The following is a 270,655-nucleotide window of genomic DNA, read 5'->3' as shown; positions in this document are numbered from 1 at the left end:
GCTGAAGGTCCTGAGACTGAAGTGGACGGAGCCAAGTGCGCCCCACTGAAGGGTTACTGCAAGGAACCAGATCCGCCATCGACAGCGTCCCCGCCCCCAGTTCAAACAGAGGCAGAAAAATCCTTTTCCCCCTTGGTGGCCAGGTAGTCTACCCTGGCCCACTGAAGACAACGACCGCGCAGCAGACATTTCCAGGTTCTCCCCGGACGGAGCAGAGCTGCAAAGGGGGTGAGAATTGTGCTCACCCTCCACCAGTGGGCGTGCCAAGCCCCCAACGGCTGAACAATCACGAGCAATTTTTTTTGTCCTAAACTGATGGTATTGATAATGTTCTGGTCGCCTAAGGCAGAGGGACTGTGTGAGACTTTTTCTGCAGAATAACATCTTGCCGCAGGTTTTTCACTCACACACTAAAATTGAACTGGAATATTGAGGTAAAACCTCCTCGTCACTGAGAATTATTGCTGTCATTGTTTGCTGTTTTTTATCATGTATCACCCTTCACGATCCAACATGTCCCCTATCATTTACCTTTAGTGTTGGTTTTTTGTGCTCTGTTTTTTGTTGACCTCTTTCTAGGTCAAAAGGGGGATTGAAGAGGGAGCAACGGCAAAGTGGACATGTTCTATTAGGGTGGACAATCTACAATATGATGCTCATATATGTACAATTCTTTTATCATTTCATGCAAACATAACTGCTCAATCAGAACACGAATACAACACACAAGCACACACTGGGGGGTGTCGCCCCCCCCACACTCAGTTACGAACTGGTCATGTGACAAGTTCCCACCCCAGGTATGAAATGGTCATGTGACAAGTTCCCGCCTTTCTGGACAGTATAAAACAAGCTGACCTGGAGACAGAAGTTGTTGTTTCATCTGCTGCCGTGCCTTGTGTATTGGCCGCCATTAAACAACCCAAGATCTTGCCAATAAAGAACCAACTCTAAACTACACACCTTTGCTTTCCTGGCTCAACAACGGACATCCCGCACAACACGCAACAGGACATAGCAACTTGTGTTAAGTGTTGATTGCAATTTGGAGTCAGATCAATAGCTAAAAATCTGTATCCTAACAAGTTTCAATGAATCAGGCACGTCGTGTTTGGTAACTGGCTCTTTATTCCACGCAACAAAGAGGAGTTCTAACCTCTGCGCTCCGAGACAACAAAGTAAAGTCCCCCTCCCTCACACGCGCGCTCCCGCCCCCTTGCTGCCTTCTCGGCCTCCCCAGGCAATCGTACTACCGAATAGTAATTACACACACTCGTTGCTACACTGCTCCCCCACTATCTCAAAAACCTTGTACCGAGGTGTCACAAACAAAATGAGCAAGGTAGTGTTAGCTCCTCAGTGAACAATTCGTTCAAAAAGTGATTCGTTCTTTTTTCAGTTCATATTACTTCAACCAGTAGGTGTCAGTAATGAGCATTGAAGCGGCTGCCACCTCGCCGTAAAACAAAACGAAGAAAAAAATGACGTAACTTCCCGTACACGAACGAGTCCTGGATTGCATTTCCCGTTCACCAACAAACGAATCAGTGAGTGAACGAATAGTGAGTGATTTGCATTTCCGGTTCATCGCGAGAACGGATCAGTGAGGGAACGAATCCTGACTTTCCCGACTTCCCGTTCGCGAGCGAGTCAATGGGTGAACTGCCTTTCCGTGCACAACGGATCAGTCAGTTGCGTCTCCTAGCGTGAACTATGTAAACCAGAATGTAGATTTACGATTTACATATCGTAGGTTTTAAATAACTTGTATGCATATATATGCCTAAATATTGTTATCCAATATATCGACTGCAGTTTCACATTAGATTGCTGGTTTGAGATGTACTTGTATTATTATTATTATTATTATTATTATTATTATTAGTAGTAGTAGTAGTAGTAGTAGTAGTAGTAGTAGTAAACATTTATATTATAACTTGTCTGGTGTTTTATTCCTTGTTTTTATATTCGTCAATCAAAACATAAAAATCTGACATTTGGGTTACTGCTTTATATGACGATATGTATACGTTGTTATGAGTTGTTGCCCCCCAAAATAAAAAGATGTAGGCATAACGGGTTTTTTCAACCTTTTATTCAAACACAGACACATTTGGTATTTTAACACGATCACCTATAAGCCAACAGATACAAAATTAAAACATCAATGTCGGCAGAACGTGTGTCGGCTGGCATAGCGGCAATGCTGTCTGTCACTCCTTCGTGAATCTTCGCGAACGACCAATCAGCAGCGAGTGGAGGAGGGACTTTACGAGTCAGTGACGTAATTTCCCGGTCACGAACGAATCAGTGACGCAACTTCCCGTTCACGACCAGGTGAGAGACCGTTGCCAACGGGTCAGTGTGTAGGTGTTGTATTACAGAAAGAAATGTGTTAATTACACGAGCCAATAATTATTATTATATATAATAATTTGGTGGTGGTGGTGGTGGTGGTGGGGGGGGGGTTTGTGCAGTTGTATTGTTTGATGTGTATGGGTTGTTTCCACGGGATGTATAAAAAAAAAAGAAGAAACAAATTGGCTGCGATTGGTTGGCAACCAGTTCAGGGTGTCCCCCGCCTACTGCCCGATGACGGCTGGGATAGGCTCCAGCACGCCCGCGACCCCCGTGGGGACTAAGCGGTTCAGAAAATGAATGAATGAATGAAGAAACAAATTGGATGGGGGGAAGACGATTCGTTGAACGATTCGTTTGAGTGAACTGATTCTAAAGATTCAGTTCACCTAAAAGAACTGGAATTCCCATCACTAGAGCAAGGTGACCCGGTGGCTTCCTCTGTCGCCAAGGGCGGTCTGGGGTCGGCTGCCTCAGAACAGCCTGTGTGGAACCAGGCGATGAGTCTACAGCAACAACGGCCTGTTCGGGGGAAAGAGGGGGAACAGTGGTCCGTCTTGGGGATGTGAGAGTTGTGCTGCGCCGGGCCTGAGTCCGGGATCCCATGTGCCACTGCGGACGAGCATCACCTTTATATGGGGCCAGGCGGTCCCTATTAAGCGCCACCCGTCTGCCACGAAGGGGTAGCTGTGGCCTGTACACCACGTACCCCAGTCTTTCTAGCGCCTCACACGGCCCCACCCAGTGGCTGTCTAATTTAGGGCACCTGCCTTTTTCCCTCTTGGACTGTACACCCACACCAGCTCTCCAGCCATGAAGTCTGTTCCTTTGGCTCGCATGTTGTAGTTCCTTTTCTGTCTAAGGCCAGCCTTCTGCAGTTGATCTCGAGCAAAAGTGTGGGCTGACTCCAACCGGTCCTGGAGCCTCCTGGCATATTCCGGTCCTGGCGGCACGGCCGGCGTTATCTGGAGGTCTGCCAAATGCCATTTATACCGGCGTCCACAGTTCACGACCCAGCATGAGCAGGGCTGGAGTGCACAAGATAGAATCCTGCACAGCAAGCCTGTAAGCCCACAAGACTAGGGGGAGGTGCTGGTCCCAATCTCAGGGCTCTGCTGTGAGGATTGCAAGTTGTTTTGCCAAGGTCCGATTAAAGCGTTCAACGAGTCCATCACTTTGAGGGTGAAGAGGTGTAGTGCGCATTTTTTCCATGCCCATTGTCACACATTGTCGCAAACACAGCTGACTCAAAGTTTCTTCCCTGTTTGCTGTGAATGACCTCGGCTGCCCTAAACCTCGCGAACATGCCTTCCACCAGAGCATCTGCAACAGTCTCAGCCTCTTAATCGGCAATGGCATATGCTTCCGGCCATTTTGTGAAGTAGTCCATTGCAGCTAGGACAAAACGATTACCATCATCGGTGCAGGGAAATGGGCCCATTACATCCACAGCAACTCTTTCCATTGGTGCGCCGACTGTGAGTTGTTGTAGACATGCACGAGACTGTTCCGGGGGTCCCCTGTACGCTGTGCAGAGGTCACAGCGGCGACAAAAGTCCTCAACATCTCTCCTGAGCTGACCTCAATAAAAACTTTGCCGGAGTCGGCGGAGGGTTTTTGAGACGCCAAAGTGCCCTGCTCCTGGAGGCCCATGACAGGCTGTCAACACAGCCTCTCTCAGAGCCTTGAGGACAACCACCTGCCACGTCTCTTCCCAGTAGCGGGTTCTTTCCAAGCTCTCTGGAGTACTCCATTGCTCACCTGGAGCATCTCCATCTTGGCATACAATCCCTTCGTGGCAGGCGAGTGCCCAGCAACCTCCTCCCACTTTGGTGTTTGGCCCCGTGGGTTGCAGATCCACATCCTGTTGCTGCTGTTTCCTCCATACGGGTGCATCCACAACTTGCATTTGTCTGCAAACATGTTCGCCGAGATCATGCGTAGGATCCTGCTCACCGCACAGCTCTTTCTCTCTGCCTTCTTTTCGCTCACAGAAGCGTCAGCCAGCAAGTGCTCAAGGCGCGTCGAGACATAGTGTCCGCGTTGGTATGGCGAGGCCTGGCCCTGTGCTCCATTCGGAAGGTATATGGTGCCAGTTCTTCAAGCCAGCGTGCAATCTGTCCTTCGGGTTCCTTAAAAGACATGAGCCACTAGAGTGCAGCATGGTCAGTGCGTACTGTGAAGGGTAAACCTGCCAGACAATATCGAAAGTGGCTTATAGCCCTCACGATAGCCAGCAGTTCCCTACGTGTGACGCGATAGCGTCGCTCCGCCTTATTGAAGGTTTTGCTGAAGTATGCCACAACTTTTTCTCCCTTCGCCCCCACCTGACTCAAAAACTGCCTCCATCCCAACTTTGCTGGCATTTGTGTCCAGGAGGAACGGCACTTTAGGATCGGGGGGAACAAGGATGGGAGACTCTGTCAATGCTCCTTTCAAGGAGCTGAAGGCCTGTGCGCACTCCACCATCCACTCGAACTTAGTGTCCTTGCGCTGCAGGCGGAAAAGAGGCGCTGCAGGTGGAAAAGAGGCGCGGCTATGCACAAAAAGCCCCGTACAAACCGCCGGTAATAGGACGCTAATCCAAGAAAGCTCTTCAGCTCACGCAGGTTGTTGGGAGCAGGCCAGTCTCGCACGGCCTGCACCTTCTCCTCCAGAGTCCTAATGCCTTCCCCTCCCACCTTGTGCCCTAAGAACTCCAACTCTCTCCTTATGAGGCAAAACCTTTCAGGATGCAACTTCAGGCCAGCAGTGGAAATTCTTTGTAGTACCTGGCGCAGGGCCCCCAAAGCCGCCTTGAAAGAGTTCCCATAGACAAGAATGTCGTCCAGATAGACCAAACATTAATGTCGGGGAATGCCAGCCAGCACCTTTTCCATAAGCCGCTCGAAAGTAACGGGTGCGTTGCACAGACCAAAACAGAGGACTCAGAACTGCCACAACCTTCTTCCGGTACAGAAAGCTGTTTTTGGCCGTGCCTCAGGGCCGAGAGGCACCTGCCAATACCCACTGCGCAGGTCCAGCGAGGAGAACCAGGATGACCCAGATACTAGGTCCAGGGTCTCATCAATGCGGGGCAGAGGGTAGGAGTCTTTCTGTTGGAATAATTAGATGATCGGCCTGACCAAGGGCCTCATAATTTACGAGTTTGGAGTCTCTTGCTTCAACAAAGCTCTCTGTCTAGCTCCAGAGATTTCCTTTAACTCCCTTCCTTTCTTATGTCACGAGCTATGAGCAAAGCTCCCTCGCGCCTGAAAAAGTACTCTGTTTAGTTCAAAGAAACTTCTTTCTCTTTTAATCAATTCTGTAGCTTTTATCTATGGATTGTTGTTGATCGAGACTGTTTGTCTTTAAGTGTTACAGAAAAGACATATCTGTTGAAGTAGTTGCATATAAATTATCCCATATTTACTCAATATTAGTATTGTGTGAAAATTAGCAAGAAAGTTGCATTGTTCCACAGGAAAGCGGCACTCAACACGCTTCGAGATATCTCATCAAGGACGAGTCAGCTAACCAGCAGCCAACCGGCTGAGGAGGAGCAGGATAGACTGCAACCTAACTGCTGGAGTCACGAACCGGCCAAGGCCTCGCACCACATAACATTCCTTAGCTAATCAGCGTTGCTACAGCCACAATCTCCCCTCCCTTTAGTGTGGCAACGCCTTTTGTAACCAGGGCAACCCAAAATAAAAAGAGGAGATAGCGGAAGAGGAGCTCAGAATTGGTGGAGGACTGTAACTGGGCCTTCTACGTAATTGTCCTCGCGAGTAAAACGAATTAGTTGTCTTCTCTTTGTTTCAGTGTGTGAATTAATGTCTGATGGTATTCGTCTCACTGTTCAGGGGTCGATAATCCACACAAAACCTCTTCTTCACTGACTTTGTCTTGGTAACCATGACGACCCCTGAGGTCCATGGGCTAAGATGACTCGATGATGCCAACCTTCAGTATCTCATCGATTGCCTTGTCAGCGTCCTCCTGATGTGCCAGCGGAAGGCGGCGGGGTCGTGTTTTGATGGGCCGTGCATCCCCAGTGTCAATGTTGTGCTGCACGAGGTGTGTCAGGCCCACCTCCTCTTCATTCAGAGCAAAAATATCCTTGAATTCCCACAGTAGAAGCCACAGCTCCTCCTGTTGCTCCACTTTTAACCCATCACAGCTGCGCTTCTACACCTCCCTCACCGCCGACTCTCTGCCTTCATCATCTACCGTGGAGCCCCGGGCCAGGCAACCGAGGCGGAACTAGGAGCAATGAGGAGGGGTCAGGCTCATGCTCTGTCACTGCTACTCTTGACGTCGGCAGGTGTGGGATTGGGAACTGTGTGGGGTGCACCATTTTAACAGTGGGGCCTCCTGGAAAGGTCAATGTGTTCCTCCCCAAGTCCAACACGCAACGGGCTGCTCGCAGCAAGTCCAATCCAATGATGCAGGCGTCCCACACCGCTGCCACCCACACAGAAAGTTCATGCACATTCCCCCCACATGTAAAGTCACCACCCCTCTTCCAAGCATTGGGGTGAGTTCGCCAGTCACTGTACGCAGCTTGACATCAGTAGGTTCCAACTGTGCTCCTGCTGGGAACACATTGGGTCTCAATGTCATTGCAGTAGAGCCGGTGTCAACAAGGGCCATGCAAAGCACACCTGGGATGGGGATATAGCAAAAATCACCCACATGTGTCCAGCCCACCACCCTCGCAAACTCTGCACTGTCGTCTGCTTCTGGGGGAAGTGGAGCTTCGCTTCCCCGTCTGTGCAGTTGGACTCCACCACCAGGAAACAAGCCGATATTGGACACAGGCGCACGAGTCTGTGGCGTCCACTCTACACAGACTTCGGGCCGATTTCCTGACCACCAGCCTTTTTGGGGCACTTAATAAGAATGTGGCCAGATTGGCCACACACCCAGCACACTTGAGGGCCCCGTCGAGAGCGGGTACTGCTGCGAGGTGCCTTGAGTGGATAAGTTCGGTCAGCTCATCCACCCACGCCGGTTTCTCTGGGCTAAGATTCACCTGTGCAGCAGAACGCACCACATGGCTGCCTTCGACATGGTCACTCCGCGCAGTGTCCCCTATGACCTCTCTTTCCACAGCCAGTTCCAGCGCTTACTGGAGAGTGTGTGGGTGTGTCAGCTGGGTTTGGATCCGCAGTTCTCTTGGTGTAATGGCGCGGATGAACCAGTCTCTGTCATTAGACAGTACACGGAGTGGTTCACCAGCTTGTCTTTACCCGTTCGACAACTCTGAGTGCAGGACATTGGGCTCGCTGCATTGCCCAAAACGCCGTCGCAGGGCACCAACCAAAGCCCCATAGTCATCCCTCTCGGCTGGGCTAAGCAGTAACAAGCAGGACAGGGCCTCCTCCATGAGACACATGGCTAACTGTTGCATTTATTCTTCTCCAACCAGCCAGAAGCCCGTGCCAAGAGTTCAAATTGGGTATGGAAAGCCTCCCAGTCCGCCTTGCCAGAGTATCTCGGTGTCTTGATATGATGATGGTCACCGTGGAGGCTGCCACTGTCCTTCCTTCCGGCGTCCCTCTCATTGTTCAACGAGCCAAGCCCGGCATCGGACGCCAGCTTCCTGGCGGTCTTCCTCAAGAGCTCCACGTGCTCCGACACTTTGGGGTCCAACTGACGGCCCCATGCGCCATTGTAACTGCCGTTCACCACCTCCTCCTTCACCCGCGGCCGACCACCGCCACAGTCCTTACGCAATGCCATACTGACGCTATAGATAACTTTCACTTCTGACACCAATGTAGCGTTTCAATGAATCAGGCACGTCGTGTTTAGTATCTGCCTCTTTATTCCACGCACCAAAGAGGAGTTCTAATCTCTGCGCTCAGAGATAACAAAGTCAAGTCCCCCTCCCACATGCGCGATATGAAGGATATCCAGTCATCTGTTTTGATTTGGGATTGTGAACAATATTGTAAATTTTTATGCATGTAATTTTTCAAAGAAACAATTAGAGCCGGCCAGCTGTCCATAAATAGCTCGCTACGTTCTACAACTGGCCCACTATTTACATTATCAGGAGTCATGTGTGTGGTATAAATTTAGCTCTGTCTTCTTTTTCTGATTTTGGGCGAGAAGTGGGAGTGGCCATCCTGAACTGTCGCTGGCATAGATATATGATCAAGGACACATTATTATCCTTATCTTTCCATAATAGCTTTTCATTTGAAAAGTTTCCAACTGATGGTGTGTTCTCACTTGACTGTGCTTGTGTGAAGCAGACAAAAGAAGATCCTTTCGAGCGAGGGTAGAGTATGCATTCTTCTGGCGAATGTCCGGTCGCTGGCAACATTCCGGACTCTGCTGTGCAACTGGAGCGGTTGGCGTGCTATCGATTTTGCTCTTGTCTGTTCGTTTTTACTCTTTGTGCCATTTGATGTGAGTGTTGTGTACTGTCTAGTCACCGTGGGACGGTGGGAAACGTAATTTCGATATCTTTATGTGCCTGGCATGTGAAGAAATTGACAATAAAGCGGACTTTGACTTTGACTTTGATTTTGACCTATTATGAGGCTGTTATGGAGAATGAATGTAATCGATGACAGACTTAACTTTTGTGGGCGTGAATCATTTCAGCCTGCACACATTTTCTCTCCTAAACAGCAGCCTCAACAAGGACACAGTCAATGTTGCATGCTTGCAAGACATGCTGGTACGTAAACTGCTTGGGAGAATTTCAAGCAGTGGACTTGTGCGCACTTGAAGCAACGTGTCCTTTACGAGGGCCAATCGAATTGAGATGAGCCCTGCACAGAAGGTTAGATTATATGAGAACCACTCTTACAATCTGTGTCAGACAAGTCATGTCTTTAAATAGCATGAGGGACAAGACTAGATGCTTTTAGGCTTTAAAAGCGTGCGCACACCAATGATAAAATCATAAAAGCAATTGCATACATTCTAGAGCGCTATTGTATTAACATTTTTAAGTTCTACATCCGAGTTACAATATGAAGGCAGAAAAATAACGGATACAACCATTTCAGTATCAGAAGAGCACTTGAGGTTTTTATCACCACATACCGTAGTTAACCCCTCCCCACTTCCAGTCACGACAAACTGGTGGTGCAATGCAGGTCCTAGACAAGGAAAAAAAAGCTGTAAGAGAGCAAGGAATAGGCTCAGGCTATTTGTAATTCATTCAAGCTGTGGGTCATATGAGATCTGTGAGCGCATTCAAAACAAATGTCAGAAATATTTCCTCCGTAAATGATGAATTTTAAAACACAAGTTGCGACCGATCACACATACATTGTGCTCTTTCTTTTCCAGTCCAAGTCGTCAAAGGCCCAGTTGTTGGGAGTCTCTGAAAGACTTTCTGGAGCCATTATAAATGCAAGTGTGTGTCGGGTCTGTAAGAGTGATTCTTCATACCTTATCTGGAAATCCGTCTGGGTCTGGTAACCTGTTCGAGATTGGAGACTGCAGATCTGATACGACAGATATCACAACTCCCAATTCTCGCTGGAGATATTCTTATGTGTGTGCTGTGCTGTACTGTGTTGTGGAGGACATCTGGAGTAGGCACACACATGGCCACACAGGAACAGTCACAAAGACAGTGAGTGTGCATCTATCGGGCATTCACTGAGGTAGGTTTGCTTAAGAACTCTGAGCCAGACTTGGACGGTCGGCAGAGATCGGGATCCACTCGTGAGTGTTGCGCTTTGCTTGGATTAGCAAAGACTCTCTGTGGATGGCAAATTCATGCACAAAAGGTGGGCCCAGATCTCAAACTAGATCTAAACTGAAGCTTGAAAAAAGGCTGCTTCAATGTCTGAAGCATTTTGAAACTGACTCACTGTAACCGATCCTCCACCCCCCCCCCCCCCGACACTCTCTCTCTCTCTCTCTCTCACACACACACACACACACACACACACACACACACACACACACACACACACACACACACACACACACACACACACACACACACACACACACACACACGCACACACACATCCCCACCAGGATCTTACAGGACAAACTGACAACACCTCTTTCTACTTCCTGTTTTATTCACATACAAGTGAGTCACCCCCTCCCCCAAGACTTGCAGATGGTTCCATTTTTCAACTCCTTTGCAAGCTGCCTTGTTCAGACAATGAGCCACCCCTCCCACTATCTTGCCTCATCCCCTGTCCCTAAAATGCCTCTCTGGGGAGGAAAATAAAGCTCTGCTATCCATTCTCAGGTGATTGCAAGTCTTCTGAATTAGGGTTGGCCCTACATCAGAGCCCTGTCTTTTTCTTGACCTCCCATGTGCTCCCTCCCTCTGCGTAGTGCTTAATGTCAATTCTTGCGGTAACGATTTTTGGGCCTCTCCCCACAGCCAGTGGCCTCACAGGAAGACAGGCCGGGCTGCTTGTTGATGCTGCTCAATAGAGCAGGCAACTCGTTGGTGATGGCCTTCTCGATCCTCTCCAGCAGGCAGCCCCCAATGTAGGAGCACTGGGCCGACAAGGGTTTGAAGCCGGCAATGGCATTGATGCCAAAGAAGTCACGGTAGGCGTCGCGGTTCGGCAGATCAAACTTGCTGACGTTGGTCTTGGCCAGGATGGATTTGAAGATGTAGAACTTGTCCGGGTCGTCAACGATCTCCTTAAAGACAAGTTCTGGGTCGCTGAAGAAGCTCATCTTCTCCTTGAAGGTCTGGACGTAGCGGTCCACCAAGAGCCCGTGGATGCGAACCCGGATGCCGTGCTGGCGGATGAAAGCGATCTTGTTCTCCATGCGATTTTCAATCACTTGGTTGAGATCCTCCAGCAGGGAGATCTCCTCCCGCTTGAAGAGCTCGCGACTGGTGTCGGCGGCGTAGTCGTAGGGCCAGAAAGAGCTGACATAGACCCGGGGCGGCTCCGTCACGTTGATGAGTGGCGCTAAACTCCAGAACAGTGCTCCGTACACTCGCATCAGGTCCTGGGTGGCCAGGTTGTCAGCCTTGTTGAGGATGATGCGAATCTGCGACTCGCGCCCCTTCAGCTGGCGGAAGAGCATCTCCAGTTCCAGACCCACGTCCAGCTTGGTGGGGTCGAAGACCACAAAGATCAGATCGGCGCGGTCGATGAACCACTGGCAGACGTCGTTGAAGGGGTAGCCTGCGCGGAAGGCCACCACTCAACTGAACTACCCGCCGTTCGCTGCCACGCCATGCTGCCATTTGCCGCGCCATGCCGCTACTTACTGCGCCATGCCGCCAAACGGGACCTCACCTCTCTCCTGCTGCTTGCGGTTCTCGATGATTCCTGGCGTGTCGACAAAAGTCACGCGCTCCAGCAGTTTGTGGGGCATTTCGATCCCAATCAATTTTTCCAGGAAGTTTTGCCCAAATTTCTCCAGCGGGGAGAAGGAGCGAGAGCTGTCCGCTGCCATCACGATGCCCTCCACCGAGCGGATCTTTTCGCCGTGCGTGATGACGGTGAACTCGGAGGTGGTGGGCTCAGCTCCTGATAGAATTCCGATCATGAAAACCACTCACATCGATGGCACCAAATGAGCGAATGCTCGGCGTGCAACCTGTGTACAGCTGGTAGGGGCTGTCGTTCAAGCCCAGGAGGTAGTTAATCATAGAAGACTTTCCCACACTCCAGGGTCCCAGGAACAGAACCATGGGCTTCGATGTGATTTCGCCATCTGTGGGACAAGGGGAAAGAAAGATGCTAATGCATCCCGGTTGCTATGCTCGTGATGCAATTAGGAAGCAAAACACAAATAGAGAAGCAAGCACTCGCGTTTGGAGAAGGCATCTTCCGAGTCATTGGGCACAATCCAACTAAATGAGCTAACTTTTAGCTTTGCTTCTTACTCTTTCTTTTTGTACTTTTCCGCAGTTTGGCTGCTTCTTGTGGGTGAGTCTTGGTACCATGACAGCTAGCTGGTTGGGGGGGTCGGACAGTTGGCGATACGGTGATGTGCCAGTGGTCACAACACATTTGCCAGTCCTTTCATATTTTAAAAATCGGATTTGATGATCGAAATACAGGGGGGTATTTTGCCAGAGTTTGTTCTGTACGTGTAAAAATGTAACAAATGTCCTTTTGATATAGAGCGTTTGTGGCTTTCATTCTTTTTGCTAATTTCAGGACACTTGCTCTGCGGTTCTATTTTATTTTCAGAATTGGCCAGATCCACTGTCACAGATCCCCGCACGAGAGCAAAGAGGGCTCACATACAGGCCGGCCAAGGACAAACCATTCGAGCATCAAGACTAACACGTAAAAGCATCATTCAAAGGAGTGTCACAAAAGCAAGAAACCTGCGATTGGCCGCGCGATGTTGCGTGTGAGCAACTTGAGCCCTTTTGGCCCCATCAAAACGGAGCAAGACCATTTCAGTCCTGTCACCCAAAGCCATTCGAGGTTTGCCCAAGCCACAAGTGCACATGCTGCAACCCCCACGCGTTTGACGCCATAACAGCGAGCATTGTTTTTTTCTCCCTTTGACGCTGGCCACAACTTTACGTATACTTGCACGAGTCGACAGGATCCAGAAGGAGAGCTATGTGCTGTGCAGCCAATGTTGTGGCCAGCGATGTGAAGGCCAATGAGGGAGGGGAGGGGTGGGCCGGGAAGGGGCTGAGCACTTGAGGCAGTGCCATGCGCAGCTAAGCCCCAGCCGCACCCACCTGTGGCTGTGTCCCCCAGGGTTCGTCCAGGGTAGGCTGTTGGGGGGGGGGGGGGGGTCGAGGAGAGTGAGGAGAGCACGGTGAAGGAGGAAGACTATGAATGGGTGGGATATGAGATCCTGACTGCAATGTGGCTTTTCATGACGCTTGAAAAAAACGTGATTTGGTGGCTTAGGTGCAAAACGGCAATGGACAGAGCGGAAAAGTCATTTCAAAGGGGAGAGCTTTTAAATGGAAGGTAATGAACCAAAAGATGCACAAACCTAACGGGAAACTTGATCAAGCGGGAGTAGGGAAAACTTTTCCATGAACGACAATTCTGGTTTCTACGTCACCAGTGTTTCTCCCTTCATAGGTTGAATGCGTTTTTAGGGTGGGACCGTGTGCCCGACCAAATGCTCTCAGTGGCGCCGCAGATTCCCCACCCCAGAACAAAGAGCTCATGTGGTGTAAAAAATGTGTTTCAGTCAGTCACAACCCCAACAAAGCGGACCGGCACAACACGACGCACCAAGAAGACAGATGTCCTCAAGGCCGTCGTAGCGGGCACTACCTGAGATCTCGTGCTGCCTCAGCTCGTTGTACTTGTAGGCCTGCTCCATGGGCTTGATGGAGGAGTGGTAGATCTTGCGCAACCTCTGCACAGCCGCTGGAGGAACAAGACGCAAGGGATGCATTTGCAATCATTCAGGTGGGGAAAGCAGATGACGGCAGTCTATCAAATGTTGGCTACAAGTTGCACTTGACAAAGCAGAGCAAAATCTTGAAGACTACCATGCCATGTGAGACTCACTTGCCCCAGTAGGTGCTGCAGTTTCTGTTAGCAACAGAGCTCATTATATTGGAGGGAGGCCAGTATTGGACCTCAGTGCTTAAGCGCAAGTTCGCCGGCACCATCTGCTGGATCTGCTACGTTTGGGCCAACTCACCTGCATAGTCTGCTGCTTTTTCCTCGGTAGCAAATTGCAGAGTCTCCTCGATGTGAGACCTGTCTCTGAGCATGGACGTGAGGTCTTCTTCTTCTGTCGAGAGGAACAAACGTGTCAACTTAGGCTTCGCAAATGGGGAAACGATACACGGCACCCAAGTCAAGGCAATGGCTGTTTGTTGAGAACATCAATATTTTCTCGATTATTTCCACATAGACCACACAATTTCTTGTTTCACACCCATAGGCAAAACATGAACGTCCTGACCGATCGATACATACATGGTGCAAGCCTGCAACTGTAAACTGGATTGCAGACCTCCTGCCCGTCCATGTCAAATCTACATCCGTAATGGCCAAAGAATGTTTGGCAATGATCGAAGAATGGACCTCACGGTTCGAATACTTTTGGAGGGAAGGAGATGACAGTGCTTGCGAGTTTTCAGCACTCTAAGAAGGCATTCCTCCTTTCAACGTGGGCGGTATCACCGAGGACGGCAACATCGGTGCCCATCCCAGCCACAAGGTCAACCGCTGGCTTGCAGAGTGAAGGCAGATACACCCAAATACGTGTTCACACAATTTATAGAAAACTGGGAAAGACACGTCAGCACAGGGAGAGCTGCCAAGTCCACACAGGAAGGTCGCACCCACATTCCAAGCTCGCATCACTGTTGTCAAATGATCCAATCCAAAGTGGCATCAGCTTTACAAAATTTTGCACGCAGTTGCTATCATCCGGCTGTCCCTCATCGAGCGAGAGCGAGGAAATCAAATGGCGATGTCACGTCCACTTTAGAAGCTCTCAGATGACTTCGCTCACAGCTATTAGTACATCAGGCAACCTCCTAAAAAACAGACACTCGTTTGGTGTGACAATGGGCAAAGAAAAAAGTGCCACAATCTGTCTTTGCTCATATTTAGCCGCCAATCACACACTTTTCGGACTTTGGCGGAGTGACGGCCCTTGCATGCGCTGGTTTTAGCAGGCAAACCTTAGTGCTATACATACCCATACACACGCTATGTCTAGTTAGGAAGACGAGCGTGGCGATTTTGTGCGAGCAGAACCATCCATCCGGCAGGCAGGCATCGGCATAACCGGATGGAATGCACGAGTCGAGCCACGTTGACGTCACGTTATGCGAAATAAATATGGAACATAATGACATTGATATTCAACATGTGGCCTTTCTATTTGTACGTACAACCTTATATGGAGCACCAATGGAGTATTTAGATGGAGTACCAAGTAAAATTCAGAAATCAAAGACGTGTGCCAGTGTAAAATGAATGGAGTTGCCATTTTTTCATCCTCGCCCCAAGTTTTTGCTAAGAAGAATGTAGCACTCTCCAATATTGTACTGCACCAAAATCAACACTACAAGACAGGAAATAACAATCGGTGATACTAATGTCATCAAACAATCAGCATAATTGGGGCACTGCCCCATAAAATTGGAACAGGAAGTCAAACACGCATAAATAAAAACAGTTATGGGACTTGATTTGCAACTCTACACCAAATACAAAATTGGATTCATATTAGGGCGAACATATTGGGAAAACGTTATTGTTGAATATGGCAACATTGCTATTTAACAAGTACCTTAAGAAATGACATTTTTAAAATCTTTTTTATCTATGATTTAATTCTTATGCGGTGGGGAAGAGTTTTTCAAAGTCAGTCAGCTTTATTGTCACTTCACATGCCAAGACACACAAAGAGATCGAAATTGCGTTACCCACTATCCCACGGTGACAATATAACATAGATAACATATAACAAAACATCCAAAAAAACAACACAAAAAGTAAAAACAAGAAGGCACAAACAATGAATAAACAAGAGTGACGAATAAGTACGCCAGGAATCTTCACCATCAAAGCGATACGATACACAGCTCGATACACTGCCAACGATTCGATGCATTCACGATTCATGGAATTGCCAATGATAAGCTGCGATACGATTCTCCATTCTTCCGCGATACAGTAAAATTTAATTTTAAAACAATGCGATCCAGTGCGTGAGTCTCCATTAGTCGTCACCTTATCGTGGTGGAGGGGTTTGCGTGCCCCTATGATCCTAGGAGCCATGTTGTCTGGGGCTTCATGCCCCTGGTAGGGTCACCCATGGCAAGAGGGTCCTAGGTGTGGGGCCAGACAAAGCACGGCTCACCCAAGCCCCTTACGAAGAAAAACCAAAAATGGACTTCGTTTTCCCTCGCCCGGACGCGGATCACCGGGACCCCCATCTGGAGCCAGGCCTGGAGGTGGGGGTCAAAGGCGAGCACCTGGTAGCCGGGCCTTCGCCCATGGGGCCCGGCCGGGCATAGCCCGAAAATAAAATGTGGGTCCCCCTTCCCATGGGCTCACCACCTGTAGGAGGGGCCAAAGGGGTCGGGTGTATAGTGAGCTGAGCGGCAGCCAAAGGCAGGGACCTTGGCGGTCCGATCCCCGGCTGCAGAGGCTGGCTCTAGGGACATGGAATGTCACCTCTCTGGCTGGAAAGGAGCCCGAGCTAGTGTGTGAGGCAGAAAAGTTCCGACTAGACATAGTGGAGACTTGCCTCCACACATAGTTTGGGCTCTGGTACAAGCCCTCTCGAGAGGGGCTGGACTCTCTTCCACTCTGGAGTTGCCCACGGTGAGAGGCGTCAAGCAGGTGTGGGCATACTTATTTCCCCCGGGCTGGGCACCTGCACATTGGGGTTAACCCCGGTGAGCGAGGGGTTAGCCTCCCTCCGCCTTCGGGTGGGGGCGACGGGTTCTGACTGTTGTTTGTGTTTATGCACCAAATGGCAGCTCAGAGTACCCACCCTTCTTGGAGTCCTTGGAGGAAGTGCGGGAGAGCGCTTCTTCTGGGGACTCCATCGTTCTACTGGGTGACTTCAATGCTCACGTGGGCAATGACAGTGAGACCTGGAAGGGCGTGATTGGGAGGAACGGCACCCACGATCTGAACGTGCGCAGTGTTCTATTGTTGGACTTCTGTGCTCGACACGGATTTCTATAATGAACACCATGTTCAAGCATAAGGGTGTCCATGTGTGCACTCGGCACCAGGACACTCTAGGCTGCGGTTCAATGATCAACTTTGTAGTCGTGTCAACAGATTTGCGGCCGCATGTTTTGGACACTCGGATGAAGAGAGGGGCGGAGGTGTCAACTGATCACCACCTGGTGGTGGGTTGGCTCCGATGGTGGGGGAAGATGCCGGTCCAACCTGGCAGACCCAAACGGTCTGTGAGGTTCTGCTGGGAATGTCTGGCAGAGCTTTTCCCACGTCCCGGGGGAGGTGGGAGACATTGAGTCCGAGTGGACCATGTTCCGCGCCTCCATTGTTGAGGCAGGCGACCGGAGCTGTGGCCGTAAGGTCGTCGGTGCCTGTCATGGCGGCAATCCTCGAACCTGCTGGTGGACACCGGCGGTAAGGGATGCCGTCAAGCTGAAGAAGGAGTCCTATTGGGCCGTTTTGGCCTGCGGGACTCCGGAGGCAGTTGACAGGTACCGGATGGCCAAGCGGAACGCGGCTTCGGCGGTTGCTGAGGCAAAAACCCGGGCGTGGGAGGAGTTTGGCGAAGCCAAGGAGAATGACTTCCGGACGGCTTCGAGGAAATTCTGGTCCACAATCCGGCGTCTCAGGAGGGGGAAGCAGTGCACAGTCAACACTGTTTACAGTGGAGATGGCGTGCTGCTGACCTCGACTCGGGACGTCGTGAGCCGGTGGGGAGAATACTTCGAAGACCTCCTAAATTCCACCGACATGCCTTCCATTGTGGAAGCAGGGCCTGGAGACTCTGAGGCGGCCTCTCCAATCTCTGGGGTCGAAGTCACTGAGGTAGTTAAAAACTCCTCGGTGGCAGAGCCCCAGGGGTGGATGAGATCCGCCCGGAGTTCTTAAAGGCTCTGGATGTTGTTGGGGTGTCATGGCTGACACGCCTCTACAGCATTGCGTGGACATCGGGGACGGTGCCTCTGGATTGGCAGACTGGGGTGGTGGTTCCCCTCTTGACGAAGGGGGTGTTCCAATTACAGGGGAATCTCACTCCTCAGCCTCCCTGGCAAGGTCTATTCAGGGGTGCTGGAGAGGTGGATCTGTCGGGAGGTCAAATCTCGGACTCAGGAGGAGTAGTATGGCTTTTGTCCTGGCCGTGGAACAGTGGACCAGCTCTACACCCTCGGCAGGATCCTCGAGGGTGCATGGGAGTTCACCCAACCAGTCCACATGTGTTTTGTGGACTTGGAGAAGGCGTTCGACCGTGTCCCTCGGGAGGTTCTGTGGAGGGTGCTTTGGGAGTATGGGGTCCCAGGCCAACTGATAAGGGCGGTTCAGTCCCTGTATCACCAATGCCAGAGTTTGGTCTGCATTTCCGGCAGTAAGTCGGATTCTTTCCCAGTGAGGGTTGGACTTCGCCAAGGCTGCCCTTTGTCAACGATTCTGTTCCTAATTTTTATGGACAGAATTTCTTGGAGCAGCCGAGGCGTTGAGGGTGTCCAGTTTGGGGACCTCAGCATCGCGTCTCTGCTTTTTGCAGATGACGTGGTGCTGTTGGCTTCTTCAGGCCGTGATCTCCAGCTCTCACTGGAGCGGTTCGCAGCCGAGTGTGACGCGATCGGAATGAGGGCCAGTACCTCCAAATCCGAGTCCATGGTCCTCGGTCGGAAAAGGGCGGAATGCCCTCTCCGGATCGGGGATGAGATCCTGCCCCAAGTGGAGGAGTTCAAATATCTTGGGGTCTTGTTCACGAGTGAGGGCAGGATGGAGTGAGAGATCGACAGGCGGATCGGTGCAGTGTCGGCAGTAATGCGGACTCTGTACCGGTCTGTCGTGGTGAAGAGAGAGCTGAGCCAAAAGGCAAAGCTCTCAATTTACCGGTCGATCTATGCTCCTGCCGTCACCTATGGTCACGAGCTATGGGTCGTGACCGAAAGAACGAGATCCAGGATACGAGCGGCTGAAATGAGTTTCCTCCGCAGAGTGTCCTGGCTCTCCCTTAGAGATAAGGTGAGAAGCTCGGTCATCCGGGAGAGACTCGGAGTAGAGCCGCTGCTCCTCGATGTGGAGAGGAGCCAGATGAGGTGGCTCGGGCATCTCATCAGGATGCCTCCTGGACACCTCCCTGGGGAGGTGTTCCGGGCATGTCCCATCGGTAGGAGACCCCGGGACGACCCGGGACGCGCTTGAGAGACTGTCTCTCAGCTGGCCTGGGAACGCCTTGGGATCCCCCGGGATGAGGTGGATGAAGTGGCTGGGGAGAATGAAGTCTGGGAGTCCCTCCTAAAAGCTGCTGCCCCCGCGACTCGACCCCGGAAAAGCGGAAGAAGATGGATGGATGGATGGTGCAATAAGATACGATGCAACTCCATCTTACAGGTCGTATTGATTTTCCGATGCATATCGGTGAATCTTCCCAGCCCTAGTTTACAGTGCTGAAGGTAAGTTCAATTAGAGTGACCGCCAGGAGCAACTTGCAGGTTTTTTTGGCCACTGGACCAGAGACTGAGAATTCAACCACATTCACAGGGTTTCATCCAAAAAAAGACAAAAACAGTCCCACCCACACAGGCAGCGGCACGCATGTGGCGCATGGAGACAAATGCTGTCGCCATCGCTGCCACGTCCACAACATCACCCAGAAATTAAGCTTGTTTGTCATTTTTTGTCACAAAAACTGCAATATTTTGTGAGGTACTGTTTGTCCTGCACGTCATTCCAAGATATTATGCCTCGTCACATTTGAAAACGGGCCTGGACAAGAGCCGGCCCAAGACCGTACTCAGTCCATTGGCCGTCATCTGTCCCTTTGCAATATCGTGAGCCTTACTTAGCAGGCTGCATGTTGTTTTTACAAGGACACGTGAGTCTCTCTCGGCCACGCTGGGACAGTAACAGGTGGCTGTGTTGGCGGAGCTGGTGCGCCCCCACAAATAGCCCCACAATGGGTCTAAAGGCGGACACACGTTGGAGTAGGTGGGACTTCCTATTTTAAGCATGTGGACAACCAGGAGACAGCCACTTGCTCTTAATTCTACGTTTTCTATTCCCATGGCCACAAAACCTCCGAAAGTGACAAGCCTTTCTTTTATGAATCTCTCTGCCACTCATTGTGAAATTCATTGACGGTGACTCAAGCCACAAAGCAAGGAGAAACCTGGAGCGGCTAGTCAATGCCTCTCAGCCTTCCGGCGCGGCGGTGGGGATGTCCCAATGGTGGCACAGTTTCATTTTCTGCTTCCTGGCCTGAACGGGCCTCAATTTTCCAATCGTGACATCAATTTCGTTGTATAACTGCTGTACGATGAAAATAAAGGCATTCTATTCTATCACCGTGCCAGTGCTGCTCATTAGAGCGGCGGAAGGATGGCGTCAACGGAACAAGGAGAAAAGGAAATCGCCGATGGCACTGCGTCTGAGTACATCAAGTGCATCGTCCATCAGCAGCCACATTGGCAATGTGTCCGATCGTCCCGAGCAATCTCGCTAATGCTTCGATGCTGGAGTTCGACATTGAGCTTGCAGACACCTGCATGGCAAAGCCAGAGGCGGACACGGCCCCTCCCGCCTGGAGAGTGCATGTCCCAACAAGGCTGTGGGCTGGATTGTGACAGTGCAGAGTGACAGCAGCTGTGTGTAGGCCAGGGTGGGAGGAGCGGAGAGACCGCAGTGTTGGGTTTCAGGGGGCCTGCCAATCTTAGACACCTGACGGCCGCCTGGAATAAAAAGGCCCTGGCGACGGCCGGGCTGCCGGGGAGCTCAACGCCATCCCAAGGACGAGCAAGGGTATGGGCCGGACATGCATGCATTCGGCAAGAGTGGCTGCAGTCTGCCTCTAAACGTGTTTAGAAATTCAATCTGGCCCACGTAAGAGAAAAATGGAATTGGGAGTTTCGAGATGGAACGAGCACTGTCCAGCACATTGCCTTCACATGTGTGCGCACTGCTACGAAGAAGTTTGTTGATGTTCGGAGCCCTTACCTGCAATGGCCTGCAATAGCAGCAGCAGCGAGACGAAGCAGCAGATGGAGACCATGCGACCCTTCATGGTGGCGGCCAGGAGACCTCTCATAGGCCCGCATGGTCTATATATGCACCAAGGAGGGAAGGTTAGAGGGCAGGCGGGCCCAAGGGGCGGGGCCTGGAGATTGCTAACAGCTGCGTGAGTGTGTGTGTGTGTGTGTGGGGGCGTCACTGCAGGCACAAAAGAGAGCCCCACATGTGCCACTCAGGGTTATTGTAGCTATGTATTTATTTTTCTCATATTAGCGTTTATTTCCTTTCCACTTTTCTTTTGAAGTTCCACTGAAGTTTAATTTACGCAAACTCTCTTGCTGGAAAAGAACTAAAAAACAGTAAAAGCACTGAAGTGTTTCCCTTCTTCCTTTTGGGGCAAAACGTTCAAGTTCTATTGTTTTGTTGTTTTGATTTCACATGAACTTGTAAAAAGCACTCACGTTTATGTTTCATGACAAAATCTGGTTCACTTGAGTTTTGAAGCCAAGCCGCGTTCGATAATCCTTCGTTTTACATTATGACTTTCACAATGACAAATGAAAATGCAACCACTCCAGCTTTTGTGTACAAAACTGTACTCAGATCAACAGAGCTGCAGAGAATGTTGTTGTATAGCACTTGAGCAAAGTATACAATCAGATCTTAAAAAAAAAAAAAGTAAAAACTTTATTATTCTGTCTTTACAAAGGCACAAGCCTCTATTATCGGCCAAAACGTTTCTTTTACAAAAACAAAGTGGCTTCTTCAATGACAATGCACGAGGGCCAAAGGATAGAAAAACAAACAAAAGACAGCACAGGAGAGTTTGTCAGGTCCATGCTCTGGCATTGTTCGCCTAAGTGCTAATGAAACAAGAGCAACAACCATTTTTTTAAAAAGTACATATTGGCGAAAAAATGCTTACAATTTTCCAAATGTGTTTTCTTTCCATCTATGAGAGGGCATCAAATAACGCAAAGACGTCCAGCAGCAGGATCCGAGTGCCATTTGCAGCCAGAGAACGACGACCGCGCCATCCGGCGGGAACGATGCCAGCGTTCACACCTTGTGGAATGCTTTCGGAGCGGGCCGTGCCACACGGCGCACTCGAGTGACAATCTTCTGGACCTATTGCGGTACCGGACAATCTGAAATTGCAGCCATCGAGAATGCGAGCATGTGCACCTCATGGCTTGAAATTGGAGTCTTTAGGCGGGAGTAAAGGCTCTGCACAGAAGGCAAATGCAATTGAGTGTGCACGCCATTGTAATTTGTCTTCCAGCGGCCGGGATGTGATGGAACCTAATCAGCCTCCAAAAAAAAAAGTGTAAAAAACGGTAACGGGCAGTTGGGGTGTACCGGGAAGCCAGCCCAGTGAAAATGGCAACACGCAGACATGAAAAACCGCTAAGCGCACTCGATCCCTCTGGATACAATCACTTTGAGAAGCCCCCAGGAAAGTGGGCAAGTAAAGCCCGTGCTGATTTCATTGGCTGAAACTGGTCTTCAAATTTGGCAAAAAATTGAAGGAGGGCAACCGCCCCCGCAGATTCTTCTCTCTGCTGTAAAGTTGAACTCATGCTAAAGGAAAAAGTCATGGAAAGCAGTCGGATATTCTGCCCGTGATCCATATTGTTATTGTTGTACGATTTAAGAAAAAAAATCTTTCAGTGTATATATTTTTAATGAATTAATTTCTTCTCGAAATTTTATTTTGCCTAGTTGGTCCCTAGTCTGGGGGATTTTGTTTCAGCGGCGAATGGGAAGCAACAACAAAAAAAGCATTGCCTGGAAGAGCAACATTCAGTGCGAGAGTATCCATCAGTCAAGTCAAGTAGCTGCACTAATAAGCGACCAGATAGGAGCAAGGGGCCTTGTCGTACAGAATGGGGCCACACCGTAGCAGTGTGCTGAAAAAGCCCTGGCCAAAGTCTGTGCGTGTGTGCGTGAGCACGTGCCAGGAACTTAGGGCAGTGAGCAGTCGTCTGGCTCGTTGCCGTCGGTGAGGACGCGGCTCGAACTGACGATGACCACCCTCCGTTGTTCCTCTTCGCACCCACTGCCCTTGTCTTGGGTGCCCTCAATGTGCTGGATGGCCTGTGGACAGAAAGGGAACAGACACATTTGAGAATGAAACCTGTATTCTGGTTCTCTTCCTCGCTCGTTCCTTTCATCGTCTGTGATCAACCTCGTCTTTTTTCTCAGAAGATTCCAGAAGCTCTTACCTGAACGATGGTGTCCAGGTTCTGTCGGGACGTGGACACGGTGTTGATGACGGACGTCGGGCCCACAGTTACCACAGTGACATGATGGGACTGTGGGGGGACGGGCGCGGGGACGATGACCGTGGCGTGGTGCGTGGACGCAGGAGGGCCGATCACCTGACAGAGAGGACCACGCCGCGTCAGCAAATTGGGATTCCACGGACGACAAAAACGGCAACACCGACGGAAGCGTTCTGGCATGTGATTGCTCAACAATGTGTGTGTCATTTTGAGTAAACAATGACCTTGATCAAACATGAAAAGGGGAACAGAACTCGTGCTGGCCACGGACGGAACACAAAGCGGAGAATCCTTTTGTGCTGAATTACATTTCCCACATTGCCCGCCTCACACACAAACAGACAAATCTTTTTTGTAGGATACATGTGTTGCCATGGATCATGAGTGCATGGTAGATGCTGTGTGTCCGTGTGTGTGTGTGCATGTGCGCGTGTGTACCTGTGGGCTGTGGGCAGGTGTAAGGTCCTTCTCCAGCTGCTTGTGTTGCTGCACACACACAAGGCTGTTCAGTTTCTCCGAGTACAACTCTGCGTCCAATGAGCGCAACTGGCACAAGCACACAGAACGATATTTAGCAGAGTGAGAGCATGTGTGAGAATGGCAGTGAAAGTGAAACAGCTAGCCAGCCAGCACTTCCCAGGCACCTGCTCTTCCAGCATCATCCTGACGGAGCGTTCCCTCTCCAGCTGCTGCCTCAGTTCAATCATCTCTCGCCGCAGCTCCTCCGTCTTCTCCTCCTCCAGGATGTCCGGCGACCCGATGCCTTCGTCCTTCTCCTCCACACGCCTCCTCTTTGGGGAGGAACCGCTCAACTCCTGCCGAGGTACACGCTTGTCAGACTCCAAGCAAGTGCTTTTCAAATGGGAGACGGCGAGCTGCAACTTAAATTGGGTAAAAGTCAAATTGAATATCAAACATTGGAAAAAAAAGCAAGAATGTGTCAATTGAATCAATTCATCCATGACATGGGCCAGCAGCATCCCTCAGCTTCGGGTCTCATACTGCAATGGCCCCCGGCGACCGTTCGTTCATACAGAAGGCTACAAATATTTTTGCGGAAGTTTGAAAGGACTCAAAACTCACGCCTTTTTGTCTATTTTTACTTCTTACTGAAATGGAATTGCAAGAATCAAAATCTAATGGAGCCTAAACGTTTGAAAGTTCTGCAAGGCTTAACCTGTATGATTCGCTTGAGTTGGCTGTTCTGCTGCAGTAGTCGTGTCTTCTCCTGCTCCAGCGTGAAAATGTACTCTGCCGTTTGCTGCAAGATGGCAGCCTGAGAAGAGCAACCCGGAAATGAAACTCTTCAAACAGAAGACTCCCGTCTTTTTTGAACCGCGCCGACACCTTGCTGAGCTTCTCGCTGTCGCTGTGCGGGATGAGCGTCTTCAGCGACTGGAAGCCAGCGTTGATGCTCTGCATGCGCCGCCGCTCGTTGCTGTTGGCGATCTCACGGCGGATTCGCCTCTCCTGGTCGCGCGCTGTCTCTGGGTTCAGAGGAATGTTGGCCAGGCTGAGAGCACAAGGAAAATAATACTCGGAATAAGAGAAGATATACCTTTCTTTATCCCACACGGGGCAATTCCAGACCTATATAGTCCATCCAATATTCAAGACGCAGTGGATGACGTCCCTGCTCAAGTGGATGCAACATCCATCCATCCATTATCTGTACCGCTTGCCCCCACAGGGGTCGTGGGCGTGCTGGAGCCTGTCCCAGCAGTCATCGGGCAGTAAGTGGGGGACACCCTGAACTGGTTGCCAGCAAATTGCGGGGCACACAAAGACGAACAACCATTCAAACTCGCGCTCACACCTAGGGACAATTTGGAGTGCTCGATCGGTCTACCAAGCAGGTTTTGGGATGTGTGAGGAAACCGGAGTACCCAGAGAAAACCCACGCGGGGCCGGGGAGAACATGCAAACCCCACACAGGGAGAGCCAAAGGTGGAATCGAACCCGCACCCTCCTGACTGTGAGGCGGTCGTGCTAACCAGTGCTCCACCGAGCCGCCCGAGGATGCAACAATTGGCACAAAAATAATACTTTGCCCAAACACACAGGGAGGATGTGATCGTTGACCGTATGCTGGTATTCGGCTAAACAAACATTGTATTGTATTCCAACACGTCGACATGACATTTAAAAAAAAAAACGTGGTAGTTAATAGTGGCATAAAATTGCACATCAGACTGAAATGTGTCCAATATTTAGATGAATCTTTAAGGTACCGTACATGCAAATGACCAAAGTACCTCCCACATCAGTGAAATCTACATTTAGACGACTATTGTGAACCTCAAAGACATCCTCTCATATAGCGAGTGCTTTTGATTGGGCAGGTGTACCCAATAAAGAAGCCAATGTGTGCGCAGTATGTTTTGTAACGATGAGGCGTCTGGTCGTGTCACGTGGACGCTTAATAAACAAACAAACAAAAAAACTGATGTCAAACATACGGACCGCGGGCCAGAACCAGCCCGCGAGGAGGTTCGATCAGGCCCGCGTTTGATCATTTTTAAAAGTGAAAGAAATGCATAAAATACACGGAATTAATATTTTCAATAATATGCAATTCATGGATTATCCGCAATGGTGCACACTGTTTTGATCGGAGTAGAAGATAACATTGTTTTGATAAGACAGACACAACACAGGAAGACAACATTGTTTTGATAAGAGAAGACAGACCCAACACAGCAGAAATGCCAAATGCTGCTTGTTATGACGTTGTTTCTACCCTGGTCTCTACCCCTCCCCTCCACCCTCATTCGCCAAAATGACATGATCCAAACAAAGAAAAGTAGATACGGAGTGTAGAATTTTCAATGAAAAATGGGTGTCTTATTTATTTATAGATAAGCACGGAAGACTTTTGTGCTTGGTGTGTTTGCAACCAGTTCAGTGGCCTCGTGGTAGGGTATCTGCCCTGAGACTGGAAGGTTGCGAGTTCACACCCTGGCTGGGTCATACCAAGGACTATAAAAATAGGACCCATTTCCTCCCTGCTTGGCACTCAGCATTAAGTGTTGGAATTGGGGGGGTTAGATCACCAAAATGATTCTTGAGCGCGGCACCACTGCTACTCACAGCTCCCCTCTCCCCCGGGGCATGGATCAAAATCACACGGTGATGGCTTAAATGCAGAGGACAAATTTTACCATACCCAGATGTGTGTGACAATCATTGGGACTTTAACTTTAACAAATTTCGGTGTATTGAAGGAATATAATATTCGACGCCACGACGAGACTCTTCACAACGAAAAATATGACGCCTTGCAAGGACAACTGAGATAAGATCAACAGATTGCAGGCGGGTCTGAGAAAACAGCAGTCAACTTTCATCCATTCGACAAGTTACCTGATTGCCAGCGAAATAGCATTAGCATTAATTCTGTATTCCGATGGTGACTTTGTTAAACGATGCATGATGAAGGAGGCTAAATTTGAATGTCCCGAGAAGCGACAAACGTTTGCTAATATTAGCCTGACGAGGAATACTATAGCCGATAGAATTTCTGACCTATCAGGAGATGTAGACAGCCAATTGAAACAGAGAGTCAAGTCATTTATTGCATTTTCTGTTGCAATTGACAAGAGCACCGATATCCCAGACGTGGCACAACTGGCCTTATTTATTTGTGGAGTTGATGAGACATTGACTGTTATTGAAGAGTTTCTTGAGTTAGTGCCAATGATGGACACCACAATAGCCGAAGACATGCAGATTTAAAGGGCAAATTTGCCTCCGTAGGTCTGGACAAATTTTATCAGTATCTACTACCAGGGTACCCCAAATTAACAGCCCTGGCTGCTAAAAGTTTGTGCATGTTTAAGACAACCTACCTTTGTGAACAAATTTTCTCAGTGATGAATATCAATAAAACAAAAATGTGTTCAAGGCTCACAAACATCCTGAAAATGACAGCTAGTCAGGACATGGCACCTGGTATTGATGCACTTGCACAGGTCAAAAGATGCCAAGTATCAGGAACAAAACCAAGTCCAGACTAGTCTAATGCCTTTAAAATACTGCCTTAGATACTATTTGCATTGAAAAAATACAGCTCTGTGAAGATAAATCTGTGGTGATTAAAAAAGTGTGCAGTTTAATGTTGCAGACTCTGAGTATTCGGTTCCAGAAAAGCTGATCTGAGGGAGTTCAATCAAATCTGAGTATGTTCACCTGTAGTTAAGCGTGTACACAACTCCTATAAAAAAGTCATTATTATCAATCAAGCCCCGATACCACGAGTCACCATGACAACTGAGGAAAAACAGATCACCTTATTTTACTTTATTGGTCCTTATGCAGGCCTACAGCGAGTACGAACGTATTTTTTGCTGCAAATCTAATACGGCTGCAGCAGCGAAGAAGAGAGATGTTATGGGAGGAAATTGCTGCTCGATGCACAAGTTTGAATATACTTTTTCATTGATGTAACATGATTCGTAGCATAGCCTATAGTTATGAATTTAAGTAGGAATGAAATCTGATTTTCATTTAGGTGCAATTCAACAGGAGAAAGAAATGACTTGGAAGCAGCTCAAAATGAAACATTAAAACATTAGTCAAAAAAGTAAGGCATGTTTTGCTAGGCTGTGATTGCACCTCACTTTGATTTTCATTTTATTATCTTAAATGGACTCACACTATTAAATAAGGTCAGAATTCTGTGGCTACTCCAAATAATTTAAACCCCAAACAAAAGGTTTTCCAACATCCTTTCAGTTAATTCTACGATTGTGGATTAATTCTTGACACAAATGCAATTGTTTTATACCTATTGTAGTCATTTAGAATGTGAAGCTTTAGCCTACACACATTAAAATACTATTTAAAACAAACGCTGAGTTCTGCTCAGCCAACAGAAAAAAATTAATGCTCTATATCCCCGATATTATGAAGAAAATGCCATTTGCAAAACAAACAAAAAAACAACAACACAATGCTATGCATAAAGGTTGATCTGATATTAGTGCTTGTTCGGAGTGTGTGGGAATCGCACTCATGATGCCCGCACACAAGACACGGCATCTCACTAACAGCGAAGGTTATTGAGATCAATTATACTGTTCAAAGAAAGGAGTGGCGCTCGAAAAGATATTCCTCTAGAAATGATGAAACATCTAATCTGGGTCGGAAGACTCTCTCGCGACGGAAAGCGTTTCGAATTATTAAGGCTTCCATGTCGATCGGATTTTGAACTAACGGCCAATCCATGTTTAACAGGTTTCTTTGTGTGGGAGGAGACAGATTGAAACTCTGGGTCTCTTATAGTAAACCTGCCAGCGAGCAGTTTATGTTCACAGAGTAGGTTACCGCAGTAACCGACCCAGAGTTTAAGTTACCTCTCTTTCTGGAACGGATAACTCAGCGTTTCCCTCGTTTCCGGGGTAAATAACTCAGAGTTTTCACATAACCGCTTTCTGGAATACCGCTCAGGTCAACTGGTGATGAGCGCGACGACCATCTAACTACCAGGAAAAAACAAGATGTCGCAAAAAGATGTAAAGGACAGGACCGTTAATTTAAATTTACAAAACGAACTACTTTTCCCATGGTGCCCCACGCGAGACGGACTCAGCACGCAACACCGGATCCTTCCGCCTCCTCCGCCGATCAGCTTTGCGGAGTCACACACAAACACACCCCCTTAATTATAATTCCTCCTTTCGACGCTTTAATGTGTCAAATCTCTGACGCGCTTGTTGAAAGATACTTTCGTAAGGACGGATTAAAATTCGAAACGTTGGCCAGTGTAGTCCTGCCCCCAAGAGCGTGCCTCCGGGTAGACTTTTTCTTCGTCCCCCGCCATTACTTTAATGCGACAGGCAGCGCAGCAGGCAGCATGGCAGGCGGTGAACACGACGCAGTGGAGGCGAAGTCACTCCGCTGCTTTCCTAAAAAAAAAAATCTTCCACAGCCCCCCCCCCCCCCGCCAAAAAAAAGGCCATTCCAGAAGTCGCAAAGACAACGTCGCGAACAGGAATAGCAGACTTCAGACCCCGCTTGTTGGTTACAGCACTCGTATCCATCCACAAGCAGCAGCATGGCCGCGCTTCCCACTCCAACTTGCCCAACCATACCACCACCACCACCAGCAGCACCCGCAGTCCAAACCACCACTCGGGGCCAGGCTACAAGTGACCGAACACGGCCATCTTTACCACCCCAGTGAAGGAGCAATTGGAGGATAAACGGAGCGAGCGAGCAGCAGCGTGGTTGGCGTGCTGCTGAGCGACCACGTGGTTGGTGTTTGTTAGCCACTAAATTGACACATTTCTCACTGGAACGGGCCGAGGATCGCCGAAAACGCGTATAGTCGTCCGCGTGAAAACCCATATGAATACCGGGGAGTTATTTCCGCGTCAATTAGTTCTCGCAGATGGGTCGTGCGCGCACAATAACAGAAGCGTGTTGCCTCATACGCGCGCGCGCACGTGTGCGTGTTGTGATCAGAAATAGACAATAACACATGCTGGATACACACCTACACAACCCCCCAATGACTTCTTTCTCCGTTTTCCTGAAGTGTTGCATAGAAGGCACCTTCTGAGTGGGCACCATGAAATATTCCATGCTCGCGGCTCTCCAGGTTTGATCCCCCCCACCTTCTGCCAGTCCCCTTGCTCCCCTCAAAAATAACGACAGAAAATCCCCGACAAAATGCAATATCCGCCGGTAACAATAATAAAAAACGAATGCGATTCGGCGTTTATGAATCCGATCCAAAGGAGGTGAAAAGATGAATTCGTGCGTTGGGAGATGGACTTGCAATGTTACTCGGCTTCCAGCTGATGGGGTTCCCTCGTTGCGTGTGGCTCTCGACCTCGCTCTTAGCCCCGCCCCTATGGTGCGTGCGTGCGTGCGCAGCTGATCGCGTTCAAGGCGGGAAACAGCTGGTCGGAGTCACGCTGCACGCCACTCCCGAAGAAAGAAAGCGAGCAAGGAAGCGAGCAGGCGAGCGAGCAAGCCTCCTTCCGAAGAGACGAGGGACTTCATGTAAACAAAAGGACTATTTGAAACGCTACATTGGGCTTACTCGTGTTGGTCGTTTTGCAGAGGTTTAAAGTTCTATTGCTGCCTATTTAATTTCAATTTTTGATGATAAAATGACATTCAATTATGCTGATCACTGACGCACACACAAACCTAACAGTTTAAAAAATTATTTTGTAGGGATTTTGAGACTTGCTTCTGAAGAGGGAGCAACAGCAATGTGTACATGTTCGATTAGGGTGGACAATCTCTGTACAGTATGATGCTCATATGTACAATTCTTTTATTATTTTATGCAACCATAACTGCTCAATCAGAACACGAATACAACACACATAACTGTATGAACACGCACACACATAGGCAAACAAACACGCACACACTGGGGGGTGCCTCCCCCCACACTCAGGTACAAAATGGTCATGTGACAAGTTCCCGCCTCAGGTACGAAATGGTCATGTGACAAGTTCCCGCCTTTCTGGACAGTATAAAACAAGCTGACCTGGAGACAGAAGTCGTTGTTTCATCTGCTGCCGTGCCATGTGTATTGGCCGCCATTAAACAACCCTAGATCTTGCCAATAAAGAACCAACTCTAAATCCACACCTTTGCTTTCCTGGCTCAATAACGGACATCCTGCACAACACGCGACGATTCACTGATTATGTCACGTCTCGTCCCCAGCCGGTCCACTGTGTCTGTTGTCATGGTTTCTGTCTGTGTGCTCGCCCCTCCCCTCCTGTGTGCCCATGATTAGTTTGATTATGCTCACCTGCCTCCTGTTACCTAGCGTGTATATAAGTCCTGTCTGCCCCCTCCCCCCCGGATCATTGTTGTCTTCATGTCTTTGTGTTTCCTGTCGTTTTCAAGTGTGTTTCGGTTAGTCAGTCGTGTTATCGTTTTGTCAAGTCATGTCAGTTTGCCGAGTCTGTTTTTTGTGTTCCTCTAACAAACCCTGCTCCAAGCTGCACTTGATCGCCCTACTCCATTCCTTCCGTGACAGATTATGATATGCAGAGTGCTGATACCTCTTGTATCTTTGACCATATCAAGTTTCTTTAACACAATCACAGATAATGGTGAATGAACCAAAATGCATGTTTAGCATGATTTGCCAGTGTGTCAAACTGAACAGCATAGTGCCAACTACTGCCAAGGAAGACTTATTTAATGTTAGATATTTTCATTTTTAAGATATTTTAAGTATCGGTATATGATACTGCCACTCGGCCATCCCTGTTTTAAAAGAATAAAATCAGTATTCACAATGTTCTATATATTCCCTATGGATGAAGAAGGCTTCAATTAAAATGCATTGTAGGTAAAAAGTTAAATGAAAATTGTACCTAAATAAACAGTTGAAGTCAACACCTTTTTAAGACTTAATGCAACTGTATATAGTTAAATACAACTAAACTGCACAAGGCAGTGATTCTTTTGCATACCACCAGAGGGAGCCTGACCACTATGAAAGTAATCATTTGATTTGTCAGTTATTTAATAATGTGTCTCTGCTTTTGTTGTTGTTGCCATTTTGGGGAGGCAGGTGGTGTGGGAAACATGCAGATGCGCGCATACACAGTCTTTGGAATGTGATATATTGGTGTAAGTACAAGTACAAACTCACGGAAAAGAGGTTTTTGAAACATTCTTAAATATAAATAAAGTGAAGTACACATACGTGAACATTTTACTCAAGCACAGCAGCAAAGTACATGGACTTTGTTGCATTTCAAAGCTTGTGTGTGGGTGTGGTGGTGGGGTATGGGGTAAACTTAACATTCAGTAACCAACCATTTGTACTCCGTTAAATGACATGACTTCATTCATTCATTCATTCATTCATTCATTCATTCATTCATTCATTCATTCATTCATGCATGCATGCATTCATTCATTCATTTTCTGAACCGCTTAGTCCCCACGGGGGCTGCGGTCTTGTATAAATTACTCGAACGTGATACTTGAGTAAAAATATCTCCTTACATTACTCGACTGCGCGCGCGTGCACACGCACACATCGAGGGAGGGAAAGGGAGGCGGAGCCGCAAGCAGCTGTGAGCTGGCAGAAGCTTCGTACTCGGCTGGGCTGCTCCTCCTGACGGGGCTGGCTGGGCTGCTGTCTGGCTGGCGGACAGACGGCGGTGGGGGAGACGAACCTCCGCACAAGGACACCTTTCCTACCCGCGAAAACGACGACAAAGCAGTGGCAAAAGCCCCCTGCCTCCATTTTTCACCAGCAGCCCGTCACTCCGTGTGTGCGTCGCCCGCACCTCCTTATCGCTTTCGACTTGACCAGCGTTTCCGTTGAGCGATGCGCTTCGACGACCACCAGGAGAACACCCTTTTGGGCAAGCTTTTGCTTCACGGCTCATTTGGAGTATTGACAGTCGGCTCTTGAGCAGGCATGGCCAACTAAACCAGGGGCTGTCAACTTGGACTGTCTTGCTTCTTGCTTGATGCGCTTGGGAGTCCAAAACACGCGAGAATGGTGTGCGAAGGGAGTGCCTTCCCAGACACCGACTCATTCTCATCATCATAATACTTTGCTTCCTATTTGCCTCTCATTGAAAGAGGGGTTGGGGGGGGGGGGGGGGGGACACAAGGACGACGTATTGACGACCACTTTGGCTCTGAGCGCCACGCAGGAGGACTTTGCTTGGCCAAGTTTGGAGGCGCTTAGAAGGTAAGAAGCATAAGCCTGCGCGAGCCGCTCCCCCTCTCCACGCATGTCGCGTGTTGTAATTGCTGTCATGTCAAGTGTGTCCACGTCGCACCAGCAGAAGAATGCGCGAGGGGTTGACCTATTTTCCCAGTCGGGCGGCGCGCCTGCGAGCCGGTCGATCGCACTCCACCGGACTCCCAGGTCACTTATAAAAACAAACAAAGTTTGTTCACCAATACTAGGTATCTGCAATGTCCGTGTGTATCTCAACACAAGTAACTATAAAAGACAAATTAGAAATGAGAGCAGGCCTGTCCCAGTTGATGTTGGACAAAAGGTGTGCTCAACGCTGACTAATTTCAACAGAGCAGGTAGGCAAAGCAATGTTTGCCCCCACCCTTTCAAGCATCATTGTGTGCTCAAAGGGACACACTTTGGGATGGAATGCCCCCACCCCTCCACCCCCTCAGGTAAGAGCCTATGGGCCTGCTAAGGATGCCAGCAAAAGCCCCAGGCCCTGCCAAGGCGGGCCTCAGCGGGCCTCAGCGTGCCTCAGCGGGCCTGTGTGGCAGAGGCATTGTTAGAAAGAGGCAGAGGCCCACTTGAAGGGGTTTCATTTGGGACGATTGGGACCAGATTGTTGCTGGATGATGGACTTTTTCAACTCAGATTCTTACACAAAATATCATTGTTCAAAGAATCGTACTGGAGTTGCCATCCCAACTCAAAAGGTTTCACAGTCGTGTAGGAAACGAGCTCCAGAGTGGGAGTGGAGTCTCTTTTGCTCTACACAGAGTGAATCACTTTGCTGGTAAAAGCCTGCCAAATCCAAAAATGTGAGAACTGGCTGTGCGGGCGGGAGCAGCCAAGAACGCTCACTTCCGAAATGCACATCTCATCCAATAAAGCAGATGCAGCTGGCGAGCAAGGAGATGAACTGGGGTGGTGATGCTTAGGGAAATGGACAAGAGAGAAACCCAAAAAACAACATGTTGAACGAAAGTGGCAAAGAGTGAGCCTTTAACTTTTACTGGCCTTCCCAGTAGTTCCCGACTGTTTCATGGGCTTTTGGCGCACTATCGCTCCTTCGCTGCCGCCACCTCCTGTTGCTTCCAGAGCAAGAGAGCGGCGGCGATGCCTTCGCTCGGCTCGCAGCAGCACCTCCGGCCGCTGCTATTGCACGAGGGAGTCGGAGGATTGGCTCACCGCCTGCCGAGAAGGGGGAGCCGAGTGCCATGGACGCCATGCTGTATTGAGTTCAAAGTGGAGCTTGCTATTTTCAAGCTGTGACCAACCTTTAGTAGAATTTGCACACAATTTGTGTATGTGTATGGCTCACTTGCTCTGTCCAAAATGATGACTGAAAATACCCTTTCATTTGAATTGAAAAACAGCATCAAGACTATACAGAGGTCCACGGGGTCTTGATAGATCTCTTAAATGCAAGTGACAGACAATGCCCCCCGACCTGTCTGTTATGAAATGGTGCAAGATGACTGAGAGGCCTTCAAAGCAGACAGTAGCGTTGCGCGACGTACCTCGGGCCATGCTTTCCTAGGTCTGAGATGTACTCCTCTGAGAATTAGAGAAACCTTTGAGTTGATGAAAAGGTTACGTTTTGTGCTGGCTTAGGGTTAACCAGCTGTAACAGAAGCAGCCTAATAAGATTGTGCAAAGGCGCTCACAGATCTGTTCCTATGGTGATGATGCAATTCCAAATTGCTGTAAAACGACTAAAGTCAAGTCAATTGTGACTCAAATGACCACAACAATGGAAACGACCTTGTTTTCTGTTCAGTGCAGCCCCCACAAGAATGCTTTTAGCCTTCTGCCATCCCAGCGTGCTGCACGACAATCAATCCGCTGTCCGTCCCAGGCCATAAGGCTCACTCAACGCAGTGTGAAATGTCCGATGCATGGTTATAATGTGGCGGTACAGATTGAGGGCCACCACATCTGTGCACGCGTCTGAGTCTTCAAGTCCACTTGGAGCTCGATGATATTTGGGACCACTGAACAATACTTGGCCAAGTATGCCAGTAAACAGCTCAAACAAATCATGGAAAAGAATGGAAAAAAATCCACTGGGGTTAGAGGAGCGACATGGCTCAGTGGTAGTGTTCTCACTTCTCAACTCTAAGGTTCTGGGATCTATCCTGAACCCTGGTGAGTGTCCATGAGCAAGACACTGAACACCAATTTGCTCCCATTGTGGACCTGGTAGCGCTTTGCATGGCAGCAGCCTTCCATTGATGTAGGAATGTGTGAGGGCAAATGTTAGGCATTGTAAAGCAGTTTGGGCACCATGTGGTGTCGATAAAAGCGCAATATAAATGCAGTCCATTTACCATTTATTAACAAACATGTACTGCACCATGTTGGCGCACTCGCAAGTTGAGACGCCATTTAGTGCATCACGTCACCTCTTTTGTCCAAATGCTGTCCATTTCATATTTCTTCCGTAAACCAATATATATTTTCTGTTATTTCTACGCAGTATTACAAAGTGTTGAAAATAGCAAATTTTGACACATTCAACTCTGAAAAGTATTGTGAAACTCCACCTCTGCAAGTTTTTATGTGTTTGGAGCTAACGTGTGAAAATAACAACCAATGGATTGCTGCAATGGAAGTGGTCCGCCTCCAAGGTGAGTTGCTGTGAAGATTCATTTGGGCTCATGAAACTCAATCTTTGGTTTTTTTTTTTCAATTGCATGACAAAGACAGTTGAAAGGAAAGATGACATCAGCGCAAAGCCTTTTCTGGCTTTGGGGCTGGATACAAACGCAGTCTTTGATGAGTGCAGTGGCGACCTGCCCGCAACATTTTATTCAATCACGGATGAATGAATGAGCACTTTTGAGCAGAAGAAATTCGCGACTGAACATGACATTGGGCTGGTGGTGTTAAAAGTGGGACTTTTACCGATGCCGCCGGGTTTCTGGTTGGCAGCGACGATATGGATAATGAGATCTTCTCAATAATGAAGAAACCTTTGGAAAGGGCTCAGATGACATTTGATGGGATGCCAACATTCCAACAACAGCGTGCGTCTGCTCGTCCACCGTCCCTGACAACAAACCACAAGCGTGACCCGTTCTCCTACAACTTGACTCCCAGCGCCCCTCCTGGCACCGTTTGCCTCCCCCCCTGGAATTCCTCACATCTCAAGTACTCTGGCGCTAGCTTCCTGTTACTTAGTTGTGCGCTCTTTTTTTGCGTTCCCACTTTTGTTCTTTTTGCACACTCCTATTGGTAATGCTGCCTTTATTTTGGGTTTCCCGTCCAACCACATAAAGCTACCTCGCGTTGCAACTGTGCTTTGATGTAACAGAAGACATGCTGATGAAAGAAGGAATAAAGAAAAGGGGGACAAAGCTAAAAAGGTCCAGCGACACAGAGGCCCAGGAGGTGGAGTGGAAAGTGAGGCTTCCTGTCTGAAGCTCAACTCTCAGCTCATTCATCAGGTGGGTGGATGACGTCTGGACTAAATTCAGGATGAGGGAACTGCAGTGGATTACCCTCCTCGAAGACACTGCCAGTACGATCAAGGGCTCCTCCGACAGCTCTTCGCTTTGGTCTGCACATCCACTTTTTGATTTCCATATTATGTATTTTATGTGCCCTCTTTGCATCCATTGGAGCCTGGTTTCCTTGCCCTTTTGGGAGCTCAAGATCAGGGGATGCTTTGAGAATAATTGTCAATTGTTTGTCTATGGGAGCGGCTCGGTGGGGCAGTGGGTAGCACGTCCGCCTCACAGTTAGGAGGGTGCGGGTTCGATTCCACCTCCGGCCCTCCCCGTGTCCGCGTGGGTTTTCTCCGGGCACTCCGGTTTCCTCCCACATCCCAAAAACATGCTTGATAGGCCGATTGAGCACTCCAAATTGTCCCTAGGTGTGAGTGCGAGTGCGAATGGTTGTTCGTCTCTGTGTGCCCTGCGATTGGTTGGCAACCAGTTCAGGGTGTCCCCCGCCTACTGCCCGATGACGGCTGGGATAGGCTCCAGCACGCCCGCGACTAAGCGGTTCAGAAAATGGATGGAAGTTTGTATCCTAATTTACTTGAATTTAAATGCTGATACACTTTATTGCTGCTGTTGCACAACTTTTGTTACAAATAAATAGTTCATTGCATTAATCTGCTTTATCTTGTTACATTTTGTTTTAGGAAAGAACTGTGTAGTCATGCCTGATGCCATTGCCTTTAGTCTTTTCTGTTCTACATGTAGAGGTATGTAGCTTGTTAAGTCAACCATAATATCGGATCAGTATCGTGTATCGACCGATACGCATAGCCACGGTATCGGTATCAAAACTGAAAACGTCGGATCGGTGCATCTCTAGTACCTTGGTTGCCATGCTAAAGAAAGCCAAATTCTTCAGGAAAAAAAATCACATTTGTTAGCTGAGCACCGTGGCAGCTTGACATGTTTTGCCAGGCAAATCTTTGGGGAAAGTGCTAACCAACAGTTAAATTAACTACTGCTAGCAAACTTCTCTGGCGCATCCCCCAACGGAATTGCGGCAACTGCTCTTTCCAGGCGGCACCGCCGTGTGTGTGCGTGAAAATAAAAGTAAGTTCCGGCTGGCTTGGGGGAAGGAGGGGTCATTGGGTTAGAGCCTGTCTCACCTGAGGGTCAGTGTTGATGATAGCCGCACTTGCTTTTCCCGCATGGTCAGATCCGAAGCACAATCCTCTTGTGCGCAGATCCCAACAAGCTTAAGATCAGTGATTGGTATCAGGGTTAACAAGTGTAAGCTTTAGCCTGACAGGAGCACCAAGGTCCACGAGCCCACCCACCACGTTCTACCTCAATCGCCTGCATCTCAAAGTCAATTTCTGAGACTTGCGTTTTACTGCCACTGTTCTACAATTGCGAAGAACGGTGGAATGTCACTAGGCCACCCGACATTGTGATTCCTGGACAAGACACTTGGTCTCTCGGCCAATGCAGGCTGATGCGGGATCAATTGGGCCTCCCTGCAGCTCCTCCAGGCTAATGCGCCCTTCCTCACTTTGCTCCCTCTTGCCCTTGCGCCTCCCTACCGACCGTCACGCCTCCGCCCGTCCTCTCTCTGCTGGCTCCGTCTTTACTCTGCCCCGTAGCGCCAGGGCCCCCTGAGGGGACAATGCCACCTTTCAGAGAAACTGTCCACACCATGCTCAAGCACGGAAATCCGCTTGTGGGGGAGGGTGCTGAAAATTTGACGGTCAACACCCCTTCCCCAAACTTCACAGCCACCCGCCAACTACACATGCACACAAAAGGAAGCAGTGCATTCTCCTCGCTCTCTTTCCTGCTCTGACCCCCCGTCATTTCTCATAACAACCCCCTGGTCAGCACCAAATGAGATTAAAAAACAGAGTCATTCTCTAACAACTCCAAATTTTGTCCGGTGGTGGCTGAGTCAGGGCTAAAAATAAAAACAGCAATTCATTGGCCCCAAGGCTGTTGAATCGTAATCAAATGGTGTCAAATATTGACGACCCACAAAACCTTTGCTACACAAGCATCAAAAGTGCCGACTGTGCATCTTGGTTTTCTGAAATGATACTTGTTGCAAAGTAAAGAGCATCTTCAACAATAGGAGAATGGTGAGAATAGAAAGACAGGAAGCGATAAAGAAACACACAGTACAGATCAATCAATCTGTCAAGCCGCTCATATCTTAAGGCGAGAACTGCAGATTAATTCAATTAATTGCTCCACCAACTTGATTGTTTGAGTCTTAACGTAGCCAAAGTCAAATTTGTTGAGACGGTTGAGACAATGCTCCTAAGGAACCAATCCGCGTTTCTGCTTGTCCGCTTGGATTTATACAGAAAAATGTTAAGCTGATCCCTGGTCTGCGCCTGGAGCTAAAGGGTCTTACTCATTTAGTGGGTGACGGACGGGCCGTTTTTTGCTTCTTGCCACCGGGCGCTCGAGGCTGAGCACGTCCCAGACACGTTTACAAAACAGCAACACGACTGCTCCGTAGATATCTTGCATTTCAAAGTCTGCAAAGGCACACTGCTCGCTATCGTGTGTATTCCTCCGCTTTGCCAAGTCAATAAGCATCATTCGTTTTGATCCCAACCCTGCCTGCCAGTCATTGCGGGTGGATGAGAGCAAGGGCCCTTCTTCATTGGGCCAGCGACCCTGGCGACACCTCCCGGACACATGGCCTACCTCATGTGCCAAGTCAAGTTTATTTGTATAGCCCTAAATCACAAGCAGTCTCAAAGGGCTTCACATAGACAAACAATTGACAATTATTCTCAAAGCATCCCCTGATCTTGAGCTCCCAAAAGGGCAAGGAAAAACTTAAAAAAAAAAACTTCCAGGGGAAAAATGAGAAACCTTGAGAAGGGACCACAGATGGAAGGATCCCAATTTCAGGATCACCAGGCTGCAATGGATGCAAAGAGGGCACATAAAATACATAATATAGAAATCAAAAAGCGGATGTCCAGGCCAAAGCGAAGAGCTGTCGGAGGAGCACTTGATCGTCCTGGCAGTGTCTTCGAGGAGGGTAATCCGCAGCGGTTCCCTCATCCTGAATTGGTCCACGAGAATCTAGATAGCCGCTGTCAGCTTGGGTGTCACCTAACCACCTCCCTAGCTGGCGAGGGGTCGGGGGAGTGGGGTCGGGGAGAGGGAGCAAAAACAAACTCCAGCCGAATCGGCCACTACAGGTTAATTAAAGGCCATATCATAGAAATATGTCTTTAAATTGTCTTAAATGTTTCTACTGAGGTAGCAGTTCTAATATCCATTGGTAGGGCATTCCGAATAGAAAATGCTCTAGACCCTGCAGACATTTTCTTGGCCCTCGGTGTCACTAAAAGACTAGTGTTTTGTGAACGAATATTACGAGACGGAACATAAGGAACAACAAGGTCGACGAGCTAAGCCATGCAATGATTCATAAGTTAATAGAAGAACCTTGAAGTCACATCTTAAATGGACCGGGACCCAGTGTAAGTTGGCTAATATTGGGGTAATGTGATCAAATTTTCTTGTCCGTGAGAGTAGAGAACACAAACTCCAGCCGAATCAGTCAACACGGGTTAATTAAAGGCCATAGCATAAAAATATGTCTTTAGTCGTGTCTTAAATGGTTCTACTGAGGTAGCAGTTCTGATATCTATTGGTCGGGCATTTCAAAGCTCTGGAGCCTGAATAGAAAAGGCTCTAGACCAGGGGTCGGGAATACTAATGTATTCTTTTTAATAACGTCACCAAAAGAGCCATATCTGGCTCGCGAGCCATAGGTTCCCGACGCCTGCTCTAGACCCTGCAGACTTCTTTTTGGCCCTTGGGGTCACTAAAAGACTAGCGTTTTGCGAGCGAAGGTTACGGGACGACACAACTGGGTCGACGAGATACGAAGGCGCTAAGCCATGGAGTGTTTTATAGATGAATAAAATAACCTTGAAGTCGAATCTTAAATGGACTGGAAGCCAATGTAAATTGGCTAATATTTATATACCATAATTTTCGGACTATAAGTCGCTCCGGAGTATAAGTCGCACCAGTCATAAAATGCACAATAAAGTGAAAAAAAACATAAGTCGTATCGTAGTACAAGTCGCACTTTTGGGGCAAATTTATTTGTCAAAATCCAACACCAAAAACAGAAATGAACCAGCAACAACAGGCTAAACGATACGGTATGCTAACGTGACATATACACAAACGAGGAGCTGAGAACGGGCCTGACGTAACATTCAGAATTATTCAAGTAAGTATTACATAAATAACACGTTTATCAAACCATCTGTGTCACTCCAATTCATTAAATCCATCGATCTTGCTTTATGTAAACAATGCCGCGTGTGCGCCGCATATGCTGACGTCGGACCCGTTGTAAGTTGCATTTCTAATTATTCCACAGACCCATATAACGATATATAAAGTATATTTCAAATAACAATCATATTAAAACAATATTATTAAACCATCTGTGTCACTCCAAATCATTCACTCCAAATCATTAAATACATCGATCAAATTCCTCGTTCTTTATGTCAATGATGTCACTTGCAGTTCAAATGACAGTAATCCCTTGCTACATCGCCGTTCGTTTATCACGGTGTTTTGAATTATGAAAACTTATGAAAAAAATCACATAAGTCGCCCCCCACCCAAACTATGACAAAAACCGCGACTTATAGTCCGAAAACTACGGTGTGTGTGTGTGTGTGTGTGTATGTATGTATGTATGTATGTATGTATGTATGTGTGTGTGTGTGTGTGTGTGTGTGTATATATATATATATATATATATATATATATATATATATATATATATAGATAGAGATAGAGAGAGAGAGAGAGAGAGAGAATATATATTTTTTGTGTGTGTGTATATGTGTGTGTGTGTATATATGTGTGTGTATATATGTGTGTGTGTGTATATATATATATATATATATATATATATATATATATATATATATATTATAGTCTTCAATTTAGAATTTTTATTTTTAATTTTTTGGGGGGGGGAATCCGTGATGTACTGAAGCCGCGATAAATGAACCGCGATATAGCATGGGATTACTGTATTTCTTACTCCAAATATGAACCTCCCAAAATTTTTATGATAAGCTTAAACTAAGAAACATTTGGGGTAATTTGGAGCAAAAGTGCAGGACCTATTTCAAATGTGAGTATTGTCTCCATGTGGGTTCACATGCTAAAATTGCTATTTATGTGAACACAGCCGTTTTGGAGCCTTTAAGAGCTAAATGAGCAATTTGCACTTACAATGCTACTGGTAAAACTCCTCTCCATAAAGTGCCCCTGCCACAACCCTCAGGCTTGGTCTGGCGGTCAGCGTGCTTTGGGGAAGGAGGAGGTGGGTCGGTGCAGCTGGACTTGAAAGCCTGGAGGGATTGTGGGGGGGGGGGGGGGGGGTGAGCGAGGGCTTACCGGTGGGGTCTGGTAAGGTTGCTGGGGGTTGATGGGTGCCCGACCGAGAGGTGGGGCGCTGTTGCTTGGTGGGGAGATGGGACCATCTGGATCAGATTGTAGACATTCCTCAGGAAGAGTAAAGGTTGAGGGGAAAAAAGAGGGGTGGTGGGGTGTGTGTGTGTGTGTTGGGGAGGGGGGCTCTTGGATCGTGGTGTTTATTTTTCTTTAGCTTACTCAGTGCTTTGGTTTACAATTGTGGTCAGTTTACCATTGTTGTAGAGAAATACCTCCGCAGCAGGACAGTGGAATTCCAGATGCATTTAACTTGCAAGACATCACAGGTGTGTTTCATTATTTGTTCCAGTTTGACTCCAACATGTGCCATTTAACTGCATACTATAAGCTCTACAAAAACATCAGTGTCCGTTCTGTTAGTAGACCTCCCTTGGTCTAACTTGACCTCGTGTTTGCGCAGGTGCTGTCATGCTTTCCCTGGACAAGCCCCTGGACCTGAAGCTCCCTCGGCGGACCAACGGACGGGACCAGGGGTCACGCTCGCTGCCCCTCTCACCAATGATAGCCAAAAGGGCTCGCCGTCTCTGCATGACGAACGATGGTACAGCGGTCCTCGATCCGGCATCCCCGCATGGAGGTGGTTGATGTTGCAAGCGGCAGAACAGACCTCATCATTCAACTCATCTATTGCCATCATCAGTCACATGCCTATTTTGTTTCCAGCTGTCTTGGATAAGCGGGTAGCCTCCAGTGACCGAACAGATACCCCCACGCCCCCTGCAGTGGATCTGAGCACGTCTCCTTCCTCCCTTGCTCACACACCTGTCTCACCTGAGATGGCCAACGGCAGCTACACTCCCGCAGCGGTGAGGACCTGCGCCTCTACCTTGGAAGTTGTACAAAAGAATCAACGCTATGAAATCCAGTTGACTATTGTCAAGCTAACACGTTGAGATAATGGAAGTGGAACATCTGCAACTCTAGACAATTGCAAGACAAAAAGAGCGAGTCTTAGACCCCTGTGGTGCCACTCTCGGTTGTGCCTAGTGGAAATAGTCCAGCCAAGAATTTGAGCGCAAGTACAGAGGTTCTCCTCGGTTTACGCAACCCAAATCAAGGTAGAATGCCCAGTCTTCTGTCACTATTTGACATGGCTATCAAAATCCCACCACAAAGCATGTGGTGCAAATGCAATTCCAATAGGGGTTTACGGGATCCGACCCGCTTCACCTTATCGGTCGCTGCTGGGGAAGTGGGTGTCTGCTAAACACCTCATTCTCTCAACTAAAAGCTCTCAGTCTCATTCATTGGTGTGAAGCATGTGTGCGCGTTTACATGAATAATCTGATGAAGGACAAGGTACTGCCACATGCCGACTAATTGCTGTGCCTCCTTGATTGAATTGAGACAAGACACAGGAAGCATTCACCCATGTGCCCGCATCATGGCAAAATAGTCTGCATTCAAGTTGACCCCACACGGGGGCACGATGCCTTCTGTCTCTCCATCTTACAAAATAACAGCAACTCAGGTTGGCATGGCGAGACAGAGCCACATTTGTCACATCTCGTAGGCCTGATGAACATAGCTGCATGTCGACAAGACAATCCATTTAGTAACATTGTTTCCCAACAGATACATCCAATTGGAGCATTTCTTTCCCATCTTCAGCCACACCACACAGTAATCTCAGAGTGGAGTGTACTGGAGGAGGTTCTAATAATCTTTTGAAGTGCACAGAAAGAGGGGAAAACAGAAGCCTGCCCCACACAATAAGCAACCATTTTCTCTGTACACTGATTTTCTTGGAACAGATCATTCCAAAAAGATGAGCAGAAATTTTCAGCGATCATAGTTCTTCTAAATTCATTTTGTTTCACTTGTCAATCACTTCACTGGTTCTTTGATCTCAAACAAAGTATTTTAGGTTGCATTACCTGACATGTTTCGGCGTGTACTTCCGCCTTCATCAGAGTGTCACTGGTGTGGTTGTGACGTGTCTTTCAGCTGATGAAGGCGTGGCACACCTGTCAGATTTGACAGGTGAGTCACGCCCTCTGCTGTCCGTTCACCTCTCCAAAATGCTGCTCCAGGTGGTAGAGAGCATGTAGGCTCCCTCGTCCCTGTTGATGGTATTCGGGCCCCGCTTGCGGATCTCAATGGCCTCCCTGATCCAACGCTGATGTTTATTTTCTTCGGTGCGGATGACTCTGGCCTTTTCCCAGTCCATGATGTGATTTTCGCTTTTGCAGTGGTCGGTAATGGCTGACTTGTAGTGTTCATGTGTAGTGTTTCAGCGATCATTATTTGGTCTTTTCTTACTGTCTGTGGAAGCAAAGCTCGCCACCGTGGCTGTTGATCTTGACCTCCTTGATTGCCTTTTCCTCCCTTGATTCGCCTTTCAGTTTTTTGTGACAATCGGAGCAGGACTTCACCTACCGTCGTCCATGTTCGTTGGCCAAGTGAGTGATAAAAGGGCATCACCCGACCTCTCGTCCGACGAACAGTCGGCTTGCCGCTGGAAGAAGGTGCGATTCCAAAAGGCGGCGATTGCATGTGGCCTCAGGAGGCAAATGAAAACGTGGCTCTATTTCATGCAGTGCCACCTGCTCTTTGACTCTCTTCAAGACCTGGTGGACCATGTCAACGACTTCCACGTCAAGCCAGAGAAAGAGTCGGGCTACTGCTGCCATTGGGAGGGCTGCTCCCGGAAAGGGAGGGGCTTCAACGCCAGGTGAGAATCTCCCTCTTTGCACTTCGGCAGCATCAAGTGCTGATGTTGACCTTTTGCACAGGTACAAGATGCTGATTCACATCCGCACGCACACAAACGAGAAGCCTCACTGCTGTCCCACCTGCAACAAGAGCTTCTCGCGCCTCGAGAACCTCAAGATACACAATCGCTCGCACACAGGTCAGTGGCCTGGGAAGTCTGTTTGTATGGTGTTCAAAGCTAGCTTTGGTCTCTCACCCACAGGCGAGAAGCCCTACTTATGTCCCTACGAGGGTTGCAACAAGCGCTACTCCAACTCCAGCGACCGCTTCAAGCATACGCGCACACACTACGTGGACAAGCCCTACTCTTGCAAAATGGTGGGCTGCCTGAAGCGCTACACCGACCCCAGCTCTCTACGCAAGCACATCAAGGCCCATGGCCACTTTGTGGCTCAGGAGCAGGGCTTGCCGGCCGGACTGGGCTCCTTGCTGAAGGGAAGCCAAAGTGGGGCTTTAGCTAGCGGAGGTGCCAAGGACTGCGCCATGTCCTATGTGAGTGGGGCTCACATTATCATTCCAGGGGCGGGAGCCGCTCTCCTGGATGCCCACACACTCCAGGGTCTGGGTGGATCTCTTCCGTCGTCCCCCCACAGTCCTCGGCCCCTGGACCTCAGCACGTTGGGTTGCTCAGGCTCCCAGCCAGGGAGCTTGGGACCTGCTTCCGTCCTATCTATCAATGGCTCCTCACTAGGCCTGGCCAAATCGCCGCTGCTCTCTGCGCCGTTGTCCTCCTCCACCCTCGGTATGCCTCCCATGCTGGGGGCGAGTGTCGAGTACAGGGACCCCAGCCTGCGGGACAAAAAGGGTCGAGGACCGGAGGCCGAGAACAAGGTGACTGAAGGGGTGCTTAACCTTTCCACAGGAGGGTCTCATGATCCCTTGTCCTGGGTTGTTATCCCCCCAAGCACTGTGGTGCTCAAGCCAGCTGTGGTAAACTGACACGCACACACACGCACGCATTCCAGAAGAGCTCAGTGGGTTGTGTTGGAAGGGGGAACGGACTTACAGGTGGTCAAGGGTGGTGTAGGGGGAGAGTGGGATCGGCTCACAGCTTCAAAGAGGGTTGAATACGTACGACAATGTGGTGACTTGACCGGCGCTACGTATGCAAGAGTTGTAGAACGCAGGCCTCTTTTGTTGTCGAGGGGCTTAAGAATATTCCTATCCCCTTTGTCGTTTTATACTTGATTCCTTCCTTGTTGGTTCTGTGGACGGAGCCCGTAAAGGACAAAGTCTTATACACGTCCTTGAATTCTTTGCAGTATTTGTCAAAGATGACCATGTGCCTCTGGCTAAGCAGCGAGATTGACAAGGAAACAGATTGACACATACTGCGCTGGGCAAACGTGCACTCAGTTTCCCTTTTAAACATAGAAGGTACAGTGTTCTGTACGATTCAGACGAGCTTGCTTGATCAAAGCAGGTGACTGTAAAGGGTCTTGGACTGTTCAGTTACACACAGCACTTAGTTATGGTCCCAAATCCTCCAAACCGCTGCTAGCCTCTTGCTGTGACTGGGAGCACGTCACGTTTTTTTCCTGACAATCAATGGATCCCCATTTTGGGGAAGCCAACCAACATAGCTGATCCAGCAGAATTTCTTGCCAGGCAGAGTAGATCTCTTTGATAGCCATTTGAGGTGAGGTACGAGAAGGCACTGCTGTTTGGCTTCCCAGTAGTGGCAGGACGAGAGTCACGACATGCCAAAAGTGGCATGGATTTTTTTTGCTCCTGGATTGTCCAGCTGCTTTCCCGTAATGGACTGAACACGGGTGGTTTGCGTATGAAAGGCCCAGTGTGGTGATAAACACTGCTGTCTTGTGTTTCTTGAAAACCATCTGTGAAAAACAGATGGCCCTTCACTCACCGCTTCATGTAGTTAGTTGGTGCAAGTTTTTGTCGTGCGTTCAACGTGCCAAAAATAGCAGAGGGATGTTCATATTAGGCTGGGGGAGGGTCTAAATATTTAGTGTCCAACTCTAGCTGGACTGACATTGAAAAAGCAAACGGCCTCATTTGAACAAAAAAGCTTAATCATAGTTCACTCAAGCTGTCGCCATGCACATAACATAAAACGTCCTTGCTTCCTCATCATTTCATGGAACCTTTCTGCCGATTTTAGACGTGGGGTTGGAGCGCTTCTATTCGTGTGTGCAAAATGGATGAGGAGGTGAAATAGAACATTGCTTCAAGAGACTTCCATCTCCTTCTTCCATCTGTTCCGCTTGAGAGCCTTTCCACTTGTGGACATTTTAGATACATTTTACCTCGATGTGTTTGTACGAGACATACTTTCTCCGATGTCGATTCTGCTTGTCTTGTTCGGTGTAAAAGCTCTGTTGCCTGAAGGCTGAGTCTTTGGGAGATTGAGGAGGCGGATGAGGTGGCCTGGGATCAGTAATATTTCAAGTGCTGCTGCTGCTCATAGGGACAGACAAATCAAATGCCAGCGGTGCAAGTTTCAACCCTCATTGGGGTCAAGTAGCTAGACGCTGAACTGATACCTCCTTTCTGTATTGATCTCATTTGCCCTTCCCCCGAGGAAAGAAAGTCATTACAAATCAACCACTCAGCACGAGCGATGTCTTCACAAGCAGGTGCTAAGGAGACTAGACCTTTACGTCTCCATGGCAACGGTGGATGCAGCGCTCGCCATCCATCCTCTTTGAATTGATGGCTTTTCCTCGGCAGCTTGAGTTGAGTCAAATTTCCGTATCAAATAAGGTCCCATTTTTAACCCTCTTAACTTGCGGCAGTCGCAAAGTAACACCATTGCACTGTCGTAGGTGGTGCGAGGCACGGACGTAAAATGGGAGTGGAGAAAAAAAAAATTCCACTGAATCACATACATTCTAAAGGCGGTACATGCTCCAGGAGATTTGGAACTGGTCCCGCAACATGTTGTGGACCGTAAGCTCAAGTCAGTGTCAGCCAAAGTCGCACCATTGACTGGAGCGCTACAAGATTGCACAAAGTGTTCATCGGTAAGACAAAAGCTAGTCCAGGGCTGTTCCAACTTCTCTTTTCCTTTTTTTTGCACATTTCAATTGAGATACTCTGTCAATATTTTCATTTTTCCAAGTGCCTTATTTTACTAGAGGTAAATATAGAAGTTAAACATTATATGGTGTTTAATAAAGCATACTTTAAGAAATGTCTATTTTTTTTCCCTCGTTTCATGTTCTGTGGTCGAAAGTGGGCTGACTTTAGTTATTCAAAGCCTCCAATTGCGACAGCATAGAGGTGTTCACCTGTTTTTGAGGAATTTATGACGATATTGGTAAATGTCAATGAAAAAAGTGTTGAATAAACCTGTTTGATACAAAAGTTGTGTTTCCACATCTGTTCTGTTATGCAGGTCAGGCAAAAAACTTTTTGTTCCACGTCTACAAAATCTTTTCTTGCCAAGATAATCAGGGAGGCAGCCAGTGGTGGAGGCAAATGAGCAGTTATGCACTCACTCTAGCGGCAGGAGACCAGAAGAGCAGTTATGCGCTCCCTTTGGTGTAGGCAGTAGGCCAGAAGAGCAGTTATGCGCTCCCTCTAGTGGCAGGAGACCAGAAAAGCAGTTATGCATTTCCTCTAGTGGCAGGGACACCAGAAGAGCAGTTATGCGCTACCTCTAGTGATGGGAGGTCAGAAGAGCAATTATGCGTTCCCTCTAGTGGCAGGAGGCCAAAAGCGCAGTTATGCGTTCCCTCTAGTGGCAGAAGGCCAGAAGAGCAGTTATGCACTCCCTCTTAGGTTTGTAACATGTAGGAGATGAGCGTCAGCCATTTGAACAAACTGGAGATGTCTGAGAAAAGATTGGCTGCCTCGAAAGTAAATTGCATTACGGTAATCGATCAGAGATGAAATCAAAGGATGAATGACTCTGAAAGGGCTGCTGTGTACTAAAAGACTCGCCCACCCGTCAACCTACCGTACAATTCAAAATGGCTGTCCAATTTAACACCTTTTGATAAACGGTGGCCACCGAGAATTTCAAACCAATGAGTGGAGCGGTAGAGAAAGGCTGACATTTACTGGGGTATAATTTACAGAGGAAAGGTTGGTTGCTCTAATTTACTTCAAGTTTCCGTGCTGTGCTGCGATTGCTGCTTTTGTTGTTGTTCTTTGATACTTAGTTCCTCGTCCAGACGCTCTTTAGCCCGCACCACCTGCACAAAGACAGAAAGTCAAAATGGACACTGACACTAACGACGCTCGCAAATACAATAAGATGAGGGCAGGGCGGGGGAGGGGTCGCTTTGGGCCGAGGGAGAGATTCCTACTGATTGGTCTTCAAATATTGCTTCAGTTTTCCCAACCATTACACGTTGTCGCTTTTGAATTTGAGAACTTGCAGCACACAACAGCAACAGAGAAAAGTGTCTCAAGTAGACTTACTTTTGATTGTAGGTAAAATGATCCGCCCATAGACTTGTCATTGACTTTGAAGAGATGCTCGTAGTTCTGGAACAGAAAGCAAACAAATAATTGGCAGTGTGAGAGAGATTCAAAACTAAGGAACGGATAGGATTCGTTTTTTTTTTTTTTTTTTTTTAAATCTTCCCAAAGGCGGTAGAATTTGTTGAATATATTTCAAGCATTATTTTGCTTGCTGTGTCCAAACGTTGACATTACAGATCCTGTTAGTGTCACTTTTTTTCCTGACCTGCTGGATTTCTTCTGGCTTGAGCTTGGAGACGTTGAGGATCTGCTGGGCTTCTTGTAAGCTCATCCCGGAGATGCCAGTGGCGGCGGCAGAATGCTGACCAGCGCTGCTTCGTGCTCGTGCTGCCGCTTGACTCGCTGCAAAGAAGGTGAGGCATGCCATTTTCATAACTAAGGGATTAGTTTTTTTTTTTTTTTATAGTAATCACTTTAGCACAGTCTGGGGCAGCACTGAAGCACAGCTCAATTGGTACATCTGCCTCAAAGCTTGGGGTTCAACCTCACTATGTCACTCACGAGACTGATAACCTTGTTTTGGTGCAGCTGAGGTGAATTCCAATGCCAACATTGACAGACATTAGGAGGAGGCCTTGACTTTGATTTACAAGAAATCTAGAGCTGGGTGTCTTCCACAAAGCAGTGGAAAAGAACGCTACATTTGCATAAAATAGCGCAAATGGAAAAACAGGTGACGTCATGAATGGAAAAGAGGCCCAATGACGGATCGCGATATGTCGGGGTGGATCTGAAGGGCAGGGTATTGATTGGGGAATTTAATGCTATAGCAGGAGAGTCCACTGAAGAGGATGGTGTGTGAGATGGTGTAAAAATGTGACCAACACAGAGGGGGGTTTATTGGGGTCTTTAATATTTCACAGGAGAAATCAATATAAGAAACAAAAACGGTGTTAAAAGTGGCACAAATATGTAAAAGACGAAGCTTACCTGCATATTCTTGCTGTAGAGCTCGAGCGAAAGCACGGCCGACCACCTGAACCCCCATCACGATGACTTGTGCTAAATACTTGGCCTAGAGAAAGACAACAAAACAATAAACACGAAGCAGGCACAAGTAAGGACTTTCGCTTTTAAGACTGACTGACATTTTTGCAAATTAATCGCTCAATTAGTAGGACAACAAACCACCTAATAAAAACGCCCAAAAACACGATGGGCTGTTACATTTCACATGCTGACGACGCCTGACATCGTCACAACACATTACGCACAAGACAACTATTTTCGAGTGCAGCAACTTGTCCTTCAAGAACATGTCCTACTTTTGAGAATTATAAAAATGACCAGGGGGGGGGGGGGGGGGGAGTTCAAAATCATGTGGGATTTTGTTCGACTGCCTCAAACATGATACATGTACAGTACATTGTCAATAGAATCGCCACTCCGTTGTCTCTATCGTTCGCAAATAAGTCACGCCCTTCTCCTCAAATCTAGTCACTTTGCTACCAAAAAGGTTGGGCTAGCCCGTCTACAACGAGTGTTTGTAAGCAATGCAAAAACAAAAATACACTTTCACGGAGGAGTTGAATAAAAATTCCCGTGCTTTCGCCAGGGTCGTGATCCTCATGAAGCTGAGTGCTTGACATGTACGTAAGGTAGGCACTTCCGTGTCTGTGGCAAATCAAAGTGCAAACGACCTGCAGGCACAACCAAGCACACAAAAACAGCGAGGGGCGAGAGCTCATCATCCAATGTCACAGAAATCTGACTTTGACCAAGTGTGGCAGTTACTGCAGCAGGAGGTAGCTATGCTTTTATGCAGTTAAGCATCATGAAAGCACGTCTGACTTGTTAAGGAACATTTTCCCCCCAAATGCTGCACCGAAGGCCGTATTTTATCTTTTATTTACTGAGTGTACAACTGTAAAACGCAAAAATGTCAGTGTACATGTTTTTGTTAGTATAAATACGTTTTGGTTAATGTACATATGTTGTTTTGTGTTATCGGGTCAATAAATGCCATTGCTATATAGACATGTCATTTGTGTTATAACATACACTGATACTCCGATTACCCCCCCCCCAAAAATAAATAAAGGTGTCCTCCTTTTCAGAAACCCAAATCCGACGGGCGTCTTTCGCGACTCTAACAAACGCAAAGCGACACCATCATCAACATTGTCAAGGAGCGTTTACGTGAATGACAACAGGTTTTTCTTACCATTTCGTGGTGGGAATTTATCTTTAGCAGGACGGCGGTCCCGTTTTCACATGCAGGAAGAGCATCAAAGGTTATGCTGAAGTGTCAAAGTTCAACATTAGCTGGTCGCCTTTTAGCATGTCGACATCTAAAGGCCAGGAAGACGAACTGCAGCTTTTGGTACAGGCCTTCAAAAACCAATTTGAGTGCAGCGAAAAGGTATATTTAGACAGACACTATATATGTATAACAATATTTATTTAGGTTTTTATCCTGTCAAATTTAAATTGCACTTTTTATATCAACTGTACAACTGTGTGAAACTCTTTGTGAATTCTCTGCGCTATGTAAATAAAATTTACTTTGTCACAAAAGGACACTGAAACCTAGGAAAATGTTGATACCACTTCAGAGCGATATAATGGTGATCTAATAATACGAGAACAAACAAATAGAATCAAAGTGCACTTTAATGTTAAGACAATATTGACAAAAGCCAAACGTGAACCATAGAACCATAAAATGCCCTCCACCGTATGAAAAAATTATGCCAGATTCCATAGGAGTAAATTACAAAGTGTGGCTCCTGAGTAGCAGAACAATCAATGCTGAGAACAATGGAAGTTTGCGTGCATCCATCGGAGATTGCAAACAAATGCTGAGCCAGTTGATTGGAAATGACGCTCACTCTGTCTGTTATGACTGAATTGTACCACACCTGTGATGTGGTTTAAGAGACAGTTGGAAACAGCAAAACATTTGGAAGAAGTGTTCTTTAAAAAGGCCTTACAAAAAGCCAAATGACCAGATACAAATATCCCTCTGCGTAGACAATATTCAAATATAACTGGTAGAAATACAAGTGGAAAAGAAAGCACCAAAATAAGTACAAAAATGCAGTTCATAGCGAAATAGATGTGACCCTGTTGTATCCTTTGTATGAAGACTGACTTGGCTCAAGTATTTTATCCAAGACACAGAAAGCTTTTCCAAGATAACAGGTGATGACAGTAATCATTTACTGTTTTTATATATATATTATTTGCTGAAAAGACCCATGATGCAAAAGACACCAACTGATATTTGCAACTGGACTTTTTTCTTTTGAAGATAATTTTGTACTTGACTCAAAGCGACCCAAAAGCCAGATGAAGTCCCAAATGTTCCCATGGTAAATCGTCTGCCCCTTGTCAAGTGCTTCCTACGGACTTCCTCATGATGACGCAGCCTCACGAGTGAGCGGGACTTCAGCATGTTGCTGAAGGACACAATGGCTGGGGAATCGAACCCCCAACCTCTGAGATCGCTGCACCAGGCCGAGACACATTCAAACTTCCAGCTAACAACTGGTAACATCATAAAGTGAATAATTATTTTTTAACATTTCAAAGGATGGACACAAAAATCTTCGCCCAGATTTGTTGGCGTGACGCCGGAGGGCAGAGAGCATACTTGAGAGTCCTCTGTTGTGGCTCCGAGCCCTTTTAATCATCCTGTGAGGGCAAAGATGATGGCGCAAGCATGTCACACATTGACATTTGAATTGTTCGCACGGACGGACGGAGTCGCTTGGCTCTCTCGAATCAAAAATGAACAAAACAACTTCTGCATCCTGGGCAACGTGTCCTTTAAGATAAATGCCTCATACAGGTTTTAATGTCACGTTATTGAAATGAAAGGAGAGATAATATTTTTGCTTTGATTCAATTCATCTCCTCAGTAAGCGCTTTCGTGTTTTGCCGACAATTGCGCCCGGATCTCTTAGATATCTTTTTTGTTTGTGAAAAAATTAACTGATCCAACATAAGATTAGAAAGTGAATCTCCACTGACAAACCAATGTGTCCACAGACAAAAAGGTTTGAAAATGGTCGGACCAAGTGTTTTGAAGATGGAAAAACAGGTGCAGAAGACGAGGCGGCTTAGATGGGCTGAGTTAGGAAAAGGCGCTACACGCATGCTCACCCACTCGTCGTCGTCGACCCCCTGGAAGGAGTCCTGTGGCAAGGGCTCATCCATGTTTCCCAGCTTGGCCACCATGGCCACCAAGAGCTGCGGCGTGTCAAAGTAGATGTCAGCAACATGCGCGCTGCGATATCGCTCACGCGCCAGGCGTGACCTCACCTCCTCTTTCTTCTGCTCGTCACTCTTCTTCTCCAGGTAGAAGGACGAGGGCATATACTTTCTCGCCGGGGCCTCTTTGGGGGCTTGGCTGACTGGCGGCACATGGGCGACACTCTGGTCGGACAGCTGGAAAGAGGAACTGACGCAGCGGCTACAGAGACATACCTGGTGTCATGTCAGCGGGCCGCAAGCTGATCTTCCTGTGCCGGCCGTCGGAGCCGCCGAGCCAGGCCGAGGCGCTCAGTGCCGGCTCCCAGCACACTGGCGTGTCTGGGTACAAGTCGTCCTGGAAAAAGTCTTTCTGCGTGGGAACACATGGTTGCCAAATGAGTATGAGTTCCTTGGCACCAAAATGGCGCAAGAAGACCATGCGTAGCTCCTCGACCGATATTGTTGGCACCGCGGAAGCCAGACGCCACCAGTCGGTGCCCAATCAGGACACAATGCTGCTCAACTCACACCACCAAAGCACAGTGACACAAAGTCACTTTGCACTGGTTGCTTGGCTCGCTGAGACTCGCTCGGGCACCGGGACATGCATGTGCTCGCTGAGACCCGCTGCGGGTCGCGGAGACTCGCTGCGGTTGAGAGCTCACCTTGACTCTGGGCACCTTGAAGACCACCGGCTCCACGGTGGTCTTAGTGAGCATCAGGGCCGTGGCTATCTCCACCTCACGCACGTTACATTCGCTCTTGGGGAGGAAGGCCAAGCCCTGCACTCCAGCAGAGCCGAGAGTCGGAGACACTCCCGGGAAGGCGGCGGCCATTAAAAGATGAGCGCACTTACCTTGTGTGGCTCGGCACTGTTGAATGCGCTGCACTCCACAAAGTAGGGCTCCTCAGGGAGCAGCTGATAAATGCGCACCCGGGTGTCCCCCTTAAAGACAAAAACAGGCCTTGACTATTTCATGGGCATTCTAGTTTCTCACGCTTACCTTCCCACTGAGGAAAAGCAGCCCGGTGTCCGGGTCGTAGAAGGGAATGAGCGTGGCGGGCGAGACATCCACGCAGACGCTGGCCACCGCTCCGGAGCATAGCGAGGCGCCTGAGTACAGGTAGAGGCCTCGCTCGCTGCGGCTGCACAGCAAAACATTCAGGTGGACATAGCGCAGAGATGGACTCACCATGAAGTGTCCATGAAGAAGTACCTGTCAAATCCAGACACCAGCAGGTACCGGCCCTCACACACCCACAGCACACGAGCGCCTCTGTGGCCCTCAGGCCCCGGACCTTCCTGAGTTGGGGAAACGCATGTATTCAGTCCGCTTGTCTTGATATTCGACAGTGAAGCCTTTCTCAATTGACATGACATGAAAACTTGGCCGCATTTGCGAGCCAGTACCAACCTGCAAGGGCACGTCCGACTTGCGTGGGTCGTAGACGCGAATTTTACCATCTTTGCAGACAGTGGCCAGCAGCTTGCCGTCGGGGCTCCAAGACATGCAGAACACCTGAAGGAAAACAAGGCAGATTACCGTGGTGAGCAAAGCGGCGCAGGGCGGCTTCTGCTTTCAGCACATGGTGGCACACTTTGATGGTGCAAAGACTTGAGTGGGCCACCTGATCTTGGTGTCCGGTGAGCAGTTGCACCTCCCGGGCTTCTCGCAGGTTCCACAGTCGCACTGTGAGGTCGTAAGACGAGGACGCCAGGAGGTCGCTGGCCAAAGGATGGAACTTGATGGAGTAGATTTTCTCCGCGTGGCCTACAAGCAAGAACTTGATTTTCTGTCCACGAGCGTCCTCGTGCCCTGGCTTTTGGCGTTCTCACCTCGCAGGACAAGTTCAGGCTCGGTTAGCGTCTCTTGAAGGCCACACTCTGGTACCCGCCACACTCGGATTTTGGAATCCTCGCCAGCTAGTCGCAGGAGACCACATTCAAGTTGGGGGAAAGCCTTCCCCGAAGACACCAAACGTGTGCTCACTCACCCACAGCGAGTCGATGTGTGTCATAGGGGTCCCAGCAAAGGTCTGCCACATTGACTGAGTTCTGGATGGTGGGCAGAGCGGCGTCCGGCAGCTTGCCCGGTCGGGAGCGCTGGCGGAAATGCCACCACCCGTTTCTTGGTTCACATCTCTCTTTCACGCTTTTGGCTTTGCTCTCTACGGCGGGCAGCGTACCTCAAAGACTGCAATCTGACCGCCGGACGTGGCGAGGGGCACGGCCAAGCGCTGGTGATTGACGCAGAAGCCGTCGCACTCACCCGGTGTGGTCAGATTGAGGTCGCGTACGTTGGTGATGTGCGTGTCACGGTGCAGCACCATGCCCTGGATGTGTCGAAACTTTGAGCTCGGTCCTGCGTGCCACGCCGGTACGAAAAAAAAAGCGCAAATTTAATTACATGCACGCAACGCAGACTGTTGGGTCAACGCGCACCTAAACAAACAACCAAGTCGAACATTTTATTGCGCTGTAGAAATGGAGTCTAAAATCTAGACTTCTAGAAATCTTTTCTAAAGCCATTGGAGCATTTCAGTCAATGGCCGTGTTTCTGCTTCTAGAGCACAGGTGTCAAACTCAAGGCCCAGGGGCCAGATACGGCCCGCCACATCATTTTATGTGGCCCGCAAAGACAAATTGTGCATCGAAATTTGTGTCATTACTAGAATTGAAAATTGTCTTCACTTTTAAATATTTGACCAGTTTTTACTCGTCTGATTTGAAATCCAGCTATTTGTCAGTTTGTTTTGTAGCTATTTCTGTATATAATATGAGGTGCTCATACATTTATTTGGGTTGACAGTCATAATGGCACTCTGAAAGAAGCTGTGACTACAATGCGGCCTGCAAAAAAAAAAAGTTTGACTGTTCTACAGGAAGCTCGTAGCGCACTTGACCGTCGTATAGCTTGCCGCTGTTGCTACTCACTTAGAGCTAGGACAAATGTGCATTTGTTTGTGTGAGTTCGGACCGAGAAAGTTGTGGAAGGCCTTGGCTGCCTGGCCTGGACTCGACGAGGGGACGGAGTCCGAGGTGGAGGAGGGGTAGAGGGAGTCGGCCGCGCTGCCATCGTGGGTGCTCAGAGGAGGAGGCCCGCTGGAAGCAGGAGGCTCATTGAAGGCGGGAGGCCCGCCGACCGCTCCCTGTTGCAAAGAGTCAACACTTGAGCACATTTCCTCTTGGCTGCAAAAGAGTGGCAGGCGGAAAATCAATCCGTTCCCACCTTGCGCTCACTGCTGCCACCATGCTTCCTGGGCTTGTCCGGATGGAGGCTGACTTTGTCAACCTGAGAACAAAGTTGCAGCAATAATTGGAGACTTTGAGTTGATCTGTCCATCCACCGCTCTGCGTCGCTGACCTGCTTGTTTCCCCCTCGCCACCACTCTGCCGCAGTCATGGCTGGACTGACGCCCGCCGTGTCGGGGTAGAGGTCGGCATGGAAGTCGTGGCCAGAATTCTGACGCAAAAGGCACATTTGAGCAAACGTTGTATGGTGTGGGCAGGCGAGTTGAAAAAGGCAAACCTTGCGGGGCACTTGGTAGCTGATGGAAACGATGCATTTGTCCGTCAGCTGGAGCACTCGCATTACTTCGCAAGACATAACGGCCAGCGCCAGCTTGGGCACTGCAGTCACGCCGCGGGTTGTCAGGTCACTTACGCAGTGGCTCACTACACTTGCACCGTTGAATGGACACAATGAGTGTCCGGGCGGAGACTTTGCAATGCAACTCGGTATTCAGTCATGTCATGACTGGCAATTCATATTATCAATCAATCAATCAAGTCAAGTTTATATAGCCCTAAATCACAAGCAGTCTCAAAGGGCTCTGTCCTCTGCATTTAACCCATCCCCATGTGATTTTGATCCATCCCCTGAGGGAGAGGGGAGCAGTGAGCAGCAGCGGCGCCGCGCTCGGGAATCATTTTTGGTGATCTAACCCCCCAATTCCAACCCTTAAATGCTGAGTGCCAAGCAGGGAGGCAATGGGTTCCATTTTTATAGTCTTTGGTATGACCCGGCCGGGGTTTGAACCCACAACCTTCCAGTCTCAGGGCGGACACTCTACTACTAGGCCACTGAGCTGGTATAATATTAGAATACAGTGTATCATATTCTCATGAATCTTAGTAAAACAATGGAAAATAACAACAGTTAACAGTTAATGAAATGCCTAGAGTAGCACTTTCTACAACTGAGTTAAAAACAAAACAGCAAACAAAAAGCGAGCCCATTTGACCAAGTGGAGGAGTAAAACTGGCCTTGCGAGAGGAAGGGCTCTGAGGTGGATAATTCCAAGCAGTCCACCGCTGTGTCACCCTGGGCAGAAAAAAAAACATCTCCAGGTTGGAACCCGCGCAAAAGACAAAACCCGGACGAAACCCGGATTGTTCGGCTCCACAATGATGTTACCATGCCAGCCAGCACCAGCAAACCCGTATCTGCATCAAGGAGAGGAAGGAGCGTTCTGAAAGGACAACAGACAAACATTAGCCTTGGACTTTCTTTTGAATGGGATCATTTAAGGGGGGGGGGGGGATTTACAATGGTAAATCTCATCTTTCAACTATCCATGACAAAAACGAGCAATCATTGCACACATGCACCACCAGATGACGCAACACACCGAAGGGAAAAACTTGCAATGGCGTTTTTTTTCCATAGCTCAAGGCCTTGCTCAACTTCAGTTTTTCTTCCAGAAGGCTATTGGTGAAGATGCCTAGAAACTGTTTTGAATTCTGAGTCTTCACTTCACTTGATGGCTAGATCGCAGCAACAATGAAGTTTCATCAGCGGTAGCTTTGAGCAAGCGCCACTCATTTGCAGTGTGGGCGGCAAAGGGTGAACATGTGCTCGGACTCTCTGCCAGTTGCCAATAAAATCCACAAGACTTGTTGCTTGAAAATAGAGTGTGACATTCAGCATGCGTGCTCTTTGGTGTATTTTGGCAGCCACTTTTTTTTAATATGTGGACTAGAAAACAAGTATAAGACATTTGCACAAATACGTACACCAGAAAACAAAGACATTTGCACAATATCTAAGCTTAGTTATGGGCTGCGTTGCGGCAAACAGCAAATGAGACTTGACGGCATACCTTCGGCTGGAAAATCTCCTTCATCCTCTTACCTTTGGCACAGTAGCGCTTTTGTGCTCCAATGAACGCATCATCAACATATTGATTTATTGATTAACATATTGATCAATTGCAACTCTTTTCTTGTGCTTGGTTGAGGCGATTGCCTTTTCCCACGTTAGAGTCGGTAAACACCTCGGTTCCCACAGCGCTTTTCTTCCGGCCGTCTGCACCACCTTGCCACCCCCCCCCCTGCTCTCAGCATGTCTCCAACGCATTTATACCCCACTAAATGCCCTTCCCTCTGTTTCCCACTTTGATGTTCCATGCGTTTTCTCACAGTGAATGCGCAAGAGACTAACTGAGTCTAATATTAGAGACGGCTTTTTTTGGCTGGCGTGGTTCGAGCTGGGCTTCACCAAAGGCCCGCTTTGCCACACCTTGGCATTTGTAATATGGCAGAATGGACGCACGCACCTTCACGCAGTGACTGAATGTTGTGACTGCCGCTTATCAGAGCGGCCGCCTTTTATCACTCCATCTGTCTGCAATGCCGAGGGTCTCGGCACAAAACAAGTCGCTCAAGTCCACGTGCAACTCAATTGCCGGGCAAGAAACTTCTACTGGTGCTGGATAAGGATCACTCCAAAAACCCCAACACGCAAGGTACAATGTTTTCAAAGTTGCGACGGCCATGAGAGAGACGTGCAGGATGCACAGTCATTCAAGTCAGGTGTCAGAATCAGCGCCAAAGAATCTCCACCTCCCAAAGAATGATTCCCTTTCTCTGCCCGCCTTCAACACACTTGTTTTCCCGTCAAGCTCAACCTTCATGTCCCAAATGGGGCGAGCTGTGGTGAGAAGCACTAAAAAAGCCTCTCGAGAGCCGCCACATATACTGGAGTGGAAAGAAAAAAAAAGAAAGCTGGAAAAGAAAGACGGTGGGACAAAGAAATTAGATGATCGTGGCGTTGTAAATCATGACATGTGCGTGCGACGTCATGCTTTGAACGCTGGGCTGACACGCGGGACAGTCAGAAAGAAAAAGCGGTCATGAGCGGCAACAGTGGCTCGGAGTCAAAAAGGCCTAGATAGAGCGGGCCTACGTGACAAACTACGGCTCGGGGCACTTTGTCGCTGGCCGCAGTCGAGCAAACACGCAATTACGTTTGGACTTTGCCACTGGTCTGTCGGACTGCTACATCTTGATCAACGGCAAGAAAGCTTCCAGTGGCGTGGCCATATGCTTGTGTGATGCACAAGCCGTCATTTTTCTTCTTCCCAGTAGAGGGCTTTGGTACAATTGCAAGAGTATTTCCCACAGCCGTCCCGTTCTCACCCCTCACAGAGCCATTCGCAGCTCTTGTTCTTACGGAGCCGAGGACGGTGGGATTCATCCGGCTTCCGTTTCACAAAAGACTCACACATGGCACCTGTCCTGGCACATTTAGGTGTGACGGGAAGACGTGTTGGAAGGCTCATGAGTGCAAAAGCGAATGTGGATGAGCCAACAAACTCTCAGGCTCGGAGGAACGAGGATTTAACGGGGCTTGCCACAGCAAATAATCAAAAAGTTTCCTTCCCAGGCTTCACTCAAGTGCTGAGCTTATTATCCCTTGTTGGCTGGAGTACACACGCACGCACAGTGACGAACCTGATTTTGGGGGGTTGTTTTGTACAAAATACTTTGGCTTGTTTTGTGCCGTTTATGCTACAAAGCTTCAACTGGACACTAATCTCCCTTTAATTGCTGTAATTGCAGATGGTACAAGTTTGTCATAAACTGCTGCGCCGCTCGGACGTGTGTTGAAAATTGAAGTTGAGCATTTGACAAGCAAGGGCAGGGCTTACGATCAACGAGCTGCAAGCAAGACGACGGCACATGCAAATCCACCTCAAACAATCTGCGTCAGGGAGGGAGGGAGGGAGGATAGCGCAAAGAGTCTTTGAAACAGGTCGCACGAGTACAAGTGAGCAGAAGTGCGTCCGGAATGTGCGCTGCAAGGTGACTCCGGCTCCTCCCACCGAGGCAGCCAGCAAAAAGCAACACGAAAGAAAGCCTTTTTCTCGTGTGCGGAGCGGAGGCAGCAGGCGAGCTGGCGGGCAAGCGCGCAATTTTGACGACATTTCAACGGTGCCTGTGGACTTTACAGCACGATAGAAAGAAAACGAAAGCCAAGTAAAGGTAAAACTTTTCACTTTCTTTGATGGCCCACAGCTGGGTTCTACACGTAAAACGGCTGGACGCGCGGTTCACTTTTGGAGGAGCAGCGTTGTCATGGGTTGCTCGCATTGGGCTTTTGAGCTGGTGAAACACAGCAAATGGTCGCCTGAGCGGAAGCGAGAAGCTGGCAGGCAGGCCGGAGTGGGAGCTGGCGGGTGCTTGTTGGCTTACGAGTCGAGCTGAGGGAACTTGGAGGGGCATTGAATCAATCTGTACAAAAAATCATATCCAACACGCAGATGCTCTGAACATTGCTATGTCCTTTTGGTTTCATCACTGCACACCAACTTTGGAGGCACACAGGCGTTGGTTGTGTTGGAATAAATGATGAGCACTCCAGCACAGGAGCTGGAGATTCCAAAGGACGCTTGGCAACCTAACGAGGGCGCTACTGCTACTTCTGCTTTCCATCAAGCGGCAGTCAGGAAGCTGTTGATGAGTCCCGTGAATGGATGGGAAGAAAAAGCGCACGGCAGAATGTGAGCGGAGGCCAGCGTGCCGTGTTGGGCAGCGTTGGCGAGTGTGCAAAGTGAAATTGGAAAATGCTGCAGTGCACGTCAAGCAGCAAGAATAGTGGCAAGTATCGCATGAAGCGGATTTTCTCAAGTTAAAGACAGATGAATGACAAAAAGATGCGAGACGGCTGACTGATAGGAGGTCAAAAGGTCCAACAACCACCATCTTTCTGGGCGGGTATGAGGGAGATGCATGAGGATGGGATGAGAGGGAGTTGAGGGCGGATGCTCGTCCCAGAAAAGCCACTGCAAATTGCAGCCTTTTCAGAGGGGGCCCCTCGAGTACAAAAAAAAGCAAAAAGAGCACTTAATGTAAGGCTGTAATTAGTTGGGGGTGGGGGGGGGGGGGGGGGGGGACCGGACCTGATGAGGCAAAAGCACACAGGAGTGCGCACGCGGGGGAGCAGGGCAGATCCCGCAGGACCCGCATGATGCCATTTGAGCACAAACACAAAAGTGACAATTTAAGCAAAGTTTTTTTTGGAACGCTAAGATCCCTGCGAATCGCAAGCAGTCCGCTGGCGTAAGGAGCAAAGGGGGAGCACTCCGAACTGCCACCACTCATTCAAACGGCGTTCGGCAGAGTGCTCGCTTTCCAGCGGACGCCTATACCGGTATTGGCGGCTTGAGCCAATGATGCGCTCCTCCTTCGCTATGCGCCCCATCCGTCTGAGTCCGGAGTTGTTGGCCTGCATTCTTAGTAAAGAAAACAACGTTGCTCTTTGAGCTGCCGGAGTTTTTTTTTTTTTGCGACGCAGGCTTTAGTAAGCGCCTTGGTGGTTGCAGGTGACGTTGTCTCCGGACCCGAGCTGGCCACACCCGAATGGAGCCACACTAGAGTGCCTTCAGCGGGTGATGGCTCGAATGCTAGTGTTCCGTACAGAGGGGTGCAATGAGCAAGCCCATTTTCACATTGTTTCTTCTTCCCCGTCCCGACGCCGTAAATGCCTGGAAATCAAAAGACGGCAACCGTGTTGGCCTCTCGACCTTTGGTCGCACATGGCTAACTCTCGCTAATTGCTTTGGAACCTCCTCCACAGCAGCCTGGTTTTGCTCAGCGAGGTGGGGGAGGGGGCGGGGCAAAGCGACGCAGGAGAATGTGTGCATGTTGCTGCTACTTATGCTCCAGTTGTGTTGACTTGACGCACGCACACATTCCTCAAGTGGAGGAATGCGTAGCCGGCGCTCGTTTCCTGGAGAATATTTGCCATGCACGCGTTCGATGCGGCAGCAACGAGGTCGACGCGTAAAAGCTCGCCAGGCATGTGCTCCCACAATCTGCAAGTGACAAAGATTTGTGAGATTGAAGCAGATTGCTTGGATTTGTCACGAAACATTGAGCTCTCCCTCAGCGAGAGTCAAAGATTTTGCCTTTGGTCAGCAATGAGCGGTGACGTAGAGGCTGCTGAACGATTGTCCAGCACGGATGTCATCGCACGCTCTAAAGCATAGGTGTCAAACTCAAAGCCCAGGGCCCCAGCTACAGCCCGCCACATCATTTTATGTGGCCCACAATGACACATTTTGCATCGACTTTGTGTCATTACTAAAGTTATAAATTGTCTTCACTTTTTAGAAACATAAATATTGCTAGCAATTGTTATTACCATTCATCTTTTTAAACAATTTGACCAGTTTTGACTGGTCTCTGATTTCAAAACTAGTTATTGATCAGTTTGCTGTGTACCCTATACTGTAAATAATATAAGGCATTAACAGTCATAATGGCCCTCCAAGGTAAACTTTGACTACAATGCGACCCGCGACAAAAGTGAGTTTGACACCCCTGCTCGAGAGCGAGGCTGGACGGAGACGGCTTTGGTTGGGGGTGGAAGGACTTGAAAAATCAGAAACGGTTGCTCTTGGAAAAGCAAGCTGGGCAGATGAGGGCCCTGAAAAACAGGTTGTGCCGCATGGTGGGGAAAAAAACTCATAGCAGTCATCCCACTCTTCTGTCATTAACCGTAACCAAAACCAAAAGGGCAAGATGTGGGCGCACATGCAGACATGATGAAAAGCAACCAACCAAAGTGCGGTGACTTTGGAGATCACAGATTATCGAGAACAGGCCTGTCAAGCCTGTGAAACAGCTACCGCAGTGTCCAAGTGAGAGGTGAATCGTTGGTGCCGGGCAATGCAACGGTACTACACTACTACATATTTTCACGTCTCACCGCGCCGTGAGAGGTTGCTGGCCAGGGATGTCCAAACCATGTCAGTCTAAGCACCGCCGTCTAAGCACGCCAGTCATCAACGATGAAAGACGGCCCAGCTAAGTTAACGTTACCCACCGGACGCAAACATGACAACGGTGAAAACTGGCCAATAAGCAAGCCAGTCATTGACGATGAAAGACGGCCCAGTTAAGACAACGTCCCCCACCAGACGCAAACACGACAACTGTGAAAACTGGCCACTAGTGTGCCGTGCCTTTGCGGAGACGACATCCGCTCTAGTCTTATTCCCTTCAGACTTGCTCTGAAAGGTTTCGAATTTTGTAAAGGCGTGCTGCTGACACGAGCAGGCTTCAAGTGCGGCAAGTGTGTGCAACCTGATCTGTGTATGTGTGATATCAAAGGAGCCTTGTTACCTCTTCGAATGGAATCACAAAACACAGGGTAATTAATGGTGGAAGATCTAATCTAAGCCTGATCTTTAACCTCAAGTCGTCCCCCTAAACCCAAATCCCCAAGACCCTCAGGTCTTTACGTATCAATGAGCTTAGCTGATGAAATTCAAAACGTTGACATGTGTTACTGCCCAAATTTAGCCGATGGATAGACTGTACATCTAAACTGTAAGACAAACAATGATGGATTGTCTAGGGCAGTGTTTCCCAACCTTTTTTCATTCACGGCACACCTTTTCATTGGAGAAAATCTCGAGGCACACCACCAACGAAAATCTGTTAAGTGTTACACCAAAAGTCCTTTAGTCCGCTTGTTTGGTCTGGACCAAAAGCAGACTTAGGGTGTATTTAGACCAGAAACATCCTTTAGTCCACTTGTTTGGTCCGGACCAAAAGCGGACTTAATTTTTTTCATTTGGTGCGGTTCCTATTCAGGCTGTACATTTTGCAAGTGAAGTATAAACATCCACGCTTGTAACAATCTGTGCTCCCATTGGACAACAATGACTGGGGCAGCAGACAGAGCACAGACCTGGAAATGGAGGAAAACATGTTAGTCCTACACACTGCGTTCCTGCTCTGCATATTTGTGCTGTTGGTGCAGATCTTCGTTGTTTGTATTCACACCTGAAGCGAACCGCACAAGAGTTTGTTTGGAAGAGGACCGAGACCCACTTTTTAAAGTGTCTTCAATCCGCACCAGGATTCGTTTGCGTGTATTCACACCTGCTCAAACGGGCCGGACCAGAGTTACAATCGAACCCTGGTCCGTTTAAAGCGGACCAAACAGTCAGGTCTGAATACACCCTTAATGTACAGGATTCTTTGAGTTTACTTGAAGGCTAATTGTAAATGCATATTATTTCGGTCATTGTGAAAGAAATAAATGGCCAGCCAGCAAATGTTTGTGCCACTCGTGCAAATCTCAATGCTCCTCTTTCCACCCTCTAAGAAAAAGATTATCTCACATCATAAAAAAAACATCAACACTGTCCTCCGCAAAAAGAAAAAGCACATTATTTTGTTCATTGTGAAATAAATAAATGGCCAGCCAGCGAGTGTTTGTGCTGCTCGTGCAAATCTCGATGCTACTTTTTCCACCCTCTCCACGCTGTCCTCCACAATTTTTTTTAAAAATGCCATCCTAACCACAAATTATACTGTAAAAAAGACATGCTAATAAAAAGTCAGTAAGCGCTGACATCCTGACAATTACAATGCATGTTTGGTGATGAATGTTGGTCATCAATTCAAAGCGTCCGCATGTGGAAAGACATGCTCAATCCGTCATTCATTAGGCTTCAAAAAGTAGGACACCACATCCGCTATGACAGAGGTGTCCAAACCTTTTGCAAGGAGGGCCAGATTTGATAAAGTGAAGGGGCCCGGGGGCCAATAGTTTTTTCTGACATTCTTTAACTACGAAAATGTCATGCAAATACACACTGTTATAAAACAAAATAATCAAATAAGTCACTCAGGCGGATGTGAACAACTCTAAAACCATAAATTCTGCCTTTCATTCATATCTGAAGTGTCCGATAACATTGAACAAACCTTATGAAATACCTTAAATTTACACAAGTTTAAAATTATTATAGCCTCATGAACATTTTAAACAGGGGTTATAAGTAATGCAAAGTTGTCTGTTATTATTAAAACTTAAAACAAGTGGATTCTGCTCTTGTCATTTACAATATCCTTCAGAAAGTAATAGTTTGTGTCACGTCTACAGGTTCATAACATCAACAGTATTAACATGGCCACTTCGTAATATTTAATATTAAGTAATATTTACTTTTGATTTACTTTTGACTCACAGCGCCGCATGAGCTGCTTTACTTTATTGGCGCGGTCACTTCCTGTTAGCTTGTTGTATGTGTTAGCATGTTTAGTCTGATAGTGTCTCTTTAGGTTGAAATCCTTAAACAAGACAACCGTCTCTTGAGAAATTAGACAAACACAGTTGCCTTGTTTCTCAGTGTAATTCCCATTTCTCTTGAAAGCGACGTCTCTCAATGTCAAATTTCCTCGATTTCTTTGCAGTCGCCATGGCAGAAATGAGCGGAAAGGGGTGGTGCTGCCACCTTTTGGTAATGGGCAAAATTACAGTTTCAGGTTTCATGATTTTTTTTATTCAGTTTGACAGTGCAGGCGGGCCATAAATAATACATTATAAGACCGAAGATGCAGGTCGTATAAAATCTAACCAGGGGCCAGATTTGGCCCGCGGGCCGGACTTTGGACATGCCTGCTCTATGACAACAAGATCATGGATGAAGAAACTCCTATAGGGGCCAGTTATTATATTCCACCCTCCACCTACCTCCCCTCATTAGGTCATACAGGTACAACCGGTGTAAGACTGTAATCTGTGACATGCAACGGTACACATACTTGGCAGTCCATCATGAACATAGCAGACATATTTAGACTCAACAGGTATTGTGAAATACCACTGCAATTTAAAAAAAAAAAAAAAAAAAAAAAAAAAAAAAAAAAAAAAAACACCACGTGTCTTTTCTGTAATTGTTAATTCATCTGCCGAGGCGCTTTCTGTCTCTAACCTTTGCTTATCCGCTTTCATCCTCCCCAAATCGCGCTCGTCCATCACAAATCCTTAGTTACAATGACACGTGACCCCGCCGGATTATGGATAACAAGAGCCATCTGTGGTAACGTGTAGACACTGCTGACAGCAAAGAAGAGGATGGCAAACCCGTGTTTGCCCAATGACAATGGGTCGTGCCAAGGACAAACAACGTGGAAAGAGTCGAGGGGCTCCCTCCCATCAGTCTGAGCAATTCTCTGCATTTTGCCTGTCCGGATCCAATCGTGGCTTCGCGTCAACAGATGCCCACGAGGCGCCGTTACTGCTTCTGCATCTGTCGATGGGGGAGGTGTGCTCTCTGTTTTGGAGCAATCAACACTTGAGCTATTTTCCAATTTACTTTAGGGCAAACAAGCTAAAGCCGAATCTTGTGTGTTGACAAACCAACGAGGGGCAAGTAGCACGAACGACCAAGCGCCACTAAACACACCATCGCCACTCGACCGGAGGATTGCACAAAGGAGCTCATTTATAACAACCGCTGGAGTGCATCTGTTTTTTTTTCTCTCTCTCCAACCGGTCATTCATTTACGACCAGCGCCCTTCTCTCTTAAATCTGTCATCTCGAAAAGTTCTTGTTGCTCTCCGCATGCCAAGGCCGTGACACAGACAATTGCGCTTTTTCAAACTCAGCTGCCGGCAGGCTGAGGAATGGCTCAACAAGCACGCAAGGAGGGAAAGACGAAGAGTCTGAAGGAGGGAAGGAGGACGAACTTTCCGCAGCGCCCCAAAGCAAGCCCTCCATTTTGTTGCAGCCTTTGTTGTTTTCAAACTCCTCTCTCAACATCCCTCAAGTGTCGTCCACCAATGAAGCCGCCACCCCCCAAATGACGGGCTTTATGGCCAGTAGGTCAACTGGGTCCTGGCGTCAATATTCGGGATGGCGCCGCGTGTCGGCATGATTCGTACTCAGCACATGAGAGAAGGAAAAATAAGAAATGCGGGAATCTTTTCCAGAGGGGGCTGCAAAAAGAAAAGAAAGGCCTCTGGAAAGGCTGTAGCTGAGATGATACAGGCTCTTTTTCTACAGCTCCCCAAATGCCCCATGCTGGTAAAAACAAAGACGGACAACAGTGATGATGAGATTGATGAAAATGGCTTGGACACGTATGGCCTGACAACCCTGCGCAAGAATAGAGCATTTCGTGTGTGGTCTCAAAAGTATTCCAAATACTTGGTGAAGGTATGAGCGCTGCAGAGACACAAACGACTGAAGCAATAAAGTCCCAAAAGTATGTGCAGTCTTTGCTATGAGGAAATGAGAGCTTTTAGCTCTCGCCGAGCCAGAGGCTTGAAGACACTGCAGCCTTTCTTGTGCCTTTGCCACAATGAGACTATTGTACCTGGGGGGAGGTGGAGAAACACACGCACGTGCGCAAACGCACACATTCGTTCTAGCTTACTCGGTGCAAAGATCCAAAAATCTGTTGACAGATAGAAATTAGGCCTGTAGCGGCCCCACCTCCCACTCATTCCCAAGTCTACTGAGGCAATAATAAAGTGTCTTCTTTCTCTCCTGGTTCCTCTTGGCGCACCTTTCCCTCATCTTTTCCCTCCATTTGTTTGATCTCCTTGCAGTCTCGCAGTCCAGATAGTCTGTTTAGCAAGCCTGGCTTTTAGGTAACATATCAGGCTCTTGATTTGTTTTGTTTGAAGTAGTGGTGACGTAAGGTGGATGTAGTGACGTAAGGTGCATATAGCGTTCTGTGTTTTTTCCTGAATTGAGGACAAAATGGACTCGTGCCTTCAATGCAGCAGCAGAAACGTGTGGTCACCATTTTCTGGCAGCCCAAGGCTAAAGCGCTCTGCTTTGCCAAACCTTAGATGCAAAATTTAATCTCTCTAGGAGTAATGTAGCGGCGGTGCAAAGTGTTGGACAGCTCGTACCACTGGTTGCAATTGTCGTTCGTACCAAGCTTTTTGCAAGTTTTCTCATTTGCAGCAGTTTGCTGGTGTCCTGCTCCCCCATTCAGCCTCCAATGGGAGGTGACTGACACTCTTCTCTGGTCTTTTGTTTCAGGCTCAGTGGCACGCAGGATGAAGGTCTTTCTCATGGCACTGATGCCGCTCGTTGTCACCCTCGTCAGTCCCGAGGACATCGCCGAATGCCCAAAGGGCTGCTCTTGCTCCACGCCGGAATCAATCTTGTGTTTCCAGAGACGTTCGGCCACCTTTCCGCAGGGAGTGCCGCACTTGACGAGGAGCCTCTACCTTTTTTCCAATGGCATCGAGGGCTTATCCGCAGAGGACTTTGATGGTCTGGAGAACTTGGAAATGCTGGACCTAAGCCAAAACAAACTGACCCAACTTTTCGACGGGGTCTTCCTCCCGCTGACCTCTTTGAAAAACTTGGACTTGTCATCCAACCAAATCAGCCGCATTTCTGAGCACTGCTTCCGAGCTATGGTGCTCCTCGAGCGCCTCTATTTGTACGCCAATCATATTGAGACCATCCACCCTGCTGCTTTTAGTGGCTTGGATAACTTGCTGGAGCTAAAATTGCAAGGCAACAGGTTGACGACTTTGCCCGTTCTGGAGATGCCCCGGCTGCTGCTGCTGGATCTGCGTTTCAACGCCATAACTATGATAGGCCACTCGGACTTCCAAACGCCCAATCTCGAGTCACTCAAATTAGGCGGCGTGGGACTGATTGACCTGAATTCGGAGCTGATTGGCAGTCTGAGGAACCTGCACGAGCTGGACATCTCAAGAAACCAACTGAGGGTTCTCCCACCAATCCTGAAAGAAATTCGAGGGCTGATTTACCTCAGCCTGGCTGGCAATCCCATGGGCCCTCTTCATTTTCAGGACCTGAGGAACCTCCAAGAACTGAAGGAGTTGGACATCAGCAGTCTGAGTCTGCAAGGGCTCTCGGCTGAGTTTAGTCAGCTATTCCCTCACCTTACGAAGCTGATCGTGGCAGAGAACCCCTTCAACTGCCTGTGTAGCTTAGCCTGGCTCCCAAGCTGGCTGCAAGCACAAAGCATTACGCTGGAGAGAACAGAGGAGACCCGCTGCCACTTTCCCCCAATCAATGCTGGCAAGGTTGTAGAGAGACTGGAGCACCGAGATTTTGGCTGCCCTACCACGACGACGCAATCTGTGACCTCAGCCAGAACTATGAACGCCGTTCCTGTCACGACCTTGGCCAGTATTACGACAGCTATTCCGATGCACGAGGCTAACCATAACGACGACACAAACCAAGACAATCCCTTTCCGCCGGTTCCCGCGTCCCCAAGCAGCAGCAGCCGCATTGTGGAGTCCGGCGAGGAACGGCACTTCTGCCCCTCTCACACCTGCCTGAATGGTGGCACTTGTCGTCTGGACCACTCTGGTCAAGTGGAGTGTAGCTGTCCTCTCGGCACCTCTGGGTTTTATTGCCAAGTGCAAAATCAGCATCCCTCCTCACCCCGTGTGACAACAGTCATGCCAAACGCGGCAGATCTCATTTGGAGCCAGGCGACGTCCACCTCCATCCTGCTGGATCTTCATCGCTACATTGAATCACAGCCGTACATCCGCGGCATCCGACTCACCTACCGCAATCTCTCTGGGCCGGACCGCAGGCCCATGCAACTCAGCCTGCCCGCGTCGTATCCGGAATACAGACTCCGAGGCCTGAAGCCTAACTGCACGTACGCCATTTGCGCCAGTCCGCTGGGGGCCCCGAATGGCATTGACAGCGTCTGCACTCAGGCGCGTACGGCCAATGAGAAAAACGCCAGCGTCAGTGGGGCACAAATGGTGAACAAGAAGATGACTGCCATGCTGGTGCCCTCCATGGCCATCTTGCTCCTGCTGGTGCTGATAGCAATCGCCGTGGGAGTGGTTTGCTTTGTCCGCAAGAAGAGGGCCAAAGGCCACCTAGACCTGGAGCGCGAGCCCTCTCAGCCGGAGCTGGATGGTGTCAACAGGGCGCTGCCTCAGAAACAGGCGCAACTCCCCATCCCCGAACCCGCTGTTCAAAACGGCAACCTGGAATTTGAAGTGCTGCTGCTACAGGACCACTGCACATCAAATCAAAACTTTTCATCACACAAGCCTTCCTATTTTTGATATGTGGCTCAGAGTGAAAGAGGAAAAAGAAAGAAAGCTCTGCTCTGCATCAGCTAATGCAGTGAGCAGTCTGTCGCCATTTTAGACCTGCTGTGTGTCGTCACCTCGTGTAAAATGGTGACAGATTGAAATCTTTGAAGATTAGAAATGGTTTGGTGCCAGCATGGGCAACCAAAGAGCTTGTTGGGCCCCGCAGTGTCAGACAGTCTAAGTCGACGCGTGTCTGCAAATACGCAATCTAAATCCCCTTTTGCACCATTTGGACGCACGGGCCGTCACAAAAGGGGACAAGTCATCGGGATTATGAGCGGGGACAAGAATGCTGTTGACTGACCTAACAACGCCTTATGCAGGCAGCATAGCGCTTGCCTCAGTTACATTTAACACACATGTGAATTACACACAGTGACTATTTATTATTTATTCTCCCTATAAGGGAACTGCAGGGTTTACCATGTACAAGATGAGTGCTTTTGAATTAAAGTAGGCATCACGCCAGCAATCATTGTGCACCCAACGTGAATTAATAAGCAGACTGTCGTTTAGATGGGGACTTGCAAAATGGTGTGGAGGGCAAGCACAAACTCACTGTGAGTATGACGATGCTTGTGTGTACAGATGTGCAGGGAGACAGATCTGTCAACATCCGTCATGTCGGGACTTGCGCTCAGCAGCCAAGCCCTCTTTCTATTCCACGGTTCATTGTACGCCAGACTCCTCTATCAACACATCGGCCAATGTCTTGCATATTCAGTGCTGCAATTCAAAGAACTCATTGACGAAAACTAAGCAATATAACTGGAATATGTTTCTGTCAAACAGAAATCCTTGAAAATGAGAAATATTTTCAATGTGATTGTAAATTACATTTTCCCTGTTTATTTTGGAAAATGCCTTGTTAATATTGATGTTCTTTTTATTATTATTATTGCAGGAGCTCATTTGTACAAGTGGAGATTAAATGAACATGCAAACAAAAAAACATGGGCCTATTGTGGTAGTGTTGAGTTGGACATGCACGGCCTCATTCAGGGGAAGACGACGTTTTCAGCCTAAAGCTAAATGCTAATGCTAAAAAATGTCAAACCGCTACTGCACCATGTCTGTGGATTTGAAATGCTAATACTAAAAACAACATGGCACCTCTTGCTCTTTCAATCGTTGTTGTTGCACTTAAAAGCAAATCAAGACGCAAACAATGTTAGCGCAGTGTGAAGACGCAACGCTCTGTGACCGTCCGTTGCGGTTTCGGTCAGGTCCTGGACATGTCTGGAGCGCATGTTTGACACTCGAGGCGATTGTCAAAACAAACCGAGGAGTGGGAATAGCGATGCAAAAAAACAAAACAAACAAAAAAAAGCTAAGAAAAACATAACGCGCTTCAACGCTGTTCGCAAAACTTGAAACTTGAACCAGACTTACACAAGCATAATGTCAAAATACAGTGGAGCCTCGGTTTTCGAACACAATCCGTTCCAGAAGGCTGTTCGAGAAGTGAATTGTTCGAATTCCGAATCATGTTTTCCCATTATAATGGGGAAAAAAAATCATCCGTTCCAAGAAAAAAAACCCGCCTTTTTTAAGCATTTTTTCATTTGCGCATTTCTGTTTGATACTGCAACTGCAGCGCAATGCCGAACGCGCAACCGTAGCGCGTCACCGACCGCTTAACTGCACCGCGCTGGTCGCATTATTGTGACAGAGCCGTCGCTGAAATTTAGAAAATATTCTTAAGTTCCAGATGTACTTTCCAAAAATTTAAGTGGACCTCAGTGCGCAGGAAGTTTAATTTTGTCCGATCGCGCAACTGCAGCACACCGCAGAACGCGCAACCGTAGCGCGTCACCGACCGCGCAACTGCACCGCGCTGGTCGCATTATTGTGACAGAGCCGTCGCTGAAATTTAGAAAATATTTTTAATTCCAAAATTTAAGTGGACCTCAGTGCGCAGGGAGCTTAATTTTGTCCGATCGCGCAACTGCAGCGCACCGCCGAACGCGCAACTAACTGCACCGCGCTGGTTGCATTATTGTGACAGAGCGGCCGCTAAAATTTAGAAAATATTTTTAAAGTCCTAATGGACTTTCCAAAATTTAAGTGGACCTCAGTGCACATGGATCTTAATTTAGTCCGATCGCGCAACCGCAGCGCGCTGAGCGCATTGCTTTAGAAGTGTCTTAGTGTTTTAGGATGGCTTTACTGCTCCCACTTGCTTCATTTGGAGGCATGATTTGAGTTGATGCAATCCTCAGAGTAACTAGAATGTAATAACGAACGGAGTCAGTTGGCATGCGGGTCCTCTCGGCTCATCTCGCGAGGTTCGACAACCGAATTTCGTCTGACATCCGAAGCAAAACAAATCTCTAATTTTTTGTTCAAATACCGAATTGTTTGAGAACCGGGACGTTTGAAAACCGAGGCTCCACTGTATATCAATTTATTTATTTTTTTTAAACATTTTTAACAAGTTCCAATGAGGACACTAGCATAATCAACAAATAAGTCAATTATTAACGATCAATGAACCAATTTATTCATCCAGAAGGGCACTATTCAAAATCAACTTGACAGACTATTTGCAAGCAATTTCAGTGTACCAACAAGATCTTGATGCTCCCAATTGGTCAAAAGCAGACTCAAGCTTTATGTATGACTCACTTAACTTTTTATATCTATTAGAAAAAAAAAGAAAAAAAACACACACGCTGACCACCCAGCCGTTTGTTTTAAGACTGGGACGCTGGCAGGGAATCAAAATAGCATGCACGCACACCTACAAACAAATAAACTGGCCCATTGAACACAACTGTCGTACCCCTTCATATTTTGATGCAAAACACAGAGAAATGACAAACTGGTTACACGGGAAAAGTTGTATTTTGCCAAGCTACAGGCACAGTTTGTGCATCGCAAGCCAGGAATTGCCCGAGGAGAACATTCGTCACACCGTGTGGCTCCATGCTAATAAACACAAAAGGGCCTCAAAAGAGTAGAATCGCTGAGTCAGGAGGATTGAGAAGAAAAAAAAACCCCCAGCACCGTTTTGTTTTTAGAAGCTGCTTCTCTGGCTCTGTTTGTTGGCGCTTGCCTAGTTTCCACCGCTTGCTCTCGCGTTCGCTCTGGCAGAGGGTGGGAGGCAGGCCGGTCTGGTTGATGTGCGCTACGTCCACACGAACAGCTTGGCTGTTGTAGACGTACCCTCACGTCGCGTCCACAAAATCAGGGAGGTCCTTTCCCACTTGACCTCCACATTTTCATTAAGATGAGAAACTCATTACGTTACTTTATTACTCATAAAGCTGATGACGGCTTTCCATGTGTATTAAAAAACAACATGCGGCTGGCTCCAAAGATTGAAAACGAAAGAACAACTAATGACCTCTCTCTCAAAAGTGCACCCAGTCTAAACACAAATGATGATTGTCCGACCATAAAGGGAGGCTTAAACTGCCCTCCCCTGTTAAAGTGACCGTTGAACCCTGGCCTACGAACCCAAAACCTGCAGGAAACAAACACCTGTTGGGGGCCGACTGCTGCAAAGACACGCTAACGTTATCAGAACCCTGTCAGTAGGAAGGGTCTGGACAGTCACAAGTGTCAGAACAGGAAGTGGGCCTTTTTTAATCTGCGCTCTTTAGACTCCTTACCTTGTTTTGTTTGTGTCCCTAGGCATGATCCTCAAAAGGAGCCATGAAGACTATAATTTTGAGTGGCCATTCTAGACACTTGTACGCTTCCAACTGTTTCGCTAAACAAACAGTGACGCTTCTTACGTCATGTTTCAGATTTCACCTCAATGACAGAACTATCCTGTACGGACCAAACAGCCCTATTCACTTTAGCATTAGCATGAATGTGATGGATAGGCGGCATACAAGAGCTTGTTTTTCTATTTCTTAAAGCTAGAACCCATCGAGTTTTGATTGAGTTCACAATTCTAACCGTAAAAGTGTAACAAAAGCCGATCATTTGTGCAGCTCGAGTGTCACGCTCGCGAGCAAACAAAATGGACTCCTGTGTGAAACGTCACTCGCGGTGCCGTGGCGGTGGCAACTTGGCGAGCGTCAAGAGTGCACCCGAGGACCCGGAGCTTCCCTCGGCCTCGGGGCAGTGCGAAAGCCGCCACTGCGCTCAACAAACATCAACAGACACTGGGCGACTGCCAGGCAGGTTGACACCATGTGCCTTGGTGGGTGCTGGCCTGGAAACGGGCGCAGGAGGCCGGCCAAAGTATGAGTCGCCGTCCCGAGCGGATCCCGGGCGGATCCAAGGCGGCTCAGTGGAAAGTTTGCTCGGAGAAGCGAGTCATTGAGCAGGCCCCCAAACTAATGTAGCCAGAACTTCCTGAGCGACCGCAAGCTAAATCTAAACTCCGCGCGTAGCAGAAAAAAGCATAACTGTGGCGAGCCAGAGGGGAACCCAGATGATAGTGCACAGTGCATGCGCAGGCCCGAGCCCAAGCGCGGCGAGGTGATTGATGGATCACATAAAAGTCCAGTCACCAAAGAAGGAAATGACTTAATAGAGACCAGAGTATAAATTGTGCAAAAAAGGAGGCACTCTTGATGGAGGAAGCTTTTCTGAAAAGGAGTAAAGCAGATGGAAGAGTTGGTGGGGGTGGAGTAGGGGTCTCTCAAGTTCCACCGCTGCATATTTTCCATCTTAAAAGTTAGACTTTAGCCAAAGCAAGTGAAGGTCAGAAGCGGAGAAGGCTCTGCCAACTCCATTTCAGCAGCTGGGATGCATTCTCGCTTTCCTAATTTCTTTCTTTCTGGCCATCATCAGCCTGCAAGCTTTCATTTCGTTATCCTCCTCCGTCAATCTGGAAAGGACTTGGCCAGTTTCCCCGTCAGGAGGCCCTCGTGTCCGCACTCGCATGGCCACGTGTCTTCTGAACAGTCGTGCTTTTTGCAAAGTGCGCTTGGGGGGGGGGGGGGGGGGGGGGCAACACCTTACTATATTGATATTACAAACTGGATTCGGTTGAAGTTGGGAAATTGTGTAAAATGTAAATAAAAACAAAATACAACGATTTGAAATTCCTTCTCAACCCATATTCAATTGAATATACTACAAAGACAACATATTTAATGTTCAAACTGATCAACTTCATTGTTTTTTGCCAAATAATAATTAACTTAGAATTTCATGGCTGCAATACGTCCAGTAGAAGTTGGGAAAGGTGGCAAAAAATACTGAGAAAGCTGAGAAAAGCTCATCAAACACCTATTTGGAACATCCCACATGTGATCAGGCTAATTGGGAACAGGTGGGTACCATGATTGGGTATAAAAGGAGCCTCCCCAAATATGCTCAGTCAGTCACAAGCAAGGATGGGGTGAGGTTCACCACTTTGTCCACAACTGCGTGAGAAAATAGTTTAAGAACAACATTTCTCAAAGCAAAATTGCAGGGAATTTAGGGATTTCAACATCTACGGTCCATAATATCATCAAAAGCTTCAGAGATTCTGGTGAAATCACTGCATGTAAGCGCCACGGCTGAAAACCAAAACTGAATGTCCGTGCCCTTCGATCCCTCAGACGGCACTGCCTTAAAAACCGACGTGTGTAAAGCAGGGGTGTAAAACTCATTTTTTCGCAGGCTGCATTGTAGTCAGCTTCTTTCGGAGGGCCATTATGAATGTCAACCCATATAAATGTATGAGCACCTCATTATATACAGTAAAAGCTACAAAACAAACTGACAAATAACTCATTTTCAAATCAGACGAGGAAACACTGGTCAAAGATTTTTTTTTTAAATATATTAAAAATGAAAACAATTTGCAATTCTAGTAATGACACGAATTTGAAGCACAATTTGTCTCCACGGGCCAAATAAAATGATGTGGTGCACCGTATCTGGCCCCCGGGCCTTGGTTTGACACCTGTGGTGTAAAGGATATCACCAAATGGGCTCAGGAAAACCACTGTCAGTAAATACAGTTCGTTACTACATCAGTAAGTGCGGGTTAAAACTCTACCATGCAAAGTAAAGGCCGTTTATGAACAACATCCAGAAACGCCGCCGGGTTCTCTGGGCCCGACCTCATGTAAAATGGACTGATGCACAATGGAAAAGTGCTTTGTGGTCTGATGAGTCCACTTTTCAAATTGTTTTTGGAAACACTGGACGTCGTGTCCTCCGGACCAAAGAGGAAGCGGACCATCCGGGCTGTTATCAACGCAAAGTTCAAAAGCCAGCGTCTGTGATGGTATGGGGGTGCATTAGTTACCATGGCATGGGTGACTAACATTTCTGTGAAGGCAACATGAATGCTGAAAAGTACATACAGATTTTGGAGCAACATATGCTGCCGTCCAAGCGACGTCTTTTTCATGGACGCCACTGCTTATTTTAGCAAGATAATGCCAAGCCACATTCTGCACATGTTACAACAGCGTGGCTTTGAAGTAAAAGAGTCCAGGTTCTCCCATGGCCCGCTTGCAGTTTAGACCTGTCTCCCATTGAAAATGTGTGGCGCATTATGAAGCGTAAAATACGACAGGGAAGACTGTTGAACAACTGAAGCGGTTCTTCAAGCAAGAATGGGAAAGATTCCACATGAGAAGCTAAGCAAATTAGTCTCCTCTCTTCCAAAACGTTTAATGAGTGTTATTAAAAGGAAAGGTGATGTAGCAAAGTGGTAAACATGCCCTTTTCCAACTTCTACTGCATGTGTTGCAGCCATGAAAGTCTAAGTTAATTATTATTTGAAAAATAAAATAAAGTCTATGAGTTTGAGCATTAACAATGTTGTCTTTGTAGTGTAGTCAATTGAATATAGGTTGAAAAGGATTTTCAAATCATTGTATTTTGTTTTTATTTACATTTTACACAATTTCCCAACTTCAACCGAATCCGGTTTATAGATTGATTACCTAACTTTGAGGGAGTTTCTCTTAGCCCCCATCTCTTAGACAGCTGACCTGTACCAACGGCATTCAGCGGAATCCAGCAGAAAGTGCAAAACAGCAAAACATATCCAGACAAAGGAACACAGCACATTTTCAGAGGGTTGTGACAAAAGCATCGCAAAGTCTGGGTCCTGCCTGCATGCATCTCCAAAGACACACTTGGGCTATTACGTTTGTCACTGCAACTGTCAAAATATGATAAATTCAGTTGGGTGAGGAATGCAAGCTGCTCTTTACCTGCGAGTCTAAAAGATGTGAAGTGATCATTCTGAATTGCCTGCAGCGATGCGAGCCCGCCATCTCACGATTGGGCTGCATTAGAAGACACGCCTGTGCCCCCAATGCACTTCCGCACACCAAATGACGGAACAAAGAAAGCAAAGCTCGTATCCACATGCCCCAACAGAGCAGGATACTCGTGCATGATGCTTAATAGATCACAATATCTATAGATATATGTAAATAAAACCCTATGAGGCCAACAACAATTATGTGAAGAACATCTACTTTTGCATGGTACACTGCACCAGCGCCGCAATTTCCCAGGGAGGTTACAAACAAAACACAGCAAGGGCTTGCAGCTTTTCTCTAAGCACTCAGGCCCCAGGGCCCCCGCCATTGCACAAAACATCCGCACAAGTACCGGCTGACTCATTAACCTCACTAAAATAACGTAGAGTTGATGTTGGAGCAGAACAATCAACAGAGCCCCCCCCCCCCCTGAGCTGGAGTCCCGACCCCGAGGGTCCTCACCCTTTTCTTCTGTTCTTCCACTGGTAAATTGCTTTTGCACAATGGGCAAATTCTTTCCTGGCCACCGCAAGATGCTGAACTCTACCACTGTCTGCAGTTCCAAGAGCATTTGAATCTGTTTAAGGCCAAATGCACTTGCAGTAGACATCAGAGCATGAGGAGTCCCATGCAGGTGCAGGGAAGCTTTTGTTGTCATAACATCTTCCTGACCGATGAGGGAAATGATACAGGCAGCAGCAATCTGGCTCCAGCCCTTATCTCGATTGCAATCAAATACACAGGAAAACAGGAAAAACACAAAAACTCACTTTACGACATGCTCATTGCAAACACAAGTCACGTTCGCACTCAATTCCTGGCAAAACAGTGAGACGCCATTCATTTGCGTGACAGACAAAACTTGCCCAAGCGGGCCTTTGTCATGTCCAAAATGACACAGCCACTGGGGCTTCACACATTCAGAAAAGAAGATGTGTGACAATGGCCGGGCACACGCGGGAAATAGCAGGAAACGTCTAGGACAGTGGTTCCCAACCCTTATAGCACCCCGGACTGGATTACTGTCAGCCAATATTTTCATGGACCGGTGTTTGATGAAGTCACGATTTTTGCAAAGAAAACATCTAAAAACAATTCTAGAAAATCAAAAGCATCAATAAATCAAATAATCCCGGGCTGCACATTGTTTATTGAAGTTTTCTTTGCAAAAATCATCCATGTTTGAACTATCCCATTTCGCAAAACAGACCAACCACAATCTTAAACATCACCGTACTGTCTTTACAGCCAATCATATAGCAGAACAACAACAGAAGTGCGTCACCGCTTAAACACTGCCGTCCCGAAACACCCTCCGACCCTTAGTTCCATGGAGGAATTCTGTATGCGAACACCACCGTATAGTACAGGGGTGGCCAGCCCGCGGCTCGCGAGCCGCATACGGCTCTTTACTTGGTTTCATGCGGCTCTTTTACATTCAAATCAACATTTGTGTTTGTGGGGTTTTTTTGTGCGTGTTGCTTCGCTTGAGTTCAATATGGTATTTCCGTCAAACGCATATGCGCATGAGGTGAAGTCCTGCAAAGTAGGAGGGGCAAATCCATTCGAGGAAACAAATAGTGTCAATTTTGCTCTCAAAATGGCAGGGAGAAAATACACAGCTAAACGAAAATATGAAGATTAACACCGGACGTTTTTTAACAGAATGGGAAAGTTTATATTTTTTTGTTGAACGCAATGGCAAGCCATTCTGCCTGATATGTCAGACGTCATTAGCGCATTTCAAAGCTTCGAATCTTCAGCACCACTTCAGCTTACTTCATGCTAATATTGATAAGTACTTTCCAAAAGGGACTGAATTTTTCAAGCGCAAGTTGGACACTTTGAAAAGTCAGGCAGAAAAACAGGTATAGTTTTTGCAAAAAATTACGAAGCACTCAGAGACTGTCAACACTTGCATTGCATCAACTGGCTTGGAACATTGCATGGGCTAAAAAGCCATACAATGAAGGGGAGTTCGTTAAAAAATGCCTCAGTGACGGTGTTGAAATCTTGCCTCCTGAAAACGACAAACTAAAACGAATGGTAGACAACCAACAAAAAGAATTGCTTCGAGTAGCAACAACGGAATACAAGCCAGATTTGAAGACGATTCTTGAAGGCAAGGAATGCACTAAGCAACATGCATAGTAAGTGAAAAAACACTATTGTAAATTATTATGTTTTTGTTTGTGGACTTTGTTGAACTAAGAGTTTGTGTGTGTGAGACAGTGCACCCAATGTTCATTGTTAAAAATAACTGGCCTGTGGACTTAGTACTGTAGGAGTCAATTTCTGTCATTATCATGTTGGTGCGTGACATGTTACACAATAAATTTGGCTGAGCGGAGGTAGGTGTGTGTGTGTGTGTGTGTGTGTGGGGGGGGGGGGGGGGGTGATGTTCATGTGTGCTCATGTGTATGATGTGGCTCTTTGCGGTAACAGAGTAAAAAATTTGGCTCTTAGTCTTGGTTGGCCACCCCTGGTATAGTATAATAATAACGTGAATCCTCTGTGTATTCCTATGCAACTTCACTTGCAGCATCCTCATCGCGCTGATATAACATGAGTAAAGTTATGTTATGTACATGTCACCGAGGTGTAAAATCATACATTCATTATTCTTTCTTGTGCGGCCCGGTACCAAATGATCCACGGACCGGTCCACAGCCCAGGGGTTGGGGACCCCTAGTCTAGGATGATAAGCAGCCACACAACTCGCAAATGCAGCCGCAAAAAAAACAAACAAAAAAAACAAGGCTGGCACCAAACTAAGCGCGACATATTTTCCCCTGCCCGCCTGGCACACACTCGTTTCGAGGACAAATGGCAGTCACATGGGAAGTGACATCCATTGGCCAGGGGCAGAGCAAAGCAAAGACAAAAAAAGTCAAGACAAGAAGGACCCACATGAAGTCTCCCTCTCCCAAAAGTCTGCGACTGTTTACGAGCATGACGACTTATTGTTCCTATCCTTTGTCAAGCAGTGGCAATCTCCTCACAGGCAGCAGAGGCGGGGGGGAAAGCATCCACGAATGGCAAACACACTTGCTTCAAATCATCTTTGTTCTTCCACCTTCCAGAGTGAAGTGGTTTTGGAGACTTGATGATTTCAAGTTGTTCCATTTTGTGGAAGGTCGCAACAATGTTTTGGTTTGACACAAACTTACACTAAATTTAAGTAAAACAAAGTATATTATATTTGGAAACCATCCAACTAACACAAATATAAAAATCGTACAATAAATAATATAGAAATAGAAAGAGTAAATAAAATAAAATTTCTTGGAGTGCTTATAAATAAATTGAGTTGGAAACCACATAATGTATATCAAATCAAAAATTTCAAAATCATTAGCAGTATTATATAAAGTTAAAGACCTTATGAATTAATTATCATTATATACCTTGTGCTGCTCCTTTATACTCCCACACATTATTTACTGTGTGGAGGTATGGGGCAATACATATAAAACAAACACAGATCCAATCTTTATTCTCCAAAAAAAGCAGTAAGACTTATAAATAATGCTGAATATAGAGAACCAACTAACCCTCTCTTTATTAAACCGAACTCACTGAAATACAACGACCTGGTCGACTTTAAAACCATCCAACGCCCGCCAAACCTGAATAAAATGCATTATTAAACATTTTCTATGTTTCCCCAATAGATGGGAAAGCGCCTGCCAGCGCATTTACTCTCGGAAGCCGTGTCAGAAAGCTTGGTGCACACTCACAAGTGCATGTACGTACTAAGTAGTGCGCTCGATTTCCATCAGTGCCGAATTTCGAGCCACATGAACGTCACCAAAGCCAGTCACAAATCTAGGTTAACGGACCGACACCTCGGCTCTGTCGTAAGAATTACCACAACAAATTTTACTCCAGACCATGATGGACTAGCAAAAAAGGAAGACCAACAATACTATTGATTTCTTTATGAGTTTATTTAGATGTATTCGTTCACTGATTCTTCAAGATGATGTATTGGGTCAGAATGTTTGCAGTTTGATGGGATTTCACCTCATTAGATAAACATATTTCATAAATCTGACCTGCAGGCGCTGAAGTGATGGAAACTATTATTCATAATAACAATGTCGTGTTTAATGAGAATCACTGATAGTAGTTTTTTTGGTGAAATATTTTTTTAATGCTGTTAATAAATGCATTTGTTTTCAAAAAGCTTTTTTTGAATATCTATGCTTTACTACCTACTAAAAGTAAAAACCTTTTATGCAATGACCTTTACACGTCATTTCTATTACTTCACACAAACACTACATCCATCTGCTCCTGGTTCGGCCCCCCGGTCAATATTTAGAACCCAATTCGGCCCACAAGTCAAAAGGTTTGCCCAACCCTGATCCAACTCATGTACAAAATAAAAAAATTATCAATTGCCAAACAGTATCTAGAGGTTGTTTGAGTGGAGGGAAAGTACCTATTATTTAAGAGGAACACTTATGCCTCAAAGAACTCCTTGCCCCCAAATCTGCCACCCGAAACCTCCGCTCATCCAATTCTCACCTTCTCCATGTCCCCAACACCAAGCTGCGTACCATGGGCGACCGGGCCTTCTGCCATGCAGCCCCCACACTGTGGAACTCCCTCCCCGACCACCTAAGAGCACCCCAATCCACTGACTCTTTCAAAACCGGACTTAAAACTCACTTCTTTAATTTGGCATTTCTGTAATTCCTGTTTTTATATCCTGGTTGTCGTCCAGTTGTTTTATACTTGTCCTTGCTTTTTATTCTTGTTTTTACTTGCCATGTAGCACTTTGAGATTCCTCCGAATATAAAGTGCGTTATAAATATAATTTATTATTATTATTATTATTATGTTTAAAAGAGATTAGGTAAGAACAAACTTAAAGTTATATTGTCTAACAGTTAAAGGCGTGGAATTATGGAACACCAGCAGTGAAGAACTAAAGAACTGTAGTACCTTACCTAAGTTAAAAACAATTTTTATAAGGGCAAAATATTAATGGGATACCATAATATGCTGTGAAGTAGTCTAAGTTACAAGGGGTAGAGTCAGATAAGCTTAGGCTTCCATCTACTCCCTTGAATGAATTTATTATAAAGGGAAAATTATAATGCAATATCATTGTTTTTTATGTTCTATTGTACTATGAAGTTATCATTTTCCGTATTTTTACTTTTTTCTTGTATTCCTTTTAAAATGTTCAAAATAAATAAATAAACAAACAAATGTAAACATGCGTATGAGTGTCAACCCTGAGATGAGATTGCAGGCACCGGCGTGACAAGCAAAGAGGAGCCGGAATAGTTCTTATTCTCTATTGTGCCTCTCTGGAGTAGGACTCCTTCCCCATGTCCAGGCACGGCATCAATATGCTTGCATGCACACGAATGCATTGCCCTGCACGGGCGCCCGTGCCGGCCGGCCTCCCTCGCGTCTTTGTCACAACCAAGGGCCACTGAGACATTAGCCTCAAGGGAAAGGCCACACATGCCAAAATGGAAACGGGATGGCCCCTAATACTGAGGATGAGACGGTGGCTTCTGTACATGGAGCACATCCCAGCTGCTAGCACATTGGATTTGAGAAATCGAAAAACAAAACCCATTTTCCCTTATGGAATATATGGGGGGGGGGGGACTTGGGCCACACAGTCTGCAAAACGACAACTGCCACGTCTTTTTATTTATTCCTGTTTAGCTAAAAAAAAATCTCAACCACAAAAGACATTCTAGTGAAGGTGAATGGAAGAAAAGACGGAGGAGGTGGGAAGGGACAGCTGAAGAAAGAAACTTGCCACGCCCCCTATCTTTTCTTCTGTGGCAAGTTCACACCAAAAAGTCTTTCTAATCCCTGAGCACATACCTGTGGGATGAAAGCTATGTGAATTCTATTCAACGTCCCATGCCAAACACTCTAAATACTTCCATCAAATACAATTCCATGATTCAACAAAACGGTTGCAGAAAGACGAGACAGCGGCAAGTCCGAAAAGGACGACTTCAAGGGACTTAAAAACAAATGCACGTCATGTAAACTTCGACATGAAAGTCTGGCTGGACTTTTAGATCTAAAATGGCAGCCCCCAGAAGCTTGTCCAACTAAATTGCAGACACGTGCTCAAAATAATACAAAGTATGGTGGAACCAAGTTGGATTCTCCTGTGAGGACAAGCTCCTTCCTTTTCTGTTGCCACCCAATCGCAAAGTGAAACCTTAAACGAGGAACAGATTGCACAGATTGTGTTTGATCTGCCAGAACGCGCAATTTAGGAGTGTGCACAGTGGTCACATCTGGAAGTTGGCGCAGGCGGATGATGACATTCGCCCGACCAGAGGACAGCAATTGCTGTCCTCCCAGCTGTTGATGTGTGACAACAGAAAGGCAAAGACGGCCACGTTGGAGTTTTTGTACGCTTTGCTTAGCAGCTGCCGTTAATCGCAGCAGGAGAGCAGTAGTCTGGGACTGATTTTGCCAGCGCATGCATGGGCTCTGATGGAAAAAAGGGACTCTCCTCTCCTCTCCTCCATCAGTCTTTTTTTGGAGGCTGGATTGATGACACCGAGAAACACCCAGTGTTCCAGATCGCGCACGCACGTACGTATGTGGCCGTCAGCTGCGTTCACAAGCACAGTTTGTGTGAAAAAAAAAAAAAAAGGCAACTGTATCCATGCCACAGTCTTGATTTTAACTCCAAGCACCTCCCAAGTAAGATTACCCCATCATTACGAAAATGAGGCCGAACCCACAGCCCGCTTCTCCTGTCTGGAGGGAGCGCATGAGGGTGGGGCCTCCAACTTTGTGGCAATCCCATGAAAGCAGTCCTACTGAAAACTGTGCACGGCCAAACGCTAACTTGACAGAGTCCAGCCTGCCGCTTCAATGCCACTCCATCTTTACCGCCACCCTTTTAATTACGAACAGGCAAAAGGGTTTGGGGGGTATACGTCTCTCTTTATGGCCTAAAAATGACAGGGAGGAACTGCTCCGCTGTGCTCTTTGACTTTGAGCTTGCAATTTGGGAATCTGCTCATGCGCGTTCACATTGGATACGTATCCCTTCAAATCGACTAAGAGATTGGCATTAAATCTGCATGAAGCCAGCCTTAAAAGTCGGCTGCTGGGTTTTTTTGTGTGTTTTTTTTTTTTTGTCTCTCTCATATTTTTAAAAAAGCACCTGACGGACAGCACTATCAATAGAACGTTGTGCTTCCCAGAAGTCCTCTGTAGACCGTATCCCCCAACACATTCACCCCGTCACAGCAGTTGTTGATACGAGGACGCATTCGCAGAGTGAACGGCACGGCACGAATGTGAGGGGACGTTGCGACAACGATGGGCGGTCCGCGTTGATGAGGTAAGGCACGGCACGAATGTGAGGGGACGTTGCGACAGCGATGGGCGGTCCGCGTTGATGAGGTAAAGCTCAGAGGGTGACGGGAACCTCTACTAGGGCTGGTGCCATGTCTGGCCCAGACATTTATGAGCCATGAGGACGGACCACCACGACTTGCACAACACTCACCCGCTGGAAGCGCCGAAGGTCTGAGACTTCACAGAAGAAGTCAAGTTCCTGCCGTCCCAAAGCCTCACCTCTCGGTTGCGCATCTAAAATCAGAACATGACTCCTTGACATGAACGCCTCCATAATCGGAACCAGCACAGCATGGAAGACTTTCTCTTCATCCGGGGCTGAGGAAACTTTGGCGCTCAAGAGTCAGTTTTGACTTTTAAAACAGACAGTCCGGACTTCAAAAATATACTGCAGTACACGTGACATCTGCATTTTGGCCCGCTGCTTCTCCTTCTCCACATATCGATTCAATTTGTATCACATTTTAAAATTGGAGCCACACGAACAATGGGCAACAGAAAAGGAGCACAAACCCCCTTGTTACCTTATCAAAGCCCGTAGTCAGCAGAAAGTCATCCTGGGCCCACAACATGCGAGAATCTTTGTGGCTCTGCAGGCAGGCGACGCTCTGTGGAGAAAGAGTGTGCCTCTTGAAAGAGTGTGCCTCTTGAAATTGTTGCCACGGTGGGTGTGCGGGGAGCAGAGAACGCCACGTCTGTCTGTGGACAGGACGCAAATGGCCCCGCGAAGGGGGAGCTTGTTTGTTTGTCGCCAACACGAGCGGCCCGTGACGCTCATCGTTATTTGGGGCTCAAACACAAATGTATGAGGAGAGGGACACTACTGCCGCTTGAAGTTGAAGTTAGTCAGAGCTCTGTCCAACCATATCTCCATGGTAGGAAACAAGGGCCTTGACCAACAAGGCCCAACAAAGGTCCTGGACTTGGCCAACAAGGGCACAAGCGATGGCTGCCGCATCCGTTTGTGTTAGCCGCCTGCTTTGGCTTCTCCACCAGGCAGAACGGTGTTACTTGCAGGGAATGTTGCTTCACTCGCCAGGATTAGAATCAGGTCAGCATGCGCATGTGGCAACAATCAAAGGCGTCCCACTCTGTGCGCCAGAGCAAGGGAGACTTCGTAAGATCGCCATCTCTTCCTCCAACGCGGATGAGGCGAGCCGGATTTCAAATGGAGCGCGCTTCTTGTCCCCAATCACAATCGGAGAAGAGATGCTCACCTGAACTGCTTTCAGCTGGGCTCTCGGGTCAAACACTCGTAGCATCTTGTCCTAGAGGATTGATAATCCTGATCAGCTTGTAGAACGAGCAACAGACACGTTGCGCATCACTCCATCGGGAGGAAATGGACCCTAATGCGATCAGGCGGTCAGCAAGACGCGAGTGTTGAGATGCAGCCTATTTATTGTAATTTTCTCAATTTAAGTTGTTCTTTGAGAGGGTGGGCTAAGAGAAGATGTTTGCTGTGCACGGATGGACAATCTCTAAAGAGAGGCTCAGCTGTGAGTGTGTGTGTAGCAAGACCACACACAGATATGATGGATGGCCTTCGGCTGTAAGCTAATCGAAAACAACCCGCCCTGCCTGGTTTTACGATGAGCATCGTTCCTCAGCAGGGGGAGTTTATGGACTCAACACGGCGAGATCGCACACAATAAAAAGGTAATTGTCACCTCCTCATTTTCCTGCCTCCCGATGATGTTGGGCATTTACATAGTGGAGTGGCCCATGCGCACGGAGATAAGTTGGGGCACAGCAGGGGTGGAGGAGGATTTGACATTTGTTTAATTCAAACAATTGCATGCAAGCAAACTACGATCGAGGGCTCGGTCCCATACATGTACAGGTCCTATTTGCTTTGTCGTTTGGGATCAACGACAGCGGGGAACCTGGAGCTCCGAACTCAGCTCATGTTACCCCGGTGAGTTCTTCAAAATGGAGGTGGACAGCAAGCAGGCGGTGCGTGTCGACAAGGATGTTTAGCCCCGTCGGGATAAACGCCGTGATCGTGATTTGTAACCCGTCGCAGCAAAGACAAACAAAGGGGGTGGGGTGTCCCCATTTCAAAGGCGCCATTAGTGTATTCAAGGGAAATCAACGGAGGCTCACTGGAATATGCCCTTTTAGAACATAAGAAAAGCACGGCTTCATCTAGTGATCCAAAATGCAAGTATGGTTGATCACAAGCAGCCTCTAAGATCTGAATTACCTTATCGATCTGGAGTGATTTTATTTCAAAGAGTGGCTTTGAAAATCCTTCACGGCAATAAGACAAATACCAAGAAATTGGGTATGTTGTTTTTTTTTTTGGATCCGATGAATAAAAACAGCCTGGGTCAAATTGACGCATTTACTCCCTGCTGACCTTTGGGGAGTGTTGTCTTGTAGCTATGTGTGAGGTGGCAGCGGCAAGGTCAAAAGTCTGACAGCAGCTTGCGCTCACCTTGCATGTGGAAGCCAGCAGGGACCCGTCCATTTTCCAGCTCAGACTCTGGAGTTGCTCAGCATGCTCCTCCAAAACTGAAGACACCACACGGCAAGGTCATCATTAGGCAGACAGGGATGGTCGCGTTAATACCAGGAGAAGAAAATGAGACACAGGAGCAAAATGAACACCTCATGAACGGGAGGAAGCACGTCTGTTCAAAGGTGAACGCGACTTGTCTGGCTTTGACCATGTCGATCGATGAACCGCATGGTCAATGCTCAAACTTGAGATGGAAAACTCACTTTGGAAGGACTGGCATCCAAGTATTTGCCTGCCCACCTTACCCATGTGAAATCAGGCCACAGAGCCAATCGTTCATCCGCCTATTTCTGAAAAAGTGAGTGCTTGTGATTTTTGTGGAATCTGCACGTCCTATCTGGGCTACCTGTTCCGGACCCTCATACGTGCATTGCCTTTTGTTTGGTCACGCGTAGAGCAGATTAGCATTAGCTACTGATCAGTGGCGTTATACAGAGTGCAAGACAAACACACGGGATCCACACGTCATCCAGACGAGACACAAGACCTCAAGTTCCTTTCGTTCACCAAATGGCAAATGGTTCAGTCCGCGTGTCCCAAACTTTTGTCCCAAGAGTGGAGGGCAGCGCGCAAAATGTGACTACCTGAGAGTGGCGCTTCCCGGCAGTCCATGTCCCAAATGAGCAGACGCTTGGCGGCGCCGACAGCCAGCAGCCCGGAAGAGGTCGGGTGGAAAAGCAGCAGATCGGGCCGTCCTTGCCCGGCTCCCAGAGTCAGCTCGGGTTCCGGGGGCTGCTGCAGCTCCGGATCGCACAAACGCCACAGTTTCACCTGCGCAAGCAAACAGAAACCGGGTTGGATAATGCACATTCTTGTTTTGGGTTGGCTGTAGGAGGGACACGGAAGACAAGGTGAGGTCTGGAAAGGAAGTGCTCACCGTTTCATCCGCAGAGCACGTTGCCAGAAGACGGTCGTTAAATGGAGAAAAGTCCAAATCGGTCACCAGATCTGACGGCAAAAGAGTACAAAGGATGAAGCTGAACTTTTTTTGAAAGTGGACAGATGGTTGGCTCCCGCGACTGGATTTTGCTTCCAGAAGCTGCTTGCCACATCGCAACACCATGGCTGGAGTCGCAGGACTGTCAAGTGTTTTGGCCGTCTTGCGACCATATTGCCCATTCACATACACAAGCGCTTGTTGTAAACTGCAGAGCAATGTTTTGCGTTTCCTTTCAATGTTGCATGGCTTTGACGAAAAGTACCCGAATGACAGGAGATGTGGGTGACGCGCCATTCTCCGTCCGCAGCAGGCTTGGCAGACGTCAGGCCCAGCACACCGCCTCCTGAAAACGCATCATCGCGAGGTTCAAACGGACGCTAGTTGAGTCGCTTCCTTGGCACAAAAACAATTCTTACCGGACTGGTTCGTGTTGAAGGCCACCAGCTCGGCACTTGCTTTGATGCGCTTTCCCTGGCAGGGAAAGGATCCACCGCCACGTACGCCGTTGAGCCATTCCTGGAATTTCAAGAGGCCACAGGTCACATCTGACTGAAAGTCAATCTATGTGCGCAGGAGCTAATTGTCGACGTTGCCTTCCCTGCTGCCCTAAACACTTTGAGAGGCACAGACCTCTGCATGATTGCCTTTTTGTACAGCACTGCACATTAAAATTGCAACTTAACAGTGGTGGGTTTGAAAGGTGGAGTTGGTGATTAAAGTCCACTGAGAGCGCAGGTAACATGCACAGCCTGTCACCGCATTCAAGATGAGTTTCTTGCACCAGATGGCACAACAAACCGGCTCTGGGCTTTACAAGCAAAGTCATCAAGAAGCAGGAAGCATGGAGCTGACACTCAAGTTCCTGTGGGGAACAAAGTGCGGAGGAAGTGGTGCAAGTGCACTCTATGGTGCGCACCAGACAGCATTTAACAATTGACTTATATCGTAGTTAATTGTATAATGATGATATAAAAATTTTTTTGCACGCATTCTTGTGTAGAAGCCTCCATTATTTCTACACAAGACCCGGTTAGCTTCCTTTTAAGAGTAGAATTACATAAACTCGCCCATCGTGTAGTGCTTGGGTTCCTTTTAAAACAAAAATTGACTTCTGTTGATTTGAATTGTTGTGAATTAGTCACGTTGCGTTTACGTGATTAAAGTAGCATCAGAGCGCCACTTGCTGTCTTTTAAAGGCATGCACGCTTGAACATTGCTGAGATTTTACAGCCACTATTACATAATACACTAAGGGAAGCTGCAGGCGTTGCTATCTGACATGAATCGGTTTTAAAAGGCATGCAAATGCAGTCCAGTCATGATAGATATGCTTTATAGATATGAAAGCAATGGAGCTTGCTTTGCGTCCACACACAAAAAAATATCAGTCGTCAGTAGATGTGAATGATACATTTCGAGATGCAGGAAGTTCAACACGACAAGCAAGCAGGCGTTTTATGAGTAACCCGCGGTGATGCTAATGCTACAAAAGGAGCAGACGCCACAACTTCGTCGACCAGCTAACTCACATCCTTCTTGGCGACTTTTGGAATGGTGTTTTTGAATTTGGAAGTCTTAAAGCGGTTCATGGTGGCCTGCTCTCGCCGCTTGAGGTGTCACCGACTTCCGGGTGTCCTTGCTGTAGTTCGCGTTGTCTGAGAGCGAGAGAGAGCGAGAAAGGGTCCGAACGGCAGGTTGCAAACGGCAGAGTGTTCCTGATACAGGTTGTGCAGCCGACGATTGTGTCCGTTCGTTTGAATTGTGCCAACGTCGCGGTTGGGCGGAGTTGAGCTGTAGTTGGTAGCGAACGAAATGCTGTTCGCTTCGCGTTCAAGTACTGCTCGGAATGCTGGCTTTAAACCGCCTGAGCGTCCGATTGATAGTGTTGGTATACGGATCTGCATAATATGCAGTCCTGCGACTCCAGTGGGGGCAAGCGGTATAGATAACAGATCGATGGATAACATGCAGTGTCGTTTGAGAGCACTGACCCTTTTCGCATTTGTTCTGAACAAATGTGGATGTAAAAACTTTCATGTATCACGTGGGCGTGTGGTAGCACGACAACAATGGGCTTAAACGTGCAGTGGGAAATTCGAATTCGGTAAAATTGCCGACCATCTCGTAACCTTTAGTCTATACCATCTGAGTAAGTGGCATTCGAGAGAAGCCGACTCTTAATAGTAAAACAATATTTTACACGCAGTAAATGGTAAGTCGTTTTTTAACGCTTTAAAAGCTTACATTGTATTGTCTCAAATGTGTTGCCGTAGTTATCTTTCAACGACGATGGCAGGTACGCGTGCGTAGAAGGGTTTATAATTTTCACATCTCAGGAAAACAAAACAAACCCAAACCAACCTGCAGAAATGTCCCAAAACGTTTATTTTTCTCACTTTTGTTTCACTCTGCAGAGCAGGAAACCACTACAGTAACTACTATCAATACTTTTTCACAAAGGAATTAAATGTGCAGTGAGGTTATAATTGTAGTGTATCAGGCCTATCAAAGTCTTCATGCATTTGAGGTTAGCCCAATAAGCACTCACGATGAGGTACCAAAAGTTCTCACGCTCTGTTCTGAAGTGCAAGTTTAGATACTTGTGTGAAATAAAGGTAAAAAGGGGTTGAAGCACTGATTCCGTTTCCGCAACAGTTCAGTCAGTCAAAGATTTTCCTTCTCCAAATCAGTCGTGTGTTTTACGACAGTCTATCTACCGCTTTTTTACACTACTGCCACGGCGGCAGATGTTGATAAAAAGGAGCAAGTCCGCATTGATAAAATCAGAAGAAGAAAGCAAAGATTTGAACTGTAAGTAGTGAAAACGTCTCAAGTAAGTACAGACACCCGAAAAAGCGATCGACCTAGCAAACTCGTGCTCAGTTACTTGGCACCACTGGCTTTTACCAGAAATCCAAGTGGTTCACTTCGCATTTGTATTTCACCATCACCACGATCATAGCGCAAAAGTACAGCGTGCCCAGAATGAAATAGAACCAGAAAAAAGTTTTGTCAATCCTGTCTGCGAGCGCCTCGTTGCGCTCGCACTCCACTTCCTTGGCTTTGATGGCGTCCAGGAAGTCCATCACTTTTCTGTGCATCTGCTCTTCCTCGGAGTTGTCCAGCCGGATGAAGCTCACGTCTGCTTTGTCATCTAAACATAGTGATGATCATGATATGGCTGAGAGAAAATCCATATGGCTGAAAGTTCGGGCCCCCACATATGTTTGTCAAATTACATCAAATTAGGCACACACCGATTAAAGTGGCTCCTTTTAGAAAGTCTCCAAAGATGTTCACGAACTATGCAGTGGTGAGGTCAATATGTGACGCCCGCAAACTCACTGACTCACCCTGGTCAGCCCTCCTCTGCCCGTCACCAGCTTTGGCTCTTCCAGAGGAGCAGCAGAAGACGAGTTCTCCGTCCTTGGCTACCCGCGTCAGCACCATGGACACCAACATGCTCACCACCAGCAAGACCAGGCACACGCAAAAGTGGTTCTCTGCAAGCGCAAAGCTGCACGGTGGGCCACGCAGGCTTATCAAAGATCGGCAGATCGGCGACTCTGAGACCAACTTATGACTGGGCTGCACTCGCTGTCGCCGGGCAGCTGGTCGTTGAGGATGAGCAGGAACATGGTGAAGCTGAGCACCAGCGTGACCTTGAAGGAATTGCGCTCGCCGCAGCCCAGCGGTAGCGCAAAGCTCACCATGTCGGCTAGGATGAGCAGAATGCTAGGAAGCATTAGCGTGATGAAGGGGTTCTCCTGCCGGATCTTCAAGATCACCTGGACGCAGTCAGAGGCCAAACGTGGATGCAGAGTCCCTGTCGCGGCAGGCCCAACAAACGCTCACAGAGTGCCCTTCCTTTCCGTTCCATTCTATTTGGCACTCACCTTCTGATTTCCTCCTTATGGATTCGCCATTTTGAGTGTAGCTTTTTGTTCACGTTCCAATATTGAAGCGCCGTGCATGGCGCTATGGTGGCTTATGAGAATACGGAAGCTAAATTGACATTTAGGGCCGAGTTTCTAATTTGCTTCAAGTTCACTTACAAGCCAAATCCGCTCCGACCTACCGAGATATAGAATTGTTCATCGGATGGCGATTCCAGGTAAGCTCCCAAGGTTTCCCAGTCGCCGTGACTACCGTCATACACCTCCACCTCGCCGATCTCCATGACGGTGCCGCATCCTGGGTGCAGGGCAGCCTGACGTTAAGCAGGAAACTGCTCCGGCGACATGCGTGACCTACCTTGGGAAGACCAGGTCTGGATGGCCACGGGACATTCGTCCTCAGCAAAAGGGTAGTTGAAGAGGTTGAACTCGCAGTTGACCTCAGCCGCCATCACCACGCGGTGGCGCAGGGTGCCATTGCTGAACACGATCAGGTCGCGGAAGCTGTTCTGAGTGCTTGACGATATGCTGAAGATGAACAGAGAGAGAGAGAGCGGCACGTGGCAAAGTCCCGGCTGCGCAATGGCTCTCCTCACCCATTGGTCACAAATATGTCGGGCGTCCAGACTTTGCTGACGGGCAGAATCACCTCCTCATAGGGGTAAACGGACGGGTCCCAGTACAAGTCGTCATCTGTCCATTCCTGTGGGTGCGATCCGAGTTAACGACCGACCTGACTATTGGCTCGACATCACTCCATTTTGAGCCATGCGTCTCGTTGCTTACAATTGTGGCCTGTAAAATGCAGCCGAGACGGAGGTTCTTTGTGTCCTGAAAGGGAAAGGCAGACACTCTAAGGCATGGAGACAACTTGCATGCGCATCCGCACGAGGCGCTCACAACTTTGATGGTCTGATACTCGATGGATGACACGTAGATGTACTCAGAGCAATTTTCAGTCTGTGGCTGAGTTATTAGTTTTCTGTTGACCAGCTCGTTGGCCAGACATCGGCGGCTGGTGCAGTTATCGTTGGTGACTCCTGGAGAAGCACAGAGCAAAGCGCCACTTTGACACAGCTCAGAAACGAGCGCATCTGCTGCTGAGCGTGGCGTGGCGGCTGCTCCATTTTCGGGCAAAGACATTTTCAACCTTTCCGCTCTCACCCACTATTCGTGCTACATATTCCAAGCAAGTCAGGACACGTCTCCTCACTTTTCCGACCGTGAGCCCAACTTGAATCTCCTGACCTTTGTGTTGAATTCATTGTGTTCTTGATGCCAAAGCAGCTTCCCCCTCGCCAGTGACGTGCGGTGAGGTTCATGACTGGGGAGAAACTGACGCCCCCCCCCCCCCCTGGTAAAATTTGTCCGACGCCTAACCGTGTCACAAAAAAGGTTGGGGAACGCTGCCCTAAAGTAGCTTATTCATTATTTAATTTGAACTATTATAATTGAAATCCCACATCATCAGTCTTCACACATAAAAACAGTCAATAAAGCACACAGAATCAAAAACTTGTTTTCGATCGTGCGTACAACTCCGTTTGAAAAGTCATGCTCCGAAGTCCCGTTGTCCGAATCAAACTTTTTAACTCCGGAGTTGGTCTTCCTTTACTGATGACCTCCTACTTTGACCGAAAATCCATCGTTGAAAATCGTTTGGATATGTAATCCTCCATTGTAAAACGAAATATAAAAAGGAAAGAAAAAAAACGAATATAAAACGAAATAAATGGACGACTACTCCTCAGTTGTTCACTGTACATTTAAACTGGAGATCACTTATTCTACAGGTGGGTGGATGAAGCATCCCCTGCCATAAAGCTGGAGAACCTTTTTTTCGTTGCCTCCGTAGGTCTCTTTTCAAAGCCGTTTTGTTCATCTCAAGAAACACGAAGTTACAGACAGATGACAAAAAACACTTATATACATCAGGTTAACTACGGAAATTAGCTAATATAGCCACAGCGTTTGAACACTAAAACAGCGACATAGAGACAGACAGCAGTTCAGTCTAACTGCATAGCCTGTCAGCGTAGGCAGCCGTGTGAGGAGGCAAGGCACGATGTTGGCTCCTCCAAGCGAATAGTCTTCGGTTTTAATGATACAAATTCTGCGATTTTGGTTCAAAATGATACAAAACGATTGAAATTAAAAGGAAAATGACTTTATAATAAAAACAATTGAATTTGGTTTTTCCCCTTTTCATGATGGCAGGAGAGGCACGGCCTCCCTTGCCTCCTCTGACCGCACGTCGCTGGCCCTCGCAGCTTCTCAACCGCAGCTTGACTTGCGCCGCTTACCTCTGCAGAGAAGCGTCCATAGAAGCGCCGCCCTCCACAGAGCGCGGCCGTCTAGCGCTTGCATGGCGAGCCGAGTCACAATCGAGCGCTTGCCACGTCCGACCAATGTGTGTCTTCTGGCGTTCCAGACTCTTAAATAGGCGAGCGCTGGCTTATACCGAAACACGGCGGTGGCTGCCACAATTGGCGCGCGCGCACAATAGGCGTCGCTGCACTTGCGCTATTCCACTGTTCAATGAGCCAGCTGCTGTTTGTCTTTCTGCCGCACAATGCCCGACGAAGCGAGATCCTCCTGTCACGGAGGCCTGACAAAGACTTTGCGGTCAATTCTCAGACCTCTCATTTGGCGCTTGCGTGTTGCGTTGACTTTGACAAACCGGCTCGCTGAACCATCATGTTAAATAAAGCGCTTTTCTCGTTGACGTTTACATTGGCGGTGTCGTCTAACGCTCCAAAACAGAGGAAAATCGACACGCACATGAGGCAAAGCCTCTCTGTAACATCCAGCGAACAGTCCAGGCTACGTTTGGCCCTTCCCCAACATTCATTCAAGTCCCTGTGTAGGGATTTACCTAAAAACAGTACTTCAATGACATAAATTACTACTTCCTTATTAGCCAGATCGAAATGAAGCTCTTCTGTTACTTACATGTTACTTTGCGATTTCTTCAGATTTTTGCAAGTCAATTGTTAGGTACTATGAAAAAGGTTATCGCTCAGGAATGCCTCTTATCTGTGTCTTTGCACATCCTCGCACCTGAAATGGCAAGCATACGCTCCAACACGGAATGATCATTTTTATTCTCCCCCACTCACCTGCACTCGTCGCGGAGCAAAGGTTAACTTTCTGTCAAACCAATCAGGAAATGCTTGGAGGGAAAAGAGCCGCTAAATCACCCATTAATGATCGGCCCATCGGCGGGACCCAGAAGACTCTGAAGAGCAATACAACTCGGATTTCGACACCTAGACGCAAACGAGGACAAGACACACTATTTGTGTGGGGGTTTTTTTCTTCTAAATTGCTCCTCAGGCCCTAAATTCTTCCAGCTTGTTTTCAGAGGGATGTGGTGGCTGCCGTGATATCAGGAAAGTCGAAGCAGACTCGAGTACTGAGGCCCCAATTGTCGTGCTTTTCAGACACCGAAAGCCAGTAAGTCGCTTCTCATTCACACGCGGATCAAACCAGAATCACTGAGTGAGTTTGTCCTACTTGAAATTATAACAAGGTGAATTTCCACCAACGGCTGAGAGCAGCAAAATGGCACCGGGAAACCACTCACATGGTTGACAATCAAAAACTGCTTGCTCGCTCTGCTCAATTTGTTCTTTTTCTTGGAATGACTTGAGTCTTACTCTCCTACTTTGAATGCCTTTTATTGTCATCCATGCGCTTGCTCAACGCAACGTTGACAGACAAGTAGCAGGAGCTTCGATTGTCACCATCGTCAGTTGTAGAAAATCCGGTTCAAGAATGTAGTCATGGGGTGAACTGAAAAGCAAATTTGAACAAAGCGGCGCCGATCCAAAATATCCGACAGCTCATATTACCGTATGACTGTCTCCGTCTTTTGCCCGAGGGGGCGGGGGCACATATCGAAGGAGGCGGAACAATGGCAGATGAAGCACAAAGAAGTTTTTGTACAATTTAATTCATGATGGCCATTCACTATTCTAATAGCAACGTTGCTGTCACCACTATTTTGGGGATCCTTGTGTTGCAATCGGAAAATTCCATTTCATTTGATTAATTTTAATTCCATTTGCACGGCTCAATGTGTGTTTGGGTGCGCAATGTAAATTCTGAAGGTGTAAAAGTAGAGTTGCTAGTTGTAAATGCGGTCTTATCAGCAACATGTTCCCGGGCGACATTATCAGACCATGAAAATAAAGACATAAATAAACACCCTCAGCCAATGACCCAGCTCTCGGCACATGGCGCTCTGACTCTGCTTTTATCCGAGCAGCTGTCCAGATGGCAGCGTTTGATGGAGTGCGGGAAAGCGATTGAAATATCCCAACTTTGGTGAATTGCGAGCAGCGTTATGCGGGGGATACAGTTCAGGTTTTGGGATAATAATTAACATGCGCAAAGAAAAAAAGATGAAAAGTCGCTGTCAGTTTGGTTTGTCTTTCTTTGCAAGGCCACTCTTCGGCGCCCATGAGCGAGGCGCCGAGCTCCAAACCGATGCACGCAATCTGCATGCGCCTTTTGAGAATGTTCTTGGAGTTCATCCATCTTGAACTAAACGTCGGCGTTCTGAGCTGCAGTTGCTTTGGAAAGCCAATCGACTAAATTTTCGTCAATAATCAACTGGTGAGAAATGTCATCATTGTTCTTCAAGGTCAGTTGTTGAGTCTCACCAGAGGCGCGGTTGCTTCCCTGAACACAAAAGGTGGTGCGGCATCAGAAGCACTGACCCGTTCAATTTGCGAACATTTTGCTCCTCGGGTGGCGGTAGTCCGCTCCCTTCATTTGGGAGCGCATCAGACGATTACGAGACTTTGACCGGACTAGCCATCGGAGCGCATTGGCATTTCAAAGCGGTGCCACTCATCAACCCGACGACACGCTGCTTTTGTAGCGGGCGAGTTTCTTCCGTGTGATATGCGAGTGGCCGACAGGAATTGTGCAGCCATTGACAGACCCAAATGGAGGCTGCTGTATCCTTCACTCAATCCTTAACTTTATATTTGGGCCTTGGCAGGGCTCCCGACCCGATCGCCATGAGCACTGAGAGGTGCGAGGAGGCGCCTGGCGACACTTGCTTGGCCAGTGTTCACATTGTGGGCGCCGAGGGCCAGCGGCTTCGCTTCATGCGGAAGGACGGCGGGTTCCCTGTGGCCTTCCGCAAGGTGCCCGGGGACTGGAGCCCGTACCTGCTGGACCTCTTCACCACGCTGGTAGAGATACGCTGGCGGGTGATGCTCCTGCTCTTCTCACTGTCCTACATCGTTTCTTGGCTGTTCTTTGGGCTTTGCTACTGGCTCATGGTGTACGTGCACGGCGGCGGTGGCCCCTGCGTGCTCAACGTCTACGACTTCACTTCGGCGTTTCTCTTCTCAATGGAGACCCAGGCCACCATCGGTTACGGCTTCAGAGGCGTGACGGAAAACTGCGGGGTGGCCGTGGCGGCCGTGACAATTCAGGATGTCACCAGCTGCCTCCTGGACACCATCGTCATCGGTATCGTTGTGGCAAAAATGGCGTCGGCGCGCAAGAGGGGTCAGACGGTGGGCTTCAGCAGAGTGGCCGTGGTCAACCGGCGGGACGGCGTCTTGTGTCTGTCTTGGCGGCTCGGAGACTTCAGAGGGAATCACATCCTGGAAGGTGTGGCTAGGGCGCAGCTCGTACGCCACTCCAAGCAACCACAGGGACCCGTGCTGGTGTCGTACCAGGATGTGGACATCCAGGAGCGGGAGCTCATCCTCGCCACGCCAGCCCTTCTCGTGCACAAGCTCCAAGCGGGCAGCCCGCTCTACCACATTGGCCCAGAGCGGCTTCCGGAGGAGGATTTTGAGCTGCTGGTGTCCTTCACCTACACGGGCGACTCCACCGGCACGCTCCATCAGACGCGCACCTCCTACACGCCCGCCGATATCCGCTGGGCGCAACACTTCCGTGAGGTGCTCAAAGTGGGCAAGAAGCACTACAAGGCAGACTACGCGCTGTTTCACCAGACCGCGTGGGTGGCCACCCCAATGCTGAGTGCCGAGCAGTACGACCGAGGAAGGGCTCCACCTGGCCTCTTGCGCTCGCTACGGGGCAAGAGAGGCCGCTGCCGCACGGAGGAGGTTATGCGGCAAACCCGTTTGTAGTCTACGGAGCTTCGGAGATTTATTTATGCCTTGACGGCTTTAGGATGTTCAAAATAAAGTTTTTAAATGCGACGCTTGTTTTTTCCTGTTCACGTCCACTCACAACACCATTTTAGAGAACAGGTCAATGGAAAGCTCTGCGGCAACTCAAACTGTCACGACTCGTCTCTGGTCGTTCTATTATGTGTCTATGTTGTCAAGGTTTCTGTCCGTGTCTCTGTACACTGGCCCATCCCCTCCTGTGTCTGCCCATACTCAATGTAATCACCGTCATCTGCCTCTCGTTACCTGTCGTGTACTTGTCTTGTCTGCGTGTTACAACCCTGTTGGATTATTGTGTTCTGTAAGTCTTTCTTCCTGCTCCAGTCCTGCCCGTGATACAAATACTGTCATCTTGTGGCCACAAAAAACATTTTTTTAGTTGTAGTGTTTTTTTTTTTACAGTGGTCATTATTTTTAAATGCTGTCATTGTCAAAGCTCTCAATTTATTTATTTATTCGTCATCCGTATGTTTATAAAACAGATGAAACAAAAAGCTAATATTACTGCAACAAATACATATTTTTGATAAAATATGCTGAAATATCACATTGCTAAGATCATAAATATAATATGAATCCTACTAGCAACAAGCGTCAAACGTAAAAAACATGTAATCAGTGGAATGACAATTAAGCAAGACATTCAGACCAAGTCTCATAAATAGCCAGTCACTTCATTCTGGCACTTTTGCACCCTGAACATTTCGATGACTCCAAGAAGCAAGCATCACGCTTTGGTTAGCTGAGCATAAAAAAGTCGCTCCGCGGTCCTATTGGCCAGCAGTGTAGGTCGTGCGCACGCGGAGGTGCGCGCGCGCCGCCGCGTGTCCCTTTTAATCAGCTTGGATATTTGAGAGAAGCACAAACGATCCTCTCAGTTTCAACGGTTATGGGACAATTTGGTGCAGCGGGCAGCAGCCTCGGCGAGGGCAAAAATAACAGCGGAGCAGCCAGTCAGAACCAAACCAAACAAGAGCGCGTGTGTTGCATTTATGGAACACAAACAATTCAGGAAACAGCACTTTTGCTCTGCAATGGCCAGCAGGTGAGCACAAGACGAATGTATCCCAAGGAATTTTAATCAAATAATATTGCTAACACTGATATTATCACTTAAAATAAAAAAATCAGAGTCATGCATGCCATCTATTTGCTCATTTTAGAAGAACAACCGTGTAAAAGGGGTAAACTGCTAAGGGGGGAGAACTTTGTAATTAATTAAAGGTTATATTTTCATGAGCGCGACAACCTATCTCTATTGATTTGTGGACCCCCCTCCCCATCTAAAAAGTGCCACTTTTATGTAAGCAGTTTCCATGTAGCAGCCTCGACCTCTGAGCGTTGAAGCTTTTGCGGGTTTGGTCACTCAGTGACGGAATAGGGCACGAGCACCAAAAAGGGATTCTGCTCAGAAAGAAAGTCACATGCGTCCATTCAATTGTATCTCATTTCTTACAAGCAGACATATGGCTTGAATGTGAAAATAAAAGCTGCTTGACAAACACAACACACTTTGGAGTCACAGACAGCTTTGATTCTTTTAGACTAAAAATTCTAAATCTTGCTGAGTTTTAAAAAAAAGAGAGACTTGCAAAGCGCAAAGGATCAACTCTCCGAGTACCAGTGCGCCCCATGCATGGAAAAAGGCACCGCAACTGCGTTTTCCTGCAGCACAAGGGCCGCTGCTTGATGCCGTCTTGCAGCCCAAGTTGGCGCTGCATTATTTAGGTCGGAGGTGATAACACACCAGCAAGCATCTTTGGGTCCTGCCAATGACTTTCAAAGTGTGCCTCAGCCTCGTTCTTCTTTCCACAGCCCGCTCCGCCGATGAGGACTCTAGCGGAGGAGTGAACCGCCCTCGTCAGGGATCTCACGGATCCGCCATTGTCAAGCAGCGTTTCTCCGGCCAACACTGGGACTGTTTTCCACAGCAGAGGCGGCAGAGAGGATGGGAAGTGTGCGAAGCCACCGCTACAGCATGGTGTCCGAGGAGGAGGACGGCGCCAGGCCGACCGACGGCGCAGCGCCGAACGGCTACGGTAACAAGGGCGCGTGTCGGCGGCAGAGCCGCTTTGTACGCAAGGACGGCCACTGCAACGTGCACTTTGTCAACATGAGCGAGCAGGGCCAACGCTACCTGGCGGACATCTTCACCACCTGCGTGGACATCCGCTGGCGTTGGATGCTGCTCATCTTCTGCCTTTCCTTCCTGCTCTCGTGGTTGCTCTTCGGCCTAGTCTTCTGGTTGCTAGCGCTCTCCCACGGCGACCTGGAGGCCGAGACACAGACGTGCGTGTCCAACGTGGACAGCTTCATGGCCGCTTTCTTGTTCTCCGTGGAGACACAGACCACCATCGGCTATGGCTACCGCTACGTGACGGAGGACTGCCCGGCGGCCGTGTTAACGGTGGTCCTGCAAAGCATCGTGGGATGCCTGGTGGATGCCTTTGTCATCGGCGCCGTCATGGCCAAGATGGCCAAACCCAAAAAACGCAACCAGACACTGGTGTTCAGCCACCACGCCGCCGTGGCCATGAGGGACGGCAAGCTGTGCCTCATGTGGCGCGTGGGCAACCTGAGGAAAAGCCACCTGGTGGAGGCTCATGTCAGGGCGCAGCTGCTCAAGTCGCGCACAACGGCTGAGGGAGAGTTCATCCCGCTCGACCAGGCCGACGTGGACGTGGGCTTCGACAGCGGCGTGGACAGAATCTTCCTAGTGTCCCCCATCACCATTGTTCATCAAATCAACGAGGACAGCCCCTTCTACGAGATGAGCAAGCAGGAGCTGGAGACGTCCCAGTTTGAGATCGTGGTCATCTTGGAGGGCATGGTGGAGGCCACGGCCATGACCACACAGTGCCGCAGCTCCTATGTGGCCAGCGAAATACGCTGGGGCCACCGCTTCGAGCCGGTGCTCTTCCAAGACCACAACCGCTACAAGGTGGACTACTCGCGCTTTGACAAAACCTACGAGGTGTCCGGCACGCCGCAGTGCAGCGCCAAAGAGCTCGCTAAGAAGACACGCCGTGTCTCTGGCCCCGCCCACTCCTTTTGCTATGAGAACGAGGTGGCTCTGGAAAAGATGGAGGTGGTGGAGGATGGCGCCACGTGCTACAACGCTCCGCGCCACAACGCCCCGTGCCGAGACATCGGTGTCGGCCCAGGCAGTCTGCGCTCTTTGGAATCGAGACCTCTGACAGCTGAATCGCAACTTTAATAGCACCCCGTTTGGAGATGGCAACCGACAACCCTTACAAAGCTCCCCGTCTCCGAAGCATGGCGGTAAAGTTGAGTCTTTCTTCAAACACGCTGTGGCTTTCTAGCAGCGCGCCTTTGTGACGTCATTGTCACCACGCAACGACATTGGAACTAGCAGCGATCGTTGCGCATCGCCAGCAGTTGAGCGTTTCCTCGAAGCTTGTCATACTTTCAAAAATGCCATGGAAGAACTTTGACCAAACTTGCTCCAACTGCCCAGGACATGCCAGGCCGACCGTCTGTGCGGCTACAGCATTCGGCCACGGCACCCTTTTGCACATAGTCATCAGTGGCTACCCCACCCCGAGCTCAGTGGCCTAGTGGTAGAGTGTCCGCCCTGAGACTGGAAGGTTGTGGGTTCAAACCCCAGCCGGGCATACCAAAGATTATAAAAATGGGACTCATTGCCTCCCTGCTTGACACTCAGCATCAAGGGTTGGAATTGGGGGGTTAGATCACCAAAATGATTCCCGGCACTGTTGCTGCTCACTGCTTCCCTCTCCCCCAGGGGATGGATCAAAATCTCACGGGATGGGTTAAATGCAGAGGACACATTTCACCACACCCAGATGTGTGTGTGACGATCATTGGGACTTTAACTTTAATGTTTGGATTGAAGCCACGTCAACTGACTGAAAGACTCACGGCGCTAGCATTCCTTTGTGTTCCACTTTCCCCCCCTGCCTCTTAGTGCCGCCTGGCCTGAAAAAAAGCATGCACTTTATCCATTCTGCCCCACGGTCGTTCAAAGCAGTTTTGTCCCTTGGCTTTGCAATAAAACACGTTGAAAGTGACCGCAGTGTTTTCTCAGAGCAATGCGCCATTGCGTAAGAGGCAATCAATGGATGAATACAATCAATGGATGTGCATTACGCCACACGGAGGGCATGCAAATTTGGTTCATTTCCACGCGCGCCCCGAGACAGAGCCCGATCGATGCGCATTTGATTTTGTTCTACACATGCATGCGCCTCTGGGCTTTTTCCACATAAGCCAATCAAAGTGCCACTCAGCTCCGCTCTATATACTGCCTGCACTCCCTTACGCGTACACTCCGCCCAAGTCTTGGTGAGTCTTTGGTTGATAGGGGGAGCATCAAGACCAGTTCTCAACACACGTCTGCTTGATGAGAACAAAAGTTTAAGCTAACCTGTTCAAAGCTTTCTGTTGCGCTTTCAGGGCGTGGCCAGCGCCTGGTCAGAATGGATCCAGAGCTTCAACCGGCTCACCCAAGCCCGACCCGGCCTGCGGAGTAGAACAGGAACCAAATGTGAGGTGCCCAAACTGAAAGTCATTGACAAATTTGGACAAAATAAATTTTTTCTTCATCCCGTCAAATTTTGCCAGCAAGCTACGCCTCATACGCCTCATGATGGAAAAAAGCTCTAAGCCTGCTCATGGAGCGCGCGACTCTTTAAATTAGCGAGCAGCACACCGGCTAGCCAGACTGGGACACAAGAACGCAGCAGTCACATTTTAGATTGAAGGAGATTAGTGGATCCAATCAGTGGCGACATTGAGCCAGCACCAGGCGTGACCTAATCATCCGACGGCGCCGAGCCAAGCTGAGTGAATCTCCTCTGAACGTAGCAGATGCCCAATTGCGTCTTTGGGATTATTTTTCTGCCTTTGGGATCAGACTTTAGGATCTGTGACGTTAATCCACCTGAGACGAAAGCAAAAGTTGCAAACGCTCCTGTGGAGCACAGAGGGAATTGGGGCTGAGCCCATTTCCGCACCTGTCCCCACTACGGATGCTTGCAGGCAAAGGTTTAAGTGCGCCTCGTTACCATGCTGCCGGAGACAACGGAGGCAGCCTTTGTGCTCTGGTCGTATCCACAAGCGGAGGACAGTCGTGATGGAAATCGATGGGGTCCCATCGTCATCAGTCTCCCAATGACAGTGGCGCTCTATAGCAGTGTTTCCCAACCTTTTTTCATTAACGGCACACCATTTCATTGGGAAAAAATCTCAAAGCACACCACCAACAGACATCTGTCAAGTGTTACACCAGCTTCTACATTAAAATCAGTTATATTACAACGAAAGATGTACAGTCTTATCCCTATGTATGTATGGTCAAATGAAGAAAATAAATACTAAATAATTTTCAAATTGTATTTCTTTTTAGTAAATAAAAGTGGCAGTTTTTTTAAAAAAGGTTTTAGACGGTGTAAGGAATAAACTATTGAAAATGATAGTGATTAAAATCCAAAAGAATCAACATGATTTACCGTATGTCACGGATCGGAATGGAGCAGGGTGACCAAATGCAGCTTGGACCAGGATTTATTGAGGAAAGAGGGAGTTGGAAGGGAAGATGAGGGGGAACAGACAAGGGGCAACAGACAAACAGGAACTGCCAAACTAACATAACTTAAATGACCAACCAACAGACTGGCTAACCGAAACATTCTTGACAAAGACAGGAACCAAAAAGAAATCAATGATCCGACAGGGGTGTGAGGGGCAGACAGGACTTAAATACAATACACGTAACAAGAGGCAGGTGACTGTGGTTACATTGATTGGGTAACACTGGAGGGGCAGGGCAACGCGAACAGAAACCATGGTAACATAAAGACACAATACAGCAACCGGGGATGACTCGTGACACCGTATTGGCCCGAATACAAGACGAGGTTTTATGCATTGAAATAAGATTGAAAAAGTGGAGATCGTCTTATTATTATTATACCCATTTTCACTTGTGCGCAGCTGTAAGTTAAAGGTTGCTGGTATCGACTGACAGTGACACAGTGAGTGTATACATTTCATTGTTACTACTGTTCACTGTTGTGCCGTTTGTCCGATCACGGTTTGCTTTGTGTGCGCGCTGTTTAACTGACAGCTCTATCTATCTATCTATCTATCTATCTATCTATCTATCTATCTATCTATCTATCTATCTATCTATCTATCTATCTATCTATCTATCTATCTATCTATCTATCTATCTATCTATCTATCTATCTATCTATCTATCTATCTATCTATCTATCTATCTATCTATCTATCTATCTATCTATCTATTTTTTTATTTTTTTATTTACTCCCAATAATTCAGTAAAGCAATCAAAACTGAACCCCGTCTTCCCTCCTGGTTCTGACCGACACCCGGGGGCGAAAAGAGCATAACCATCCGAGCCAACGCCCTATACAGCCCTCAGGCTCCCCAACAATAGCACAGTTTGCATTATTTTAATGCAATGTTTTTCCTTATTCAGATTGTTTCAAGACTAGAGTTAGACTTCACTTTGATGGTTAATGCAGTTATTGCAATTTTGTTGTTATATCACAGTAGATTGGTTTATTTACATTTCAAAAACCAGAAGCCATTCATTTACAAATGTGATTGCACTTTAGTTTACATATTTAAATGTTCAGATATTAAGATCTGATAGACAGTTTTTGCATCATTTGAATGAGGCAAAATAACGTGCTTTTTCTCTCGAATATATTGTTATAAACATTTGTTTCAGATGTAATTATTTTCTCTATAAAATTAAATTTGGTGTTCAAAAAGTCTTTTTTCAAACCTGAGTCTTGAAAAAGAGGGGATTGTCTTATAATCGGGGCCGTCTAATATTCGGGCCAATACGGTAGTTCACTGTTTTAGACTAGTTCTATAAATAGCGACAATAGGAACAAAGTCACTTTTAAAGACGCTCTGATGTTCTGACAGCAGCTGAGTGGCTATTACAGTCGAGGTGTCTCGACTTGACTGTGTATTTTATGTTGGTGAAAAATTAACAATCCAGGTTCTCCGGTTGAACTGCATGCTCTGATATCCATCGGACCTCAAACGCACCACATCCGTTATTGTGTCACTGTTAGCAAAAACTAACACACATAAACTGAATATGTGCCGATGCAATACAATCAGACCGACACAACATGAAATCTCAAGATTCTCCGATTTGCCACACTTGCACGATTAGCAAGTGGCTGACCAGGCCTTGCGCTAACTGACCAGTGGTTTGGTGATCCTGTTTACAATGCGCTCCGAAAATAATATTGGACAATTTCCCATGGTACAGCTGAACATCTCTCACGGCACACCAGTGTGCCGCGCCACAGTGGTTGGGAAACACTGCTCTATAGCAAAACAACTAGCAAAAACAAAGTCGAATCCTGAAGCAATGGCAACACCGACTTTTGTTAAAAAAAAGCCAAGCTTAATCTTAACAGCAACAGCAAGCAAAAACTCCAAACACAAAACCGACTAAAATCCTAATCCAGCGTCCATTTCTGCCATAGCAACTCGGTGACTCATCGTATTGGCTGCCGCATTCTCGACTATGATCGTGGAGCGATCGGTTCGCGACCGCTTCGGGGTGTCCCCCGTCTACCGCCTCAAGCCGGCTGGGATGGGCTCAGGCACGCCCGCGACCCGCGTGAAGACAACAACGACCTTATGTAAGGCCTCCTCCGAGGCATCCTTCCCAAAGTACAACCGATGTCGTCTTTGCTTGCGACCTCAAGTGCAGCCGGCATTGAGTTTCTTTGACGTGGCGTGCTCCACTCGGAGTGCTTTTCTTTTGTCATCACTGTTGTCAAAGAGTGGAGGCTCTCTCAGGCAAAAAAAAAAGACGCCCCGTGCTAGAGAATTCTTGCTCCTCACCCTGAGGAATCACAACTTGCAGAGAAGTGCCCGCGTCATACGTGTGCGCTTGTGTAACACCCACATAAATATGCTACGAGAAGACAGTGGGAGAGAGTTGCCATGTTTGACCCTTCACATTTGCCTTTTGTAAAGTAGAACGCACTAGTGTTGGCTCGTGAGTGAACGAGTCGTCCAGAAGAACGAATCTTTTCAGTGAACGAGAGTGAACGAATCACTTCCTAAAGGGATTCGTTCATTTTTCAGTTCATATGACTTCAACCAGTAGGTGTCGGTAATGCCTATTGAAGCTAGTGCCACCTCGCCGTAAAACAAAACGAAGAAGAAAATGACGTAACTTCCCGTTCACGAACGAGTCGTGAATTGCATTTCCCTTTCACCAACGAAGGAATCTGTGGGTGAACAAATTTGTGAGCGAACGAATCTGTGAGTGAATGAATCTGTGAGTGAGTGATTCATATTTCTAGTTCATCGTGAGAACGGATCAGTGAGGGAACGAATCCTGACTTTCCCCTTCGCAAAAGAGTCAATGGGTGAACTGACTTCCCGTGCATCAACGGATCAGTCAGTGAAAGGGTTGCGTCTCCTAGCGTGAACTATGTAAGCAAGAATGTAGATTTACGATTTACTTATAGTAGGTTTTAAATGCGGCTCGGTGGCGCACGTCCGCCTCACAGTTAGGAGGGTGCGGGTTCGATTCCACCTCCGGCCCTCCCTGTGTGGAGTTTGCATGTTCTCCCCGTGTCCGCGTGGGTTTTCTCCGGGCACTCCGGTTTCCTCCCACATCCCAAAAACATGCTTGATAGGCCGATTGAGCACTCCAAATTGTCCCTAGGTGTGAGTGCGAGTGCGAATGGTTGTTCGTCTCTGTGTGTGCCCTGCGATTGGTTGGCAACCAGTTCAGGGTGTCCCCCGCCTACTGCCCGATGACGGCTGGGATAGGCTCCAGCATGCCCGCGACCCCCGTGGGGACTAAGCGGTTCAGAAAATGGATGGAGGTTTTAAATAACGTGTATGCATATATACTTCACCTTCACCTTCATCTTCTTCCGCTTATCCGGGGTCGGGTCGCGGGGGCAGCAGCTTTAGGAGGGACTCCCACACCTCCCTCTCCCCAGCCACTTCCTCCAGCTCATCCCAGGGGATCCCAAGGCGTTCCCAGGCCAGCCGAGAGACGTAGTCTCTCCAGCGCGTCCTGGGTCGTCCCCGGAGTCTCCTACCGGTGGGACATGCCCGGAACACCTCCCCAGGGAGGCGTCCAGGAGGCATCCTAATGAGATGCCCGAGCCACCTCATCTGGCTCCTCTCAACCTGGTGGAGCAGCGGCTCTACTCCGAGTCTCTCCCGGATGACCGAGCTTCTCACCCTATCTCTAAGGGAGAGCCCAAACACCCTGCGGAGGAAACTCATTTCAGCCGCTTGTATCCTGGATCTCGTTCTTTCGGTCACGACCCATAGCTCGTGACCATAGGTGAGGGTAGGAGCATAGATCGACCGGTAAATCGAGAGCTTTGCCATTTGGCTCAGCTCTCTCTTCACCACGACGGACCGGTACAGAGTCCGCATTACTGCCGACGCTGCACCGATCCGCCTGTCGATCTCGCGCTCCATCCTGCCCTCACTCGTGAACAAGACCCCAAGATACTTGAACTCCTCCACTTGGGGCAGGATCTCATCCCCAATCCGGAGAGGGCATTCCACCCTTTTCCGACCGAGGACCATGGACTCGGATTTGGAGGTGCTGACCCTCATCCCGACCGCTTCACACTCGGCTGCGAACCGCTCCAGTGAGAGCTGGAGATCATGGACTGAAGAAGCCAACAGCACCACGTCATCTGCAAAAAGCAGTGACGCGATGCTGAGGTCCCCAAACCGGACCCCCTCAACGCCTCGGCTGCGCCTAGAAATTCTGTCCATAAAAATTATTAACAGAATCGGTGACAAAGGCGGAGTCCAACCCTCACTGGGAACGAATCCGACTTACTGCTGGAAATGTGGACCAAACTCTGGCATCGGTGATACAGGGACAGAACCGCCCTTATCAGTTGGCTCGGCACCCCGTACTCCCGAAGCACCCTCCAGAGAACCTCCCGAGGGACACGGTCGAACGCCTTCTCCAAGTCCACAAAACACATGTGGACTGGTTGGGCGAACTCCCATGCACCCTCGAGTATCCTGCCGAGGGTGTAGAGCTGGTCCACTGTTCCACGGCCAGGACGAAAGTCACACTGCTCCTCCTGAATCCGAGGCTCAACCTCGCGACGGATCCTCCTCTCCAGCACCCCTGAATAGACCTTACCAGGGAGGCTGAGGAGTGTGATTCCCCTGTAATTGGAACACACCCTCCGGTCCCCCTTCTTAAAGAGGGGAACCACCACCCCAGTCTGCCAATCCAGAGGCACCGTCCCCGATGTCCACGCAATGCTGTAGAGGCGTGTCAGCCATGACAGCCCCACAACATCCAGAGCCTTTAAGAACTCCGGGCGGATCCCATCCACCCCCGGGGCCTTGCCACCGAGGAGTTTTTTAACTACCTCAGTGACTTCGACCTCCGAGATTGGAGAGTCTGCCTCAGAGTCCTCAGGCCCTGCTTCCACAATGGAAGGCGTGTCGGTGGAATTGAGGAGGTCTTCGAAGTATTCCCCCCACTGACTCACGACATCCCGAGTCGAGGTCAGCAGCACACCATCTCCACTGTAAACAGTGTTGACCGTGCACTGCTTCCCCCTCCTGAGATGCCGGATGGTGGACCAGAATTTCCTCGAAGCCGTCCGGAAGTCATTCTCCATGGCCTCGACAAACTCCTCCCATGCCCGGGTTTTTGCCTCAGCAACCGCCGAAACCGCGTTCCGCTTGTCCATCCGGTACCTGTCAGCTGCCTCCGGAGTCCCGCCGGCCAAAACGGCCCTATAGGACTCCTTCTTCAGCTTTACGGCATCCCTTACCGCTGGTGTCCACCAGCGGGTTCGGGGATTGGCGCCACGACAGGCACCAACAACCTTACGGCCACAGCTCCGGTCGCTGCCTCAACAATGGAGGCGCGGAACATGGTCCACTCGGACTCAATGTCCCCCGCCTCCCCCGGGACGTGGGAAAAGCTCTGCCGGAGGTGGCAGTTGAAGCTCTTCCTGACAGGGGATTCTGCCAGACGTTCCCATCAGACCCTCACAGACCGTTTGGGTCTGCCAGGTCGGACCGGCATCTTCCCCCACCATCGGAGCCAACCCACCACCCGGTGGTGATCAGTCGACAGCTCCGCCCCTCTCTTCACCCGAGTGTCCAAAACATGCGGCCGCAAATCCGATGACACGACTACAAAGTCGATCAACGAACTGCGGCCTAGGGTGTCCTGGTGCCAAGTGCACACATGGACACCCTTATGCTTGAACATGGTGTTCATTATAGAAAATCCGTGTCAAGCTCAGAAGTCCAATAATAGAACACCGCTCGGGTTCAGATCGGTGGGCCGTTCCTCCCAATCACGCCCTTCCAGGTCTCACTGTCATTGCCCACGTGACCATTGAAGTCACCCAGTAGAACGATGGAGTCCCCAGAAGGAGCACTCTCCAGCACTTCCTCCAGGGACTCTAAGAAGGGTGGGTACTCTGAGCTGCCGTTCGGTGCATAGACACAAACAACAGTCAGGACCTGTCCCAGCACCCGAAGGCGGAGGGAGGCTACCCTCTCGCTCACCGGGGTGAACCCCAATGTGCAGGCGCCCAGCCGGGGGGCAATAAGTATGCCAACACCTGCTCGACGCCTCTCACCGTGGGCAACTCCAGAGTCGAAGAGAGTCCAGCCCCTCTCGAGAGGGCTTGTACCAGAGCCCAAACTATGTGTGGAGGCAAGTCCGACTATGTCTAATCGGAACTTTTCTGCCTCATACACCAGCTCGGGCTTCTTTCCAGCCAAAGAGGTGACATTCCATGTCCCCAGAGCCAGCCTCTGCAGCCGTGGATCGGACCACCGCCCAGCTCACTTTGCACCCGACCCCTTTGGCCCCTCCCACAGGTGGTGAGCCCATGGGAAGGGGCACCCACGTTTTCTCTTCGGGCTATGCCCGACCGGACCCCGCCTTCGAGCCCCACCTCCAGGCCTGGCTCCAGAGAGGGGCCCCGGTGACCCGCGTCCGGGCGAGGGAAAACTAGGTCCATATATTGTACTCGTCATAAGGGGTCTTCTGAGCCGTGCTTTGTCTGGCCCCTCACCTAGGACCCTTCTGCCATGGGTGACCCTACCAGGGGCATGAAGCCCTAGACAACATGGCTCCTAGGATCATAGGGGCACGCAAACCCCTCCACCACGATAAGGTGACGACTCACGGAGGGGCAAACATTTCGCCTTCACACGCAATTTCTCCAGAAATGGCAAATTCTAGTTATTATTATTATTATTATGATTTTAGGGTGGCTCGGTGGCGCTCTGGTTAGCACATCCGCTTCACAGTTAGAGTTGAAATCATCAGAAAGTCTGGCGCGACTTAAAGTTTTAGTGTAGCAAACAAACAAATGCTGAGGAAAGAACTCTGTGCACCAAACTGGACACTTCTTTTGTCTTTATATCATCACAGGTAATTTATTTCCGGTTCGATTCCACCTCCGACCCTCCCTGTGTGGAGTTTCCATGTTCTCACCGACCCTGCGTGGGTTTCCTCCGGGCATTCCGCTTTCCTCCCACATCCCCAAAACATGCTTGGTAGGCCGATTGAGCACTCCAAATTGCCCTACGCTGTGAGTGCGAGCTGTTTGTCTCTGTGTGCCCTGTAATTGGCTGGCAACCGGTTCAGGGTGTCCCCCGCCTACTGCCCGATGACTGCTGTGATAGGCTCCAGCACGCCCACGACTCCCGTGGGGACAAAGCGGTACAGTAAAATGGATGGATGGATTATTATTTTATTAAACATTTATAAGGATGTTTTTATATCCGCCACTCAAAACATAAAAATCTGACATTTAGTTAACTGCTCTATATGACAATATGTATATGTGTTTTACGTTGTTATATGAGTTGGTGTCCCCCAAAATAGCAAACGTTTTCAACCTTTTATTCAAACACAAACATATTCGGTATATTAACACCATCGACTACAAGCCAACAAATACAAAATTAAAACATCATTGTCGGCATAACATGTGTCGGCTAGCAATGGCATGGCAGCAATGCTGTCTGTCACTCACTCACTCACTCACTCACTCACTCACTCACTCACTCACTCACTCACTCACTCACTCACTCACTCACTCACTCACTCACTCACTCACTCACTCACTCACTCACTCACTCACTCACTCACTCACTCACTCATGAAGACCAATCAGCAGCGCCAGCGAGCGTTAGATGGAGGAGGGACTTTACGAGTCAGTGACGTAACTTCCCGTTCACGAACGAGTTGTGAATTGCATTTCCTGTTCACCAACGAACGAATCTGAGTGAACGAATCAGTGAGTGAGTGATTCGTATTTCCAGTTCATCGTGAGAATGGATCAATGAGGGAACGAATCCTGACTTTCCCGTTCGCGAACGAGTCAATGGGTGAACTGCCTTCCCGTGCGTCAACGGATCAGTCAGTGAACGTGTTGCGTCTCCTAGCGTGAACTATGTCAGCAAGAATGTAGATTTACGATTTACTTATAGTAGGTTTTATACAACGTGTATGCATATATATATATACCAAAATATTGTTATCCAATATATGGACTGCAGTTTCACATTAGGTTGCTGGTTTGAGATGTACTTTTATTATTATTATTATTATTATTATTATTATTATTATTTTAATACACATTTATGTTATAACTTGTGTGGTGTTTTATTCCTTGTTTTTATATTCGCCAAACAAAACATAAAAATCAGATATTTGGTTAACTGGTTTATATGACAATATACGTGTTTTACGTTGTTATAGGAGTTGGTGTCCCCAAAATTAACAAATGTCGGCATAACGTTTTTTTTCAACCTTTTATTCAAACACAAACACATTCGATATAATAACACCATCAACTACAAGCCAACAAATACAAAATTAAAACTTCAATGTCGGCATAACGTGTGTCGGCTGGCAATGGCATAGCGGCAATGCTGTCTGTCACTCATTCGTGAATCTTTGTTGAACGATTCGTTTGAACGAATCTTTTGAGTGAACTGATTCTAAAGATTCCGTTCACCTAAAAGAACTGGAATCACTAGAGAGCACACTTGCGCAACCTAGTGGCCCAGTTGATGAACAAAACATGTTGGTGGAAAACGATGGCCATCTGGAGCAATCAACTCTTAATGGCACGACTTAGTTAGTGGTCGTCGACACACACTGCGAGCACACAACAACGTGCACATGCTTGTCTATCGCAAGCAATTTGTCGTCACTGAAGAGGCTGAATGCGCTCGCTTGTCCACATCTCCACAACATCTCCTTCATCCATCCCAAAGGCTGCTTGTCGTTTGATTTGCCATTAAAACAAACTTGATAACAATTCCAACATGTTCCATCTGTTGTAGCGGATTCCAAAACGTTCCAGAAAGGATCGTCCGTTCGTCCGTCCGTGCGTCCGTGCTTGCGCGCTGTCAGCAACAAGTAGGATCTTTATGGAGGGGGATTGAGACAAAGGTTTTGTACTTGAAAAAACAAAACTCGTACTTGAAAAAACGAACAAACTTGAAATTGAAAATAAACAAGTTCGGTTTGAAACGTGAAAAGTAAGAAATGTATTCAAAATAAAAACACTTGTATGAGATGTTTTTACGAGTTGAAATTAGTTTTGCTTCGTTTTGGGTAATTTTGAAAAAAAGAGATGTGAATCTGAAAATATAAAATATGCAACAGAAGAAAAAGACTTCAAAACTTGAAAAATAAATTAAAGTGAAACCTGAATTTTATTCCAAAAAAATACCTAAGCGAAGCAAAACTATTTAACTAATACATTGCTTTATTTTTCGAGTTTTAAGCTCAGCACGTTTATTTTCAGATTCAAGGTTTTTTTTCAAGTACGAGTTTTGTTTTTCAAGTACATAATGTTTGACCCCCCCGCGACCCCCGTGGGGACAAAGCGGTACAGAAAATGGATGGATGGATTTTTTGACCCCAATCTACCTACCACCGTTGATCTTCTGCGTGCCCCCTCTGACAGTTTGGGGAACCATTGCACTGATGAGCAACTGATTCCACTTGAATGTCAATTGTAAATAGTACGTTCTTCTGGTGAAGACGGGTGTCGAGAAGACATCAGTCGGAGCAACTTTTGAAATGCTCACGGAGACCGATTTTACAGAATAATTACATTCGAAATGTCAAATGTAGGCTTTCAGTAGTTCAATGAAGAGGCAAAAGATACTCACGACAATATTTTCTGATTCGACGATACAATTCTGCCGAGCATAGTGTAATGATAACATAAACTACAAAGTGTAAGAATTTGTTTCAATTGACAATAACAAATGTTGCAACTTCATCAAAATTCTGCCAACACTCAATAAAAACATCCATTCTACGGAACAATAAAGCCTTTATTTGTGTTTTTTTTTTGTCTTTCCACAGTTCAAGTTTGTCAGTCCCACCAAAGAGGTGGGCAAAAGAGAGCGAAGGAAGAGGTAGAGCAAGTGTTCCATTCTCATTATGATCCGTGTAAAAAAACAAAAGTCGCTTTGACGCATCAAGGACTGCATTATTGTTTTCTGAAAAGGGACAAATTAAAGAGCAGCTCGTTTGCAGTGTTGCTCGCCTTCTCTGATTCTCATCAGCACTCTGGACTTTCTTTTGACAGAGGTGGGCACGACAGCGTGAAACAGCCCGGGGGGAGACCGCACAATCCCGATGCCCGACTTGACTCTCGAGCAAATTAAGAGCGCAGAAACCCGAGCGGCGGGTCCAAAAGCGGCCGACCACTCGGCCGTGCTGCGCGTCACACTGCATTCAAACAAACTACGACCAAAAAAGTTTTGTCACTCAGCTGCACCATCAGTGTCACTGAGTGTCACATTAAAAAAAAACTCATAGACGAGACAGTCTTTACATCTTTAACATATAAATTATTCCCCCATACAATCTGAGAGCGTGTGCGAGGCATAAGGTGTCTGAAAGAAGCAAAGCAAACGTCGCTGTGTGACAACAAAGAAACAACACTTCAGTCCCGCTTCTTAGTCACACTTGGCCAGTGCCTCAAATGCAAAGACTCCAGAAATGGGGAAGAAAAAGGGGATTTTTTTTTTTCCTTTAAATGCAATCCAAAATCAGAATGCGGGTCATAAAAAGAGACCAAGAGCGGCACACACACACACAATTTGCTGGCAGACAGGAGCAGTTGTGAGCTTGATTATGTGGGCAGAGAGGACTGGGTGGTATCCATGTCAACAGGGCGGGCTGGGAGACGCCGACTCGCTCGTCGGCATGACCTTTGGCGCGGCTTGATGATGTACAGTATGAAGAGATGCCCATGATGTCAAAATAGCTTCCAATTTAAGTTTGCAATTATTAAAACATTGAGTCAAAGAAAAATGTCTGCTTCTCTGAAGGGGGTGTACGTGCAAACGGAAACAAAAAGGTTCATATTAGTTTGAGTCAAACCTCTCCAGTTGCTTTGGGGAGCGCTCTCCTGCTCCAGTGCTGCCGTCAGTCGTGCGACTGCGTGAGTCTGTCATTCCAGTGGCGGCAGGGCGGCAATGGCGGCAGGGGTTACTCTTTATTTTGAATTTGACTTTATAAAAAAAATAAAATAAAATAAAAAAAACACAAAAAAGATGTCGGGACATTGGAGCGTCGACGGAGGGGTGGTGCCAATTCGAGGACAGGAGTTTCCCCACCACCTAGCAGTCGCCCAGGATGACCTTGACGAAACTGGCCACGTCTGTGTCTTTGGAGTCATGCAAGATGAAAAATGGGTGTTTCTGCATCGGAAGGAAGAAAAAGACGACATGTAGTGAAATCATACTCCCTCCCTCTATTGCAGCGCTTGCCAAACCTTTACATCTATTGCCACATTCGCACCTACACACAATTTCAGACTTCAATGAACAGCATGTTTTTGGAATGTTTGAGGGCATGTGGCAAAGTAACTTCAAATACACTGCTCAAAAAAAATCAAAGGAACAGTTTTATCAGGGTATGGCATGAATTCAATTACATTTTTCTGATATGTTTTTGGTCAGGCACGTGGCAGAGGGGGTTGTTAATCACTTTCAGCTGCCCGAGCCCTACAGAATGACCTTCAGCAGGCTACTGGTGTGAATGTTTTTGCCCAAACAGTCAGAAACAGACTTCACGAGGGTGGCCTCAGGGCACGACGTCCTGTAGTGTGCCCTATGCTCACTACTCGGCACCGTGGAGCTCGATTGGCATTTGCCATAGAACACCAGAATTGGCGCCCTGTGCTTTTCACAGATGAGAGCAGGTTTACCCTGAGCACCTGTGATAGACGTGAAAAGCTCTGGAGAAGCCAAGGAGAGCGCTATGCTGCCTGCAACATCATTCACCATGACCGGTTCGGTGGTGGGTCAGTGATGGTCTGGGGAGGCATTTCCATGGAGGGACGAACAGACCTCTACGGGCTAGAGAACGGCAGTCTGACTGCCATTAGGTATCGGGATGAAATCCTTGCACCCATGGTCAGACCCTACGCTGGTGCAGGTCCTGGGTTCCTCCTGATCCACGACATTCCCGGCCTCATGTGGCAAGAGTATGCAGACAGTATCTGGAGGATGAAGGAATTGACACAATTGAATGGCCCTCACGATCACCTGATCTAAACCCGATAGAACACCTTTGGGACATAATGTTTCACTCCATCAGACGCCGCCAGGTTGCTCGTTAAGACTTTGCAGGAGCTCACTGATGCCCTTAGACGGATCTGGGAGGACATCCCACAAGACACCATCCGTCGTCTCATTAGGAGCATGCCGCGACATTGTCAAGCATGCATACAAGCATGTGGGGGCTACACAAGATATTGAAAAGAGTTTTGAATTGCAGAAATTAAATTTAGGCAAAATGGACGAGCGTGCCACATAATTTTTTCACTTTGATTTTTGGGGTGTCTATATACTGAGCCCTCTGTAGGCTGAAAACTTTTATTTCCATCAAAAGATGTGGCATGCTTTTGTTCCTGAGACATTAAACTGTCCATATCAGTATAGATATCCAACTTTTTTTTTTCACCATTGAAATCTGATGTGTTTTCATAGTGTTCCTTTAATTTTTTTGAGCAGTGTATAATTGAACATTGAGTTCGCATTAGACAAATGTATTGATTGTTTCGTCATCATGAAGTGGGGCAAAAAGTGTTGACTTTCCAAATGTGTGGATGAGAACGAGCGAAAGGACACGTGGGGTTGCTTTTGATGAGTCACCTTCACTAGAAACGATTCAAATCATTCCGAAAAACATACTCACCATTAATTCTGTATAGGCTGGTCTCTTATTGGGCTCCTTCCCTAAGCTGTAAAGAGAGACACGAGAGGACTGATGTACATAACGTGACAAACACCGCCCCCTAGTGGACAAAAAGTGTAGGCCCCACACACATCTTATAGCAAAGACCCTTATTCTCTCAGTGAATAATGCAATAGAATATTTATGCACATAAGTGACAATGGTGGCCAATGTGAATCTCACCACTTGGAGATGAAGTCTACAAAGTCAGGCGAGAAGCGATCGGCAGGCAGTTGGGGAGAGGGCTCGTCCACCACCTGCTTGAGCTGCTGGAACGGCGTGCCCCATGATTCATACGGGAACTTGAGGATGGCCAACTCGATCTATACAGCACAGATAGAAAAGGTTGACACCCCCACATTCAAATGCCAGACTGACACCATTTCCAAACTTTCATGTGGCCTTGTGCATCGTAGAAGTAAAACAACAATCATGAATTTATGTGTGCGGATGGATGAATGGATGGATGGACAGCTGAATGGAGCTTGTCATTGGCAGCGGCCTCACCATTGTGATACCAAGACTCCAAATGTCCGACTTGACGCTGTAGCCTTTCTGGTTGAGGTCCGGGTTGATGCGCTCGGGCTGAAAAACAAAACAAGCAATTCTTCATCAAACGCGCACGCTGCCCGGACTCGGCCAAGCGTGGGCGCGGAGTCAGGCTGCGACTCACCGCCATGTAGGGCTTGCAGCCGGCGTCCATAGTCTTGGCCACCGAGTCCACCAGGTGGCCGCTGATGCCAAAGTCGCACATTTTCACTTGGCCCAGAGTGTTGATGAGAACATTGGAGGGCTTCACATCTGGACGGCCAGACACATTTGGCAAAGGGCGTTACTCCAGAGTCAGTGCCCAAAATTGTACCTCCCTCTTTTCTGCGCTTACCTCTGTGGATGACTGACAGGTTGCTGTGCAGGTGCTCCAAAGCCTTCACAATCTGGGGAGGGACAATCACGCGTCAGCGCGTGACACAAAGCATCGAGTGACGATGCATCAAAGGAAAACTCTGTTATTTTGTCTTGAGGTGTGGCCCTTGTTTGAGCCCACCCTTCCAGGGTCTCCGATTGGACAATTTTGGCAATCAAATTCCACGATAGATGTCACCTGAACCAGAATTCAAAGCGCTAGGCTTGTTTCCACATGTATAGAATTTGAGGAGGCGATAACTGTATCTGCTATTTGCTGATTGGAGGTTGTCCGATCTCCGCCAACATTGTCATTTGGAAGACAGAATCCTGCCGAACGGATTTCCAACGGAGGCCCGACGAGCCACCGCCTACCGCTAAGCTACGCAAACGCCGAGGCGTGATTTTAATAAGGACTAGCACAAAAGTCACAAATCGGACGCAAACAAAAGAAAAAGATGAAACAGCACATGCTGCGACTCTCGCCATTGCCCTCGCCGAGCTTGCTCAACGGCCGCTGCAAACGCCACACCGTTACGTACAGCGACTGTGATCTTGCCCAGGATATCCTCGGGTATGGTCTTGCCTTTCTCGATGACCTTCTTGTAGAACTTATCCAGGGAGGTGTCCATCAGCTCCATGCAGATCCAAACATCGCCCTGAGAAGACAAAGCCAGGCAGGCGGTTAAAGGCCGACTGACCAAGGCGTGCCCCGCGCCAAGTCAGCGACCTCTCTGAAGAGGGCGCCGTAGAAGGTGACGGTGTAGAAGCAGTCCACCGTCCGCATGGAGATGTCCAGGTCCATCAGAAGACGCTTCTGCTCTAGTGTGTTGACGGTGGCTCGGATCCTCTGCAGAGGAAAAGCGGCGGTGACGAGCCGGGCCGGCGCGCCAGCAGCGCCAGACAGGAGCGCCAGACAGGAGCGTGGCCTACCTTGACGGCCATGATCACGCCGCTGGGCACGTGCCTCATCTCATAGACCACACCGTAGGCACCCCGGCCAAGCTCAGCAATCTGCTCCAGGTCGTCCGCCTTCACCACAAAGTTCTGGGCGCCCACCACGTCACGTGTGAACAAAGGTCGGTGGGGGCGCATCTGAGTGGACCCTTACCTGGTCTCCTATGGTGACGCACGCCTTGGAGTCGAGATCTCGCGGAGGCCTGCAAGGGGGAATCCCATGTCATTCACTGACACGTCACGCGCCCAAAAGCGGAGGACTCCTTCCTCCTCCCTCGCTTTTGGCCGCAAACTCATTTCAGAAGCAGTGGCCAGAAGTTGCACTCAGGACAAGTTAAATGAGGGTGTTGAGAATGACGTTTGCAAAGTCTGGATTGGTCTGGCGGCATAAATGAAGATGTGGTGATGGACGGAAATGTTCCTACGCTGCAACGGCTGGTGGTGGCTGCGCAAAGACTTCTTTGGCCAGCTTCAGCCCAGGGTTCTTCTTCTTCCCTGAGAAACGAGACAAGGCGTTACTTGCGCCTGGTCGAAAAGAAAACAAAAAAGAAAACCCTTTGGGTGACTGACCCGGAAGCACATTATCACACTGTAGTTATTGCGGGGACATTTTGTACCCTGACCATAGGCATGAGCTTTAACGCCATTCTTGTGTTGTGGCCACCAAAGCCAACCAAACAAACACAAAGGGCTACTCTGATTTGGTGACACAAATTCCAGCAGGGACGTCTTATCCAAGAAGGGATTAAGGTGAGCAACAAGCAACAGGAGAAGGGGCAACTGATGACGAAGCAACCCAAATGGGGGGAGGGAGGTCATGCTGGAAAGAGAAAGCAACCCATCTTCCTCATGGTGAGTCTTTACTTCATGGGGGAATCGAGCAATATTTTAGCGGCCCCATGCGGTCAACTCAACTGCAGCAAATTTCTTTCTGCAGCCTCTGACAAGAGTTCATTCAGAAAGGGGATTCCCCCCGCCCAGCCGGGACTTCCCTTCAGCAGCAGCGTGCACAAACCTGCACCGCAGAGTTCCTTGGCTCTTTGCAACAGCTTTGGTCTTCCTCTTCATCTGCCCCCGGAACATGACTTTTAATCTCTCCAACAAACTGCTTTTGCACCAGAGAACTTATCCGCCAGCAAAAAAAAAAAAAAAAATGGTAGCGGGGCGCTTCAGACCTTTGACTGGCTCTTGCTGCCACTTGGCGAGTCACGCCACAGCAGTCGGGAGGAAGCGTGATTCAGTCAAACCCCGCCGTGGTCCGATCAAGTCGGTTGGTTGCAAGTATTTCTGAGATTCTGCAGCCAAACTCTGGGCAGATTTGAGTCCCGAGTCAAAAATAGAGCGGCCCCGTCCTCGCAGAGTGCACTGATAAAAATAGACTGTGCGGGTTGAAGTAAGAGCGCCAAACGGCTTGGAGTGACCTGACAAACATGCAGGCGTTTGTTGAGCTCGAATGAAAACAAACAAACGTGCATTCCAAAGTTTCTATTTTGGGGTCCTTTCAAATGCCGCTGCAAAAATGCGGTGACAATCCATCCAGCAAAGCATCATCAAAGCCTGCACTCGCGCGCCGCAACTTTGACAGTTATTTGGGCAACAGATTTGGAAGGCGGCAACATTTTTTTCTCTGCAAAATCTATTGTGCAAGTGTGCCTAATATTTGGAGCCCACTCGTGCTTCCTGCCATGATGAAACTAACACATGACAGCGTGTGTGAGTACGGCGCGACACAGCCGCTAGGGTTGTTTTTGAGGGGAGGGGCTGTGTTGTCATAGCGCACACTTGGGAGCGTTGCTCTGTGTTGTCAATAGGACAGCCCCAAATCGGAGGTTTTACAGGCATTGCATTTGATGTTTGTAAAACACCATGATAAGAAACGTCCGCCCATCTATCCGGAACATTAGTTGGTGTTGCATAACTTTACCCGTGTGCATGCACGCCGCAGTCCAAGTGGATTGTTTCAAATGTAATCCGATGGAGTTTTTGAGCGGGGGGCTATGATGTGATTGAGCACACTTGGTTATTGCTAGGCATTGCCAACAGGACGGCACCAGATCGGAGGTTTTACAGGCATTACATTTGATGTTTGTAAAACACCATAACAAGAAACGTCCGCCCGTCTGTCGGGAACATTAGTTAATTTTACCCGTGTGCATGCACGCCGCAGTCCAGGTGAATTGTTTCATATGTAATCCAATCCTGTGTAAGACGTTTCTTTTGAAAGGTAACGCAACATGCACTACAGTTTAAAGTAAAGTTTTGTGAGCATCAGCACTTGATTGCCTTCTTTTATTGCATTTTGTGGGTCATGCGTGGGTTTATTGTGCTGTAGAGTATGAAATCCAAGATATTCAGATATTCAAGTAAGTGTGGATCGAGTAAGAGGTAAATTTGGGGCTTAGACTTTTGCTATAAGCAATTACAAACACCTTGGGAGGGCCAAGCACTATTCGGTGAGGGACGACTGCAATCATCATCGCAGCCAACCTGCGCAGCAGCGAGTTGCTTGCGTCCAGTAGACTGTCAACATAAGAGCTGCGGCACAAGTCAAAACATGCCTCGGTAGGCCAAAGGGAGCCACAGTATGTGTACTCCCCCACCATGGTAACGCGAGAATGATTGTGTAACAGCACAAGCGGTGAACTTGTAACGCAAATTGACATCGTCAAACCGGGTGTGCGCGCACGCTCATGTATTTGTGTGCGTGTGTGACGCAGAGGAAGCACCTTTACTTGATTTTTCTTATGTCCCTTTTTCTCCCAGGGTTGGAAGGAAAAAAGGACATGTCGCATTAATTTTTTCCCCAAAGAGAAGATTAGAGGAAAAATATACGAGGGCGAGGTTAAACGTGTTTTGATAGACCGGAGCTATCAATTACAACCAATGAGTCATACGTCACGACGACAAAAATACGAACACCTGCAGTCGCCATTGTAGCTTTTTTTTCTTTCTCAAACTAATCACGCAAGATCAAATGTGTATTTTTTCACTTTGGAAAATTACGCAAACTAAAAATTTGAAGACAATAGAGAAGCAATTAGCGAACCTAGCCACAACGCTAGCTGCAAATGTTATGTAGCATGTCAACAGCGGGGTGCTAGTTTGCGAACACGCACTCTTTGCACAATACAAAGTCAACGAGGCGTGCTGACTAGCTCCTTGCTTTCCTCCCTCTTGCATCGTGCACAGCTTTCCACCTGGCGTGATTATATTTCTTATAAGGTGGCTAGCTTACAAAGACGACTTCCGCAGACATATATGCAATATATGCAATCCTCAGGCAAAAAGTAGCATGAGTGTTGTAGGGAGGGTAAAAAAAAGCCCACATACCTCCTTTAGACAGAGACATTTCCCCTTTCCTTTGATGAGGGGGAAGGGAAGCACAAAGACCTTTTGCCTTTTTCTACTCCCTCCCTCGCCGCATCGAACTCGTACGCCCGCTCAGGATCGCAGGCTGCTCGTGCAGGGAAAAAAATAGCCGCAACGATGAGCAAAAAATGAAATAAAAATGTCCGTCTGTGCGCGCCCCAATCGTCCCCGGCTGCTAAAGCAAACGTTCGCCGGGCGATTATCAGGCAGATGCACGCTTTGTCTTGAGTGCGGGCTACACACTTCGAGTAAGTTTGCTAAAATAAAAAAATAAAAAATGCACTTTTAGGTGGCCAAAGTCTGACAGCTGAGGGGGCGCAGCAGCGTGATGACGTACTTCCTGCTACGCCGCTAAGCACCTTGGGTGTTATAGCCTTCTTTTATAAAAGCCATAGAGCGCCCTCTTTACGTTCGTCTTTTATTTGTTTTAAGGATAAGATTTTTACAAAACAACTTGCAATGCTAAATATTCGCATTCCCAATGAAAAAAACTGATATTGACTGGGTACGAATATTCACCCCACTGTACAAGCTAGAACGTTTTGTATCTATGTGAGCAGCTGCTCTTCGCTACAAGACAATTTTGTTTAGTTTATTTTGCAATAGACTCCAACGCAAAGTGCCACAACCTCCACCTTGTGAAAAGAGAAACTGACAGAGGATTAACTTTGAGTGTAGAACAATGCAGATTCATTTGTTCAAGAATGGCTATAAAGTGGCCTTTCTAGTGAGGGAAGTCGGACTTGATGGTTGTTGGGTGAGCACAAAGCCAGGAGGCAAATGGGCTGGCCAGTCTCATGTGTGGTATCGTCGTTTGCCTCCAGGTTGCGCGGCAACTGCAGCCTTGCCCCACGACCCGCCGACAATGTCAGGATCAAGACCTTTTGGCAGCGCCGCTGATGCTGGCCTCCTGCTGCTGGCCTCCTGCTGCCGCTGTTTCTTCAGCTGGCGATAGGCCAGCACGACCCGCCGCCTTTCCTCCTCCATCATCCTCCGGCGGGCCATGGACGGCTCGGACGTAGACGTGACTGTGTGGCCGAGGAGCGAGTTGAGAAGGAGCTCCTTAGCTGCCTTCCAGAAGCCAGACCTGAGGCGTTAGTACTTGATGTGCAACACACCAATGTTGATCGGAGGAGTTTGTTTTACCCCAGGCTTGATGAGCGCTTTCTTGGGTTTGCTGGTTAGTGAAGGTGGCTCTGTTGAAACCTCGCCAAAGGCAATGTCATCTGAGGAGGAGGGAAACAAACCAAACTTTTACTGGCCCACTTTTGTCTCATTCATGTAAGAAAGAAATACATTTTTGTCCCCATACTTAAAAAGATGTTTTCATAAAAGGTCTCCAATATTTTCTGTCAAAACTAACAACGGGCTTTAGAAAAAAAAAAAGACATCATGCTTGAAATCACTCAAAATTGGGGCCGGCAGTACATCTTTCTCATGCAAATGCAGAGCATGCCTTTGGTTGGCATGACAACTGGCTGTTGCAGGCTTGGTACATTATCTTGGCGCTCATCTTACATTTAGTAGAGACTTACTGGTGGCCTCTCCAGAAAGTTACGTTAAAAAGTCGCACGACCTTTTCTATCGTAGAAAACGTCATTGGGTTGAGGTGACAGACAGATATCAGGAAGAGAGAGATAAGTACTAATTAGGCCCGAAACAAAAAAAAATACTTAATTGCCCTGAAGTTGCAATTTACCTTGGAACATTTCCTTTTCCATCCAGACCTCCTGTCGCTCCAACTTTTTCCGCTGTCGTTTCTGTAATTTCAGTTTGTCGTACCTGTGGCAACAAGTGACATGCAACAAACATCAAAGTGCCTTCTAGCCTCTAAAAAGATGTTTGTGAGCAGATTCATTGTCCATCAGTGACTGGTGATCTCCTTGCCAGCGTGCGAGGCCATTATAGTAGCTTCATTGCTCAATGTATTTTTTTTTACTTTACTTTTGTGGCTACTGAAATTGTAAGTCCCTTCCGTGAGTCGTCACCTTATCGTGGTGGAGGGGTTTGCGTGCCCCTATGATCCTAGGAGCCATGTTGTCTGGGGCTTCATGCCCCTGGTAGGGTCACCCATGGCAAAAGGGTCCTAGGTGAGGGGCCAGACAAAGCACGGCTCAGAAGACCCCTCATGATGAAAAAGACAAATGGACCTAGTTTTCCCTCGCCTGGACGCGGGTCACCGGGGCCTCCCTTTGAAGCCAGGCCTGGAGGTGGGGCTCGAAGGCGAGCGCCTGGTGGCCAGGCCTCCGCCCATGGGGCCCGGCCGGGCATAGCCTGAATAGAAAACGTGGGTCCCCCTTCCCATGGGCTCACCACCACCCAGGAGGGGCCAAAGGGGTCGGGTGCAAAGTGAGCTGGGCGGCGGCCAAAGGCGGGGAGAACCTTGGCGGTCCGATTCCCGGCTGTAGAGGCTGGCTCTAGGAACATGGAATGTCACCTCTCTGGCTGGAAAGGAGCCCGAGCTGGTGTGTGAGGCAGAAAAGTTCCGACTAGACATAGTCAGATTTGCCTCCACACATAGTTTGGGCTCTGGTACAAGCGCACTCGAGAGGGGCTAGACCCTCTTCCACTCTGGAGTTGCCCACGGTGAGAGGCGTCAAGCAGGTGCTGGAGAGCGCACCTTCTGGGGACTCCATCGTTCTACTGGGTGACTTCAATGCTCACGTGGGCAATGACAGTGAGACCTGGAAGGGCGTGATTGGGTGGAATGGCCCCCCCGATCTGAATCCGAGCGGTGTTCTATTGTTGGACTTCTGTGCTTGACATGGATTTTCTATCATTTGTTCAAGCATAAGGGTGTCCATGTGTGCACTTGGCACCAGGACACACTAGGCCGCGGTTTGATGATCGAATTTGTAGTCGTGTTATTGGATTTGCGGCCGCATGTTTTGGACACTCGGGTGAAGAGAGGGGCGGAGCTGTCAACTGATCACCACCTGGTGGTGGGTTGGCTCCGATGGTGGGGGAAGTTGCCGGTCCGACCTGGCAGACCCAAACGCTCTGTGAGGGTCTGCTGGGAACGTCTGGCAGAATCCGCTGTCAGGAAGAGCTTCAACTCACACCTCCGGCAGAGCTTTTCCCACGTCCCGGGGGAGGCGGGGGACATTGAGTCCGAGTGGACCATGTTCCGCCCCACCATTGTTGAGGCAGCCGACCGGAGCTGTGGCCGTAAGGTCGTTGGGGCCTGTCGTGGCGGCAACCCGCTGGTGGACACCAGTGGTAAGGGATGCTGTCAAGCTGAAGAAGGGGTCCTATTGGGCCGTTTTGGCCTGTGGGACTCCGGAGGCAGCTGACGGGTACCGGATGGCCAAGCGGAACGCGGCTTCGGCGGTTGCTGAGGCAAAAACCCGGGCAAGGGAGGAGTTTGGTGAGGCCATGGAGAATGACTTCCGGACGGCTTCGAGGAGATTCTGGTCCACCATCCGGCGTCTCAGGAGGTGGAAGCAGTGCACGGTCAACACTGTTTACAGTGGAGATGGCGTGCTGCTGACCTCGACTCGGGACGTCGTGAGTCGGTGGGGAGAATACTTCGAAGACCTCCTCAATTCCACTGACAAGGCTTCCATTGTGGAATCAGGGCCTGGAGACTCTGAGGCGGACTCTCCAATCTCTGGGGTCGAAGTCACTGAGGTGGTTAAAAAACTCCTCGGTGGCAGGGCCCCGGGGGTGGATGAGATCCGCCCGGAGTTCTTAAAGGCTCTGGATGTTTTGAGGCTGTCATGGCTACGCCTCTACAACATTGCGTGGACATCGGGGACGGTGCCTCTGGATTGGCAGAATGGGGGTGGTTCCCCTTTTTAAGAAGGGGGACCGGAGAGTGTGTTCCAATTACAGGGGAATCACACTCCTCAGCCTCCCTGGTAAGGTCTATTCAGGGGTGCTGGAGAGGAGGGTCCGTCGGGAGGTCGAACCTCGGATTCAGGAGGAGCAGTGTAGCTTTCGTCCTGGCCGTGGAAGTGGACCAGCTCTACACCCTCGGCAGGATCCTCGAGGGTGCATGGGAGTTCGCCCAACCAGTCCACGTGTGTTTTGTGGACTTGGAGAAGGCGTTCGACCGTGTCCCTCGGGAGATTCTGTGGAGGGTGCTTCCGGAGTACGGGGTGCCGAGCCAACTGATAAGAGAGGTTCGGTCCCTGTATCACCGATGGCAGAGTTTGGTCGGCATTTCCGGCAGTAAATCGGATTTGTTCCCAGTGAGGGTTGGACTCCGCCAAGGCTGCCCTTTGTCACCGATTCTGTTCATAATTTTTATGGACAGAATTTCTAGGCGCAGCCGAGGCGTTAAGGGGGTCCGGTTTGGGGACCTCAGCATTGCGTCTCTGCTTTTTGCAGATGACGTGGTGCTGTTGGCTTCTTTCGGCCGTGATCTGCAGCTCTCACTGAAGCGGTCGGGATGAGGGTCAGCACCTCCAAATCCGAGTCCATGGTCCTCGGTCGGAAAAGGGTGGAATGCCCTCTCCGGATCGGGGATGAGATCCTGCCCCAAGTGGAGGAGTTTAAGTATCTTGGGGTCTTGTTCACGAGTGAGGGCAGGATGGAGCGCGAGATCGACAGGCGGATCGGTGCAGCGTCGGCAGTAATGCGGACTCGGTCCGTCGTGGTGAAGAGAGAGCTGAGCCAAATGGCAAAGCTCTCGATTTACCGGTCGATCTACGCTCCTACCCTCACCTATGGTCACGAGCTATGGGTCGTGACCGAAAGAACGAGATCCAGGATACAAGCGGCCGAAATAAGTTTCCTCCGCAGGGTGTCCGGGCTCTCCCTTAGAGATAGGGTGAGGAGCTCGGTCATCCGGGAGAGACTCGGAGTAGAGCCGCTGCTCCTCCAGGTTGAGAGGAGCCAGATGAGGTGGCTCGGGCATCTCATCAGGACGCCTCCTGGACGCCTCCCTGGGGATGGCATGTCCCACCGGTAGGAGACCCCGGGGACGACCCAGGATGCGCTGGCCTGGTAACGCCTTGGGATCCCCCGGGATGAGCTGGATGAAGTGGCTGGGGAGAGGGAAGTCTGGGAGTCCCTCCTAAAGCTGCTGCCCCCGCGAGCCGACCCCGGATAAGCGGAAGAAGATGGATGGATGGATGGATGGATGAAATTGTAAGTCAAGGTAGCAGTGACACTGTTCGAAAATGCTTACGCTTTCTTTTTGTCTGACTTTCCACCGTTGGCAGGCTTCTCCTGTTTGTCTTCATTCAGCTCGGGTTTCCTCTCCACCTGATTGTTGGTGAGGAAGAGGACGTGCTTTGACTCCATCTCCATGCGTCGATTGAACTGAAGCTCACTTTCTCGCTTCCCTCGCTTGAAACGTGGGATGGCAATGTCGCCGACCGTGGACTTCTCTGGTTTCCTATGAAGAACGACAACTGGTGTGGGGAATTGAGAGATCGTAAATGATACATAGTCACACGCGTGGAACTTTGAAACGGGTAACGTTTCGTTTGCTCACCGTCTCGTATTTTTTTTGCTGTCAAAGAGCTATTTTCCATCCTCTCCTTGCTCTTCAAGATCTCCTGCAGCTTGAAGGGGATGTGCTCAAGGTGGTCCCCTTGGTTGGCGTCTCTTTTAGCTTTACCATCCCGTTTCTTCGCACTGAAATGTTTAAAGACTGGTTGCAATTGAAAAACGGAGTACTCCTTGTCATTATATAACGATGCTTATCTAGATCTTCATGACCAACGTTTCTCGCAAAATTCAACCATGTTAAATGGGTACGTAGTAGCATACTAGCCATTGAGGCTAACGGTTGCCTTCAGTCAAATGTAGCGACTTACATTACCTCGGCTGCTTTGCTGTTTTGTCAGCCACCTCCCCAGAGTTATTATTACGCTTCTTACGCTTCCCCATGTCGATGCACGTCGTTCTTAATTTAAAAGCACATCTGAAATCAACCTAACCGCTACTCCCATGTGGAGGTAGCTTCCGATAGTGTTGGCTCCTGAGTGAACGATTTGTCTTCTTCTTCTTCTTCTTCGTTGGGGTTCGAACGATTTGTTCAAAAGAACAAATCTTTTCAGTGAACGAGAGTGAACGAATCACTTTCTAAAGTGATTCGTTCTTTTTTTTTCAGTTCATATGACTTCAACCAATAAATGTCAGTAATGCACATTGAAGCTGGTGCCACCTCGCCGTAAAACAAAACGAAGAAGAAAATGACGTAACTTACCGTTCACGAACAAGTCCTGAATTGCATTTCCCTTCACCAACGAACGAATCTGAGTGAACGAATCGGTGAGTGATTTGCATTTACGGTTCATCGCGAGAACGGATCAGTGAGGGAACGAATCCTGACTTTCCCGACTTCCCGTTCGCAAACGAGTCAATGGGTGTACTGCCTTTCCGTGCATCAACGGATCAGTCAGTGAACGTGTTGCGTTTCCAAGCGTGAACTGTAAGCAAGAATGTAGATTTGGGATTCACTTATAGTAGGTTTTATACAACGTGTTTGCATATATATACCAAAATATTTTTATCCAATATATGGACTGCAGTTTCACATTAGGTTGCTGGTTTGAGATGTACTTTTATTATTATTATTATTATTATTATTATTATTATTATTACACATTTATGTTATAACTTGTCTGGTGTTTTATTCCTTGTTTTTATATCCGCCAAACAAAACATAAAAATCAGATATTTGGTTAACTGCTTTATATGACAATATGTATACGTGTTTTACGTTGTTATATGAGTTGGTGTCCCCAAAATTAACAAATGTCGGCATCACGGTTTTTTTTTTTCAACCTTTTATTCAAACACAAACACATTCGATATAATAACACCATCAACTACAAGCCAACAAATACAAAATTAAAACTTCAATGTCGGCATAACGTTTGTCGCCTGGCAATGGCCTCCCGGCAATGCTGTCTGTCACTCCTTCGTGAATCTTCGCGAACGACCAATCAGCAGCGAGTGGAGGAGGGACTTTACGAGTCAGTGACGTAATTTCCCGTTCACGAATGAGTCAATGACGCAATTTCCCGTTCACGACCAGGCGAGAGACTGATGCCAACGGATCAGTGTGTAAGTGTTATATTGTAGAAAGAAATGTGTTAATTACCCGAGCCAATTATTATTATATTTGGGTGGGGGTTGGGTAGTTGTATTGTTTGATGTGTACGGGTTGTTTCCATGGGATGTAAAAAAGAAATAAAAAAAAGAGAAATCGGATCAGTCTGTGTGGGGGGGGGGGGGCGAGAGGGGACGATTCGTTGAACGATTCGTTTGAACGAATCTTTTGAGTGAACTGATTCTAAAGATTCAGTTTACCTAAAATAACTGGAATTCACATCACTATGGGACAATACGGTGGCTCTTTGCCTGAGCAGCTTCCAAGTTATGGGCGGAGATACAAGGTGGCTGCAATCTGAAAAGTTTGCTTACAGACATATTTTCAGAAATACAATACCCAAATATGACTCGCTTGTGTCATTTCACATTTGATGGATGAGTGGCAGGCACTTCAGAGACACAAACGCGAGCATACTTAATGCGAGAAAAAAATTATTTTTGCAGAATATGCCCCTGGAAATATCAGCACATTAGTAATTCCAATTCACATGTGGCTTGGCATAGACTTTATGCTGGCGGATCTTCTGTTGAAGTCGTGTAGTGATAAACAGAGTCAACATCTGCACTCCCAGCAGGATCAGCACCACCGTCCAGATCAAGCCCCGATGCTGCTCCAACCACCACAAGATGTTCTCCAGGCACCCTCCCAGAAAGATCAGGCTCTGGGCGCTGAACTCGTCCAGCGCTTGGGTGTCCAGGCCGCACTGAGAGTTCCACACAGTGCCGTTCTCCAGCGGGTCAACACAGCACGTTGCTGGAACACCACAGGCCAGAACTCCTGGAGCGGAGCAGTTGTAGTATCTGTGAGGTAAGGATTTTGGAAAGAAAAGCTTTGTGACACAAGCAGTGTTGGTTAGGTTCAACTATGACATGTCATCACGGGTTACGGGGGTCACAGCATCACTATCTGGTTTTTTTTTTTTTTTACGGTTAATAACCATGATATAACTTCTTTATGCAAATTCACTTTCGACCACTGGATGGCAGCAGACTAATTTCATTAAAGTGTAAACTACAAAAATCCAAGAGATCAAAAGAGAAAGTACCGTATTGGCCCGAATATAAGACGAGGTTTTTTTTGCATTGAAATAAGACTGAAAAACTGGGGATAGTCTTATATTCGGGGTCTAGACATTATACCCATTTTCACTTGTGCGCAGCGGTAAGTTAAAGGTTGCTGGTATCGAAGATGTTGCTGTGATTGTGTTGTCCGATCGCGGTTTGCTTCGTGTGCGCGCCGTTTGATTGACAGCTCTGGCGCGCTTATAATCGACTGAGTGTGTTGCTGTGATCGTGTGCGTCTTTGACACAAAGTGAGTATATACATTTCATTGTTACTACTGTCCACTGTGGTGCCGTTTGTCCGATCACGGTTTGCTTCGTGTACGCGCCGTTTGATTGACAGCTTCGGTGCGCTCCTTTAAGTTTGTCTCGCATCATACGAGTGGCCGTCACGCAGCGATATGGCGACTAAAGGTCGCCAGCAAATGTATTTTGTTGTCTTGATCGATGACTTATGTTTGGTGTGTTGCCGAGAGTATTTTATTCATGTTTTTGTTTTTTTTCCCCAATAATTCAGTAAAGCAATCAAAACTGAACCATGTCTTCCCTCATGTGTTCTGACCGTCACCCGGGGGCGAAAAGAGCATAACCGTCCGAGCCAACCCCCTATACAGTCCTCAGGCTTCCCAACAGTAGCGGTAGCAGTTTGCATTATTTTATTGCAATGTTTTTCCTTCTTCAGATTGTTTCAAGACTTCAGTTAGACTCCACTTTGACGGTTAATGCAGTTATTGCAAGTTTGTTGTTTTATCACAGTAGATTGGTTTATTTACATTTCAAAAACCAGAAGCCATTCATTTACAAATGTGATTGCACTTTAGTTTACATATTTAAATGTTCAGATATTAAGATGTGATAGACAGTTTTTGCATGATTTAAATGAGGCAAAATAACATGCTTATTCTCTCGAATATATTGTTATTATCATTTGTTTCAGATGTAATTATTTTCTGTATAAAAATTAAATTTGGTGTTCAAAAAGTCTATTTTCAAACTTGAGTCTTGAAAAAGAGGGGGTCGTCTTATAATCGGGGCCGTCTTATATTCCGGCCAATTTCAGCACAGCCGCGTTTTTGTTGAAATGATTGACATTCGACTGTAATCCTGCTTTTTTACTCCTACCGATAGTGAATATGTTAACATCTGAATTCACTTGACAGAATCTTTAAAAGTTTAAATGCGCCACAACCAACTCACATGTTAACCTCCCAGTCGTGATAAGTATCCGCCCCACAGCACTGCAGATTGGACTGGATCTCGTCTGCAATGAACCTCAGATCCGGGTCGTCCTGGTAGCGAGCAATGGCAGCTAGCGCGGCCGACCGCAGGACGTTGGTGATCTCTCGTTGCGCACTGTACACCACGATGACAGCCAAAACCTGCACCGTGATGACGGCCAGCAGCAGCCCGGAGAACAGCTTTAGCAGGAAGGAGTTTTCCCGCAAGGCGCCCACGCAGCCCGTTAGGCAGAGCAACGCCAGCAGGAGGCCCAGTGTCACCAGCGACAGCATTGGGTCAGTACCCACACTTCTGATTTTCTCCTGGGCAAAGGACTCTTTGCTGATGAGGCCCCATAGGCCCAAGGCGAGAATAAGCAGGCCCAGAACGGAGAACGTTAGGTTGCTCAGAACCAGGAGGTACTTGAGGAAGTAGTCAATAAACGAAAAGCCACGGCGAGACCGGATCTCTTTCAAGTTGGCCTGGTGTTCACCGCTCATGCCCTCTCGGTGGAGCTCACTGGTTCCTTGGGATCCCGCATTCTCCTTAGATAAGACAGCCACGGGAGAATATCATATTCGGTGGTAAAAAAAAACTACAAAAAAACAAAAACAATGCAAAGCTTTGCTTTCGACAAGTCTGTTTAGCTCAATGCTAACAAATGATGCAAAGTATCTGAGAAAGGCCTAAAGAATAGCATCGGTGTGGTGGTGTTGGAACGCCTTAAGCGAAAGATTTTTGAACAGACACGGTGTAGTGACCCGTGTACAGATAATCTCCCTTTTCTTTAGTCTCTAACAAGAATGACGAATAGGGCTGGAGCTTAACATTCCTGCCGAGTGGGTATAGTAGGCTATTGAGCGGTGGAAACAAACTTCTAAAAAGTTGAGTTCCGAACAACAGCCGAACAGTAGCTTGAGCATTTACCTTGGGTATGAGCGGGCTGGACTCGTCCGACCTCATCCAGGGCCAAGGGACTTTTCTTAGAGCCAAATCTCTACTGGTGCTGTCCATCGCTGCAAGACAATCTTCTCATACGTGGGCTGAGTGGTTGGCAGGGCAGCGTGTATGCTCAGGCGCAGTCGCCGTGCTGCGTTTGGCCACGGGGGGCTGTCAGACGTGCCCTTTTTTCCATCATGTGAGAGTCACAGTGAGAGGATTAGTCAGTGTGCGCTGCATCACAAGAAAAAACTACTTTGAGCAAGATTTTTGTCTCGTACTGTGGTGTATCTAGTACTATGTACAGTAAAGTAACCATGAATTAGCCTTTAAACTTTCCCCATACAAATAGTTGCGACTCCACTTCCCTAAGCACTGTTATGCTTATGCCTGCGTACAGACAAAGAGTAAGGGCTTCCAGGCCGGTTCACAAGCGGGTAAGCGTGTGGCCTGAGGGGGCCTCTGATGCTCTTCGAGACTGCTTTGGCTCTACAAACTGGGAAATGTTTAAGCAGGCAGCCACTTGCAATAATCAAACGGACATTGAGGAGTATACTGACTCTGTGACCTCTTACATCGCGAAATGCATTGATGATGTGACCCTCACGAAATACTTTGTCACTCGGCTAACTGGAAGCCATGGCTGACAGGGGCTGTCCTCGCGCTGTGGTGGAGAGAGTGAACAGCACCAGATTACTGGGGTTGCACATCAGTGAGGACCTCTCCTGGACCACCAACACTGCGTCGCTGGCCAAAAAAGCTCAGCGCCGCCTGTACTTTCTGCGGAAACTCAGGCGAGTGAGTGCTAATCCTGCCATCATGACCACATTCTACCGTGGCACCATTGAGAGCGTCCTCTCCAGTGTGGGGTGGTAGCTGCACTGAGTACAGCTTGAAGGCCCTGCAGCGCATAGTGAACACGGCTAGTAAGATCATTGGTGCTTCACTCCCCTGAAGGACATTTACACCTCCCATCTCACCCGCAGGGCGACCGCGACTGTGTGTGATGTGAGTCACCCCGCTCACTCTTTGTTTGATCTTCTGCCCTCTGGGAAGAGGTACAGATGCCTGCGCTCCCGCACCACCAGACTCAGAGACAGCTTCGTGCTCCAAGCTGTCCGGATCCTGAACTCTCTCCCCCCCTCCTCCCTCGGCTGCATAACGTCCTGTATTTTTGACTTGCGTGAAGCTGGCCCCCCCACACACGCAAAATTTAAGGAAAATAGTCTGTTTGGTTTGTGCTTCGTTTGTGCTGGTTTGTGCAGCAAAAATTTTCGTTTGTGCAGCAACGATTTTCGAGTTATAAAAGATTATTTTATAGGTCATCCAGAGTTCACCCAGCCCCACCTTTTTCTCCAAATGGACCCGAAATGGTACCGTTCGTTTGTGCTGGTTTGTGGAGCAAAAATTTTCGTTTGTGCTGCTCCGGTTTCGTAGATATTAGACATTTATTATTATCGCGATGACGTCGCGAAATGTCTAATATCTACGAAACCGGAGCAGCACAAACGAAAATTTTTGCTGCACAAACCAGGACAAACAAAGCACAAACGAACGGTACCATTTTGGGTCCATTTGGAGGAAAAGGGGGGGCTGGGTGACGTCATCGCTATAAAATAAATGTCTAATATCTACGAAACCGGAGCAGCACAAACGAAACCTTTTGCTGCACAAACCAGCACAAACGTAGCACAAACGAACGGTACCATTTCGGGTCCATTTGGAGAAAAAGGTGGGGCTGGGTGAACTCTGGATGACCTATAAAATAATCTTTTATAACTCGAAAATCGTTGCTGCACAAACGAAAATTTTTGCTGCACAAACCAGCACAAACGAAGCACAAACGAAACAGACTATTTTCCTTAAATTTTGCGTGTGTGGGGGGGCCAGCTTCACGCAGGTATTTCAGCGTTATATTCTAGCTGTCTGCCGTATGCACGCTTGCTCCATTTTGCTCCTCTTATTTTTCTACTTATTTATTTATTTATTTATTTATTGTTTATTTACTTAGTTTATTTGCTTATTACTTATTCATCGCTCTTATCTATTGTCTTTACTCTGTGCTATTTGCTTGTATGTGTTGTGTGATGTGTCTCGTCACCGTGGGACGGTGGGGAACGTAATTTCGATCTCTTTGTGTCTTAACATGTGAAGGAATTGACAATAAAGCAGACTTTGACTTTGATGTTCCGACGTACGTATACGGGAACAGAACCTCGTCGTAAAGCGACCGCAGAAATTCAACACGAACGGCGACTGCAAGCAGAATACCTCCAGAGCAAAGCTGTGCCAGCCAGCTGCTCCAAACTTGGGAAACAAATTCAGGAACAGTGATACAACATTCGTGGTCAAAGTAAAAGCGTAGAATCCAGAAGCTATCGAGTATGATTTTATTTTGAAAGTTACATCAGCGGCAATAGCTGCGTAACTCTGTGAACTTCACACTGACGCAGGACGTTCCGCTGCGGAACTCGAACGCAGAGGAGCGTCGTTGGTTCTTTTTTATTGTTGTGATTTTTGAATGAAACAGTGCCGCCAGTCAGGACGCGTCGTTAGGGGGGGAAAATATTCTTGCCTGATCCTGTGGGATTTTTTTACAAATAGATGTGGCTCGATTTGATCGCCGTGAGGACATCAGATTGACGATCAGGTGCGCCGCAGGACGCAAAGAATAAAGGTTGGGGAGAAAAAAAAGGACAATGGTGACCTTCCAGACATGCCCACGCGAATTTGAGTGTCCACGTCTGCCTCCAAATCTCAGAGAGAAAATCTTGCTAGGCAGCTCCTCCTAAAGAAGCTGGACTCAGCTGAATCAGCTTCATTTCTGAATGTAATCATTTGTCCGAAATCATCATTGCAAGCTGTTTTGTATGCGTGGGAGGATGCTCTTAACCCTGCACGTGACTATCATGTCAGCGTTCTTCAATCCCAGTTTTGCCTTCAGCTCCCACTTTGACACAGGTAAGCGTCTCTCACACGCGCCATTTGGAGGACGCATGCATCTTTCCAAGCTCATTTGCGGCACGCCGTCCTAGTGGTTAGCACTGGCTTCACAGTCAAGCGGTTTGGGGGTTCCAATTCCAGCTCAGACTTTACACTTTCCATATCCTCCAGCTTCCTCCCGCATCCCCAAAACACGTGTGTTCAGTTAACTGAGTAAATATAATGTACAAACGCTTGTTCGTCTGTGATTGGCTGTCGACCAGTCCTGAGTGTACCCCACCTCTCGCCCAAAGTCACTTGATCCGAATGAAGACAAGCCATAAAAAAGTGACCACAGAGTCATTGCCGTGCTCAAGGTGCTTGAACATGATTTTGACAGATGGGCGACTACCATTTTGCTGAAACGTTGCTCCTGGTTGCCTTTTTGCAGATGGAGCTCCGCTAAGCGAGCTGTCGTGGCCTTCGTCCCTAGCTGTGGTGGCGGTCTCCTTTACGGGACTCTTTGCCGTCATCTTCCTCATGCTGGCCTGCCTGTGCTGCAAGAAAGGCGACATCGGCTTCAAGGTGAGCTCGCCTGGGCGGCGTGACGTGGTGGAAGCTCCAAAGTGGAACACAAGTGTAAAAAGACCTTAACCTGCGTGTGATAAAAGTACATTCAAGTTGAACTACTCACCTGCCCAAGAAAATGGCCAGGGGAATCTGGAGGTTTCTGAAATGAGCGCCACCTTGTGGCAAGTATCGTGAGGAATATGAATGAAGCAAAAAAAAAAAAAAAACTCCTTTCATTTTGATACATTTCAGAGTGCGGCTATTTTGCCACTCATCAACTGAAAGAGACATAACAGTACCCTCAGCCTAAGCCATAAATAAAAAAAGAGCAAGAAATGACGACGAAAAGAATGCTGGCACTTTGAGACGGCTGCTGGGGCTGGCAGCTTTCAGCCATCCCACAACAAGTAGATTCATTGGGTAAAGGTGCACTTGTGTCCGACTTTCACCATCCTCCAGAGCCCAAAAGAACTCAGCATTCTCAGAGAATGAAGCGGTGGTTTCAAAGGAAAGGGTCTCCTGGGAGCTGTGAGCGAGGCTCACTGACTCACAGCCTGGTGCCCCCTCCCAACTTTCCAAGGAGCGGCAGATGGTTCCCAATGGCGGACAGAGAAAAAAAACTAATTGCTCCTAATTGCTCATCTCAATGGAAGACTATTTTTCGTTCCTGCTCGACATAAGCCAGAAGCTCTCTTGAAGTCCTCAAAGTTGCTTGATCCAACATGTGACGTGCATCTTTGGCCACATTCGCGTCGAAAGGCCGCTTTTGCTTCCCTCTGCTGGAAATAGGGGGGCATTAGAATGTCCCGTTTTATTTTCATAACGGAAAGATTGTCCATCCATCTGTCTTCTGTACTGCTTGTCCCCACGGGGGTCGCGGGCGTGCTGGAGCCTACCCCAGCAGTCACAGCGGGCAATAGGTAGCGGACACCCTGAACTGGTTGCCAGCCAATCGCAGGGCACACAGAGACGAAAAAAAAACACACTCACAGTGCTCACTCAGTCAGTAGCATGCATGTTTTGGGGACGTGGGAGGAAACCTACGCAGGCACCGGGAGAACATGCAAACTCCACACAGGGAGGGCTGAAGGTCGATTTGAACTCACACCCTCTGAACTGTGAGGCGGACGTGCTAACCAGTGCGCCACCGCCACAAATGATTGTTTTGGTCCAATTCATCAAGAAATGGTGGCGAAATTTTTTTTGACTAATGCCTGATAGTCATTGACTTAATGCACATGTATCGTAATTTTCGGACTATAAGTCGCTCCGGAGTATAAATCGCACCAGCCATAAAATGCACAATAAAGTGAAAAAAAACATATAAGTCGCACCGGAGTATAAGTTGCACTTTTGGGGCAAATGTATTTGTCAAAATCCAACACCAAAAACAGACATGAACCAGCAACAACAGGCTTAACGATACGGTATGCTAACGTGACGTGTACACAAACGAGGAGCTGAGAACGGGCCTGAGTAACATTCAGAGTTATTCAAATAAGTATTACATAAATAACACGTTTATCAAACTATCTGTGTCACTCCAATTCATTAAATCCATCGATCGTCCTTCATGTAAACAGTGCCGCGTATGCGCCGCATATGCTGACGTCGGACCCGTTGTAAGTTGCATTTCTAATTATTCCACAGACCCATATAATGATATATAAAGTATATTTCAAATAACTATCATATTACAACAATATTATCAAACCATCTGTGTCACCTTTGAGACTGCTTGTGATTTAGGGCTATACAAATAAACTTGACTTGACTCCAAATCATTAAATCCATCGATCAAATTCCTCATCCTTTATGTCAACAACGCTGCGCGTGCGCCGCAGATATCTAGTATATAACTATATTGTAGCATTAACAAAGTACCAGGAAAGACGTGGGTTTATATAACAACAATATTATCATACCACCTGTGTCACTCCTAATCATTAAATCCATCGATCAAATTCCTCATCCTTTATGTCAACAACACCGCACGCGCGCACCGCACAGATCTAGTATATAACTATATTGTAGCGTTAACAAAGTAGGAAAGACGTGGGTTTGGTAAACGAACTTTATTTAACAAAAGAAGAGTTCAACGAGCCAACAACTACTGAACTGTAACGATAAAAACATAAACAAGTTGCTACACAAAATAAAATGTATCAAATAACTATAACATAAATACGTTTTTCAAACCTTGTGTCACTCCAAATCATTAAATCCTTCAAACGTGGGGCCTTTCGTCATCCCGTGTTCGAATCCTTTCTCCTTATGTAAACAACCGCCGCGCTGCTGACGTCACTTGCAGTTCAAATGACAGTAATCCCTTGCTACATTGCGGTTCGTTTATCGCGGTTTCACTACATCGCGGATTTTTGAATTTTGAAAATTTGTGAAAAAATTCATATATAAGTCGCCCCCACCCAAACTATGAAAAAAAACGCGACTTATAGTCCGAAAATTGCGGTAATTCATTCTTTTGTGCAACAGTCGAGGACTTCTAACAACACAATTTGCAGAACTCGCCTCTCACACATTTTCAGAAGAGATCAGATAGACTTGACCATTTGATTACCCGGCGAGTTCTATACAGGCAAACAAAATGTTAATTTTTACGTCCTCTTTAAGCTAAGTGACAAAGCGTACTCAACGACAACTAAGACAAGCATCACAAACAAGCTGTTGGGATTATTGCAGCCAAACAAGTCAAACGCTTGCTGCCACCACATCTCATTTCATCTCGTCTCATCTTGGTCAAACAGATGGCGTTCATTCATAAACATCAAGTGACGTCGCTTTCATGCATTGTGCACATTCCCGATCGTGACACAAAGTGCTGACATGTCGTTGGAGACAAGACGGACTTGATTGGTGCGCACACACAATGCGAGGCACACATGACTGACGGACGGGTGCGCGTGGGCATTGGAACGCCCGCTCACAGTGGTACCATTGTCTCTGGCTTGCGCGGGCGCATGATTAATGCCCCCTCCGTGTGTGCGTGCGCGCGCGCCAGGAGTTTGACAACGCCGAGGACAAGGAGTACCAGGCGGACCTGTCGCCTTCCTGCTACAATGGACCCGAGGTGTACATCCTGCCCCTCAGTGAGGTCTCCAAGCAGGTTGACGGAACCAGTAAGGCAGCCCCGCAAAACACAAACTCGACTCACAACTTTCGCTGTCGACTATCTCCTCTTGAGAGCGAACCCACCTTAAGTATTTTGGTCTTGAGTTGAGAGCAAACGTTTGAGAAACAAGCATTCTTTGCAAGGCTACAACAAGCAGGAGTTTGGCAAACATGAGCAAGCCTTTACAACATTGGTTGAAGTTGACAAAGCAAAGACAATTTAATAGTAAACAATTATTGCGTTCAAACCAAAGCACATACTGTAACTTTGCCCTATGATAGCCCGCTAACTGAATGCTAACACACTATTCAAAACACCATAGACAGGCTAACAAAACTAGCATTGACATTGCAGTATGCTTAATTTAGTCATTTGATAGGAAGCCACAACAATGGACGTTTCTTCCTCACGTCCTTTGGAGATAAAACACAACCATTAAGTGCCTCAAATTTAAAATGGAGCCACTTTATGTAGTTAAACTGTCAATCCATTGTCAAGTCATTAGCAGGAAATCAATAGCACGGCGTTGGTCCCAAACGTTGTGCATGCAGCGGTTGGAGGTGGCTGCAGGAACAAAGCAGTTCGACGCGACAAAGGGAGGATTGCTGACATTGACCACAACACGTTGTCTTGGGACACAAATGTGGAGCTTGTGTCTCGTGATTCGCTTAACAGTGCACAAGGCGCATTGACCGGATGCATATGCGCTGCCGACCGAGAGCATCGCTTCTTTTCCTCCCGCGCCACTCACCGGAAGACGGAGAAGAGCGCCGCACAGAATAGACGTTGGCCTCTCGGCGTCAACCGGGATGCAGGCACCGCCTCGGGCTCTCGGTGACCGTCCCTAGCGTCTGCTCGTGTCTGCCCACAATTGCAACACGGTACACAATTGCACAATTGGTCATAGTGTTGCGGGGTGACGGACGGACGGATAGGAGGAGGAAAATCTTTCTTGTTGATCCTGGAAGTTGTGAGAAAAGTCGGTCAACAGTCAAAATATTAGAAACAGCTCAGCGGTGTGATAGATTAGGCTTTTATTATTTTATTTAGCGAATGTAAAGTCCCTAAGCCAAGCAGTTGCCTCCTGGTCTGCTGTATGGAGGGTGAGTAACCCTCCTTTAAGTCTGTAGAGAGGACAAACTTCTATGATGTGTTCCATGGTTTGCTCCTCTTCACAAGCACACAGTGGGGTGGGGCTACTGCCCCATTTGTGACGGCTGGCCAAACAGGGGCCATGTCCAATCCTGAAACGATTGAGTGTGGACCACTGTCTTCTTGAGAGGTTGGTGCCAGGGATCTGATGGTTGGGGTCTGGCACCAAGTGTTTGTTTGGGACCTCCTTGGACTCCCATTCCATTTTCCAAGCCAACTGGATGGTGAAGTCGGTTGGTGGGGTGTTCTTCCAGATTGGTGGTCTGGACGGGAGTCGAGCAGTGGGTGGGTTGTAGATGTCTGTTTTGATCGGTAGATGGGGAGAGTCTTTGATCTTTTGAAGCATCTTATGAGTGGCTGCTTCTCCCCGAATATGTGTGTGTGGGGGGATGTCAGGACAGGAAGTCAGGGGATTGGTGTTGAGCGGACAGTCCCGATTATGGTCTTCATGGTTGTGTTGAGCTGGGTGCCCACATACTGAGTGTGGGGGGACCTTGACCAGACAGGGGCACAATATTCAGCTGCAGAGTATGCAAGGGCCAGTGCCGAGGTGCGCAGTGTGGACACTGCTGCCCCCTATTTCACACCAGCGACTTTACAGATCAGGTTGTTCTTTGATTTAACTTTGGCTGCAGTCCCCTTTAGGTGTTCCTTAAAAGATAGGGTCCGGTCAAGGGTCACTCCAAGGTAGGTTGGGTTGGTGGCGTTCTTCAGCTTGAGTCCACCCAACGAGATGTTTTGCATTATGGAGATGGAATACACTGGATACAGTTTTTGCTGGGCTTGGCTTTAGGCGCCAGGTTTTACAGAACGAGTCCAGTTTGGCAAGATCTTCTGTGAGCACCCGTTCCAGTTGGTCGAAGTCTGGTGCTTGAAATGCCAGACAGATGTCATCTGCATAGATTAATATCCGGGATTTGGTGGTGGGTAGGTCATTTATGTAGAGATTGAACAACGTTGGAACTAGGACTGAACCTTGTGGTAGCCCGTTTGTCTGTTTCTCCATGCACTCGTGTTCTGACCGAGGTGAACTCTGAACCTTCTGTTTGTCAGCAGAGTTTGTATTATTGCCGTTGTCCAGACAGGGAGCGCTTTTGTGAGTTTGAGTAGGAGGCCTTTGTGCCAGACAATATCATAGGCGGCTGTGAGATCGAGGAACACAGTCCCTGTCTGCTCTCAAAACCATTTTTGATGAAGGTGGATAGGGCCAGTACCTGCCGGATCCACACAAAGAAGTTCCTCTACTCCTCTACGTTGTAAAAGTCGTCGTTCCAAGATTTTGAAAGGAAAGCTGAGTAGGGAGATTGGGCGGTAGCTGGCTGGCAGTTTGTGGTTTTTGCCAGGTTTTGGTATGGCAATATCTTTTGCTGTCCGCCATTTCTTTGGAATCGAGTTTGTTTTTACAATCCTAGTGTAGAATTGTGCCAAGGTGTTTCATGAACTCTGGAGAGATGTTGTCATATCCTGCTGCCTTTCCACATTTCAGGCACTGCAGGACTTTCTCCAATTCAGCAACCTCAAAAGGCTCTGAAATTCTATCCTCTCTGAGCACTTGTTGGTGTTTCTTTAGCTCAGATTAAACTGCTCTTCTGGTGGGTTTGTCTTGAGTTACTTTTGCAATAGCCATCAGATGCAACTTGATTGGGTGTGATGGATGCTCGGTTTTGGCTGGGGGGCTTTTGTGCAGCTCCTAGACGGCAGATGAGGCTCCAGCATTTCCTGCTGGAGTGTGTAAAGTTCAGGTTAGCTACTGCCTCCTCCCATTTCCTTCGCCGAGCTGTAGTTAGCGATTCAATGGGATGGTCTGCTATCTCAGGGTCCCCTGATGTTTTGTAGGCTTGTAGGAGTGCAGCGCTTTCTTCGTCCAGGCATGGTACGTACAGGGGTCGGTAGCCTTGGGGGATGGCTGAGTGGGTAGCTTTATAGATAGCGCTGCAGAAGCGGTTGTAGGCTTCATCTACAGTGATGGTGTGGAGTGGGATGGTGACAACACTCCTATCCAGAGTTTCACTGTATTTCTTCCAGTTGGCTTTGCGGAGGTTCCAGCGCATCTTCCTTGGGCTGTTTATGACTGGGAGCTGTATGCCAACGTATACGAGCAAGGGGCGGTGTTGACTGTGTGGAAAGTCGTCAAGGATGAGAATCTGAGCAGGATAGGGTGTTCCATTCAAAGAGCTGACCCAACACAGGTCAGGAGAATAGTCTATCTTCCACCTGGCGGAGTGGAAGGTTCCTCTTTGTTTGGGATCGTGTATCAGGGCATGGTCATTTCTAGATGCCCAGGTGCTCAGGGTAAACCTGCTCTCATCCGTGAAAAGCACAGGGCGCCAGTGGCGGACTTGCCAATTCTGGTGTTCTATGGCAAATGCCAATCGAGCTCCACGGTGCTGAGTTGTGAGCATAGGGCACACTACAGGACGTCGTGCCCTGAGGCCACCCTCGTGAAGTCTGTTTCTGTTTGGGCAAAAACATTCACACCAGTAGCCTGCTGAAGGTCATTCTGTAGGGCTCAGACAGTGCTCAACCTGTTCCTCCTTGCACAAAGCAGCGGATATCGGTCCTGCTCATGGGATGAGGACCGTCTACGGCCCTGTGCAGTTCTCCTAGAGTAACTGCCTGTCTCCTGGAATCTCCTCCATGCTCTGGAGATTGTACTGGGAGACACATCAAATCTTCTTGCAACACCATGCTTGGATGTGTCATCCTGGAGGAGTTGGACAATCTGCGCAACTTCAGGAGGGTTAAGAAATCGCTTCATGCTTCCAGTCGTGATAATGACTCTTGCTAAAGCCAACACTTTCGGAAAAAGAGTTTAAAAAGATCAAGAGGGAGGAGCTTGAAATGGCCTCCACCTGCAAAACCAGTCCTGTTTTGGGGACCATCTCGTTGTTGCCCCTCTAGTGTACCTGTTGTTAATTCCATCAACACCAATGCAACTGAAAGTGATTAACAACCCCCTCTGCCACGTGCCTGACCAAAACCTTGAGAAACGTGTAATCAAATTCATGCTGTACCTTGATAAAAAACAGTTTCTTTAATTTTTTTGAGCAATGTATATATATATATATATATATATATATATATATATATATATATATATATATATATATATATATATAAATCTTCCAGTAACATTTTAGAAGTTTAGTCTGGCTGCCATCATTTGGATCGATGGGTTTTATTTGCAAAGAAAAACAAACTTTTGAGTTATCAGCTGCTAAAAGGTGTATCTTTTGGGCACACCCTGTATGTAGACTGTATTTGTGGTGAGTATATAATACACTTGACACCTTGCACTAATTGTATCAATGTGTCTATGGATGGCCGTCGAGCTATTTCACGACGAACCAATGTTAAGTATGGCTGCTTGATCGAATGAATCCAACCGATGGCTCTCGTTCTCTCTAGGAATGTCGTGAGTAGGATGCACACATTCCTCATTTGGATGACATGCATACTCCTTCGTTTGTCTCCGTCGTGCACGTTTGAGTAGAAGGGTGGGATTGTTATCACCGTGACAACCTCTTCCTGGCGTTCCACTGTCTGAATGGGCCTTTGTGTGTGACAGCGAAAGCAACAATAGCCTCCATTTAGGCGGGGTGGACAACGGGTCAGCAATAAGGCCTGGGCGGGCAGAGGAGGACTGCCATTATCAAGCTCGGACAGAGACACGGGTCTCTGACACCGAGCGACGGCACGCACCGTGACCTAAAATGCGAGCGTCGGGCGGGGCTGGCGATAAGGCTGACCACCACGACAGTGCTCCTTTCTGCATTTTACAGAGATGTGGTTGTGTGCCATTGGGCCAAGGAATGCTGGCGGGTGGGGAACGGAGTGGGTTTATGTAATTCGGTGATGGGTGTCTTGGAGCCGCACCCTGAGCTGGCGCCTCAGATGACGCACGAGCAAGAAACGAACGAGCAACGGCCTCCCTAAAGAATTCAGGTCCCAGATCTGGGCGTGCGTGGTGGATGTCCCGACAGCTGGAGAACCTCTAGAGAGGGATTGGGTGTTTGTGCGGCCGGCATGGCGGTGGTGGGAGGGCGAGCGGCGGCCGGAGCAGCGGCCGAAGCGGCGGCCGGAGTGGCGGCCGGAGCGGCCGGAACGGCAGTTGGAGCGGCGGCTGGACCGGTGACTGTCCACTCTTACGCTTCTGAGCGGGACTTAATCGTCAGAGTGGCGGGCTGCTCCGCCTCTCCGCTCCAGCGACTGGCCTTGTTTTGGGAATATGAGGATCCAGCCAGGTAACTTATTTATTTGTGGTTTCTTTTTTTACACCTTCTGGCTCGTGGTGATGTGCCTCTTGGTCGAGGGACCACCATGGGTGGGGGGGCTTTTTGATCCAGTCAACCAACCGGTTCTTGCCCTTTTTCTACTCGTGGCACTTTTCTCTCCTCACTTCCTATGTTGTGCGTTTCCACAAATTCTTCACAGTTGTTGTGAATCAGCATGTAACACGAGCAGTGGCCCATTTGGTTTGGGAGCAGCGTTGGCTGGCTCGATGGGTCACTGGCTGGCAGGGTATCCAACCTGAGCTGTCCTGCAAGAAAAGTAGCTGCAGTTCACGGAGCGCAATCCATAATACTAACAACTTTGTTTTTCCAGTCCAGCGTCTCAAATCGTCAGACCTCGACCGCCATAGTTTGCTCTATCTAAAGGAAATTGGCAACGGCTGGTTCGGCAAGGTAAACAATGTCTTTGTATCATCCCCAAACTACAAATAGAGACAGTGCGTGCAAAATAATTGTCATGGAGGATAGTTCTTGCTTTAACGTTAGTTTCTCAAGTTGACTTGGATTTAACACATTTTTAGAGCAAGGGCATTCATTTTTAGTTCTGGGAATAGGCTCCCTTTTATTTTAGATTTGATCACTTTTAGAACTGTTCATGTTTTAAGACTTTTGATGCGTCACTTTTTTATCACATACAGCCTAATGATGGGGAAGAACTTCTCTTGTTAATTGGAGTCTGATTTGGAAAGAAATTCTATTTGCTGTCTTTGAACATGCCAGGTGTTTCTCGGGGAGGTCAACGCGGGTCTCAGCACCACCCGGGTGGTGGTGAAGGAGCTGAAGGCCAGCGCAAGTGTCTGGGACCAGATGCAGTTCCTGGAGGAGGTCCAACCATATCGGTCAGTAAAATGAACAATAAAATTTGGTCATCATTGGGCTCGGGACTGACATTCGTAGTCTGAGGCAAACGTTTTGTCTGAAAAAGTCCCGACTTTTTGGGGGGCCAGTAAAATGAACAATAAAAAGCTTGCGACAGTACTTTTTGTGTTTTTTTCTCTGTCATCATTGGGACTGACATTCACAGTCTGAGCCAAAAGTTTTGTCTGAAAAAAATCCAGACTTCTTTTGGGAACAGCCTACTTGCAAGGGCCGAGTCACACTCTGCTTCGCACATTGGAAGCGATTTTTAGAAGGTACCCAAATGACTGCTGAATGCATTTGCAGGACCTTGCAGCACGCCGCCCTCCTGCAATGCCTGGCCCAGTGCTCCGAGGTCACTCCTCATCTGCTGCTCATGGAGTTTTGCCCTCTGGTAGGAAACACTTTGATCTTGTCATCCATACGAGCCGGCCTGCCACCCTGCATTTTGAGCACTTCATCTACTAGGTGGAGAAGGCGTTACATGCTTGCCTCAGCAATACAACACAAGTCAAACAGTGTTAGGGCAATAGAAAAGAAAAATCTACAAGTGACGTTCCCCAGAAGGTTAAAAATTGTCTATCGATGCTAAAAGACAGGTTGGGCTAGGGGCGAGGGACTACAGTAATCCCTTGTTTATCGCGGATAATTGGTTCTAAAAACCACCTGCGATAAGTGAAATCTGCGAAGTATGGTCACCAACAAGAAGTACTGGGCAGGCTAATGAGTTAGCGTAAAGATGCTAATTCGCGATCGTGCTAACACGCGAAAACAGACTTCTAAAAGAGTGTAAACGAGCATCTGGAGCAATACTACATTGTCCTAAAGGTTACACACGTTTCCTCAATTCAGAGTTTTATTTTGACTTTTAAATAGATTTTTAATTTGGAAAAAAAATCTGCGATGTAGTGAAGCCGTGATAAACGAAACATGAAGTAGCGAGGGATCACTGTACTTTTATATGAGAGCCAATGAAGCTCCACCTGTCTGTGCCCCAAGCAATACTTTGATCTGGCGACAGCTCGATCCTTTTGTGTTTCCTCCAAGGGTGACCTGAAAAGCTATCTCCGCAGTCGCCGCCAGTCCGACTCGGACAGTCCCGACCCGCTCGTCCTCCAGCGAATGGCACGTGATGTGGCTTCAGGGCTTTTGCACCTCCATGACAATGACTTCATCCATAGGTAACTAATTGAACAAGGCGGCGGGATCTCTTCTGGGCCTCACAGTTCTCAGCGGGAACCTGTGCCACCCCCTGTCGGTCTCTTCCTGCAACAACATCCTGGTGCTGCCTGAGTAGTGGCGTCAAAACTCCAGCATCAGTGATTTTGTTGCCGGCGGCAACCCTTTCCTCACGGCCACCTTGCCCAAGTCGAGCAAATGGAGGCATCTCCAGGCATCTCTAATCAGTCCTGCTACAAAGCAACATTCCATCTTGTTTGGCAGTGACCTCGCCCTGCGGAACTGCCAGATCACATCAGAAATGTCAGTGAAAATCGGGGACTACGGCCTCGGTCACAGTCGCTTTAAGGTTTGGCCCGACTTGTCACGTTCTGCCTAATCAGGTGGGCGCGCGAGCCAATTGACCCACAATATGTGCAGGAGGACTATTACGTGACGCAAGATCAGATTTGGGTGCCTCTGCGCTGGATGGCGCCAGAGCTCATCGACCAAGTGCACGGAAACCTTTTGGTCGTTGACCAGACTAAGGCAAGCAACATATGGTGAGCTTGCTGTTCACGATATTTGTCATGGGAACTGCATTTGCCGTCATTCCTCTTGCAATTTTATGGAATGTTGTGCGGTAGGACTGTTTGGGATTTTTGATCCGCTCGCTCATCCTCGATTTGGACCGTCACAGGTCGTTGGGGGTCACTGTGTGGGAATTGTTTGAGCTCGGAGAGCAGCCGTACCGACGGTACTCTGACAGACAGGTGCTACTGTACGCCGTGCGAGAACAGCAACTTAGACTGCCCAAACCGCAGCTCGACTTTTCCTTGGCAGAGCGCTGGTGAGCTACGCTGTCGTCGCAGGCTGGCTGCGTCTACTCGGAAGTGAATGTGTTCACAAATCCCTCTCTGTTTGTCTGTCTGTCTGTCTCGCGCTCGCTCTCGCCCTCTCTCTCTCTCACACTCTCGCACTCTCTCTCACTCTCGCGCTCTCTGTGTCTCTGTCTGTCTGTCTCTCTGTCTGTCTGTCTCTCGCTCTCTCTCACTCTCTCTCTTACTCTCGCACTCTCTCGCTCTCTCACACTCTCGCACTCTCGCTCTCGCGCTCTCTCTAGGTATGAGGTCATGCAGTTCTGCTGGCTGCAACCCGACCTGAGACCGAGGAGCGAGGAAGTTCACCTCCTGCTCACACACTTGTGCGCCAAAGGCTCCAGTGAGGCAGGGGAGGATTTCCAAGAAAGCCGAAATTCCTTGAGACCAAAATTGCTCGGCACCCCCTCCCTAGTGGCCGTGCCTGCGCCCCTTGACCTCACCGCCCCGAGTCGGGCAGCGGAGCTGGCCTCGTCCTCCTTCCCCCTGCTGGGGCGCTTCTCTGAGAGCTTTCACTCGGACGTGGGGGATGACTTGCTGACAGTCACCGAGACCAGTCACGGTCTCAACTTTGAGTACAAGTGGGACCAGGCCCGAGCCGAGCAGCCGCACTGCTCGTCGTCCACTGGCGGCTTGCTGGGCCAGGTGAACCCGCATTCCCAGGATGTCTATTATTCAAGCGCCTCTGGTGAGTGTTTGCCTGAGGCCTCTCCACCCTACTATGAGCCTGAGCATGCAGGTGTGGTCCCTGTGCTGAGTGCCCGCAGCCCCTCGGTCAGCAGCGACTACTACATTCGCATTGAGGACACATCGGAATATCGCATTCATGTGGATGACAATCCTGCCCTGGAAGCCGGTGGCGCTCGGTCGTCTCCTCAAAGTCAGATGGCTTCATCCGCCACACGACCGAATGCTTACCGGTCAACGGCAGCTGGGCTCCGATCGATCGCCTCTGATTGTGAGTCAGGCTCTCCTGTACAGCCAACCGCCGAGCCACTGCTTCGACAGGCATCGGGTCCAGCGATGTACGGCCACTCCCATACAGACTCCTCTTCCTTTCGAGCCGCTCTGTCGGATTCAGAACACGCAGATATCTGTGATCCGCTGGCATCGTCAGAAAATAAGCAGAGTCAGATGCGAGCAGCGAGTGGGCCGAGTTCAGGCTTGTGTGATCCCTATCTAACAGACGAAAGCAGATGCTGTACAACGATGGGACCCGTTGGACAGACACGACTCATTGTTGGTCCAGATGTTAAAAGAGGCGCCGGCCCGCTGGGGGGTCATCGGAGGAGTGGGGACAGTGACAAGGCCACTTTCCCTGAGGAAGAAGCCACAAGCTGGACCTCCAACCATTCTGCCAACAATAATACCCCAAACCTTGACCCTTTGCACTATAACGCCACAGAAGTGTGGTCTTTAACCAAGGACACCACCAAAACCTTCTGGAGTTGCAGGACTTTTCAAGAGGAGACGATGCGAGGGCAATCTCCCTGGAGTGCTGCCAGCAAACTCAAAGAACGAGACAGAAGGGCCGGTCCGCAGAAAAACAATCTGGCTTATACAAGTCAGAGTGCCCAAGAAAATGAAACACCGCAGTTGTTACAGAACGGAGAGAGATTGCACTCCAGGCCCAACAGGCCCGATGCCACCTACGTCAAGTCCTCTTCATCCTTTAAGGAATCTCATAGCCGGATTCAAGCTCCAGAGAAGCTGAGGGCCAACAATCAGGAGGCGGCTTCAACACCAGTCTCTGCTCTTACTTGTTTATCCTTCAATGGAAGCAGAGAATTGACAAGTGGACTTGGGCTTAGAGACTCCGGCGCTAGCCTCGTGGAGCTCACAGACTACAGTGAGGAAGATGATGACTTTGCAGACATCACATCAAGCATCTTTACAGACTTCAACCTTGACTATGGTGACATGCAGGAGGAAGAGCTAAGCCCGCTTAAGAACCCGGAGGGAACTCTCGACTCTGTAGACACCACAAAACTCTCGTGGTCAGTGGCGAGCACCTGCAATGGAGCCTTCAGCCCAGACTCGCTCAGTACTCCCGCCCAGCCCAAGTCCCTGGACAGCGGCTACGACACAGAAAATAATGGGTCCCCAAAGTTCATGTTTAACGAGCTTTTAGGGCCACAAACAAGTACAAGTGGACTCATTGTGCAAGTGGGTGTGCAGCAAAATCTCAGCGGCACCTCAGAGGTCCACTACAAGTACATCATTGATAAAAACACATACCGAGACTCTGCCTATTTCTCTGACTATGATACTGAAAACGATAAAAGCCCGAAGGAAGAAGGAGCAAAATTCTTTGGCGATCCAAATAAATGCCACTTGGATGGTGGGAACCTGAGCTCTTCCAGAGATCCAGTGAAAAGGGAGGAGTTGAATCAAAGACCCAGCTGGATTTTGGCAGGAGCCTCCGAGCCAAGCTCTCCCCGTTCTTTTTGCACACCTGCAATGTCCACCTTGTCACCCTTGCCTGTGCAGATGGGCGGGTGCCTGACCAAAGAGGCGGCCGCAGACTATGACCAGCTGGACTTGGACAGAGAGTGCCAAGAGGAGCCCTGCTCGGAGCTCGGCTCCTCTGTTGACTCGGGAGCCTCGCCCGTCAAGGAGACCTCAACAAACGACCAGGACGGAGGTGACGGATCCCAAGACTGTTGCCACAGACAGATTTTATGCACAAACTCTACTGCATCTGATTGCCGCGATGAGCAACCCAAAGAGAGGCAAAGTGCAGATCAGTCCATGGAGGATGAAGAGGTGCCGGAATTCCGTCACATGGACGCACTGGCGGACAGAGGAATGAATGTGGAAGACTTTGAGGACATTGATGCAGAGGAATGCGACCCGCAGGACAGCCAAGCATCAAATGACGCCTCATTTGATGCTTTAAGAGCCCCGCTGGAGGAGGCAGAGGACGACAGCGAGTTGGATGAAGAGTTGCGGACCTACAGCATCCAGGAGGAGGATGGCGAGGGGAGCCATGAGGGTCTGAGCGCAGTGCCGGTGGTGGTGAGTGACAGCAGGGGGGCGAGGCATCTCCGCAGTCTCCTAAAGACGCCAACGCTCCTTACTCAGTCCCTCTGTGAGGAGCTAGAGAGAAAGAAAAAGACAGTGTCCTTCTTCGATGACGTCACTGTGTTCCTCTTTGACCAGGTACCACATGAAAGTGACTTTGGTTTTCAGAATATCCATTAAAGCACCCCTCCACCCTAACTTTTGCACTTAGGAGAGCCCAACTGGGGATCTGGTCGACGACCACTTCTCCACCGAAGACGGGTACAGTGGGAATGGGACGAAAGATGACATCACCTCCAACCTTGATGAAAACATGTCAAAGGTGGATGAAAACAAACATGAAGCTTGTGAGGAAACAGACGGAGACAGGGCAGAGCACGGTGGGACACTCATGGCAATGAGATTTCACGTGGTTCATCGTTGCTTAATGGCCCTTGTGTCTTTGCCTTCAGCTTTGAAGTGGGAAGGGAATGTAGCACTTGAGCCTTGCCAACGTTGGCCCAACACAGCAGCACTCGCTTCCCCTTCAAACAACGTGGCAAAAAGTGTGGCGCTCGATTGGTTCCTGGCCTCCAGCAGATTCTCCATCACGCAGGTGTCAGGTAGCAATCTCTCTCAAAACTGGTTCAACACTTGGCTTCCAATTCCAGACTAATTTTGGCAAATGTTTCCATCCCTAACAGGGGAGCCCAAAGAAGGTCCAAAAGACTGAGAGGCCATCGGTGGACAGTTCCTCAAGCGTTTCTTCTTTCCCCCTTCCAAAACACGCATTGCCGCATCCGTATGGATGTATACACAGTGTATACAAAGTGTATACTTTGTGATAACAGACAGTCTTAGCCCAAAGTGGACGCCAGCCACACTTGTGTTGGCTCCATGGTTGCATCCAAAAGAGCTTCATTGTGTCATTGCCTCTGCCCAACATTTTTCAAGGACTCTTGCACACTCTTCCCAGCAGTGGAAAAAGAAGATGTTTTTATTCTTTAAGATCTTATCAGGGGAAAGTATTAGTAAACAATCACATACAATACAAATCCACTGATATGAAAAGTCTACATACTCCTGTTAAAATACCAGATTTTGTGCTAGAACAGAAAAAAAATCATATCCACCCACCTGTTGCCATTTAAAGAGCGCCCCTCCAAAAGGTTCTGATGTTCTGGTTAGCTTTTCCTGCCATCGCTTGCTTTAAAAAGCCGACTAGACGAGCAAAATCACCAAATGATTCCCTAGCGCGGCACCGCTGCTGCTCAGGGCTCCCCTCTCCCCCAGGGGATGGATTAAAATCACACGGGAATGGGTTTAAATGTAGAGGACAAATTTCACCACGCCCAGATGTGTGTGAGACGATCATTGGGACTTTAACCTTTTAATCTTTCAAAGTATTTAGGGTAGGGTTGGAGGCATTTAAAATGGTCAGTCCGTACCTTCAGACATAACTCTTGAAAGAAAAGATTTGTTTCCCTGTTGACTTGTACAGTTTAGAGGTCACATTCATGATGGGGAGGACAAAAAAAAATACTTGGAAAGGATTCCTCTTGAACAGGGATGTGCAGACTTTTTATATCGACTGAACCTTGGAAACATGAGAAAAATGTCCAAGTTGTGTGTCCCTTTCCACTGCATTGCAGATGCGAGGGACGTTTTCAAGCCGCGCTATTGTCATACCGTCCTTGGGGTCTGCATATCGTCGCATGTCGTCACGTTGTCCTCGTCTAAAGCGAATACGTGGCGGAAAGCGGGACTTGAATGCCGAGCACGACGGCTCCCTCTGGCTGGAAGAAGCAGCCGCTTTGTTATTTTGTCTGTCATTGGCTGCCATTGAGCTCTTCCCAAAACAAAACACGCAAAAGCATCCTCCCTGGCCGACTGGCTGTGTCTGCGCACTTCTTTGCTGTCAAATATCATTAACGTGTTTTAAGGGCACGCCGGGGAAAAGACAAATGGCAGGAATACATATTCAGGAAGACAAGCGCAGAAGCTTTTCTTAGGAGCGTACGTACATATGTACAATCTATTGTGAGGGAAAAAAGGAAGAATTTACAAGAAGAAAGTTATATAACTGCCAGATTTTATTTGCATGTCAGCATTTGCCCCCATCCAACGAAAGCAACCAAATCAAACGATGGCAGGTTCGTCCTCCTCAAATGTTCGCACCCTTCTCATTTGGTCTGGCACCAAACAAAAATGTGCCGAAGATGAAAAGAAGAGTTGTACTAAGTTCATTTTGTTTCCTTTGTCAATCACTTTTTGGTTCTTTTATCACAAACAAGGTAAGTCCGCCATCACCGACCACTTCAAAAAAGAAAACCACATCATGGACTGGGAAAAGGCCAGAGTCATCCGCACCGAAGAAAATAAACATCAGCGTTGGATCAGGGAGGCCATTGAGATCCGTTAACGAGGCCCGAGGACCATCAACAGAGACGGGGGAGCCTACATGCTCTCTACCACCTGGAGCAGCATTTTGGAGAGGTGAAGGGACAGCAGAGGGGGTGACTCATCTGTCAAATCTGACAGGTGAGTCACGCCTTCATTCATCGATCAGCTGATAGACGCGTCACAACTACAGCAGTGACACTCTGATGAAGGCGGAAGTTCATGCCGAAACATGTCAGGTAATGTAACCTAAAATACCTTGTTTGTGATAAAAGAAACAAAAAGTGATGAAAAGAAGAATTGGTGCGCATGAAACGTGTGTCCACTGGGATTTATTTGGATTCTTTCTGTACATAACAGAGAAAAAGTCTGATATGCATTTGGCTTGCAGCCAGCTTGCGTGTCAAGCTACTCACTCGCCACGTGCCCAAGCTCATCTTTGTTTCAATTCTCAGTTTTGCCTCAAACTGAGAAGCAAAACCTCACTTTATTCTGCACCTTGTTACATTAGCAAGCAAGCCCTCGCCTAAGGAGAAGACTGAAATTTAACCTCACCCTGTGAAGAGCATCAATATGAACAAGATGAAAAAAGGAGCCTTTTCTGGGTGAAATTGCAACAACATAAAGAGGAGGGGAACAACAATTACAAACGAAAAGTGTGGAGGGCTCAAGTCCCTCACCAATCTGCAACTGCAGCAGAATTTGACATGAGCAAATGATCGCGACCAGAACTCGGACTGACAAGGGGATAGGACGAGCTTTGCCATGAGCTCATGCACACAAACCGCATTGACAAAAGCAAAAATCAGAGAAGTGCTGAATTTGCAAAGAACAAACGGCCAAGCATTGTCAGCAATGTCAAGAAGCCAAGGATTAGCAAAACACATTTTTGCCGGGCCGTGACAACGCAGAAAGAATGAAAAAGGAAGAAAGCAACATGACCAATACTCGCCTGTGAGTGTTGATGATACCGCCCTCCACACCGTTTTCTGCCTCGCTTATAAAAACTCAACATGTAAAGCTTATTGCTGCTTTTGTAACATCAAGAACGATCAGATAAAGTGAGAGCGTCACACGAGAAAAACTCCACAGATTAGGGGGCAAAAAAAAAAGACAATGTTGTGATGATCAAATCTTTTTGGTGTGCACGTGTGGGAAAAATCACTTGACTGGAAAAGAGTCATGTTGCAAGAATACAATAGTCAGATTACAGGTATCAATGTGGAAATTCTCAGGAAAAAGTCACACTATTCAAAGAATAAAGTGAGATTTTTGTAAAATTCCCACTTTGGCAATACTTACTTACTCTTATAACAGAACTTTATCTTGTAGCCTCACAACATTGTCTTTTGTCAAGTTGTTAAATTGACTTCAATTTGTAGCGTTTCAATGTTGGCCTTCTGTTTCTATGAAAGCAAAAACATTGGACAATTTCAAGAAGGAAGTCATCATCTTCCCAAAAAATTGAATGGGCGTGAAAATAGTTACGTTACAAGAATATAGCTAGAATGTAATCTTATGTGAAAAAAGTCCCAACAAGAGAAAATACCAGAACAAAAGAGAATAATCGACATTCAGCAAATATTTAAATGTTTTTGAAATAAAACTTCATTGTCATAAAACAGAGACTTAATTCTTGTCAAATTCTAACTTTTCTTTATATTGACTTAATGCAATCGAGACTCTTGCAGTCTTTTCAAATCAAATGTCATGATATGTAAACTTTTAAACGACTCTCATTTTCCACTATGAAAGAAATACAAGAGTAAAGTGGTATTTTCTTGGCAATATTCCAACAAAATTTTTAATGAGCTGACTTTTTTTGCCATGATACTGCCATTGACCATTCTTTGTGCTGTATGGCAGTGCTATTCATCATTAAATTAACGGATTTGGTTTACATCAAAGCGAAGGAACAACTTGTTCCTCCCCCCACCCCACCCACCCCCGTATTTTGGTCTAAAATTAAAGAAACAAGCAATAACACAGGGTTTCTAGGGGGCGGGGTGCAGCCGTCTAGTAGAAGATGGTGGCCGATCGGTCGTCAGTGAAGGTGGGCCGAAGGTAGACCTCCATGGAGCGCTCACTGTGGGGACAGGAGAGGGCATCACCGAATAGGAACAATTGGGGAAACCATTCCAGTCACAAGCCAACCTACATAGCAGGCACAGCCGCGACCACGGCCACGAGCGCAGCCGCGGGAGCAGTCGCGGCCACGGACGCGGCCACGGACGCAGCCGCGGCCGTGCGCGTCTTCCCCATGCAGCCTTCGACTCATGTCCGCAATGACGGAGCACCGGAATTTTAGCAAATAAAAGAGACAATCATGCGGGACTCAAAACTCCAAATTGCCGCCGCTCTTTGCCAAAAAGGGGCAGCCACCGAAGGAAGCGGTAAATTAACAAGAAGGCGGAGGAAACAAAGAGGGGGAGTGGCTGGCGGGAGAGGTATGGCACTTACGGAGGTCCTCAGAAGCGGGACAACTCTGGACCCAAACTGGAAGGGAAAGAGAACCTTTGCATTGGAAGAGTTGGCCTCGCAGCTCATGCTTTGAGTCGCATGTTAACATGTGCAGCGAACTCAAACAGTGCAATCTCAAAGCCGGATTTGGTTTTGTTCACATGCAATTTTTTTTTTCTCCCATCAGAAATATGGCAAACATCCATCCATTGCCATTTTGCGTATCAGACGAGAGGCACAGAAACCGATCGTTGCCAGCGTCGAATTGCGTTTCACCTAAGGTTGCACTGTAAGCATCCAACTGAACAAACCCACAAAGCCATGACGTGCTGCAAGCAGGGTCCAAAATGGTCAAGTGCCAAGCGTCAGTGATCACACAAAGTCAACAAGCAGGCGGCCGTTGCAGCGCGCACATGCTCAGGGTAACAGTGCTGAGGAAAGAGCGGGGTCAAAGGTCACAGATGCATGCGGGCGTAGGCACCGCTCCACACAAAAGACTTCTCAACAAAACGTGGAGCTAGGCGATAAAGAACAGATTTGCTGCCACACCAGAACGTTTATTAATATAGAGAGTTAGGCTTTATTTAGAATACCTTTTGTAAAAAGTCACCATACATTCAAGGTCTCTTTTTTTGTTTTATTATTATTATTATTATTTTTTTTAAATCATATTTTCTGATATCCCTCCACGGCATGCATAAGATAAAACAACTACTCAGTGTTTTTGGACAAGGACACCCATTGTTTGGAGAGGAAAGGAACTACAAAAGCACTGGGGAATACAATCAAAAAAGAAAAAAAAAAACACTGAGCGCAAGCAGCAAAGGAAATGAAGAGAAAAGATGGCCGCCACTAATCGTCAACAAACTCACAGCGCTTATCCAAGGCGGCCATTTGCACAAAGAAGACCAAATTCAAAAAGAAGGAAATGGTGCAATTGGGTGGACGGATACAAACGAGTCACATATAGATATTGATTTGAGAGATGTTGCTCAAGCTCGTCTGCACCAAAAAAGGGGAAGCGGGCTAAAGACAGGCAGAAGCAGCATGTAAGGCATCCGACACACCCGCCACAAAATGCAGCAGAAAAAGTCTATCAAGTGAACACACCCCTCTGTCTAAATCCCTCTTTTTGTCTTCTCAACGTTTTACAACCAAAGGTTGCAGTGATGGTATGGTTACATTTTTCTGAAAAACATCTTCCCCCCCTAATCCCACCCCCTAAAAAAAATAAACCACAAAAAAATAATGAAGTACCATTCCATTATATGTACGTACCTCCGTGAGACAATAGACAAGTTCAATTCATTCCCGTTTGTATTTTTGGCGATGGTAAACTAAGGTTGCAGGTGATGAGAACATGACCATTTTGTTCCATGAAAGACTTTGATTCAATGGACATTGTGCTGCTGCTTCTGATGTACACACCTTGGGCACGTAAGGGCAGAAAAAGACAAAGATATACAGCACATGAAGACGGTCACAGCTAGATTTTTGCAGAGGAGAAAGATGTGCCTGGAAGTATTTTTCTACGGTCTGTCTACATGGGTTTCTCTGTTGTTTGTCTTCAAATATTCTATGCTTAAAGCACTCGAGACAGACGTGCGCTATTGGTTCACCCATCCATGGCACTTGAGCTCGCAAATTTGAAGGCAACGTGATGCGGTCGTTGTAAATACACAGTGTAGTTCTCTGCTTTACATTGAATTTGAAGGTTAACAAGTGGCGATAAATAGTTTGAAGCTTTTGTTTTAATTTTCTTTTTTTTAAGTTCTGCAAAACTGCTGCTTGTTGTGAGGTGAGTTGACTTGGTTGCTTGCAAAGTCAAACCAAAAACTAAACAAATGAAGTAATCAATTGACTAACCAACGGCTCATATCTGGAAAGACTTAAGTCAGGTCGGTTGTATCTTTGGGCACCGCTGTTTGATGTTGCCTGTCATATTTTGAAAAAAACCTTGTGCAGGGGGAGGGGGGGGGTCACTCTCTCAATGCAGTGTCAACACAAATATAAATCAGGTGTAAGCGCGACTGATCGCATCTTCCATGCACAGCCTTCCCTTGTGATTTCGCATTTCAAAGCACCATTTTGTCTTTTGCAACTTTTATGGGTTGCGACCACGCAGTACTCATTTTTGAGAGCCACAAAAAAAGACAAGTGCGTACATGCACAGCAAAAAAAAAGAAAAAAAAGACAAAGCAGGGGAGCAAGGGCAGTCAGTCTGCCGTTGCTCAGAGTCCGTATCGCTGCACGCCGAGCAGGTAGGCCCCGCCCCGACTCTCAACGCAATCCTCCACCCACCAACCGCTACTGTCCCGACAGCGACACCGCCAGGCAGCCGGCAGCACAGCAGCAGAGAGGCGGCGGCAGAACCCAGGACGGACGGAGGGACGCACGCCGGGAGGAAGAGAGGACAGAAAGCAGGGATGAGACCAGCCTCGTCCACTCGCTGAAGGAGTGTGAGTGGAGGCAGAAGGAAGGGAGAGGAGGAGAGACAGGGGGAGGTGAGGAGGGCACGGGAGGGAGGGAGGGAAGCCCCTGCGCTATCCGCAGCTGTCTGCGTCTGTCACAATGTGTGTTGTCACACAGTCGAAATCAATTTGCCATCAGGACTGTCACTGTGGAACAAAGAGAGAAGGAAGCTTGCCAGGTCGGACACACTCAGAAAAAGAAACGGACAGACGGACAGGCCAAGATGTGATGGGACACATGAGAAGGCAAGGGCGCTGTGGACATCCTAGAACTCCAAACAGCGCCATGACTGGACTTGACAGTTCCTCATCACAAAGGCTTTTGTTTTTTCCAATGTGATAATCACAAAGTTATCTCATCTGCAAGGGATGCTAGCTTAGCGCAAATGAGCATCTCTCTTTTTTACGGTTAGCGTTGATGGTCTGAAATATGTGCTGCCGCAAAATTAATTTGAGTTATTTATAATTGAGTTGGAACCTCTAAACTTGAATAATTACAGCAAAAAAGCTGAATTTCATTGATGTGTACTGAAATTGTACTGTTTAATTTGAATCATACAATTTGAATTTGGGCTTGAGTTCCAAACTAATAATTGCAAATTGCACAATAGATTCAGTCATTTTTTCAAGGCAATGATTGAAATTAAGCAATAACAATTCAATGTTTGTCTGTGCCATTTTTCAACTTTAGCCATTCCAATTCAGTTTCTGGTGGTACATCTCTCAGCCCATATTGAAAAACAAAGAAAACAAAATACACAATGACAGCAGAAACAAGTCCGGGCTGACAAGCTGAGATGGGTGAAGCTTGGGGACACTCAAAAACGCTTTCTCCTCGTATACACACGCACGCACGCACGCGCGCGCACACACACACACACACACACACACACACACACACGCACACACGCACACACGCACACACGCACACACGCACACACGCACACACGCACGCACGCACGCACACGCACGCACGTACGCACACACGCACGCACGCGCGCACGCGCGCACACGCACACACGCACACACGCACACACGCACACACACCCGATGACTGACGGGACAGTCAGAGGAACAGTGTCATTACTGCACTAGCTCTTATTTAAAAGTAAAGAAATGACAAACGTAAGAGAAAAGCTGCGAGAGAAAAAGACGCATTCAAAAAACACGCACGGGGAGTTCAAGAACAAAAGTTTGTATTTTATTCCACTGGGTTGTGAGCCAAATTTGAAAGGTAACCGGTTTGCTAATTATGTGAGGAGATGCACTCCGAAAATGTTTACAAAAGAAAAGCGTCTTATCTTTTGTCGTTTGGCAACGTTAATTTTAGGAACTCAGAAAATTGAAAACGAACGAAATTCTGATTCTTTGTTTTAATTTGCAAACGTATGCAAGAGAAAAATCTTTTCGTCTTTGGAAATTCTCGCCGGGTTGGACAAGGCTTACCTTGTGGCAAAGCAGCCGTCATAATCCTCGACAGCAGGCTGAAAGACACCGGGCAAAAAAAGTGACATTAACTTGCCAGCAGGCGTCAGCATAGAGCAAGAAAGCCTTGGCTACATTCAAGCCTGCTCCCTACCTGAGTGCCAAAGGCCGCCATGCTGTAGGGCCTGGGGCGGCTCTGCGCCAGACTCTGCGCCAACAGTCGGGCGGTCAGGCCGTAGTCGGGTGTGGGCAGGGATTGGTCACTCTCCAGAAGGTTGCCCGTGCTGCTGCTCTTCCCGTGATGCAGGCTGGCCAGACAGGAGAAGAAAAGCCTCAGAGGACGGATGGGTGGGTCTCCGCCATCAACCGACATTTGAAACACAAGCGGTGCTGAGCATAGCGACAAAGCATTGGCTGCGCAAGCTCTTCCGGCACTCCAAACACACTATTTGGGATGGGAATCTGCCACCTGGACGCACTGCAGGGCCCTGTGTTGGCCCCAAAGTGGAGATGTGCGTGAATTTTGTCTTACACACATCACAAGATATATGAGCAATGGGCGCATACTGATTGCAAATAGGATACCGGACCGACACGGGCCTTGTTTGGAGCTACGGCGTTCTCACAGCGAATGCCGAGAGCAGCCACCAATACCCAAGGTCGGCTTTTGTTTTGCCTCAAGTCCTCCTCATCAATAGTGGATGCGGGTAGGGGTCATGTTGACAAGGCTCCCCAAGCACAGTTCTCCCACTTTCCCTCCCAGATGGACACAATCGAGAAATCAGCTGACAGAAATGATAGTCCGAAGCCACAACGCTGTCCAGCGTCGTGGCTTTCGGCTATCGTTTGTGTTTGAGTTGATGGAAAAAATGCTGCCAAAGAGGCTGTGGGCGCAATACTCTAAAAACAACAGTGCTTGGATGTGAGGTTTATTTACGATGACGTGCTTTTTCCGAAATTAATCACTACTGAGCCGTAGATAATAGAAAACAGGAGGGATAGGGGAGAGAAAAAAAAAAGGAGTCAAATATCTCCATTGGCCGGAGAATCCAGGTCGCTGCCGCTTACTTCACTTTCAGCTTCTCGCCATCAGTCTCGGGCAGCACTCGCGTGTAGGAGAACGGGAACCAGCCACGCCTGAGTGAAAGAATCACACAAGGAGGTCTCAGAGACAGAGGGAGAGCAGTGCGCAAGGGTATACGAGGCCCGCCTTTTACATTTTGTTCTTCTCGTTCTCGCCATAATGCCAGCCGTCGCGGGCCTCGGGCACCAGCAGGGTGATGACGTCGCCCTCGGAGAAGCTGAGCAGGGTGCCGTTATCGCCGGCAGCGTGCGAGAAGATGGCTTGTACGCGGGAGCGCCCATTCTTCTCCAGGCCCGCCGCCATAGAGCTGGACCGGGGGAGGGTCCGTGTCTCACCTGAGCAGAAGGCACACGGCTCGCTCAGTACGGGGCGACGGAAGGTCTCAAAGGCAAGACTGGTGCTATCAAGCTTTGCCGTCATCCCACGTATCAGCGTCACGGGCTCTCTTACCTACGGGGTTCTTGTTCTTGGCGGGACCCGGCCTGCGGACGGGGAGGGTGTTGGAGTAGACGTCGCTGACCTGTCTCTGAGGCTGAGCCTGGGCCTGCGCTTGCGCCTGCGCTTGTGCATGGGCCTGCGGAGACGAAGGCCTGACTTGGGACAGGGCCCCTCCGTCCGACCAGTATTGCTCGCTGTGGACTCCCGTCGTCCCGTTGACCACAGACATGCCATCGGGGCCCATCAACCTCTGCAAAGAACAAAGCGGTGTGAGTGACGGGGTTCCAACGGACCAACCGGCGGCGCAAACTCACCGCCTGGTGACCGAGGCCGCCACCCATGAAAACGGCCAACTCGGGGGGCACCGGAAGGGGCTGGGCCCCGGGAATGGGGTCAGAGATAACCAGGTTGGATTTGGAAGTGTGCAGGGGGCTGGTGCTGCTCGAGGCGGCCGAGCCCATCTGCTGTGCCAGCAGCACGGCCCTCTCAGGGAGCTTGTTGGGGTCCGAGCAGGCCTGCTGCCAGACTGGGATCTTCTGGGTCAGAAGGTCTTTACCCTGGAAGGACGAGGACACGTCGCATGTTCGCACGTCAAAAACTACATCCGAAGGGCAAAAAAGATGAAGCCCACTGTCACTGGTGCAGGAAGAGGGCTGACCTTGCCGTGGTAGGTGCTGCTGTTTTTGGCCACGGCACACTGGCGGTCCACCAGGAAGCAGTAGCGCCGGCGCTCCTCCGACAAGGCTGTCTTGTATCCCTCAGCGATGAAGGTGTCCAGCTCGCTCTGCTTGCTGCTGATGGTCTCCACAAACTGTCAATAATTAGGAGGTCAAACAAGACTCCACGCTGCATTCCCTGACTTCCTTTGACAAACAAGCCCTTGTCTTGCGCACGTTCCAATTTGGGCCCACTTGACGGATCAGCTGTCTTTCTTTGCTTTCTTTCAATCGAGTGAGCTAAAGTTCATTGCATGTCGGCCAAGGTTAATTTCCAACAGGTGGTGCCACTTGTGCAACGATATCATCTGGGTCTCATTTTACCTGCCCTTGAAGAGATCAGATTCATGGTGGGTTACGTCTCACTTTTGACTCCCCAAAAATCTAGCATTGCAACGGGTGTGTGTGTGTGTGTGTATAGATTTCTGCAGTCTGGTGTACCCAATGAAACTGTGCATCGCAATGTGGAACAGGCAGGAGCTATCAGCTCTCGCCAAAGACAGCAGGACGGCAAACTCATTTTGCTCTTGACACTTTTTAAAGCTTCCAAATCGGCGATGTTGTTATTTGCCGTCGGGTGACTTTGCCAGGCAAACAACAAAGGCTACCGAACCTAGCCCTCGAGTCAGCTGCCCAGTTGCGTTTTAAAACTCCAACGTTGAGATTGCTTCGTCGTCACACAATGCGGGCTCTTACGAAATAGGGTATTTGGTGCCAAAGACAGCTGATCACCTGCATCTCCTTCTCGCCATACTTGGACGGGTTCTTGCTGCCCTGGCTCTTCCGGCGGAGCTTCTTCAGCTCCCCTTGACACTTCTCCAGACTCTCCCCTTTGTTCTTGTGCTCCACTTGGTACTTCTTCAGGGCCGCCTGCAGACATAGGTAGGGGTGGGGGGGGGGTCATGTTTGTAACATGCGCTGTGAAAGTTGCTCTGTAGAATAGGTCAGCTCTGTGTTGCCTGTCACCTTGACCCAAAACAATGGTTGAAAAGGTCAAATGAAAATGTGTTGGCCTGGAAAGTGAAGTGGACGGGAAAAAAAATTGGACACTCTAAGATGAATGAAAATGGTTTTGCAAAGCAACTCACCCGGCTTATCACGCTGTTCTGCTTATGCCGATTGATTGCTGCCATCCCAATTTACGTTTTACACCCCCACGGAGCGGGGAAAACAAAAGAAAACAACAACTTAATAAATGGCTAAAAGCAAGATGACTGCTTTGTCACAGTGTGTGCAAAGAGTCCACACTCCTCCACACCATCTTGTCGCTAATAATGACAATTCAAGTGGCCTCTAATCCAAGGAAAGAATTTCCAGTCCCATTCAGAGATGTAAATAGGCTCCACCTGTGCCGACCGTTTTGGGACCCATTTTGTGGAGGGCCGACAAAGAGCCGCTCTGGGAAGTTACGTCTCAGCTTGTGCTTTTCCCCAAAAGTGCTTATTTATTGAGAGAGAATTTCCTGTTCTGTTACCATGGCAACTGGGCCAGCAGCAACACAAAGCCTCGTGTGCCTTTCTCATATGGCAGTGTCGCCGGCCAGATGCAAGAGCAACGGCGGCAACTGACTTGCTTAACTTGATTGGCCAAAAGCACTAGGCGCCCGGCTGCAGTCCTTCTTTTTGTCCCAACGACTTTGCTGTCTGAGGAAGTGGACGTGAAGCCAAGAAGAAGCGGGTCAGCTCATTTGTGATGGGTGGATGACACCGACTTTGGCACATTTCCCACTTTTCGGCAGCGTGCCCACCTCGCGACCTCGCCGAGCGAGCTAACGAGCGAGAGAATGCGTGCGTCACGTGTCCCAAAGTCACCGCGTAGGATGCGAGCGCAGAGATGCCAGGAGGCAGTGGGGGGAATATGCACGGTCACTTTTCATCTCGGAAAAGAAATTTTTCACTCTTTTTAATTTTTTGAGAGGATTCTGTGTCGCGGCAATAAATGGGTGCCATCTCCCTTGAACATGAGATGAGGACTATGGGCGTCGAATGCTCATTTTCAAATCGCATGACTCCAAATGCTCCGTTTGTGACACCAAGTTGCGAATTTCAGATACCGTCCCTCCCCTGCCATCATGAAAAGGGGGAAAAACAAATTCAATTGATTATAAAGTCATTTTCCTTATAATTTCAGTACCGTAATTTTTGGACTATTAGTCGCTCCGGAGTATAAGTCGCACCAGCCATAAAATGCACAATAAAGTGAAAAAAAACATATATAAATCGCTCCGGAATACAAGTCGCACTTTTAGGGCAAATGTATTTGTCAAAATCCAACACCGAAAACCAGCAACAACAGGCTAAACGATACGGTATGCTAACGTAACATATACACAAACGAGGAGCTGAGAACGGGCCTGACGTAACATTCAGAGTTATTCAAGTAAGTATTACATAAATAACACGTTTATCAAACCATCTGTGTCACTCCAATTCATTAAATCCATCAATGTGCTTTATGAAAACAATGCTGCAGTACGCGTATAAGCCGCATATGCTGACGTCGGACAATTTGTTTATTTGTTTGCATTTCTAATTATACCACAGATCCATATAACGATATATAAAGTATATTTCGAATAACTATCATATTACAACAACATTATCAAACCATCTGTGTCACTCCATAACATTAAATCCATCGATCGTCATTGTCTATTAGGTAAACAATGCAGAGTACGCTCGCCCTCTGATTCGTTATGATTTGCATTTCTAATTATTTCACAGACCCATATAACAATATATAAAGTATATTTTAAATAACTATCATGTAGTAACAATATTATCAAACCATATGTGTTGCTCCAATTCATTAAATCTATCGATCGTGCTTTATGTAAACAATGCTGCCTATGTGCCGCATATGCTGACGTCGGATCCGTTGTAATTTGCATTTCTAATTATACCACAGACCCATATAACGGTATATATAGTATATTTTAAATAACAACCATATTACAACAACATTATCAAACTATCTGTGTCACTCCAAATCATTAAATCCATCGATCAAATTCCTCGTTCTTCATGTCAACAACGGCGCACGTAGGCTGCAGCGATCTAGTACATAACTATGTTGTAGCGTTAACAAAATACCAAGAAAGACGTGGGTTTGGTAAACGGCTCTTTATTTAACAAAACAAGAATTCAACGAGCCAACAACTACTGAACATCCAGCCACGGAGGTGGAAGAGCGCTCCATAAATAGGACCGGGTGTGCGTAAAAGCCATGTCCGAGCCCCATCCACCGTCTCCGGACAGCCACCCGGCCAAGCGCCGGCAGCCGACTTCCATCCACGGAGGTGAAAGACAGCTCTGTAGAGTATGACCGGGCGTGCGTAAAAGCCATGTCCGAGCCCCATCCACCGTCCCCGGACAGCCACCCGGCCAGGCGCCGGCCCCCGACTTCCATCCGCGGAGGTGAAAGACAGCTCCGTAGAGTATGACCGGGCGTGCGTAAAAGTCATGTCCGAGCCCCATCCACCGTCCACGGACAGCCACCCGGCCGAGCGCCGGCCCCCGACTTTCATCCACGAAAGTGAAAGAGAGCTCTCGTCGAGAAGGACCGGGCGTGCGTAAAAGCCATAGTAGTTTTTCAAATTTCTGTGTCACTCCAAATCATTAAATCCATCAAACTCTTTGTCCTCCGTGTCAGTTACAAACAAAGCCGTTAATGATGCCGGTAGCACGTGGGGCCCTTCGTCATCTTCGTCATCCCGTGATCAACTCCTTTGTCTCTTATGTAAACAACCCCCGGGTGACGTCACTTGCAGTTCAAATGACAGTAATCCCTTGCTACATCGCGGTTAGTTTTTTGCGGATTTTTGAATTTTGAAAATTTTTGAAAAAAATCACATATAAGTCGCTCCTGAGTATAAGTCACCCCCCCCCACCCAAACTATGACAAAAACTGCGACTTATAGTCCGAAAATTACGGTAGTTTTTATCATTTTGAAACCAAATACAATTTGCTATCGCTACTAGCTATTAGCCATCATTCCTACGTCTGCTCAATAAACGTCTAAAAAAAACTTTCACATATAGACGTCTGATAGACGTCTATATGTGAAAGTTATAGACGAGCGGCTCTAGGGACATGGAACGTCACCTCTCTGGCTGGAAAGAAGCCCGAGCTGGTGTGTGAGGCAGAAAGGTTCCGACTAGATATAGTCGGACTTGCCTCCACACATAGTTTGGGCTCTGCTACAAGCCCTCTCGGGAGGGGCTGGACTCTCTTCGACTCTGGAGTTGCCCACAATGAGAGGCGTCGAGCAGGTGTTGGCATACTTATTGCCCCCCGGCTGGGCGCCTGCACATTGGGGTTCACCCCGGTGAGCGAGAGGGTAGCCTCCCTCCGCCTTCGGGTGGGGGGACGGGTCCTGACTGTTGTTTGTGTCTATGCACCGAACGGCAGTTCAGAGTACCCACCCTTCTTAGAGTCCCTGGAGGAAGTGCTGGAGAGCGCTCCTTCTGGAGACTCCATCGTTCTACTGGGTGACTTCAATGGTCACGTGGGCAATGACAGTGAGACCTGGAAGGGCATGATTGGGAGGAACGGCCCCCCGATCTGAACCCGAGCGGTGTTCTATTATTGGACTTCTGAGCTTGACACGGATTTTCTATAATGAACACCATGTTCAAGCATAAGGGTGTCCATGTGTGCACTTGGCACCAGGACACCCTAGGCCGCAGTTCGTTGATCGACTTTGTAGTCGTGTCATCGGATTTGCGGCCGAATGTTTTGGACACTCGGGTGAAGAGAGGGGCGGAGCTGTCAACTGATCACCACCGGGTGGTGGGTTGGCTCCGATGGTGGGGGAAGATGCCGGTCGGACCTGGCAGACCCAAACGCTCTGTGAGGGTCTGCTGGGAACGTCTGGCAGAATCCTCTGTCAGGAAGTGCTTCAACTCCCACCTCCGGCAGAGCTTTTCCCACATCCCGGGGGAGGCGGGGGACATTGAGTCCGAGGACCATGTTTCGCGCCTCCATTGTTGAGGCAGCCGACCGGAGCTGTGGCCGCAAGGTTGTTGGTGCCTGTCGTGGCGGCAATCCCCGAACCCGCTGGTAGACACCGGCGGTAAGGGATGCCGTCAAGCTGAAGAAGGAGTCCTATAGGGCCGTTTTGGCCTGCGGGACTCCGGAGGCAGCTGACAGGTACCGGATGGCCAAGCGGAACGCGGCTTCGGCGGTTGCTGAGGCAAAAACCCGGGCGTGGGAGAAGTTTGGCGAGGCCATGGAGAATGACTTCCGGACGGCTTCAAGGAAATTCTGGTCCACCATCCGGCGTCTCAGGAGGGGGAAGCAGTGCACGGTCAACACTGTTTACAGTGGAGATGATGTGCTGCTGACCTCGACTCGGGATGTCGTGAGTCGGTGGGGGGAATACTTCGAAGACCTCCTCAATTCCACCGACACGCCTTTCATTGTGGAAGCAGGGCCTGAGGACTCTGAGGCGGACTCTCCAATCTCGGAGGTCGAAGTCACTGAGGTAGTTAAAAAACTCCTTGGTGGCAAGGCCCCGGGGGTGGATGAGATCCGTCCGGAGTTCTTAAAGGCTCTGGATGTTGTAGGGCTGTCATGGCTGACACGCCTCTATAGCATTGCGTGGACATCGGGGACGGTGCCTCTGGATTGGCAGACTGGGGTGGTGGTTCCCCTCTTTAAGAAGGGGGACCGGAGGGTGTGTTCCAATTACAGGGGAATCCCACTCCTCAGCCTCCCTGGTAAGGTCTATTCAGGGATGCTGGAGAGGAGGATCCGTCGGGAGGTCGAGCCTCGTATTCAGGAGGAGCAGTGTGGCTTTCGTCCTGGCCGTGGAACAGTGGACCAGCTCTACACCCTCGGCAGGATCCTCGAGGGTGCATGGGAGTTCGCCCAACCAGTCCACATGTGTTTTGTGGACTTGGAGAAGGCGTTCGACCGTGTCCCTCGGAAGGTTCTCTGGAGGGTGCTTCGGGAATACGGGGTGCAGAGCCAACTGATAAGGGCGGTTCGGTCCCTGTATCACCGATGCCAGAGTTTGGTCCGCATTTCCGGCAGTAAGTCGGATTTGTTCCCAGTGAGGGTTGGACTCCGCCAAGGCTGCCCTTTGTCACAGATTCTGTTCATAATTTTTATGGACAGAATTTCTAGGCGCAGCCGAGGCGTTGAGGGGGTCCGGTTTGGGGACCTCAGCATCGCGTCACTGCTTTTTGCAGATGACGTGGTGCTGTTGGCTTCTTCAGTCCGTGATCTCCAGCTCTCATTGGAGCGGTTCGCAGCTGAATGTGAAGCGGTCGGGATGAGGGTCAGCACCTCCAAATCTGAGTCCATGGTCCTCGGTCGGAAAAGGGTGGAATGCCCTCTCCGGATCGGGGATGAGATCCTGCCCCAAGTGGAGGAGTTCAAGTATCTTGGGGTCTTGTTCACGAGTGAGGGCAGGATGGAGTGAGAGATCGACAGGCGGATTGGTGCAGCGTCGGCAGTAATGCGGACTCTGTACCGGTCCGTCGTGGTTAAGAGAGAGCTGAGCCAAATGGCAAAGCTCTCGATTTACCGGTCGATCTACGCTCCTACCCTCACCTATGGTCACGAGCTATGGGTCGTGACCGAAAGAACGAGATCCAGGATACAAGCGGCCGAAATGAGTTTCCTCCGCAGGGTGTCCGGGCTCTCCCTTAGAGATAGGGTGAGAAGCTCGGTCATCCGGGAGAGACTCGGAGTAGAGCCGCTGCTCCTCCACTTTGAGAGGAGCCAGATGAGGTGGCCCGGGCATCTCATCAGGATGCCTCCTGGACGCCTCCCTGGGGAGGTGTTCCGGGCATGTCCCACCGGTAGGAGACCCCAGGGACGACCCAGGACGCGCTGGAGAGACTACGTCTTTCGGCTGGCCTGGGAACGCCTTGGGATCCCCCGGGATGAGGTGGATGAAGTGGCTGGGGAGAGGGAGGTCTGGGAGTCCCTCCTAAAGCTGCTGCCCCCGCGACCTGACCCCGGATAAGCGGAAGAAGATGGATGGATGGATGGATGGATGGATGGATGGATGGATGGATGGATGGATGGATGGATGGACGTCTATCCCGTAGGCGTACAAAAGACGTCTAAAATACGTGTATAGCATCGACGTCTAAAAGATGTCTATAGCATCGACGTGTAATAGACGTCTATGGCATAGACACATATTTGTATATAAACATATTTGTTACACTTTTAGACGTGTTTCAGCCGAGACGTCTGATTAGCATACACACGTCTAATAGACGTCTATAAGACGTCAAAATGCTCGCAGGGTGATGTATATAATATCTTGTGTTTTTTGTCATCTGTCGTTGTGTTTGTTTGTTTGTTGTGTTTCTTGAGATGAACAAAACAGCTTTGAAAAGAGACCTTACGGAGGCAACGAAAAAAAGGTTCTCCAGCCTTATGGCAGGGGATGCTAGTGATCCCGGGATGCTTCATGCGCCACCTGTAGAATAAGTGATCTCCAGTTTACAGTGAACAACTGAGGAGCAGTCGTCCATTTATTTCGTTTTACATTCTTTTTCTTTTCGTTTTTACATTTTGTTTTAGAATGGAGGATCACATATGCAAACGATTTTCAACTATGGATTTTTGGTCGAAGCAGGAGGTCATCAGTAAGTGAAGACCAACTCTGGAGTTAAAAGGTTTGATTCGGACAACGGGACTTCGGAGCATTTCTAATTATTCCACAGACCCATATAACGATATATAAAGTATATTTCAAATAACTATTATATTAAAACAATATTATTAAACCATCTGTGTCACTCCAAATCATTAAATCCATCGATCAAATTCCTCGTTCTTTATGTCAATGATGTCACTTGCAGTTCAAATGACAGTAATCCCTTGCTACATCGCGGTTCGTTTATTGCGGTTTCACTACATCGCAGATTTTTGAATTTTGAAAATTTGTGAAAAAAATCACATATAAGTCGCTCCTGAGTATAGGTACACACACACACATATACACACACACACACACACACACACACACACACACACACACACACACACACACACACACAAAGCTCCAAAAAATTAAAGGAAGACTTTGAAAGCACTTCAGATTTCAATGGTGAAAAAAAAAGGTTGGATATCTATACTGATATGGACAGTTTAATGTCTCAGGAACAAAAGGATGCCACATCTTTTGATGGAAATAAAAGTTTTCAGCTTACAGAGGGCTCAGTATATAGACACCCCAAAAATCAAAGTGAAAAAATGACATGGCAGGCTCGGCCATTTTGCCTAAATTCAATTTCTGCAATTCAAAACTCTTTTTAATATCTTGTGTAGCCCCCACATGCTTGTATGCATGCTTGACAACGTTGCGGCATGCTCCTAATGAGACGACGGATGGTGTCTTGTGGGATGTCCTCCCAGATCTGTCTAAGGGCATCAGTGAGCTCCTGCAAAGTCTAACAAGCAACCTGGCGGCGTCTGATGGACCGAAACATTAAAGGTGTTCTATCAGGTTTAGATCAGGTGATCGTGAGGGCCATTCAATTGTGTCAATTCCTTCCTCCTCCAGATACTGTCTGCATACTCTTGCCACATGAGGCCGGGAATGTCGTGGATCAGGAGGAACCCAGGACCTACTGCACCAGCATAGGGTCTGACCATGGGTGCAAGGATTTCATCCCGATACCTAATGGCAGTCAGACTGCCGTTCTCTAGCCTGTAGAGGTCTGTTCGTCCCTCCATGGAAAGGCGTCCCCAGACCATCACTGACCCACCACCGAACCGGTCATGCTGAATGATGTTGCAGGCAGCATAGCGCTCTCCTTGGCTTCTCCAGACCCTTTCACGTCTATCACAGGGGCTCAGGGTAAGCCTGCTCTCATCTGTGAAAAGCACAGGGCGCCAGTGGCGGACTTGCCAATTCTGGTGTTCTATGGCAAAAGCCAATCGAGCTCCACGGTGCTGAGTAGTGAGCATTGAGCACACTACAGGGCGTCGTGCTCTGAGGCCACCCTCTTGAAGTCTGTTTCTGAGTGTTTGGGCAACAAAATTTACACCAGTGGCCTGCTGAAGGTCATTCTGTAGGGCTCGGACAGTGCTCAACCTGTTCCTCCTTGCACAAAGCAGCGGATATCGGTCCTGCTGATGGGATGAGGACCGTGTACGGCCCTGTGCAGCTCTCCTAGAGTAACTGCCTGTCTCCTGGAATCTCCTCCATGCTATGGAGATTGTACTGGGAGACACATCAAATCTTCTTGCAACAGCACGCATGGATGTGTCATCCTGGAGGAGTTGGACAATCTGCTCAACTTCAGGAGGGTTAAGAAATCGCCTCATGCTTCCAGTCGTGATAATGACTCTTGCTAAAGCCAACACTTGTGGAAAAACTCTTAAAAAGATCAAGAGGGAGGAGCTTGAAAGGGCCTCCACCTGCAAAACCAGTCCTGTTTTGGTGACCATCTCGTTGTTGCCCTGCTAATGTACCTGTTGTTAATTCCATCAACACCAATGCAGCTGAAAGTGATTAACAACCCCCTCTGCCACGTGCCTGACCAAACAAAACCTTATCAGAAAAGTGTAATTGAATTCATGCCATACCCTGATAAAAACTGTTCCTTTAATTTTTTTGAGCAGTGTGTGTGTACGTACACACACACACACACACACACACACACACACACACACACACACACACACACACACACACACACACACACACACACACACACACACACACACACACACACACACACACACACACACACACACACACACACACACACACACACACACACACACACACACACACACACACACACACACACACACACACACACACACACACACACACACACACACACACACACACACACACACACACACACACACACACACACACACACACACACACACACACACACACACACACACACACACACACACACACACACACACACACACACACACACACACACACACACACACACACGATACGCCAAAAAAAAAGTCTCATTTCCTTCCATCTTTCACGAGCGTGCGGGTGTCCGGAGTTGCCGCAGCCGCGCTTTGAGCTGCTCCTGACCAGTTTTAAAAAAAAAAAAGATATATAAAGCATCGTACTCGGTTGCAAACGGCTGAAGCGCTAAGACTTGTGAAACAAGATTGTGTTTGAAATGTAAAGCATGACGTCAGTAGTGTGTGTGTATGTATATATATATATATATATATATATATATATATATATATACACACACATACACACATATAAACAACACACACACACTACAATACATACACACTACAATACACGCACACACTACAATACACACAACACACCACACCCACACACACATAAATATATAATATATATAACACATAAATACATATATAAATTAATGACATACAGAAAATAATATAATATATAAATATGATATGCGTGTGCGTGTATGTGACATGTATATGTAGCTAAAGTTTACATACTGTAAACATGTTTTTAGAACTCATATTACAACAACTTTTTTATAACAAGGTACAAGTGTACATACTGTAAATATGTTTTCAGAACTCTCGTTTTCACAATTTTTATAACAAGGTACAATACTGTAAATATGTTTTTCAAACTATTATAAAAAAATATATAAAAAGGTTCAAGTGTACATACTACAATTGTGTGGGCAGTCCCTGCCTTCTACTGGCGTGTGGGCAACTTTCGTGCCATAATTCCTCAATTTAGAAGATTTATTTTGAATTTGTGAGTTTTTTCTTTTTTGCGAAAAAAATCCACGATGTACTGAAGCCGTGATAATCGAACCGCGATGTAGCGAGTGATTACTGCACATCATATTGCTCTAACTAGTTCAACTTTTGGAATATGGCTGTCTCTTTCTTGGATCCCACAAAGAAAACGCACTCTTTTCACATCAGTGGGAAAGCTTGCCAAGGGAGGGAGTTATGGCAAAATCAAAGCCGAGCTCCATACAGCGAGCCCGAACGCAGCCGATGTCACGGCGATGGAGTTGAGCCAAGCCGCACAACTTTGAATCAATTCCACGCAAGTCGCATTGCAACGATGGCTTCTCCGGTTTGCGAAAGTCTGTGCCCTCTCCCTTGGCCAATCCTGGTGACGGTGGTAGTGACGACACAGCCCCCCCACACCCACACACACACTGAGGCAGCGTCCCACTAATTCTAAAGATGTGTCACGCAGAGCGTCTCAGCTGTGCTTCCTGTCAGTCTTGAGAAGATTTGAATAATGTGGCGCTCAAACGTGGCCAGTGGGCGGGCGTACTCACAGCCAGGTAGCGAGCATCCAGCTCCACCTTCTTCTCCAGCTCCGACAGCAGTTCATTGTGGAAAGACTTCAGCTGGGGACAAAGCGCATCCGGGGACAGATTAGACTTAAAGGCGCCAGGGTGGTAAATCAATCAGACAAAATCATCTTTGTTGACGGTAAAGGGAAATGTGCTTTCAGCAGTTTGCAAACATATTTTTAAGGTTGTGTTAAACTTATAATCATATCAATCTAATATCTAGTATTGGAGTGCTTGTGTGTATTGGTGGGTGGTGAAGAATGTGCAGGCACACTGCATGAAGTGTTGTGGAACAGGCCCAGACAGGGAGTACCGGACGAAGGGAGTACCGGACGATAACACCTCAAGGTCAGAGAGAAACGAGAACAAAGAACACCACCACGTCCAGGTGGTCGGGCTTCGAGAGGAAAAAACCCAACCCCCTGACCTCAGCGATAACACCTCGACGGGGAGGAGATGGCCATCGACCAATCATCACACAATGTTTTATATGTTTTAATATTCATATTGTGTTTCTTTAAAACTGGGCAACCCGGAAGAATGTGACATCTTGGTGGTCACAAAAACGCACGAGTTTTAGTGTGAGGGACCCGGGACCTAGGCCTGTATTTGTTCGCTTTGTCAGGAATAAACAATTGGTAAATTTGGTCTGATTGATTTACTGGTCTTCTCTTTGACAGAACGAACTCGCAGAATTGTTAGGTGCGCCAGTGTGTGGATTGGGCCATCGCAACTCGTGTTAAGTGTTGATCGCAATTTGGAGTCAGATCAATAGCTAAAATCCGTAGCCTAACAACGGCTAATGCCTCCAGCGTGAGCTCGCCGGACAGAGGCAACATTGCAGTCATGGACTTTCCCGAGTGAGTGTCTGCCTCTACTTTCGAGTTTGAAATGAAGTTCACACTGGGGCGATGAAACGCTGACAACTAATTTTTCGCTCAAAAGCGGCATGGAGAAAAGCGATTGTGTGTGGTATCATTCCGGATCAATAATCCAGCGGGGTCAAAATGAGGAAGTGCAACACAAGTGGCAGATTCAGCATTGGCTTTGTGGAGAGCCGATGTACCAACCATCTCCTCCAGCTGCACTTGGATCTGTCGGTGGACCTCTGCCATTTGGAAGAGCACGTCACCTGTGCACACAAGGAGAAACGCAAGCTCAAGATCTGCAATGGCGGCAGGGAGGAAAACGAGGTGATGGCTCATGCGAGACAGACAATGCAATGAAGGAGATTTGTGTGACGACACGTCCAAACAATGAGACGAGAGGAAAAAAGACAGGAAAACACAAAATGAAACTTTTACGCCAAGCAAGCCACAAGCTTGAAGCTTTTAAACATCCAACTTTCCCGTGAGAGAAATGGCACTCGCCAAGATTTTTAAAAGTCAAAATATAGGCAGGGAGGGAGGCAGGAGGGGCCATGCAGCTGGAAGGAGTGCTTCCATTTTGTGATACCTACAAGCTGCCTCTTCAGAAAGTGCAGTGCATTGTCCAGGAAAAGGAACGCAAAAGAGCGACATTGAGCCAAGGACAGAAACATTCAGACCTGGTGGAAAGACAGAGGACGACACGTGAGACAAACGGACACTCCAAAGGCCCTTTCCACTCAGCCACACACAGATATGTAAAGCAAAAAAAGATGCAGTAACACATGTAAACAGAGAACAATCCTGACAGGCATTTTGTTTTCCTTGTGAATAAATATTAAAGCAAAACTATTTTATTTTTGTGAGTCCGTGGAAAGGTGATACTATGACTTTGGAACTTGGTTAGGCAGTGCGGTCGACAACATCTTGACTTCTTCCTTGGGTGGCCTAAAAGGGCTTTGGGATGGTCACACAGAAGACACAACGCCACAGATTGAAACAGACACACAAAAGAGTACAGATGCAGCAGCCTGGACTTGAACTGCTCATTGGGAGAAGAAGAGAAGACGACAAAAGGAAGCAAAGAAGCAGGGGGAGCGTGGCTTTGCAAGGGGAAAAAAAAACATTTCAACAAGCACTTTTCCATGAATTAAAGATCCAACTGTAGAAAATGCCTTTCCATCTTATCTTCTAAAAGTTGACCTAAACAGTTGATAACTTTGGATTTGCCACATTGGACATGAAATGGGGCCATTTTTTGCCCGTGACGGCCCCGCTTCTCATGCGGCCGTGATTGGGTGTTGCCTGAGCGCATGCCGTCCCATGTCGTTTCCAATCGAAGGCAAGCGGCAAAATTGGATATGAACAATAACAAGGTTATCATACTCAGGAGGGACCAAAGATGTACTTTTCCCTCCAAAAAGTGGCTAAATCAGAGGGGCTTCCCAAAATAGAGCAAACGGGGGAGGCGGCGACCCCGGGGATGCAGGCGGTGGCCAGCTACGGAAAGAGCTCATTCAAACAGGGACAGGTGCTGTAGTAGGCGCAAGAGGCAGCCAGGGCAAGGAGCGACTCTCATAAATAAGAAAGATTGCAAAATTTTAGACCAAGGCACGTTCAACATGCGAGTCCGCACGCAGCACTGTTCCGAACGCTTTTCTATCAGCATCATGACATGTCAATATTGCCATTTGTGTGTGTGTTGGGGGAGGGTGTTGGCCCCCTTGTGGAGACAAGGGATATTGTTCATAAAACACTAAAGGACATATTTGTCATAACCTCTTTGGTGCTTGGAGGAGCTCATCGCCATAACATTTTTAGTCTTGCAAAGCGCTAAAAGGACAATTAGGTGGCCCCGTGTCAGTTTAGGAATCCCTGCCCGACTACGTATGTGCATTTGAGTTGGTGTCAGTTAGGCTGCAAAGTGATTTGTGCGCTTTGTGCCGACTCTCACGTGGCAATTAACAGCTCACGCAAGTTTTTGATCCGATGTCGACCAACAGCAGCATGGTAGATTGCTGTGAGCACGGTGACAAAAGCGCTTTCAGTCACGAGATGAAAATGGCATCGCCAAAAAGGCAAAGAAAACAGACTCATACTAGTACAGTATCTATGATGTAGTCTGACTCAAGACACATCCTACAAATGCCCCTTGAATCTGTGGAACTCCACCATACACTGGAGGCATTAGTTTTTCCAAGCCAAAAAAGGCAGTACTGTCTACACCAAAACCAATGCTCGGACAGCAGAAACACTAAAAGACACGTTCATCCAAATCATGTTGATTATATTTGACAAGAGAGAAGACAGATACAGGTTTCCTCCTCGAGCAATTGACCAGAAGAATATACCGGCGCCCACCGGGCGCATTGTCGGTTGCTGCCGAGCAACATTTGTGGATATCCAAGGCAAGGCCACAGTGCCACGGTGTACAGTATGCACCTTCTTATTGACTGACTTTCAGCCCAAACAGGTTGAGCAAGAAAGCCAGCCGCAGAGGCCTACCATCCCCCCTTCCTTGCACGCGCGCATGGGTTGGACCGCAGTGTTGCATTCAGGTATGGAGCTCTGACTCCTGGCGGCTGGAAAATACTAAAACATCATTGTGGGCAGACTGCACTGCGCAGACCTTTGGAACAAAACAAAGCAAAAAAGTTTTGGGCCGTTGGAAAGGGAGACTGAGAAAATGAGACTTTTGTCCCAGTTATTGTGACGATCCCATTCCCTCCAGGCGGCATTTCGGAGTCACTTTTCACTCCTTTTCATGCAAACGTTGAGCGAGCCACCTGCAAGTCCCATCGCGCGCCGGCATCAAGAGAGCAAGCTCTCCAAACTGCATAAACAAATCTGGGTATAAAATGTTTGTGTGTGTGTGTGTGTGTGTGTGTGGTGATATTTTTCCAGGAAATAAGCGAACGGGGCGGCTCGGTGGCGCACTGGGTAGCACGTCCGCCTCACAGTTAGGAGGGTGTGGGTTCGAGTCCATCCCCGGCCCTCCCTGTGTGGAGTTTGCATGTTCTTCCCGTGTCCGCGTGGGTTTTCTCCGGGCACTACGGTTTCCGCCCACATCTCAAAAACATGCTTGGTAGGCCGATTGGAGACTCTAAATTGCTCCTAGCTATGAGTGCGAGTGCGGATGGTCGTTCGTCTCTGTGTGCCCTGCGATTGGCTGGCAACCGGTTCAGGGTGTCCCCCGCCTACTGCCCGATGACGGCTGGGATAGGCTCCAGCACGCCCGCGACCTCCGTGGGGACAAAGCGGTTCAGAAGATGGATGGATGGATGGATAAGTGAACTGCGCACTGGTTAGCACGACCGCCTTACAGTTAGGAGGATGCGGGTTCGATTCTACCTCCGGCCCTCCCTGTGTGGAGTTTGCATGTTTTCCCCAGGCCCGCGTGGGTTTTCGCCGGGCACTCCAGTTTCCTCCCACATCCCAAAAACATGCTTGGGCGGCCGATTGAGCACTCCAAATTGTCCCTAGGTGCGAGTGCGAATGGTTGTTCATTTCTGTGTGCCCTGCAATTGGCTGGCAACTAGTTCAGGATGTGCCCGGCCTACTGCCCGATGACTGCTGGGATAGGCTCCAGCATGCCTGCGACCCCCGTGGGGAAAAGCGGTACAGATAATGGATGGATAAGTGAACTGGAATTGTTGGGAAAGGCACTTTTAGCAACAGCCGCCGCCACCACAACAACAAGAACAAGGTGCTTTGTGGATTTCACGAGTCAGGGCAACGGCTTTTGAATTGGGCGGGGGACTGGTCGACTCTTGGGCCATGGTTGCCACTGCCCACTTGCACTGTATCGTATAGCTGTTCAAAGTCAGCGCAAATTATCTACTCACCCAAATCTTTGGATCCTTGACTCTCGCTGGCTAGCTCGCCCATTCTCACCAGAGCGTCAAAGTAGCCTTTGGCGGCAAATGTCACATCTGCACAAAGAAGGGAAAGCGCTTCAAAAACGGCACCAGCCATCACATTTCCTTCATCATCTCGAGTTGATTGATATCTTTCTCAGTTTTGGCTTTTGTTGGCTGACGGCCGCATCCCGGTGGTGGCATTTGCGCATTTCAAAGAGATCCATTTGAGTTTCAAACGGCTTGCTGTCAGAAAGAAGTGCGACCAGCGCAAAGGTAAAAGCGCATGCGCGTTTCTCCGACTGCCCCGCTGAAGGACGGATCAAGTGTCGGGCCTTCTTAAAACAGAGAGCAGTACTCTTGTCTTCCTCTCTGTCATCCAAAATTTGCTGATTGTTCACCTCACTATGTCGAACTTAAGTGTATGGATGCAAGGGTCCCCCTCACCCTCCCTTGCAAAGAAGAGCCTTTGAGATTTGAGTAAATCTTGCAAAGGACAGATTTAATGGCTTAGGGAGTCCACGTCGGTCTGACTCTGTCCTCCCACTGTGTCCTGGATTAGTTATTCTGTGCATCACGGTGGGGGTGGGGGAAAACATAAGGTAGCACTTGCTCAGGATCGGCAAGGATTCTTTGGATAAGCCACGCTCGGTAAATTAAGCGGCAGAGGACGGGCGACGCCACCGCGCGCTCGCCTTTATTAAATTGTCTACCCACAGCCAACTGTCAACGCTTGCCCTTTGGAGGCCCTTTTATCTTTTGTCTTCCCCTTCAGACTCTTCACGACAGTAAAGGGGAGGAGGGCAGGCCTGGCCATTTGGCAGGAGGATAAATACGGTCCTTTTATAGTCATAGTTGTACGGCCGCGTCAGCAGAGGAGAGAAAGAAATTGACTTACTGGCGAGGGCCTTCTCGTAGGTCTTCCCCATGGCAACAAAGTTTCGTAAGCAAGGGTTGAACTGCTCCATGATTGTCTGAAAGGACAAGACAAGATTTCAGAGCAAAACGAAAGCCTGTGTGGACGCTAATCGAGTGGGAAATCATCGTCGTAAACCTCGTTGTGCACAGCCCTGAAAGGCAGATAGACTTAGAACTTAGACTTAGGGTTCCCTGCACAGCCCCACGAGTCCAAACACGCTATTCTGATCAATCGTGTTTGGACAAGGTGGCTTTTATCCATGGGGGGGGCACTTGCGGTTGTGCAAGGCGACCAATCATGACTAAGCTTGGAAATGGCACTCCGTGATACTCAAACAGGTGCCTTCATAGCAGCTTCCATCTTGTTTTCGTATGCAAACGACTCAACGAGAGGAACGCGTCCCCGACATCAAAACTCACTGAGGGAAATATTGTACAACAACACCGCGCTCTACTTCATTCTAATATGAGGTGATTGATGAGGATGTACACATATCCCTGCGCGTGCGTGCGTGCGTGTAGTCGTGCAAACGCCCACACCCGTACAAAGCTTTTCTAATAACAAGCGGTGGCGTTTTAAAGCAGTGGGAGGATTGCGTAACGCCGCATCGTTACAGCACACTCTTCCACTGAACGAGCCAAAAGGTAGTCGACACGCACCCGCACGCCTTTCTTCAACTCAACAACGCACGCACACACGCACACTGACAATGGTGGAGCCGTATGCGGCAACATTTTCTAAGGAGATGAGACGACGCCAGGGGGGAAATGGGCGGTAGTTTCTTCCGTCATCCGGGCTAAATTGGTCATCCCAGTTCTCCTGTGCTACATTGTTAGCCTAATTGTGGCAGCTAATTGGGAAATAGGGCCACGGAGACCAAAGTGGTGCAAAGCATTCTGAGCCAAGAAGCTCCAAAAACCTAACCCAGCGTAACCGCAACATGACACCGTAACTCCCCTTTCCTGTCCAATGACAAAAGAGCCAAACGGCGAAAGAAAAACAAGTGATTGATGGGCTCGGGCTCCCCTCACTACAACAAATTTCAAGGGCACAGCACACAAAGGCTGAATAAAGTGCGATGAACATCAGTGATTGGCCGGCCCCGAGCTTGGTTTCAACTGAAAGAGGCTCATGTCACGTTGGACCAGAGCCCATTCAAAATACAGCATGCTAACCGGTCCGCCTGCTTCTGAGTCATGTGCGCTTGTGCTAATGACATGCAAAGTGGCCTACAAACACCAGCTGAGGGAACCAATGGCAATCATTGCGCCCAATCAGACGCCAGCTGCCATCATCTGTTCCATCAAGCACTGTCAACATCCCCAACCCCCCCAATCTCCTGTCGACGTGTGCCGGAAAATGGTTTCTAGACCTCATCATGCATTGAGGAAAACAGCGTCAACTTCACTGCCGCTTTAGAGTGGCCAGTTTGCCAGGTTGTCACTCTTGCTCGACAAAATGTCGACAAAAAGTATTGGCACTGTCCACTTGCGCTCACCAATCCATCCACACATTCTACACGGCGAGTGACGTGGGTGTTGTTGGGTGTTGCTAGCTAACAGTTAGCCATTATGCATGTTCCTGACGCCTTTTGTATTCGTCGGACAGTGAGTGGACACCTCATTCGTCGACGCCTTTTGAAGTCTACTTGAATAAGACTTCCAACATGGCATTTCGTTAGTTAGTTAGTTCTGTTCCCTCAAAGTAGTTTAGAAACACGGTCGCCGAGTCTGCTGGCTAAGCTCAGCTCTTACAGACGCTATCCATTTCAGCGGCATAAGCAATGTGAGCTACGCCGGTGGATGAATCAACCTGTGCCCGCTGCCTCAATGTTCATGCTAGTAACGCGGCGTCACTGACTTAAACAATTTAGCTCAGAAATACGCGTGGCGTTACGGCTGAACGCTTGCTAAAATCTCCACTGCGGAGCCCAATTGTACAGTAAAAGTAGTTCGTAATTTGTGTCCAATTACGCAGATGAGCCTGTGGTGGAATATTGCAGAGGGAAAAAACAGCAGGGAGAGCTTGAAGATAACATTTAAAAAAAAAAAAAAAAAAACAGCACTGCACGTGTGCATGACTAAACTGCCAGCAAGGTTTGCGAATATAAAAGACAACGCAAAGTGCCAAGATGGCCAAAAGTGGAAGATGAAAAAGCATCAGGACGGTTATTGGCCATTCTTGATGGGGTCTGAGTGGCAGGGCTCAACAATTACCCCGCCCAATTCAAACGTAGCAAGCCGGCAGCAGGCGCGGTCGGGCTTTAGACTCAAATGAAATCAACCGCTCGAGTCTCAACAAGTTTAATGACACTTATGTTTTGACCGGAGGCGGCCGGAGAGGCTCGTCCTCACTCGTCAAGAAAAGGGAAAATTATTATTTTGTTCAACTGCTTCAATGGAGACATTAATTTCTTTCTCAACTTGAAACCCATCTTATGAGCACGCCTGCAAAGAGCCCGTTGTATTGGATGAATTGCAGCGGTCGCTGTCGTCACTCAGGCAAAAAAAAAAAAAAAAAAATCATCTATTTTTTTACTCCATTTGGGGTTTCGGGTTGTTGTTTTTATTCCCTTCGTTGTAATCGGTTGAGTGTGAACAACAGCAGCCAGCCATCCTCACTGACAGCCTAGGGCACTGGTTACCACGGCAACCCAGGTCCAGACTTATTTGTCAGCTTTGCTTCTTCCAGCACGCTCACGCAACTCCGAGCCGGCGCAAAAACAAACCAAGTGCAAAAAGGGGACGTAAGGAAACAAACACCTCGAAAACCTTGCCGTTATTTTTTTTTCTGACTATCAAAAGCAAAACACGGCGTTGCCTTCATTCACACTTTGACACCGTGGTTTGAGAAGTTATTCATACATCGCATCGGGTGAGGAGCAAAAAAATCAAAGATTCAACATATTTGCCAAAATCTTTGAATGGCAACTCATTTGATTGCCTCCGCAGTGCTAGGTTGTCTTCCCAACAGGATGTGGGCAAGCGCGAGGTGTCCACTCACTTGATGGCGGCAAAGCACGACACGACATGCGCACAAAGGCCGCCTCCGGCCGGGGCAGAGCACGAGATGACGCCCGGCCAAATATAGCAACGTGGCGCCGTAGCGGCCGAAGGATCTGCCTCTGCCCCGCGAAATTACAGCCTCTCCCTCCGCCGCAGTAATTACAGATGGCTTCGACTAGGCCAGCCAGTTTTCTCTGTCCCCCCCCCCCCCCACACACACACACACACACACACACACACACACACGTACCCCCTCCCCCTTGCTCGCTCTCTTTCAACGCCTCCTTCTCTCATCCGCCCCCACACCGTCTACATATGAAGCAACGATGGGAAAAAGCCATCAAGCTCATAAAAAGAAGAGTGGCAGTGGCGCCACCGCCACCGAACTGAGTGGATACGAGTGCTGCGGCTGTCCTTGAACAAGCGGAGATGGGTAAAGAGAATAAAAGCGAACGAGCGTCTGCCCCTGACGGTGCAGAGCCGAGGAGGTGGGAGTGCGTGCGTGCGTGCTCACGCGCGCGGAGCGGCAGTCCTCCTGGCAACACGACAGGAACAAATGTACTCTTCTGCAAAGGTTCCTGCGGCGCATAAGCCAATTGCTTCAAGCACCCCCCAAAAACATTTCAGGCGGGCAGACATTTCTCACTCCATGAAGTGCTGGGCGAGTGCCCAATGACGTGGCGTGAGGGCAACAACGTGATGGATGGCGTCAGACTTGCAGACACTTTTGGCCCTTTGCTTGCCAACCAAGCGCTCATCAAAGAGAAGTACACTCAGGCTGTGGGAATGAGGTGCTGTTTTGGAACATCTCAATGTCAATGCGGAGGCGCCGCGCCTTCCAACAAACAGACAAGCCCTTGCTGGCCTGGCTGCAAAAAATTTTTTTGTAGGATACTTCTGGCATTATGTGCACATCTCAGACAATCATGAAGCCAGAACCTGCTACGTCTCCATTAAATTTGGCAACACCATTCGGAACAAGGTTTCTCACGTACATAATACTGTGAATTTACCTCGGCACCATGGCCCTGTTAATTGCCTGTTTCAATCATGGACACAACAATTCCATGGATTTATACCACGTGCACGTCAAATGCCAACAAATCGCCATTCGTGCATGCACTATAGGTTGTTTACATGCGGCATTACCTTTAAAAGTGTATATAATGCCAGACGTACCAGCTCAGTGGGCCTAGTGGTAGTGTCCGCCCTGAGACTGGAAGGTTGTGGGTTTAAACCCCGGTCGGGTCATACCAAAGTCTATAAAAATGGGACCCATTGCTTCCTTGCTTGGCACTCAGCATTAAGGGTTGGAATTACGGGGTTAGATCACCAAATGATTTCCGAGCGCGGCACCGCTGTTGCTCACTGCTCCCCTCTCCCCCAGAGAATGGATCAAAATTACATGGGGATGGGTTAAATGCAGAGGACAAATTTCACCACACCCAGATGTGTGTGTGACGATGATCATTGGGACTTTAACTTTAACTTAAGTATTCATTCATTCATTCATTTTCTGAACCGCTTAGTCCCCACGGGGTCGCGGGCGTGCTGGAGCCTATCCTACGAAAAAAAAAATTGCGTCCTGGCTCGGGCAGGACATTGCATTAGATACAGAGCAACGACCCTGCCCTTGCATTTCCATGCCTTTTGCTCACTTGACACGTCATCGCTAGCTGAGGGGCGCCGCTTCCACTAACAACAAAGAAAAGCACACTCGCTGTTGCCAAATTAGCTCGACGTAGCAACTTTTGTGGCCAGCGACAGGTTTTCATTGGTGCGCGCCTATTGAAACATTAGCAAGATCTGCTTTGTTTCCCATTACAAGAAGGAAGCACGATGGCACAACGCATCAACTTAACGCCCATTTCTGCAATCATTGCAGAGTATTCCATTGGCATACTGGTCGCCGCATTTTCTTCTTGGCCATCTGCTGAGTTACAGCGAAACATTCACAGCGGCGTCAGGACTGGGGGCAGCAGACAAACATCACAAGCTCTGAGGGCTCTCTTTCGGTGCGTCCCGCGCTGGAAAAGAAAATCTTTGAAGCCAGAGCCGCTCAAGACAGAGGCGCGCATAATGGCGCCTTGTTGCTAAGAGACCACCTGTCCGCCACCTCCCGCACAGGCTTCTCCCCCCCCCCCCACACACACACACTCTTCTGCGCACACTAGGCTATCAGGAAAGCAAGCCAAGTCATCGCGATCACTTTTCAAGAATGTCGAGAAACCCCCAGAACGTTTATCAAAATCATTGGGGGAGGAAATGCAGCGATAAGTTGACGCCGCTGTTGCGCAAAACGAATTACACAAGTTGGCGCAAATTTGGGACACCCACAGCGACGGCAGAAAGGGTGAAGAGTCACGTTCTTGGCTAGTGTGTTTCCCTTTCACTAGATCGCAGCGTGCTTCTCTGTCACGGGTCGTGTTTTGCCGGCGGGAGCGGCCGCGTGGGAGGGCAAACACCGCCGACGTCCCAAGAGCTGCTCTCGACAGACCTCACCCTTCTGTGCCTGCCCAGGCGTGTCTGAATACCTGCACAATGGCGCATGCTAAAAAGGAGGCGGCGTTCTTCCGCTGGCCACTCGGCCCAAATAATCCGCCCGGGTCAAGCGCTCAGACTTTATCTGCAGGCGGCTTAAGGGGCTCGCGCTTGTCGCTTGCAAACAGACAGCTGCCGCAAAAGCGCAAGCCCAGTGTAACTTGCGTTATCAACAACCTGCAACGGAGTTCCTTTTGCTTGGCATTTTCCGTCCTCGTCAAAGAGCGTTTTTCTTTCATTTTTGTCCCAGTCAAGCCACACAGCTGATTTGCATGTTTGTCACTGTGCCTCTTTGGCTAAAGCTCCTCCAACCAGGGCTGGGTCATGACATCAGGAAAAGAAAAAAAAAGTCACCACGCTGCTTTTGGTAGGCCAAGATTACTGCTCTTCATTCGTCCAAAGACGCAGCATTGTCCTCGCACTGTTTACATAAGCGAGATGAGTAACGCCAAGGACAGGTTGAGTCATTTCATAAGCACACTTTGTTTGGACGCATGCCTTGATGAAGGCTTTTCATCGGTTGCCGCAATTAAATGTCGACCATTGTGATGAAGACAGCGTTGCTCGGCCGCAGCTTGTCATTGCCGTCGTTTTGAATCTCATCCAGCCACATTGGCCAAAAGCGCTCAACAAGACTCAAGTTCACGTTTGGAGGAAAATGCCAAGATGGCAGAGGTCCGCACGGATGTCTTGAAACACTGGCTGAAGCTGAACCCGGTGAAGCAGCACGTGGCACGTCGCCCAATGTTCCGATGGACGTAGCACGCTGCCGTGCGGCCTGTTGACACGAAGCTCTTCAACTCGCTTAAGTGCAGTTGCAAGATGCCACGAGGTGGCGCCTGAGCACTACTTCTTTATTAGATCGGGCTAGGAAACTCAAACATGAATGCCATGGCTCCTTCCATATTCCATCGGTCACAACAATGATGTAACGTGGCGCCAAAGCACTACTACTATTTTTGTCATTAAAACCGATTCTAAGTCTGTTTCCATGCCATCGGCGCCAGGTGCGGCTGTCGAAAGGCCATGAGGAGGCTTGCCATAAACGCGGCGTTGTCCTCCCATCTGCGGCCTCCCAAGTGCCAAGCGTGCAAGAACCACAAGAGTAAAAAAGGCCTCGGACAGACGCGGCCAGTTCAATCAAGCGAGCGCAGAAATAGCCTCCCTCCCGACTTCCCCCGGCGTCCGTCCGTCACTCTGGGCTCATGTGACCTCTTTTCTGCGAAGGACAGCCGGCAGCCTCACTCCTCGACTTTGCCCCCGCTACTCCTCTTAATGTATTAATCTCCTTGTGGCTGTTTTGAGAATGACTTGGAATGTACTGGACATGCCACACCTTTAAAAATGCTGAGTTCAAAACAAGCCAATTTGGGCTCTCCCAGGAAGTTGTAGTAAAACCTTTTTACAGAACATGTAATCGTCGTATTCATTTATTCCTACATCATTACTCACATTACCCTTAAATTTCAACCAAATCGATTTCTTATAAAGGTAGTATATAGGCCTGATTGGGGCGCCCCAAAACGGAATCAATTTTGTGACGTCATATTCGGGGCGTCATATTTCTTCCCCAGGCAGCAAAAGTGCCGGCGGTCAAACGGCAATGTTTCAGGCTATATATCCCTTGTCCCTAAGAGGTGTTGTGTTGTTTCTTTTTTTATACTGTAAATTTACTTTATACTAAATCAGTGCCTGCATTATACAGGTTGACCAAAGGTACCCTTTAACAATGACTCTGTCATGAAAATTGGAGGAGACTTATTTGATATTCGATTTGTCGTCGATGACACCTCCAAACCATAGTTTGACCGTCATGCACGGTGACCAAGCTATAGTCGAATTGTTGCCAGTATGATGCTGAGCAGTTCGACATCGCTGCAGACCACAAGCTCCACGTAACCAAACAACCATGGATTTGACTGCGTCCATTGAATGCGTCCATGTCAAGCAGCCCGAATGTTGGAAACAGCAGTTTAACGCCCCCACAGTCAACAAGCGCTTCACTCGAAGGCAGAATAGTTGCCTTTATGTCTACTTTCAACAGCATACCATGTATTGCTCCTCACTTTCCGAGGTGCACGAGAAACGTCCTTGTTTTTGGCATGCTGAACAGGTTTGTGCGTTGAAATGGCCATAAGGCAAAGGTTTACTTGTTGCAACAGAGGCGGACAGTAAGAGGCCCAACCTTCACTTGAACTCGTGGAATGTCTCCCATTTAAGCAAGAAAGGGGACAAATGATGGGGCTCAGTTGCTTTTCTGCACTTTGGTGGTGGACAAGTAGGTAACGTCATTATCGAATGGATCGCGTGTGCGTGCGTGTGCGTGCGCGTGTGCGTGTGCGTGTGCGTGCGTGTGCGTGTGCGTGTGCGTGCGCGCGCGCGCGAGTGAGCGCGAGTGAGTGAAGTCATCAATCAATCAATCGCCGAGAAGTTAAACATTTAGCCAACTGCATGGACAGCGCACCCACCAGATTTGAGGCCAGCTGAGCGACGTGTTATCCAGGCAAACTAATGTGTGTCAGCGGCAAACGCAACGTCCAAACTTTATTCCCGAAGCAGAAGCCGCAGCAGCACCAGCACCTTACCTTGTAGACGTTTTCCGTCACTCGGTGAACCTCGTCGGTGCGAGACATCGTGCAATCTTCAGCCAGAACCATAAAAGATATTTCCTCTAAATGTGTATACGCGTGAAAACTGAAGTAAATGGGGGCCAAGGGACCTGTGAAGCCGAGAGACGATAACTCACGGCTGAAATCCGACTGCAACTGAACCAACTCGCCTTCCTTCTTCAGCGTTCAGCTGACTGTCGGCCGGTGCCTTCAATGATACTGGGTTTTCACAGCTTCTCCCACGTTGCACATCAGACACAAATGCCAAAGTTGACCATTTGTCCAGCACTTGCATCGCAACGCGTGCTTCATAACATGCATGTTGTGACGTTCTTCACGAGTACACCCAGGCAGCGCGATTGAAAGCGGGAGAGGGGCTTGTCCCACGAACACTGAATGCAGCATCCTCCTCTAGCTCAAGTGTACGTTTGCTGGCCGCCCACACGTTTCAGTGGTAGTTGACTGAGTGCTTTAGCTTGCTGTAAGCATAACGTCACATTTTCTGCTCTATTTTTTTGGGTGCAAAAGAGCAAAACACACGTTGCTTAACGTGACACGACGTAAAGCTACAATCATATCGAACATCAGTTTTCCAATCTAGAAGCGCCTTAATTATCGCAACATGACCGGGTTGACCTGCATATTGATCCTAATCCATGGACCCTTCGCCTGTCCCACCAACTGAAAGCAGCAGTGCATCATACGAAGGGCCCGATTGGAAGTGGTGCAAAACTAAGCTTCATGAGTTTACACCTGCACAGAGTAGGAATGTTTGAGTCAAAAAGCAAGTCAGTCACGTTAGAGATGGGAATTCCAGTTCTTTTAGGTGAACTGAATCTTTAGAATCAGTTCACTCAAAAGATTCGTTCGAACGAATCGTTCAACGAATCGTCTAACGAGGTGGCACCAGCTTCAATGCGCATTACTGACACCCACCAGTTGAAGTCATATGAACTGAAAAAAGAACGAATCACTTTCGGAAGTGATTCGTTCACTCTCCTTCACTCAAAAGAACGAATCGTTCACTCAGGAGGCAACACTAAGTCAGGTGATGAAATCGGGTCCGAAAACGCATCTCTCCGCCCAGGTTCTTTGCTGGTGGTCTCCAGGACGTCCGGTAGCGTTTCCGTCGGAACCCCCGCAAGCGTGACGTCTCTCTGCTTCAAGACAAAGCAACAGGAAAAGGTCACGTCTGCAAATGAGGTTCAGTGCAAATGAGCTTCAGTGGCAGAGAGAAATAAACCCAAATCAACTATGTTTTAAACATCCATTGATCCGTGTAAAGTGTCATTGGGGCTATGGAATAACCTAAAATATACAACAAAATTAAATCCATCAAATATAAAATATTAAACCCCAAACCATTCTGTAAATTGTATAAATAATGTACAGAAGTTGTGATGCTTTGTTTAAAAAAAACATTTAACCGTGGGAAGTGTGGTTATTTCTGTAACTTGATATTAGGGCTATGGAATAACCTAAAATAGATGACAAAATTAAATCCATCCATTTTCTATACTGCTTGTCCCCATGGGGGTCGCAGCAGGCTGGAGCCTATCACAGCAGTCATCGGGCAGTAGACGGGGGACACCCTGAACAGGTTGCCAGCCAATCGGAGGGCACAAAGCGGTTCAGAAAATGGATGGATGGATGGATGGATGGATGGATGGATGGATGGATGGATGGATGGATGGACCCTAAACCATGCAGCTGTAATTGGATGGGATTGCAATGTTGTATTGCTTCGTTTGAAACGTGCATAGTTTGTGCGCCACTGTAAAAAAAAAAAAAAAAACAAGAAGAAGAAGTCTATCCTCTTCCGTAGCTACTGTAAGGTGAATATTCGATGTTTTTCAGAAAGAGCTGTTGTTTTATCCTGCAAAATTTGTCCATTTAATTATCAATCGATTTCAAGCTTGGACTTAAGTTGTAGTTTGCCTGCTAGTCCTTCGTTTTTGCTGCGTGACTAGTTGCTTTATGAAGAGAAGAGCTAACACAAACGTTAATAGTCGCTAAACGTTGATGGTAGCTTGAGTGAATTTGCTTCAAATTCCAAAAAGTTGTTTCATGTCGGTTTTCTTAAGTAAAAAAAAAATCTCAAGTGAATAAAATCTTTTTGACTAGAGGTTATGCCATATGCATTTACAATTCATATTTGAATTCAAAACTAATGTAAATAATGGCATTGCTTTTGCAGATGTCAGCAGCTCACTTTCGAAACTCGCCATGGCTATTATAAAACAAAAACAAGATCAAACAGTAAGTATGGATCACAAATTTGCGATTTAATGATGGCATGGCAAAGATGTAATTTCCCTTTTTACCCATGTTGTGATTTGTGACTCCAGATTTAGCTCAAGGAGTGGCACGTGAAAAAGTAGATGTTTTTCTTCTGATGTCATTAAAATGTGCACCTAACTATGTTTAGATCTCAACAGGCCTTGGAACTCTAAGGCAAGTCACTTCAAAAGTTAAAATCGTGTTGTGTCATGTTACTAACCGCTGTTAATGGGTGAATTGTCAAATTAGACATATTCTTTTTCCCGTTCCCTCTTTTTCAGACTCCAAGCCTGGAGATAAGAGGAGCATCTGTATTAAAAACTGACCAGACTCCACAAGGAAATGATTGATTTTTTATTTATTCTTGATTGTAGAAGTAATCACAACTGCCTAGCGTTATCTTTGGAAATTGATCTGTTATTGGTGGTTTGAATATACTTATGTATGCTTAGCTACTGTCGCGCATATGCAAAAAGTGTATGTTGTAATCGCAATCTTCAATATGGAACTTGCATTTATAAAATGTCATTGCCTTGACCTTCACACTCCGGAAACCATGGCGGATGTCAAAGTGCAAAATAAAACCCAGGTTTACCCTGTACATTTTCATCATTTGGATAACAACTTGTAGAACAAGCAATTTTATCAATACTATTTTAAAATAACATGATTGGATATGTACAACATCCAAATTAATTTGCACCACATTCAAAGGCACAGACAGAATGCCACCATTTATTTCTTTCAAACAGGGCAAAGTTTATCATTGGAGAATGGTTCATTTGAATCTTGCAGCTAACATTTGCTTCATTCTTCAACAGCTAGGAAGTGAGTGTGAAACGCCCATGACAGGGAAAAGTTAGAGTTTTTTTTGTAGGCATTAGTCATTTAAAAAGAGGTCATAGCTGCAGTAATTTAAGTAAGTATTTTATTTCTATTTCTCTTTATTCTCAGAGTTTCTGAAGGTCATCGTGGAGCCCCTTCTGGCAATTCCTGGGCTGAGGAGCCTCAACTCTTGTTCAGAATGTGACACGGAGAGTGGACGGTGATCATGACTGATCTGGAGACCTTTGACATGATTTCCCTTTATTCTCAGAGTATCTGAAAGGTCATCGTGGAGCCCCTTCTGGCAATCCCTGGGCTGAGGAGCCTCAACTCTTGTTCAGAATGTGACATGGAGAGTGGACGGTGCGCATGACTGATCTGGAGACCTTTGATATGATTTCCAAGGAAATAAATGACAAACATGATGCAAGACAGAATGACAGAATGACAGAATTCTAATGACAGCTTAGAATTGGTTCGTCAAAATTTTGGATGTATCCCCTTCACTCATGATAGCTTACAAATTAAGTTAAAGTCCCAATGATCATCCTCACACACACATCTGGGAGTGGTGAAATTTGTTCTCTGCAATTAACCCATCCCCATGTGATTTTGATTCATCCCCTGGGGGAGAGAGGAGCAGTGAGCAGTAGCAGTGCTGCGCTCGGGAATCATTTGGTGATCTAACCCCCCAATTCCAACCCTTAATGATGAGTATCAAGCAGGGAGGTAATGGGTTCCATTTTTATAGTCTTTGGTATGACCCGGCCGGGGTTTGAACCCACAACCTTGCAGTCTCAGAGCGGACACTCTACTACTAGGCCACTGAGCTAGTAATGGAACCTGTAACTGCATCGGAGGCAGTATTGTAGCTCAAAGTATTTTGGTTCATACATTAAGAATTTCGGTTCATAACTTTGTGTCGTTTCACATGGACCCGTTTTAGTGACGGACCACCGGCGAACATCTCCGCGAGGAAAAGCCAGTTTGTTTTGCTAAGCTGTTGACTAGCCAAGTTATAGTTAAGTTTTCGTTATAACAAAGAAACAAAGCCTTACTAACCACCTCTCACGCCTGTATATGCAGCTAATAAGGTAATGGGGGAGACGTTTTGTGTTGTTTCATTGCGGAAGTTTGCATTTGATTTATTTACCTTTGTATTTGTGTAGCAAGCTAACGGCAAATATCACCACTTGTTTGCTGCAGTATTGTAGTGGTATATATATATATATATATATATATATATATATATATATATATATATATATATATATATATATATATATATATATATATATATATATATATATATATATATATATATCGATATTGTGATGATGTTTAATAGTCTTATAGGTATTATATGTATGAATAGGTATTAAGTTTATTAACAGTAGTGCAATATGTTGTGAAAAGAGACCAAAGGATATTATTTCGAGCGAGATCCTTCACCACTTTCACCCCTCACTATCCGCAGTAATACCATACTCTTCTCAGACCCCTTCAAGTTCCTGGGTACCACAATGTCACGGGACCTGAAATGGACCGGCCACATAGACTGTCCGGAAGAAGGCCCAGCAGAGGCTGTACTTCCTGAGACTGCTCAAGAAGTTCAACCTGCCGCAGGAGCTGCTGAAGACCTTCTACACTGCCATCATCCAGTCTGTCCTCTGCACCTCCATCACTGTCTGGTTTGGATCGGCCTCCAAACAAGACAAGCACAGACTGCAACGGACAATCAGGACTGCAGAAAAGATCATTGGAATCAACCTCCCATCTATCCAAGACTTGTACCTGTCCAGGACCAGGAAACGCGCAAGCAACATCTCTACAGACCCTTCTCATCCAAGTTACAGTCTGTTTGAACTACTCCCCTCCGGACGGCGTTATAGAGCTCTGTACGCCAAAACCAGCAGACACAGAGACAGCTTCTTCCCCCAGGCTGTTGCTCTGATGAATTCACACCACTCTTAGAGTCTCAGAGTCATTGCTGTGCTATCCTGCTCTCCACACCTTTTTGGATTGTCTACACTGTTTGCACTATGTGTTTTCTCTGCATCCATTGCAGCCTGGTCACCCTGGAAGTAGAACCCTCCCATCTGTGGTCTCTTCTCAAGGTTTCTCACTTCCCCTAGTCGGAGATTTGAGTTATTCTTTGCCCTCATGGGAGTTTAAGATCAGGGGATGGCTGAGAATATTGTCATTTGTCATTTTCACATGTCCTGAGTGTTGTTAGTCACCTAAATGTTGAACAGAGACTGTGATGTAACAAAGTCAAATTCCTTGATTGGCACGCTCAAACATGGCGAATAAATTCTTCTTGAATCTTGAATTTATTTATTGTTAAGAAATTCACTGTATGTTTCTGTTTACGCAGTTCTCACGGTCTGTAAAGGATGGTCTCCAAGTCAGAATAAAACAGATCAGTAACAAAAAGAACTACAAGCTGTCTTCTATATACGAGAGGGAGTTATAGAAACTGTAGGGTTCTGTTTGGTTTAATTGCTGTACTGTCAAAGTTACTGACTTTTCAGTTACTTTTTTGCTTGATTTACAAGGAAAAAAAGTCCTCAATTCAATTGTATCTACTCTTAATTCCACTCTTCTGAGACTGTTCATAATTCCTTGTAAACAGATTGCAAAGCAGTCTTGTGTTAGGAGGCCGCTGATTTGAAGACCTGCATGTTTCCAAGACCATAGACAGGTATGATTAGTTTGACATCTGTACTGTCGATTAAAAAAAGACAACAGTGAAGACTCAAGATGTGGTGGCTGTTCTGTTGTGGACTACACAAATGACAATGACAACGTTCAATATGCGTGCTCGTGTCGTGCAGAGGGCCCTCAGGGAGACTGCTCTGATAGCGCTGGTGAATAAAATTTAAAAAACCTGTCTGCTCGTTCCTGTGCGATTGCTTCATGTTCGAAATATGCAACTGATTTAAGATGCATCAAGGAAAAACTATTTTACAGGTAGTCGTGTTTTTTTTCCCCCATATTCATATTTCTTTTACGGAGTAATCCTAAAGTCTACTACAATGGGTGGTGCCTGATGTACATTGAGTTCATCTTTGTAGAAGCTGTTGGTGACACACACAGAGGCCACGAATGATGAAACAAGGACCGCAATGGCTCCAGCACTGAGTAGCAAAGGGGGCTATCAAAAGCCCACAAGAGAGTGATGTTTATGTTTCCCCCTTGTGTTTCGCCGAGCTAGTTGTTTTGTTTGATATGCCCTACATACAATATGTATAGATTTATATTGTAACGTAGTAGTTTTGTTCTATTAAATAGCCCCTGTATTTTAATACTGTATGTATATTTTTACATTTTTAAACATATGATTTAAAAACATTGCACATTTATATTTGTGATAGTTGGATAATGTTTTTTTTTTCTAATTTAGGTTCAATTATCGTTTTGGTTAATTTTAACATCAAAAGGTGTATTTATATCTGCAGGTAACATAAGTATGACTGTCACTGAAACCTATTTCTGTATTAAAAAAATGTAAATTTTCAAACCCTGGACCATCACTAATCAAATGCATTTTCACAACATCCTGGAACTACACAAACGTAAGGATCACAGGTTAACTGTATTGAAGAGAACCTCAATGTTGAATAGATGTTCAAATGATCACTAGCTAGTGCTAATCGCTATTTGTCATCATTCAAACGTCTACTCAATAAACGTCTAAAAAAACACATATAGACGTCTAATAGACGTCTACGGCATAGACGTCTATTAGACATCTACGGGATGGCCGTCAATTAGATGTCTATTAGACGTCTATAAGTGAAGGTCTATAGCATAATAAATATAGATATCTACGCCATAGACGTCTAGATATTTATTACACTTCTAGACTATTTTTAGACGTGTTTTAGCCGAGACGTCTGGTTAGCATATAGTCTAAAAGACGTCTATTAGACGTCAAAATGCTCGCAGGGTATAAATAGATGGCTATGCTTAGCTGTCTAAGGAATAGACCTGTAAAACCTATGATATGTAGACGTGTTTTAGACGGATTTTAGCCTAGACGTCTTGGCACCATATAGACGGCTTTTAGACCTATAGGCAACAGCACGTTCGGCCTTTGGCACAAATCCTTGGGAAACCGGTGGAATATGTTCACATCTTTCTGGTCCTTTGAATTAAGTGTAATAATGCAACACGATGATATAAATGACACGAGGTTGGCAAACATGAATTTACTTGTATACAATAAAAATCCATCAAACAGTTTGGATACGTTCTCTAGAGAATAGCAACAATTTCTGCTTAATTGTCAAGGCGGTTCCTCTACACCTGAAAGTCCGGGCCAAAGTGTCATCGGATCTGGACTTCAGTCGTGGACAGGTAAGTTGTACCAGGTGAGTACTGTGGGGAGAGACCATGAAAATGACACTGGACTCAAAATTTTGTGTTTCTCTCATCCTCTTCATGTCACTGAGGTAACCTCCAGTATTGAATTTCATGCACGTGTGAATGTGTGCTGGCAATACAAAAAAGTTCCTTGAATCATCAATGTTGCTCCCGTGGAGTTTGATTGGACAAAGATGGCTACAAATGAGCCAAAAGGTCAAATCCAATGTTATCCAGCTAATCAAAGAACAAAACAGTTGCATGAAGACTCAACCGAAAGCGAGGTGAACACAAACAAAAGCAGCACGTGAGAGTCACCAATAATTTGTAAATTTCCAGGACATTAGGCAGCTGAAAAAAGTGTGATCAAAAGCAGACAGGACGCACTTCTGTACCCTCGTTATGAGCGGCGGAGCATGCAGGCTGGGCAAGGAAGGAGAAAGCGCTTGGCAGCGTGCGGAGGACAATCAGTCCGTTTAGAAACAAACATGCAAGAAAGTCCGGTTCAATCACAGACGACAATGAGAAGCAAACAGAGAGTGTCAAGTACGTTTATGATCTTCAATAGCTCGACAGCACATTTCTAGGATGACGTACGAGCGAGGCAACAACGCAATCTGGTGTCACGATCTTTGGAGGTTCTTTTGCACGTTGGCCGCATTTGCAGGGGTGGGCAACTCCGGTCCTCGAGAGCCGGTGTCCTGCATGTTTTCTATGTTACCCTGTTGCAGCACACCTGATTCAAATGGTTAGATAATTAGCAAGGTATACAGAAGCTGGATAACAATCCTGATCATTTGAATCAGGTGTGTTGCAACAGGGTGACATAGAAAACATGCAGGACACCGGCCCTCGAGGACCGGAATTGCCCACCCCTGTTTTGGAGGAAACGATGGAAATTAAGGCTAGCCGGGTAATAAACCACCAGAGGGCAGTCTTACACAACCTGCACTTCATCCTCGTTTTGTGCTGTGAACATGCATGCGTGGTCACACTTGGGACACCAGGGCGGCGTAGGGCCAACGCACCGACGGGGGCGGGGATCCTCTGCATATCAACGGGACGTTCTCGTACCGAGGGCTCCCGCCAAACAGCACGGACTGATTCCTAAGAGGCAACGAATGGAAAAGATGGTAACATATTATATTAGGAACGGAAGTAGCAAAGAAATAATAAAAAGAAACTATGTGCTGGACTGCAATCGTTTTCAAGTGGCGTTTTCAATAATAATAAAAAGTATATTATATATATCACAGTATATTTGTTAAAGCTGCCTGCCAGTACACGAGGGAAATGATCTGAGAAAATAACAGCTCACTCTGGCCGGCGTTTTGAAAACCCATCACCCGAGGAAAAAGCAACCAATTGGACAAAGGAGGCATGACTGCTTCTTGCTGAAACTACGGTGGAATATGGACCTCCGCAAAATAAAAAAATGGCCTTCCCTCTCTTGTAGTCGCGCTACATAACAAATAAGTATTGCCATCAACATAGCGGCCGTGGCTAATGTCACCTTGTTTGCAGAGCTAATGCCATCTTAGCGCTGCTAGTACAGCAATTTGGTGGAAGCTAAATTTGCTTTCTCTGTGATGAATCTTGCTACCTGTTTGTTGCAAACTCACCCTTAAAAGCGGTGTACCCCAAGGCTTAACTTCAGGACTACATTTGTTTTTCTATCCTATAAGTTTGAATGGTTTTGTTTTGTCTAAGCTCACAGTTAGGTCTGTTACAAAAAACAAAACAAAAAAACTTAATTGCGCCGGATGGCCAATTTGGCATCCCCCGTGACAACATTGCCATTGGTCTCAAAGGGAAAATTGTATTTGAAAATCCTCCGTTTACATGTATTCTGGGGCGGGCGGCACACCAGGGGCCGCCTGAGGTGGAGGATGGATGCTGGCCTGGCTGCCAGCGCTGCTGGTGTAGCTGCAGAAGCTGTGGATGTTGGACCTCCTGGCGTAGGACATGCGGCACGCTTGAGGGTTGAATGGGTCCTCCTCGTCTATGTCGTCATATTCTTTGTCTCTATGCAGCGGCAAAGCGGACATGAGATAAGCAGTGCAGACAGTATGTGTGTGTGCGTGGGTGGGCCACTCATCGCTTGTTGACGCTGACCTGCTGGCCATTAGCGTCCACACTCGCCAAATGGCACACAGCATGGTGGACAGCGCACACGCCGCCAGCAGGGAGAACAAAGTCAAGTAGAGGAGGCCTTCCACTCCATCGTAGCACACGCCCATTAGGCCGTCCAGGTAGTCCTGCACCACAAAACCACAGCCAGGTAAGCCGCATCTGTGTGTACTGCTGAAATCTGAAATGTGTCACTCAAAGCACGCACTGTGACTCCAGCCACAGGGTGAGATAAGAGGGCTTTCAGAGAAGGAAGGCTTTATCTGGCACAAATCAAAATCCACTCTGCGCTAATGAAGACCACAGCAAATAAATCAGGCCTTATGAGTTCCATCGAAATAGCACTATTAGCGCAGCATCAGGCAAAAGGCTCACCTTGTGCAGTCCACGACAATCAAGCAAGGCTGTCAACTGGTGCAAATTGAATTCACTGGCGTTCAACAGCCGCTGGATGCCTAACAGGTCTCTCTGCGTAAAACAAAGAGTGCTGCGTCAAAGGTAAATTACGGAGCGAGCACACGAGCTGGCCGACTCAACGGTTTTGAAGAACAAATTGGAGCAAAAGGGGTCATTGTGTTTGTTTGTCCCCTCCAACAGCCTTTCACAGCGGCCTCGTTGACGTCATACCTCGGCGGTGGGGAAGGCAGGCATGGAGAACTGCAGCAAACCCTGGATCTGGATCTGCATGGTGGTCAGCGAACGCTGGCAGACCATCAGCGACTGTGGACGCAAAATAGCATAATGCGCCAAAAGACTGTCGACAAGCAACAAGAAGGCGCGCTTGATTCAGGCTCCACCTCTTCAAAGGAACGCCACCCAAACATTGGAGTTGATCAGGAGACTGGATTATCCTAAACAAGCCGCACATAATCCCTAAATGGGAAGCAGGAGCGCTGATTGGCCATGGGAGTTGAAAACGCAAAACGAGTGAAAAAGAAAAGTGTATACGAGAGCATCTCCACCTCTGGAGCGGTTCTCATCAAACGTCTACTCCTTTCCTTCGCTCATCCTCGTCCTGATCAAGTCTCCCTTTCAAAGAGATGCGCACATCTGAATGGCGCTCTCGTTGCTGTTGCTATCCGTTAGCCTGCGAGCTAGGAATGACTCGAGTCGCTTGCGAAGGCAGGTAGCAAGTGAGGGGGGGGGGCAAAGAGGAAACTCCTCGCTTGAACTAATTGTGTGTGTGTGTGTGTGTGTGTGTGTGTGTGTGTATATATGTGTGTGTACCTGTTGGAAGGGGTTGGGTAGATTCGGACTGCAGAACAAATAATAGTGAGCAATATCTACCGGGGAAGAAGAAACAGTGTAAGTCTGAGCTCATATTTCATGAAGATGGAAATGAAGAGTCATTGGAGCACTTTTCATTTCCTGCCACTTTGGAATTGGGCAGTTGTGATGTCGGCAAAATGTGAGAAAGGTTGCAGCAGTCTCTGTTTTTGTGCCAGAGTGGAACGCCGCTCAATCATTCACCAACGTACCCGCACTGAGGAATTCTTTGCTTCGGTTGACGATAAACCTGTCGGGAGACACGCAGAAGTCGGCGGCGCCCTGTGTGACGACACAACACACACGTACTGAGATGCCTGTCAGCACACCAGCCTTTGATCGACGCCTTGTACTTTGCAATTTCAAATCAGCGGTCGGCACGTGTCGTGCAGCAAGTATGTTGTCATGTGTAGCAATATGTGCATTGAATGGCAGCGGATGTCTGTGCTGCATTTCAGGTTCGGTCACCACCCCGAGCTTAGTCCACCGCATCTGTCCAGACGCTTAATCCATCAGATGATCCTCAATTCCACGATACCTCCAGGAGATTCAGGGTGGGGATCGCTTAGTACCCCTTACTGTGCCCCAAATGCAGACTCTCCATTACCACGTTATGCCCAAACGTGTGCGAGACGACACTCAGCTTGACAAGGAGGATTTATTGCAAAACTAAAGCGACACACAACAAAGACAGATTTCCGAGGTGTAATTAACGCCGGGCAGGGAGTGTTGTTTACAACCATGATTATGCAGAAAGGATGCTGAGCTTATAATCAGCTTTACGACGTGACTGATTGAGCGAAAGAAACCTAAATACCGTTTTGGCCCGAATATAAGACGATGTTTTTTGCATTGAAATAAGACTGAAAAAGTGGGGGTTGTCAAATATTTGAGGTCTAGACATTATACCTTAATTTTTGGACTATAAATCGCTTCAGAGTATAAATCGCACCAGCCATAAAATGCACAATAAAGTGAAAAAAAACATATATAAGTCGCACCGGAGTATAAGTCACACTTTTGGGGCAAATTTATTTGTCAAAATCCAACACCAAGAACAGACATGAACCAGCAACAACAGGCTAAACGATACGGTATGCTAACGTGACATACACAAACGAGGAGCTGAGAACGGGCCTGACGTAACATTCCGAGTTATTCAAATAAGTATTACATAAATAACACGTTTATCAAACCATCTGTGTCACTCCAATTCATTAAATCCATCGATTGTCCTTTATGTAAACAATGCCACGTATGCGCCGCATATGCTGACGTCGGACCAGTTGTAAATTGCATTTCTAATTATTCCACAGACCCATATAACGATATATAAAGTATATTTCAAATAACTATCATATATATATATATATATATATATATAAAATCGATGGATTTAATGATTTGGAGTGACACAGATGGTTTGATAATATATATTACAACAATATTATCAAACCATCTGTGTCACTCCAAATCATTAAATCCACCGATCAAATTCCTCGTCCTTTATGTCAACAATCCCCCGCGTGCGCCGCATAGATCTAGTTTATAACTATATTGTAGCGTTAACAAAGTACCAGGAAAGACGTGGGTTTATATAACAACAATATTATCAAACCATATGTGTCACTCCAAATTATTAAATCCATCAATCAAATTCCTCATCCTTTATGTCAACAACGCCGCGCGTGCGCTGCAGAGATCTAGTATATAACTATATTGAAACGTTAACAAAGTACCAGGAAAGATGTGGGTTTATATAACAACATTATCAAACCATCTGTGTCACTCCAAATCATTACCGTAATTTTCGGACTACAAGTCGCGTTTTTTGTCATAGTTTGGGTGGGGGGGCGACTTATACTCAGGAGCGACTTATATGTTTTTTTTTTCAAAAACATTTACTTGATCATTAACACATTACTTACTAGTACAGTTGATCACCTCACATATTTTTAATACACTGAAAAAACGAATAAAGCAATTCACACTTTAAAGCACAATATTCAAGTTCATGAAACAAATAAACAAAACAAAAAAAAACAACTGAAAAAGAAATGTAGTTATTTTCAAAGTAAACTGAACGAGGTGATTTAAATTTCACCATTGGCCGTGACGCAACAACTGGGAGGGCAAAGCGCTGTTTTTTTGAGTTTTTAAAAAGCATAGGTCTGGTGAAGAGAATTTAGTGTGGTGATGTAAAAAAAAAAAAAAAAAAAAAACAGTAGGGGCAGCAATGCAATTTAGGATGCAAGCTCTGCTTGTGATGGACAGCATGCGAGCACACATCACGCCAGACATGCAAATCACGAGTCCGACGGCGCGCGTACGCAGCATTGTTTACACGATCGATGATCGATGTATTTTATGATTTGGAGTGACAGATGGTTTGGTAATATTGTTGCTATATGATAGTTATTTGAAATATACTTTATATATCGTTATATGGGTCTGTGGAATAATTAGACATGCAAATCACGAGTCCGACGGCCCGCGTACGCGGCATTGTTTACACGATCGATGATCGATGTATTTTATGATTTGGAGTGACACAGATGGTTTGATAAACGTGTTATTTATGTAATAATCATTTGAATAACTCTGAATGTTACGTTAGGCCCGTTCTCAGCCTCTCGTTTGTGTATGTCACGTTAGCATACCGTATCGTTTAGCCTGTTGTTGCTGGTTCGTGTCTGTTTTTGGTGTTGGATTTTGACAAATACATTTGCCCCAAAAGTGCGACTTATACTCCGGAGTGACTTATATATGTTTTTTTTCACGTTATTGTGCATTTTATGGGTGGTGCGACTTATACTCCGGAGCGACTAATAGTCCGAAAATTACGGTAAATCCATCGATCAAATTCCTCGTCCTTTATGTCAACAAAGCCGCGCGTGCACCGCACAGATCTAGTACATAACTATATTGTAGCGTTAACCAAGTACCAGGAAAGACGTGGGTTTGGTAAACGGCTCTTTATTTAACAAAACAAGAGTTCAACGAGCCAACAACTACTGAACTGTAACGATAAAAACATATACAAGTTGCTACACGAAATAAAATATATCAAATAACTATAACATAAATAAGTTTTTCAAACCTTGTGGAACTCAAAATCATTAGATCTTCAAAACGTGGGGCCCTTCGTCACATTCGTCATCTCGTGATCGAATCCTTTGTAAACAACCACCGCGTGGTGCCGGTGACGTCATTTGCCGTTTAAATGACAGTAATCCCTTGCTACATCGCGGTTCGTTTATCGCAGTTTCACTACATCGCAGACTTTTGAATTTTGAAAATTTGTAAAAAGAATCACACATAAATTGCTCCTGAGTACAAGTCGCCCACCTACCCAAACTATGAAAAAAAATAAAAAACGCGATTTATAATCCGAAAATTACGGTACCCATTTTCACTTGTGCACAGCGGTAAGTTAAGTTAAAGTTTAAGTCCCAATGATTGTCACACACACAACTAGGTGTGGCAAAATTAGTCCTCTGCATTTAACCCATCCCCATGTGATTTTGATCCATCTCCTGGGGGAGAGGGGAGCAATGAGCAGTAGCGGTGCCGCGCTCGGGAATCATTTGGTGATCTAACCCCCCAATTCCAACCCTTAATGCTGAGTGCCAAGCAAGGAGGCAAAGGGTCCCATTTTTATAGTCTTTGATATGACCCGGCTAGGGTTTGAACCCACAACCTTCCAGTCTCAGGGGGGACACTACCACTAGGCCACTGAGCTGGTATAAGTTAAAGGTTGCTGTGATCATGTGCGTCTCTGACACAAAGTGAATATATTTCATTGTTACTACTGTCCACTGTTGTGCCGTTTGTCCGATTGCGGTTTGCTTTGTGTGCGCGCCGTTTGATTGACAGCTCCTTTAAGTTTGCCTTGCATCATACAAGTACGAGCCGTTACGCAGCGGCACCGCGACTAACAGTCGCCAGCAAATGTATTTTGTTGTCTCAATCGATTACTTATGTTTGGTGTGTTGCCGAGAGAATTTCATTTATGGTTAACTAACTAACTAACTAACTAACTAACTAACTAACTAACTAACTAACTAACTAACTAACTAATTAATTAATTGCGAAAGCAATCAAAACTGAACTTTCCTCCTGTGTTCTGAGCGACACCCGGGGTCGAAAAGAGCATAACCATCCGAGCCAACCCCCTATACAGTCCTCAGGCTCCCCAACAATAGTGGTAGCAGTTTGCATTATTTTATTGCAATATTTTTCCTTATTCAGATTTGTTTCAAGACTACAGTTAGACTTCACTTTGATGGTTAATGCAGTTATTGCAATTTGTTGTTTTATCACAGTAGAATGGTTTATTTACATTACAAAAACCAGAAGCCATTCATTTACAAATATGATTGCACTTTAGTTTACATATTTAAATGTTCAGATATTAAGGTGTGATAGACAGTTTTTGCATGATTTGAATGAGGCAAAATAACATGCTTTATCTCTCAAATATATTGTTATTATCATTTGTTTTAGATGTAATTATTTTCTGTATAAAAATTAAATTTGGTCTTCAAAAAGTCTTTTTTCAAACTTGAGTCTTGAAAAAGAGGGGGTCGTCTTATAATCGGGGTCGTCTTATATTCGGCCCAATACGGTAGATGATGAGACCCCCCCACACACACAAAAAAAAAGGAAGCCAGCATCAACTCACCACAGCTGTAGCCATGCTGGCTCCCAGTGAGGCCCAGCTCAGGATCACAGACAGCACCATCAAGGCCATCATCCTGCATGGTGAGCAATATTCACACACAAAGACAAGACGGCTGAGACATGGGCACGCACGCACGGATGGGGCATCTTTGTTGGAGTTGGTGCACTTTGACTCTTTGCAGAGGCAGCCTTTGTTTCTCGGCCGAATGAGGCCCGACCTGCTCGAAAAGGCAGCAATAAAGAAGTCTGAGAGCACTTCATCATTAGCGAAGGGAGCTGCATGCTCATCCGGCCTCGGGCCCGATCAATAGGCATTAGTGAGCGCCATGAGGAGGAGAAGGAAGTGGCGTCTGGTCTGTTAGCGCCCACGGCGTGGACAGCGCTGGATTGGCTAAACGTGATAGGAAATCTGGAGCGTGTGCTCTGCAATCCATTATTCCCATTCATGCTGTTTTTGTTTCAGCATCGTGTGAATGCACAAGTAAGATCCAGCCAAATATGCTGAGCGCATCTTCAAATGTTGCACTTTCCACGAAACAAAAGCAAATGATGTCACTGCGCAAAGAAATGCCACCAGAGGGCTACTTTGCACGCCTGCTCTAATGGCTTAACCACATTGCAATCAATTGCAGTTTGTTTGGATGTGGGCTGCTCCTATGACCCACAAGCTCAAGTAAGAAAATGTATTGTAAACGAAATTGCAAAGAGAAAAGAAAATCATTCTGAATTAAATCAAAGTTGAATTCAATTTACGCCAAAGGCGAGGGAGGACAAACGCGAGGGCAAAGGCGAGGGCAAAGGCGAGGGCAAAGGCGAGGACAGCAGCAGCGGACTCCAACTCACATGACGAGCAGCCACCGAGACTGCTTGGTCATCCCCAAGCAGACGGACAGACAGATGAGCAGATCTAGGATCAGCAGGAGCAGGTAGGTCAGCCACCTAGAAGCAGACGACAAGGAAGCAAACGCTGGTCACTAGTGGAGCGCCAGTCCACTCCAGCTGGCCCGCCGCTGGCGTCAATCTAACCAGAGCAAGAAAATAAGTATCGATTGCTCGCAATTTCAAAGAGCGGACATTCACCGGCCACTCCATAAATCTGCACATTAAGGTCACCGGGGAGCACGTAAGCGCATGCCGAGGCCTCTGCATACGGACACTTAGTCTGTGTGAAGACGGCACTTAGCGGCCAGATGAGGAGGCCATGGGAAGGAGGGAGAGCGGATCAAATCCCCTCAATAATGATGAGCACGCTTGGCTATCTGTGGGAAAGGGGCCCTGCCATTTGACGGCGCCGGACTTGAGGCCGCCTCTGGCCGAAAGCCAACCGAGATGGACTACAAGCTGAGCCGTCAGCCTAATTGGGACAAGACTTAGATGCAAATATCAACCATGAGACACTTTGCAAGGTTGTAACCACTGCAAGTCATCCTCCCTGCATTAGCATGAAATTTCCAATTCATTGGCACAAATTTTTGCTTGACCAACTTTGAGGTTTTTCTTATGTTTATTAAAAATATTTGGCCGCTTCCTGTTTTATTTTTGTTCATCTTCCCGCCTTGCGGTTTGAGTCACTGCACTCAATTAGAGGAGCGGCATCCTGGTGACTCAGAGACAAAACACAAAGGGCACTTCATTTTAGTGCCATTAAGTCAGCAATCGAACAAAAAGTTCAAAACCGCAAAGCAAGCTCCCAAGGGCGTGCGCACCTGTAATACTCAACGAAGGCGGCGTGGGCCGCGGCAGCCGTCAGCCCCACGTTGGCTTTGTCGAGGTTGGGCAGGGCATTCAGCTCCCGGACGACGTTGTTCACCATCAGCCGCACGAAGCGTAGAGCCTGAAGGTAGTCGGCCCGTGCGGCCAAGATCTCATCCAGACGCTCCAGATGCCGCTGGACTCCCGTTTGCGCACTTCCCAGAGAGCCCGCCGACTAAATGGGGAAGCAGAGATGCCAGTTGGCCCATTCCTTTAGCTTGTCTCCATTGACCTGTGTTGAGCCGCGGCCTGCGTGATTTGGACGGGAAACCTTATGGGAGGTCCAACAGCAATTTTCACGGGTCTGGAGGCCCCGTGGCATGATGGCGCTTCTCAAAAGGTCAAACTGGCGTTCGTCCGCAGCAATCGCTACGTGGGCTGCCAGGCCGGGAAGCACCACTTTGGATCGGATCATCACGAAAGACTCACTCTTGTCTTGTACTCATACAAACACGTCTGCGCGCAGCAGTGACTCTGTTGTGTTCTCTTTGGTCGAAAGCTCCACTGAACGGACGTTGTTTGGCTCATCTACGAGAACCCTCCGCGTCTGGTGCTCACGGCTGAGACCCCACGCCGGAGCTACAAAGAAGATAAACGCTCTCCTCGAGGCTTGCACTTGGTTACATTCGAGCTTTGGAGAGCCAAGTGCATGAGAAAGAAAGAGGGTGAGAGATGAGCTCGTAAACAGATAGCGGCCCACATTGAAAGCACTCCTGCCGATGTTCCGCAAATGATACGCACACAGTCATGCTATCTCGCCCTATGGCACAGTACAAAGGAAAGGCTTAATCAATCCAAGCACCTCCTTCCCTCCACCCTCCCCATAGATTCACTTTGGTCAAGTCCGACACGCACGTAGCAAGCATCCCTATGAGGCAAAAAGCGGCCTCCTGTCAGGAGGCGCCGCCACCGGGTGCGCTGAATGCCGTTTTCTATTTAGATAGCTCACAAAAGAGGAGCTTGTGCTGCACTGCCACCTAAAAGCTGCATTAAAAGACTTGAAGAGAGCCATATGAGAAACTACCCATTTTTGTTTCACACTTTAGACATATTCATTGCCTCGTTAAATCATTAAATCACACACACATACTGAACGGTCGCTACTTAATACATGGAACAAGTCCAAGCTCAGTGGGCCTAGTGGTAGAGTGTCCGTCCTGACACTGGAAGGTTATAGGTTCAAACCCCAGCCAGGTTATACCAAAGTCTATAAAAAATGGGAGCCATTGGCTCCCTGCTTGGCACTCGGCATTAAAGGTTGGAATTGGGGGGTTAGATCACCAAAGCGGCACAGCTGCTGCTCACTGCTCCCCTCTCCCCCAGGGGATGGATTAAAATCACACGGGGATGGGTTAAATGCAGAGGACAAATTTCACCACACCCAGATGTGTGTGTGACGATCATTGGAACTTTAACTTAACTTTAAGAGGACAACGATTGTTGATACTATCTCCAAACTGATAAGCTCCTCCACCACGTGTACTTGTTGATTAGTTCGAGATGACACTAGGCCATTGGAGATAACAAGAACGAGGAAATAATCCCTTACCAGGCTGTTGATGGCGCCCAAAGTTCGATTGGCGTTGGAGACGGAATAGGTGAACCGGTGCACGCCATCATTGGTCTCGCTGTTTCCATAGAAACCCACTGCCACAGCACAACTGCAAATGCGAAGGGGGGGGCATTAAAAGCATTAAACAGCATTAAAAGAGCGGCAGCACTTCTCCTCCATCCGCTTGCATCTTCGGTGACAACAGCTTACCGCGATACCTCGAGCGTTGATGCGCTTGGCAAATGGGAAAACAAAGAGGCACGAGACTGTTCCTTTCCCTCGGTGGGAACTGTACTCGTCGCCACGAGGTTACCCCGAAACGGAAACACGGGCGCTCGCGACGACAATGTGACATGATGGTCATGAATAGGATATAAATGGAAATAGTTTGCCGTACGTCGTGCCACCAGACGCCTCACAAAGGCCCCGCGACGGCGTCCGCAAACTTCAAATTGTCCTCTGGAAAAAATGCTACTGATCGCCAGCGAGAGAGGAAAGATCACCGTGGCACAAGATGAAGATGGATCATCTTTCAGAGACACGCGCTCAACCGGAAGGGCGAATTGGGTCCCGGCGATCAGTTATTGGATGAATGGGCATCTCAATATGCGTCAACCACGGCGACCGACTGACAACACTGTGAGAGGGATTTTCGAGCTCCTGCGTCACTGGCCACTAATCTTATTGTTCCCGGCGACATTAATTGACCCCGGTTGGGATTGCGACCCAAGCCCCCTCCAGCTGCTGTCAGAAACCGCTCGCCTACCTCACAGTCTTATTATTATTATTATAACCTTATTTATGTTAGTTATCGTAATTGCCAGCTCCGAGTGGTCCACACAGAGCTCTGAGAGTGGCCTAGTTCCATCGGCATGTCGTGATCAAAGCCTATGCAGAACATTTAATTTGTCATTGCGTCATTTAATTGAATGTCATATGCTGGTGTTTGCGGCCAATATAAAGGCAGTAGCAAAGGGAAAAACAAAGCGGAGCGCCTGGCGCAGATGCAACGTGCGTAACAAAAGCTGCCTTCAACGGTATCACGCTCACTCACTTAGCATCACAACAGGACTTGTGTCTGCGCACTCTCCCTGGAACCGTCAAATGGGCTAAGTGCATTAGTGGCCGACACTTAGCGTCACAAGTTGAAGTGAGCGCCAGCTGCCCCGGCATGCGAGACTGCAGCCTTGCACACGCAGACCGACAGAAATGGTTGTCGCAGCGAGGCTAAGCGCGATTCTTTGAATTGGCTAGTGTATCGCTCTCCTTCATTCTTCCACGGATGCGACTGACCATACGATGAGAGCTGTGACGACGGCCGACCACGTCACGCAGCGGGTCCTCTCGGGCCTTTTGACGTCTTCGTGCGCGTCCCTGCAGCAGCTACGCGAGCAGACCAAGAAGAGAACCAAAAGCACCAGGCTCAGACTGAGGCCCATCGCTCCAACACAGGCCAGGACCGCCACAGACTGGCAGAATGAGAGAGGCAGAAGAAGAAAGACAGATATTGGCTCAACAAAGGAGTGACAGATGTTTGTTTGTTTGTTTGTTTGTTTGTTTGTTCGACACTTTCTGGAAAGGCAACGAGGGTGAGAAAATGCAGGTTTTGATGTCAATGGCGGCAGGTCGACGAGGCGAGCATAGCCAAAAGGGAAGACGAGCACGGCACGACGCGGGAGGCCGGTGTCATGTGACGGATTGGCTTTCATTCGGTCTTGTGATTACGGAGCGTGAGCCCGGGGGATGGAGAACAAACCAGTGCGCAGGGAGGCAAAAAGACACAAACATCTCCTCACGAGGCTTCGTTGAGGAGCTTGCTAGCTTTGGCCGCCAGCCGAGGCTCACTAAGTGGCCGCATGTCATTCTGCATGCAATACTTAGGACTGGACAGGCATGTTAAGAACTCGGGATGGACGAGAACTGATACCGAGTGTCATTCCTCTCTTTGAGGTGCCATATCCGTAGTGCATCCGTACATGTTTTTTTGGCACCAACATACATTGAGTGCATGGCTTTCATTTCCAATTACCCCTTGACGGCTGGGATAGATTCCAGCATGCCCGCGATCCCCGTGGGGACAAGCGGTACAGATAATGGATGGATGGATGGATGGATGGATGGATGGATGGACAGACGGATGATGAAATTCTCTATTTCAGGATTGCAGCCTGACTCTTTCGCCATTAGTCAGACATAAGCAAAAGATCTGTCTTTAAAATGACTCTTCACTGGTTTAGTAGAAAAAAATGTATCAAAAGTACCACCCAATATTCAAGAATTTAGTGTTGCCAGTCCGGAAGAAAACTTGGGGTAGCGAACGTCCCTGTGCAGTCAGCCGTCCAATAATGACACATTGATGCTGTCGCTAGCGCTCGAGTTGATTCAACACAGCCACAAACGGTGCTTTTTTTTTCGGGGAGTCGTTTTGATACCTCTGCACTACTGCTTCTCTTGGAAGCGCCTTCGGTGGAGCTCAGCTAAATCCTACTTGCTGGCTTATCACTACACTTTCCAGGTCAGGCAAAAAACAAACAACTTTCCCAACTTTGAGCGATGTGAGTGCCTGGTGGTACCGACCTGCTGGTAGTCTTCCTGCTCGGGTCTAAAGGTGCTGTCCACAGGCTTGAGCGACAAGTCAAAGTGAGGCAAATTGTGCAGCCAGTACATCCACCATGGGGCCACATAGTCGAGACTGGCGGTGGCCATCCCTGCGGCGGCGGCAGGCAAAGGTGCACAGCCAAGCCCCCGCGACGATCCACGGCCGAGGGCGGGGGCAAGAGGCAAAGTTGCAGGATTCCACGAGAAGGAGGGTACGTATCAAAGGCGAGTGGTGACCACGGTTGCTTCCACGCTGCGGCTTTCCGTGCTCGGATCCAAGGCACGGGACTTGAGTGACCGCGTCAACTTGGCCGCCTTAACAGGGAAGGCGTGGCGCTCACCCAGGCTCACCTACGTGACGCCTCCCGTCCCATTCCCAAGCTACGTACTCAACCCCAACACGCAGAGCTATCCACTTCCGCCCTCTATGCACATCGTTTTTATTCATTCGTGAGCGTTTTGGCTCGAGCTCATGCATTCAGCACCCCTCGTGAATGGACTACTTGTGCTGTTCGTGTCTGACCTCTTGTGGACGACGGGGCAGGCGCACCGAGCTGCGATTGGGCGTCTGAGCCGACCCCTTGTTTAGCCCCGTACGCATCAAACGAGCGAGCAGACAGCGGGTGCATCGGTGAATCGATTAACTAACCGGTCGAAGAATACGACATCACGGTGCAGTCTTTTTTTCTCTTCCGGAAGAGGAACTCAAGCTGGAGGAAAAGGGCTCATTTTCTCATGTGACAACACTTTGCGGATGGAGGGCTATTTTTATTGATTGAGGACAGGCGATAGCAGCATGCACGTGAGCGCGCAGGCAAGGATCACTCTTCAACACGTACGCGTTTAATGGCACACGTCCGAAGCTGCCTGACTGCCTGCCTGCACAGGGCTGTCAAAACAATGCAGGCAAAACAAAACAAAGCAAATATATATATAATATGTCGTACAAAGATTGGGTCGTGTCAACTATAATTCAACGCTGTGCATTGCATGTGATATAATTAATTGTTGCTCACAATGATAGTGTCGCAGAGATTCGCTTGGCCCGAGAAATGGATGCGATTTTGCAAATCACTACGGTTCTCAAGTTGCAGAAAAATGCTATGATTTGTACTTCGCTGTTCTCTGGAGGTTCTAAGAAATAAAAGTCCCCATCAAGTTTCATGATTAAAATCACATCACTTTGTGCGCCGGCGATGAGACTTTGACGAGCTCCTCAAACAGGGAGACAATACATAGCGAGAAGATCTATGCCATGGCAAAAGGATCTATGGCAGTGGCCATGTGGCCGACTGCGTTCGTGGCCACTCCCAGATTGACGTGCAGTCGTATTTCTAAATGCATGTTTTATATGTTTGCCTGTCCATCGACTTTGTTTTTAATCAAACCCGGGCTCAAACTCAATCACAGCGATCCCCATAGGAGGAGGAGGGATTTTGTCTCCCACATGGTGGCAGCACCGTAAGAGTTTACGTGATATCAAACCCTCCCTTTGTAAAATGCAATTTTTGAGTGCACGATGATGAAACTCAAGCAAAGTCGTTCATCTTCGCGTTGGAAAGTGAAGAAGGAGCAACAGCAATATGTACATGTTCTATTAGGGGAGACAATCTCTGTACAATGTGATGCTCATATGTACAATTCTTTTATTATTTTATGTAAACATAACTGCTCAATCAGAACACGTATACAACACAACTGGATGAACACACACGGGGGTGACGCCCCCACACTCAGGTACGAAATGGTCATGTGACAAGTTCCCGTCTCAGGTACGAAATGGTCATGTGACAAGTTCCCGCCTTTCCGGACAGTATAAAACAAGCTGACCTGGAGACAGAAGTTGTTGTTTCATCTGCTGCCGTGCCTTGTGTACTGGTCGCCATTGAACAACCCAAGATCTTGCCAATAAAGAACCAACGCCATACCCCACATCCTTGCTTTCCTGGCTCAACAACGGACATCCTGTACACTACGCAACAAAAGCAACGCTTAAAAGCACGATGCCATGATGAAGAGTTCATTTCACGGTGATTCCTGATTTTCCGCAGCCTTCAGCCGCGTTTACGTCACACAAATCCCATGGCATACTGCTAAACCAAAAGGGCCCATGAAGTAGGATTAGCGAAACTACAATCATCAGGCTCCGAATTCTCCTGAATAGTTTCTGTGAAATGAGGACGAAGCAAGAAACCATGACATGTATGCTCTTTGAACGTTAACTCATTTTTATTGTACCCTCCCATTGATGCTGCCCGTCACGATATCACGCCGACAGATAAACAAGCACATATTTGTGACGGATAACAACCTTGGGGATTTAACAGTTTCACAGAGGCAATCACTCCATCCACGGACTTATCAGTAACCAGCTCCTCCAAAACAGCCACCATCGCTTCCTTAAAAACCTCTGCGTCCGTAAACGGTTTGTGGTGATGGGTAAGAACCCATGCTGCTTTAAGGGACGCACTTGTAACCCTCTGCTGCTCGGTGAGTGACCTGACAAGTATTTTGTTGCTGTGTTTAATTTTATCCGTTCGCACAGCTGTCCCAGGAGGATAAGCTGTTTTGAACTGGCCATGTTTTGTCTCATGGTGTCTTCTGATGTTATACTCTTTGCAAACGGCAACAGCCTCGATGCAAATGAGACACATAGGCTTGGCATTAATAAATGCTGGCAGGATAAATGCATACCTCTGCTTCCATTCTTCTTTGTAAGTCCTGCATTCTGAATCAATTTTTCTTTTCAAGGCTTTCAACAATGACATTTTGCATCGATAACTAGCATAGCAATGTTCAGCTAATCATTCACACGTGATCCAAAAGAATATTTGTTAAAGTACGGCAGGTTGAGACGGACATGCAGCAGGCGGCATAAAAACAGCGAACATTAGCAAATCAATGATTTTAATGGAATTAAATTAAATGCATTTTAAAAGTAAGATGATGTTTAATAAATCATTTAAATAGTAGGACCCCCCCCAAAAGAAAAATATGGCCCACGATGCCATTGTCTGAATTTATTTTGGCAGCGTCCAAAAGTAATTGCCGACCCCTGATCTAAGGTATCTATAATAATGTGCCCAAGATATTTTGTACTTTTAGACACACATATAGTAGTGCCCCTCAGTGCGTCAAGGATGTTCTGACGGTTTGATCGCAGGAGTTGCTGGTGGACACAACTCACGCCCATGCGCCTCACTCATCAACTGCTTGCCAAGCTAACCAGCCCGCACAACCCACCCGCATGACGTCACCTCACTTCTGGCCCCGCACTCACACGCCCAGATACAACAAACAAATAATGCAGGACATTACACTGCCCTCCCCTTTATGAAACCCCTCGACCCGAGGGGTAAACAAAAAAAGTCATCCAGCCGTCGTTGCTTTCGCTTCCGTCTCTGGGGTCGGCTCGGGCTGCTTTCACCGTCTGCCAGCTGAGCAGGGACAACACTGGCGGAATCTGGGGAACATGAATCCACCGCACGTCCCGAAGTGGCGGGTGAAGCTGACCCCACCACAAACACGGGAACCTCACTGCCCCGATACGGAGCCAACCTGTCTTGGTGCAGGGCAACCCTTCTGCCCCTAGAGGAACAGCCACTCGGTAGACCACCTCCCCCACCCGCTCAAGCACCCTGCACAGGCCATCCCAATGGCTGTCCAACTTGGGGCAGCACCCCTTCTTCCGTTGGGGTGTGTACACCCAAACTAGCTCATCGATCTTGAAGTTCCGCCCCTTGCTCCGCACGTCGTAGTTCCGCTTCTGGCGCACACCGGCTTTCTCCAGCTGGTCCCGGGCAAATGCATGCGTCGCCTCCAGTCAATCCTGCAGTCTCCGGGCATACTCCAGCCCCGGTTGGTCCTCAAAGTCACCAGGTGGCCTCCCGAACGCCAACCCCGCCAGCGTCCTGATTTCCCGGCCCAGCGTCAGCAGAGCAGGAGTGCAACTCGTAGAACTTTGAAAGACCGAACGATAAGCCATCAGCACAAGTGGAATGTGTCAGTCCCAGTCACGTTGGTGACTGGAAGTGAGGATTGCGAGCTGCTGCTGCATGGTGCGGTTAAACCGTTCCACAAGACCATCACTGCGGATGCAAAGGGGTGGTGCGTGTCTACTGCATTTCTAGGCGCTCACAAACCGCAGCAGAAACCTTGGACTCGAAATTTCGGCCTTGGTCACTATGGAGAATGTCACCAGTTCCAAACCGACAGAACATGCCCTCCAGCAGCGCGTCAGCACTGTCTCTGCCTCCTGATCTGGAAGTGCATATGCCTCTGGCCACTTAGTGAAGTAATCCATCGCACACAGCACATAACGGTTCCCTCTGTCCGTCACGGGAAAAGGACCCATGATGTCCACAGCAACCCTTTCCATGGGCGCCCCAACCCTCTGTTGCTGAAGCGGTGCGACTGGTCCTGAGGCCCCTTGTAGGCTACACACTCATCACAACGCGGGCAGAAGTCCTCCACGTCTCAACGATGCTGACCCCAGTAGAACCCTTGCCGCAGCTGTCGGAGAGTCTTCGCTCTGCCAAAGTGTCCCGAACCGGTGCCCCCGTGGCAGGCCCTCAGCACTGCCTCTCGGAAAACTCCGAGCACCACCACCTGCCACCTCTCCTCTCCGGTGGATAGTTCCTTCCACGCACGCTGAAGCACGCCATTCTTCAGGCACAGCACCAAGAACTCTGAACCCACTGTCGCACCGGGCCGAGACTGCGGTCCCCCTCCTGCTTGACAGCCCACTCCGCAGCATCCACATCTTCCAAGGTGCAGCACGATGGTCCCGCAGCAGCGCCCTCGGAACGCAGATCCAACTCTCTGGCATCTCACCGGTCGCAGGAGGAGCAGGCGTCAACAGCACACGGTCGTCGGGAAAGGGCGTCGGAGTTGGCGTGCCAGGCCCCAGCCCAATACACCACAGTGAAGACATTCTGCCTGCACCTCCTCCAGCCACCGTGCCACTTGACCCTCAGGTTCCTTGAATGACATTAACCACTGCAGGGCAGCATGATCAGTCCTGATGGTGAATGGCACGCCACACAGGTAGTATTTGAAGTGACGTGCCACCAAAACAACTGCCAGCAGGTCACGTCATGTGACACAGTAGCTGCGTTCACTCTTACTGAAGGTGCGGCTGAAGTAGGCCACCACTCTCTTACCATCTGGCGCTACCTGCGACAACACTCCCTCCATGCCGACATTACTAGCGTCCGTGTCCAGCACAAAAGACAGCGCTGGATCCGATGGGGTGAGAACAGGAGCGCTGGTGAGCACCCCCTTTAGGCTGGAAAACGCCTCCTGACAGTTCGGCGTTCACGTGAAGGATTGGTCACCTTGAAGGAGGCGGAACGAGGGCGCCCCGATCCAAGAAAATCCTTGCACGAACCGTCTGTATTAGGAGGCCAGCCCCAAGAAGCTTTTAAGCTGCTTCTGGTCTCTTGGTACTGGCCAGTCTTTGATTGCACTGACCTTCTCCTCCAACGTGCTGATGCCTTCGCCGTTTACACGGTGGCCCAGGAACTCCACCTCTCGCCGCATAAAATGGAACTTTTCTGCATGTAGCTTCAGTCCAGCCGCTGCAATTCGACCAAGCACCAGCCTCAGAGAATCCAGTGCGGCCTGGGAGGACCTGCCACGGACGAGGACATCATCCAAATACACCATGCACTTCTGCCTTGAGATGTTTGAGAGTACTGTATCCATCAATCGCTCAAATGTTCCTGGTGTATTGCATGGTACAAAACTCATGACCTTAAACTGCCAATGCCCACGGGTGGTACAGAATGCCATTTTAGGTCTGGACTCTGAGGTGAGAGGGACCTGCCAGTAGCCACTGCGCAAGTCGTGCGATGAGAACCAGGCAGACCGTGAGACCAAGTCCAATCTCTCATCTATCCGCGGAAACGGGCAGCAGTCCTTCCTCGTCACTTTATTAAGTGGCCTGTATTCCACACAGAAGCACGGTCTGGCATTCTTCTTTCTGGGCACCATGACCACGGCAGACGCCCACGGACTGTCGGAAGGCTCAATAAGTCCTACCTCGAGCATGGCCCCGACCTCCTGATCTGCAGCCTCCTGCTGGACCAGAGGTAAGCGTCGGGGCCGCACCTTGACTGGTCGAGCGTCCCCGGTGTCAATGTGGTGCTCCATCAAGTGAGTGAGGCCCACCTCATTCCCACTGAGGGCAAAGATGTGCTCAAAGTCCCACAGCACCCACCACAACTGCTCCCGCTGCTCGACATCCAGCCCATCGCAGTTCTTCTCCCAGATGGAACGGATCACCTCGGTGCTCTGCTGGCTGACCGAGGGCTAAGGCCACTGACGGAGCTGGCCAGGACGACGTTGCTTCCCCCAGTGAGTGGTCCATCTCGGGGCGAGCGAACTCTACCCAATCTACCATAGACTGGGGGGGAGGGTTCAGCGCTGCGATCAATTTGGGAGGGCTGGGCGGTGTTGTCCCCACCTGCAGGCAGAATCTCCTCTGCAGAATCTGTAATGTCGAAGTTAACTTCCACAGTGCTGTGTTGAGAGGCTGCAATCAGCCCCATATGCTGACCCTCCGGCAGAATGAGCACTCCAGCACCCAAGTCCACCACACACTTTGCAGCTTTCCAAAAGTCCCAGCGCAGAATACAAGGGTCACTCACGTCCGCTACCCAAGCTGAGTAAATCGTTGACAGCCCCCCAAGGTAAACGCAAGGGTCCCTTTTCCTTTCATCTGGGCTGTTTCACCGGTCACCGTCCTCAGTTTGGTAAAAGTCGATTGCAAGATGGTTCCCCCTGGAACAACGTCAGGCCTCACAATCGTGGCCGAAGACCCTGTGTCCACCAGGGCCGTGCAGGAAACATTTCCAATCAGCACGCGAACATGACTGGGGTCCCCCACATTTGTCCAGTCGACTATCACAACAGGTCACACTGGACATGGGGGTCTTAGCGCATAGCCCCTCCGCATGCAGGTTGCTGTTCCCGGTCACCCTCTGGAAGGGTCTGCATCATCCGGGTTACACGGACCCCTTCCCGTTTCCCTGCTGGTTTGTCATCTTCGGGCAGCAACGCAGCAGATGACCGGATTGCCCGCAACCCCAGCAGACAGCTTCCTTCCTCACTCTGTGTTGAGCGAGCGTTTATCACACACACCAGCTCCTCCACCCACGCCGGTTTGCGTTCCTCCCCTTCTGACAACGACGTTGCCGAAACAGAGCAGATTAATGATTCTAGCGTCCCCTTCACTGCAATCTCCCTTTCCAAGGCGAGGGCCAGCGCCTCTCCCAGCACTGTTGGATGGGCTAGCTGAACGTGCAGGCACAGCTCATCCGGTCTGAGAGCTTGGATAACCTGATCACGTACCAGTTCATTTTGGACTTCAACCGGCATGCCAGCATACGCGCGCCGACCCAGGCTCTCGATCTCATGGGCGAGTCAAGGGAGCTGCTCATCCGGGCGGCGAACACGCTGCTTGAACTCACAGCGCAGAGTGTCTTTTAAATTGAACTCCCCAAAGCGCCTCTGCAACGCTCTCACTAGGGCGCTGTAATCTAATCTCTCCTCGGGGCTCAGCAGCAGCAGACAGGACGTAGCGTCTTCTGTCAGCGAAAGCGCCAATTGTACCGCTTTCACCCTCTCCGACCAATCCGCTGCATCAGCCACCAACTCTAACTGAGCTCGATACGCTTCCCAACTTCCCTTCCCGGAAAACGTTAGCACTTTCATCGCAGGCCACACAAACTCAAGGGCGCCGCCATGTTTATTTACGTCCAGCGCCACCGCTGCGTCAGGACATAGCTCCACTTGGGCGGGCTCACGATCAGGAAGGCGCGAAACACCACAAAAATGACAATCGCGCCGAGTGATGATGTGAATTCCAGTTATTTTCGGTGAACTGAATCTATAGAATAAATTCACTCAAAAGATTCGTTCAAACGAATCGTTCAACGAATCGTTCAACGAATTGCCGCCCCCCAACAGACTGTTTTCTCTTTTTTTTTTTTTTTTTTTTTACACAACATCCCATGTAAACAACCCATACACATCAAACAATACAACCCCCACTCAAATTATTAGATATAATAATAATTGGCTCGTGTAATTAACACATTTCTTTCTACAATACAACACTTGCACACTGATCCGTTGGCAACAGTATCTCGCCTGGTCGTTAACAGGAAATTGCGTCATTGACTCGTTCGTGAACGGGAAATTACGTCACTGACTCGTAAAGTCCCTCCATATCTAGCACTCACTCCTGATTGGTCGTTCGCGAAGATTCACGAATGAGTGACAGACAGCCTTGCCGCTTGGCCATTGCCAGCCGACACAGTTATGCCGACATTGATGTTTTAATTTTGTATTTATTGTCTTGTAGTTGATGGTGTTATTAAATCGAATGTGTTTGTGTTTGAATAAAAGGTTAAAAAAAAACGTTATGCCGACATTTGTTAATTTTGGGGCACCAACTCATATAACGTAAAACACGTATACATATTGTCATATGAAGCAGTTAACCAAATATTTGATTTTTACGTTTTGTTTGGCAAATATAAAAACAAGGAATAAAACACCAGACAAGTTATAGCATAAATGTTTCTTAAAATAATAATAATAATAATAAAAATAATAATAAGGCGGCTCGGTGGGGCAGTGGGTAGCACGTCGCCTCACAGTTAGGAGGGTGCGGGTTCGATTCCACCTCCGGCCCTCCCTGTGTGGAGTTTGCATGTTCTCCCTGTGTCCGCGTGGGTTTTCTCCGGGCACTCCGGTTTCCTCCCACATCCCAAAAACATGCTTGGTAGGCCGATTGAGTACTCCAAATTGCCCCTGGGTGTGAGTGCGAGTGCGGATGGTTGTTCGTCTCTGTGTGCCCTGCGATTGGTTGGCAACCAGTTCAGGGTGTCCCCCGCCTACTGCCCGATGACGGCTGGGATAGGCTCCAGCACGCCCGCGACCCCCGTGGGGACTAAGCGGTTCAGAAAATGGATGGATGGATAATAATAATAGTAATAATAATAATAAAATTATAATAAAAGTACATCTCAAACCAGCAATCTAATGTGAAACTGCAGTCGATATATTGGATAAATATATTGAGGCATGTATATGCATACACGTTATATATACTATAAGTAAATCCATCCATCCATCCATCCATCCATCCATCCATTTTCTCAACCGCTTAGTCCCCACGGGGGTCGCGGGCGTGCTGGAGCCTATCCCAGCCGTCATCGGGCAGTAGGCGGGGGACACTCTGAACTGGTTGCCAACCAATCGCAGGCACACTGAGACGAACAACCATTCGCACTCGCACTCACACCTAGGGACAATTTGAATGCTCAATCAGCCTATCAAGCATGTTTTTGGGATGTGGGAGGAAACCGGAGTGCCCGGAGAAAACCCACGCGGACAACATGCAAACTCCACACAGGGAGGGCCGGAGGTGGAATCGAACCCGCACCCTCCTAACTGTGAGGCGGACGTGCTACCCACTGCGCCTCACTGATTCGTCAACTCACTGAGTCGTTCGTTGTTGAACGGGAAATGCAATTCACGACTCGTTCGTGAACGGCAAGTTACATCATTTTCTTCTTCGTTTTGTTTTACGGTGAGGTGGCAACAGCTTCAATACGCATTACTGACACCTACTGGTTGAAGTCATATGAACTGAAAAAAGAACGAATCACTTTAGGAAGTGATTCAAAAGAACAAATCTTTTCAGTGAACGAATCACTTTACGAAGTGATTCGTTCACTGAAAAGATTCGTTCTTTTGAACGAATCGTTCACTCAGGAGCCAACACTAGCGCCGAGGCCAACTCGGGTCGGGCATGTCAATAACACACGGCACGGCTTCCTCCTTTACCCTCGACCGCTTACCGTAGCCACTGCACTGCCACAGTCGCTGCCACACGGCCCGGCCTCCTCGTTCACTTCGCGACGCGACGACTGACAAAGTCGCCGAACATCCTGACACACAAAAGTCGGCGCACAAGTGAACCCAACAATTCTGACACCAATGTAATGCCCCCCATGCGTCAAGGATGGTCATACGGTTTGATTGCCGCTTTTATTATAACAACAAAAAAAAGGCAACAAAAAAAACACACGCAAACAGGATTTGCTGGTGGCCACAACTCACGCCCATGCGCCTCAGCCTTACCACCAACTGATTGCCAAGCTAACCAGCCCGCACAACCCACCCGCATGATGTCACTTCTCACTCCTGGACCCGCCCTCACACGCCCAGATATAACAAAGAAATAATACAGGACATTACAATATATACACTGCTCAAAAAAATTAAGGGAACATTTTGAAAACACATCAGATTTCAATGGTGAAAAAAAAGTTGGATATCTATACTGATATGGACAGTTTAATGTCTCAGGAACAAAAGGATGCCACATCTTTTGATGGAAATAAAAGTTTTCAGCCTACAGACGGCTCAGTATATAGACACCACAAAAATCAAAGTGAAAAAATGATGTAGCAGGCTCGTCCATTTTGCCTAAATTCAATTTCTGCAATTCAAAACTCTTTTCAATATCTTGTGTAGCCCCCACATGCTTGTATGCATGCTTGACAACGTTGCGGCACGCTCCTAATGAGACGACGGATGATGTCTTGTGGGATGTCCTCCCAGATCTGTCTAAGGGCATCAGTGAGATCCTGCAAAGTCTAACGAGCAACCTGGCGGCGTCTGATGGACCGAAACATTATGTCCCATAGGTGTTCTATCGGGTTTAGATCAGGTGATTGTGAGGGCCATTCAATTGTGTCAATTCCTTCATCCTCCAGATACTGTCTGCATACTCTTGCCACATGAGGCCGGGAATGTCGTGGATCAGGAGGAACCCAGGACCTACTGCACCAGCGTAGGGTCTGACCATGGGTGCAAAGATTTCATCCCGATACCTAATGGCAGTCAGACTGCCGTTCTCTAGCCTGTAGAGGTCTGTTCGTCCCTCCATGGAAAGGCCTCCCCAGACCATCACTGACCCACCACCGAACCGGTCATGCTGAATGATGTTGCAGGCAGCATAGCGCTCTCCTTGGCTTCTCCAGACCCTTTCACGTCTATCACAGATGCTCAGGGTTAACCTGCTCTCATCTGTGAAAAGCACAGGGCGCCAGTGGCGGACTTGCCAATTCTGGTGTTCTATGGCAAATGCCAATCGAGCTCCACGGTGCTGAGTAGTGAGCATAGGGCACACTACAGGACGTCGTGCCCTGAGGCCACCCTCGTAAAGTCTGTTTCTGACTGTTTGGGCAAAAACATTCACACCAGTAGCCTGGTCATTCTGTAGGGCTCGGGCAGTGCTCAACCTGTTCTTCCTTGCACAAAGCAGCGGATATCGGTCCTGCTGATGGGATGAGGACCGTGTACGGCCCTGTGCAGCTCTCCTAGAGTAACTGCCCGTCTCCTGGAATCTCCTCCATGCTCTGGAGATTGTACTGGGAGACACATCAAAAATTCTTGCAACAGCACGCATGGATGTGTCATCCTGGAGGAGTTAGACAATAGGCAACTTCAGGACGGTTAAGAAATCGCCTCATGCTTCCAGTCTTGATAATGACTCTTGCTAGAGCCAACACTTGTGGAAAAACTGCTCAAAAAGATCAAGCGGGAGGAGCTTGAAATGGCCTCCACCTGCAAAACCAGTTCTGTTTTGGAGACCATCTTCTTGTTGCCCCTCTAGTGTACCTGTTGTTAATTACACCAATGCAGCTGAAAGTGATTAACAACCCCCTATATATATATATATATATATATATATATATATATATATATATATATATATATATATATATATATAAATAAAATGTGAAAAATAATAGACACGCAGGTTACTTATCTATCCTACCTTCTGCCATCGAGCTGAAGAGCTGTACGTCGCTGGTTAGGTAGGTGAACAGATACATTATTTATCGGTACTAAATGCTTATTTGGACATATTAAGTGAATGTGGATCCTTTTTATCACAGCACAGTGGTTGGGAATCACTGCTTTAAACATCCTTATTATTTTGATGTGGCTGCTGTCAGTACGTGACGTTCAAGAGCGTATATAAAAATTAAATTGAGCTTCTTCTCTTACCTTGCGCGTGCGCGCCAGCCGGGTCTCTCCCTCATCACCAGTCTGACGCACAAGAGCGGCGGCGCCGGCAGCGGCAGCAGCACAGCGGCATCAAGTCCGAACGCCGAAGCATTAGCCAGGACACACAATTGTCTCTTTCTCGCTTCCTGGGAGTGCGTGCGACCGGAGCAACATGTTTCCTGCGAGGCGACAGGGAAAAAAGTGCGCCGGGGGCTCGACGGCGTCGGCGGCACTGGAGGTGAGACAGCAACAGCGGCATTGGCAGCGGTGCCGGAGCATGGCAGTGAGTGGACGGATCGCGAAGGTGTGGGTCTTCTGTTGGGTTCTGCTCTCAACGACGTGCTTCTGCGCCCAGGCTCAAGGTAATGTGCGCCACTATTGATTTCCCCCTATCCCCTTGGCATTTTCTTCCTTCCTTCATTTTTAAATGAAAGTGTTTTGCGGAATTGAATAAAGCTAGCAATGGTTTGTTTTCAAGTCACTGAAACACTCTTACTCGGACATTAGACACAGCTGAGCAATGTAATGAGACGTGATTGTGTGCAAATCACTGCTCAACAAATGCCAGACAGCTGCTTTGAAACGCCTTGCACTGCATTGCTGGAGGTGTCCCTATTATTTTGCCTTTCCATGTCACCATCAACAGATTAGCCAAAAGCTTCGAAGATGAGATAATGCCACCAACATCAAATTATTGACAATTTGAGTAGGTAGCTGTTCCCAATTTAGGCGATTAAAATCAAGGTGAAATTGAATGACATGTACGTTGGCTCCTGCAAGGTTGGCGTACATTTGTTGAGGCTCGGGAGAATAGCGGTCCCTAAACACTTGGCATAGCTCAGCTCGTCAAATTTGGAGGGAAACCACAATTTCACGGGCAGGTTTCTTCCAAATGTTGCGAGCCGCGGGTTTTGCCGCCTTGAAAGGATGAACTCAAGTGTTTGGCCGCATGGAGTTGAGGTTCAGTGCTTTCGTACCTTTTGTCCGACATGAGCGAGCTTGCTTGACAAGCGACGTCTTTGTATGTTTCGGATGTGCGACAAGTTTAGATTGCCGCGTCAGCTTCCTGACGCTTCTACGACTACATGGTAGCTAGCTGGCTAGCCCGCTTTAGGTTTGACACTTTGGGAATTGTCGACAGTTGTGGCGCACTTGGTTGATACGCATAGCCGTACACGTTAAGCATTCAAGGAGGCTGGAAACGGAGAGGTCCGTCTTCCATCTGCCGTGATGCTCATCAGAGGCAGCGGTGAGCAGCAAAGCGTCTGTCGGACCTCGCCTCAGCTTTTCTCAGAACGGCGGGTTGTTAACTGATTGGCGGAGCGCCTGCCAATCAGTTTTTTGCCTCTGAGTCAAAACGACGGCGTTTACCCTCCTGTCTTTTGACTTTCCTCTCCATTGACGCCGTGATTTTCTGGACGCGCGCTACCGTGCGGCCCGACAGCTGTTGACCATTTCCAAATCTTTAAATCTTCCGCTAATCCGCCACGTTTACACAGAAAAAGGCATCGGTTTAAATCGCTGGGAATCCGCGTGTGATTAAAAGTGCCCGCCTCTAACGCAGGGGGCCGTCATAATTCTTCTATATGAGGACAAGCGTCGACGGGCTTGCAAACGCACGCACGCACACACATCCACACGCACAAAAGTCAATAAGTGCCAAATGAGATCGAATGCAGACTCAAATCCATTGATGATCAAGGAATGAGAAAGGGGTCATCGGCTGGGAAAAGAATCAGCGCTTCTGACTTGATGACAAACGATAACGGAAGAAACCCTCTTGGCTTCACCAGGCCTTGGATTGGCTCAGTGGAGTGGCAAAACCGTCCACCTCGTAAGTCACAACGGAAATGTTCTCAAATGAATTTGAAGAGTCACCCTTTGGCCAGTGGCTCAGGATGATGGCGAGCAGTGAGAGATCAAGAGCGAGATTTTCTCCGACATGGAGGAGTGGGGACGTCGATGCTACGCAAAGCGTCTCTGCTCATTTTATTTGACGTCTGGATGTCACGTGGCTCCATGAACGCGTTGCTGGAAGAAGCTGTTTGGAAGCATCCTGAACATGGCGTCCCAGGGGAGGGGGAATTGTTGTGTTTTGTTTGGGAAGCTGCCCGGACGCGGCAACCATTAGCTCGGAAAGAGCTGACAGTCAAACAGGGGATCAATGGGATTAGCTGTGCGTAAACGCCCAGCCGCACGCTGCCCCCACAGACGCACGCAAAAATTCATACCTGACTTTGTCTTATTGTTTTCTAAATGTTGACATGAAACAGTTGGAGGAGGTTTTGCAGACAAATGTGCCAAAACAATCCCTCCTCCCCTGGGACGCCCACTGCAGGCGGTAGCCCACGGATAGCCTGCAGAATGTCACTCGAGTCGCTGTGAACGCTGGCGTTTTTCCTGTTGCGACCGTACCTGATGACGGTGGATATGCGACCCGCCCATTTGAACCGCAGTTCAAGCCACAAGGTGAAAATTGACGGGTTTGCTTCAACAAAGCTGGGAAACGTGTTTGATGCTGCATACGACTCGAATCAAACACCGAGACTGCAGGAAACTGGAAGATGAGGACAGTCGCTCTTGGCGGAATCCTCGGTCGTAAATGTCAACAAATGTGAGGTGGGCAAGTCTTGGAGAGGAAAAGATCTTTGTTTTGTTTTTTGCGCAAAGGGTGGTAGCGCTGGTGTTTTGAAGCTTTCATGACAGCGATGTGGCCGTGCACTCTGCATCGTTGAAGGCTTTTCATTCATGCTGTCCAGAGGGAAGAGAACAGGCGCTGGTGGGCCTGCTGTGCGGCGCGGGCCGTGCGAGAATGCATTGAGCTCTTGATTTTAAGCTGGCGGGGGCAGAAACAATGGCCATGAAAAAAACATGGAGAGGCGATGTGCTTTATTTTAACACAGCAGGCGCCAAAGCCAAAATGATGCACGGCAGTTGACGTCCACTGCGGAAACACGCGCGATCTCTTTAGCATTGTCAGCAAATGTGCTGGGTCTCATTGTGAAATTCCAAACACGCTCTAACCTTGGCTTTTTGACGCACTTAAGAAAACTTGTCAACTGGACACGCTGAACTTTGGGCTTCTTAATCTTCCTCCCCTCAGCTCGAAAGGCAGCGGAAAACGGTCGACCTTAGCTGGAGTGCAGGCTTAAGAACTTAATTAGAAAAACATCACGTCGTTGGTGCCAGCTTGACTTGGTGCCAGATTTTCAAGTCTCAAACAAGGAGCTTTGTGGCTTGCCGCTCTGCCACGCCGATAAGAATCGCAATCGGCAGCCCTCGCCGACTCATATCTTACCTTGTGTGCACGCATAGAAAAGGATATTAGCATGCTGGCCAGCCGGAGCGCTACAATTGGGACATTAGGCGAGATTTGAAGAAAAGCGGATGGGATATGGAGTACAGGCGCACTCCTTGAAGAGACAGCCGGAAGCCATAGGCAATGAGGAATGCGTCCGCTAGCGCTACCACCCTTCCTCCCTCCCTCTCCCGGCGAGACTCGAGGATGTGCAGGTGATGGTCTCCAACCCAGCTCCTGTAAAATCTTGTTTCCCCGCGCTACGCCATCTCCTAATTAGGATCTCATTATCCTGCCAAGTGTAAACAATCCCAGCAGATGGCATAGCACGCACGCACGCACTATTAACGCTAACGACACGGGGCCCTGTGGAATTAACACTTGGGCGCCTTTGTTTATTTTCCTGGATTAGTCTTTGCCCCACTTTTTAAATTAAGCCAGGCCCACTTCCAACGTTGCTATGCCTTCAAGAAAAATGTCAAACCAGCCGTGGGAAGACGCAGACAGAGTAAACAGTGAAAACAGGACAATCCGACAGGGGGTGATACGCGGACAGGGCTTAAATACAAGACTGGTAGGTAGGGGCAGGTGACAGTGATTAAAATGATGCTGTATAGTACACAGGCAGGGAGGGGCGAGACCACAGACGTGGGACAGAGACGCTCACAGACACCATGACAACAAAACACGCAATGTGACACACGAGACTAGAAAGGACAAGGCGTGGATAAGCTCCACTCCGAGTGGCGATCGGCACCAGACGAGGAGCGGAAACGTGTTTAAAAAAAAAACATGCCAAAATGCTGCGACGGCGTGCTCTTCAATGGGTGTGGCGAAGGGAGGTAGGGTGGGTACTCACCAGGAGAACTGGCGTCTTGAGAACTGGTGTGATTTTGTGCGTGTTGTCCACTCTGTGTGTCCAGTAGATGACGTGCCGCCCTATTTCAAGATGGAGCCCCCTCAAGTCCAGGTTCAGCTGGAGGGCAACCGTCTGGTCCTCACCTGCATGGCGGAGGGTAGCTGGCCTCTAGAGTTCAAGTGGATCTACAACGGCAGCGCGCTCACCCGTTTTTCCTTGGAATACAGGCGAGCAACTCCTCCCTACTCGGCTGAGGCTGAATAAATCTTTGTTCTTCGCTTCCTATTATTTGCTTCCTGTGAGCTCCAATTCGTGAGACTCATGTTTGATTTTCACAGGATTATGGTTGCAGTATTACTAGGAAAAAATGTGTAATCGTGCGCAGTTCATTAGATGAAAGGAAAATCGTAGTGTGGTTGCAAAATGGCATTTTTCCATGAAAACAAAAAGTTGTCATATTGAGAAAGGTTCAAGGTTTTGAGAATCAAGTTGTCATTTTATGAGAGAAATGTTGCCAATATTGAGAACGACGCTAAAAAATAAGCGGCGTTGTGTCGCGATGCACACGTGCGCCTCGCCCCTCCCGTTTGGCACTGCTCCCTCTGCTTGCTATTCCTCCCCAGCCTTGATCCCAGAGCCCAAAAGGAGCGGTGGCCATTTGGTAGCTGGCCCAAGTGTGCGATCTCTGGCTCTCCTCAGGTACTTGATTCCCTCGCTGGAGCGATCCCATGCCGGCCACTACCGCTGCATCGTCAGGAACCGAGTGGGGGCCGTCATGCAGTGCAGCACTGAAGTCCAGGTGGCGTGTAAGTGCGCCGCTTCACGGACTTGGCGTACGTAGGTGGCGCGGCTCCTGAGTGCGCCCTCCTGTAGACATGAGCGGTTTCGTGGAGGCCCAGCGTTCTCAGACGGTGTCGCAGGGCGACGGTGCCCTCATCCCGATGCCCCGTATCCACAGCTTCCCCAAGCCCCAGATCACCTGGTTCCGTGACGGGCGCAAGATCCCCTCCAGCGGACGCATGTAAGCCAGCTCAGCTTTTAACTCTGTGTGTTTTGCAAGCTTTTTTTTTTTTTTCTCCTTTTTTTGCATGTTTATTCTAAGACATACACCCCATCTATGTGTTGTCTTGTCTTTTGTGTTTCTCAGCGCCATCACCCTGGACAACACACTGGTGGTCCTGTCCACGGTGGCGCCCGACGCCAGCCGTTACTACGCGCAGGCCGTCAATGACAAGAACGGTGAAAACAAAACCAGTCAGCCTGTCACGCTGGTTGTGGAGGGTAAGTCTGCGCACCCCAATTTTATTTGCCAGCCTTTCATTTCACCTGTTGAGTGCATGATGGATGTGTGTGTGATAGACGTGGGAGGACCTGCGGACCCCATCGCCCCCTCCATCCTCGTCCCGCCCAAGAACACCAGCGTGACGGTGGGCAGGAACGAAGCCATCTTGGAGTGTGTCGCCAATGCCAGGTAGCACGCGCGCACTGAGCTTGTACAAATACTTGCAGGCCCGATTCAAGCAAGCAGCAAGCGATCTTGTAGAACAGCTGAACTTGATTGTTTTTCTGTTGCTATTTTTATTATTTTCATCCCTGCGAATCCTTGAATTATGAGGACATTTTCAAGCACAATGATGCTTTTGTCATTTCAATGAGCACAGAAGCCCTTTTGCTAAAGTGTGTCACTCGTTTTGTTGGTTTTCCACTCCATTCCATTTCGCACCTCCCTGACAATCATCTGCATTTGTTGAGAAAGCCCAATGCATCGCTTTGCTTGCTGGGAGGCACGTCACCAATTCAAACCATAAAAATAAAGTTCTCTGTTTTTCTTCACCTGGTAGGCCGCTGGTCAAGATGGACATCACATGGAAGAAAGGTGGCGCGGCGGTCCACGTGGGGATTCGAGATTTCGGCCGTCGTCTGGTCATCAGCCAGCCGACGCACGGCGACGGAGGCTACTACGAGTGCGAGGCGGCGCTCCGCGGCGGCGGGGTGCCACCAGCCATCGCCGGTGCCTTTCTGCACGTCCTCGGTACGTGCAACGTCGCGTGCTTCCTGTGACAGTGGTAAATCCTACGGGAGTGACATCATCAGATGAACTCTCAAGAATTAAACAATTCCACATTGATCGGGTGATGAGATACAGAAGAGTGTCACAAAAGAGTTGCAATTGATCGTTCTCCACAGAAGATAAAGAAGCCATGTCCAGTAACCAGGGTTGTATGCGCTGTCTGGATGGATCACGACTGCGCACGTTCAAATAGAAGAAGCTTTAGACTTCCTTATGCTTCTGCGCGGGCCGTTGCATGATACTTTAGCATGTGGCTAATGGACCTTTGTGTGGATGGCTCAACATTTGCTCATTTGATTTCCTCCCTCTACCAGAATATCCTTTGTTTGTGAAAGAGCCGCCGAGCCGCATCTCTGCCGAGATGGAGAAGGTGGTGGACATCCCCTGTCAGGCTCGAGGTCTGGTCTTTTCGAGGCTCATCGAGCTGTCGAGTCCAATAAGCGGGAAAAGCAAGTTGGCGTGTGCGTATGGGTGCAGGCACGCCTCAGCCGGACATCACTTGGTACAAGGACGCGGCAGCCATCAGCCCCTTGAAGACCCCCAGGTATAAAATCCTGGTGGGAGGCAGTCTGCAGATCAACGGCCTTTTGCCTGACGACACCGGAATGTTCCAGTGCTTCGCCCGCAATCTGGCCGGAGAGATCCAGACCAACACTTATCTTGCTGTCACCAGTCAGTATTCGTTTTTTTTTCTTGGGTGTTGGGGCTTATGAGCAGGATCTGTGTAGCCCTGAATTTGTCGGTCTTTAATTGCAATCAAGTCATGTCCCCAAAGCATTGAACATTAAACGCTTCTTTCAAATATTAAACGTAAAGGGAAACGTGCTTTCAGCAGTTTGCAAACATATTTTTTAAGGTTGTGTTAAATTTATGATCATATCAATATAATATCTAGTATTGGAGTGCTCGTGTGGATTGGTGGGTGGTCTCCTCCCCGTCTAGGTGTTATTGCTGTGGTCAGGCGGTTGGGTTTTCCCCCCGAAGCCCAACCACCTGAATGTGATGTTGTTCTCGTTTCTCACCGACCTTGAGGTGTTCTCATCCGGTACTCCCTGTCTGGGCCTGTTCCACAACACTTCGAAGAAAACAAGTTCATGCAGTTTGCCTGCACATTCTTCGCCACCCACCAATCCACACGAGCACTCCAATACTAGATATTATATTGATATGATTATAAGTTTAACACAACCTTAAAAAATATGTTTGCAAACTGCTGAAAGCACATTTCCCTTTAAACGCAAGACGCGCATTGTCACAATAGCATCAATGTTACCTTCAAGCAACTCAAAGATGGCCACAGATGAGCACCACTGCCGTAGAGGTGCTCTGGATGGTTTTCTTGGAGCGACAGAGACCTGACGGACGCTGATTTCTCCTTCGTGTCATTGTGAAGTCCGTTGAAGCTGACATCTGCATTCTCAACTTCTCTCTCATTTCATTGTGTGTGCTTCACGTCAGGCATCGCTCCCAACATCACGGCCGGCCCGGCTGACAGCGCCGTGATTGATGGCATGTCAGTCCTCCTGCACTGCCTGACGTCTGGAGCGCCGCGGCCAGCCATCACCTGGCAGAAAGGTGCGCATCCCACTCGCTTACATTTACACGCTGTATGTCAAGTCACTTTTTGTCCAAATAAATTGAAATGGCCCACAAATTGCAAAACGGCCTCGCAGGAATAAACCCAACAGGGAGCAATTGACTCACGAGCTGAAAAAGTGGGCTGCTCGTCAGTGCTGTGCTGTGCTGCGTTTCCCAGGCGAGCGCGTGCTGGCAAGCGGCTCAGTGCAGCTGCCCAGGTTCGCCCTGCTAGAGTCGGGCAGCCTGCTCATCAGTCCGGCCCACCTGTCCGACGCGGGGACCTACACCTGCATGGCCAGCAACTCCAGAGGCATTGATGAAGCCTCCGCCGACCTGCTGGTGTGGGGTGAGCGGGAAACTCATCACTCATTCCATCATGGGCTCGCCAAAGACCAATGTAGTCGTCTGGATCTTGGAGCCGTGCTCGTTCAGGAAACTGTCACCACACTGGACGTTGACTGGCGCAACAAAAGCTTAACGTTTTGCATCCACCGCTCCTTCTTGCCAGCCATCACAAAACATAATTTTGTTGTGATGCCAAAAGCAGACGGTAAAAATGTGAACATTTGGCGTCTCCTTCATTTGACTCATTGGTATCGACTTGGAATGTCTTTGAAAAGGAAGAAAAGTCAAACAGGCGTTTAATGAGAATGCATCGCAGTGCAATCCGATCAAAGGCGAGGTGACCTCTCCACTCTTTCTCCCTCTGTGCTTGTGTGTGTTCGTGTGTGTGTAGCCCGCACCCGCATCAGCAAGCCGCCGCAAGAGCAGAGCGTCATTAAGGGGACCAAAGCGATCATGGCCTGTGGCGTCTCCCACGACCCCAGCGTCAGCATCAGGTAGCCCAGAATAAAGTTTAAGTGGAAAACAAGCGCGGCTTATCGCAGCTGCTTTTACCCTATTTTTCGGACTATAAGTCGCTCCGGAGTATAAGTCGCACCAGCCATAAAATGCACAATAAAGTGAAAAAAAAAAAACCATATATACCGTAATTTTTGGACTATAAGTCGCGTTTTTTTTTCATAGTTTGGGTGGGGGGGGGCGACTTATACTCAGGAGCGACTTGTATATGTTTTTTTTTTCACAAATTTTCAAAATTCAAAAGTCTGCGATGTAGTGAAATTGCGATAAAAGAACCGCGATGTAGCAAGGGATTACTGTCATTTGAACTGCAAGTGACGTCACCGGTGCCGCGCGGCGGTTGTTTACATAAAGGACAAAGGATTCGATCACGGGATGACGAAGATGACGAAGGGCCCCACGTTTGAAGGATTTAATGATTTGGAGTGACACAAGGTTTGAAAAACCTATTTATGTTATAGTTATTTGATATATTTTATTTTGTTTTATTTTATTTGCAGTTCAAATTACAGTAATCCCTTGCTACATCGTAGTTCGTTTATCGCCGTTTCACTACATCGCAAATTTCAGAATTTTTAAAATTTGTGAAATATTTCACATATAAGTCGCTCTTGAGTATAAGTCGCCCCCCCTCACCCAAACTATGGGGGGAAAAAACGCGACTTATAGTCCGAAAATTACGGTAATCAGTTTGCCAAATGGGCGCTCAATCTCCTCTCCAACTGTCACAGCCAATAATGCCATGTGTACATGTAGACCGATGAACGTTTGCGTCGGCAGTGGGTCTGATGGCATTGATTGTGTGGCGGTGCCAAGGAGAATAGCCCCAACAGTTGCAATCAATCACTGCATCTCCCCAGCGCATGTGCAGGAGCCCTGCACGCACATGCTCACGGAGTCACGCACGCGCACACACACACACACAAACACACACACACACCTGTGCGCGTGCGTGCACGCACGTGACTCCATGTGCGTGCCCATTTGACAGTGGAAATTGATCAAGGCGCTGGGCCGCTGGACAGTGTTGATTTAAGCTTACAATACTGGATTTCGAGCAAAACGCATTTGCTCGCTGACGAACCGCTTGGTCACCAACAGCTCCAGGCTGGGCCAGGCCACGCTGGGCCAGGCTGCGACTACATGTGGCAGCAGAGCAAAGGTGTCTTCCGTTCCAGATTCTGCCACCTTTTTTGCTCCAGCTACACTTGGGAGAAAAGCGGCTCTCCGCTGGACGTGACGGCGTCGCCCCGCCTGCGACTGGACAGCGAGGGCACCCTACACATCTCCCAGACCTGGTCTGGCGACATTGGGACCTACACCTGCCATGTCACCTCCGTGGGCGGCAACGACTCCCGCAGCGCCCACCTCAGAGTCAGGTGTGCCACGGATGTTCATCCGACCCCAGCAGCCCATCCGTCCCCTGCGGCCCATCCGCCCGCCCGCTGATGTGTTTTCCAAAACACTTTGACAGAGATCAATTCATACAAAAAGAATCAATCGCTTCTTAAAGAGGGGTTGGGAGGCCTTTTTTTTTTTTTTGCTACTTCCACTTTCACGGTCTATTGAATTCATTGAAGTTGTTGTTGCTTAGCCCCAGTCACGCTTTTAGAATTCACCAAACTCTTCTCAGCCACCAGTCAAGGTGGCCAGCGCACTAATTTCACGTTGCCGGTCTTGTCACGGATCCAGGCAACTCCCTCACGCGCCCGAAAACCCCGTGGCGGTGCTGAGCCGGACGGAGAAGCGCACCATCAACCTAACGTGGGCGCAGGCCTTTGACGGCAACAGCCCGCTTCTCCGCTACGTCCTGGAAGTGTCAGAGAACAGTGAGTGGATTATGCTTTTTGGCTTGGCCACAGGCTGGCTTGTGCGTGAGGCCAAGTGACTGACAGCAAGATAAATCACGCAAGGATGTCGCAATTCATCTCCTTTTGGAAAGTGCATTGGAAAGTTTGCAATACAGGCGGGACTCAAATGTTGTTACAGGCGTGATTCGTTGCTCTAAAAATCCAGCGTACTAGAAGAGCTGAACTTGGTTTGGGCATTTAAAAAGGTGTGCCATGTCAGCGCAGTTGCAATGTGATTTGAGGACTTTTCACTTTTTTTTTTTGGTCAGATGCTCCATGGACGGTGCTTATTGCCGACAAGGAGCCGGAGTCAACCGGGGTGGCGGTGGGTGGCCTCATCCCGGCACGCTCTTACCAATTCCGCCTGTGCGCTGTCAACGACGTCGGCCGAGGGCAGTTCAGCAAAGAGAGCGAGCGGTAAGTTTTAGCCAAGGTGAAGGAATGAGGCAGGGCTATTGGGGCGAAGCTGAGCGGCTTCTCTCCAGCCTCACCCTTCCAGAGGAGCCCCCCAGCGCGCCCCCGCAGACAGTGATGGCCAGCGGCCGCACCAATCAGTCAATCATGATCCAGTGGCAGCCGCCCCCCGAGAGCCACCAGAACGGGCCACTCCAGGGCTATGTAATCAGGTGGGAGCCGGCTTGCCTTTGCCTGTCAATGCTCGTGGCGTCACCGTGCCCCTTTGTGCCTTCGTCATCGTCTTTCGATGACACCGCCGCCCTGACTTATGCAAGTCAAAAGAATCTGATCGCAAATGGTCTTACCCCGCTTTTGTTGAAATGCAAGCAGCTTAGTGTGTCACAGTTATGATGACACGCTCGCTAATTTAGCTTGTGCTCTGTGTTAGCAGCAAGCTACCATAGCAATAAACTGCTTGAGACAAGTATTTGGACAATTTTGGAAAGAAATGTTGACTATCTACAAAACAGCTGCTTGCTAACATAGCTAGCTAGTGCTTAGCACGCCAATTTTTGGAACGGCTGCTTCACGATCTCTGCCCCAATCGCGCCTGGCCAGGTACTGTCTGTCTGGGCTTCCCGTGGACTGTCAGATAAAGAACATTACCAGCCCAGAGCAGAGCAGCCTGCTGCTAGAGGACCTCATCATCTGGACCAACTACGAGATAGAGGTGGCGGCCTACAATGGAGCAGGCAGGGGCGTCTACAGCCACAAGCTGACCGAATGGACACTGCAAGGAGGTGAGTACCCCACCCGCAGTTGGAACACCGTTTGTCTCGTTTGCACAAATACCTTTGGTTTTGGAGCCAATGCTGCTAAATCCCGCTCAGAGTCAAATCAGTCGCTGATGTGTGCACTCTTATGCCACAGCCCCATTTGTTGAACAAAAGCCGATCGTTTGATTCCTGGAAAGTACAAAAGAGGTCAACATCTCATTTCCTCCTTCTTTGCCTTGCCAAGTCAAACTTTTCATTTCGTCATTCCGGTTGGTTGTCTGTCGACGAAAGGCAACGGACACATTTTGGAGCAGGTCTCTGGTTCATTTGTTGCCATCAAACATGCAGTAGCGATGCGCAATTATCCAAGTTGGAGGTGGCGCCGAGCGGCTTCATTCGTGACCCGACTTTGCCAGCACCATTTTTGCGGCTTTGCGTCAGGAGGGATGTGTCGCAGGGTTAGCAGGAAAGGCGCCTGAGGCAACAGCTTGCACACCGATGGCCCGATTGTGTCAACGATGGGCTTTCTCCGTCTCCTCATCTTCTTTGGTCCCGTTCAGTGCCCACCGTGCCGCCGGCAAATGTGCGTGCTGAGCCAGTCAACTCCACCGCTGTGCGATTGGCCTGGAGCGCCCCCAGCCCGCAGTTTGTCAACGGAATCAACCAGGGTTACAAGGTGAGCTAGGGCACAAGCCACTAAGGGGCACAAACGATCGTCACCAGTGTTGGTGGTGCAAGGTTTATCATTTCAAAACTGTTCCGTTCCCTTCCTCCAGCTGTTAGCGTGGGAACCCGGGCGGACCAGCGAGATGACCGTGGTGACGGTGCGCCCCAACTTCCAAGACAGCATCCACGTGGGCTACATCTCGGGCCTGAAGAAGTTCACAGAATACTACACGTCGGTGCTGTGCTTCACCACGCCGGGGGACGGCCCACGCAGCCTGCCTCAGAGGCTACGCACCCACGAGGACAGTAAGGGTGCCCGCTCGCTCGCGCCCTGGAGTGACGGATCGTTTTGGCATCGCTCTTCTGAATGTTCCCCAGCCCCCGGTGCTGTGGGACACCTCAGCTTCACCGACATCTTGGATACCTCCCTCAAAGTCAGCTGGAAGGAGCCTCGGGAGAAAAACGGCCTTCTCACAGGTGATTGAGTCTTTTCTATTTATTATTTTAATTAGAGTAAATGGGTACTCAAAGCACTTCACTGCGCTCCCTCGATGACACGCCGTCAAGTGCAACCGATCGGGGGCTCAGTGTCTAACTCAAGGATGCTTTCACGCGGTCTTACTGGGTGGGCATCGAACCACCGATCTCCGGGTTGGAAGACAAGCACTCTAGCGCTCTCCGAATTTCTGAGGTGAGGTGTGTTTGTTTTTGGAGGCTACCGCATCTCGTGGGAGGAGTTCAACAGGACCAACACACGTGTGACCCACTACCTGCCCAACCTGACTCAGGAGTACAAGGTCACAGGCCTGACCGCACTCACCACCTACACTATCCAGGTGGCGGCCATGACTGTCAAGGGACAAGGCCAGCCGTCAGCCTCCACCATCTCCTCGGGTGTCCCGCCAGGTCAGCGCACGCACCGGACACGTGCCATGCTTCCTTCCAAGCCCACCCCAGTTTACTGTTGGCCAGATGGTGATTCTGGCCTTTGTTTCCATGACGACAAGAGGCAGACGAGAGAAGTTTATTATGTGACTATTCTTGCCAGAAAGTCTGTCCCCTTTAAGACACTTTCTAAATGGAGGTGAACCGAGACAAAAGCTGTAGCCTTGATAAGTTTTGTTTTGTTTTTCCCCGCCTCCTCTGTTGTCCCGCGTGTCGTTTGCTGCTGCAGAGCTGCCCGGCCCTCCGACCAACTTGGCCGTCTCCAACGTGGGCGCTCGCTCCGTCAGCCTGCAGTTCACGCCGGGCTACGACGGCAAGACATCTATTTCCTGCTGGCAGGTGGAAGCCCAGGTATGCCACTCCGAGCCGCACTATCCCGTCCAACAAGGTGCTGATGTCACATGGACAGAAAACTGCCAACATCACCAAGTTTGTCCACACGCATTGCAGATTGGCATCATTGGTGAGGATGAAGAGTGGCTGATGATACAACAGCTGGCGAATGAGCCGGACGCCCGCGCCATGGAGGTGCTGGATCTTAACCCTTACACCTTCTACAGGTGAAAACAGCTGCTGTGCTTGCTTTGCATTTTTGTGCCTTGCAGGAAGCTTTGCCTCCACTTGTGTCTCCTGACAACACGGTGTCCTGGACGCAGGTTCAGAATGCGGCAGGTGAACATTGTGGGCAGCAGCCCCCCCAGCCAGCCTTCTCGAAAGATCCAGACCTTGCAGGCCGCCCCGGACGTCTCCCCCGCCAACGTCAGCCTGCGCACGGCCAGCGAGACCAGTCTGTGGCTCCGCTGGCTGGTATGTTGCCACCGCTCAGCTCATCCTTTTTGCTGGCGTTTTGTACGCCATGACGCCGAAAACTCTCCTCGTCTTAGCCGCTTCCGGAGTGGGAGTACAATGGGAATCCCCATCTGGTGGCCTACCGTGTCCAGTACTCCAAAGTCGGCGCCAAAGGAGGTGTCCTCACGCACATGGTTGCCGACCGGCTGGAGAGAGAGTTCACCATCGAGGACCTGGAGGAGTGGACCGAGTACGAGGTCCGAGTTCAGGCCGTCAATGGGATCGGGTCGGGACCCTGGAGCCCGCCGGTCCACGGGAGAACCAGAGAGTCCGGTGAGGAAGAGTGAGCTGGCGGTGTGGTGCGCACCAAGCTTTGGACTGGACTTTCTAAAGTTGCCCTTTTCTGACTTTAGTTCCTTCCAGCGGTCCCGCCAATGTGTCGGCCTTTGCCACCACCTCCAGCAGGATCTTGGTGCGCTGGGGCCAGGTCCCCGAGACAGATCGTAATGGACCCATCCTTGGATACAAGGTCAGCTAATATTGCCGCTTTGGCCCGACCTATGACCAGCCAAAATTGGCACGTAATTGGCCAAGCGTATCTCCTCTTCGCTGGTAGGTTCTCTACAAGGAGAAAGACTCCGACTCAGCTCCCAGCTTCTGGACGATGGAGGGCAATGGCAGCCATAGCTTCCTTCTGACTGGGCTGAGCAAGTATGTGCTCTACGAGATACGGGTGCTCGCCTTCACCCGCATCGGAGACGGGAGGAGCAGCGCGCCGTCCATCTTGGAAAGGACCCTGGATGATGGTCTTTGAAAATGCTCCCTTCCCTCATTTGTTTGAAAAAGCACTATGTGGTTGGCCATCTCAATCAAGATGTCTGCTGAGCGCATCCGTCGAAGGCCATCGTTTTCATGACCGCTCGTTGCGAATGACCGACCATAATGACCGCAATGTGTCTTTGTGACATTGCAGTGCCAGGCCCCCCAGTTGGGATCCTCTTCCCCGAAGTGAGAACTACCTTCGTTAGGCTCATCTGGCAACCCCCTTCCCAACCCAATGGCATCATCCTGGGTGAGCTCAAAGGCGTCGCCTTTTTACATTCTATTTGAAAGCTGTGCTGTTTCATATTGTCCACGAACGATGGACGTCTCATCAGCCTGAATTACAAAGCTGCCAAAGAGGAAAATGTCATGGTGTTACAAGACTAACATCTTGAATGAATTTTGTCGCATTTCTTTTCAACAAAACAAAGTCGCAATCTTCACAGGAAGCAAGGCAGCTTTTTATGTTGCCCATTTCATAAACAAGGCAACAAAAGAAACAATAAAGTAGAATCAAAGAATTTCAAAGATCAAGTTGGACTTTGATGTTGACCTTGAATGAAGTAAGAAAGTCATGTTTATTCAAGGATCTTTCTGCTGGTCCTCGCAGCCTATCAGATCACATACAGGGGCAACTCATCGGTGAGCAGCGGCACCACCGTCAATGTACTGAGCCCAAGCGCGCGGCAGTACGTGGCGGCGGGCCTCAAGCCCGAAACGGCGTACGTCTTTGGCCTCAGCGCACAAACGCGGAAGGGCTGGGGCGAAGCCGCTGAGGCCTTGGTGGTTACCACAGAAAAACGAGGTGAGCTCCTGCAGCTTCCAAAAGAGAGGAAGAGCGCAATTCACTCACGCCAGTGTTCCTGTCAGCCCGACCCCAACCCACGGGCCGGCCCGTGGCGCCACAACGGGAAGTGCGCGCTCGCCGAGTGCTGCTGACGTGGGAGCCAGGCAGCGACGGGCTCTCCCCAGTCCGCTACTACACGGTGCAGTATCGAGAGCTGCCGGGAAACAACTGGACGATGCACTCCGCCTCGGTCAGCCACCAGATCAAGGCCTACTCAGTGGACAGGTGCCTTGTTGTCTTTTGTTCTTGTGTTTTGGCGGACGGTAAATTCAAAGGAGCTGTCGTGGTGTGAGGACTTTTTTGTCTTGGCATTGCTCCTAATGACAAATTGCTGCATGCAAGTCGAGTAGAGTAGAGTTGAGTTGAATGAAGTTCTTCTTGAAAGGTTGAAGCCCTTCACGTCGTACCAGTTCCGCGTCAAGGCCACCAATGACATCGGAGACAGCGAGTACAGTCAGGAGAGCGAGGCCGTCACCACGCTGCAGGATGGTGAGAGCCCGCATCGACCCCTGCCGTTGTCGTCCTCACCAAGCGAAAGACTACTCTTATGGCTGGCACCAATGAATTTCAAATGACATGCAAAGGAAGCACAGCAGGGTTCTCCAAAGTGATAAGCATGTGTCTTTTCTTTTTGTTAACACATGCAGCACCAGACAAAGCCCCGACTATTCTGTCCGTAACACCGCACAGCACCACATCCGTGCTGCTCCGCTGGCAGGTAGTGAGAGTCGTAATTAAGCCCTTAATTTTGGATTGTGATGCGACGCTGTTTGTCTGTAGCCTCCCTCTGAGGATCACATCAACGGCGTCCTGCTGGGATTCCGGCTCCGCTACAGAGAGTTGCGCTACGAGCGCCTGCAAAGCTTCGCGCTGCATGCCGCCAACAGCCCGTCCCCCAGCTGGGCCCATCTCATCGGTGAGCACGCCTTCAAAGTCGTACAAGGAAAAAAGAACATCAAGTCACGTAAAACGTTTGAGCTACGTGAAGGTTTTCTGAGCAGATACGGAGGAAGAAACTCACTCTGAACTCAGCTGACATGGCTCCAGATCATCTTTTACACAAGTTCTGACGTTGGTCCGAAGGGAGAAATTGGCCTCAATCATCGGTGTTCCAATCGCAAATCTTGAACAGCCGTTGTTTTTTGGGGGGGAGGTTTTCGCCATTCGGGGAGGTAAAGTCGCTCCTAACTCACCACAGGATCATCTTTTGGAGAGAATCCAGTTTATGCTAAAAGCGGTGAAATGACTCCAAATGGCCCATTGTGGTTCCTTTGGAAAGAAGTCCACAACATTTTGACAACCTTGTGAGCAAATAGGCGAAGTGTGTTTGTTCTCTTCTTCTTCCCGCAGCTCCCTACAGCATCAGGAATTTGAGCCAATCCGCCCTCACCCAGTACGAACTTGACCGTAAGTTTGAAATTCCAGCCCCTCCTCCGCCAAGTTACGTGCTGTCGACTGTATTTCATTGCCTACGCAGTTGTTGATTCTCATTCATGTACGTGATTTTAATCTCCACAATCTGCGCTGTCATTATTTTCCAATGATTTTTTTAATCCATATCGCCAGTCTACCTCGACCTTTTTAATCTCAGATCTTCTCATAGATCTGAGTCAACACAAGCGGTACGAGATCCGAATGAGCGTCTACAACGCAGTGGGGGAGGGTCCGAGCAGCACCCCGCAGGAGGTCTTTGTGGGCGAGGCAGGTATGTCTTCTCTCGTCATGCTTTTTCCCCTTTGCACATTTGTGACTGCGCAATGTTATAGTCCCAACAGCGTCGCCCCAGAACGTGGTAGTCCAGTCCACCGCCGCCACCCAGCTGGATGTGGCGTGGGACCCGCCACCGGCGGATACGCAAAATGGCAACCTACAAGGTTACAAGGTAGCAAATTGGCCATCCTCCTTGGCTCGCAACATTTGTTGCGAACAGCACATTGGCTTCTGAGGTCAGGGTTCTTTTTATGAAGACTTTGCCAATTTTGTAAGAAGCAAAATATTTTCCAACATTTGAAATGGAACTGTGATTTGGGGCTTGGTTTGCTCAAATCTAGCGTTTCTTTGTATGCCAAGCTTTGGAAATTGTCATGGAAATTGAAGAGCAATTTTGCAGCCGATTCCTGTTGTGTCTCTTCTCTTTGACGGGCGGCAGATTTACTTTTGGGAGTTTCCGCTGCAGAACCAAACGGAGCGCCTGCGGACACTCTTTGTGCCCGAGCTGGGCGTCAAGCTGAAGAACTTGACGGGCTACACCACCTACATGGTCAGCGTTGCCGCCTTCAACACGGCCGGCGACGGGCCCCGTTCGCTGCCCACTAGAGGACGCACTCAGCAAGCAGGTGACTCTCGTTGCTAGATTGATTTGCTCGTGTCCTTTCACGCCTGACTGACTCACAAGCTTCAGAGAGCCAAGTCACTTTTGCACTTTTCGCCCAGATTCAATGATCAATATCTTGGACTTTTCTCATACAATTCTTCGAAGCTCATGGACCAAAATGTGTTTTGTGCATGGGTGCACTTGGTTGAATATTGATATTTGCTCACAATGTTTTGATTGTCTCCTCCGCAAGCCCCCGGCCCTCCCAGCTTCATCCACTTTGGAGAGCTGACCACCACTTCGGTCAACGTGACATGGGGCGAGCCAGAGCGGGCCAACGGCATCGTGGAGGGCTACCGCCTGGTCTATGAGCCATGCGCTCCGGTTGATGGTGAGGAATTCGCCAAGTCCCTTGCAATCGAGCGCCTCTCCGGCCTGTGCCGTCTTGTACCTGGGCTGCACCTGCTCTGCTCGCACTTTGCACAGACACAGAGCACATGCCGGCGGCACACAGCAGAGAATATTGACGGATTCTCGTACCAACACACGCGTGGTCACATATCGTGTGGCTTGCCTGCTCTCAATAGGGGAACATGACTAATGGTCACTCTGGTGCGGCCGCCGGAACCAGATTGCAAAGTCATTGGGGGCAGAGATGCAATGCTGAGTTGAGCTGAGCAGATAGCTGGCGACGATTATCTTCTTTAGACGACCAACTGCTGTAGCTGAGACTGGGCTGCACGCCGGACGGGTTGCTTCTCAGTCCTGCCTGCACCTGTTGGGTATTGGTTCCATCCTTTGCGTCCTGAACATCAGCACCCAACGCCCAGCTGTGGCATGGAGTCCATAAATGCCCACTTGTAAACGTGCGCACGTTTGAGCAGAACGCAGCCTCTCCAGTCTCCTCTGCTCTCTCTCCAGGTGTCAGTAAGATAGTGACAGTGGATGTGAAAGGCGGCGCCCCCCTGTGGCTGAAAATCAAGGACCTGGCCGACGGCATCACCTACAACTTCCGCATCCGCGCCAAAACGCTCATCTACGGGCCCGAGGCAGAAGCCAACATCACGACGGGGCCCGGAGAGGGTTTGCCGCCTTTTCTAAGAAAGAAAAAAAAAAGGTCTTGCCAGCATGTTCTCAAATAAACACCCCCTCCTTCTCCCCAAGGAGCACCGGGCCCTCCGGGAGAACCCTTTCTTACCCGTTACGGCTCCGCCCTCACGATGCACTGGAGCGGTGGCGATCAAGGCCGCGCGCCCATCACGCGATACGTCATTGAATCGAGGCCGTCTGGTAAGACAAGGGACTTCCAAAGAATGGCTTTCCCACGATTTAGTTGGTCAGCAGCATAGTTCCTTGGCAAGCCCTGTGCCCTAGAAAAGCCGACATGCGTGTTTGACCATTAGCAAATATGATGGATGTTGTGTTCAAGATGAAGGTTTGTGGGACATCTTCATCAAAGACATCCCCAAAGAAGTCACATCATACACACTCAACTTGGACCTGCTGCGAGAAGGCGTCAGCTACGATTTCCGCGTCATCGCTGTCAATGACTACGGCTATGGCTCGCCCAGCCTGCCCTCACCCTCAGTCTCAGGCAAGCCGCATGACCGGAGCGGCAGGCAGCTCTTCTCGCGGACCTTGTTGGACCTTGATTGTTTTCCAGCCCACAAAGTGTCGCCCTTCTACGAAGAGTGGTGGTTCCTGGTGGTCATCGCGCTGGTGGGCCTCATCTTTATGCTGCTGCTTGTTTTTGTCCTGATCATCCGCGGACAGAATAAAAAATACAGCCAGAAGACTGATTCAGGTAGAAATTCACTCACCTTTCCGCCCTTGCTTTGCCGCCTTTCTCCAACATTGGAGTCGCGCAATTACCATCCTCTGTAAGCCCGGAGCCTCAACGTAAGCGCCCGCGTGCATGCGTGTGCAGTGGATGTGCCTCACTCAAAGTCAGCCGGAGAGGCTCACTCGAGTGGCCGCTGTGGCGGAGGATGAATGCATGGTCTTGACAAGCAAACTTGCAGACAAGTTCCCTATCTCTGCCGTTTATGATGGATTGGAGAGAAATCAACTGCGGGCCGGAATGGCGGGAACATAGTCCTTCCTCAACATTTCAGCTAGCAAACAAAGCGCCGTGGACCGGACTGGTGTTCAGCCTCAAACACACCGTGCATCCTGCTCCGGCGACCGCTTTTGAACTATTTTGCACGCCCGTCCGAGCTTTCTCGTAGACACGGTGTTCGAGTCCCCAAAAGTATGTGCATGGGCGAACAAAGCAGGGAAGAGAACGCTCTTCAAGTCACACAGTCAATCCAGCTAACCTCCCACCCCTCTTTTTGTAGGCAACTGCACGACGCTACCACTGAGCCATGGTGAGATGGTGCGCCTGGACAAGGGCCGCTTCCCCTCGTTGGAGTGCAACAACCGACGCCTCTTGGTCAAAAACTCCTTTTGTCGCAAGAACGGCATCTATACACGGTTAGTCGCTTGAAGTCGTTTCCCACATTCACTGCATTTTAAAGCGCTCTAGCCTGCTGCTGTACTCTTTGCTAATGAGCAAGAGACCGAGAGGGAGGGGCTCCCTGGGGTGGGTTGGGGGATCTCCCTATGGCAGTGGTGCCCAATACGTCGATCGCGATCGACTGGTCGATCGCCAAGCCACTACTGGTCGATCGTGTGACATCAAAATTTTGTTTTTTTTCGCATTTGACGCGTGTGCAAACAACGACACAACACAACACTAACACGCTAGCTCGTGAGTTCCCTCCAATTGTCAGAACCCTGTTTTTTCTCTTAAACTTAAGAGAAATTAGATGGCTTTACTGCTCCCATTTGCTTCATTTTGAGCCATGATTAGAGTTGATGCAATCCTCAGAGTAGCGAGAATGTAATAACGAACAGTCAGTTGGCATGCGGGTCCTCTCGGCTCATCTCGCGAGGTTCGACAACCGAATTTCGTCCGACATCCGAAGCAAAAAAATCTGGAATTTTTTGTTCGAATACTGAATTGTTCGAGATCTCTCCTTCGCTCTCTGTTTCTCTCTCTGTCTCTCGCTCTGTCTCTCTCTCTCTGTCTCTCTCTCTCTCTGTCTCTCTGTCTCTGTGTCTGTCTGTGTGTGTGTGTGTGGGGGGGGATATTTTTAGTGGGTAGATCTTTGTGACTTGGTCATTTCAAAAGTGGCGTGAGCTCCTGCATGCTCCAACCAAGATGAAGCTTTTAAATAATTCAGAGTTCGCCGGCGGCACATTGTGGTATGATCTTGCCATATGCTTATCTTCCGCCGTGTTTTTTGCCTTTAGTCTGCCCACTTGAGTCATCCCTTTGGCCTTAAAAGGAGACGTCCCTTTGTGGTGTCCAGCTTCTCACGCTCACTGTCAAGTCCCTGCTTTCCATGGCGGTCAAGCCGCTCTGCTTTAACAATGCATCTTGCCTTTCAACCGTCATGTGTGAGAGCTGTCTGTTGTAGAACCAACATATATGTGCTACTCGAGTAGGAAAAGGAGGATTATGGCAAGATCCCATATTACATATGAGCCACTATATCCGCGCCGCACCGCTCAGTCTTCCCGCTGTCTGCCTACTCTCCTTCTCGCACGCCAGGTCGCCGCCGAGGCCCAGTCCCGGAAGTCTGCACTATTCCGACGAGGACGTGAGCACCAAATACAACGACCTAGTTCCGGCAGAGAGCGGCAGCCTGACGGAGAAGCCCTCGGAGATCTCAGATTCTCAGGTGAGTTACAGGAAGCACGCCTACTGAGCGGGGAATGGCATGGGTTGGGGGGGACGGAAGCCCTCAGCGACATAGATGCACACTCTAAAGAAATACTATCGGGTCCAGACGCAGCGAGCACTGAACATTTTTGATCGTGTCGGTTGAGTCGACGGTTTTCGACAATTTGGAGGAGCAGACACAAATGGACGTTGTACTCTTGACGCTGCAGGGAAGCGACAGCGAGTACGAGATGGAGCAGAGCCGGCAGAAGACGCACTCCTTTGTCAGCCACTACATCAGCGACCCCGCCTACTTCAACTCATGGCGGCGTCAACCCAAGGGAGTGTCCCAGCCGCCGGCGTACGGTTACTCGCGGGCTGTGCCCTCGGCGGAGCAGGAGTCGCCACCGCAGCCGCCCCCCGTGCCCCCGCTTCCCCCTCTGCTCCCGACCCCGCGACTTGAGGGCGAGGGCAGCCTCTTCAGGCCCAAAGGAAGCCTAACTCCCACCCCGCTGTCCTTGGAAGCCCACAGCCAGGCTGCCGCCCTCTACCGGCCCCCCAGCAGCCTAGGCTGCTCCGCCAACTCGCCACCGCCATCCTCCGCCGGCTTCTCCTCTTTTGTTTGACGGGGTCTGGCAAGACGCCACCCCAAGAAGCACTCTTTGCTTTTGTTTCTCATCTGTGACATGGCGGGCGTCTTTCTCCTCTGCCAAGTGGGCGTTCGGGTGTGTGTTCGTGCTGTGCTTCATCAATGTGATGTTTGGTTCATGGAAAGAATTTGACAGAAGGTTCCATTGAAATGCAGAGAGAGCTTTAAGGACACAAGATAAAAATGACACACGAGGGTGCAAAACAAATACTGCGACCTGCTTGACCCTCTTGTTTTTTCACTCGACCTTATCGTTGTGGTTAGGATATGTACTTGTCTCTGATTGTTTACACCTGTTTATACAAATACGCCTTGAGCTGACTTGTCACATCAAGGCATGGTGGCGCCTTTTGCTGGTTTTTCTTGGACATGGTGCTGCTGGGCATCTGTGTTTATTTGTGTGCAGCTGCAGAAAATAGTTATAGCAACTCTAACTTTTTGGGAAGATGTGTGTCTTTTAGCCGTTATAATCATCACAGACACTGACTGAAAGAGCAAAAGCACAAGTCACGGCAGAGCAGGCCATGTCAAATTTACAGATATTGTATCGGAGGACTTGTGAGAATTTAGTAGGAAATGGTACAAAAGAATACATTTTTCCCCTCCCAAAACTATTCAATAAAAATTTAATTGTAAATTTTTGGCTCGAGCAAGTTAGTTTATTACATTCAAGCGACAAATTCAACTTTGTGTGGCAATAATACGTACTTAAGGTGCCGTCGTTTGATTTCCGGGGCTCTGTATCTTTAAGGCTCACTCCGAGGGGAGGGGGGCAAGGCCAAGCGAAGCTGACTCACGCACACACACACACGCACGCACGCGCACACAAAAGCGAGACTTGAATTCTTGGTGCCAAAGTGGCGGTGCTTTTCTCGGAGTACGTGACAGCTACGCCAAGTAAGCCACTTACGTTCCACGCGGCTTCGCTTCCTTTATCCAGTGTCCATTTTGTGTTTTTTTTTTTAACGTCTCGTTTCACAGACCGACAGACAGGAGGCGTGCAAGGCTCCCCTCCTCCTCCCTTCCAATCTGCTGGGGGCCTCAACGTAGCATTGGGATGCTAAGGTAAGCGTGTTCATTGTTTAGCATTAACACTCCTGTTTGACATAGTTTTTTTTTTTAATGATGTCAGGTGTTGAGTTTGATAGCTTGGGTCCTGAAGAAGGGGCTGTGTGTGTGTGTGTGTGTGTGTGTGTGTGTGTGTGTGTGTGTGTGTGTGTGTGTGTGTGTGTGTGTGTGTGTGTGTGTGTGTGTGTGTGTGTGTGTGTGTGTGTGTGTGTGTGTGTGTGTGTGTGTGTGTGTGTGTGTGTGTGTGTGTGTGTGTGTGTGTGTGTGTGTGTGTGTGTGTGTGTGTGTGTGTGTGTGTGTGTGTGTGTGTGCGTGCGTGCGTGCGTGCGTGCGTGCGCGCGCGCGCACGCAGCTGATGTGCGCTTACGTGTGTGTGTGTGTGTGTGTGCGTGTGGCAGCTGATGCATTTGTGTCGGATCCCCTTATTGTTCCTCTGCCTGCACACTTGCTTGCATGTCGTGTCGTTTAAGATTCTTCCGTCGGTTTAAATGGAATGTGTTCCAGTTTCTTATCCATTAGGAGGCGTTAATGCACTATTGTGATTACAATAGAGTAAGTAAATGTAGCCCACGTGGCCTTTTTGGAACTCTATTTGGCTAGCAGAGAAATTTCCATTTGGTGAGTGGGGGCTCTCTCTGCATCTGAGCGGCTGTGTTTCAGCTGATGCGCTTCGTCGACGCTCCGCCTTGCCACCGGGAGACAATGCTCTCGGCCTCCTTCACCGTATTATCTTTGAGCTCTCAGAGCGCACCTGGGGACGTCACTTGTCAGTGGAGGCCGCCACACATTTAAATGTACGAGGCTCGGGCGACCCGTGGGTGTAGCCTTCAAACCAGCCTGCGCAGGTTTCCTCGTCTTCCACAAATTGTCTCGGCTCGGTGCTTGTAGTCAATGTGAGTTGCTTTTGGCTTTTTTTCATGTGCTGGTTGCAGGCCGTGAGTGCGCGTGGCGTCTGGTTCCTTCGCATTCCGGGAAATACCAACATAAACGGTGAGCGCCTCCTGGGATGTGAGACATTCAAGATTCAATGTCATTGTGAAAAAAAAGTCCAGCTGCCTCACTCATTTCTATACCCTTTCTTAAGTTTAAGAGAAAAAACAGGGTTCTGACAATTGGAGGGAACTCGCGAGCTAGCGTGTTTGTGTTTTGTTGTTAGCGCCGTTGTTTGCACATGCGTCAACTGCAAAATAAAAATTAAAATTGTTTTTTATTTAATTTAATGTCATATGATCAACCAATAGTAGCTTGGCGATCGACTGGTCGATCGACTGGTCGATCGACCGTTAGATCGCGATCGACCGGTCGATCGCGATCGATGTATTGGGCACCCCTGGTGTAGACAATTCACAAAAAGGTGTAGCAAGCAGGATGTTATTGCACAGCAATGACTCTGAGACTCTGAGAGTGGTGTGAACAGCCTGGGGGAAGAAGCTGTCTTTGTGTCTGCTGGTTTTGGCGTACAAAGCTCTATAACGCCGTCCGGAGGGGAGTAGTTCAAACTGACTGCAACCTGGGTGAGGAGGGTCTGTAGAGATGTTGCTTGCACATTTCCTAGTCCTGGACAAGTACAAGTCTTGGATAGATGGGAGGTTGATTCCAATTATCTTTACTGCAGTCCTGATTGTCCGTTGCAATCTGTGCTTGTCTTGTTTGGAGGCCAATCCAAACCAGACAGTGATGGAGGTGCAGAGGACAGACTGGATGATGGCAGTGTAGAAGGTTTTCAGTAGCTCCCGCGGCAGGTTGAACTTCTTGAGCTGTCTCAGGAAGTACAGCCTCTGCTGGGCCTTCTTCCAGACAGAGTCTATGTGGCCGGTCCATTTCAGGTCCTGAGAGATTGTGGTTCTCAGGAACTTGAAGGTGTCTGTGGAGAGAATAGCATTACTGCGGATAGTGAGGGGTGAAAGTGGTGAAGGGTCTCGCCTGAAGTCCACTGTCATCTCCACGGTCTTGAGCGGGTTCAGCTCCAGGTGGTTTTAGCTGGACCAGCCACTCCACCTCCTGTCTGCACGCAGTCTCATCACCGTCCCGCATCAGTCCGATGAGAGTGGTGTCGTCTGTATACTTCAGGACCTTCACAGGAGAGTCACCTGAGGAGAAATCGTTGGTGTAGAGAGAGAAGAGCAGTGGGGAGAGGACGCACCCCTGAGGGGCGCCAGTATTGGTGGTCCGGGTGTCAGATGTAATGCTCCCCAGCCTCAGACGCTGTCTCCTGTTGGTCAGGAAGCTGGTGATCCACTGGCAGGCACCACGAGCTGGATGAGCTTCTGTTGGAGGATGTCTGGAGCGATGGTGTTGATTGCCGAGCTGAAGTCCACAAACAGGATCCTGGTGTACGTTCCTGGGGTGTACAGGTGGTGCAGGATGTAGTGCAGTCCCATGTTGACCGCATCATCCATCGACCTGTTTGCCTGATAGGCAAACTGGTGGGGGTGGGTGGAGAGATTGGGCTGCAGGAGGTCCTGTTGACTGGGAGGGCCGATCAAACCTGCAGTAGAACCTGTTTAGCTGGTTAGCTCTCCACAGGACGGGGGGGTTCGTTTCTTGAAGCCCGTGATGCTCTGCAGACCTTTCCACACTGTTGAAAGATCAGTATTGGCAGAGAGGTGCATTCTTAATTACGGTGTAGCAGTGGTCCAGTGTCTGTGTCCCTCTGGTGGGACACGTTATGTGCTGTCTGTATCTGAGGAGTTCATGTGCTAGCTTCGCCCTGTTAAGATCACCCAGAACAATGATGAGTGAATTTGGAAGAGGTTTCTCCATGTCTGCCACCTGGTCAGCCAGCATCTGCGTGGCTTCACTCGCACGTGCGTGTGGTGGAATGTAAACAGCCGCCATGACAATCGAGGAGAACTCCCGTGGTGAATAGAATGGCTGGCAGTTTATGAAAAGTGTTTCTAGGAGAAGGCTGCAAGAATCTTTCAACACCGTGACATCAGTACACCATCGTTCATTGATGTAGAAACAGAGATTAGATTTTCCGGAGAGCTCCGCGCTGCGATCTGCATGCATGAGCCGAAACCCAGCTTACTCCACGGTGTGGTGGGGGGTGCGTCCGCTGAGCCACGTCTCCACAAACTACAGTGCGGCGGATCTGCTGAAGTCCGTGTTCCTTGAAGTGAGGAGCAGCAGTTCGTCGTCTATCTTGTTCGCCAGGGAGCGGACATTCGCCAGATGAATTGATGGTAGGGCAGAACAGAACCCTCTCTGCCTCAGCTTTACGAGGGCTCCGGCTCGTTTTCCGCGTCGTCCTGCTAGCTTGTATAGCACCGCCGCTCCGGCTAAAATCTCCGACAAACAGTCTGTATCAGAGAGAACAGGAGAAAAAATACCAGAAGAAGACTGTCCGATGTTTAACAGCGCTTTTCTGGTAAAAGTGATCCAGGATGGACAGCAGAGGCTACAGAAAACACACAAAATAAGACAAAGAAATTGAGAGGCACTGAGGCAGCCATCCTCTGCGCCATCATGACGTCATCCATGGAGCATGCACGGCTTAGTTTGCAGGTGCAAGAAAACTTTGTTTTGTTTTTAGATATTTTCGGAAGCAACACAGTTGTTTTAGTCAGCGGAATTGAAGCGAGACATCTTGCGTGGCTTGATGAGGGAATGTCAGAAGACGAGCTCGCTTGATTCAGGGATGAGAATTTTGTGCGGATCCGCGGATTTCTGTGTTTTTTTTCCGTCGAAAGTATCATTTTCGTGAATTGTGTAAATCCGTCAAATTATTTTTTCTACATGGGGGGGGGGGGGAGCGGCTGGCCAGTTGGCCGGGCAACGTTAGCCTCGGCGACTCGTGAGCATTCCCCCCCGCTGCGACGGCATCTTAAGGTTTTGTGTATTCACATTAACGGACCACATCGAAACAAAAAAAAAAAAACACAGAGCTATCTGTTTTTACTTTTATAAGCATGTGTGTTTAGAAAGTAACATGTTACATTGGGGACATAATACGTAAATATAATGTTAGTTTTCAATGTTATGCGGATGACACCCAATTATATATGCCATTATCAATGACAGATCCGCGGGACTGTTGTAATCTTGAGGCATGCCTTGCAGAGATCAAGCAATGGATGTCTCTCAACTTCCTTCGTCTGAACCCAGATAAAACTGAGATGTTGATAATTGGTCCAGCTCGTTATCAACATTTATTTAAGGAAACCGCTATAACTCTGGATAGCCGTATTATCACTCAGAGTGATACTGTAACTAATCTCGGGGTAATATTTGACCAAACGCTCTCCTTTCAACAGCATATTAAAAATATAACCAGAATAGCATTTTTTCACCTTCGTAATATTGCTAAGATTCGCCCAATCCTCTCGACCAGTGATGCCGAAATTATTATACATGCATTTATCACGTCGCGCCTGGACTACTGTAATGCATTATTCTCTGGTCTTCCCAAGTCCAGCATCAAAAGTCTACAGTTAGTGCAAAATGCTGCTGCGAGGCTGCTCTCACGGACAAGAAAATTTGATCACATTACCCCAATATTAGCCAATTTACATTGGCTCCCGGTCCATTTAAGATGTGACTTCAAAGTTCTTTTGTTAACCTATAAATCATTGCATGGCTTAGCGCCTTCATATCTCGTCGACTTAGTTGTTCCTTATGTTCCGTCTCGTAACCTTCGTTCGCAAAACGCTAGTTTTTTAGTGACACAGAGGGCCAAGAAAATGTCTGCAGGGGCTAGAGCATTTTCCATTCGGGCTCCAGAGCTCTGGAATGCCCTGCCAATGGATATTAGAACTGCTACCTCAGTAGAAACATTTAAGACACGTTTAAAGACGTATTTCTATGATGTGGCCTTTAACCTCTCCCCGACCCCACTCCCCCACCCCTCCCCGGCTGGGGAGGTGGTTAGGTGACACCCATGCTGACGATGGCTATCTAGATTCTCGTGGACCAATTCACCATGAGGGAACTGCAGTGGAATACCCTCCTGGAGGACACTGCCAGGACAATCGAAGGCACCTCCGACAGCTCTTGGCTTTGGCCTGGGCATCCACTTTTTGGTTTCCATATGATGTATTTTATGTGCCCTCTTTGCATCCATTGCAGCCTGGTGATCCTGAAAGGGGGATCCTTCCATCTGTGGTCCCTTCTCAAGGTTTCTCATTTTTCCCTTTGTAGGGGTTTTTTGAGTTTTTCCTTGCCCTTTTGGGAGCCTAAGATCAGGGGATGCTTTGAGAATTATTGTCAATTGATTGTCTATGTGAAGCCCTTTGAGACTGCTTGTGATTTAGGGCTATACAAATAAACTTGACTTGACTTGACTTGAGATGTAAGCTAATGTTAGGCTATTGTCATGATCTTCATAATCGCCCCCTGGACTCTCATCCAATCTGGAGTTGCCCACAGTAAGAGGCGTTGAGCAGGTGTGGGTATACTCATTGCCCCCCAGCTGGGCGCCTGCATATTGGGGTTCACCCCGGTGAACGAGAGGATAGCCTCCCTTCGCCTTCGGGTGGGGGGAAGGGTCCTGACTGTTGTTTGTGTCTATGCACCAAACAGCAGCTGAGAGTACCCACCCTTCTTGGAGTCCATGGAAGAAGTGCTGGAGGGCGCTCCTTCTGGCGACTCCAGTGTTCTACTGGGTGACTTCAATGCTCACGTGGGCAATGACAGTGAGACTTGAGAGGAACGGCACCTCGATCTGAACCCAAGCGGTGTTCTATTATTGGAATTCTGTGCTCAACATGGATTGTCAATAATGAACATCATGTTCTAGCATAAGGTGTCCATGTGTACACTTGGCACCAGGACACCCTAGGCCGCAGTTCGATGATTGACTTTGTAGTCGTGTCATCAGATTTGCGGCTGCATGTTTTGGACACTCTGGTGAAGAGAGGGGCCGAGCTGTCAACTGATCACCACCTGGTGGTGGGTTGGCTCCGATTGTAAGGGTTTGCTGGGAAAGTCTGGGAGAATCCCCTGTCAGGAAGAGCTTCAACTCCCACCTCCGGCAGAGCTTTTCCCACGTCCCGGAGGAGGCGGGGGACATTGAGTCAGAGTGGACCATGTTCCGCGCCTCCATTGTTGAGGCAGCCGACTGGAGCTGTGGCCGTAAAGTCGTTGGTGCCTGTTGTGGCAGCAATCCCCAAACCCGCTGGTGGACACCAGCGGTAAGGGATGCCGTCAAGCTGAAGGAGTCCTATCGGGCTGTTTTGGCCTGCGGGACTCCGGAGGCCGCTGACAGGTACCGGATGGCCAAGCGGTACGCGGCTTCGGCGGTTGCTGAGGCAAAAACCCGGGCGTGGGAGGAGTTTGGCGAGGCTATGGAGAATGACTTCCGGACGGCTTCGAGGAAATTTTGGTCCACCATTCTGCGTCTCAGGAGGGGGGACACAGTGCACCCTCAACACTGTTTACAGTGGAGATGGCGTGCTGCTGACCTCGACTCGGGACGTCGTGAGTCGGTGGGGAGAATACTTCAAAGACCTCAATTCCACTGACAAGCCTTCCATTGTGGAAGCAGGGCCTGGAGACTGAGGCGGACTCAACAATCTCTGAGGTCGAAGTCACTGAGGTAGTTAAAAAAACTCCTTGGTGGCAAGGCCCCGGGGGTGGATGAGATCCGCCCGGAGTTCTTAAAGGCTCTGGATGTTGTGGGGCTGTCATTGCTGACACACCTCTACAACATTGCGTGGACATCGGAGACCGTGCCTCTGGATTGGCAGACTGGGGGGGTGGTTCCCCTCTTTAAGAAGGGGGACCGGAGGGTGTGTTCCAATTAAAGGGGAATCACACTCCTCAGCCTCCCTGGTAAGGTCTATTCAGGGGTGCTGGAGAGGAGGGTCCGTCGGGAGGTCGAACCTCGGATTCAGGAGGAGCAGTGTGGCTTTCGTCCTGGCCGTGGAACAGTGGACCAACTCTACACCCTCGGCAGGATCCTTGAGGGGGCATGGGAGTTCGCCCAACCAGTCCACATGTGTTTTGTGGACTGGTTGGGCGTGTCCCTCGGGAGATTCTGTGTAGGCTGCTTCGGGACTACGGGGTGCCGAGCCAACTGATAAGGGCGGTTTGGTCCTTGTATCATGATTCTAGAGTTTTGTCCGCATTTCCGGCAGTAAGTCGGATTCTGTCCCAGTGAGGGTCGGACTCCGACAAGGCTGCCCTTTGTCATCGATTTTGTTTATAGTTTTTATGGACAGAATTTCTAAGTGCAGTCAGCAAGTGTTTACAAAGTCTAGCCTCCCATGCCTTGACCTCGCCATTTCCACGCCAAATGCTGCTTTCCCCAGCGCCCCCCCCCCCTTCTTTCCCATCTACACCATGTTTGCATGCCTGCCTGTACATAAAAAGCGACAAATGCAACAGTGAGCAAATGTCAATTGCTTTGCATGCACTGCTGCTGGTTTTGATTCAGCTACTCAAATGTGCCATATAGAAACAGGAGCCGGTTCGGTCAATCTCGGGTGAGGGTGGGTGGGTGGAGTCCCGCTCACAAATAGGACTTTGAAGCGACACGAGATGCAAGGATTTGTGAATAGTGAGCCTTTGACATTTTAGTTGGAAGCAGCCAAATTCTCGAGTCCCACACTACACGAGACAGATGAGCACTTAAGGTGCGGTCATCATTTTGAGGGTTTATTCTTTGGTTGTCATTGCAGGTCCAGATGAGAGTTGTGGTCTCTGCGTTTCCAAGCATGCCCCAAAATGGATTGTGTTTGTTGTCACCCGACATGTTGTCATTTCAGGTCCCCGCGGTGAGCGTTGAGAAGCGTTGATTTTCGGGCGATAGCAAAGCTGCGGCCGTCATGCCCATCCTGAAGCAACCGGCCTCTGGCTTCTCCCGGAAGAAGCGGCGCTCCCGCAGCGACCTGAGCCGGGAGATGATCAGCGCGCCGCTGGGTGACTTCCGCCACACCATGCACGTGGGCCACAGTGGCAACGCTTTTGGAGACATCTCCTTCCTGGGCACGCGCTCGGGCCAACCCACCACCGACTCGGCCTCCTTCCCCGGCTCCCCCCGTCCGGGCTTGCTGTCACGCGCTTTCCGCAGCAGCAAGCGCTCCCAGTCCACCACCCGCGTCGACCAGCAGCGAGAGCTGTCCCCGCTACTCTTGGAAGGATCGTCTCCTCATGTCAAGAGCACCATGTCTTTGCCCTTCCTCAACGACGAGGACGAAGACCACGGCGCGGCAGCCGAGACTCTGTCCCCAGGTCTTCTAAAGCGGCACAGCGAACGTGGAGCCACCGCTGCATCGGCCGCCGGGAGTCGCTTCCCGGAGCCGGCGGAGCCAGATTCTGAGGAGCTCCCTGAGAGGCGTGGAATGAAGCATGCCGAGTCGGTTACGTCCTTCAATGTGGACCTGGGCCCGTCCATGCTGGGGGACATCCTGGGTGTGATGGAGAAGGAGGACGTTGACCTCAAGGAAGGCAAGGGTGGCAAGGGCCGTACCTCCCCACTGCTCGGCGCCCACCATGAAGACAACGTGAGGAGGATGACGGAGAAGGAAGAGGAAGCGCGCCAGAGGACGGAGACAGGGGTGCCCCACAGCGGTCGCCGCACCCCGGAGTTCCTCCCCAAACACTTACGGCACCCGGATAGCCGCTCTGTGTCCAGCTCGGGCTCGGCGGCCCGCTTGTACTCGGCCAACACGGACAGCACCAGCTTCAGTGCCCCGCCTGAAGAGGAGAGCCACTTTTTGTCTTTCTTCGACTACGATGATGAGATCCGCGTATGAGGAATGGGAGCAACCCTCGAGAGTGGCTGTCGTGAGGAACCGTTTTGTCTCCTCTGACTTTTTGAATACGGAACATTCCAGAAGAGGGCCTCCGAGAACAGAAAGGAAAAAAACAAGCCATTATTTGATGTCACCGTGCCTGACAGTTGAGCGCTTCTGGGTTTCATGTTCGAACCTCTGCTTGGGTGCATTTTCTACCAATCCAATTTTAGTAAGTCGCTTCATAGCCATTGAGGGGCTCGTGCAAACAATTGAAAACGGCGGTGCCCGTATCAGAGCCGAATGTCACCCTGACTCTGTCTCTGTGAACCCCCCGCCACCACACACACACACACAACTATTAACTTTACAGACATTGAGTAACTCTGTTGCTAACTAAAACACCAACACCTTCCAAAACACGTCCCCAGCTAATGAATGTCTTGAAAGAGGATGATTATCAGGTAATGAGGGTGTGTCCCTGTTACTTTTGCCCAATTTATTTATAGCTGTCATGTTCAAGGACACATCGGCCGCAATGGTACTGGCACCACGTGAGACATTTTCCAGTAACTTGTTGCTACTTGTACTTGGTGTAACTTGGTGCTACTTGCTTGCTATGACTTGTCACTGTCTCTCATCGTCGTCGTCATCGTCTCCCTTCAGGCTCGCCAGCAGGCCCACTGAAATGCAAACCTGTCTTTGTTACTTTTGCTTGTGTTTGTCTCTATGCAGATGCAGCAACAAAAAACATTGGTGTACAACTCCTGGAGTCATCACACCTTGAATGTTGAGTTATGTTTCCAAAAATGCAACAATTCCTTTTGCCACTGCCATGCAATGTGCCCAAATGTTTCAACAAAATTGAATGGGAGAGTCCCTTCCAAATAGGTTTTACCTTCAACAGAATCATCACTAAATCACCCCAACAGTTGGCGTACATCAAGTAGTTGATAATCGTTTTGTGTTCATGTGATTTAAGTCAACTTTAATTCATTTCAAGCTCTGGGCACCAGGTTGTTTTAAGATTTTGTCTCAGTGAAAATGAGACATTTGTCTGAAGCCTTGGCAACTTGCAGCTTTTTGTTGTTGTTGTTGCAGTTTTCTGTAGTAGCCACGTCGATTTTGCAATAAAATATGTGCATGTTCCGAGTTAAGTATTAGTCTTTGTGATGAAGCCAAAAGCTGTTCTCTGTGGCTGGGACCCTCCAACAAGGAAGGAAGGAACGCATTGAGTTGTTGCTGAATGTGCCTGCTAGTAAGTATGAGTTTGTTTACACGGAGTGAGTTGCACCTGCTAACCCTCATTGTATTTGTCACTCTTTAGCATGACCTTAATTCCAGTCATATGCTTTTCACCAGCTCAGTGGCCTAGTAGTAGAGTGTCCGCCCTGAGACTGGAAGGTTGTGGGTTCAAACCCCGGCCGGGTCATACCAAAGACTATAAAAATGGAACCCATTGCCTCCCTGCTTGGCACTCAGCATTAAGGGTTGGAATTGGGGGGTTACATCACCAAAATGATTCCCGAGCGCGGCGCCGCTGCTGCTCACTGCTCCCCTCTCCCCCAGGGGATGGATCAAAATCACAAGGGGATGGGTTAAATGCAGAGGACAGAGCCCTTGGAGACTGCTAGTGATTTAGGGCAATATAAACTTGACTTGATTGATTGATTGATTGATTGATTGATTGATTGATAAACTGTGTCCCAGCAAAATCCAGCTTCTAACCATTGCTATGTTGTGATCTCAGTTTACAGTGTCACAAAAAAACGTGGCAGACAACTCATTCAGTCATTACTAGAAACGATGTTAGTTTAGTTTTTAACCAATCAATATTCTCCACCATCCCGATGGCTCCTAGTGACATTGCCATTGTTCAGTACTCTGATTGGTTGATCGGAGCTACTGGGTGCAATTGGGAATAATCTGCAGGTGGTTGCAAGAGAGGACGAATGATAAAAACTTGGTTTTCTCAGGGGCGGCAGGGTGGAGCACTGTTTTAGCACGTCTGTCCCACAGTTCAGAGGGTGAGGTTTCATTTCCACCTCCGGCCCTCTTTGTGTGGAGTTAGTATGTTCTCTCCGTGCCTGTGTGGGCTTTCTCCGGGCATTCCGGTTTCCCCGCCCCCCACATGCCTGGTAAGCTGATTGAGCACTCCAAATTGCCTGTAGGTGTGAGTGCGTGTGCGGATGGTTGTCCATCTCTGTGTGTCCTGTGATTGGCTGGCAACCGGTTCAGGGTGCCCCCCTCCTACTGTCCGATGAATGATGGGATATATTGGCCTCCAGCACGCCTGCAACCCCCGTGGAGACAAGCAGTACAGATAACGGATTGATGGATGAATGGTTTTCTCTGAATTTTTTATTGACATTGTTGGAGTATATTTGCCACCGCAATAGCTGGATGGCTTTTATGAAAGCTGGAAAAGGATTTATGCAGCTTTTTAACAGCTAGCTGGCTTTGAGTTCTCAACACAGCTAGCAAGCTCTGAGGAGCCAAAGAGGATGGATATTGTCTTTGAATATGAAGCATCTGCGATATGTTTCATTGATTGATTGATTGATTGATTGATTGATTGATTGATTGATTAATAAGCAAAATATTCTCATGTAGAGGTTTAGAGTGAATGAAAGATGCGAGTTGAACTAAGTTTTTTTATTTAGAATGGGTGGCTTGATACAATTTAATGACTCGCGATATGAAACTGTTATTGCAGCCAGGCCTACCATCCAATACCGGTATCAATCCGATATCATATTGATTTCTGGAGGTCAATACTCGGCAGCTGCAGAATAACGGCAACAAAGGGAACGATCAACAGCGCGTTCCTTTTGTTGCCGATATTCTTCATGCATTGGGAATTTTTGTTTTATTGTCTCGTTTGCTCATCTAATTTTGTTTGTATTGTTGGATTGCCCCCGCATTTTTTCTCCAACTCGTGTTACAGGACAGCTTGTTGTTTACTGCCCCCTCGTGGTCGTCCAAGAAACCCCCGTCTGGTGTTTCAAAAGGAGGCAATATAAGATTTTGTAGCGTGTCTTCATTCATTGCCACTCAAATGTCACAATTGAGGTTTGGTTTTCTAATACGTGTTGCATCATTGACTGTAAAATGTCCCTACGCACAAATGACGCTGTTGAGTTCAAGTATGAGGCAACAATTTGTTCTTCACTCTTACAAGTGCTTCCTTTAAAAAAAAAAAAAAAAAGTCATTGTAACCCGAGAACACCCAGCATGCAGCAGGCGCTCCTTCCCTTTGGGTCCGCTGTATTAGGTCAGCAGCCGGCCGGGTGGGACACTGCCCAAGTCTTTCTTTTCTCTCTCTCTCTCTCTCTCTCTCTCTCTCTCTCTCTCTCTCTCGTTCTCTCTGCCGCTCTCTCTGCCGCTCTCTGCTTCTCTCTGCTAAATTCCATCGGCGGCATGGCGCAATCTGGAAAGAATTAAACAACCTGCCTGCCTCTCTGCCTGCCTTCTCTGCCTGCCTTCCTGCCTCTCTGCCTGCCTGCCTGCCTCTCTGCCTGCCTGCCTGCCTCTCTGCCTGCCTGCCTGCCTCTCTGCCTGCCTGCCTGCCTGCCTGCCTCTCTGCCTGCCTGCCTGCCTGCCTCTCTGCCTGCCTGCCTGCCTGCCTCTCTGCCTGCCTTTCTGCTTGCCTGCTGTGTTGAGGAAGGTGGGAAGAGTGGGGGTGGGTGCAACATGACGGAGGGAAAAAGAGACCGGAAATGAAAAAGTTCGGGGAGGGGGCCTTTTTGCCTGTAAAAACTGTGAGTGCATGTGTGTGTCTTTCTGGATTTTATCACTCTTGAGGAAGAAAAATGTGCGTACTCATGCAGGCATGTGTTCAGGACTTGTCGTTGTGTGCCACAAATTAGGAGCCTATAATGTTTATCTTGTCAGTTCGCACAATCACATTGTGGGGACCACGGAACCAAACTTTTTGGGGTACGGCAAATCGGGTGCTCCCAATTTGGATGCGGGCATCGGGCAAGTTTTTTCTAACTGGGCATTTTCATGGAGCATATTTGCAAAGTTTTAATTTTTGCTGGCAAGTCAAAGCAATATAATCTGTGAAGCAATGTCGGCTATCTTGAGCAACTCAACACGGGCGGATTTAGATGCAAATGGACAATTTTTGCGTCCGCTCGCCAACCTGTGCTCTTACTTTGGAAAGCCATCGTCAACGTCTTTGCCCCTTTTCCCATGACATTACGGGGCGAACCTGACCAATCACTTAATTTATGCATTTGCACTGTCGATTGTAATTCCCGTGCTACCATACATCAAGAAGGGTGTGGCCGGACTGTGTTTGGACGTTTTGACTGCAGCATATCTGCTTCAAATCATCAGGATCGTTTTCAGGTATTTTCAAATCTTGCTGATAACCTGATCATTTAAATTGAGCTAGCCTTCCGGGTTGCTATTGTTTGGTGGCCGTTTGTCTACCGTCGATCATTGGACACGTAAGTATGGCTGCGGATCAAGAGATCTACTGGCCCTCGCACCTTGGTCATCGGTGACTCCATCACCCGGAATATCACGCTTAAAAATCCAGCCACGGTAATGTGTATTCCTGGGGGCAGAGCACCCGACATAGAAGCTAATCTTAGGGAGCTGACTCGCAATAGGACTAGTCAACAGCGTAGTTCCAACAACACTAGCTACTCGGACATAGTGATACACGTCGGCGCCAATGATGTTAGGATGAGGCAATCTGAGATCACAAACATAGCCAGGACTTGTGATCTCGCCAGAAAGATGAGTCGGCATCGAGTATTTGTCTCTGGCCCCCTGCCTGGGAGAGGCTCTGATGCGAGGTTTAGAAGATTAGTCTCCCTCAATCGATGGATGGCTGGGTTGTGTAAAAAGCAGGGACTGTATTTTATAGATAATTGGTCCTCCTTCTGGGGACGCCCCGACCTGCTGAGGAAGGATGGCCTTCATCCTAACCGTGAAGGCGCTTTTGGAGTCAGTTAAGTTAAAGTTAACTAGCGCTAGGCTAGACTTCCAGCATGCACATAGCTCCTTGTGTAGACTAGAGCGTCACAGTTTGAATAGTGCTACATGTGAACACACTTTCTACTGAGGTAGTAGACAAATCCAATCGCTCCACCCTGACCGGTATAGCTGATGATATGGTGCCTCTTTCAGATAATATTACATGTGTACCAAATATTTACTATCAAGTTCCTACGGTCGTATCATCCCACTGTGCGAATAAACAATTGAGAGGTGATGTCAGGCCTAGAGAACACAATCTTATTTTCATTTTGTTTAAAAACCCTTTGATAGATAGGAACCCTGATCGACCGATTACACTTAAACTCGGTTTTATGAATATTAGATCGCTTCATACGAAACCAGTTCTCGTCAATGACCTCATCACAGAACATAATCTAAATGTATTTGGTCTTTGCGAGACCTGGTTAAAACCTAATGAACTGCTACCGCTTAATGAGGCCTCGCCTCCAAATTTTGTGAGCTCACATGTAGCGCGTCCTCGAAAAAAGGGTGGGGGTGTTGCCCTCATCTCAGATTCCAATCTTAGATTTACGCCTCGTTCGATTAACGTATTTAAAACATTTGAAGTTCTCACTGTCCGATCCACCGCTTTACCATCATTTTATCTTGCTGTTATTTACCGTCCACCCGGGGCTTACTCTGGCTTCCTGGATGAATTTTCAGAATTCATGGCTGATCTAGTGACAAATGCGGATAATATTATCATGTGGATTTTAATATCCACATGAATTTACCGTCAGAGCCACTTACTTCGGCATTTCAGACTCTAACTGATATGTTTGGTTTTACGCAAGCCGTACAGGCAGCAACGCATAAAAATGGAAATACCTTAGATCTGGTATTATCCCGAGGACTGGCAACCTCAAATATAACAGTACTGCCATACACTACTGTTTGTCTGATCATTACTTAATAAAATTTGAAATTTTAGTTCTTAGTCAAAGACAAGAGAGCAATCAGAATTATAGCAGTGGTAATATTAACTCCATGACTACAACTGTGCTATCTGAGCAACTACTACCAGCAACTGCCATATTCCCCCCATATACCGGCTCTATTGATAATCTTACAAATGAATTCAATGCTGCATTGTTAAATGCCATCAACTCTGTGGCGCCGCTACGTCTGAAAACTCGCCGTAGATTGCCTACTCCGTGGTTCACGGATGAAACGCGTACGTTTAAGCAATTATGTAGAAAGCATGAACGCAAATGGCGTTTAACCAAACTTGAGGTTTTCCATCAGGCATGGCGCGACAGCCTCCTGAAATATAAAGATGCGCTTATCTTAGCAAAAACTCGTTATTTTTCGCAAGTCATTAATCTCAATAAAAAAAAAATCCTAAATACCTATTTGATACAGTGACAAAGCTAACACTACGCCAGCCGACCCCCGATAGCTCCTCTCACTCAGCTGACGAGTTCATGAAATTCTTCGCTCAAAAGATTGAATCCATTAGGGATGAGATCAAGATGACCATTCCAATCGCTCAGTCGAGACCGCTGGTGATCATGTTGTGTAATGTGTCTAGTCACCGTGGGACGGTAGGAAACGTAATTTCGATCTCTTTGTGTGTCTTAACATGTGAAGAAATTGACAATAAAGCAGACTTTGACTTTGAATAACCCTTTCAAATTTTAAGTGTGTCCCTCGAAAGGCTTACACAATTAGTTAGTGCGGCTAAACAAACAACATGTTTACTCAACCCGCTTCCAGCCAAACTATTTAAAGAATTATTTCAAATCTTAGGACCGTCCGTCTTAAATATAATTAATCTGTCTGTCTCCTCTGGGATAGTGCCAACAGCCTTTAAAACTGCTATTATTAAACCTCTACTTAAGCAACCAAATCTTGACCCGGACTGTCTCAGTTATTATAGGCCAGTTTCAAATCTCCCATTCATAGCAAAACTTCTTGAAAAAGTAGTAGCGCAGCAGCTTATTGATTACATGGTCCCTAATAATCTATTTGAATCTTTTCAGTCTGGTTTTAGAGCTAATTATTCCACTGAGACAGCACTTGCTGAAGTGACTAATGATCTCCTCATAGCTATGGATTCAAACACTTCATCGGTATTGTTACTACTCGATCTTAGTGCTGCCTTCGACACTGTAGAATTCGATATTTTATTAGAGCGTCTTAAAGGTAGTGTTGGTATTTCAGGGTCAGCACTATGCTGGTTTCACTCATATCTATCAGACAGAACACACCGAGTGTCCTCTGAGCTCTATAAGTTTACGTGTGGTGTCCCACAGGGATCAGTACTAGGACCAATTCTATTTAATATTTATATGATTCCGCATGGGGACATAATACGTAAATATAGTATTAGTTTTCAATGTTATGCGGATGACATCCAATTATATATGCCGTTATCAATGACAGATCCGCGGGACTGTTGTAATCTTGAGGCTTACCTCGCGGAGATCAAGCAATGGATGTCTCTCAACTTCCTTCGTCTTAACCCAGATAAAACTGAGATGTTGATAATTGGTCCAGCTCGTTATCAACATTTATTTAAGGAAACCACTATAACTACAGATAACCGTACTATCACTTGGAGTGATACTGTAACTAATCTCGTGGTAATATTTGACCAAACGCTCTCCTTTCAAAAGCACATTAAGAATATAACCAGAATTGCGTTTTTTCACCTTCGTAATATTGCTAAGATTCGCCCAATCCTCTCGACCAATGATGCAGAAATTATTATGCATGCGTTTATCACGTCGCGGCTGGACTACTGTATTATTCTCTGGTCTTCCGAAGTCCAGCATCAAAAGTCTACAGTTGGTACAAAATGCTGCTGCAAGGCTGCTCTGACGGACAAGAAAATTTGATCACATTACCCCAATATTAGCCAACTTACACTGGCTCCCGGTCCATTTAAGATGTGATTTCAAGGTTCTTCTATTAACCTATAAATCATTGCATGGTTTAGCGCCTTCACATCTCGTCGACCTTGTTGTTCCTTATGTTCCGTCTCGTAACCTTCGTTCGCAAAACACTAGTCTTTTAGTGACACTGAGGGCCAAGAAAATGTCTGCAGGGTCTAGAGCATTTTCTATTCGGGCTCCAGAGCTCTGGAATGCCCTACCCATGGATATTAGAACTGCTACCTCAGTAGAAACATTTAAGACACGTTTAAAGACATATTTCTATGATATGGCCTTTAATTAACCTGTAGAGGCCGATTCGCCTGGAGTTTGTTGTTGCTCCCTCTCCCTGACCCCACTTCCCCCACCCCTCCCCGGCCCGGAGACATAGGTGACATTAGGTGACACCCAAGCTGACAGCTGCTGTCTATATTCTCGTGGACCAAATTCAGGATGAGGGAACTGCAGCGGATTACCCTCTTCGAAGACACTGCCAGTACGATCTAGGGCTCCTCTGACAGCTCTTCGCTTTGGCCTGGACATCCACTTTTTGATTTCCATATTATGTATTTTATGTGCCCTCTTTGCATCCATTGCAGCCTGGTGATCCTGAAAGGAGGATCCTTCCATCTGTGGTCCCTTCTCAAGGTTTCTCATTTTTCCCCTGGTAGGGTTTTTTTGAGTTTTTCCTTGCCCTTTTGGGAGCTCAAGATCAGGGGATACTTTGAGAATAATTGTCAATTGTTTGTCTATGTGAAGCCCTTTGAGACTGCTTGTGATTTAAGGCTATACAAATAAACTCTACTTGACCCTTAATGAAGGGGTGTAAAGGAATTCAGCTTTTTGAATCGACTGGAATAAGCTTTTGTCGCAGCCCCTAAAAAAGGGTGGCTTTTTATTATGGACTATTGATTACCTGAAGAAGTCCAGTTTGGGCAGGCCGATGTGTTTTCCCATCGGTTGTCTCCAACCTGCAAAGCCTCAAACCCCTAACAAGAGCAACACGTGACTAAAGAAGGAGCGGACGACGACAAGCCCAAACACACATGGCAGCCATCAATACTGGGCCTGCTCCGACCGGCTTGCGTCAACTAGAAGGATCTTCCGGAACGGTCACGCCCCCCAGACCCCTTCCCAACCAGTCCAGCTGGGCCCAAAGGGAACCATGACTGATCCGCTTGGAGCCCTTCAAAAGAAAGGGGCGACGCCCGCTCGGCTCCACTCGAGCTGGGCCGTTGTTTTCAAGTCTTGGCGTCTTGGGCCGTCTCCTTGTTTTCTTTCGCCATGCAGCCACAGCCCTCTCATGTATGCACGCTGCATGATTTAGAAGGCAGCATGAGAGTCTCAAGACTGTGCCCAAGTGCATCTTGCTGCATGCGCGTATTCATCCCTCGCCCACGTGGACTGTTTTACAAACGGCAGGGGTGCGGCAGAAGGAGCAAACGCTTAGCCTCAAGTCTGATCGTACGCTTGAAAGGGCTTTCTGAGCGCCCTTTGTACCCTGAAAAAGGTGCTCTCCAGATCTGGGAGCTCATTGCCATGGTAACACTGAATTCTTTGGCGCTGCATGGGCCGTTTTACTGACATTATAGCGCATACGTTACATAGATGCAACTGTTTCCACCAGCGGGTGCGCATCCCGTGTGTCTTATTCGAATGCCGAGAGATGACAAGATCCAAACGGGCCTACGGCAATTTGGATTGTCATTGAAGCGCGCCATTGTGGGAACAGTCGCTCTCTAGAACATCAAGTTGCAATAAAAGCAAAAGAATCTTTGAGTTGCCCAATTCCACAAGTGTGACAGAACAGTGCACGCCTTATATAATTAATAATGCAATCTGGGGACATCGATGGTTGTAGTGTGAGTGTACGGCAATTTGATGGGGTCGACATAAAGTCAGAGAAGGGCCGCATTCCATTCCCATAATTCTCTGCGTTTTTGTAACATGACGCGTAGGAGAGCGCCACACCCTTTTCCTCGGAGGAGCTCAAGCGGGACACATGTTGGGCGGAGGCGGGAATAGGAACGAGGGGAGCAGGGTGGGGGTGGGCGGGCGTGCGTTCAGGTCATCTGGAATGCATCAAGGGTCGCAAAGCACCCCAACGTCATGAATAGGCCGGCTGACCGGCGGGGATGGGCGCGGTGAGCCGTCTCAAAGGCTCCGCGTGCATGCGCGCATCCGGCTGTTGCTTCATCACACGCGCGTTTACATTGGACATGTCATCCCGTGGGCGCTGACACGATTTTCTTTTTTTTCCCGTCAGCATTGGAGGCGATGATATGCGCCATCTGCTCTTTTACGGCCCTTTTGGACACATTTTGAACGATGAACGCCGACAGCTGCTTTGTTTATGCTGAAACCTTGAAAGGCAATCTGCAAGTTTTTTTCCCATGTTTTTTTTTTTTTTTTTTTGTAGGTTTCCCGTTCAAACACAAGAGCAATCGAGTAAAAGGCGTCTTAAAACTTGACTTGACTGAGCAGCTTGTCGGAATGGACAATAGTTGATCTAAACTGTAACATGCAAAGATCAAATAAAGCCTCGGTGACGTGGTCGGGGGAGGGGTGGGGTTAACACATTGCGCACACTTGTCCAGGGGAATTTGCCATCAACACACTGTATTTGACTACAAACTTGCATTTTTGCACATAAAAGTCTTATCACACATGCAGTGCGCCAAACACTTTGTCCAATTTATACGAGAGTTTTCCGACACTTGATGTCCGCCGCAGATCACTTTGGCCTTCTGGCGACTATTAACAAAAACGTGTCGCATGATCGAGGGAGCTTCTTGTTTTCCAGGTTAGGGACTTGCATTTCGGCTAGGACACCGGAATGAGGAGGCGGCATTAGCTCTTTGAAACAGACTCGTCCTCTTGTTGTGCCCCCGCCGCGGAATTCAGCAATGCCGCTGGACACGGACGCACACTGGGCTGCTATTGTGTGCGTGCGCGCGCACGTGGAGGCGGGATGCTGAACTGAATCGTGTGCCGTCTCAGCAACAGGTTGAAGGCTCCATCACTGGCATGCAAAGGAGGACATTTGGTTACAAACACCTTTCAAGGAAATTTTGGATTTCGACCAAAATTGGTGTTCTCGTCTGGAGAAACTTAATTCTTGTTTCTTTCTAACCAGGAATGCTGAGTACATTTGTTGACACCAAGTCCATACTACGTTCTGTACTTTTTTTTACTTTGACTTAATTGTCGGAGGAGGATCAGTTCTGCTTTTAATTGGTTCTGCTTAAGTTTCGAGTGTGTCCAAACCTCTCTGATGAACAATTTCTGTGCAAAAGACATGTAAATGTCAATGATGGGTATACAGCTGTTTGCTGTCAAAGGAAGACAAGCGCATGACTCGGAGAGGCCGCTGGAATGCAAAGAAAGACAAGCTGACAAGAGTTGTTTTTCCTTCCCTGGGAGTTGAAGAGAGCTAGGAGAGGAGAGTGAAGAGAGCTTTGATTCCTTCCTTGGCAGCCACCGCAATGTGAGCTCACGGCCCTGTCGGGATGTCACGGCCTCAAATGGGAAGCTGGCGGCTAACGGCCGGCACATGTCCCGGATCAGCCCAAAGAGGCGGTCGCGGTGTGTCTCATTTATTATGTTGTGCCTTGGCAGGGGCCCGTATTTGCTCAGCTGAGAAAAACTGAAGAAAACTGCTCCTAATCCTCAATTGGACTTGTCTGTCCGATTCAGCACCCGGGCTGCTTGAGAGCTCTCGTTGCCATCGCTCTCATTGTTCGCCATGTGTTTGTGAGCTTCACAATGCCGCAGTCCGACCCCTTAAGCACGAGTTCTACCGCTGCCCCCATGAGAAGTGGTTTGTGGGATGTTATCTGATAGCCGTAAAATGGCAAAACACTCCAAAACTAGTGTGGTGAGACAGCGCGAGCCTCGGTAGTAGATGCAAACCGAAGACAACATTTGCAAATGTCTTCATCAATGAAGGTACACCGGGCAAAGGTCTTGGAAATCTCTCTTCAGATCCTGCAAAATGGCAGTCGCTTGTTGTTTGGTCATGGCATTGTTACCGTGACGCTAGTTGTAGTTTCCAATCCAAACTGAGCTTTTTTTTCCTACTTGTTCTACGATGACTTTTGCCATAACTGCCGGCAGTCACAACACCTGTTGCCTCTCGCATGTCGCTCGTGGTGTGACGGACGTCTGATTATCTGAATCTTGCACCCGGCGATACGATTGACTGAGTTGGTCATGTCGAAGTCCCATCAGATGATGGAAAATTTATTACGTCGTCTGAATGGCGAATGGCTGCAGCATATCAATATGACCCGAGTATAATCGCAGGAGGCTTTGGCAGGGCCCTGGCAGGTGAAGGGAGGCCGCCTCATTCCGTCATTTCCAGCTGTTCTGCTCAGATAATTTCAGCCCAATTCCAAAGTGTCCACTCAATTCCTTTAAGCGACGTCTGACTAATGCAGAGAATAGAGAAGACACACGACGTCTTGCCATTGCCTCTGTGTTCTAAATGTTCTGAAAGCCAAACTCGGCTTAACCCACAACTTGTGTGCCTTCAAGGAAGAGTCCGACACCATTGAGAGTTGCAACGTTTCCCAGTAAGGCCACGGAGCAGCGGTCCGATTTGGACTTTCATGGAGAACGCTTTGGACATGCTTCGTTCAACTGTTTTGGTCGAGGTCATCTTTTCAATGCAAATTTTGTAAAATGAGTGAGCGAGATAAAGAACAACACAATGAGCAGTTTGCCCAAATCCCGCAGGATGTTAAGGCGTGTCCGCTTCAGATTTCTCCATACAATGAGTCCGACTTTGGTTACTTCTAGATGTGTTTTTTGCTTTGGAGCGATTGTGTTGTCAGTCAGTGGGGTTGAGGGGGTGCGCAGAACCATTCACAATAGCTCTCTCTCTCTCTCTCTCTCTCTCTCTCTCTCTCTCTCTCTCTCTCTCTCTCTCTCTCTCTCTCTCTCTCTCTCTCTCTCTCTCTCTCTCTCTCTCTCTCTCTCTCTCTCTCTCTCTCTCTCTCTCTCTCTCTCTCTCTCTCTCTCTCTCTCTCTCTCTCTCTCTCTCTCTCTCTCTCTCTCTCTCTCTCTCTCTCTCTCTCTCTCTCTCTCTCTCTCTCTCTCTCTCTCTCTCTCTCTCTCTCTCTCTCTCTCTCTCTCTCTCTCTCTCTCTCTCTCTCTCTCTCTCTCTCTCTCTCTCTCTCTCTCTCTCTCTCTCTCTCTCTCTGTCTCCTCGCAAAGTCGTGGATTGGAGTGGAGTGCTCATGATGATGACGTGCGGGCCACTTTGGGGCGGTGTTCTCCGGCCCAGAAAAAGTCCGACTGGGGCGTGAGAGCCACATCTGGAATCGCAGCGAGCGAGGAAGACGCTCGAGTTCGTGAGGAGCCGAGACTTCAACTATTTTGGTCTTTTTTCGCGCTTTCAAGGAAACTTTTTGTAAGTTTGGACTTTAGGATCTTTTTTTTCCTGTGTTGTTTTTGTTACTTTTATTGTTGACCCCGAAAGCCCCACCCCCCGCGCGTCGTCTCGGAACCATGCAGAAGTAACTTCGCCTCCTCTCTCCAGACTTCAACTCGAGCGGTTTGGACATGTCCAAACACTAGACGGGTGATTGAAGGGGCTCTTTTTCTGTAGAGTATAAATTTAGTCAAGTTAGTGAAGAGTTTGCATCGTCGGTTTCCAGTTTCCAAGAAGACACTTTGGCGGGCGCCGTCACTTTTTTTCCGCTTCCAAACTTGAACTTTTTCTGGTTTCAATTTCCCTTTTGAGGGAGTAACTACGTCATCTTATGTCCCCCACCTCGGCGGTACGGTTGGAAAGTAACGCTTCAAACATTTCCTCGTAGTTTGCACTTTTTACGTCGGCAATGTAAGAGGATACTTGCAGACGTAAACATTGCGGTTGATGGCCACAAGTCAGGAAATGTTGCCGCCTAACGTCGAAGGCTCGCAGTGCATTGAAAATGTTTTCCCCACCGACAGTACGTATTTGTTACAATGTCTTCCCAAGTTTGCTTTTCTGTTCGTTTCCCGACAGAACCACTTGAAAATGCTGCCCATCCTGCTCGGAGTGCTCATCTTGCACGTTATCATCCTCATCCTTCTCATCGTGTCCACAGCAGCAAGTGTAAGTTTGCAACCGTGTCTTTCGTCGACAATTTTGAATGACTCAGAATCATTTCATTTACTCTCTTCTGTGTATTGTGTTACTTTTATAGTCAAAGTATGATTTTCAATGTTAACTAAATATACGATTCATTCTTAGTAGTAGAACAATTTGATGATATCACGCCGCTGTCCTGTACTTTAGAATTTAAAATCGTTTATTTACATATTTCTCCGTTTTTGAACTGTTATTATTGATGCTCCACTGCATCTTATATTTTCTTATGATGCCGGATTTCCTTCAAAATAATCGTTTGCTTAAAGAGATCCTTTAAATATGTCATTTTAGTTATAATGATGATATCATTTCAGTGTAGTCTATATTATGACACAGCAGTTCCTCCAATTTAAAAAAATCTGTTATTTACACTTATTTTTAATTATTTTATACTTTATTTGAGATTACCATATTGTGTGGATGAAGGATTTTTTTTATTCCTAAAAAATGCAACATTGATACTTTTCTGTTGATTATTTCAAGATATTTGGTATACCATTTATTGTACCAGTATGTCCTATGTATTGCATTATTGGAATTGGATTTGATTAGGCGGCACTACGCTACTCTGTAGCCGAAAGGCTGACGATTGGCCTCCCCGCCGCCACCCTTTGCAAGTGTCAGCTAACACGGCGGCACGATGGGGTTCTCGTTGTGCTACTACCGCCGCTGCTGCGTCCAGAAACCATCTCCCTCCGTGTGTTGAGCAGGCTTGGACCGTAGGTGGCGACGTCAGCCGGGACCTGTGGTACAACTGCCTGAGCAATGATGTCGCCTACCAGTGCACGCCGGCCAGCAACGAAGGTCTGCAAGTGAAAAGGCAAACAAGATTGCGCCCGTGTGGACATGCCATCATGCCATTGTGTGTGTACTAGATTGGATTCAGGCGGTGCAGGCTCTGATGATCCTGGCCGTACTCTTCTGTTCCTTCTCGCTGGCGGCTTTCGTGTTCCAGCTCTTCAAACTTGTGAAGGGCGGCCGCTTCTTCTTCACCGCCATCTTCCAGATCTTAGCCAGTGAGTTGTCGCTTGTCCTATTTGGTCATCTCTGGTTGGCGTAGATGTACCGCGCGGCCTTTGTGACCAAGGCTCGTGTGAATGCAAACGGACTGTCTCCTTGCATCAGGTCTGTTCGTGATGTGCGGGGCCATTATCTACACGGTGATGAGAGCGGACGACTTGCACGAGTCACAGCTGGGCTACGCCTACGTGCTGGCTTGGGTGGCTTTCCCGCTCTGCCTCATCAGTGGCCTCATTTACATCGTGCTGAGGAAGAAGGAATGAGGGAGAGCGTGTGTGGTAAAGGAGGGTGAAAGAAGATGAGGAGGAGGTAGAGGAGGGGGGTTCGCACTGTGCCTACTGCCCGCAGACCAACACCACGCAGATGAGAGCCCAAACGTGTGTCCGAACTGCTCTCGTCATGCCATTGCAAAGCAGCGCCTGTGGCCTTTAGACATATTTATAGCATTTTTCCATGTTCTGTTGTACATAGTGTTGTTCACATTGTCTCACTTGTTGTTAGGAACCATGTGTGTCTCTCGCACATGGCATGCATCTGTGTGTCCGCCAGATATTACGCTTCAGGCTTTCTCGTCTTTGTTTTAGTGTTTGGAATAATGCGTCTATGCCAAAAGGTGCGCTTCCAGAAGGAACTCAGCAATTGTATCATGAAGTGTCTTTTTATGCTGTGTGTGTGTTGATCCTCCAAATAAGTGTTGCATTTTACTTTTGAAAAAATGGTGCTCTTTTGTTTTTGCTGTTCTTGAAGTGTATAGCCTCTTTTGTTTATCTACTTGGCAAGTGTGTTGTGTCCTGTGATTAATTTGCTATTAAGTATCATGTTTCAAGTACTGTCAGTATTCTACCAAATAAACCTTCACTTGAGTAAAACAACATTGTCTTGATACCAGTACTCTTGTCCAATTAATCTGCATTTGGAATGCTTAAAACATCCTCCCATCCATTTTCTATACCGCTTGTCCCCACTGGGGTCGCGGGCGTGCTGCAGCCTATCCCAACAGTCATCGGGCAGTAGGCAGGGGTCCTCCTGTACCGGTTGCCAGCCAATTTACAGGGCATGCAAAGATGAAGAACCATCCGCACTCACACCTAGGGGCAATTCGGAGTGCTCAATCGGCCCACCAAGCATGTTTTTGGGATGTGGGAGAAAACCAGAGTGCCCAGAGAAAACCCACGCGGGCAAGGGGAAAACATACAAACTCCACACAGGGAGGGCAGGTGGAATCGAATTCGCACCCTCCTAACTGTGAGGCGGATGTGTTAAGTAAGCAGTGCGCCACCAGGCCGCCACAAATGAATGAGAAATGTTTGCGAAACTCTGAGAATTGTCACCAAGGCACGCCCGGACTGACCATAGGGAGAACCGGGAGTACAGTGTACTGTCCCATATGCTATCACGTCTTGTCTCATTTCAACCTGCTCACAGATGTCTATTGGTGTAGCATACAAGTTGTTGCTGACTTTGTCGGTAAAACAAGTGGCCTGTGAAAGGACCTTCTACATGATAATGACAGTGTATTTCATATTTTGCATACAAATATTTGGTGGCTGAACCCCTCCACAGCTGAGTCTTGGAAACGTCCAGGACTAAAAATCTCCAGGGTGTGTTGTTGTGACTATTATGCTTATATAGGAGTACATATTTGTTTTGAATCAGCCAAAAACATGTGTGTGCGCACAAAATGTGTTTTGCTCGTGCCCATGCATTTAAATGTGGGTGTGAAAATGCACGTGTGGGCAAGGCCAGTGTGCCTGGTTACATAACTGACACCTGGCCTGAAAAAAAATCTCCCAATCCGGCCCTGCACCAAGGGTATGTTGGATGTTGTCCCGGACAGAGTTTAATGTTTGAAGAGGGCAACATGCAACTTGTTATTTCCAAGAAACACGGGAAAATACACCTCATCATTTCAATTTTTGTTTTGTTTTGGGACTCACGCAAGATATGATAAAACTTCGTGGAACCTTACAACGATGACAATAATGGAGTTACAAGTGGCCCAAATCGAAGATATCAGGTGCCCCCAACTATTTGACAGCACAAACGTGTTACACCTTACACCAGGCATGTCCAAAGTCCAGCCCGCGGGCCAAATTCGGCCCCCGGTCAGATTTAATCCGGCCAACAGCTTCGGTCTTATAATGTATTATTTATGGCCCGCCTGCACTGTCAAACTGAATAAAAAAAATCAAAAAAAAAATCATGAAACTTGAAACTGTAATTCCTTCTATTACCAAAGCGTGGCAGCAACTCCCCTCTCCGCTCATTTCTGCCATGGCGACTGCAAAGAAAACGAGGAAATTGACATTGAGGGCCGTTGCTTTCAAGAGAAATGGGAATTCCATTACTTCTTCACTGAAAATTAAGGCAATTGTGTTTGCATGTTCTCCCCGTGTCCGCGTGGGTTTTCTCCGGGCACTCCGGTTTCCTCCCACATCCCAAAAAACATGCTTGGTAGGCCGATTGAAGACTCTAAATTGTCCCTAGGAAGGAGTGCGAGTGCGGATGGTTGTTCGTCTCTGTGTGCCCTGCGATTGGCTGGCAACCGGTTCAGGGTGTCCCCCGCCTACTGCCCGATGACGGCTGGGATAGGCTCCAGCACGCCCGCGACCCCCGTGGGGACGAAGCGGTTCAGAAAATGAAATTTGTCATTTAAAAAATCAAGACAATTTGGGACAATGAAATTTATTTCATAACAGTGTATTTGCATGAAATGTCTGTAGTTAAAAGATGTCCGAAAAAACTATTGCACTTCATTTGATCAAATCTGGCCCTCCTTGCAAAAAGTTTGGACACCCCTGCCTTAAACCAAGTGGGCATTGGACAACATGATTTATCAAAGTCAAAGTCCGCTTTATTGTCAATTTCTTCACATGTTAAGGCACACAAAGAGATCGAAATTACGTTTCCCACCGTCCCATGGTGACTAGACACAGTACACAACACTCACAATCAAATAGCACAAAGAGTAAAAACGAACAGACAAGAGCAACGAATAAGTAATAAGCAAATAACCCAAATAAATAAACAATAAATAAATAAATAGACAAATAAGAGCAGCAGAATGGAGCAAGCGCGCTAATAGCAAACAGCCAGATCATAGCGCAAAAGAACAGGATGTCATGTAGCAGAGGGTGGAGGGGGGAGGGAATTCAGGATCCGGACAGCTTGGAGCACGAAGCTGTCTCTGAGTCTGGTGGTGCGGGAGCGCAGGCATCTGTACCTCTTCCTAGAGGGCAGAAGTACAAACAAAGAGTGAGCGGGGTGACTCATATCACACACAATCGCGGCCGCTTTGCGGGTGAGACAGGAGGCGTAAACTTCCTTCAGGGAGGGGAGTGGAGCCCCGATGATTTTACTCGCAGTGTTCACTATGCGCTGCAGGGCCTTCATGTTGTACTCAGAGCAGCCACCACCCCACACAGCGATACAACTGGAGAGGACGCTCTCAACGGTGCCACGGTAGAATGTGGTCATGATGGTGGGAGGAGCACTTGCTTGCCTGAGTTTCAGCAGAAAGTACAGGCGGCGCTGAGCTTTCTTCGCCAGCGATGCAGCGTTGGTGGTCCAGAAGAGGTCCTCACTGAT

General features: G+C 48.3%; 18 protein-coding genes and 2 long non-coding RNA genes across 65 annotated transcripts; 10 read left to right on the top strand and 10 right to left on the bottom strand.

The window, feature by feature from the left end:
• Positions 1-4,566: 4,566 nt before the first annotated feature.
• Positions 4,567-6,138, top strand: LOC147044769 (uncharacterized). Its single transcript, XR_015068512.1, has 2 exons — positions 4,567-5,441; positions 5,822-6,138. It is a non-coding gene; the product is annotated as an uncharacterized LOC147044769 (long non-coding RNA).
• A 4,077-nt stretch (positions 6,139-10,215) lies between these two features.
• On the bottom strand, positions 10,216-21,024 carry srlb (sarcalumenin b). Of its 3 annotated transcripts, none has more exons than XM_085934040.1 (7): positions 20,919-21,024; positions 13,939-14,031; positions 13,563-13,658; positions 13,010-13,045; positions 11,902-12,018; positions 11,598-11,831; positions 10,216-11,483 (listed from the first exon to the last, which is right to left on the bottom strand). In XM_085934040.1, exons 1-7 carry the CDS (start codon positions 21,007-21,009, stop codon positions 10,678-10,680), a joined length of 1,473 nt encoding a protein of 490 aa, XP_085790166.1. In that variant the 5' UTR covers positions 21,010-21,024; the 3' UTR covers positions 10,216-10,677. The 3 variants fall into 3 exon arrangements, with proteins under 3 accessions (XP_085790166.1, XP_085790165.1, XP_085790164.1); XM_085934039.1 differs by lacking the exon at positions 20,919-21,024 and adding an exon at positions 14,220-14,338; XM_085934038.1 differs by lacking the exon at positions 13,010-13,045 and having other exon boundaries at positions 20,919-20,996.
• Positions 21,025-21,217: 193 nt separating this feature from the next.
• Positions 21,218-30,058, bottom strand: tfap4 (transcription factor AP-4 (activating enhancer binding protein 4)). Of its 6 annotated transcripts, none has more exons than XM_085934728.1 (7): positions 29,715-30,058; positions 24,566-24,731; positions 24,396-24,494; positions 23,863-24,033; positions 23,657-23,704; positions 23,159-23,314; positions 21,218-23,030 (listed from the first exon to the last, which is right to left on the bottom strand). In XM_085934728.1, the coding sequence occupies exons 1-7, from the start codon at positions 29,801-29,803 to the stop codon at positions 22,899-22,901; spliced, it is 861 nt and encodes a 286-aa protein (XP_085790854.1). In that variant the 5' UTR covers positions 29,804-30,058; the 3' UTR covers positions 21,218-22,898. The 6 variants fall into 6 exon arrangements, with proteins under 6 accessions (XP_085790854.1, XP_085790853.1, XP_085790852.1 ...); XM_085934727.1 differs by lacking the exon at positions 29,715-30,058 and adding an exon at positions 27,067-28,483 and having other exon boundaries at positions 21,222-23,030; positions 23,657-23,764; XM_085934726.1 differs by having other exon boundaries at positions 21,223-23,030; positions 23,657-23,764; positions 29,715-30,055.
• Positions 30,059-32,818: 2,760 nt separating this feature from the next.
• On the top strand, positions 32,819-47,908 carry glis2b (GLIS family zinc finger 2b). Of its 2 annotated transcripts, XM_085934542.1 has the most exons (8): positions 32,830-32,909; positions 36,223-36,355; positions 42,267-42,443; positions 42,530-42,672; positions 44,212-44,334; positions 44,407-44,540; positions 44,602-44,720; positions 44,784-47,908. In XM_085934542.1, the coding sequence occupies exons 3-8, from the start codon at positions 42,275-42,277 to the stop codon at positions 45,518-45,520; spliced, it is 1,425 nt and encodes a 474-aa protein (XP_085790668.1). In that variant the 5' UTR covers positions 32,830-32,909; positions 36,223-36,355; positions 42,267-42,274; the 3' UTR covers positions 45,521-47,908. The 2 variants fall into 2 exon arrangements, with proteins under 2 accessions (XP_085790667.1, XP_085790668.1); XM_085934541.1 differs by lacking the exon at positions 36,223-36,355 and having other exon boundaries at positions 32,819-32,909.
• Positions 47,909-48,578: 670 nt separating this feature from the next.
• On the bottom strand, positions 48,579-51,314 carry pam16 (presequence translocase associated motor 16). The gene is made up of 5 exons (XM_085934543.1): positions 51,198-51,314; positions 49,964-50,048; positions 49,239-49,375; positions 48,971-49,036; positions 48,579-48,741 (listed from the first exon to the last, which is right to left on the bottom strand). The coding sequence occupies exons 1-5, from the start codon at positions 51,198-51,200 to the stop codon at positions 48,652-48,654; spliced, it is 381 nt and encodes a 126-aa protein (XP_085790669.1). The 5' UTR covers positions 51,201-51,314; the 3' UTR covers positions 48,579-48,651.
• A 314-nt stretch (positions 51,315-51,628) lies between these two features.
• coro7 (coronin 7) lies at positions 51,629-90,429 on the bottom strand. 4 transcript variants are annotated; one of them, XM_085934538.1, is made up of 28 exons: positions 89,924-90,426; positions 88,811-88,910; positions 88,657-88,737; positions 88,332-88,402; positions 88,039-88,225; positions 87,371-87,447; positions 86,148-86,198; positions 85,455-85,538; positions 85,082-85,164; positions 57,649-57,703; positions 57,498-57,555; positions 56,761-56,906; positions 56,596-56,694; positions 56,461-56,523; positions 56,209-56,380; positions 55,418-55,593; positions 55,226-55,334; positions 55,068-55,154; positions 54,860-55,002; positions 54,646-54,750; positions 54,448-54,533; positions 54,235-54,376; positions 54,087-54,176; positions 53,896-54,012; positions 53,465-53,600; positions 53,300-53,391; positions 53,141-53,227; positions 51,629-52,669 (listed from the first exon to the last, which is right to left on the bottom strand). In XM_085934538.1, the coding sequence occupies exons 1-28, from the start codon at positions 89,981-89,983 to the stop codon at positions 52,661-52,663; spliced, it is 2,766 nt and encodes a 921-aa protein (XP_085790664.1). In that variant the 5' UTR covers positions 89,984-90,426; the 3' UTR covers positions 51,629-52,660. The 4 variants fall into 4 exon arrangements, 3 of the variants coding, with proteins under 3 accessions (XP_085790664.1, XP_085790662.1, XP_085790663.1); XM_085934536.1 differs by having other exon boundaries at positions 56,596-56,906; positions 89,924-90,427; XM_085934537.1 differs by lacking the exon at positions 86,148-86,198 and having other exon boundaries at positions 56,596-56,906; positions 89,924-90,427.
• Positions 60,307-71,332, top strand: vasnb (vasorin b). The gene is made up of 2 exons (XM_085934539.1): positions 60,307-60,497; positions 68,312-71,332. Exon 2 carries the CDS (start codon positions 68,329-68,331, stop codon positions 70,348-70,350), a length of 2,022 nt encoding a protein of 673 aa, XP_085790665.1. The 5' UTR covers positions 60,307-60,497; positions 68,312-68,328; the 3' UTR covers positions 70,351-71,332.
• A 344-nt stretch (positions 90,430-90,773) lies between the features above and the next one.
• LOC147044762 (5-hydroxytryptamine receptor 3A-like) lies at positions 90,774-94,732 on the bottom strand. Its single transcript, XM_085934340.1, has 9 exons — positions 94,594-94,732; positions 93,191-93,330; positions 93,077-93,121; positions 92,887-92,993; positions 92,649-92,818; positions 92,473-92,588; positions 91,972-92,182; positions 91,748-91,897; positions 90,774-91,548 (listed from the first exon to the last, which is right to left on the bottom strand). Exons 1-9 carry the CDS (start codon positions 94,655-94,657, stop codon positions 91,298-91,300), a joined length of 1,254 nt encoding a protein of 417 aa, XP_085790466.1. The 5' UTR covers positions 94,658-94,732; the 3' UTR covers positions 90,774-91,297.
• Positions 94,733-97,245: 2,513 nt separating this feature from the next.
• On the top strand, positions 97,246-98,412 carry LOC147044761 (inward rectifier potassium channel 16-like). The gene has a single exon (XM_085934405.1). It carries the CDS (start codon positions 97,246-97,248, stop codon positions 98,410-98,412), a length of 1,167 nt encoding a protein of 388 aa, XP_085790531.1.
• Positions 98,413-99,455: 1,043 nt separating this feature from the next.
• LOC147044760 (inward rectifier potassium channel 2-like) lies at positions 99,456-101,697 on the top strand. The gene is made up of 2 exons (XM_085933553.1): positions 99,456-99,499; positions 100,270-101,697. Exon 2 carries the CDS (start codon positions 100,403-100,405, stop codon positions 101,669-101,671), a length of 1,269 nt encoding a protein of 422 aa, XP_085789679.1. The 5' UTR covers positions 99,456-99,499; positions 100,270-100,402; the 3' UTR covers positions 101,672-101,697.
• Positions 101,698-113,815: 12,118 nt separating this feature from the next.
• map2k6 (mitogen-activated protein kinase kinase 6) lies at positions 113,816-122,268 on the bottom strand. Its single transcript, XM_085934572.1, has 12 exons — positions 121,944-122,268; positions 119,039-119,108; positions 118,768-118,816; positions 118,590-118,703; positions 118,387-118,506; positions 118,199-118,315; positions 117,637-117,688; positions 117,427-117,554; positions 117,261-117,338; positions 116,937-117,076; positions 116,715-116,760; positions 113,816-115,213 (listed from the first exon to the last, which is right to left on the bottom strand). Exons 1-12 carry the CDS (start codon positions 121,960-121,962, stop codon positions 115,133-115,135), a joined length of 1,014 nt encoding a protein of 337 aa, XP_085790698.1. The 5' UTR covers positions 121,963-122,268; the 3' UTR covers positions 113,816-115,132.
• Positions 122,269-122,394: 126 nt separating this feature from the next.
• ccdc137 (coiled-coil domain containing 137) lies at positions 122,395-127,989 on the bottom strand. The gene is made up of 6 exons (XM_085934574.1): positions 127,756-127,989; positions 127,426-127,568; positions 127,117-127,342; positions 123,682-123,764; positions 123,129-123,208; positions 122,395-123,053 (listed from the first exon to the last, which is right to left on the bottom strand). Exons 1-6 carry the CDS (start codon positions 127,821-127,823, stop codon positions 122,778-122,780), a joined length of 876 nt encoding a protein of 291 aa, XP_085790700.1. The 5' UTR covers positions 127,824-127,989; the 3' UTR covers positions 122,395-122,777.
• A 95-nt stretch (positions 127,990-128,084) lies between these two features.
• aatka (apoptosis-associated tyrosine kinase a) lies at positions 128,085-152,008 on the top strand. Of its 7 annotated transcripts, none has more exons than XM_085934562.1 (15): positions 128,085-128,207; positions 129,626-129,861; positions 135,646-135,779; positions 138,784-138,901; positions 144,652-144,731; positions 145,059-145,177; positions 145,503-145,590; positions 146,244-146,377; positions 146,640-146,724; positions 146,796-146,917; positions 147,055-147,204; positions 147,478-150,394; positions 150,468-150,636; positions 150,709-150,851; positions 150,940-152,008. In XM_085934562.1, the coding sequence occupies exons 3-15, from the start codon at positions 135,735-135,737 to the stop codon at positions 151,078-151,080; spliced, it is 4,311 nt and encodes a 1,436-aa protein (XP_085790688.1). In that variant the 5' UTR covers positions 128,085-128,207; positions 129,626-129,861; positions 135,646-135,734; the 3' UTR covers positions 151,081-152,008. The 7 variants fall into 7 exon arrangements, with proteins under 7 accessions (XP_085790688.1, XP_085790690.1, XP_085790687.1 ...); XM_085934564.1 differs by having other exon boundaries at positions 128,137-128,207; positions 129,629-129,861; XM_085934561.1 differs by lacking the exon at positions 128,085-128,207 and adding an exon at positions 128,882-129,005.
• On the bottom strand, positions 128,941-132,470 carry tspan10 (tetraspanin 10). Its single transcript, XM_085934573.1, has 3 exons — positions 132,261-132,470; positions 131,313-131,878; positions 128,941-129,854 (listed from the first exon to the last, which is right to left on the bottom strand). Exons 1-3 carry the CDS (start codon positions 132,345-132,347, stop codon positions 129,524-129,526), a joined length of 984 nt encoding a protein of 327 aa, XP_085790699.1. The 5' UTR covers positions 132,348-132,470; the 3' UTR covers positions 128,941-129,523.
• On the bottom strand, positions 151,294-186,657 carry LOC147044755 (BAR/IMD domain-containing adapter protein 2-like). Of its 5 annotated transcripts, none has more exons than XM_085934567.1 (15): positions 186,434-186,650; positions 186,273-186,358; positions 178,121-178,196; positions 177,211-177,297; positions 173,570-173,631; positions 172,482-172,553; positions 161,962-162,099; positions 161,172-161,324; positions 160,828-161,070; positions 160,526-160,763; positions 160,209-160,410; positions 160,060-160,128; positions 159,146-159,299; positions 159,013-159,050; positions 151,300-154,721 (listed from the first exon to the last, which is right to left on the bottom strand). In XM_085934567.1, exons 2-15 carry the CDS (start codon positions 186,342-186,344, stop codon positions 154,652-154,654), a joined length of 1,674 nt encoding a protein of 557 aa, XP_085790693.1. In that variant the 5' UTR covers positions 186,345-186,358; positions 186,434-186,650; the 3' UTR covers positions 151,300-154,651. The 5 variants fall into 5 exon arrangements, with proteins under 5 accessions (XP_085790695.1, XP_085790693.1, XP_085790692.1 ...); XM_085934571.1 differs by lacking the exon at positions 151,300-154,721 and adding exons at positions 157,312-157,405; positions 173,959-174,045 and having other exon boundaries at positions 159,013-159,083; positions 186,273-186,657; XM_085934566.1 differs by having other exon boundaries at positions 151,303-154,721; positions 186,273-186,646.
• Positions 186,658-187,349: 692 nt separating this feature from the next.
• LOC147044754 (uncharacterized) lies at positions 187,350-191,733 on the top strand. Of its 2 annotated transcripts, none has more exons than XR_015068514.1 (5): positions 187,350-187,481; positions 188,494-188,555; positions 188,645-188,750; positions 188,858-190,495; positions 190,899-191,733. It is a non-coding gene; the product is annotated as an uncharacterized LOC147044754 (long non-coding RNA). The 2 variants fall into 2 exon arrangements; XR_015068513.1 differs by lacking the exon at positions 187,350-187,481 and adding an exon at positions 187,729-188,131.
• A 1,875-nt stretch (positions 191,734-193,608) lies between these two features.
• Positions 193,609-220,184, bottom strand: LOC147044753 (protein tweety homolog 2-like). 5 transcript variants are annotated; one of them, XM_085933139.1, is made up of 14 exons: positions 207,730-208,235; positions 206,446-206,621; positions 205,150-205,261; positions 203,555-203,775; positions 202,692-202,787; positions 201,850-201,922; positions 197,378-197,447; positions 197,127-197,182; positions 196,527-196,619; positions 196,275-196,367; positions 195,885-196,027; positions 195,612-195,794; positions 194,798-194,876; positions 193,609-193,784 (listed from the first exon to the last, which is right to left on the bottom strand). In XM_085933139.1, the coding sequence occupies exons 1-14, from the start codon at positions 207,856-207,858 to the stop codon at positions 193,734-193,736; spliced, it is 1,575 nt and encodes a 524-aa protein (XP_085789265.1). In that variant the 5' UTR covers positions 207,859-208,235; the 3' UTR covers positions 193,609-193,733. The 5 variants fall into 5 exon arrangements, with proteins under 5 accessions (XP_085789265.1, XP_085789264.1, XP_085789267.1 ...); XM_085933138.1 differs by having other exon boundaries at positions 195,612-196,027; XM_085933141.1 differs by lacking the exons at positions 206,446-206,621; positions 207,730-208,235 and adding an exon at positions 219,844-220,184 and having other exon boundaries at positions 195,612-196,027.
• On the top strand, positions 219,600-242,995 carry LOC147044752 (protein sidekick-2-like). Of its 10 annotated transcripts, none has more exons than XM_085933133.1 (46): positions 219,600-219,650; positions 219,862-220,205; positions 224,065-224,227; positions 224,700-224,806; positions 224,874-225,021; positions 225,148-225,281; positions 225,360-225,471; positions 225,842-226,032; positions 226,386-226,469; positions 226,549-226,743; positions 227,530-227,646; positions 227,828-227,995; positions 228,386-228,488; positions 229,713-229,889; positions 230,203-230,339; positions 230,630-230,777; positions 230,846-230,986; positions 231,375-231,556; positions 232,093-232,208; positions 232,309-232,504; positions 232,577-232,675; positions 232,913-233,104; positions 233,373-233,494; positions 233,594-233,671; positions 233,749-233,950; positions 234,028-234,265; positions 234,356-234,461; positions 234,549-234,738; positions 234,906-235,004; positions 235,365-235,559; positions 235,625-235,826; positions 235,987-236,090; positions 236,249-236,319; positions 236,382-236,517; positions 236,952-237,008; positions 237,205-237,306; positions 237,368-237,483; positions 237,778-237,937; positions 238,169-238,306; positions 238,837-238,998; positions 239,080-239,205; positions 239,345-239,509; positions 239,579-239,719; positions 240,255-240,390; positions 241,514-241,643; positions 241,855-242,995. In XM_085933133.1, exons 2-46 carry the CDS (start codon positions 220,016-220,018, stop codon positions 242,248-242,250), a joined length of 6,672 nt encoding a protein of 2,223 aa, XP_085789259.1. In that variant the 5' UTR covers positions 219,600-219,650; positions 219,862-220,015; the 3' UTR covers positions 242,251-242,995. The 10 variants fall into 10 exon arrangements, with proteins under 10 accessions (XP_085789259.1, XP_085789253.1, XP_085789256.1 ...); XM_085933127.1 differs by having other exon boundaries at positions 237,751-237,937; positions 241,855-242,992; XM_085933130.1 differs by having other exon boundaries at positions 224,068-224,227; positions 237,751-237,937; positions 241,855-242,991.
• A 28-nt stretch (positions 242,996-243,023) lies between these two features.
• LOC147044751 (cdc42 effector protein 4-like) lies at positions 243,024-253,168 on the top strand. 6 transcript variants are annotated; one of them, XM_085933146.1, is made up of 5 exons: positions 243,024-243,170; positions 243,255-243,338; positions 244,002-244,135; positions 244,274-244,331; positions 251,048-253,168. In XM_085933146.1, exon 5 carries the CDS (start codon positions 251,108-251,110, stop codon positions 252,035-252,037), a length of 930 nt encoding a protein of 309 aa, XP_085789272.1. In that variant the 5' UTR covers positions 243,024-243,170; positions 243,255-243,338; positions 244,002-244,135; positions 244,274-244,331; positions 251,048-251,107; the 3' UTR covers positions 252,038-253,168. The 6 variants fall into 6 exon arrangements, 5 of the variants coding, with proteins under 5 accessions (XP_085789272.1, XP_085789271.1, XP_085789273.1 ...); XM_085933145.1 differs by having other exon boundaries at positions 244,002-244,186; XM_085933147.1 differs by lacking the exon at positions 244,002-244,135.
• Positions 253,169-256,309: 3,141 nt separating this feature from the next.
• On the top strand, positions 256,310-267,926 carry LOC147044750 (peripheral myelin protein 22-like). Of its 6 annotated transcripts, none has more exons than XM_085934898.1 (5): positions 256,310-256,372; positions 265,922-266,011; positions 266,758-266,851; positions 266,923-267,063; positions 267,173-267,926. In XM_085934898.1, exons 2-5 carry the CDS (start codon positions 265,934-265,936, stop codon positions 267,328-267,330), a joined length of 471 nt encoding a protein of 156 aa, XP_085791024.1. In that variant the 5' UTR covers positions 256,310-256,372; positions 265,922-265,933; the 3' UTR covers positions 267,331-267,926. The 6 variants fall into 6 exon arrangements, with proteins under 6 accessions (XP_085791024.1, XP_085791025.1, XP_085791020.1 ...); XM_085934899.1 differs by lacking the exon at positions 256,310-256,372 and adding an exon at positions 265,167-265,321; XM_085934894.1 differs by lacking the exon at positions 256,310-256,372 and adding an exon at positions 265,331-265,691.
• The last annotated feature ends 2,729 nt before the right edge of the window (positions 267,927-270,655 follow it).

This window comes from Syngnathus leptorhynchus, chromosome 16, assembly GCF_054491065.1.
Source record: "Syngnathus leptorhynchus isolate UIUO chromosome 16, UIUO_Slep, whole genome shotgun sequence".
Lineage (NCBI taxonomy): Eukaryota > Metazoa > Chordata > Actinopteri > Syngnathiformes > Syngnathidae > Syngnathus > Syngnathus leptorhynchus.
The sequence above is the reverse complement of the archived record's forward strand: the minus strand, read 5'-3'. Positions and strand labels throughout refer to the sequence as shown.

Coding starts and splice junctions, on each gene's coding strand:
- srlb (XM_085934040.1), bottom strand. CDS start 21,009: ATGAGAGGTCTCCTGGCCGCCACCATGAAGGGTCGCATGGTCTCCATC. Junction 14,032..20,918: donor GCTATTGCAGGCCATTGCAG/GTAAGGGCTCCG, acceptor TCCTCTCGACAG/AAGAAGAAGACCTCACGTCC. Junction 12,019..13,009: donor CCTGGGGGACACAGCCACAG/GTGGGTGCGGCT, acceptor CTTGTCCCACAG/ATGGCGAAATCACATCGAAG.
- tfap4 (XM_085934726.1), bottom strand. CDS start 29,803: ATGGAATATTTCATGGTGCCCACTCAGAAGGTGCCTTCTATGCAACAC. Junction 24,495..24,565: donor ACAGCGAGAAGCTCAGCAAG/GTGTCGGCGCGG, acceptor TGCTCTTCTCAG/GCTGCCATCTTGCAGCAAAC. Junction 24,034..24,395: donor AACTCAAGCGAATCATACAG/GTTAAGCCTTGC, acceptor GTACCTCGGCAG/GAGTTGAGCGGTTCCTCCCC.
- glis2b (XM_085934541.1), top strand. CDS start 42,275: ATGCTTTCCCTGGACAAGCCCCTGGACCTGAAGCTCCCTCGGCGGACC. Junction 42,444..42,529: donor TCCGGCATCCCCGCATGGAG/GTGGTTGATGTT, acceptor TTTTGTTTCCAG/CTGTCTTGGATAAGCGGGTA. Junction 44,541..44,601: donor GGGAGGGGCTTCAACGCCAG/GTGAGAATCTCC, acceptor CCTTTTGCACAG/GTACAAGATGCTGATTCACA.
- pam16 (XM_085934543.1), bottom strand. Junction 49,037..49,238: donor AGCCAGAAGAAATCCAGCAG/GTCAGGAAAAAA, acceptor TTTCTGTTCCAG/AACTACGAGCATCTCTTCAA. Junction 48,742..48,970: donor CATTTTACCTACAATCAAAA/GTAAGTCTACTT, acceptor GTCTTTGTGCAG/GTGGTGCGGGCTAAAGAGCG.
- vasnb (XM_085934539.1), top strand. CDS start 68,329: ATGAAGGTCTTTCTCATGGCACTGATGCCGCTCGTTGTCACCCTCGTC.
- coro7 (XM_085934536.1), bottom strand. CDS start 89,983: ATGAACCGCTTTAAGACTTCCAAATTCAAAAACACCATTCCAAAAGTC. Junction 88,911..89,923: donor CAAAAGTCGCCAAGAAGGAT/GTGAGTTAGCTG, acceptor TTGAAATTCCAG/GAATGGCTCAACGGCGTACG. Junction 86,199..87,370: donor TGCTGGCTTCCACATGCAAG/GTGAGCGCAAGC, acceptor TCAATCCTCTAG/GACAAGATGCTACGAGTGTT.
- LOC147044762 (XM_085934340.1), bottom strand. CDS start 94,657: ATGCAAGCGCTAGACGGCCGCGCTCTGTGGAGGGCGGCGCTTCTATGG. Junction 93,331..94,593: donor ATGGACGCTTCTCTGCAGAG/GTAAGCGGCGCA, acceptor GTGCTTCTCCAG/GAGTCACCAACGATAACTGC. Junction 93,122..93,190: donor AGTATCAGACCATCAAAGTT/GTGAGCGCCTCG, acceptor TTTCCCTTTCAG/GACACAAAGAACCTCCGTCT.
- LOC147044761 (XM_085934405.1), top strand. CDS start 97,246: ATGGAGGCTGCTGTATCCTTCACTCAATCCTTAACTTTATATTTGGGC.
- LOC147044760 (XM_085933553.1), top strand. CDS start 100,403: ATGGGAAGTGTGCGAAGCCACCGCTACAGCATGGTGTCCGAGGAGGAG.
- map2k6 (XM_085934572.1), bottom strand. Junction 117,339..117,426: donor GCTGCAAGCCCTACATGGCG/GTGAGTCGCAGC, acceptor TTTGTTTTTCAG/CCCGAGCGCATCAACCCGGA. Junction 115,214..116,714: donor CAGCCTATACAGAATTAATG/GTGAGTATGTTT, acceptor CTTCCGATGCAG/AAACACCCATTTTTCATCTT.
- ccdc137 (XM_085934574.1), bottom strand. CDS start 127,823: ATGGGGAAGCGTAAGAAGCGTAATAATAACTCTGGGGAGGTGGCTGAC. Junction 127,343..127,425: donor AGCAAAAAAAATACGAGACG/GTGAGCAAACGA, acceptor TCCCCACACCAG/TTGTCGTTCTTCATAGGAAA. Junction 123,765..127,116: donor AAGTCAGACAAAAAGAAAGC/GTAAGCATTTTC, acceptor TTGTTGCCACAG/GTACGACAAACTGAAATTAC.
- tspan10 (XM_085934573.1), bottom strand. CDS start 132,347: ATGGACAGCACCAGTAGAGATTTGGCTCTAAGAAAAGTCCCTTGGCCC. Junction 131,879..132,260: donor CCAGCCCGCTCATACCCAAG/GTAAATGCTCAA, acceptor GTCTTATCTAAG/GAGAATGCGGGATCCCAAGG. Junction 129,855..131,312: donor CACGACTGGGAGGTTAACAT/GTGAGTTGGTTG, acceptor CTTACCTCACAG/ATACTACAACTGCTCCGCTC.
- aatka (XM_085934559.1), top strand. CDS start 135,143: ATGCGTGGGAGGATGCTCTTAACCCTGCACGTGACTATCATGTCAGCG. Junction 147,205..147,477: donor TTTTCCTTGGCAGAGCGCTG/GTGAGCTACGCT, acceptor CGCTCTCTCTAG/GTATGAGGTCATGCAGTTCT. Junction 150,637..150,708: donor CGGAGACAGGGCAGAGCACG/GTGGGACACTCA, acceptor CTTTGCCTTCAG/CTTTGAAGTGGGAAGGGAAT.
- LOC147044755 (XM_085934571.1), bottom strand. CDS start 186,344: ATGGTTCTGGCTGAAGATTGCACGATGTCTCGCACCGACGAGGTTCAC. Junction 178,197..186,272: donor TGACGGAAAACGTCTACAAG/GTAAGGTGCTGG, acceptor TTGTCCTTTCAG/ACAATCATGGAGCAGTTCAA. Junction 173,632..173,958: donor ACTTTCTGAAGAGGCAGCTT/GTAGGTATCACA, acceptor TTGTGTGCACAG/GTGACGTGCTCTTCCAAATG.
- LOC147044753 (XM_085933138.1), bottom strand. CDS start 207,858: ATGGCCACCGCCAGTCTCGACTATGTGGCCCCATGGTGGATGTACTGG. Junction 205,262..206,445: donor GTCACAGCTCTCATCGTATG/GTCAGTCGCATC, acceptor TCGCATTTGCAG/TTGTGCTGTGGCAGTGGGTT. Junction 203,776..205,149: donor TGGGCGCCATCAACAGCCTG/GTAAGGGATTAT, acceptor TTCCCCATTTAG/TCGGCGGGCTCTCTGGGAAG.
- LOC147044752 (XM_085933127.1), top strand. CDS start 220,016: ATGTTTCCTGCGAGGCGACAGGGAAAAAAGTGCGCCGGGGGCTCGACG. Junction 225,022..225,147: donor ATCCCCTCCAGCGGACGCAT/GTAAGCCAGCTC, acceptor TGTGTTTCTCAG/CGCCATCACCCTGGACAACA. Junction 238,999..239,079: donor CACGACGGGGCCCGGAGAGG/GTTTGCCGCCTT, acceptor CTTCTCCCCAAG/GAGCACCGGGCCCTCCGGGA.
- LOC147044751 (XM_085933143.1), top strand. CDS start 251,108: ATGCCCATCCTGAAGCAACCGGCCTCTGGCTTCTCCCGGAAGAAGCGG.
- LOC147044750 (XM_085934893.1), top strand. CDS start 265,790: ATGGCCACAAGTCAGGAAATGTTGCCGCCTAACGTCGAAGGCTCGCAG. Junction 266,012..266,757: donor TCGTGTCCACAGCAGCAAGT/GTAAGTTTGCAA, acceptor TGTGTTGAGCAG/GCTTGGACCGTAGGTGGCGA. Junction 267,064..267,172: donor CATCTTCCAGATCTTAGCCA/GTGAGTTGTCGC, acceptor TCCTTGCATCAG/GTCTGTTCGTGATGTGCGGG.